The sequence below is a fragment of the Acanthopagrus latus genome, chromosome 8 (assembly GCF_904848185.1).
Source record: "Acanthopagrus latus isolate v.2019 chromosome 8, fAcaLat1.1, whole genome shotgun sequence".
NCBI lineage: Eukaryota > Metazoa > Chordata > Actinopteri > Spariformes > Sparidae > Acanthopagrus > Acanthopagrus latus.
Window position 1 is genome coordinate 20,978,277 of NC_051046.1, and position 274,308 is coordinate 21,252,584.

At 41.4% G+C, this 274,308-nt stretch overlaps 16 protein-coding genes, 2 long non-coding RNA genes and 2 other non-coding genes across 37 annotated transcripts in view; 13 read left to right on the forward strand and 7 right to left on the reverse strand.

The window, feature by feature from the left end:
• Positions 1-7,953, forward strand: part of LOC119024219 — a 10,590-nt gene extending 2,637 nt beyond the window's left edge. The window contains exon 2 of the long non-coding RNA XR_005076422.1: positions 1,583-7,953. This is a non-coding gene — a long non-coding RNA (uncharacterized LOC119024219). The remainder of the gene's footprint in view (positions 1-1,582) is intronic.
• A 28,662-nt stretch (positions 7,954-36,615) lies between these two features.
• Positions 36,616-48,104, reverse strand: LOC119024310 (bromodomain-containing protein 1-like). 3 transcript variants are annotated; one of them, XM_037106968.1, is made up of 12 exons: positions 47,609-48,104; positions 44,069-45,459; positions 43,738-43,894; positions 43,523-43,642; positions 42,738-42,866; positions 42,045-42,357; positions 41,013-41,768; positions 40,783-40,909; positions 40,174-40,304; positions 39,471-39,565; positions 38,991-39,145; positions 36,616-38,348 (listed from the first exon to the last, which is right to left on the reverse strand). In XM_037106968.1, exons 2-12 carry the CDS (start codon positions 45,439-45,441, stop codon positions 38,159-38,161), a joined length of 3,546 nt encoding a protein of 1,181 aa, XP_036962863.1. In that variant the 5' UTR covers positions 45,442-45,459; positions 47,609-48,104; the 3' UTR covers positions 36,616-38,158. The 3 variants fall into 3 exon arrangements, with proteins under 3 accessions (XP_036962863.1, XP_036962862.1, XP_036962861.1); XM_037106967.1 differs by lacking the exon at positions 39,471-39,565 and having other exon boundaries at positions 40,174-40,283; positions 47,609-48,100; XM_037106966.1 differs by lacking the exon at positions 39,471-39,565 and having other exon boundaries at positions 47,609-48,092.
• Positions 48,105-49,078: 974 nt separating this feature from the next.
• ftsj1 (FtsJ RNA 2'-O-methyltransferase 1) lies at positions 49,079-53,870 on the reverse strand. 2 transcript variants are annotated; one of them, XM_037106969.1, is made up of 11 exons: positions 53,760-53,870; positions 53,161-53,289; positions 52,748-52,817; positions 52,424-52,544; positions 52,246-52,324; positions 51,500-51,552; positions 51,369-51,422; positions 51,155-51,257; positions 50,786-50,869; positions 50,466-50,569; positions 49,079-49,657 (listed from the first exon to the last, which is right to left on the reverse strand). In XM_037106969.1, exons 2-11 carry the CDS (start codon positions 53,279-53,281, stop codon positions 49,484-49,486), a joined length of 963 nt encoding a protein of 320 aa, XP_036962864.1. In that variant the 5' UTR covers positions 53,282-53,289; positions 53,760-53,870; the 3' UTR covers positions 49,079-49,483. The 2 variants fall into 2 exon arrangements, with proteins under 2 accessions (XP_036962864.1, XP_036962866.1); XM_037106971.1 differs by lacking the exon at positions 53,760-53,870 and adding an exon at positions 53,706-53,730.
• Positions 53,871-54,966: 1,096 nt separating this feature from the next.
• LOC119024967 (serine/threonine-protein kinase pim-3-like) lies at positions 54,967-62,176 on the reverse strand. The gene is made up of 6 exons (XM_037108224.1): positions 61,779-62,176; positions 60,792-60,901; positions 59,694-59,744; positions 58,493-58,856; positions 58,039-58,215; positions 54,967-57,656 (listed from the first exon to the last, which is right to left on the reverse strand). The coding sequence occupies exons 1-6, from the start codon at positions 61,849-61,851 to the stop codon at positions 57,466-57,468; spliced, it is 966 nt and encodes a 321-aa protein (XP_036964119.1). The 5' UTR covers positions 61,852-62,176; the 3' UTR covers positions 54,967-57,465.
• Positions 62,177-64,143: 1,967 nt separating this feature from the next.
• On the forward strand, positions 64,144-67,083 carry LOC119024966 (kelch repeat and BTB domain-containing protein 13). Its single transcript, XM_037108223.1, has 2 exons — positions 64,144-64,211; positions 64,345-67,083. Exon 2 carries the CDS (start codon positions 64,518-64,520, stop codon positions 65,955-65,957), a length of 1,440 nt encoding a protein of 479 aa, XP_036964118.1. The 5' UTR covers positions 64,144-64,211; positions 64,345-64,517; the 3' UTR covers positions 65,958-67,083.
• Positions 67,084-75,151: 8,068 nt separating this feature from the next.
• Positions 75,152-85,987, forward strand: LOC119023988 (peroxisomal succinyl-coenzyme A thioesterase-like). 2 transcript variants are annotated; one of them, XM_037106336.1, is made up of 11 exons: positions 75,152-75,561; positions 75,834-76,035; positions 76,160-76,259; positions 76,358-76,548; positions 76,693-76,862; positions 79,547-79,666; positions 80,443-80,525; positions 80,608-80,701; positions 81,653-81,733; positions 83,840-83,981; positions 84,069-85,987. In XM_037106336.1, the coding sequence occupies exons 1-11, from the start codon at positions 75,463-75,465 to the stop codon at positions 84,203-84,205; spliced, it is 1,419 nt and encodes a 472-aa protein (XP_036962231.1). In that variant the 5' UTR covers positions 75,152-75,462; the 3' UTR covers positions 84,206-85,987. The 2 variants fall into 2 exon arrangements, with proteins under 2 accessions (XP_036962231.1, XP_036962232.1); XM_037106337.1 differs by lacking the exon at positions 75,152-75,561 and having other exon boundaries at positions 75,940-76,068.
• Positions 85,988-87,570: 1,583 nt separating this feature from the next.
• On the forward strand, positions 87,571-95,402 carry LOC119023989 (peroxisomal succinyl-coenzyme A thioesterase-like). 2 transcript variants are annotated; one of them, XM_037106340.1, is made up of 11 exons: positions 87,571-87,623; positions 89,544-89,745; positions 89,876-89,975; positions 90,087-90,277; positions 90,532-90,701; positions 91,522-91,641; positions 92,044-92,126; positions 92,217-92,310; positions 92,743-92,823; positions 93,283-93,424; positions 93,500-95,401. In XM_037106340.1, exons 2-11 carry the CDS (start codon positions 89,547-89,549, stop codon positions 93,634-93,636), a joined length of 1,317 nt encoding a protein of 438 aa, XP_036962235.1. In that variant the 5' UTR covers positions 87,571-87,623; positions 89,544-89,546; the 3' UTR covers positions 93,637-95,401. The 2 variants fall into 2 exon arrangements, with proteins under 2 accessions (XP_036962235.1, XP_036962234.1); XM_037106339.1 differs by having other exon boundaries at positions 93,283-95,402.
• A 182-nt stretch (positions 95,403-95,584) lies between these two features.
• Positions 95,585-108,574, forward strand: LOC119023987 (peroxisomal succinyl-coenzyme A thioesterase-like). Of its 2 annotated transcripts, none has more exons than XM_037106334.1 (12): positions 95,585-95,735; positions 98,095-98,296; positions 98,400-98,499; positions 98,587-98,777; positions 99,294-99,463; positions 100,880-100,999; positions 103,290-103,372; positions 103,465-103,558; positions 104,020-104,100; positions 105,400-105,541; positions 105,628-105,738; positions 108,161-108,574. In XM_037106334.1, the coding sequence occupies exons 2-12, from the start codon at positions 98,098-98,100 to the stop codon at positions 108,535-108,537; spliced, it is 1,668 nt and encodes a 555-aa protein (XP_036962229.1). In that variant the 5' UTR covers positions 95,585-95,735; positions 98,095-98,097; the 3' UTR covers positions 108,538-108,574. The 2 variants fall into 2 exon arrangements, with proteins under 2 accessions (XP_036962229.1, XP_036962230.1); XM_037106335.1 differs by having other exon boundaries at positions 95,594-95,735; positions 98,090-98,296.
• Positions 108,575-108,884: 310 nt separating this feature from the next.
• LOC119023990 (peroxisomal succinyl-coenzyme A thioesterase-like) lies at positions 108,885-118,241 on the forward strand. 3 transcript variants are annotated; one of them, XM_037106343.1, is made up of 11 exons: positions 108,885-108,914; positions 112,589-112,790; positions 112,881-112,980; positions 113,065-113,255; positions 113,492-113,661; positions 116,133-116,252; positions 117,081-117,163; positions 117,347-117,440; positions 117,558-117,638; positions 117,841-117,982; positions 118,105-118,241. In XM_037106343.1, the coding sequence occupies exons 2-11, from the start codon at positions 112,595-112,597 to the stop codon at positions 118,224-118,226; spliced, it is 1,299 nt and encodes a 432-aa protein (XP_036962238.1). In that variant the 5' UTR covers positions 108,885-108,914; positions 112,589-112,594; the 3' UTR covers positions 118,227-118,241. The 3 variants fall into 3 exon arrangements, with proteins under 3 accessions (XP_036962238.1, XP_036962236.1, XP_036962237.1); XM_037106341.1 differs by lacking the exon at positions 108,885-108,914 and adding an exon at positions 109,618-109,755; XM_037106342.1 differs by lacking the exon at positions 108,885-108,914 and adding an exon at positions 109,691-109,755 and having other exon boundaries at positions 112,594-112,790.
• Positions 118,242-120,754: 2,513 nt separating this feature from the next.
• Positions 120,755-126,957, forward strand: LOC119024417 (acyl-coenzyme A thioesterase 3-like). 2 transcript variants are annotated; one of them, XM_037107207.1, is made up of 11 exons: positions 120,755-120,889; positions 121,983-122,184; positions 122,315-122,414; positions 122,490-122,680; positions 123,250-123,419; positions 124,153-124,272; positions 124,782-124,864; positions 124,978-125,071; positions 125,999-126,079; positions 126,344-126,485; positions 126,615-126,957. In XM_037107207.1, exons 2-11 carry the CDS (start codon positions 121,989-121,991, stop codon positions 126,737-126,739), a joined length of 1,302 nt encoding a protein of 433 aa, XP_036963102.1. In that variant the 5' UTR covers positions 120,755-120,889; positions 121,983-121,988; the 3' UTR covers positions 126,740-126,957. The 2 variants fall into 2 exon arrangements, with proteins under 2 accessions (XP_036963102.1, XP_036963103.1); XM_037107208.1 differs by lacking the exon at positions 120,755-120,889 and adding an exon at positions 120,969-121,270.
• Positions 126,958-128,152: 1,195 nt separating this feature from the next.
• On the forward strand, positions 128,153-128,224 carry trnap-agg. Its single transcript has one exon. It is a non-coding gene; the product is annotated as a tRNA-Pro (tRNA).
• A 1,821-nt stretch (positions 128,225-130,045) lies between these two features.
• Positions 130,046-130,117, forward strand: trnap-agg. The gene has a single exon. It is a non-coding gene; the product is annotated as a tRNA-Pro (tRNA).
• Positions 130,118-131,388: 1,271 nt separating this feature from the next.
• zgc:112052 (protein C19orf12 homolog) lies at positions 131,389-133,499 on the forward strand. 2 transcript variants are annotated; one of them, XM_037107211.1, is made up of 3 exons: positions 131,389-131,540; positions 132,248-132,408; positions 132,564-133,499. In XM_037107211.1, exons 2-3 carry the CDS (start codon positions 132,249-132,251, stop codon positions 132,827-132,829), a joined length of 426 nt encoding a protein of 141 aa, XP_036963106.1. In that variant the 5' UTR covers positions 131,389-131,540; position 132,248; the 3' UTR covers positions 132,830-133,499. The 2 variants fall into 2 exon arrangements, with proteins under 2 accessions (XP_036963106.1, XP_036963107.1); XM_037107212.1 differs by having other exon boundaries at positions 131,394-131,536.
• A 772-nt stretch (positions 133,500-134,271) lies between these two features.
• On the reverse strand, positions 134,272-136,312 carry LOC119024418 (cytochrome b-c1 complex subunit Rieske, mitochondrial-like). The gene is made up of 2 exons (XM_037107209.1): positions 136,099-136,312; positions 134,272-134,998 (listed from the first exon to the last, which is right to left on the reverse strand). The coding sequence occupies exons 1-2, from the start codon at positions 136,208-136,210 to the stop codon at positions 134,388-134,390; spliced, it is 723 nt and encodes a 240-aa protein (XP_036963104.1). The 5' UTR covers positions 136,211-136,312; the 3' UTR covers positions 134,272-134,387.
• A 227-nt stretch (positions 136,313-136,539) lies between these two features.
• rxylt1 (ribitol xylosyltransferase 1) lies at positions 136,540-141,186 on the forward strand. Its single transcript, XM_037107206.1, has 6 exons — positions 136,540-136,781; positions 136,930-137,115; positions 138,076-138,178; positions 138,292-138,606; positions 138,753-138,923; positions 139,991-141,186. The coding sequence occupies exons 1-6, from the start codon at positions 136,634-136,636 to the stop codon at positions 140,391-140,393; spliced, it is 1,326 nt and encodes a 441-aa protein (XP_036963101.1). The 5' UTR covers positions 136,540-136,633; the 3' UTR covers positions 140,394-141,186.
• Positions 141,187-141,986: 800 nt separating this feature from the next.
• Positions 141,987-223,875, forward strand: srgap1a (SLIT-ROBO Rho GTPase activating protein 1a). 5 transcript variants are annotated; one of them, XM_037105954.1, is made up of 22 exons: positions 141,987-142,668; positions 171,394-171,589; positions 177,935-178,097; positions 184,805-184,867; positions 188,016-188,195; positions 189,398-189,526; positions 191,207-191,428; positions 191,955-192,056; positions 197,421-197,618; positions 198,067-198,151; positions 199,207-199,234; positions 200,830-200,935; positions 203,059-203,119; positions 203,920-203,997; positions 204,196-204,330; positions 206,203-206,308; positions 206,442-206,666; positions 208,422-208,501; positions 213,476-213,656; positions 215,913-216,050; positions 220,014-220,451; positions 221,220-221,363. In XM_037105954.1, exons 1-22 carry the CDS (start codon positions 142,605-142,607, stop codon positions 221,224-221,226), a joined length of 2,985 nt encoding a protein of 994 aa, XP_036961849.1. In that variant the 5' UTR covers positions 141,987-142,604; the 3' UTR covers positions 221,227-221,363. The 5 variants fall into 5 exon arrangements, with proteins under 5 accessions (XP_036961849.1, XP_036961850.1, XP_036961847.1 ...); XM_037105955.1 differs by having other exon boundaries at positions 220,014-220,462; positions 221,220-221,359; XM_037105952.1 differs by having other exon boundaries at positions 141,988-142,668; positions 220,014-220,386; positions 221,220-223,875.
• Positions 160,260-165,220, reverse strand: LOC119023797. The gene is made up of 3 exons (XR_005076336.1): positions 163,722-165,220; positions 163,153-163,327; positions 160,260-160,499 (listed from the first exon to the last, which is right to left on the reverse strand). It is a non-coding gene; the product is annotated as an uncharacterized LOC119023797 (long non-coding RNA).
• Positions 223,876-225,745: 1,870 nt separating the features above from the next.
• ccdc113 (coiled-coil domain containing 113) lies at positions 225,746-231,345 on the reverse strand. 3 transcript variants are annotated; one of them, XM_037105963.1, is made up of 9 exons: positions 231,200-231,345; positions 229,509-229,644; positions 228,246-228,407; positions 228,007-228,156; positions 226,941-227,060; positions 226,682-226,780; positions 226,410-226,517; positions 226,160-226,315; positions 225,746-225,977 (listed from the first exon to the last, which is right to left on the reverse strand). In XM_037105963.1, the coding sequence occupies exons 2-9, from the start codon at positions 229,608-229,610 to the stop codon at positions 225,837-225,839; spliced, it is 1,038 nt and encodes a 345-aa protein (XP_036961858.1). In that variant the 5' UTR covers positions 229,611-229,644; positions 231,200-231,345; the 3' UTR covers positions 225,746-225,836. The 3 variants fall into 3 exon arrangements, with proteins under 3 accessions (XP_036961858.1, XP_036961857.1, XP_036961856.1); XM_037105962.1 differs by lacking the exon at positions 231,200-231,345 and adding an exon at positions 230,170-230,557 and having other exon boundaries at positions 229,509-229,663; XM_037105961.1 differs by lacking the exon at positions 231,200-231,345 and adding an exon at positions 230,170-230,328.
• parp12a (poly (ADP-ribose) polymerase family, member 12a) lies at positions 230,326-235,965 on the forward strand. 2 transcript variants are annotated; one of them, XM_037105957.1, is made up of 12 exons: positions 230,326-230,376; positions 230,506-230,930; positions 231,982-232,117; positions 232,232-232,487; positions 232,564-232,716; positions 232,812-233,007; positions 233,124-233,298; positions 233,381-233,616; positions 233,725-233,812; positions 234,233-234,363; positions 234,797-234,948; positions 235,057-235,310. In XM_037105957.1, the coding sequence occupies exons 2-12, from the start codon at positions 230,614-230,616 to the stop codon at positions 235,308-235,310; spliced, it is 2,094 nt and encodes a 697-aa protein (XP_036961852.1). In that variant the 5' UTR covers positions 230,326-230,376; positions 230,506-230,613. The 2 variants fall into 2 exon arrangements, with proteins under 2 accessions (XP_036961852.1, XP_036961853.1); XM_037105958.1 differs by lacking the exon at positions 230,326-230,376 and having other exon boundaries at positions 230,450-230,930; positions 235,057-235,965.
• Positions 235,966-236,429: 464 nt separating this feature from the next.
• Positions 236,430-243,583, reverse strand: tbxas1 (thromboxane A synthase 1 (platelet)). The gene is made up of 14 exons (XM_037105959.1): positions 243,430-243,583; positions 242,572-242,721; positions 242,107-242,200; positions 241,640-241,692; positions 241,418-241,514; positions 241,193-241,309; positions 240,713-240,801; positions 240,473-240,621; positions 240,253-240,383; positions 239,807-240,166; positions 239,574-239,662; positions 239,263-239,400; positions 238,182-238,344; positions 236,430-237,504 (listed from the first exon to the last, which is right to left on the reverse strand). Exons 2-14 carry the CDS (start codon positions 242,670-242,672, stop codon positions 237,391-237,393), a joined length of 1,695 nt encoding a protein of 564 aa, XP_036961854.1. The 5' UTR covers positions 242,673-242,721; positions 243,430-243,583; the 3' UTR covers positions 236,430-237,390.
• Positions 243,584-274,308: the final 30,725 nt, after the last annotated feature.

Here is a 274,308-nt window from a genome sequence, read left to right on the forward strand (position 1 = left end):
ATAAGAGAAGTGTAATTAAAATAACTGATAATTATAGGCAAATTAAAGTAATATGATATGATAATAAATTGAATGATGAGGATAAAGTGGTGGGTGATAACACAGATACAAGCATAAAAATGAAAATAAAATAATTACTGATGACTATTGCGCCACTAAAACGGGACATGGAAAATCAAGGTGTCGGAACGCATTTTTGGCTTGAACAAACATATTTTGATGATGAGGAAATTGGACATTGGAAACTGAGCAAGAAATCAGTCAAACATTATGGCATTTGACGAAAGTTGGTAATACAGACTCTTCCGGTTTGTAATCAATGTGCTGTAAAGAATATGATCAGGATGTGAGAGGAGGAGGAGAGACTCCCATTTGGAGTGTCAGAAAGTCATATAAGAGGCAATTATCTCTACATGAGGGGTTATCGTTTTAAGAGGGAGTAAGATATGAAGTGCCGTGAAAGTATGTGACCTCCACTCTGTTGTATTTAAGTCAGTAACATTTGGAAGACTGGAGAGAACAGTCTGGACCTTCCCTACATGCAGCATGCATTAAAGAGATCTGATTCATCACACTGAGTCTAACATTCTTAAGATATAAGATAATCCTTATAGGTGAGTAAGAAATTGAAAGGAAGTGACTTATGCAAACCTGATAAAGGGTAATACAATGAAAATAATAGCATATAATAGGAAGAAAATATAATATGATACAATATGAGATACTGTAATAATGATATGATACAGTACAGTATTACATGAGGCCCCACTACAATAAAATGGGTGTATGAGTGAAAATAAATATATGAAATAAGTATAAAGAATAAACTTCGTGGTGACATTCAGTGACTAGTATACAGCCTGTATACTACAGGGGTGCGTTGCTCGGAACGAATGTGTCATACAAACCAAAAAGTTACCCAAAGTTAGTGTGTGGTTGATGAGATCCATCCATACACTGTATGGGAAGAGCAGAATGATTGTGAAATTTGTTTGAATGATAAGTCCATTGAAAGTTTAAGCACATCTGTCCCAGTGAGTCAGCTGAAAACATAAGGAACAAAACCGGAAATTTATAAGCTCTATCTGACCCTCTTACAGGCTCTGCTGAAATAATGGCAGACAAATGGGGAAATAATGTGGTTAAAAATGTTCAACTTTGGCACTGTGTCACCCATGGGGTGCTTCCAGTAAAAGGCACATTAAGCACAGAAAGTTTAAGATAGTGTAAAATATGTTAAAAGAAAAGGTAACAGGAAAGCAGGAAAGAAAAAAAGGTAGACTGACAAGTTTTTAAAATCAGTAGTGGGACTGAAACGGTAATGGGAAAATAGAGTTTGAGTAACATAAAGAAGAAACAATGTAGGGCCAGAATTAGGAATTGACCTCCTCCATGCTGTCTCCACACCTACAACCCTCCTTTAAACAATACCTTCTCCACACAAGGTCAGGCATCCCAGGATGACTCTGTGAAGGAGGGAGGAGGATAACCAGTACACCCTGTCTTTTCAGCCCTCTTTCTCTCTTCTAAAATGAGTCACAAATTAACCTTGCTTCTCCAAAAAAGCCTTTTTCTCCACCAGCCAGCTTCTACTGACTACTGACTGCGGAGTCGAGATCACTGAGGGGATGATGTTCCCCGACCCCGTGCTGAGGCAAACAAGGAAGCAGACTGTCATTGAGATCCAGAAGTGTTTTATACACAGGCCATGTCAGCCAAACAAATTGAAGGAGGCTACAGAGGTATCACCTGACACAAAGACTGGAGTCGGGTGGGCCACAGAGTCCTGGACAAAGATGGCAGGCACTGCACAACAGCCAGAGGAAAAGGAGACTGGGCCCGTATCAAATTATCAAGGAAAGTGCAACAGCACTGACCAGATAAGCTATGCTGCAGAAGTAAGGTTATGGGAACCCCGAGCTTAATCATCAAGAAGGGAGAGATCCAGAGGAATCCTGACCACATGCACCAGCTAAAGGTGTCTGTTCATTTCCCAGGATTCACCTTGACACAGCCAAAGGAGACAGCAGAGGTCAGAGGTCTGAACTTTGAGCAGCACATACACAAGACACACACACACACACACACACACACACACACACACACACACACACACACACACACACACACACACACACACACACACACACACACACAGAGGGAAACACTGATTGAATGTTAAAGTCTAAGCTTTGCTTTCTGGCAGTATTTGATAGCTTTAGGGCTCTAAGCAAGTTTGATTTTTAGAAATATAAAAGATGCACATTCTGTTGTTATCCTGTTGTTGACTGTTAGACTAGGTTAAAGAAAATATCCACTCAGCCCTAGGGCTGTCAAGGTCATTGCTCATTCATCAGGGTGCCATTGTTGACTCTCTCATTTCACCATGTACCTCCCCCATCTTGCCCGAAAAAGAAACCAAAAAAAAAAAAAAAAAAAGGGGGGGGAGAGATTTTTAAAATACTTTAGGGTCATAAATTAAGATGCTGTAATGACTGTGGGTTTTCAGTTACTGATTTAACAAATGCATATTCTAGCATTCCTGTTTATCCTGACTCACAGTTCAAGGTTGCTTTCACTATCAATGGTAAACTTTGTTCATGGATTTGGATGCCATAGTTTTCTTCTCCAGTCCAACTTTGTTCCAAAACCGCAAATGAAAACAAATGATTGCCTTATTGGATTTAGCAGGCTATTGTTGTCCATAGATTGAGCTTTTTCTCATTCATTTTTTTTTATTCTTTTAGGCCTCCCAGACCATAGACGTCCCTTAAAGAAAAAAAAATCATGAAAATAAGACATTTCTGAAATGGTGTTTATTTAAAAAAAAAAAAAAAAGAGTAGTCCCACGGTGACGAAAAGTGATTAATAGATCATTATTTTTAACTTTACGTAACTTTAACGTTATGACCATATCTGATATAATTATGTGTCCTCTAACTGTTTGTGTTCTGCATGCTGTTTCATTTAACCTCAGAAAACCAAAAAGAACAGATAATTAAATATGTTGCAGATAGGGCGCAGTTTGCCTGTCGAATTTTGATGCAAGACGCTCCAACTGGTAAGCAACCTTTAGCATACTATAGCACCAAGTTAGATAACTCTGAGGCTGGTCTGCATCCCAGTTGTCAGGGACTTGCAGCAGCAGCTTTTGCTTTGAGAGAGCCTCAACAGGAACCATAGGACACCCAACAATACTGTATACATCTCACCAGATACATGCCCACCTCACCAGTCCAAGGTTTGTGCTTACACAAGCTAGGTTATGAAGTTGTGCTCTCAGCAACAACTGAACATCCAACGCTGCAATACAGTTAATCCTGCAACATGGATGATGATACCCATAGATAGAATGCAACATGACTGCCTTCAAGCCACAAATGTGTTTCTGAGACCACGTGAAGATATGCATAATCAGCCAATAACAACATATCTCTCTCTCTTTGTAGATGGATCCTGCTTCAGAGACGTGACAAGCAACAACACAGGTTAAGAAATTGTACAGTTGCTGCCAGATGATATATTTACCACAGTCTAAACAATCTATCTTGCCCAACCATGCTCAGCACAGCTTGCAGAAATTAAAGCTTTTAACTGCCGCAAAGCAAATTATCAGAAGGCAAGCGGTTAAATGTATACTCACAGTGGGCTATGCATACGCAGTGTGTCATATATATGGAAATATCTGGAAACAGAGAGGTTTTCTCAGAGCGGAATGGCACACCAGTAATGCATGGAGCAGCCATCTTAACACTAATTCAAGCATTCATCTATCAAGTGTATCAGCTATTATCAAGTGTGCTGCTCACCAAAAAAGCAGTTCCCTAATAGCCAAACGCAATAGCCTGGCTGACGAGGCCACTAAACAAGCTGAAACCGGTACATGTGTTGGACGGTTGAAGGCAGCCGAAAACTGTGAACCACTCACCACTTTACCATCCTTAATAGCAGCCCAGAAGGAGGCTGACATACGTACAGTTAGTGTGGTTAAAACGTGGTGATATTAAAACCACTCAAGAAGACCACCAGAAAGGTTTATGGTGTAAGCACAGTAGATAAAACTTTAGCAGAATGTTTGTGCAAACAATACTCTGAGGAAAGCCTTTCCTGCTGCAAAATTATACAAATTATACAAATGTGTTTGCCAGAGTGCATGAATTCTGATAACGAGTCATCTTTTGATAGAGATAAAGATTAAACTAGGAGTTTGAGACCATGGACTTCTGAAAATAAAGACAGTTCAGGCTAAAAAGGGCAGAGACTATCCAGGGTGGAAAAAAAAAAAAAAAAGAGCACTCTTCAATTTGGGCTAAGAGAAAAGAAAAGGGTATTTGTAGGACAGAGAAATGCAGGTTAAAATACAGCCTTAAGTCCATGGACGGCAAACATCGGATAAATAATCAAAAAGCAAGGTAAATTAAAGTCTAAATTAAAGGAAATGTGAGAATAATGCATGCGAGAACCAAAACTGAAAAAAACACACACAAAAAAAAAACAATCTGAACTGAAAATAAACAACGATAATAGTTGTTAACAAAAATCGAAGACCAACAAAAAAGTTTCAGTTAAACCAACAATAAATGTTCGAACATTCTTATGGGGGTTTAATAAAGTAAAAAAGTAGTGTATGAGGTTGTTGACTGTGTGTTGTCAACTACCTGTGTCTTGAGTGTGTGTTGAAGAATCTACTGGAAAAATTAGTGTTTCCTAAAATAAATTGTGCTATTTTGCAGTGTTGTGTGATTTGGTGCTGATGTAACTGTCAGACATTGGAGACATTTTTGCTGTTCTAAAGAGCTTTGTATTACTGTTAATAAGTGGTTAAGTGTGTTGCAGTACTCAAACGATGTGAAGGTTATTAGACAAACTTGATAGTTCTGGTCTAAAATGTGTGTGCTAATAGATATATTAGTATTGAATGTGATTTATGAGATGGTTGTTCTTGTGTGTTGTTTTTGACTTATGAATACTATTCGTGCAGGCTAAGAGTTTATAAATGCATGTGTAAAGTGTCGTTGAGATAAGGAATCCAAGTGACGGTCGGTTGAGGTTACAGCCGAGGAGACACATCCCCGGGCAGGTTTTATATTGTTTTAAGAGCGGGTTCCTATCTCGCTGATGGCTGAGGGAGTTGTGTGCTGAAAAGTTGTGTTTCAAACTGCAGCTCCATTGCTCCTCCCCTGGTGTGTGTGAGAGGGGGGATGCTAGCGCCCCCCGCTCTACTGCACGTCCGGTGTGACGTAATCACCCTCCCTTTCTCTCCTCGCTGTCGACTGGGTCCAAGCTCAGTGAACTTTTCCTTTTTTAGTACATCAAGGTTTTGTTGTGTATTTTTTTGTTGTTGTTGTTTTTCAAGCTCCTTTCAGCATGCTGTCTCATTAGTGGTTGTTGTCTGAAGTGAATACCTATATGCAAGTGATATATACAATTTACGACGATTACATATAAGCTGCTATTTCAAATATTATAACCAATTGTGTTGCAAATACAGTTTAAGCCAGTTTATATTCAAGTAAACGCTATGATCTGTTCTTTGGAGTTACAGGGTGTGAGCTGAAGAAGGCTGTTGTTAATCAAGTAGCATTTGACCAACCTACTCTATTGCCCAAATGGTGTGTTCATAACAAAGAAATTCAAAGCTAATATTAGAACTGAAATATTAGAAATGATATATAATGATGTTGAAAATACTGAGATCCTTTACAAAAAAGCATATATATAAAGTGTCTGTGTTGATTGCATCATGATTTTCACATCAAAGTTCACATACCTGTTACAGAAGAAGTAAAATCATCATTTTAACTACAGAAACATCAAGCATCTAATAAAAACATACATATAACATGTCCACAGTCACAAGGTTCAGTAGAACATGCCAGTGGTATATCAAAAACTAAAATAGCCAAAATCATGGCTGATGGTAATGGTAAACTCACCTGAGAAGATGCTTTGCCATTAGCACTAATGTCTATGCACTCACAAACTAACAGACTAACCCATCTAACCCTGCATGAAATGCTCACTGGATGCCCAATGCCACTGCCACAGTGCAGGGGCCCTATAGAGGGACCGCTTCAGCAGCACTATTTATGGGGTTTAACTCAAATCTACAGATGTGTCCTCCAACAGGTGAAAGACTGATAGTAGTGTCGGAGAGGCTGCCGAGGATGATGCCACCAGCACAACCACGGGCAGTGACACCCTGGAAAGCGCACGTGCAGGACCGTCCGGCCTGCAAGATATACACCACCCGTCCACGCCTGAATTCTGGCCAGAGTCAGAGCGTTCTCTGACTCAGATTAATTTGTTTGTTTTCTTTCTTTTTGTGCTAACCCTTTCAGGTTTCGCAAGGGGGGAGGTAGAAAGAGAAGTCCTAATGACATGTGCCACTATTAACACACCACATGTTAACTGTGCACTTACCATGGTCACCTTAGCCACAATTACAAGGGCATAGTGAAAATGGGAGAACTACTACATCTTCTGTATGTAAAAGCTGACACATATGGTTGTTCACTAACCACCGATGGCACAATAGCTAACGCTCCAGGTTAACATTGGGTGGGACTACCCCGCACCACTGACTGTCAAGAGAATGGATGGTGACATTACAGGTAATACGCACAAACACGTCATGTTAGGACACAGAAACAATCAGAAAATGAAACTTTTAGAAGCCAGTAGATGGATTCGGCTAAAGAGTAACTGAGAAAAAAGAGATTTGGCCAAACTAAGAAGCACAGAAAAAGACCAATAAGAGTGTATTGTACGTTACAAACGTCAAAAGAATACCACTGCCAGGAAGTCACAGAGGTGACTGTTCGGATATAACTGAATGTCTTGCTTGTTGTGCAGTGCACATGGCAGTGAAATTGGATAGATGGAGTTCCAACTCTCAAATATGCCAATGAAAAATTAAAAACAATGACAGCTATGTAAACTTGATAAACTAATCTTCCTTTTCTGTGTAGCACGAGGACGAGTTGGTGTATGTAACCTGGAGAAACACAACCAACCTGACGTGGTGAGACTAATGAAGTGCAGCAATGAGACCTGGTATCCGGCCACCAATGGGGGCAATGCTACCACCATAAAAATGTGTGAATCCAGCCCTTCAACAATTAGCCCAACCACAACTACAGGATGAGCTCTCCGTGGATAATCAGCTAGGAAGACAACATCATGGATAGAGGTCAAAATGTAATTTAGATAAATGTGCCAGCAAGGCTGTGAGCCTGGCTAAGGTTGCTGTCCACTCCTGCAGAGGAACAATCCAAATGGATACAACAGAGCAGAGGTATCTGTCAGTGCCTGCACCCTCCAGGAAGAAGGGTGAGCTATCAACACAGAGACTACTGTACAAGGAGAGAGACAGGCTGACAGGTTTATAAATTATATTCCGACAATTGTACGACGATCCCTTGTATTCAACATAGTTATGTAGAGTCAAATGTTGTAAATGTGTTGATGAAGAAAAGCGGGCACTCATTTGTGAAGGTCACGTCAGAAAGCTGAGTGCCATAAAAAGCACAAGAAATGTATTAAACCAGTGTGGTTTACAGGAAACCAGTAAGTTCATAGGGACTCTGGTGTAATGTTGGCCTTAGGGCCGCCACACTAACCAAGGCAACACCACGGGTAATATGTCACCAAGGCTAACAAATAACCCAAGCGTGTCATTTAAGTCCAGGTGCTAAGATTGGATAGAGCTCTTACCTGTCGTTATGTAATTGGATCATTGGAAAAATACCAGAAGAAATTTTTTTTACAAAAACAAAAGGTGGTATGAGAGTTTTACGTCAATGATCTAATAATTACTGATCTAATGTTTGCTGAACTGACCAAAGAGGGATCATCTTTACAAAGTGTGTCTAGATAATATTCTAATTCTAAAGGGTTTAAGAATTTGTCTATGTAATCTTGTGCTTTTCTGAAAAAAAAAAAAAAAAAAAATCTTAAACCTATGATATATTCACATGAGCACGAGTTACCTAGTTATGCATGCTTAAAAACAAACCTTGAGGTGTTGAATGGTGTAATTCATCAAGAGTTTGATTCACGTGTGTCACAGTCACGAGTGCCTTCAAAGAGTTAACCACAATGTGTGATTTAATGCTGTATGTACACATATTATGTTTGCACCCACAGAACAGGTCAGTTGGTGGGCCACATGGCAGGGCATTTTACCTCTCATAAACAGCTAATTGGAGAGGACGTTTCCCCAGTCATGTTGCCAGGTCAGAATAGAAACCTGTCAATGAATATCACTGGGTCATCTGTTTGAGGGCAGGTCCAGAAGATGGCTCAGGGAGAGCTCTCAACTATCGTCTTGATAGTTGAAGCACTTCCCTGTGGGTTGATACTCATTATCAGTCTCGTAGGATGGGGTGGCATTTACACTGTTTGAAACTATATATATCGTGTGTCATTTACAGTATACTCATGCTGTTGTTTCTGTTTTGATGATAAGACAACTGTACTCCCTGATGTTCAAGTTTGAAGTGTTGGTCCTTTTTAGAAGGACCAAAGGGGGGACTGTAGTGGCAGATACAAACAGGGTCATGATCATGCATATAAATTGATTTGAGAATACAACTTGCAGTTCTGTATTAATAGGGAATTTGAGCCTGATGAAAGACCAAGGTTTGATGCTTCCGGTATAATAAAGGCTGGACTGGGGGAGCAGCAGGTGCAGCTACAGCTCACTCAAGGCCACAGATAGGGGCCTGGGTGAGACACTTTGTAGGCCTTAAGGAAGTCAGACAAAAATGAGAATAGTAAGATGACAGTCTCGCGTGATCATGACAAGGGGGGTGGTCCAGGAGGGCACTGGTGACCTGGACCTCGGGTATAAAAGAGGGTGATCGGGGCAGATTTCTCAGTTGCCCCGGGGTACCTCATGGATTTATAACTCTTCTCTTGGAATAAACACCTTTTTGGACTGAAGACTTGCTGCCTCGCCTCTGTTTTGGACTTAGTCTCTGAGCGGTCTTGTCTGTTTTGGACTTAGTCTCTGAGCGGTCTTGTCTCAAATTTGGACTTAGTCTCTGAGCTGTTTTGCCTCTGGTTTTGGACTTAGTCTCAGAGCCGTTTCTCCTCAGATTTGGACTTTAACTTTTGAGCGGAGTCACAGAGTCAGATAGTGGAATAATTGGACGGATAAGGAAGGTAGTCTCCCACTACACGTCCTCCCACATGTTCAGACGCGTCCATCAAGCGGAGAGCAGCAGCATGGACGCACAGGATGTTAATATTAGCACCACCACAGAATCTCTGATGAACTGTCAACAGGATCTGAGCTTATTTCATGATGTGAACTTTAATTATTCATGAGCCATTTTGACAGAGAGTCAACTCTGTTCCACTTATGTCGACAGAAGAGGTGAAAATGATTTTATTCTGGCTGTTTTCATATCAAGGATTTTTTTTTTTTTTCAACTGAACTGAAATGAAACAGCAGGGGAAAAGAGGAGGAGACTTCAATCTGAGATTATATTTAAGATTAAAACTTGTACATAAGCGGTTGAATGCATTTTCAATTGAATGTTAGCTATATTCCTTAGCAACTATGGCACAGCAGGTCTGTCAGTTCAGGGATTTCTGTGATGCCCACCTGCCAACATTAGGCTGTAAAGAAGAAGAGGAGATTTTCAGACACACTCCCCCTCCCCACACATCCCTACGTCTCAGACAAAGAGAATAAATAAAGTTGCGAAAGTATAATTACTTTAAATGTGTCTTAATTTCTTTGCTCACAGTAAAAGAAAAATAAATAAAACATGTAAAATAGACAAGCATACAGCAGAGACAAAACATTGTCTACACCCGATGAAGTATTAAATCAGGAGTCATTTCACCCTCAGCAGCATCTCAGCCAGGTTCTCAAAGATGGAGGACATTTACTATTGATGATTTATTTTATGTCCTCCATAGAGCAAAAGACAGGAGCAATTAAGTTTTGATGGCTTGAGAAGCAGTCCGTAAATCCTGGTGCTTGAATATAAATTTCCTCCTTTTTTGCTTAATTTTTTTTTTTACATCAAAGGACAACACAGGACAATTTATGTCACCTGAATCAGCGTGTGCAGATAAAGAGGATTCACTTTAAAAACACCAATTGAGGAGAAACACTGAGGTTCATCCAGACTTTGTTCTTCAGTTTACAGTGTGTACAGAGCCGCCTCACCTTTAGATCATCACCAGGACGACCTTCGGCGACATGAAAGTGATATTTTGACGGCTTGTGAATGCAGCCCGGCTCCAGTCGGCCTCAGAGGGAAAACAGTAACAGCTTCATCTGACTTCATACAGCTCTCCACGTTGAAAAGAAGAATCCTCTGCTTTATCTCTCCCTCTTTATTCTGTCTAATTAGCCGTCGGCACGGTATTGCTCTCTGTTTCTTTGTGGCCGAGCAGCAGCACATCCTTTTCTTCTGGCATCTTTTGGGAAATTAATTCATTTTTTGCTAAAGTGTCTTAATAATTACAGTGACATCGGGGTTAATTGCCTAATCTCTATTGCCATGGAGGCATCCCGTTGAAATCCCCACACAATCTGTTACAGAAACAGCAGCCAGAAGATCCTCTGTTACCAGAGGGGACGCTCTGACCTAAATAAAGTTTTTTTTTTTTTTCTTTTAACATCCAGCAGGTAGCGGACAGGGAGCTCAGGTACGCTGTTCACTGTCATTAATTTTCCACTTTGATTTAACACTGGAAACTTGTTCTGGAGCAGAGGGAGGGAGGCTGTCTGTGGTTTCTAAAATATGGAGGTCCGGTGTAACAATGTCAGCCAAGGACTCGGGTTAGTGCCTTTAAAATAAAAGTACCGCGATTTGTTTTAATCTTAAACTTCTGAATTATGACGAGAAGGCGCTCTCTGTTAATAGTGGATCTTTGATTTAATCATCGGACTCGTCCTTCACACTTTTAGCACTTGAACAGGCAGCTGCTTTTCCTGCACAAGCTCTGTTTCTGTGCTTGAACTATTTATTGAATCATTTTGCAGTCAGTCAGTCGCCATAGGCATTGTCTGGTTTTACAAAAAGTACATGTATATATAAATATACAAAAATTATATACATTTTTTTTTTTTTTTTTTTTTTTTTTCTGTGCACTTTTAAGATTAGAGGTGTAAGAAGTCAGAAGTCACAGTTTGTACCTTGGTTTTTGGATTAAAAGTTCAGTAGAACAAAAAAAATGTGTGGGAAAAAAAATCCAAATGCAAACGCTAAAGGCTTCTTTTCATGTATTTATACCAGACAGTGGTGTAAGGTACTGTTTGTTCCACAGCTGCCTTCTTATATACGTCGGTATGTTAACATGTTTCCATTGTTAGATCTGTCAAACAATGCAATGTTAACAATGTTAACCTCTTCAGCCCTAATTAAGATGTACACATATAAAGAGACTTTTTCTTAATGAAGAAGGTACTTGCAAGTAGCTTCTTTTGCGCTGAGCAGAGTCTGCAGGTATTCATTTCAGAATACAGCTCCAAACAACCACCACCAAAATGTAGGGCAGCTGGTGTGTAGCCGGAGAGGCAAAATCCCAGTCAAAAGAGGCGTTAACAGTAAGGCACTGAGCCCCAAAGTGCTAAAACATTACATTTAATACACTATTTATAAAAACTTTTATATTTATTTTAACATGTGTTCTGCAGTTCAGCAAAGGAACTTTGTCAGGGGAAACACAAAAATACATTTACAAAAAGGTAGAAGCTATGCTTTTCAGTCTGTGTTCCGTTACTTGCAGAGTCTCAGGTGTTTCAATAAAGTGTCAAGTCAAGTGTATCCCAAACTAATCACAACCAAAACTGTTGCTTTGCATTGAAACACAGGACTGAGTTGTGAGTGTGTTGTGCTGTTTGTTTGTGATGACCTGTTTTGTATTTGTGCCCTATTTGTACAATACTCCAAACTGGCCCTTGAACCTCGAAGAAGGATTTCTCCACTTTTGCACATCTTAACCCCCTTATAAATAAAAGATACGCTCTCCTACTGTTGCTAAAAGATTCTCACTTTGTCAGAATTGTCCATTCTTTCCCTAACTTTCCTGACATGTTCTGTCCAGTTTAAATATCAAAGTGCAACAGAATCAGTAATGGAAACATGCTCTCAAGGTCCTCATTAGATATTCAGATGACAGGTCAATATGTCTCACACACACACACACACACACACACACACACACACACACACACACACAAACACACCTCCTATTACCCAGGGGGGCGGGACCGGCCTGTCACCACGGCGCAAAAGCTCCACAGCTGATGGATGTCGACCTGCATCCAGAGGTGATGGATGTTCGTGTCACAGCAGGCAGCGCACCGAGTGTAGAGGGGGACGGGGTCATGGTGGACATTGGTTGGTACTCTGTTCAGGTATGCTGACAAAAAACCTGCTCCTCCCTCCCCCCAGAGCAGTCCAGAGACAACGTCCCCAGCCGGAGTGAAAGGTCAGTAATCTGTGATTAATAAGAGCAAGCAAAGGGAGGAAGGTCGGAAACTAATCTGACACACACACAACTGAACATGGGACATGTTGTCGTTCACATTCTGCATTCTTTCGGCTGCTAACCTTCACTCTGCCAAAATGTCCTTACTAATCTAAATGTCCCAACTTGTCCCAAAGTGTCTGGAAAATGTCTTTAATCACAGCAAATGTCCACACTTCCTAAAAAAATGCCACAAAAATGTCCTCTCTGTCCAAATGTGTTATTATTAAAAATGAAAAAGCAAACATTTTCAAAAATGTCCTCAGCTAATTATGAAAGATGTCCCCACAAAAATATTCTCATGTTCCAAAATTGTTCCAATTCCTAAATAATGCCCCAATTTTTCTAAAAAAATTTTTTTTTTCTCCAAAATGTCCCTATCTTATTGAAATGTCCAACTTTTAAAATATGTCTACACTTTCCAAAGACATCCTCACATTTGAAATATGTCTCCAGTCTATAAAAGTGTCCTAATTATTCAAAATGTTCCCAGATTCTGAAAAATGTCCTTGCTTTCTAAAGATGTTCTCATCTCCAAAAATATCCTTGTGATTAAACACACAATGTATAAAGGATATTCTGGGCTCAGGAACACTTCGGGTTTTCAAATGACTGGTCGATTGCATTGTGTTTTCTTCACATTTGACTCATGCAGTTAACTACATTACATATATTTTCTGAAACAGGGTCCACTTGTTGTCCACTAGAAGAGGGGGGACTTCCTCTCCATTTGGACTGTGACTTGAAGATGGATCGAGGGTTTGTTCAGGTTGCTGCTGTGAGTTCACAGTAATGACTGAAGATCAGTTCTTCTCTTCCTCACTTGAATCTTGGCTGCTGATCATCAGAGGATTCTGTTTCAAGAGATTTTAGTGAGGACATCAAACAGCAAAGTGAGAAGAACCTGCCTGAGTAGGGGACGTACAAATGCCCAAACATCCCGCAGACATAAATGTGATGTGTGATACCTACACTCGTCTTTTTGTCCAGTACGGTCTCATGAAGTTGAAGTTAGTTTAAAGGTTGATGTTGACGAGTTGGACAGCCGACTGTTTGCAGGAGTGACTCTGAGCAGAGAGTCGTTTCTGTTGCTTTAATCATAATAAAAGTGTTCATAAATATTCATTTTCAGAGCAGTGATTCACTCAGCTGTCAGTCATGTGGTTGCACAAAGAAACGACTGGCGCTGACAGCTGGAGCGCGATGTCATCACCGGCAAACACTCAGTTACAGCCAAGTGAACTTTCATTTTTCACAGCCAATCAGCCGGCTGTTCACATGCCGACACTGCGGTGTTCCTGGTTGTCCAAGTCACACTGTCTACATCCGTGCTGACGGGCCATTTATCTCCGTTCGAAGCGCCGTCGGCCCTTCGGCGCCTGACAGCAGGAAGAGATGGTGAACAAACAGCTTTTCGAATGGAAACGGCGAGCATTCGGCAAAATGTCCGCCATCCTCGGGGGCAAACAGCGCATTTAATTTAGTGTTTAATAGGTTGTCATAACACAGCAGACGGTCTGTGAGAGTGATTGAATAAACCATTACCTCCCCTCCCCTGTGTGTGTGTGTGTGTGTGTGTGTGTGTGCGTGCGTGTGTGTGTGTGTGAGGGGTCTCCTGTACGGCGGCAGGCTCATGAATGCTAAGTGTGTCTTTGAATATAAGAGCAGCGTGTCGCACCTGCAGGAAAATCAACTGTCACCAGTCTGAATGCATTAAACTTAATTTCTGTTTCACAGTATTTCAAATTAAAATATACCGTCCATTTAAATTCAGCTCAATCCTTCAGCCAGTCAAACTTTACCTGTCATAAAAGATTCAGCCTGACACACATGGCAGACTGCCTTTCGTTATTTTAAGAGTCTGTTACTCTCTTATTAGGAGCAACATAAGCCCTCCGCAGGTCAGTTTACAATTTTTGCAGACTTTCTAAGTTCACAATCACTAAAAAATATTATTATAGAACAGTTTAACGTTGAAAAAAAGAAAGAAAGTAAAATATAAAGAAAAATGTCATTTCTTACATGTCAAGCGTCTTTTAACTGAAAGTCTACGTAAGCCTTCAAATCACTGTATTCATTAATAATACAGTTTCAAAAATGAGTTTCACTGTGTGTTCATCAGCCCTTTAAACTGACAGTGAGGGAATCAACTTTTAATTGTAGAGTTTAAGGGAATTCATTTCTAGCTTGTGCAGGTCCAGTCTGTTGTAATGTAAGGCTAGTACGCTCAGACTCACGTAATCATAACCTATCAATATACAAACTGATAACACTGAAACTTGCTCACAAACTGATGGTTTGCTGGTCGTGAGTCGTGTTCAGCAATAACTCAGTTTAGGTTATTTAACTTTTCTGATGCAGCTGAAAGTTTAATCTTCTCTCAGTGTAAACTGCTAACAACGACCGTGTGAGCTGAGCACGGTGATGATGATGTTTGTCAAACTGAAACTAATTCTGCTTTTCAGAGAGCTGTTATGATATTAGCTACAGAGCCACATTAGAGAGAAACATTGAAGGTCCTTGGTGTAGAGTTTAATTGTATTTAATTATTTTTTTCATTAGTGTCTAAGAGTTGTTGTGTTTTTGTTACCGTAGAATGAGACGGCCTTGTTTCTACAGCAGCCTGGATGGGACAAACCAAACACTGACTTGAGAGAGGACCTTTTTTTATTTATTTTGGCTGTTTTAGTGGCCATAGGAGCGAGTGAGTCTAGCTGCATTCACTTTGTTGCAATCTGCAGTTATCTGCTGCTGAGGGAAAGTCAGATGAAGTCCTCAAAACTATTTCTGAGGCTTCACAGTAAAAGGCATTGCGGTGTTCACCAAAACACCTGGAGTAGCTGGAGACTTTTTTTCTCTCTTATAACTTGATTTGAAAATATGTTGCATATGGACTTTATCAAGCCAAAATCACCTCCAAGTGGCACCCTGTACAGTTTCCACCATTCCTCTAACTGCCAGTCCTCTTGCTACGACACATATACAGATATTCATTCAGTCACATTTCATTCATTCATTGTTTACACTCGTGAAAATGATACAAAAAAGTATATTAAAAACTGCAAAAGAAGAAAAGAAACCTGTAAAATAAATCAGCATCACAGCACCTGTGGTTTCTTATTGTGAGTCTATAATCCATTCAGCTTTCCCTAACCTTTGACCTCTGACCTCTGTGATTGGTTTCCTCTGGTCGGTCGTCCGTGTTCTGCGTGGGAGCAGGAAATCATTTTATCGACGGCTGCAGTCGAACGCCGCTCGCTTACCCGCTCGTTCCCACCAATTAGCAGCGACCTCGGGGGCAACGCACAAGGTCGCCAGTTATGGATCGCTCCCATATTTACTTACATAACCCGATCATGAGCTCAGAAGATGAATTACTCCACAAACTGTTTCAGACATGCCTGCTGGATATTCATTTATAAGATTCATATATTTATAACTGCAGTGAGTTATTAGGCAGCGGCGGAGAACACGAGGAGGAAACATGGAGGAGAATTTCAAACTGGAGCAGCGAGGAGAGCAGAGACCCATGTCACAGACTTAGTCTGCTTCTCTTTCGGTCGGCTGGCTTCACTGAGCCGAACATCAGTGTTCCTGATAACTAGCACCATTGATTGATATCACACTCTGTATTAAGTTACTACCATGTGCCTCAAACTTTTCCTACTGCTTCACTTCACTTTGGTGGTTATGGTGTCAACAGCAGAACTGAGTGGCTGAAACAAATGAAGAATCTTTTTTTTTTTTTCTTTTTTTTTTGGCGTGAGGAGAACAGCACGACCCGCGGTGTAGATCCACCATCAAACAGCAGAGTGTAATGAAAGCTTCAGTTTGTGTGGAGGAGAGTTAATGGAGTGTGATATTGGCCCGTTAAAAGTTTAGCTCGCTGCAGGACAGGACGAGTGTCAGACTCTCCAGTGAGCACCGACAGGTTGTGAAGGTGATGCGTGGTGTCTCCAACATCTAGAACCGGGATGACGGACAGCTGGCTCCTGTCACGGTGATGTCATCACTCAGCAGGAAGTCACGTCAGCACAAACTCACTGAGGTAACAGGCGCAATGTAACTCTTTTATCTGAAATCTAATTACCTTGTAGGCTGAGGGGAAGAAAAAGCTGTTTAAATAGAATGATGCAGGGGTGGCTTATTTTTGTAGCCTGACCGAGAAGTTAGCATCACCCTTTGAGACACGTTTTTTTTTTTTATTAAAACGTGGGGCTTTAAGTGGTGTATTTTATGTCGCAGAACAAAACCTGAAAGTGCCTTGTGTGAACCACGGACCAACTTCAGGCATTTAACTGAAAAACCCACTCATAAAAACCAAAAACACTGACTTCCTGTGGCATCTGTTTACCTCTATAGACTCTTTTCAAGGCAAACATTTTTACTTCACAAAGCAGGAAGAGCACGGGTGGAATTTCTAACATTAACAACAGCTGCATTCCATCCAGGTGAGCCTGTTCCAGGGCTCTGGTTTTGTGCATGCTAGCTCACTGACATGGCTGTACTGGGTCACTTAGATAGAATACAGCTATCATTAACATCATTGGTCCCACCAGTGCTTTTCCTGCTTAGACAAGTGAAAATGTCTGCTGTGAGAATGGTCTGTTACCAACGAATAAACAAGAAGAAAACGCTATATTAAAAATCTGTGTGGTACATGTGAGCAGACAAACCACCACAGTTGCACAAAGCATCCCCCTGAAGTACTTTCACCAAATGCCCTTCCAACAAACAGTTGCTTGGACAGATGTTTTCAACCTGGAGTTAGCGCTGGTGCTAGTGCTAGCGACTCCCATGCTTTGCTTTCATAGTTTGCATCTATTGCCTCATTAACAAGGCCAGTGATCCCCTCTGCTGCTTTTGTTATGTCTTTTAAGTATTTTCATTGTTGTTTGTTGTTTGTTAGCACCTACAGACCACAACATATTCCTCCTATGTGTAAACGTTCTGTGCAAGAAGTGATTCTGATTCTGATTCTGATTCTTTGTATTCAATAAAACTCCTTTTTCACTCAGTGAGAGCAAACCGTCAGAGTTCAGTGATGGAGGACAGACGTATCACCTCCTCCTCTCTCCATCTCTCCCTCTAATAGATTTGTCTCCGTTGGGACTCTGAAGTCCAGCTTCATCCTCTCTGCTCAGACTGTTGGAGCTGATGGACTGTGTCCCTCTGTAACCTGACCTCTGACCTCTGCAGACACCTCGCTCAATCACCACCGGCCCTGGACAGAGGTGTGTGTGGGGGGGAGGAGGAGGAGGTGGAGGTTATAAAAGCATTTATCTGTCAGTCAGCGTTCGGGGCTTTAATAAACTGCCTGTCCTGCTGCTTTAACATCTGAGATCAAATCAGAGAGAAATCATCAGTGACACCAGCCTTCAGACGGCATGAGTGTATATTAAAGGGGAGCGACACCCACTTCATCACTGGAACAGATCACTAGCACAAACCGAGGCTTGATTTCTGTCTTGAAATAACATATGAAATTAGTTATCAAGGTTTCCTTTCCCTCAGACTGTGGAACACTATTAGATCTTCTCTCTCCACGTTTATCTTTAAAACCACTCGATAGCTTTTAACTCACCTGATTGCTCACACTCGCATTATACAACTGAATTTTACTGACGATCTTTGAAAATGAAATATTAAGGGGTTCGAGGCTCGTGTCACACAAGTGCGCCTACATTTACATCTTTGTGTGCAGCACAGGCAGTGACGCATGTGCAGAGTGTAGATATCAACTACATGAACCTCTACAGCGACATCAAGGCTGTTTTTTCCCGTCACAAAAGTGCCTTGCACTGAGCGCACCGGACAGACTACCAGCTCAATGTGAAGCAGCTGAGGAGCGCTTAACTCCCTCCGTTCAGCATGGTTGATAGCCCATGAGCCAACTTTAGTGTTCAACCACTTCCTCTTTGATATCATCCGGTTTGTTTCACTTCCACGCTTCAATGAATGTGTCCAAGATGTGAGTTTATATTTCTTAGAATTATCAAAGTTAGCAGAGGAAGTGGTAGAATGCAGTAGTTGTAGCTCAAGGGTCATCAGATATGATGTCACCTTGAAATATGTCCCTCTGACCTTTCCCCACATTGTCGCTGATCAATCAGTAAGCGTTGAAATTGAAACAACTTCAGATCCATTGAGTTTCTCCCCCCTGAGCACAATGTCAGAGGAACATGGTCACAGTGTGAATATTGTCTATTGCAGCCCTGTTGACAGTTCAGTGTCGCGACAGGGGAGCATGTTAGAAGCAATGTGAACTCTACAAGACAACAAATCTGATCACTGAGCAGTTTGCTCGCCGGCGCCAGTCTGAACAGTCTTCAGCAGGATTTTTATTATATTTGACCCGACACCTACAGTCCTCTAAACTGTAGAAGTTGCAAATATAGTTTAAAACAGTTCACATCTGGGTTTATGGGATCGCCATCATCTGTAACTTTTGCCACTGAAAACAAACTTCATGTGCTCGTCGTAATAAAACTTTTAACGATGCAGGCACGCACTTCATGCAAATATAAAAACCCCAAATGAATCTGATTAATTAAATTCATCGCCCTGTCCTTCTTCATTCAGCAGCATTTGTTGTTTTCGAACGTGCTCTATGAATAAATAAACTGTCTTGACTTTTCTTCGTTTCATTAAACTTAGACAAAAACTTCTGGTCGGTAAACAAAGTCGCGTTTGGCTGCTCCGACTTTTAATCACAGTTTATGAGTAGCTGATTTAAGCCGCTGCAGCTGCGATGACTGACTGAGACCTGAGAACGTCAACTTATATTACAATAAGATATCTAAAGTAATGAGCAGTTTTATGGGGCGCCGGTTATTTACTCTTCAGTTTAAAGGGGCCAGATGAAGGTTTGACAGGCGGCTGAAAGGAGATGATGAACAGAGGCTTGGAGGAGGAGGGATGAGGTGAGCGACGGAGAATTGGCGGAGAAAGTGTTGCACAAATAATAATCAGTGAAGGTCAGTCTGAGGCCGAGCCGCTGACAGCGCCTTTTTAAATAATGAAAGAAATGAAAAATTGAAAATGAGCAATTTGATTATCCTCTCGTCAGCGGCCTCAGTGATGCATGGAGGACCGCCGGCCGGTTTGTGCTTCATTTCATTACAGAGGGGGAAAAAAATGAAAGCAGATAAAGTGAGCAGGTCACCGATTGAATATCGAAAAGATGACAGCAGCTGCCACTCGACTCATTGACGGGCGGCGTCCTTTCTGGAAGATTGCGGTTTGACCTCAAGGTCGAGCTGAGGTTGTCTTTTTGTTTTTCGTCCAAATTCTTCAGAGGGGGAATGAAAAGTGAAGTCAGACGGGATATTTTTATTGAGAATTGGGACAAACCGTTTATAGAAATATGAAGGAGTGACAGTCTGGTTGAACAAATTCAGAACCATTTCTCCCTCTCTTATCGACTTTATTGTGAGTTTGATGTTTTTTTACCGGCATGCAGAGAATACAAATTTCAATGAAAAGGACTTTGTTTTAGCCGTAAAACTCGGATAGTTGCTCCAGGATTCCACAAAATGGCAGATGAAGAGTAGGCGTGTTTAACTCCCGTACCCACATGTTAAAATTTTACTGCTCAAAGCTTCTTCGCGTTCAACGAGAGGTTCTCATTTCACTCTTGTTGTAGTCTTTTTTGGTCGCAAACATTTCTCGTTTATTTCTCCTAAAATTCCTTGGGAGCAATAGGTGAGACTTGACAGCTAGCAACAGGAGCCTTACTCGAGACATGACGGAGCTTTATTTGAGACCTCCTTTGGAGACAAAAATGAGCAATACTGGAGGTATTTAAACAGCAATAACAAACCCACCCAGAGGAATATTTTACTGCTCAAAGCTTGCTTTTTTCCAGCACAGAGGAGATAAAACTGAGATTTCTCATTTATTTCCCCCTAAAATTCAGTAGGTGCAATAGGTGAGACATGACAGCTAGCAACAAGAGCCTTACTTGAGCTATGACGGAGCTTTATTTGAGACCTCCTTTGGAGACAAAAATGAGCAATACTGGACCTATTATGGAGCATATATATTGACACTTTTAAAAATGTTGAAAAAAACGCCTTCATTTAAATCACCATCTTAAGTCTCCAACATAGCAGCACTTTATAAAGCACAGCTTGAACAGAATCATGCTAACATTTAACATTTCTGACAATAGTGATCTTGTCACTAAAAAAAATACAGATTGCCTTAACCAACCTGTAACAACTGACTATTTCAGCTAGTAATGTAAAGGCAGTTTATTAATGTGTCTCTTCTCAGTGAAACTTTTTAAAGAAGTGTCTAACAGTGTTCCACACAGCTGCACAATGATGCAGAGCATATAAGTGATTCCGTGTGCTATAGTGCCTGATGTCATCAGAGAACGTTACAGACGTTGTTTTAGGTTCCTGAATATATTCGTATGTGTGTGAATCTGTAAATGAGAGACATTAACGTGTAGCACTTTGTAGAAGGTCACTTTATAAAGTTCACTCCACTGACTTGTGTTAGTTCACGGGGCTGAGCAGCCACCTCCAATATGGCGACGATGTCGACGTGTCGCAGCAGCCAACCAACCCGTCAAAAAGTCATCGAGAGATCAAAATATACAAGGGTTTTATTATACTGCACTGAGATAGTATCTTTATTGTGCTCCAGCCACCAATAGTTTGATTCGACAGGATAAAATAGAGCTAATACATGACATTTAAATGATTTGTTTTGTGGTCTATGAAACAAAGTTGCAACCAAGTTCAACCTGAGATGCATGAATTGAGGAGACTAGGATGAAAGTAGATTGATTTCATAAAGAGAGCTCTCTGATGTCTCTGCCTGAGATCAAACAGAGACACAAGAGCTGAGACATTCTGAGACTTCACTGAGAACTTGATGAGATCTCCTTTGAAACTTACAGGGAGCCCAAGTTGAGATTTTGTGCATCTGTTTCTCAGGAGAAACAACTGAGAAACTCACTTTGGTCTCCCATATATCTCATCGTTGTCTAGGAGAAATGAATGAGACACAACTGAGATCTCTTCTCCAGCTTCTGTTTCCTCTGGGTTGCTACAGAGCCACAAGGCTGTTGTCAGGATTCAAAACTAACATTTCCAACCTCGGGTCCAAAATTGGTCTGGTGTAAGCATCTGCGTGCAAACCACGGGCAGTTGCATTACATCTTTGGAGTCTAATGTGATTCAGTGAACGCTTGTTGTTTTTGGAGGCCACATGTGCAAAGCAGGACTGATTGAAGCCTGCACCTCGTTAAGCTCCCATCATGCTCCAACAGAGCAGAAACCATTTCTGCATGTTCAGCCAGTGCTGCTCTGTTGCCATGTGAGTCCATTTAAGTGATAATTGTCCACTTTTATAAATTCATAGGATTAGATCCATTAAGTGGGGACAGCAATTGCTTTAAAAAAGGGCTATAGTGGAGCTATTTTACCTGGGGAAATATAGTTCCTGTCACTCTTTTGTTTTCCTCTTGAACACACTCGTGCAGATATATACGTAAATTTAAGTTCATTCAGTGAGGTTGCGCAGGCTTTACTTACCTTTTTGAATCTAAATCTTACCGACTTGTGGTTTCACTATCACACCTCTCCATCCCTGCACCTCCTCACCCTAATTATGTCATCTGCCACCAATAAACAGCCTCACAATCAGCCTCCCTGCTGTGACACCTTCCTCCCTCACCTCACAGCTTGATGGCAGCGGCGGAGATGCTATCACGCTCTCAGCGGTCTGCCTCGCGGTCTTATGTCACCCATGGGTGTCAAGTCAGATAATCGGACGGTGGGGAAGGGGGTGGAGGGGGTGGAGGGGGTATCGGGCTGTCTCAGGACTGTCGACAGCTACATGTGTGGCTGCTGAGATGGATTTCTGTGCTCCGGTTCTTAAATCACAACTCAGTCGTCCGTCACGCAGGGAATGGATGGACGCTGCTGGGTGTTGTTGTGGTTGACACGGTGGTAAACTCTTGTTTGTGAGTAATGCGGCATGGTTTGGAAAGAATTCCTGAAATATTGGCATCTGGGAGAGAGGAAAACGTTTTCATTTCAACAAGATTATTTATGATACCAAACTATCAAGATGAGAAAAGGATCAGATGGCTGAAGGTTTAAAAAGCAAAATAACATTTATCTATTTATTCATGTATAAAGAGATTTGTCCTCTTGTTGTGATACGTTTATCAACAACAGTTGCTGGGTAACACCTCAGAATCCAGCCTACTTGTTTCCTGAATACCAGGAAGTGGTATTGGATGGCTGAAAACAAGACAACCATGAGCAGGGAGAAGAGAAAGCTTCTCGGAGAGGAGGGCGGGTTTTATAGTGAGGGAGCACCGGGCCCAGGTACTTCCAACAATATGATCAGCTGGCACTCCGCCCTCCAGGTAGCTGCAGCGTCACTGGAACAAAAGAGTAAGCCAGGGGGCCGTCTCAATTCACCAATCAGTTAGTTCATTTGTTGTTGCGCTAACTTTCTGTGGCACGCAGTGTGTATGATCTGTCCGAGACTGAAGCAAAAGTTTTTTCAAAATACTGAGCCGTATTCCAGACTGGAAAAAGAAAAAAAAACTAGGAGTAGGGTAGGAGTTGTTTCTCAAGCTAATCTGCACTCACGGAGGGTGCCATTTGCACAAGCAGACTTAGGGTCAACTCCCATACTGTACAAACACATAGCGACGTAGAGACATGGTTAAAGGGCCGTCATATTACCGCCATCTCTACATTCAGTTTGTAATTTTCTCCACGAATCAGCTGCTTTACATGTTACCTGCTTAGACTGCAGTTTGTACACAGACACACACACACACACACACACACACATAGAGCCAATAACCTTGTACAAAGATTTATTTTTTGCAAGCTCAGTGGCCAATTGTGTCAGAGCTAATTGAAGGTGTGAAATATGCTAATGAGCCGGTGTGGACGCTGACAGATACTCGATGGTCATTCCATCATGCAAATGTGGCCGGCTGCATATTTTGGTGCTGTGTTTATGAATCAGCTGATCAATAAGTCATTTGACTTGATGCTGTGTGTGCATGTGTGTGTGTGTGTGATTGACAGCTCTGTTAAAAGGTGACTCTGTCGTTATCCCAAACTCACCTCAATGTACCTGCAGTTCAGGAAGGAGAGGCTAGCCCCGCCCACCATTCAAGGATTGCGTTCTGATTGAATCCTGTTGTCTTGACAGATTGACTGACAGGTCTTTAAACCCATCCAACAACCTGTAATGGGCCACACCTCTGTCGACAAACGCTTTCCATAGTTTGGCACATCCAAGCTGTCTTCTTCTGTGCTTTTGTAAGGAATAGCCCAACATGAACTTCTTTGACCTAGATGGAAAAGTCATGAACTTAGGACTAAAGAAAAACAACAGTGATGGTAAGAGAATCAGACTGCACTTACATGGATGCTGCAAGGAATTGTGGGATATTCTTATCTTCATGCACAGCATCTACATGCTTAAGGGGATGCAAAAGGAAGCGCTGAAGCACTTTAGACAACCTTACTCAACCTTTAGAGAAATTAAACAGCTCGCTTCTCGACTAAATGCCATTAGGTCTTGCCCTGTTAGAAGAAACATGTTAGCTTTTTTTAATGACTGCCCCTTTTAATGAGTTAGCTGCCACAATAAAGGCTTTTTAACATTACCTTCCTTTTTAGGGGTGCCTGGATTGCATACGGAGTCACCCTTCTGTCCCATTGTTTTGCCTGCATCGTGTTAAATAGAGCAACCAGTCGTCATGTCTTCTTCCATGTTTCACATATTATCAGTGATTAACCAATAATAGATTTTTGAGGCAGCTGACTATCAAATAAAATAATTGCTTCAGTATTTCATCAGAATATGTCTGAGAAAACAAATACATATATTTTTATATTTATATTTTTTTTGATTGGTGCTCTGGAAATACTACTGAATTTGTTATATTTTCTATTATATATTACATTTTTATAATGCCGCATGATCTGTCCTCTCATATAACTTAATTTGTGTTTTAAATCTGTGACCTGACATGTGCTCTTGAATTAACTACTTCAGTTGCATTAATTATCATGTGCATGCAGCAAAAAAGAAGTACAACTATAGTAATCACAATGCTCTGACAAGTGGTCTGACACCTTCAAAGCTCAAGGATTCATTATCTTCACGCATTACAACTGTTTTGTATTATTTCCATAAATCTCTCCAGCCTGTAACCTTCCAGCTCTCACTCCCTGCTGTCAGCACTGAGCGACTCCATCCACTGTCTAAAGCCTGAGGTTGGTTCTTCTTCCGAGAACATGTAAGAAAAACTTTCCGTGTGATTCAGAGCCTCACTGACGGGAGAAAATAATTCCATCCAATCAAAATTTAATAAAAGACTAATTCAATTATGCCGTCGTATTTTTCCATCATAAATGAGCCGAGAGATGATTGTTATGGGGATACTACGGCTGGTGTTTCTCCAGGAAATAGGTCCCTGCGCGCCCACTGATGATGCAAATCTCGTCTCATAAATCACCAATGTGAGGGGCTTCGAGCTAATTCAGTTTAGAGATAAAAGCACCCTCGCTGACTCTTAGCTCCTCTGGAAACCCATCAGAAAAGTTTGGGAGACAAACAACCAGCAGCTCGGGATTCAGAGGATGCTCTGTTCAGACATTACATCACAAGGTGACATCATGGACCGTCACGATCTGTGTCTCAAATGTAGAGATGTAAATGCTGATTGAAATATCTTCCTTCAGCTCAAAGGTTCATAGTCATGGATTTACAACTCGAGCTGACTCACTTTTCTTTCTGCTGGTTTGTTGGCCCTAGCTAGCTCGTTACCTTGGAGCTGGCAGGTGTGTTTCAATAATCAGGCTTCCTTCAGCTCCTCCCACACTCCGCCTCTGTGCCCATTTTTGATTAGCGGGGAGTTGGGTGGAAGTCAGGTGCTGCCAAGATAGTGATGGCCACACATTTATAGAGCACTTGAACTTTCAAAAACCTTGGGTCTTTGGTACAAGGTTGTTTTTGTGTTTTCGCTGCATTTGTATCTTTTATAAATCAAACCACTGCTTTATTTTCAGTAAAGACAGCTAAACTACTTTCTTTCAGTGTTGTCAAGTTGACTTTGAGCAGACGAGAGGAGAACCTGTTGGGAGGCAGAGAGGACGTGAACGTGAGAGTGAGGATGGAGGATGGAGGGAGCAGCTTTTCTCCCCCGCAGTGAAACGTATCGCCTCATCGCTGGTAATGTCTTGTCACAGTTAATGTTCGCTGCAGTCTGCTGTCATTTAGCGGCGGGGTGGAGGTTATTGTCGCAGCCTTCCGACAATCCACTGGTCCAGAAATAGCCACCAAACAATTGAATCAAAATGGAGTTTTCTTCTTTTTTCCCCCCACAGCTGCTGCTCTCGCTGCCATCGTCCTCCATCCCTTCCTGTTTTGAATTGGTTAACCTTTCTGTTCGGGGCGGCGCGGCGGGGTCCTGCTCCGCAGATTAGCCGCTGACGCATTTATCAAGGGATGACAAATGAGCTGTCCTTCCAGATGCCTGATTACTTGACCTTTATTCCACAGGAGCTGGGCGGTTAGCGGAGAGGGGCGGGGCGGTCCTGATGGAGCTAAGTGGTGCCAGTCTTGTATTCGCCGGCGCGTTGTGAGGGGAAACGCCTGGATGCAATGTCTGGACGCCGACGTGAACACGAATTAAGAAAGAAGTTATTAAGATTGGCCACTGCTGAGGCGAGGTAATTGAAATTCTCACATTCCCCAGAAACAGGCACGGACCCGACACATCAGTTTCTATTTGAAGCAGAGAGGCTGATGAGTATCACACATTAAAGCCTGGGGAGGAAAATTGTCCTTTTAGTGGCCTCTGATACAAGATCATTACATGAGTGGGACTGCATCGGCCCCTGAATGTGGCATTTCTTCTGTCAGCTCATTTCAGGTTTTGTCGGGCGGCAGATTGTCATTTAAGGCTCTAATTATGTGTTCCTTCTCCGCTGTTTCTCTGCTTCTGCACACAGCGAGCATTCCAGCCTGCATCCACATATACAGGCTGCTGTTAACAGTGATGTAACCAACACACTGAACCTGCAGAACATGAAGACACCTCGACTCTGCTTCTTTACACAACAAGGTATTTTAATCAAAGCACCCAGAACCTGAAATCTTGAAACGTTTTTCACAGTTTCCAAATAGACCAAATCTGTCACGCTGAACTTTGGGGAGCTTTTCAAAATAAACTTTGTTAGCATCATATAATTGTAAGAGTAGAGACATCAAATCTGATGGCACGAGATGCATACGTAAAAACAAGTGGCCGTATCAGTAGATGGAATTGGGGATTTAACGAGAGATACTACGATCAGTGAGAATCTGCAACAGTGTCTCATTTCAGGGGTTGCATCCTGCGAAGCCCGAACTGAGCGCTGTTAAATGAGACAGTCTGGTGTACTGGGAATTCATTCTTTTCACCAGCGAAATGCCACTCCTGTCACCCAGCAACCTTGACAGTAAGGGGGTCCCTTGCATCAATTGTATCATTAGCCATTTGAGTGGCTTGAAACCCCATAATTACATTTAAAAGAGTATTCCGCTACCGTTTCACTCCGTGTGTCTAGCATAGTTTACTTTTGGAGAAAAAGTTCAGACCATCACCGGCGTGCAACGTTTTGGGATACAGCATGCTGCGAAGAATGTTATGTTTGTATTACATCGGCACAGGAAAGGAAGGCTGCCAGCTTTAATTTGAAAAAAAATCATGTGTAGGACTTATGGTTCAAGAGATAAAGTTAGCGAATATGATCAGAATTTATCAGGGAGCTGTCTTAAATGTGGGAATATATGTGATTTGATATGGAACAATGGCTATGACAGATATTTGGCAAGACATGTTATTATTTTAGCATGGAAAACACAAGCGCTATCTTAAAGAGCAATGAAAGAACAAATGCACTTTGAAAGAATTTTGGGAGTTGTATTAGTGCCACTGAGTATACTTAAACTTGGCTCAAGAACTTTAGCTTTGGTTTGTTTTACATGGTTTTATCCTGTATTGGATAAAAAAAATAACAACAAGCAGTAACGTAACGCCTCATGGATTAAAAATAAGTGAGTGGTTGGTAACAGCTAGTGGTTGTAAGTAGGAATTTGAGGTATTTGTATATTTCTTTTATATTGCTTTTCTGCAGCTTTATCGTTGCACTCCACTACAGTTCCGATGGACACGGTGTACTTTCTCTCTAGACTCACCTCTGGTTTGGTCCACATAAATCCTCAATTCACTGAGAGAGATGTGAAAACATTTTGTTCATTTATCATAAATCAAGCAAAAAAAGCTGACAAAGTTTGACACTTGACAGAAGAATTGGGCAGAAAATGTTGCATGAGTGCTTTTTATTTTCTGTTGTTGCCGTTTCTGAGACATGAAACATGTCCGACTTCAATGTGTTTCCACTGTAAGTTTCTACTCCTCTACTCCACTGACTTCAGAGTCACTTTTTTATTAAGTCACATTTCTCATCTCACAACAAAACTTTCCAATTTGTCTGTCGACTAACTTGAGCAGCCGTCTTCACTTTGAGCAGGAGGAGTATTTTTTTAATCCCGTGGGTTCTGGAGAGTGAGGTCAGGACTTCATCAGGGGCCTCGGGGGCCCTCGGTGCCTCTTTCTCGTCTCTGCAGCAGAAGAGGGGATCAGCAGGGTGTGAAATGGCCGTGGTGATTGCTCCGAGGCCACAGGGCCTCCAGCCCATTCACAGCCCTGTCAGCTCTCTAATAGAGCCGGTGGAGATTGGAGACGAACTGCCCCCCCTCCTACCCATCTCACTGTTAAAGGTACAGTCAACCAGAAAGACCGAAAAACTAGAGAAAAGTGAGCGATGAGCTTCTTCATTGTGTTGCTGCGCTGTGAATAATGTTCTGCCTAAAGGATCTGAACTCCTAAGGGGGACATTTGATATTTTTGATTTCATAACAGCTCCACATATCTTTGTAATAACCAGGAAGAGTGTTGTTAGCTTTCCATTAGTGTAGACAGAGGACTTATTTCCATCTACAGTTAAAAAACAAATTACAAATAAGCCATTATCTAATTAAGGAACAAACATGTATACAAGTCTTGTCCTGCACTCAACTTGTAGACAACATGTAAATGTACCTGCAGATGTCACTTGGGTACGTTAAGATGCTCGTATACGTGGTTGTTACTCTTCAGTACCAGTGCTAACAACGCGCTGGCTGTCTATGACTTGTTCATTTAGTTGCTGGCTCGTTCCCTTGCCGGCACTCAGCCTGCCGGCTGCTGCCTTTTGCTTGAGAGGCCACGGTGTAGGAATACAGGTTCTTCTGTTTTATTGTGCTTTTTGTACAACATATTTTATATGTTGGATTTTACTATGTTGTGATTTTGTACAGCTGCCACGTTGGCCAGGAATTCCCCAAATTTTGAACTAGTCCTTTAAAGAGGTCAGAGTGTGCGGACTGAACACATTAACACTACAGAAGACATCTTGTATCCGCTGTGAACAGACAGCTTCATCTGAAAATATAAATAACCCTCCCTTTGTTTGATTAAACATGAAGCACTTTGTAAAAATAGTTTATAAATTAGCTTTGTTCCCGTTATTCTTTTTTTTTTTCATAATAATGATTATTATTAAGATTTAAAAGCAGATTTAAAGTGTCCTTCACAGACAGGAAGTGAGCGGGTCTTGGTGGACAGTAAAGTGGGCCAGGCAGCTTTTTGATGTGTGGAGTGTAAATATAGCCCTCCACCCTCCGTCTAATTGTAGCTGTGTTGTTTTCATATTGTTGAATCCCAGAGATGTATAATTCATCACGTAAATAATCTGGAACAAAACAAACTCTCCTCCGAGCTCCCAAGAGGCCGAGCGTCTAATGAGTTCACTCCATAAAATATTCATACCTCTGCAAAATATACTGTCACTTTCACAGCAACTCTCACACACACACATACACACACACACACACACACACACACACACACACACACAGAGTCCAATACCCCATTAGATATAATAGCAGGTTATGTGACTCCAACTGCCCGTTGATCACTGTCACCCAATAACACTGCACACTCTCTCAATCTTTTTCGTGTGTGTGTGCATGCGCGCGTATGTGTGTGTCTTGCTGTAATAAGGAGACTGGTTTCCCATGATGCTCCAGGTGTTTTCCCGTCTCATTTTCTCGAAAGGAGTTTCAGGTGGAAAGTAAAAACGCAGTGACGATCACCTCGGTTTGATTCAGACTCTTTCGCTGAACTCTCCCTGTTTGAGATGCGTTCACGCTGTAAATATTCATTTTTTTATCCTAAGAAAGAGGAAGAAACTACCTTCTAAGATCGTTCTTGGACAAATGTCGTCGAGAGAATCTCATCAAAAGGTCTGCAGTCCTCGAACATTTGGTCGCATCGTTAGTTGTCATGGAATTGTAGATGGTAAAATTGTCTGAACGCTCAGACTTGGCGAACACTCTCCCCAGCTACTTCTCACATGTCTCACTCTAAAAAGCCTAAAGAGAGATCCCAAATTGGTTTGAAAACATTTCATTTACAACCTTTTTTAAGCCTGTATCTTTACTACTGCTGCTTATTGGCTTTTGTCAGCACACACACGTGGGTGGACAAGCTTGCACCAGACGAGCTGTATGTTTTTTTTTCCATTTTAAACGGAAAAACTTCTGCATTGCGCTAGAAGCTGGTCGTTGTCTTAGTTTACGTTAGCTCAGTCCATTTCTAAACTAATGTTCGGCCTCGGTTTTCACGCCACGTAACAAAAAGCTCATGCATGGCCAATACAAAGTGTTTAATACATGGAAATTGCTGCAAACTGTTACATCGTCCGCGATGCTGCAACGTTTTTTTAGCCATGAAGCTCCGGAAAATGTTTTGTGGACTACAAACTCCCATCCAAAATTTGAGTCTTTAGCCAAACCTTTTAGAGTTTCAGAGCTTCTTTTTATCCTCCAGAAAAAAGTGACATCACATTCAGGATTTACATCCCTAGACAACTAAAACTGCCCAAATCTTCGCAGACTTATCTTTTTTTCAGTGCGGATTTCCCTGGTGTGAAGCCGTCTCCTGGAAGCCGAACAGACAGGTGGACCCCGCTGCTTCATCCAATCACGTCTAATAATGACCCGTGGATCAAGAGATGAGAGGGAAAGGGAGGGGGGGAATCAGGGAGCAGGTTTCTCATTTCGTGCTGAGAGGCCGCCGACTCATTTCTCTTTCAGGGGAGAGAATTAAGTCCAACGGCTTCTTCAGGAAATCATCTTTCCCCCTTTTTTTTTTTTTTTTTTAACATTCTCCAACGCTGCGTGGCTTCTCAGCGAGCCGAGGTGACGAAAGGTCGAGCACCGACTCCATGATCAACGGCCACATCAAGACAGCGTTGAGAGGGGAGCGAGCAGGGAGGGGTCGGCTGATTTTCATTAAGACGGACTCCGGAGCGCTTGTCCTATTAGCGGGTCATTAGGCTCTCCGTGGCCAACAGATTGGCTGAACAGGAAGCAGGGGAGCAGGCAGAAGGTAATTGCACTCGGTGTGACCACACAGGTGCCTGCTCGCCCCGCGCTCCTTGATTGGTTAATTAGCGTGTTGTCAATCAGCCCCCTTTCCAGCAGCTCGCGCTCATAGCAGCTAGGAGGTGAGAGATTCTAATGAAGCCTGAAACTTCTTCTCTTCCAACTCATTACGACTCCAATTAAAACAATGGCCGCGTTAAATAGACCGGGGAGCAGCACAGACACGCACACATACAGGTCGAAGGTTTCAGTTTCAAGTTACAGGATGGTCATCATGATGCCGTGAGAGTCAGGAGGAGACACCGGAGCGCTGCCAGGTACTCTGGTGAGATTTTCTTTTTTCTTCTTTTATTTGTTTTGTTTTAAAGAAAGCAAACAAGCAAAAAAAAAAGAAGGATTTTAGTTTGTTGAGAAAAAGTGGGCAAAAAATTTCTCCGGTCTCTGAGGCAGGACAAGCTATTTTGGGGTTCTAGAAGTAAAAATCCAGTTTAGTTTCCCCAAAGTGAAGTTAAAGAACAAAGCGCATTAGGAAATATCTGGTTCTAAAATTAAAAGTCAAAGGCACAAGCCTGCGAATATAAAAACGCAGAAGTTGGTGATGACTCCCAAAGTGCGCTTTAGCTGGAAACACCCAATCACAGAGCTGTAAAATTCTGTAGTTTATAGTCAGATCAAAGGGTTGAGCAAAAACTCATTTAACAATCTGCATCTTAAAACTATTTACTTCAGTGTCAATTTTAAGAAAGTCAGTAACAACGATATAGTGCTATCTTCACAGATTCAATGAAACATCATTTTGAATTTGCTAGCATTGTGATTTACAAGCCTCAGGTGTGACTGTCATCATCACCTGAGGCTCACGGGTTTTAGTATTTAAAGCCATGTGTCCCTTAAATCCATCCTGCAGTGGATCTTAATATTCCACCAATAACAAGAGTCCTCAATCTGAAGAGGCTGATCCAATCTATCCCGGTCTGAATGAATTTTCAATCAGATCAACAGTTTGGTGTAAACTTTTGATAATCCGTTCAATAGGCAAATATGAGCGTCTAACACAACACTTAATCTGATTGATTTTTTCTGGTTGGAATAAACACACCCCCCCGCGACCCTGCAGAGGATTAAGCGGCGTACATATAATGTGTACAGATGATGGATGGATGGATGGATGGATGGAATAAACACATTTTCCTGTGCATGCTCACCTCTGGTGTGGCTATCATGATGTAACTTCACTTCCACAAGGGACAGAAACAAAGTGGTAGACAAGCAGCACTGGTCTGTCACTGGTACAACTTTTTTGTTGGACATCTTAAAGATATAAGGACTGTTGAAGGTTTCATGGTTTCAAGTCATGACCTGCTCTACACTGGTTGGGTTGGTTAGTACTAGGGTAAGAATATCAGGGTAAGCCAATCAGAGGCAGAGGAGGGCGTGGTCCTGCCTTCACCATCTTGGAAAAATAGGCTCAAAGCTAAATGTATGTTGTGGATGGCCTTGTTGTTGTACAGGTTGTTGACCTGCAAGGGAAGTTGATACAGAATATAGTGCTTATTTATGTGATTACATTCATTCTCATAAAGAACTTATTTTTCTGTACATTTCATTTTGTTAATATCAGGTGCTGCCTTTACGTTTACGGCCACTACTTACCGAGTTGGTGCTGTATCTTCCAAATTGTCTGCAGCAGGACAGTCACAGAAGGCACCGTGAGCAGACCGAGCAGGGGGAGTATTTACGCCTTCTTGTTGTGGTTTAAAAGAGTACAATTAAAGGGATGAGTTCCAGACTAACAGAAAAGATGGTAATTAATGTCTTGAAAGGCCAAAATTGTTCATTTAAGTCAAAAACCTCCAGCTCAAAGACTGGGATTTATTGTCCGTTCATTATTTACAGTCTCTCGCTGCGTTTCATTCACTTCCTGTCTTCAGCTCTGTGTAAATCCAGGATTAAAAAACAGGACCGTCCTATACAATGCAAACACTAAACATTTTACCTCGGCCGCTGCAGCTTCCCGAGGCAGCCCCACATTCCCTCTCGCAGATTGGAACCTTTTTATTACCTCCAAAGGACTGACGCCGGCTGAGGGCGGCCTGAGAACACGGCTTTTCTTTTCATTATAAAGCTGTAATTGCCGTGTAATTACTCCTCCATTGTCCCGTTTATCTGCAGAGGGGGCTCTGCAGCAAAGAGCATCAAAACATCAAAGGTGACAAGCTGCCGCCGTCACGCCTTAATATTCACGAGGTCGGCGACAAATATTAGAGCACATGTTCCTGTCACACGACCAAGTCTTTATTCTGAAGTTTCATGTTTATGTACCCACTCATGTAAATGCTGCTGCATTGTTTCCTAGCAGATGATTCCCTGCAGTGGGTAGAAGTTAAATACAGGATTTACAGTCCCTCACTGACAGATCGTAGCCTGAGTGAACAGAAGCCTTATTAATATTAGTCAGGCCGGGGGTCTGTTTGAGTCTTTAATCCTGTATTCTCATGTCTGAACAAATAAGTAAAAGTCTATCAAATTGGCGCGACTGTTCTGAGTTTAACTTATTGTTTATATTGGATGCCTGAATTTAAATTTGTAAACCCTCAAAGTATTTCCAGATGGTGTCATTCAATGGTCAAATTATCAATAATGAATAAGCAACATCTGGTTACACTTTCAAAATAAAGGCACCAAAACTACTTGGTTAAGTTTAGGGAAAGATCATGGTTTGGCCAACAACAACCACTTCCGCTAACATTTTATAATAACCATCCTTCATGGCGGTGAGTAACAACTAATGTTTATTTATTGATTGATTGATTGATTGATTGATTGATTGATTGATTGATTGATTGATTGATTGATTGATTGATTGATTGATTTGCCTTTAAAAAGCCTGCAGATTTTATTCATGTGAGTGATCCAAACTGATCTGAACCAAGTCAGCCGCTGAATTCTGCAGAAGACAGACAGTTCCAGCAGCATCTGCCACAGTAATGGTGTGTGTGCACTGGAAAAGTGTTTATTTATGAAGCTGGACGCTGTTAATTACCAGCATACATGGATAATTATCTCCAACTTCAAACACATTTTAACCCCGGGGGACCCAGAGTGTGTGTGTGTGTGTGTGTGTGTGTGTGTGTGTGTGTGTGTGTGTGTGTGTGTGTGTGTGTGTGTGTGTGTGTGTGTGTGTGCGTGTGGATGAGCTGGACGACGAGCTCGGGACGACGGAAATATCTGCGGCTAATTAGAAGGAAATGATGGGTCGTCAGCAAAATATTCACAAGGAACTGGACCCACAGGGACAGTGGAACACCTGCAGCAGCTACAGATTTTAACTGAATGAAAGTCATTCAACTTATTTAAGAAAAAGCTCCACCTCAACGTGCGTAACAACAGATGTGACTGTTACACCACACAACCAGTGATCATCCATCCTTCATCCTGTGATTCTCATGCACGTGTGCTCATCTCACGGTTATGTAATTGTATCTTGTGGGTGGATTCGGCGCATTACTCAGATTCTGAAACATAAGCCCGATTTGGCTATTTAAATTTAGCATGAATTTGGACCTAAAGTCCAGAAAATCAGTCGAACAAAATGCAAATGAATGTCTTGTTCCATCCACTACTGTTGTGCATCAAAGTAAACAGTGAGTGGCACTAATTCTCCAGCTGGGTGCCATTTAAAGGCGAAGAGGACGAAACAAGATGGATAATAATGTGGAAAATCACGATGCCAAGTCTGTATACGCTGCACTTTTTGTTTTAAATGATACATCAACCTTTCCCAAAACATTTGCAATATTTCAAGCTTTTTTCCAACAATGTCATGTTTTTGGTTGGTTTGTCAGCAGGATCACACAAAAACTACGGAACAGATTTTCACTGAACTTGGATGGATGATGCGTCCCAGCACAGAATAGACCCCATTATCTTTTGGTGTGGATCTGGGATTTTTTTTCTCACTTTCACTAACATTGTGCGATAGGCTGCTGTTTTGTTTTTGTTTTTGTTTTTTTACATGTATTCATTTCTCAGAGAAAAATGGAAAGACATTGATGAAAAAAATCAGGTGTATCAAGGCAGCTAGCTAGTTGATAATAATCATGATCTAGCAGTTTTAATGTTTTTTACTTATCGGATTAGGCTTGACTGAATTAAAGGGGACTGATGGGCCTTGATAGAGGTATGATCTTTACTGAGATCCATTCTAGTTCTAGTTCCATTTTCAAAAACCTGTATTAAAAAAACTGTTCTACCTCCGACCAAATCACTTCCCCTTCAACTTACATAAAAACACATGAACATCAAAGTAACCAATGCAGTTATAAACACAAGGAATACAAAGAAATAGTTGTTTATCTCTTAATGGAGCCTTAATGGAGACGTCTAGGACTTGGAGCCCTGATCATACTGAACCATTTCCAACTTGAACATGAAGGAACCATGTTGAGCGTCACCCTTTGAAAACCTCAGATTTAGATCATTTTGCAGAGATCAGGTTTTACTTTTAAAGAAACTTTGTCTCTTCTTCACTATCAAAATAAGCCACACAAATTATTAAAGTCTTTTCAATTCTGTGAAACAATCAAAATGCCAATGGGGGCAAATACTTTGTAATGATAGTGTAGTTTGAATCATGAAACACAAAGACGATGTAACTCATGCTGACATCTCACAATTGGTTTTGATTTGAATCTGACCGTGTGATTACATAAAATATGTGAAATAAAAGTTAAATGTCTATAACCTATGTAAAAAGGACTCTGTTAAAGCAGTCTGGATGGAACAAAAATCTGAGTTTCTATGAGCTGTAGCTGTGGTGAGACTGCAGCGGTGCCTCTTCCTGTTGCAGACAGAACAACAGCTCCACCCTGTGGTCTGGTAATGACATGCATGGAAGGTGCTGAATTTCTACATCAGTTATTACGTGATGTAATATTTAATGTAGGTATATGTTTTATGACATTATATTGATTTTGTTATTAGCATTAACATCTTAGGGACATCAGTTTATTATCACTTGGAAAAAGCTTTAAAGATCGTCTCCTTGGTGGGCGCAGACACCAGAGCATCTGAATGTTATGTGTTTTACAATCCATGGCATGACTTCATATTAATAAAAACTAATTTTCTCAATTTGACGATAAGTTATCTGATTAAAAATTAAATCTGTGACCTGGAAAGCGGTTATATTCAGTGTTTATTGTTAGTGGGTACTCCTCATGTTGGTTTGGAGGTGTCCTTCAGATGCAGATTTTTTTTTTCCTTTATAGCTTATTTGATGTATATCTGTCATCTATTATAAATAAACCTGCCTATCATCAAAAAGAAAACAAATATTTTTAAAAAATCAAAATAAAATATTTTAAGTAGTTTAATAAAATGTATCAAAACAAAAAAAAGGAGCAAATTAAACCTGTATAACCTGTAAGGTTGTATTTTAAAAAAAAGGACACAACAGTAACAAAAACAAAAACAATAAAAACAAAATAACTATTTAAAAAAGACAGTATAATAGAAATTATGTAAAAGTATGTATATTCTTTAAATGTCTTAAAATTCACAATAATAAATACCACGACACGTTTAATCAGTGATTCAATAACATATTTAATTTTTCAGTGTTTTAGTATAAAAATCCCACCGGCCTGCCGTCGGCTGGTTTCCACTCCCATTGGCTATAACTGTGGTTTTTCCCAGAGAATCAGCTAAAGTACCAAATCTATTTACACACAACATCCACATCCAGAGGGGCCAAACAAAACAGGAAGTCTACCCATCGCTACCCTGCCAAAAATAAAACATCAAACACTATCACCTCACCGCTCAGATTTAATGCTATTAATTCAAAAAAATAAAAAAAAAGATTCTCACAAAACAACAGAAGAGGAAGGGCCTCTACATATGGCTCCTCGTGTGCCCGTAGTATTTTCTTACAATACTCTCTCTATAAAGTAATGCATATACATTTTCTGCTTTACAATAAATTAGTACAGGCACATTCTCTTCTCTCCTACAGCTTACTGTAGTTCAGTTGAGGTGGAAAAGATGATTCTGTGACGTTTTACAGAAGACTTGAACTCATCACAGCACACAAACAAAAAGGCCGAAAACCTGGAAAAACACAATGAAACTGTAAAATAAAATTTTAAAAAAAGAAAGTAACACATTAGTGGGAATCCTGTGGGCAGCAGATTTTTGGTTTTGGTGTGAATGATGCACTTTAGGCATTTTAAACTTTTGAGAGCATCTATATAGATTTTATATAAATATGTACAAACGAAAAAGTAGTCCAGTAAAAACATTCAGTAAAAAAAAAAAAAAAAAGATGCACACAGACACAAAAAAAATTAATGCCAAAGACGAACGAACTTGAAGCTTGAGAACTCAATAACTTACAAAAACTGTAAAAAAAAAAAAAAAAAAATGAGCTGAAACAAAAGTGTTCATTACAGTATGCATGTTTGTTTTTTTCTCTCTGTAGAGATAGCACCAGCAGAAAGGCCGACAGCATCAGTGCCGGCGACGACGTGGATCATCATCACCTCCAACTGTATAAATATCTGAACACCATGTACCAAAACAAACTGAGGGAGTGAATAAATTAGTGTCAGGCCTTGTACAGGGTATTTACACGAGCTGCTGCAGTCACACGCACACTGATGGACATCGTCGTGGCAGTGAGACGGTCGCAGCAGTCTTGCAGCACATTTAAGGAGGTCAGAGGTCAAACTCTGACACATTCAACAGGTTTAATCCCGTGATTTTTCGGTCCTCACAGCCCATGTTTGAGTTTGTTTTTTTTTCTTTCACCTATTTGCACCCGATAACCGAGTCGTTTTCGTTGCATAGCTCTTTGACATAACAAGATGGCCGTCACAAGCTACAGTATTTTGGACACTGGGGACAGATGTGCAAGGTGACATGAAAACGATCCGGTTCCAGTTTGCAGGAAATGGTAAACATGACAAATGTGTGTTCGTTGTGCGTATGAGGCAGAAACTGAACGCTCTGATGTGATCGTGCTCTAAACAAAAAGCTGGAAGGACAAAGAGGAGAGATGGATGATGGGATGATTTCAGAGGTGGTGGGTGGAGGGAAAAGGGGATGGGGGGAAGGGGGGGAGGGGGGTTCAGTCCGTGATGGCGAGGCCAGCTCTCGGCTCCAGCTCACCGCTAACACGGTGCAGGTGGTTCATGGCTCGGTCAAAGGCGAGCCGCACAGCTTTTCGGATGCGGGAGGAAGGAGCCTCCTTTAGCTTAATTTTGTCCAGCGTCTGGTTGATCCCGAAGGGAGCTATCTTGGATCTAGGAAGCCATTGCCTGAAGAGAGAGAAGAAAGAGAAGACAGAGTTCAGTGTGTCTTGTTTCAGACTACATCAGTGACCTCACAGTTTATGTTCTGCCTACTCTCTCACATGTCCTGTTGATGGTGATGATTCACTTAGCTCAGAACATTGTCAGCTGAACAGTGAAATGGACACAATGTCAGGGTTTCCACTGTTTCCAACAGTGTCCTGGTTTTCAACACTGTGGTTAAACAAACAGCTTCTTATAAACTGTTACCTTAATAATCAGACAAAGGTCAAAGCTATAGAGACCCTCCAACAACAGACAGTTGACACCAGAAATGAGTAAATCAGAAGTGTTTTATTATCAGCTGCATTACTTTGTTATCTGCATTAAAATGGACCAGTTGGATCGTATGTGTGTGGGTGCAGGGGCTCTAATATTACAGGATGTGATGGTTATTTCGATATTGATTAACCAGTTTCTATCCAATCTATACCAGCTTAGTTATAATAAATATCTATCACAACAATTCCTCTATCCACAAGATACTTCAATAAAAATCTAGGGGAAGGACTGCAAATCCATTACACCCCTGCTGCATTTTAAGCATCCTGAGATTCTTCTTCTTTTACTTTTTTACTCTTCTTCAGAGTGAGTCGGTGAGTTCCTCACCAGCTGCGCCTGCTGTCGAAGAAGTGGACGAGGAAGAGTTTCTCTGCGGACCTGAACTGCATCCGCTCTCCGGCTCTGAGAACGTCCAGCGGTGGCTGGGGAAGCTCCACCCCGTTGTGCCGACACGCCATCCTCTGTACTCTGGGCTCCATGATCTGTGAGGGTCAAACAGAGATGGGTGGAGCCTGAGTGAAACTGCCTCCTCACAATAACACTGTGGAGTAGATCCTGGTGGCAGCGGCTGCAAAGAAGAAGCCTGCACTCAGAGACACAAGCATGCAAGGCCGAGTCGAGCCGAAAACGCTCTGAGCGAAGCAGCCGACTCCACACATACACACACGCACATACACACAAAGCAGTCCATGATCGGCCAGCTGGAAGCTCCTGCATGGCTGTGAGCACAAATCACGAGCTACAGCACGCACAATGGCAGAGGGGCAGATGGGTAATGAGACACAGAGGGGACCAGCACTCACTCACCAGGGCGGGGTAGGAGGGATATCCACTACACTTAGCCCAAACTAGTTTAAGAGGCTCCAGAACAAATGGAGAAGCAGCGGTGGGCTTCCACACCTCTACAGGAACAACAACAAGCAAGTTATGAAGTATTCAGTGCAACAGACAGAGAGCACAGCCAGTCTGACCAAACAGCCATGCACACAGAGAGGAGGTGTACACACACACGCGCGTGCGCGCACACGTTTTTTTAAAGATTAGCTTTCAAAAAACAGGGATTGGACATGTTTATATGAAACTATAAATCACTGAACCCAGAGAAAATAACAGACTTCACTTCACTTCCTTCTTGTCCATCAAAGGTTTCCCGTTTCTGGACTGTTTATTCATTCAAAAAAAACCTGCATCTGTTCATCTTTCCCTCAGAGGACCATGGACCTTAATTTGGTGAGCTGTGATGAGCTGCTGCTTCAGTAAAACTGGATACCGGATGCTCAAATTTATAATCCACTGCACAGCTGCTTGGCCACACAGGTGGAAAAGTAGAAAAAGTGAAGTAAGGAAGAAAAAATAAAAACGATGCATGGTAGTAAATTAACACTATTGGAAGGAGAAGGACTTTTTAAGAAGGTTAGTAAATGTCCTCAGCAGTCAGAAGAGTTGACCAATCAAAGCATGCCATGCTGTTTAAAACACACTCATCAGATGACCCTCGCTACTGGCTCACCTGAAGAGATCTTGGCAGCTTTGGTGAACTCTCCATTCTCGATGCAGGTCATCAAAGTGCTTTTGTCATCCACAGTGCTCCGTCGAGCTGCCGCTGGTCGTCCTTTACCACTTTTAGGAACAATGACAGTGCTGAATGAGACGAGAGGAAAGCTAGGTAAGGAAAATGTTCAGAAACACCTAAGTAGTCTGTAGGAATAAGCATTACATTGTAATGTAGCTATGCAACACTTTGTATCCCTTTTCAGAGTTAGACTAACCCTCTTTGGCTTTTCCTGATGGCATCAGTGTCACCCATTTATTCCATGTACCACTGCATAATGTACAAGGGAGGTATAAATGAAAATAAACAGAAAAAACTGGCTCAATTGTTTTTGTATTCTTGTATTTAACTTTATAAATAAGTAACAACATGAGGTTACTCGATTAGAAACTGTGGTCCAACCCCAAAGGTCACCTTCCAGTTCAGAGACGTGTGTTCAAGAGAAATTCAGTTTTCACACAATTTTCATCTCAGCCTGGACAGTATCATGTTGGAAATACTGGACAAAACTATTCAAATAATAAATAAGCTGGAACTTTGGCTCTGGATGTTTCCTCCCGAACTCACCTCGTGCCACATAGGACACTTCCACTGGAGGAGATGCTCGACTCAGAGGCACAGCGCCGGCGAGGCTCAGGCAGGCGAGGAGACGGTAAGATGTCCTCCTCCTCCACCACAAAACCGTTTGCTATTCCTGAAGGGAAAAAAAACAGGAAACTTTATACAGTATAGTGATGGGTCAGGGTGCATCAGAACTCTTAAAATTAAAGCATGACAACCAGTCTCCAAGCGGGTACCTGTGCCGAGGCGTTTTATCGGCGACTCCTCGTCATCGTCCTCAACATCGGCGCTGCTGCTCCGTGTTCTTTTCTTAGGAAGGAGGAGCGTCTCAAGCCGGGGGATCACCACTGACAGGAAGGTTTTGGTGCCCAGGGGCGGCGGCGACACAGCGGATGCCTCTTGGGTCTTCGGTGGTTTCTGTGGGCTGGCACTCTTGGACTTGCGGAAGAGGTTGTTAGTCCGTCGGTTGCAGGCTCCAGAGGCTTCGGCGTGGAGGTCGCCATTGAGGAGCAGCGGGTCTGGGATGTGCCCGTTGGGGGTATCTGGGGGCACTGAGGTAGTTGTGTCTGTGTCGCCATCGAGCTCCATGGGGGTATGGTCCATGCTGGTTTTAACCGCCTTCAGAGGGGGCGGTTCCAAGTCACCGGGTGAGATGTCGATTTGCGACAGTGAGGTTAACAGCTCTAATGTTGGCGGAGGTAAAGGCTTCTCCTCCTGTGGTGTGCAGGGCTCTACCGGGGGTTCAGGTTGTGGTTTCTCCTCCAGCTCAGTTGCAACAGGCTCAGGGGCAGTGGGCAGTGTCGTTGGGAGGGACTTCTTCAGGCTCATTTCGCTGCGGACCTCCATGATGGTCTTCTTCAGAAGTTTGAGCCTCTTGCTGCGGGACGGGCTGTGTTTCATGGCTCTGCTCAGGTCCAGCTTCTCCAGCAGCTCCTTCAGCTGATCCTCCAGAGGAGTCCGCTGACGATAGGTGGGGGTCAGCAGACGGTCCACTGAGAGAGAGACAGAGAGAGAGAGAGACAGAGAGATTTTGATGACATCGCAGTGTTATCTCCATTACATCACTCAAGCACTTCTATTTCATCTGCAACTGATATGCCCAACAAAAGTTGAAAGAACTCTTCAAATTGTCAAAAAACACAAAGACATTCTTTAACCAACAAGTCTTTGCAGTGGAGGAACCAGACCCAGATGATGTTTGAAGACTACTTGAAAAATGACCAGACATCGATTTTCAACACTGCCACTGACAAATGTTTTCGACTTACCATCCTCCCAGGAGAAGGGGGGCAGCACCTCCAGTTTTGGGGCCTCAGGCAGATGTAACCCACTGGCGAAGTCAAAGCCGATTCTGTCAGCCTCTCTGCGGGCCCTGCGGAGGATGACTCCTCCGTGGTCCTGCATCCGCTGAGCTGCCTTGTGGAAAAACGACTCCTTGGAGTTGTACGACATGCAGTTGGAGATGATGAGGTTGAAGTCGTCCTCGAAGTCCTCCAGGCTCCTGTAGCTATGAAGGTCGATTCGTTTCCTCATGGTGGAAAAGTCCATGGGGTTCTTGATGTGGTCCAGGTAGTCAGGAACCTGTAGGAGACAAGAGACACGTTGGAGACCGCCTGAGAGGATCGTCTACAAGGATCCACTGTGAGGACATTCTGAAGAATTGGAACTATACCAAGTGGCGGAGCATGGGTTCATCAGCTGACCTCATTAGCAATATCTACACTTCCTTTGCATGTTTCACAATAAAAGAATTAAAAACACACATAAGTGATGTGTTTGTATCAACAGTAGCTTTATCTAACGAACAGAGCAAAAATAAAAATTCTACTGGGTCTCAGCTGTGGGAAGACACCAGTTCTGTCAAATTAAATGTTAACAACTCTTCCTGGGTATTTTAGTCTATTTAGTCATTATCCATGACTTGAATGTAGAGCTGCATTTCATCATTTCCCCCTATTTACCTCTTTGATGTTGACGGGCTGAGCGAAGATACTGTACTGATCCTTCTCCTGCAGCTGACTGAGCACGGCTCGCAGCAAGATGTTGAAGGGGGTCAACTGGTATTCCAGCACCGACTGCTGCTGCTTCATCTGACGGGAAAAGACACAGTCAAACAATTCCATACGGTGAGCCAAAGTTTCAATACATGTGAAAAGGATCAAGTGCGATCACAGTTCAGTGTTATGTTCATATTGAGCGTAATATGGATTTATGTCACTTCCTTGGTGTGAATGTGTGAAGGCATCTAACAATCAATACATCTTGCGTTTGTAGCATTTTATTCAAGTGTTGTGAGCATAACACAAATCCAGCTCATCCATGAAATCTGGGAGGTTTTGGTGACACTGAAAGCAACTATACTATACTTTAACTATAAATAACTATTACCTATTGAAAATTGATCATGATCAACAAATCTATAGTGAAAAGTCAGTCATTTTTTAAGCGAAATTGTCAAATATTTCCTGGGTTCAGCTTTATCAATTCAATGATTTTCATCACCTCTTTCAGTAAATGAAGTTTCCTTAGGTTTTAAACTGTTGGTTGGATAAAAGAAGCAATGTGAGTCGCTTCAGGCTCTGCTTCTGATGAGCATCTTAAAGACTGAATGACTGATTCATCCCTGTTGGTGATTTTTTTAAAATCCAGACAGGAAATCTGTTGACATTATTTGTAGATCCCTTGAGATTAAATATAGCTTTGAACTTTGTGATGCAGAAGCAGTAAATGTTGAAATGACTCTCACCTCCTCCCTCTTGAGCTTCTCTCTCTTCCTGATGAGCTCCAGCAGCAGGCGAGCTCGCTCGAGGTCATGGCGAAGGCGGTGCCACTCCTTCAGCTGCTCCTTCAGTGCCTGGTTGTTCTCCTGCGAAAAGGGCACAGACAAACATTTTTCAGCGACAACTTCAATGAAAGGTAATGCTCCACTGTGGGAAGCCGCTGGGCGTCAGCAGCACTGACCATCTGCTTGGCTTTGGACGGCTGAGGGTTGGCCTGTAGCCTGCGGATCAGCGGCACATTGTTCCTCGACTGCCTCTTCTGCACCCAGTAGCTCAGCACCCGCTCAACAAACAGACGCTTCCTCTGAACTGCCACCTGGTTCAGGATGGTGTCAAAGCTGAAACAAAAGGAGACATTTAATCAATAAATACTTCTGTCAGTATTCAGAGATAACCTAAACAGAAACAAAAGCTTTTATTTTTCATTTTTTTCATGGCTATATTAGGTTGAGATCAGTTATATCTGGATGACTGACTACTAGATGCTTTCTGGTATCCTGTTGCCTGCCTACCTTGATGCAGTGATACTGGGCCCAGAGTTGGTGGGGTTCTCAGGCTCTGGCTCTGGTTCTGGCTCCGGTCTTTTAGTCTTCTTCTTCTGCCAGCCCTTGCCCCGGGCCTTCCCCCTCTTGTCTGCCCGCTTGTGGCAGGCTCCATTTTTCGGGTGTGACTCCTCGTAGATGTTGAGGGGTCGGCGATCGCAGCCTTCAGGCGTGTGGCTGCAGCAGTAGGCGGTCTTTTTCACAGAAAAGGTGGTGGTACCGGACGTCGTCACCTCTTTCACAGGTTCCATCTTCATGTAAAGGCCGGCCTTTTGGGCACAGCTGACATGGAAGGCAGTGTAACAGTTGATCTTATCGCACTGGATGCATGCTCCTGCACCTTTCTCTTTACACAGGTAACAGGTGAGCTTCCAGCGTGCTGGTGGGATGTTACGGACGCCATCAATGGGCTCAATAAAAACTGTGTCAGAGAAACCGACCTCAGGCACCCATAGAGCACACGCTACGTGACCCCAGCGGTCGTCATCAGTCCTCTTCAGGGCTCCGCCTCTGTTGGGACAAAAGACGCACTCAGCAGGCCGCGATGGGCACTGTAGACAGTGTCTGCACAGCCACTGGCCCTCAGGGATGTACGGCACGCCATAACACTCCTGGTGCACGGGGATATTGCAGGAGTCACAGAAGAGAATGACATTACTGTCAGCACCATCTCCGTCCATGCAGATGCAGCAGACAGCGTCCTCGTCCACCAGCGACTGCAGGTCGCTCTGACCCTGCGTGGCTGAGAACGACTCCTTTTCAAAACGGTCCATTAGGAACTCAAACAGGTTGTGCGACACTTGACTGATGCCCTCGCTCTTCCTCTTCTCGTTGATTAGCTCAAGCCAGGCAAAATCCTCCTCGTCCATGTCGTACTCCACCTCCTCATCCAGCTCCTCTGCTGTCCTCTCTGTGTATTTGTAATATGCTGCCGGCCTCCTTGGCACCACTGGCAAGTTGTATTCAACCGTTCTAACCTTTGGCTCCAACAGACCTCCTGCACTGCCGTGCTGGCCAATGCCACCAAGCGATGCCGTAAGTGCTGCGTTCTTCTTCTGCCGGTTGTTTTTGAGACGCACAGAGCGCACCAGGACCTGCTGGGGCTTCTCGTTGTTCTCCTTGTTGCTGTTGCACTCCATAATCTCCTGAGCTGTGGGGTCGTCGTCAGTGATGACGTCCAGCTTGTCATAGATGCTGAATCGGTGCACACGACCGTCCACTTCAAGCTCCACTATTCGCTGAGCCTGTGCATATGTCAGCGTCTCCCGGTTGGGTGACGGCTTGATGGGAGAGGAGTCCCTCTTCAGCACCGTCGGGCGGTGCTGTCGACTTTTTTTCTTCATTTTGAAGCCGTAAAGACCCTGAAAACCAAACAGATGAAACGCCAGTGTCAATAACTCAGAGATATGGTATTGTGGCTGCAAAATCTCCTTGCATGAAGTCATCCTCTGAAGCAACAACCAGAACACAGAGCAGTGTAAGTTACACTCCGGTGTGGAAGGGTAATTTACAACCTTACGCTCACCGTTGTCTTAACAGTGTTTCTACTAGGATGTCAGCACCTCTTACAGCCTTCAATCGTAGAGGAACATTTAAGAGTGAAATACATAACTTTTAGTCAGAGCCATTTATTCTGCTCTGTGGGTCTCCTTTCAAGACGCTTTGAGGATTTCTATGAGCTGCCTACAATATCAACTGAGCCTGCATTAAGATTTAAATGCAACACTAGGCAAACTTTCAATATGTTCAACATGCAACAATACTGGCACTCATCTGGTTTCACAAGTGTCGCGTGTGAGTCTTTGGCAACATCTACCAGGAGATGCTGGTGATGCAAATGTCCTGACTACATTAAGGCTGTTTATCTGTGCCACTCTGATACCTGACTCTCTGTGCCGATTCTAAAACTATCCATTACTTCAGTTTAGGAAATATTTGTGTTTAATAACTTTCCTAACGTGCTTTGCTAAACACATCACTTCTAAATATAGAACTTTGCCTTCAGAAAACTGAGTGTGCTGTACAACATTTTAAGTACCACAGGCTTCAGATCAAATCTTCATCCAACAACATGCTGCTGCTGCTGCTGCTAAAATGAAATCGAGGACCCCTCCCCTACAAAATCCCAGATGAGCATGAGATCCTTCCTGTCAAGTGATTAGCACAAAAAAACAACCGTAACAAGTCATGACTGTGTCCTGCAATTCACAGTAGGGAAAGGTATCAATATACTGAGATTTGAGAGGCTCAGCTCTTGTCATAGTAAAAGATAAATGTTTATGCTCAAGTGGTAAATCTGTGTTTGTATCCTCCGGCACATATCTTGTCTGCACTGTGTGTTAGTCGACTGGCAGTCACTGAGCTGAATTCCATGTTTGTTTCAATCTTTCTCTTCTCAACGGATATTTTTCTTGAATAAATGATGATTCGAGAATGTGAAAAATGTCCACCAGTTTCCCAGATTCCATGTTTGATAATGTTTAAATGCCTATCTTTATCTGACGGACACTCAAAAACCCAAAGACATTCAGTTAGCTTTCCAACAGGACTGAGCAGACCAGCTAATACCTGGCCTTTAACCTCGAGAATGTCTGGAATTTCGCTGAGATAACGGCTGTTTCATCATTAAAACTGCCATTTATTTTTTCCAAATAATCTGTGTCGCTGTGTGTGTCCTCCTGTAACCTTACATGTGCTCTCTGCACTGTGTGGGAATAGTGAAAACAAATTCCTTTAAACTGTCGACATACTTGGCCTCTTCTGTTGTGCTGCTAAAATCGGCACGCAGCTACAATTGTGGCCTTATGGGGACAAAAGGGACACGAAGCTGGGCTGGGAGCTTTAAACATGAAGCCCTAGTGTCAGGCTCATTTTTGCTCTCAGCACGCTTTCAGTCTGCTAGCTCAATGTAGTAACAGCACAGGGGGCGGAAACGGACTGCATGTGATAACGTGCACTGGATGAATGAAAGAAATGTTCCCGGAGCAGCACAGAGAGCCGACGAACGGCTCAGCTAGCCGGGCCGAAGCCGCTGACAGCGGGTTGTTGTTCGGGATCAGCGGCCACCAGCACAGCGGCTTCAACTCGCCCAGCTTCTCCCTGACTGTGTATTAAACGGTTCCTGCTAGCCACGGCTAGCATTAGCATCGCTCAATCGAACGTCAACTGCGATCTATGCGATCCATCAATGTTGCTTCAACGTTATGAGCCAAACACGGGTTTGTTACAGGAAAAGACTACCCGGTGATGTCCTCCCATCTGACGGCGGCCTATCCGGTCGCCAGTTAAACGCATTAGGACACTCCGTCCACAATCCTGGCTAACGGTAGCCAGCTAGCATTACACCTCACTGAGGGGGGAGGAAATATGGCGACCAACACAACAAGAAAATGCCTCGATAGAAAAGGGTGGCTTTTCCTCAGAGCAGCGAGGATTGGTTTTGAGTTTAAACCGATGTAGACTGTAGAGGGGTGACATTCCTGGGTGAGGACAGAGTGAGGCTGGACTTACCTCGGTATTTCACGAAATCTGCTTGTTAAAACAGCAGCAATGGCGGCGCGGCCTGTGAAGCAAAGCGACAGTTAAATCCACATTCAGTCCGCTCATCCAACAGCGGCCGCGGCTCGCGCTGAACCGAGTCAAACTTGAAGGTAACCGACAGGTATCCAGGGCGACGGAGCCGGTCTCGGGTGTTATACTGTAATCAGGTTGAACACTGATCAATAGGACTGATCAGAAGCAGTTGGAAGTGGTGGAGCTCAGCAGCTGCCCGAGCTTCTCTTCCCCCAACAACAATGCGGTTGTGTGAATCTTTACGCCGTGACGTCACGGCGTGCAAAGGAAAACCCGGAAGTCGCTGCTATGGCTTTTGAGGGAGATTTACTGTACAAGTTCTTTAATTTAGAACAGTACAAATATAATCCAGAAAAGGCGTCATTTAAAGAACCGAAACACTCCAATGTGCTTGCTTTGATGGACTAGGTAAATGAACAGGGGATTTTAAAGGAAACATTAAATGTTATTCTGTTTTTGTTACTGTCAACTGTGTGGTGGCCCTGAAGTGCAGATCACAAACACAAACTGCCACGATTATACTCAATGTGGGACTGAGTCAGTATAACCTACAGTGTGTCACTGTCTGTTCATTGTAATAAAGGAACATGTCTGCCAGGGCAGCTGTGTGGCTCACTGATGTGTTATTAATAGGTTTTGGACAACAATGGAGCTCTATGGCACAGAGGGGCAAGAGGCTTCAGGCTTTGGATGCACACATAATACAAATAAGTAATAGCAAATAATTGTTAGTTTGGGTTTGCAAAAGGGTTTTGGTGACAGGAAGAAAAATACAGAATCACTAGAGTTGGTTATCACTGTCTGCACAGAGACTTGGTGCTAAAGGCTTTCCCTGTTTCGGGATTTTACCTCCAAAACCACTGATCAGAGGTCGTTTTATTTCAGATTGGAAAAATAAGATATTATTACACTGTCAATCTTCACTAAACCAGCTATGGAATTGTTCAGAACCTGTATATAAAACGATATATATAGTTGTTAGGATAAACTCTTGATATGTTTTACTTCAAATTGACCCATCCAGTTTATGATCTTTGAACAAGTGACGTTAATGCTTAGTAGAGATGTTGATGAAGGTTCTCAGTCATCCAGGTCATTGCACCTTGGCTCACTTAGCCTTAGCAACCCCCATGAAGACCAGTTGGGTCAATGACCCACAAGTGGCCTTGACAACTCTGAAACTCAGACCTTAATGACTCTGTAAGGACATGCCCACACAGAATTTAAATCACTGCAAACTCCCCTCCAGTAAGTTAGAACTGAAGCAGCCTCTTGGATGAGAGGTGAACGTTTCCAAGAAACTGAAACAAGTCCAGCTGACTACGATACAACACTTAGAAGCTTCATAGAAGCAACTAACTGCAGAACTGGATGGCCATTGAAATTGAATTAATGTATATCACAATGCAGATTTGTCTCCAAGAATTTACTTTTATTTTTAAATCCTAAAATATTTACAATTCCTTATGCACAGGATGGTCAGAAAATACTCCACATAAATCAAGCAGAACAGTAAAAAAGGAACTCCTCCAATTGTAAAAACCTCCAGTTCAGCAAAAGGTCTACTCTAGACTAAAGCATGTTTTGCCTAGCTCAGCACAAAGGCTGGAGGCAGATGGAACTGGGCTGGGCTTGACAAGTCTTGGTCCTATTGCAGAAATGAAACAGATATCCATCTTCTTATCTGACAGAAAACACTTTCCCAAAACTGCTGGACTGTTCCTCTTCGACAACTCTGCCCTGTCTTATGAGCAGGTGTATCTGGTGTATTTTTTTTCTCCCCCCCAAGTAATCAAGCAGCAGTCAGATGAATCAGGTGGACTCAGTCGGTGGCTCCGCCTCGCCTTGACACTGTTTGGGACAGCTGGACGGAGTGTCCTCTTTGGACAGCAGGTTGTTTTTGCGGAGGTGGCAGGCCTGCTGGTAAGGGGGGCGTATGGGTGGCTGGGTGGGAGGGGTGTACTGATACTCTTTGCCAGCATCCAGCTTAAGACAAGAAACAGTAAGAGAAATAGACAACAGCATGTATGAGATTGTGCTTGGGTGAAGAAAATAAAGAATAACTACATGCATCACTTAACAACAACGTAACAAGAATCCCTTTAAACAGCCCCAATTTATCCATAATTTACCCCTGAAAACACATCAAATACCCTAATCTATTGAGGTGTTAGGTCAATAGAGACACCTTAATCTGTCCATTAATTTGAAAAACTCAACCCTGAAACACACCTTGAATAGAAAACCCCTTAAATATTGAGTAAATGTTAAGGGGTTCATGACTTTCCCCTTAATTTTGGGTCAATCAGAAGGATTGTTTATTTAGAGGTTAACCTCATTTATAGTTTCTAAACAGATAAATTAATAGATTATAATAATGATTTAACTGACTTAACTGGAATATATAAACAGTTTGATTGGTTTTAAAAGGTGAAAATTTGTTTTGAGTACCATTCCTGAATTTCCTCATTAACTGAACAATTGCATATCTTATATGCCATTTAATGGTGGCTTTTGTGTAAACTGTTACATTTTGAGGGGTGTACACCACTAAGAAACTATTGTCATGCAGATTATCCATTAAATCCCATTTAATATTTAATTCACTTAATTTATCTATTAATTATCCCCTTAATATAAATTTTCATTTCAAGGGGACATTAAATAAAGCAATATAACCTTACCAGATACAATCAAACAGAGAATGGAATGACAGATATTTCAATGATAAAAAAGGAACCATGTTTCTGATTGACTCAGTAAAGACCATGAGGATAAACCTGTGTCGCCTCACCTGCAGAGGGTAGGTTCTGTCTGAGTCGTAGGCGCTGAGATCACCACACGCAAGGAAGGGAACGATGACCCTGTTCGGACCCTCTAACTGGTTAAAGTCTACATCTGAGGCACAGAGAACAGAAAACCCAGACTGAGAACAGACAGAGGAGAACCAGAGGACCAGGACATGCAGGGAGACTTAAAAACTGATCCATATGTTATTTATGCTACTGAGACAAAGGATGTTATTCAAAACTAAACAGAAACCACATCTGTTCTAAGATCTGTACAGATCAGATATCCTGGACAGACCACGTATGTAAAAGGGTTCCAAGTTACCGTAGGAATGATCCAGCAGAGGGTTGGACATGTTGGGGATGTAACCTTCAGGAGGACAGTAATTCTGACACACCACAAAGGCCTCTGTACACAAACAGACACAAAGACAGTGAGTATCAACAGAGTTCAACACCAAAGGTTTGGATGTGAATTAGTGTGGTAAAACCAACACACAGAATATCCAAACTTAAAGTAAAATCTGATTAAACTGTGTTTCTCAGATTTCACTTCTTCCAATTCTTGACTAAAACAGCTGCTCATTTCTGTTACTAAACTGCAACTCATAGCACAAAAGAAAAAAATGTATAAAAATTCTCTAGATGAGTTAGGGGCGAGCCGTGTGACCGGTCAGTTCGTACGGGGTCTCACCAATGCTGGAGTTTCTGCTGCTGCGAGGCTTTGCACAGGTAACACCGCTGAAGAAGATCTTCAGCTGAGAGTACAGCAGAGTCACATCTTTACCTCTGAAGATCTGAGACACACAGGGCAGGACAGGGTTAGTGCAGTCTGATCTGACAGTGGCTCTGACCCACAATGCACCACTGCACACAAACGATACACACCGTGGCAAAATTGGACTCACCTTGGCCACAAATGTCCCTCCAGGTTTCAGGACATGAGTTGTGATGTTCAGAGCCTGAGAGAAAAAAAAAAAAAAAAGAAGTCAGCATGACATCACAGACTGACAGGTGAATTAAACACCTCTCTACTTACAGCCAATAGGAGTTGAGCCTGGATGTACTCATCCACATCATGGAGTCCGGTTACTATGGAAACAAAATATGAAAATTACTTCAGATAACAAACAGGCGTCACCATACTTCAACATACCACAGAGTTATCTTTGTTTTGCATAAAAACACCAACATAACAACTTATTCAAGAAATACGTATTACATTCTTTGAAACAGAAATATTCATGCACTCTGTATAAAAAAGCTTAACATTGTCCCAGGTCGACCAAATCTGCTCCTCAGATTCAATATGTTTTTGACAAAACGTACGTTCATTACAAATTAGAATTCACTGCATGGACAAATATTGTTAACTGTTTTAAAATGAAATTCTTTTCAAAGCAATGTCATGGAAACCTTTACTTTAGCCTTGGAAATTATTGCTGTTTCCTTCTTTTGCAATGTTGTCAAGACAAAATAAGCAGAGTTCAAACATTTCAAAAGAAAAAATACTGTGAAAACAACTGCACACTGAGGTGAAGTGTTTTCAGACCTTCATCATGAATTTCCCAGGGGTAGTGAGAGTGTCAGTCTCAGGACTGTGTTACAGATAATTCCTCATGTTTGGAGCATAAAAAGTAAAGGCAGATTTCTGAATAAACCCGCAGGATTTAAAGCTTAAGGAATTTAAATGGAAATAATTCCTTGCAACTGAATTAAGCCATTCAAAGGGAGACGGAAGAGACTTGAAATCAGGTGAGGACAGACAGACAGTGAGCGTCTTACCATCTGGAGCTCCATCACACACCACTAGGTCGGCCGGCTGACCCTCAAAATGACGGATTATCTCCTGAGCTGTCGACACCTGAGAGGAGGAAGGCGACAGATCATGTGAAGTCAGCAGCCCTCCACAAATACCACTGGAGTTCTATGAGAATTACATGTTAATTCCTGATGTCTTTACCTTTGTGATGTCTCCCTGGATCTGAGTGACTCCTGGCAGTGGAGCCATGGCCTGCAGATCAACCGCAACGATCTTCACCTCCTCACCTCCGTCCCCACTCTCACCCTTCTCCTCCCGCCCTCTGAGTGCAAAAACAAATCAAGTCATTATTAGAAGGTGGAATTTAAATGCAGCAGAGTGGCACATCAAAAGAAAACATTTTCTTAACTCAGGATTTAAAATATTGTACTTTATTGTAATGAATTGCAATTCAAGTGTAGTCGCACTTTTAGATGTTTTCCATCCAGGTGAGTATGTTTATTTAAAAGACAAAAGAAGCAAAACCTGAGTTTCCGGCTGAGGACCTGACTCCAGCTGCCAGGAGCTGCACAAAGATCTACTGCTCTGTTCACACCTATGAGAGAAAAATAAACCTTTATCAGTTAGTTTTTGACAAAGTAGGCAATTGTTTACAGAGAGCATAAGAGTAAAAACAGTGACAGAGGCATGGATGGATGACAGAGGAGCCTGGGAGAGCCCTAAAAGGACAGTTAAAAGGCCCATTTATACCTTTTTCACCCATGACATACACACACACAAACATCAAATGTTTGGTTGCTGTCACGTGTAAAAAGAATTTTTAACATTCTTTGAATCAGCTCCAGGAAGGGAGGGGACTGTAAGCCCATGGGGTAATACTCATCACATGGACACAAGGTAAGAGGAGAGGCATGTCTCAGGTGTCCTGGGCCTCTTACCGGTGAACAGGTTGAACTCTTGGTCGAGCTGCAGCAGCTTGAAGGCGCTCCTCGCTCTCCAGCCCTCTTCTTTGGCTAGACGGTAGTAAATGTCCCGCTTGTCTTTGGAGGAGCGACCCATCGTGACCTCTGATGGAAAACACACACAACCGCATGTATGGTGGTTTCTCTTCTTTTAGTGAAATTTCTATGACATGATTGTTTTAAACATTTGCTGATACATCATCCGTTTTTCTTTTTTATTATTTGTATAATGTATACGATGAAATAACCTAATTTTTTTTTTTTTTGTAGTTGTTCAGCCGAATTGAAGAGCACGTCAAAGTGAACCTAAAACTATATTTAACGATAATTTCGTCGACAAAGGTATTGTGCTGGAGATGGTTATCATGGTCTAATTAACTTTTTAAACGGACTACGGTGTCAAGCGTACAAGAAACGACACATTTCACGGCTGTCAGAGCTTATTATCTCATATTAGGTCGTGTGTGTCTCTGAATTGAATACATAAATATTTATACTAAACACTACACGCAAAACAATACCATGACTTCAATTTAAACAGCGTTTTTGGGCCATTTACTATCCGTTGTACATACTTGTTCACGTGCTGTTCCGGTGTCGACGATGAAAAGACCCCTGCCGATAGCTGTCCCAGAAGCGCCTGTTCAAAATTTCGTTGCCAAAACTCACCTTCTCCGCTAAAAGATTAAAAAATAAAAAATAAACTTAGACATTATTGTTGAGCTTTATCAATGTTTCCAAATGTATATTTCAACCAGCAATTTCTGTCTGTACACAGGTGTACATTTAATCTTATTTTTAAAGTGTATTTATGCGCATAAAGGCAATGGGATGATTTAAACAGAGGAAACAAATAAATAATACACGTTTACCAATAAGCAAGTTTTTTTTTATGTTTCCTATTTTTTTTTCTTTTCTTTTCTTCTTCTTCTTGCTTTACAGTATTTCCAAGCTTCTGTCTTCTCAGTAGCGGCCACATGGTGTCGCTGTACATACATGAAATTACTCGACACAGGCGCTGAAAGGAATAATGTGAATAACTGGTCCAAGTAAAACACATTTTTATTTTCTGTACAAATAGGAGGAAAAATTGTTTTATTGTAAATTAAATATAAGAATGCAAATGGAGAAAAAAATACAGTATTGAAAATGGCCTAAAAGATATTAAGATACAAAAAAAGTTCTGTCTTGAGCAAAATTGACAAAGACAATTCCTTAAGTGTCAATGTCTATATTAAATCTAAATCAATTTTGCATGCAAATTGCATGATTCTTGAGCATTATTGGCTTTTAAAGGATGACTTGGTCTGTTCTTAGAGGTGTTAATTAAGGGATTTTTTTTTTCATTTTGTGCACTGTTCATGGGGTTTATAAAGGATTAAAAACTGTGGAAAGACCTGATATATTTATTCAAAGACTATAACATGAAAACAGATCAATTGAATTTAAAGAGTGCTTAAATTAAAGTTATTCAGTTGATTTTGATGTATGTCTCTTTAATGGCAAACTATGTGACGCTAATAAATTCTTGAAAAGACAATGTCTTGATAAGTGATCAATGGCAAGTCAGTTTTATCAGTATTATCATCTAAGTAAAAAAAACCTGTATAAAGTAAAATATATGTGCTTTTTCTTTCTATGTTTGCTCCTCCCTGAATGGACTGAATTGAGTTGTGGAATTAATTACGGCGAAGATGACGATGAAAATGAATATTATTTTCAAGGTGGCTGGTGTAGAGATAAGTGAAGAGTCTGAAAGAAGTCAACACATCACGTCGGAAATCTGTGTATATACAAAAAGTTTAATTTGAAAACAGAAATCATAAAAATATTTTTTCTGGTCAGTCTTACATTTCAAAACCACCAAAATCTGTAACAAACTGAATGAGAAAAATAGCTTTAAACTTCACGTGAGTAAACTTATTATATTCTTGTTCACAGCAACGATGAACAAACAAAAAAAAAGACATGTTTTAGAAGAGTCAGACAGGAGACAACTTAAATAACAGGAATAGGAACGTCTCATTACCAAATAAATAAAATAGAAAAATGTACAAAAAATTATAAAAACATATACACTTATAAAAACACAAAACAAGAATATTTGCATTGACTGTGCATTTTACACCTTAAACTGAGAGAGAAGATAGATGGAGGACTGGCTGTGGAACCTCTGACGCTTTTAGAGAACTGATTGAATAAAAACAAACAGGTTTATGCCATCGTATATCTGTGCTGTCTTGTTGTATTGATATCCTCTTCCAATTATTTCAAAGAATGACCAGCCAGGCTTTAAGAGTAAAAAAACAACAAAAGGAAAAAACTGTCTTGAAGACGCTCGACTGCAAAAAGATTTTGCAGGTTCAGATGCACCAACACCAGCAGAGAGAGAATGGTCGGACGTACTTTAAATTACGTTTCCTGATCACAATTTGTTCAGTTTCAGCCGGTATTATCAGCAGGAAAAGTCAGCGCCTGTTTATGTTCAGACAAAATGAAACACTGTTGTGAGATGTTTGGGACATGAAGAAAACGTTACCGCTCTGCTGAGGTCATAATCAAAAAGTCATGTTTAGTTATCAGAACTAGAAGGCCTGTAGAGGTGTGTGTGTGTGTGTGTGTGTGCGTGTGTGTGTGTGTCAAGTGAAGCGTCTCCCCATATCAGCAGGTGAAGAACATTCGCTGACATCGCAGGGTCACGTTCAGATCCTCAGAGAAACAAAAAACGTTCTTTAAACTGAATTAAGCTGATCATTTTTTTCAAGCGGTTACACTAAACTGAGTATCTTTGGATTTTGGACATTTGGAAAAACAAAACAAGAAGTGAATATGTAATCTTGGACATCCCTTTTCAGACTATAGTGCGGACTGCATTCACCAAAAGAAAAAATGAAGGCCCCATCTCACGATTATGACTTGGTCTTATAGTCACGATATAATGTATTCTTTGACATCAGATCCTGTTATCCTGGTCAGGAATTTCAGCCATATTAGCCTTTTATTAACCATACTTTATTGCATATTTCATTATGACAGCTGTTACCAAAAAAACATGATGCTGCCTGAGTATTCAGGCTATTGTCATTATAGTCGACTTTCTAACTTGAACACAATCCCCTGAATATAGACTTTTGATACAACTGGGAACAACTGACAAAACACTATGGGCAATAAATTAGCATTTTCCATTTAAAGATAAATATAAGAAGGCTTGTGTTCTGTGAGTTTAACACAATAGCACGGTAGTTAATTCACTTCTGATCAAAGAAGCGAGTCGAAGATATGTATGGACATTTTTGATAACCCAAAGGCCTGTGACCCAACAGATTCTGGGACATGAGAAAATCAACTTAATTAAAAAGTGTCAATCAAATTTTATCAGATGACCTGACAGATCTGCACAATAACGTGCCTAACAGTATGTCAGAACAGAATATTTGGTTAAAAGCAATTAAAATGACTGTCAAAGTACATTTTTGCCAGCCTGTGAAGATACAGTCTGTCATATAAAGCTGAAAATTCTATTCAGGCAAGAGAATCTGGTCACAGACTTAAGTGGAAGCCAGTTTTGATACATTAGGATGACTTTGTATCCATGAAGCATCCCAGCAACACAATTTATTTTATTTTTCCTCATTATTATGAGGTGAGCAAGTCATAATTATGAGACAGGGCCCAGATCGGCCAGTTTTTTTCTTTGGTGAATGCAGCTCTCTTCCTTACAATTTAGTGAACAACTGGACAAAGTCATAAACAGATTGATCAACAGTGAAAATAATAGTTTGTTGCAGCCCCACAGATGATTACAGCATGTTGTATTATGTAAAACATTTCATTGATAGCAAAAGTTGTAAAAAAAAAAAAAAAAAAAAAAGGTAAATCAGTTTCTTGTGATTTAACCACATGGATTCTTTGTGTTAGAACTTTTCTTTGCAAAACTAAAGAAACCTCGGAAAATCGGAAGAATCGTCCAGACCAACTGATCAATCTGTAGTTGGTTACGTGGCAATGCTCCAACCATAGCAGCTTTCAAACTAAAGGCACTCTGAATCAGGAACACCAGACAGAATGGCGCAGGTGCTGAGGATCGATACAAACTGCTTCACCGTCTGTGAACAGGAAAAGGCGCTGCAGAGTTGACTACTTCCTGAACGCTGACCACCACTAGTTCAGAAACCTGAGTGACAACGTCACATTCGCGCCATAACCAAAGTCAAACACCACAAGAGGATGGCCATCAATCAAGACTTTGCCACACACTGGTAGCTTCTCATCAACCAATCAGAGACTCTGCTGGCTGGAAGAGGAAGACGAGGAGGACGAGTCAGCTGTGATGGCATGTAGTGTTATGCTGCCGTTGTCTGTCTGCTGTCCGTCGCTGCCCGTCACCCAGGGGTGAAGGAGGATCTGCTCTATGGTTGGCCGGTCAGACGGTTGCTGGCTCAGGCACCAACCAATCAGCTGCTCGCATTCTGTGACAGAAACACAAGGAGATGAAGAAGAGCCTCCACAGGAAATGACACACTACAGCAACAAGAAACAAACACGTGAACAGCAAAGTTGTTTTTGCCAAGCAGCGTTTTGGTTTGATAATGGGTTTGAGTCACTTTTTAATCAATATAAGTAAAATTCATTTTCTGGGTACTTTCATACTCTCTGAAAATGTTTGGGTTGTGGACAAAAGAAGACATTCTGGTTAGCACATTGAGCTTTGGGAATTACTGACAATTTGTCACAATTTTCAAAAAAAAAAAAAATTATACCGGACAATTAATCAACAGTGAAAATAATCATTAGGTGCAGCCCTAGTTGATAAGAGTTTTGTCTATCTTGTGAGGTTACTCATCAACCTACCTGAGGAGATTTTCCGTCTGAAGTAGACCCGTCCTCTCAGGATCTCCTCGTCTTGTTCGAATGGGATGTCCCCACACACCATATCATACAGCAGTACGCCAAGCGACCACACAGTTGCCGAGCGACCGTGGTACCGGCGGAACCGTATCCACTCTGGAGGACTATATACCCGCGTACCTGCAGTGAGGAGGGAGGTATTTTTTATGTTCGGCACTATACAATGGTCTGATTTAGGATCCTGAATGCTAACAGCAATTCCTGGGCTGCTGCAGTTGTCATGACAAAAGAAACGTGCAAGGTGTCAGCATAGAGCTGAGCAATAAATCGATACTATATCATTGTCATGATATGAGACGATATATCATCTTTGATAGGACATTAGTGTTGTCTCTTCCTGATTTTAAGAAGCTAATTTGATGTAGCTCTCAGACTGCAGTTGGATCATCAGACTCACCATCAAACTCTGTGTAGGCAGCGTCTTTGAGGAGGGCCCCTGAGCCGAAGTCAATGAGTTTAATCTGTCCAGTCCTCAGGTCCACCAGCAGGTTCTCATCCTTGATATCTCGGTGAACGACTCCGCAGGTGTAGCAGTGACGCACAGCCTCAAGCACCTGCAGGAAGAAGCCGCGCGCCGCCACTTCGTCCAGGGCGCCGTGCTCTGTGATGTAATCGAACAAATCCTGCCCCGACTCGGGACGCTCCATCACTATCAGCCAGCCATCTGACCGCTCCCACCAGTCCATGAGCCGCACCACGCCGCCAAACGCCCCGTCCACCTTCTTCAACAGCACAATCTCCAGAGGAACCATCGCGCCGCACTGAGAGAGAACATTTCAAAATGTGTCTTTACCTCAATGAGTACAGAATTATAGAAGAAAACCAAGAAACTGAATTATTTTGCCAATTTTGCCTAAAACTGTCTGATTCGATCTTCTCAAGTGAGTAGATTTGATGCTTCTTTGTCTTACATGATAAGTAAACTAGACATATTTGAGTTTTGGACAGTTGATAAGAAAATACTATACATTTGAAGACATAATTTTCGGCATATTGTCGACAAAGTATATAAATCTACAATAAAAATAATCTGAAGTTGCAATTTAAAAAGATACAATTATCGCAAAGGTGACAGACCAAAACAATACCATGACAACATTTGAATTACTGCATATTAACATAACCATAGACAGTATACTTTCATTTCCAACTGTTCAAAATAAAGGCCCTTCAAAATTAGTAAATGTGTCCCACAGGGATCTATTCTTTTTCCTCTTCAGACACCTCTCATGTAAATTATCTTCTGATTCTGCTTTCGTATGATTAAAAACAAGACACTTGGTTTAATTGTTGACAAAACAAAATATATTTTAATGGGGAGAGAGCCTCTGCTCTCTGAGTCAGTCAGGATTCCTGAAGCTATAACACATGTTCAAACATGAAAATCTCTTAATCTATTTAAAGATTTTACAATATAATCAGTTCAGTGTGTTATTGTGTTTTGTCACATCTGTTGTAAAGGATTCTTGATTTCAATGACTTATGACTTAAATGCCTTATCTAATAAAATGATTGGCTAAAAAAATGATGGCTAAAGTGGTAATCAATCTAACAGAAAGCTGTTATAAAAGAGTTAATCTGGAGGTAAAAATTCTTACCAGAGAGCCCCACTCAGTCACTCTGTCCCGGCACACATGCTTCACTGCCACCTGCATGTGAATGTAAACATCATTATCATACAGCCTCCATGCAGTTATACAACATATGTTGTAACATGTTGTACAACATGAAGTTGAATAGACACAGAAAAAACAGCCGCCATGATAATACTCTGAGTGTTAACAGGAACATCAAGCTTTGTTTGCTGCCTCAGTCTATCAATGCTTTTCTTTGTTTGTGATCAAAAAGTGTTTTCCTAATTGTTTGGGTAATTCCATAAACTTGTTATTAGTGTAAAAAAAAAAAGGGGGGGGGGGTTGGCACTTCCTGCTTGAAATAAAATATCAAGCACAGCAGCAAGATTATTTTAAAATCTCAGAGAATAGTAAAGCTTCATAGATCACATGTCTTTGTGAAAACAAAGAGCACATGCCAGACAGGGTTGAGCTAGGTCAAGCTACAGGGCTGACAGAAGCAAAACAGGAAGTACATGGAATAGGCACTGCCTTCCAAATAAAAGCACAAAATCAAACTCTGATGCTTAGTTCTTGTTTGCTACAGCAAACTTGTTTAATTTTTTTAACCCAATGGAGACTGACAGACTGGAATATAACAACAGAAATCAAAGGCACCGTTGACTGAAAAATGTTATGCTTACTTCATAGATAAAAATCAAGTTTGGATTGAAATTCTGGTATTCTGAGAGGAAGGGAGACAACTTCAACAATATTTGAAATAATGTTGAGATTGTCAGCTCCTGTTTCTAAGAATTTTTTTTTTAACTTGGACATTTAAGCCAACATGGACAAGAAATCACTTAAGATTTCATAAACAACTGAAATCTCAACCCCCAAAATTGGAGGTCATCTAAACAACCTAACTGTTAGGGAAATATATACCCAAAACTAAATGAGACGTGATACTGTCCATCCACCTTTTGTCTCCAAGGTCAAGGGTGACCTCTAATAATTTGTAAGACTTTAGCGCGGCTTTTATTGTAAACGCAAGCCGGAAACGCAGCTACTTCCTGTGTTAGCTTGACGAAGCCAGCCGCGGCCATGTGGTGAGACCAAAACAAAGCGGCTCCCCGCTCTTACCGGCAGCCCGTCGGCAAGGCGGACAGCCGAGTACACTGTGCCAAATCCTCCGCTCCCGAGAACCGAACCCAACCGATACAGCTTCTCAAAGGGCTGCTTCTCCGCCTTGGCTGAAAAAGACAAGTAAAATTTTAAAAAATGGGACAATTTGTTGAGAATGTCTGCGACCCTACAGTGTTGCGCCAAAATCTGTAACCCCCCCCCCCCCACACACACAATACGTTTCTCTGATTCATTTGTCGTCAGTTTGTTTTTGTTTTGCTTTACGCTTTTTACACTTTGCTCTTACCATAGCTGTTTTAAAGAGAAATACAGTATTCATTCAGTAAAGTTCACTTAACACAAGACTGCGTGGTTAGTACATTTTTAACCGCATGTCCTCAGATGACCCGGTCTCGTGTGAGCCGTTTAAAAATGGTGGACTGCCGAAAACCACAATCATCATCATCATCATCATCTCAAATATCAACCCATTAACGATGTTAAGAGAAGCAAGAAGACATAAATGTAGTTTAAACAGATGAGATAATGGTTTTATTACGATGTAACTACACATTTTGTCACAACACCTGGCTCTCAAAATGGCACCAGACAGTGTTATTTAAAGGTCACGCAGTTGCACCCACCCACTTGCTTATCAATACTGGATTGAGAATATAAGAATTTAAAGAACGATTTAATTTCCTCAGTAAAAATATCCAACTTTAGCCGGTTCTAGACCCACCAATGTGAGTATATCGTGTTTCTGGTGCCATCGGCTGAGCTAACTTGTGTGCATCATTTCTGAAATTAAATAACATTTGTGTCGTTGCTGTGTTATGTGACCCGTTACTGCTTTCAGTTTTGGTCAATCCACTTAAGGAGAAGGTTTTGGTGCAGCGTCACCGAGATGATCGTTTGGGGGTTAGATAAGGAGAAGGAATCAGGTCACAGAAACAGGATGGAGACTACAGTGTAACCCCGGCATGTCGTCGTTTTCACCGTTACCTTGCTGCAGCTTCGCCGGCAGATCCATGCTGGACGGGATGTGAGAGAGGGATCCCAGTTTGGAGAGCAGCATGCTGCCCGTCACCTCTCCCAAAAGATGAAAACACACCCAGAAATTGTCCGTGTAATAAATCCCTGATAAACGTGGAGTGCTGGGCACTTTCTACGGGCAAACAAGGAAGCAAAGACGACGAAAATCCATCGATAGTCCGCTGGTTTACGTAGAAGGGTCAATCAGTCCCATCATCCAGGGAATCGCGCCACTCTGCTTCTCAACCGACCACTGCCAATATTTAGAAAGATCCAATGGATCATTCCGCCTGGAACGTTAAATAACACTACAGATAAGCAGCTTCACACCAAAACAGACTCACATGTAAATACAGCAGTGGGTCGAGTTGTATCAGTTAGATGTTAAATGTAAGTTCTCGACAAGAAAAGGCAGCCCTGAACTAATGAGAAAACACGCGGACTAGTTTTACGTAGTAAGGCAGGCGCAGGGATTCAGAGATTCGCTGCGGCAGTGGTGCGGCTCATGAGAGAGAGAAGAGGGTTTTCAAAATAATCACCTCCAATGTTTTAATTAAGTACAAAACAATAAAAACACAATTATGTAAAAAAAAAAAGGAATAGAATACTAATACAACTGATAATATTATTACTACTATTATTACTACTATTAATGATAATATAAAGTAGGCAATATACTAATAAATATTTACATGTATTCTGTATGTATTACATATTAATCTCCCAACATGATCATGATTAAATGACAAATCTAAGACGTAAAACTTGATTAATATGGAAGATTATAAAATAGGATAAAGGGTTATTTTAGCAGTGTGTACGTAATTTGCTGATTAGTTTAAGTAAATTTATGTCGTTTGCTTTAAGTTATTGCTTGTTCCTTTATGTGATCTTTTTATGCTGCTGTCTTGGTTATGACTCCCTTGAAAAAGAGGTTATGAATCTCAATGTTGATATTCCTGGTAATTTAAAGGCTGAATAAAAAATAAAAATAAATAAAGGTGACCTACAAAATCTGCGTAGGAATATTCCCAGTGAAATAAAACATCTTTTTAAAGGCTTGCAGTTCACAATCCAATTTTCATAGCAGTCCAGTTCTTTGCAGTACTTATTTTGTAGGAAAGTGTTATTTCTTGCTTTCCAGCCGTGGTGAAAAGATTATTTTTATTCCTTAATTTTGTAAAAGTAGCAATATCATAATGTAAAGGGAGCTGGTAAAGAAGAAGTCACTCAAAATTGTACTTATATCCAGTAACTATAGTGAGTAACTTCACCCATTAACTGCATGTGTAGTAAACTAACTGTAGCAAACTAAAACAGACTTTCTGTCACATAAGTACATATCATCAACTATTTAGCCACCTGAAGAAGATAATTAGCTTCTAAGCTATTATTTTGTGATGAAAGCTCCTTGTTTACATTCAGGTGAACCCATTTTCCTTTCAAGTGACTCATTTACTTCACCAAATGGTTTCCTACATTTCCTATAATACCTTTCAAAACACTCAGAGAACTGTGTGTGGGAGAATGGGAGGCAAAAAATGAATGTGATGATTTCACGGTTCACTTGTCTGTGTTACCACTCAGGTTCTCCTGCATTCTCCCTCATATTACATATGTGTGTTTTTCACTCAAAAATGTACACTATAAATGCTGTTCATGTATAGACTGAGTGGAGCGGAGCAGCACCTGCAGCCAGTCGGACAGGTCAAAGCAGCAGCAGCAGCACAGCGTTCACACAACCCTCTCTGTCTGCTCACACACTGCTGGAGCCGGTGGGATTGTTTTGATTGAGGTGGCTGCTGCTGGGTCACATGACTGCTTTATTATTGCCATGCTGAGCCCAAATGTAGGTCAGCCCCTCCTCCCTTACTATAAGGGAATGTAAAGAGATAGATTGACACAAAACAGATTTAAAGACACAAACAGAGAGGGGATGTGAAACATCTTCAAACATATCTGAGCTCACAGGACCTCGACTATAATCAACATGACCTATAATCTCCTGATCAGGAGGCTGGATTCCCCAATAATCACATCAATATTTGACTTTTACTGTTTGCATCACAGACTGTTCTAAAATGTATGTGTGGTCGCAGTATGTAAGGTGTTTAAGTCAACATACCTTTGAATCTATTTTTTAAAAGAGATTTGATGGACAATTCTTTTCATGGAGTTCTTTTGCATTATTACAGAATTTAACTTGAGTCCAACAGTGAAGTTCTGTAGCTGTTTCTGTTCTGCTCCCCCTTCCTGCAACTCCTTTAAATCATAAACCTTAAAAGAACACACATGTTTGCCATTTTAGGATTAATGCTTATTTGCTTTCTGTTGGAGAAGAATGATCTTAAAGCTTTCAATCAAAGCAAAGCTATCATCATGGCTAGATACTATGATAGATAAGTGAGAAAATCTGTCATTGTGTGTTGGTTGACCTGATTGACTGTTCTCTGCAGAACAGATCTCCAACCCTCTTGTTACCCTCCTGTCCACAACATGAATGTGACCCAGGTCATTTGTTCACTTCTATATTTAGCTGCGACTATTTTTGAAAGCTGTGAAACAACCGAGCCTCCCTGAAGAGTGTAGCTGCTTTGTACTGAGTCACTTCTCTCTCCCGTTCCTCTGCAAGACTTCTGGAGACGCTTGGACCTCTCATGCCACTTTCATGGAGTGTATTTCCACGAGTGTCACTGTCACAAAATAGCAATGTCAGTGGACAGCAGTGAATCAGAGGACAGCAGCAGCTGTGACGCTGCACGTGAAAGACATCTGCCATGTTGTGCCTCTGGACTCGTTTCTGCTAAATTAACTATCGTGGTGGGAGACACTCACTTCTCAGAGGAGAAGATGCTACTTGTTCAGAGCTGCGACTACTTCCGAGCTCTGTATCGCTCCGGGATGAAGGAGTGCCGGCAGGAAAAAATCCACCTCAAGTCTCTGCGTGCTCGAGGATTCTTAATCGCCTTGGCCGTTTTACGAGGTGAGTTGCCCGTCCTGGATGGAGACGACATTGTGGAAGCCATTGAGTGCGCTGCATTCTTGCAGGTGGCGCCGCTCACAAAGCATCTCATCAATGCCATTGACTCTGACAACTGTTTGCTGATGTATCACACCGCTGCGACCTTCGGCCTCATGGAACTTTACCGCGCTGTTGCGCTGTTTATCCGAAACATGTACACCGACTTGGAGGCAGAGGTCAGGAAAACCTTTCCATCAGAGATGATCTCCTATGTTGAGTCTTTGACCCCGAGTGCTTTCGTGGCTGTTGGGGCCCATGTGACCTGCAGCGTTGATGAAACTGTGCATGCTGCCTCAAGGACAGTCTGCTACCTGGATGAAGCTGGAAACAACTGGAAAGTATTAACAGATCTGCCCCTGGAAGCCAGCACATCCATGGCTGGAGTGACTGTTTTGGACAACAAACTCTACATCGTTGGAGGAGTTCATGGACTTCGTAAACAAGTCGTAGATTGTTGTTTCTGCTACAGCGTTGAAAACAACCGCTGGAGCAGGATCTCCAGTCCGTCACAGCTGCGATACAATCTCAGCCTTGAAGGTGTAGATGGTCGTCTTTACGCCATCGGAGGAGAGTACGATGGAAGAGTGATGTCGTCTGTGGAGACATACGATGTATCTTCCGGGAGGTGGGAGTTTGCCGCTCACTTACCTCGACCAGCAGCAGGAGCGGCTTGCACCAAGGCCATGGGCCGGATATTTGTGTGTTTATGGAAGCCGATGGAGACCACAGAGATCTTCGAGTATGTCCCAAGGAAAGATGAGTGGCAGCTCGTTAGCACCCTGATCAGGAAACAGAGCTACGGCCACTGCATGGTCGGCCACAGAGACAGCCTGTACGTCATGAGAAACGGGCCATCGGACGACTTCCTCAGATGCCTGATGGACTGTTACAATCTGAGCTCGGGACAGTGGTCGTCTCTACCCGGACACTTCGCCAACAGCAAAGGGTCTCTGTTCACGGCAGTGGTGAGAGGTGACTCCGTGTTCACGCTCAACAGGAGCATGACTCTGGAGTACAACATAGAAGGACAGAACTGGAAGCCCCGACGGCAGATGAAGGGTTTCCCCAGAAGTGGATCCGTGTGGACGTTTCTGCTGCAGCTGCCAGAGTCGCTCATGCTGCCATAACTCTCAGAGAATTCATTAGACTGTCAACATTTACAATAACATTTATTTGTCCATCATTTCTATCACTGGCGATGAGAATGTTCTCACCCAGCTAGTGGTCAGTTTCACCTGTAGTGTATCCCATTAGGGCGGAATATTTGTTTTCCCGATTCAAATTAATCTCCATTTGAATAATCTGATATCAATGAAAAAAAAATCCTGAGATCGATCATTTCATATGCCTTTTCCCATAGATGCAGGTTTGAAATGAACACTAAGGGCATGTAGATGTTTGTACCAAAACAGTCATGTGATTTTTGGTGTCATTTACGGGCGGCATCTGTCGTCTGCTCTCTGTCCACAGCCACAGCACAGGGACAGGGACTAAATGGTGCATTCAGTTGCACCTTGTAAACTCTGAAATCTATACTAGAGTGGCCACAAAAGTTGTTAAAGATCTTGCAGCTGTGTTATGTTAAGTTGCATTCACTACTAATAAAATTCTGAGTTTCTTCTCCAAAACTACACGGTGTCCCTTTAACACCACTTCTCTTAACCTGATCTGGCCAGATCAGCCCAGTGTCTTCCTGCTGAGGTGATTAAATCACCTCCTAAAACCCACTTTTAAAGACTTGCTTTTATGAGAGGTCCTCTTTTTCTTAATGATTGTAATCTTTCCGTCTTTCATTCCTTCTCCTGCTCTTAGTCTATTTATGTTTTTAATTCCTCCCTTGTGATGTCTTTATTTCTTACTGTCCTTTATTGATTTTATTTGTTATCTTTAATCTATGTATTCTGTGTGTTCTTGATCCTTTTTGCTGCCCATAATCTTTTTATCAGTGCCTAATTCCTCTGATGTGCTGTGATCTTCTCATCCTGCGTAATTGTTTTTTATTCTTTTATTTATTTCTATTTTTGCATTATTTTTTTCTCTCCCTTTCTTCTTCTGTGATTTTGCCTCTCTTATGGCCTTTATTCCCTTTACTTTTGATGACTTTTTGTGTTTTTTGTGACATTTTCGGTGCTGCCTTCTTGTTTTAACTCATCGAAGGCTTCCCTGTGTTTAACTGTTGAGTGTGTATTCTGTAATATTGTCTTCCTGAGTTTACTGCTTTTGCTTGTTTGTCAAAGCATATTGTAAACTCTGTTTTTAAAGGTGCTATATGAATAAAGTTTTTTCTTTCATGGAGCAATTCTTTCTGATTATTAATGAAATGTCAGGGTCCATGTGCAAGCAAAACATGAGACTTCCAGAATAAATAAAAATGTAATTCAGACAACTATTTGTACAAACATGTGAACATTATCTTGTGTCAGAACTTCAGGGGCTGTTTCTCCATTTAGTGATATTCACGTTTTCTGATGATGTTAAAGGTAAGTGGTTTACTTCCAAATGTTTGGAAAGAAAGCAGAGTGAACTGTGACAAAAAAAATTCATCTAAACCACAAAACCTGTAACTTAATCATCAAATAAAGCTGTGATTTATACAATAGAATCAGTCACTTCAGGGAGCATTTGAGATAAACAGCAGGGTTGAAGAGATTACATGTTTGTCTGTAGGCCCTCTATCATTGTCAGGATGTGTTTTCTAAATGGGAATCTGATTCATCTCATACAGTCAGTGTGTCTCTCAGTGCTGTTGGCTCCATGTGAGCTCCAGTGTTTGTCCTCACACAGAGCTTCTGTTTCCTGCAGCAGCCTCTGTTTCCTCTTGGCACTGAGCGATGATGACGATGGAGGTGAGCGGCAGCCAGAGCCAGGCACCACGGGCAGCCGGGCCGGACGCCAGCAGCAGGCAGCGATGCTAAATCTGACCCAGGATGAGGAGAGAGGCTGGGGTCAGGCCAGGACACAACACTTTGGCCAGCGCTCTCCACAACCTCCGGCTTGAGTCCGGGAGTGAAGCCAGGAGCCGGCGCTCTGACTCAGTGATGGATGAGTGTCTATATGAGGACATTAATCAGGTTATCAGTCTGGCCACACGACGCAAGGATCTGCTGTCTGCTTTTAAACAACAACATTAAATGAATGTTTAATGTTCACATTAACATGAAAATTATCTGCATTTATCAAGCTTCTTCTGCTTCACCATATTTGTTTAACAAAAACCACAAGGGCTGTTGTTTGCCTTTGTATTGGCTCCATCGTTTTCTCATAGTGGAATGTAACTTAGTAACCTACATTTACCCATGTACTCAAGTTTTGAGGGACTTTTACTTTATTTGTTTATCTATTTCCATTGTATACCCATTTATAAATCCCTACTTTGTCAGATTAACATCTATTTAGTTACTGATTACTTTACATGTGCCATCTGTAACATCAGTTTGATAAAACATGAATGCATCAATGGCCATGAAATAATTTATAATATTCTGAAATGGGCAGTTAGTACTTTTACTCTCTGTACTTCAAATTCAGCATATTTCTATATTACTGATAGTAATACTTGCGTTCTTATAAAAAACCAAAAATCCAGTCTCAGACCCCTTAGCCACAACATTAGTGCAGAAGTGATTCTGAACATTGTCTGTTGTAACAATCTGGTGCGAGAGAGATCTTGAATATTTCCAAAGAGATTCTGAATCCTGACTGCAACAACATTCTGATTTCTCTCAGGAGCAGAAAGCTGTAGAAGGACTGGAGGAGGCTGTAAGAGCTAGCAGTGCTGCTGGGTGTAACTGTGTGTTATGTGTTATGTGCCTTATCTTGTTGAATTTCCCCATCTGCAGGATTTCTGATTCTGATTCTGATTCTCTTTTGTCACTATGTGCTTAGATTGTGACATGCCAAATGAAAATGAGCTTCATGATAATTCTGGTACAATACATTTATTGATAACATGTTTGTTTGTTTGATATCGTACACAGTCCTAGTTACTTGCAAATTAAATCTAAAAAAAATACACATTTGAAACGCATTTGTACTGCTAGCTGATGTCAGATCTCTGAAAGCTCAGTTTTGCTGTGCAGTCAGCTTCAGTTGTTAGCAACACTGCTAGTCTTTACTTACCCTTAAGTTTTATGGAAAATCAGCCTCAGCTTTAGATTCTTGTTTTCGTAATAGTTTTATGTTACTGGGTAAAATTTCAACAACAAGTGGTGAGCCCCATTTTTTATTAGTTGAATTATGCAGCAAGCATTTAGTTTTATTTTCTGTATCTATTTTCTGTATTCTTGCATTCAGTTGTAGTTTCCTGTAATTGATTGAATTCTTTCTATATTTGATGGTTGACTCATGTTGCAACTCATTTGAATGTCAGTAATAGTAACATTGCCACCAGTTTGTTTTAAACTTCAGTGGATCTTTTGACAGATTGAGCTGTCAAATTCCTCCATCTCTAATATAATGAAGTGACTCTGAATCACATAAGTTTCCAGCCTCAAAACAGGAAGCGTGAGCATAATGTCTGGCTCCTCCTCCTTTACTATTTCAGACTTCAACTGTCAGATGGGCTGGTAAAAGGCGAGTATACAGTATATTTGTTTTGGCTGCAGGTCGAAGTCAACAAGGTGACGCTCGCTTTATGATCTCTGTGTTTACATGTGATGTGTTTCATCCAACCAGCGCTGCAGAGGAACTAGGTCAGTCTAAATACAGCCTACACACACACACACACACACACACACGGACTGGTTGTCTGAAGTGGTGATGATGTGTTGTTGCTGAGTTTGCATTGACCCCGGGGCGGCCCCTGATTGTCACCGTGACATCTCAGGCATTCAGTCAAACTTGACCTCGCTGCTCTTACTATGAAACAGGAACCATTTAAAATATCATCAGTCCTTCATTTACCTCTAAAAATACCAGAAAAACCCTAATTTTTTGCTGTTGCGTTATTAAGTTATTTCTAAAGACAAACATCACACGCTTTAAAAAAAACATCTTAATTTGAAAATTTCTTCATTTACAAATAGATTGAATACAAAATATGTTGACTTTTTCCTTTTAAATCACCCACTAATTAAAAAAAGTGAATTCAAATCATAACTATTTAATGTCTACATGTGAACATATGGAGTTCCCAAAAAACTAAAACCTAAAAGCCCTTATGACATGACCTTTTCTTAATGCACACAATAAAAGAAGGAATCTCTTCTCTGATTTGTCTCCTAAAATCATGTGAACAAGAACATTTGCTTCACCAATTAATACATGTATTAATAAATACATTCATATATTCAATTTTCTCTTGCAGATTATCCAATTGACCGAAGAGTTTTTAAAGGTTAAAGAAACCTTAGAGGTGACCAAAGAGCATGAAAGCCATTCTGGAATATAATGTAATAACAGAATATATATTTTATTATATAGAAATATACTAATACAAAAAACTTGGTATCTTCAGACAAGCTGCCATCTCTGGCTCTCTCTTTAGAACTTTTAAGCTTTATATAATGATCGGTAATTTTCTCTGTGCATACATTAATTGGACGAAAGGAGGTTCATCCATCAGGAGAAACGACCCAACCCCCACCAACGTCTCCTCTTTACTGCCTTCAACACAAAGACGAGTGCTGTCTCCTGATCACCAGCATGCAGAGTTCAGACCTTCAGTTCGCAAAAGGCCGACTCTCTCAGTGGGGAAAGAGAGGCTTTTTATAGACTGCAGCGTGAGGCAACATGAAGTTGGTCTTCTTTAAACAAATGTGGCATTAAGGAGGTTCAGTAGTGTGTGTGTGTGTGTGTGTGTGTGTGTGTGTGTGTGTGTGTGTGTGTGTGTGTGTGTGTGTGTGTGTGTGTGTGTGTGTGTGTGTGTGTGTTGAGAATGATCATCGCTTACAGCAGTAAAAAGTGTGTTGGTCTGCTTTCCCCTTGGTGCTGGTGTTGGTGTAGGAGAGGATAAGATGATCTGACCGTGCAGCTCTTCTGGACTTTTCAAATGTTATCACGCTGGATGGATCAATCTCTGATTGAGAAGAGTTTGTTATCCATCATTTCACAGCCACTTCTTCTCACAATGGAGGCAAATAGAAAAACTTTTTTGGACGGAGCTAGCGTGCATCACACAGGGTGGCCACTGTGTCAACTTGGCCTACTAATACAGCATTTGGCTTGAGTGGATGCTTGGATACAGCCAGCACATTAATTAATGTGCAGTTACTCAAAAAAGTTTTGCTGGCTCTGCATCCCCATTCCCGTTGTAGAAAGAAATTGATGAAAACTTGGCCTCTGTAAAAAAATCAAACAAAACAATAATTTTCTCATGGTAAGTCATGATTCTGTGTCACAATTATGTAATAAAATGTCAGAAAGTAAAAAGTCAGAAGTATGCATTAAAGTCAAAATAATGAAACATAAAAGTGTTCAAATTGTGAGAAAAAAATCTTAGAAATATCAACTATAAGGTCATAGAAAGTCAATGGATAATCCTAATTCAGAGATAAGACAAAAACTCAAAGAAGAATTAGATAAATGTTGAATTTTTTTTATCTCATACTTATTATCTCATAATCATGATTTACCATTTAGCCCTCACTCTCTCCTATTCTTTATTTCTTTTTTCCATTCTCTATGTGTGTGTGTGTGTGTGTGTGTGTATTTGGACTCTGTCCTTGGTTCACCTTTGTGCTGCTTCAGCAGTGCTCCCATTGGAGAGACACACACACACACTTGACAGACATTATAATACGTCAGTGTACGTTCTATCCCCCCCATCTGTTATTTGTCCTTCTGACAATGTAATGTGTCTATGATGCTAAGATGATTACATGTTTGTGTATTTACAAACCAAATAATCTAAATGTCAGTGCATGGAGTGTCTACATTTCTTAATTCTTAAACCACGCAAAGTGAACAAAAAGAGGGGAAAAGAGAGAGCGAGAAGGAAGTGGAGACAGAAGCTGGAGTCCTCAGAGCCAGACGAACCTGCTGACCTCTCCGCTGAAAGAAGACACGCCTGTCGTTCTGCCCCTGGCTGACAGGACAGGAAGTGCATGTGATGACTTCAGCATCCTAATGATGTTAGACTGATACAAAAGTGAAAGTCTGCGGCATTTTCATCACCAAGACGATTATTTTAGGCCCAACTTTCCTTAACTTTGTGAGTGTTAGGGATTAAGTTGAGTTCAACTAATTTTTCAACAAGACACCACAGATAATTATATCAAGAGGATGACTTAAAGGGATTCATTTGGGTCATCTCACCAGTGGTTTCTGTTGTTGTTGTTGTTGTTGGAATGAGTTTTTTCATGTTCTCCTGTGAAAGAGCCATTTTAAAATGCTGTAAAAAAAAAAAAAAAAATACAGGTTATCATATGACTTTAATGTTAAGGTGCTTTTCCTCTCTGCACGTTGATTTACATAGAATAGAATAGAATAGAATAGAATAGAATAGAATAGAATAGAATAGAATAGAATGAAATCATTGGCTGTCCACCAAAATTTTGTGCAGGAATGACTTGGGATAAAACAGGCAAAAGTTCTAATGAAATGAAATCCTAATAATCCCATAAATATCTAGATTTAAGTGTTTCAAAGTAAAATTTCACTATTTCATGCTCTATTCAAATTTCAGTCAAAACACACAGACGGCCTCTGTCCTGATGGTAACAGGTGTTCCCTCCTTTGTGTCTCTCTCTCGTGAATGAGACGGCCCCCTGCCACCCCTCCCCTAACCTCCACAACACCCCGCCCTCCCACTGTCAGACTAAGCAGACAATGATGTGTGACTCCCATGAATATTAAATGTCTGAATATATTTTGAACCAGCTGAGGATTTCAGTCTGCTTCCCTTAACCAGTCTCAGTAGTCAGTGATTTAATGTGCATGTGTGTGTGTGTGTGTGTGTGTGTGTGTGTGTGTGTGTGTGTGTGTGTGTGTGTGTGTGTGTGTGTGTGTGTGTGGACAGCCAGAGGAGGCGTGGCTCTACACATTTCTCACCGTGTCGGAGACAGCTGATCTTTGACCTCTTAACTCGTCTCAGTATGTTTTTTCACATTGAGTTGTTATTAGCTGGATTAGCATCATAGCTCCAGGATGCTGCTGGGAGCTGAGGTTCATTCATCATCAGAGCGTGTTGTGTTAAAAGACAGACTGTAGAAATGAAGCAGGATGATCCCAATTAGGCACAGCACATTTGTCTCTGCTATCGTGGAGCGTTTGGTTAGAAGGAATGAATAATCTCTGTTACAAACTCACCACTTACCTATATGTTTTGTTTATCGAGATAATTTTCCCAGATGACTGGTGATTTTTGAAGCATGTATTAAATCTCTAGAAGTAAAAAGCTAACGTTAGACTTTAAGACGACATCACGGTTGCATGACTTAAACATCACCACCACTAAGCGTCCTGCTGCACAGTTACTACACGCGTTTTCTATAAACTGATCGATACACAGGTTGTAAAGTTAGGGTTGGAAAAGTTTGTACCTAGACCTTATTCAAGGTCTAAAACACAAAACCAGTTCAAAGAGCTCATAAGCTTTGAGACGAGGGAACCGGATGTGCACAAATGCGATTTCAGGGTTTTAGGACTGCAGACTACACCCCTCTATTGACTGGAACTTAATAATAGATATAAAAGAAACAACATAACTATTAACAACCTGGATTTTCATCATCTTTAGATTGTGTAAATATGTACTTGATTTAAAAAATGCACTCAACACAAGAATTTGTGTTTGTCTTAACAACTGTCCAAATACATGTCATCCTTAGTCTGATGCTTTCACAAAACAAAGCTTGTTTATAGTGTCAATAATGATGTCTGGCATTGCAGTCTGGAAGTGTGGGATATATCTATATATTCTTGGAACCAGATATCTACATGATATGTCTTTTTAAAAGAGCAAATTTTATCAAGTGTTTCTGTTAAGAAACTGAGATGCTGAGGTGCCACAGGACTGAAGAACCAGAAGAACCAGAGGAACATGAATGCACGTGATGTGTGTATGTTTTGGCCCTATGTCAGAGGGCACCCAGGGGACAGATGGATGTTTTGGTGCTGATTGACAACCAGACGACGACACTTTGTTGTTGTGTGCTCCTTTGGGCAAAAACCACCCCTCCTCAATGCCACCATTCTACATAGAGGTCAAAGGTCAGAGGGTGTGTGGGGTCACCTGGAGACATGACACTCACGTTGCTTTGACTCAGGCAATTCAGAATCCCATAATCTGTACAGAATTATTATTCCATTTATTTATTTCCTGCTAACTTATTTTAATATTATTTGATTTAAGCTCTTTGGAATGCCATAAATAATATTCAGTTTCCCAGTTGCTCAGGGACAAACAGCAGCATCTAACAATTAAACACACTACAAGGTTATGAAGCAGTCTCAGTTTAATACAGATGCCTCTGTATGACCTGCAATAAAAATGTCTGCTATATCTACAGTATTTAATTATTCTAAAAGTAAGACGGGTCTTAATGTGTTTTGATTTTTTTGTTTTTTTTTTCAGAGTGGAAAGTACAGTCTTTGTACAGTATTAGTCAGGCTTATCTACTCCATAACTGTCCGGATGCAATCAGGACTTTTTTGCAGAAGCTGCTGGAGCTGCTTGCCTTCTAATCTGCCATCTACACCACTCTCTGAAGCATGTAAATGCAGAAATGTATTTGTGGCCTCTTATACACTGCTATGTTATCATTATTTTATTGTTGCTGTTGTTATTAATATTTCAGTCATTACGGAATTATATAGTCAAACCATGTTACTAATTAATGCCGGTCTTAGTCACAATGAATAAATGAAGCTTATTTTGTACAGTGCCTACTTTATATGAAGTAGACTGACACAACAGACTAAATGCTGTGGTGTAACAGTATGGATGCACTGTGTGTTTGACAGCAGCTGCAGGTCAGACAAAAAGCAGACAGCACCATGACATCCAGCATGCCACCTACTGAGTTTTGCAAGTATAAAGACAACACTGACTATAACTGCTTTAAACCTATGTTTTTCAAGAAAAAAAAATGTTGTTACTAGGATTCAATTCTGAACTGAAATAGTTGAGTGAAACCTGCACTTCTTTTTTTATTTTTGGATTTTTTGCATTGTTTTGTAATGATGAACACAGCACATTTTAATGTAACATGCCTGTAACATGTAAGAGTCTCATGATGGACAGGTAAAAGAGAAAAGTACTAAAGTGCAGTATTAGTGGAGATATTCTCAATTTTTAATTCATGTCTTCTTCTTGTTCGCTTAAACTTTATGCCTACATTACCCATGATGCCACTCGGCGGATGATGGGCGGGTAATGTAGCGTCGTCTCTTAAAGCGTCAGGAGAGATACGAGTAGACAACAGACGAAGCAGTAGCGTGTTTCTTTCTTACTAGACACATATTTTATTTGAAAACGTCTAGCCTGCATTCACAACAGAGCAGCTTAGTGTGGAGACTCAAATGTAAATGCAAAAATAAAAAAATATTAGCTCAGTTGAGGAGACAGGCGCAGTTTTGATTATCGGTGACTCGATGGCGCCATCTTGTGTCCAGTCCCGTTGATGTTGCAGTGGGAGGAGACTGACGCTCTGTCCGGAGAGGCTGAACTTCAGACGGTGAAGTAAAGATCAGATGTTGGCCGGCGTGCCCTGTCAAATTTGGATTCACTCAAGTCGATATACAACTTGCGATCTCTGGGCAGACTACAAACCTAATGACAACACTACTGAGGTCTGTTCTCACCGGTGCATTCAGTAAGTACAGTTGGGAAATGGCGTCAGCTAGATAGTTTAACTACTATTGTGCAACTTGGTGCGAATGGATGAAACGTTTTTGTGCACGTTGAGCTCTATCACAGGTGAGTGGTATGTAGCTAAGTACAGTAAATAAGTGTTAGCTACGTTTTGAACATGTTTGAGGGTTTAAATTGCCTTTTCCTCAGGAAATAGATCAGGGTGGTGTTCACATAGAGATAATAAAATAAATATTGTATGTCTGTTCAGTTCATGATGGACAGGAAGCAGTGTATTGTGAAGTTGTTGGTCCAGCCGTCCAGAGGACTTGTGGATGAGAAGTTTATCATCCTGGTCCAGAAGGCCCCGCCTGGTTACCAGCTGACCATCCACGCTCTCCACAAGTGTGAAGATGGACACAGCTGGGAGGCTTTTGGTCACTACACTGCCGACACCACAGGGACTGTTAATGGTACACGTTGAAAGCCGGCTCTTGGAAAACAGTGTAAAATTAATGTAGAAGTTTTGCAGGTATTGAAACATTGAGGAACATTTAACATCAAATAAGGAATAATTTCATGCCTTTAACTTTGTAGTTTCAGAGGATCCCAGTCTGGGTGGGACATATTCTGGGGTTGAACAGATGGGTCTACTGTGGAGTCTCAGACCTGTTCCAGGCAGCAAACCTGGACTCAGGTAGGTCAACAAGGACAGAGCAATTCAGACAATGACAATGAATACAGAATCAGTTATTGGTATCAGCGATGTGATTTTTTTCCCATAATCCTCATAAGGTTAAGGAAGATGAATGTCCAGATTCCCATGGAGGTCACAATATCAGTGTACCAGGGTCACCAGACTGAGGGCTTCATGGATCAGGTGCCACTGGCCAGTGTGGTGGTGGAGCGCTGGTACATGGCGCCCGGCGTCCGCAGGATCCCGATCACAGAGGACGGCCTCACTGCGACCCTCTTCCTGCCTCCAGGTAGGACCACGGGAGAGTCTTGAGAATATCTGGGCAATATATCAATATTATCTCAATGTCTTTATAGATGTCATTTATTTGTTATATTCTGGATACCTTGATTTATAAGTTGTGTAAACTGTGAACTATGTTTGTTTTCTGAAGGACCAGGACCTTCCCCCGGCCTCTTAGATCTGTGGGGTGGTGGAGGGCAGTTGGTGGAGTACCGTGCGTCTCTGCTGGCCTCTCACGGCATCGCCTCCCTGGCCCTCGACTACCTGACACCTAAAATCACCAAGCAGACTGGGAAGATGGTTGACCTCCAATACTTTGAGGTAAACAAAAAAAATTAATCTTAATTTTGAGTGCCCCACCATACCTCAAGGATTTTGTAAAAAAAACCTTTACATTATGGCCACAAGGAACAGCAGAACTCCACAATGAACTGACATATTATCACTTAAACAGGTAGTTGAGCTGCAACTGTTAGAAAGCTTCCTACATATAGCGTTGTATGTGATCAAACCATATCATAGTGTGCATGTTAGCCTTTGTTCCCCATCTTTCTATAAAAGCAAGAAATCTCTGTCTGTCTGTCTGTCTGTCTGTCTGTCTGTCTGTCTGTGTGCCTCAAATATCTCTGCAGATCAGGATCAGACTGACCTGAAAATTTCAACATGACTGCTGCGTGGCTTAAGTTGTGCGAATTGTTTGGACTACAATGATACCATTAATAACTTATTTCATAAATGATTTATGGATGTCGTCAGCATTGTCAACCATAGCAACCATAGGCACCATAGCCACGTGTGCACCAGAGCCAATCACTGCAGAGCCCTCCCCCACACCCCACCTCCTGAGTCGACGGACTAGCCAGCGTGTAAAAATCACGTGACCAATTTAAAGAGACAGTGTGTTAACGATTTAAGTAATTTGTTAACTCAAATCAATGTCTTCGTTCATAAGTAAGTCCTCATTGGTGTACAGTTACCTCTGCCAACAATCTGACTTATCCTCCTTAGCGAAGAATTACCTATCTGAATATACGTAGCATGGGCAAGCTCTATGGAGGCTGCCGTGTCTTTCCGGTTTTAAAAAAAAACTATGGACTGCCAAGGGGGACACAGAGCACTACGTGGTACTACGTAGTTAGGCTAAATGTGTTTTTGCTCAGAGCCAGCTTGACTGCGGAACTGAGAGGGAGCTCGGCAAAAGCGCTCGTCACTGCCTTAATAACTAACTACATCTTTACCTCATTACTTGAATCAGTAGAAATACTCGACACTGTTGGGAAAGAGTCCATAATTTGAAAATTAGTTTTTTGTCCGTCAGGGCCACTGTAGCTTCCGGAACCTCTCCAACATCTACAGAATGGGAGGGGTGAGCAAAGGAGTGTTGCAATGTAGAACCTCACAGCTAGATGGTGCTTAATACTTGATATATTACACACTGTCCCTTTTAAATGACGTAGCAGCAAGACGCAGCCTCTATGAGTCTCCGTTCCATCTAATGTGTTGATGCAGCCTTCAAACTATATACCAGTTTTGTTGATAGGCCAAGTAAAACCGGACTTAGGATAAAAACGGGCTTCTCTCACGAAAGTGTCCGCAAGCAGGAAGTGTTTGCAAGCAAAAGAACATGTGACTAAGGAAAAAGGAAAGAGGCACCACACCAACCAATCACAAAATTATATGGCAAACCAAGTGAATTTGTTGCTGAGGAACAGGGGAAGTTGTGGGAAAAGAGTGACAGCAACAGTGACGGTGATAGAGACAGCTACAGAGATAGCGAGTTTTGAGAGTTGAGAGATTTGTGACATTTAGCGTGTTTGGAGTGTTTAGTTAGTATGTTATATAGTGTTTAGTGTTGTGTGTTTAGTGTGTAGTGTAGTTGTTTTTTTTGTGTAGTGTAGTTGTTTTTGTGTGTTGCTGAGGAGCCCTGAGCCTGAGGCATTGCCTGCATTTAAATGTAAACAGTTACATATAACTTTGTAAATTTCAAACACTTATGCATAATTTTAGCAAACAACAATTTATATTTGCACTATAAGTAATACAAATGGTTCATTAAATATATTTGTGTTTTTCACAGTGAAAAATCTGTTTTTTTATGATTTTAGGTCCATTGTGTTAGTACAGTATGTCAAAAAAAATAACTGTACAGTCACACATGTGAGGTTGTGCAGAAAATAATGACACCAAACAAGGCAAGGTAAATAGTTTTTAAGGTAAAATATAATGGCAATATCAAAAATGTTCAAAAACGGCCAGTTATATCCCTGACATCCCGCCTTCAAACACAGCCTCATTTGGCCATCCATGAAAAGCTACTTAACCTCCCACTTTTCTGTAGGAATACATACTTCCTACGGGCAATGCAATAGTTTTCTCTTAATGTGGTGTTTGTGTTTTTTCTCTGCTCACTTGGAGGGTAAGTCGCACAGAGGTCACACGCTCAGGGTCACAGCCCTCTCCATGAGCGGCGATACCTTGCCCCTTCTCAGCTGTAACTCATTCATAGAGTGAATAAGGAACAGTTGTTGAGGCAGGTGGGGTGATAAGGTAAGCCACTCCCTTGGCAACCAGAGTTACACTCCTGTTCCTCTTGTCTTTAGACTTTTGTCTCTTCTTTAGACCAAACCATCAGGAGGTTTGAGGCATAGGCTTATATTGTTGTTCCTCATTTGGGTTATATACTCTGGCATGGCATCACAATTGTATACACTGGTATTGTTGAGTCACTTATGATTCTGATTCTGATTTCAGATTTTCACTAAGCTCAGAGAAAATGTGCACTTCAACAGTGAATATGATACTATCATGATACCATGTCAAATGCTGTACATACATCATTCTACACATTCAAGTGAAAATGTTACATTTAAGGACCACAAACAGAAAAACATATTTTTGACTGGAGGGGGCATTTAAAAATGGTATTTTTTCTTACATCAAAACATTTACAACGCCTGGCCTCTGTGTTACAGCTGTTTGTTGTCTGACATATTTTTCTGATGCAGAAGGCCTATAAAGTCCTGGAGCAGCATCCTCAGGTCAATGGCAGCAGGATCGGCATGTTGGGTCTGTCCTTCGGTACTAGCATAACCTTCAACATGGCTGTATACTCCAAAGTTATGAAAGTAAGACAACTGTTGCTTAAAGTTGCTTTCATCAATCGATGTTATATCTGCTTCTCTAGGTCTGTTCGATTGCTAGTTTTTATGTCTATTTTTCAGGTGTTGTTTCAAGTGTGTCTTTCCCCAAAATCCTAACAAGGACTACAAATTAGCCATGGCTAGAAGTCCTACACGCATTGCACTTTGATTAGATGTAATAATACTAATGTGTATGTCAAGTAAACTAATACAATAATAGAATAAATAAACAAATCATCTTGATGCCACTTAACAAATCTCCACTTCTTTAATGAAGGTTAGTTGAAGCTTACAGTCCCTGGTCCAACAAGGAAGTGACTCAACGAAAATTGTTGACAGTAACCACCTGTATGTTTGTGGCAACTACTGGGTGTAGCTGGTTTTCTACAGAGCTTTTATAGCTATTATATTAGCTATTAGCAAGCTAAATGAAAATATTCTAGTTGGTAAGTAAGATTCTGCAGGTTTAGCCCAGTGAAGAAGCGTTGAAAAGGTGAGCTCTTGGGGTTCACTGCTTGACCCGCTTTCCGACACTGACTCTGTTATGATGCTTCCTTCTGACAAAGCGCAGGGTGGACACACATGGTCAGACCAGACATCTCGTCCATTTTCTTGGTTACTTTTTAGTATATTATATTCCTTCCTTGTCATTTTGTTTCAATTATAGGATCTTGTTTGTACATCAGTAATAATTCTGATTAGGTTTCCGTCCCAGCTGATCCTGTGTACGACCTGTGATTTAAGTGTGTGTGGTCTCTCAGCTCAGGTGTGCGGTGTGCATTAGTGGGAGTCATGTGCAGCCAGTCAATGGATCTATGGAGGAAATGCTCATGAACCTATACAGGTAAGCTGACAAGCCATTTGTTACTTGATTTTCTTGTTGCCCAGAGGGAAGTCTGAAATTGACTTTTTTTTTTCCCAATCAGAAACCCTGACAGGTTTCATTTCAATAAGGACAACGAGGTCATCAGTCGAGCTATGCTGCTGCCAATCCCCACTGAACCCTCACTCAAAGTGGATGTGAGTACCATGTAGGCTCCTGGTGACAGCTTATGATACCAAACACGGCGGGGTGAAGAAAAATGCTTCAAGAAAAAAGAGGCAAAGAAAGCTACTTTAATAAAAGAAAGGAGTCGTGTAAATGTGGTGGACGCAGAGATGAGCGAGGGGATTTCTAACTGCTAAACTGACAGGAAGTTAGCTAAAACAACAACGCTTACAACAGCTTTAAATTTCTTCCAAGTTTACAAAAAAATGTGGACTAAAGGCAGGTAAAGCACAAACAAAGAGTTTTTTAACCTCAAAATGTATGTATATAAAAATGGTGTCCAGAGACAATATCTGCTTCTCAGTTATGTAATTTGAAAGATGCAAAACACACTTAGGATTAAAATAATTTATTAGACACTATATAGAACAATAATAGATGTTTGTGTAAAGTAACATTCTGTAACTTTTTTATCTCAGAAAAACAACTTCAGCATCATATTTATGGTACAGTGTCTTGTAAGAGGACAAATGGAGTCCCTGTCACTTGTTTCTGCACTATGAAACAGCTTAAAATATTGACTTTGGTTAAAAAGTGTTCAAAGCAAAACAGTTATGAGGTAATGATTTTTGTTTGTAGTTAGCACCTACATTACATCTGACAAACTTTTACAGACCTAGGATTTGTATTTACGACAGTGGTGTTGATTTGATGATTTAATGTTCTTTGAATCAGAACTGTTTTCTGTCAGTTGTCTTAGTTAACAGGATTGCATTCTGTGGATTTATTCAATGAGAGACTAAACAGCGATGCTGATTAATTCATGTTCTCTCATTTTCTTCTGTATCTACAAAGAACATTCTATTTGTGAACAGATTTTCCTCTGCAGCAATACAAAAAAGATTCCATAAGTGATGTATAGATATATGAATCTACAGCTGGTGATAAAAGCTTAACTGCCTCTGCTGTTTATCTCTGAGCAGATGGGACGACTCAAGTGTCCTCTGTTGCTGGTACTAGGTGAGGACGATCAGAGCTGGCCCGTCACTGAGTCTGCAATGGATGTGAGTTAACTGACGTGACAGTTTCACATGTGAATAACAAGTTTTGTCCAAAGGTGCAAAATACAGGATTAAAGTTGAGGACCTAAACAGATGGAAATAAAAACAAGATAATTATATGAATACAAAGATTACTATACAGTTTGTAAATTTACAAAACTTTTTTGAACTAAACCTATTTTGTTGCATACACTGTTAAGAGATCAACAGGATTGAGCGTCGAAAAGTTTTAAAAGTAGGCTTATTGGATGTCCTTTTAAAATATGCCTGGACTGATACAATTATGATACAAGACTCAGTTTCTGACGCAGGAATAAGTGAGTAGATGATCCTTTTCTCTGCCATTTCAATTAGAGGTTGACCGATACGGCTTTTTCAGGGCCGATACCGATAGAAAGCACCAGAAAGATCCATATTCAAATTGTGTCAAATTTTCAAACAACTGGTGATGAAATTCACCGAAAGTACAATTTACTCAAGTACTGTTCTTAAGTACAATTTTCAGGTTCTATACTTGAGTATTTCCATTATCTGATAAGATATACTTCCTCCCCACTACATCTATTTGATACGTTTCTCGATTTGAGGTATCCAATTATGTTCAGTCGTCATCAACACGTCAAGTCACATGTACAAGATGTAAAGTCTTTTGTTACAAATTGAGAATAAATGTAGAGAACCTGGTGCAGCTAGTGGAGGAATCAGTATTCAGATCAACATGCTGAACATAAACAAGTAAATGTCAGACTTTGAAACCTGTATGCATCTAAGCTGTTATCAGCAAAACGTACTTTAAGTAACAAAAGTAAAAGTACTCCTTGAAAAGAAGGTTGATGGGGAAGAATATTCCCTGTCAGTGTATTACTAATATATCTGCTGCATTAATGTGTGTGTTGCAGTTTACTGGTGTAGATGTTTAAGCTTGAGCTCATTTTAACTACCTTATTCACTGTTGGTTTGATCAATGTCCATGCTTCAAAAGTATAAGTGTAAATAGATTTTTTTCAAGATCTTAGCTTCTAGAGCAACGGTCTTCAATAGATGGCCCCTGGGCCGCATCCGGCCCGCCAGCCACATATTTGTGGCCCCGAACTGTTTTTCCTTCACTATGTGTTTTGGTTGGGTCAGCACGTGTACACTGGGACTTGTCTCCATGTCAATGATACACAGACAGCTGGGTCACTCACTGCTGCGAGCGCAACTTTTAACTTTCACTTTCGTTTGTGGAGCAGTTCGCATATTCATATTTTTGCTGGCTGTAGGAGCCTAGATTGCCCGAAAATGGCATGTTCCAAGTTCACTGCTAAAAGAAAAGTGGACGGTGAAAATCGGCAATTTAAAAAAGAATGGACGGAAAAATGTGCATTCATTGTCCCTCCAACCAGCACAAGACCCATGTGCTTAATATGCCAGGAGACTATAGCTGTGATGAAGATTTCCAATTTGAAACGGCATTATGAGGCGAAGTATAGGAATTTTGAAGAAACATTTCCTCTAAATTCAGAGGTAAGAACAACAAAATTTTATACACTGAAATCGTCATAGCAAGCTGCAAGCAGGATTCTTGTCACATCTATGACACAACAAAAAGAGTACAGAGTGCTCACAGAGACTTAGAAACTTATTCAACTCTTTACTTTAATTTGTCAAAATGGAAAATACATTTTATTTTAGTTTGTATTTTTGTTGTTGTTTAGAATGAAAAGGACATTTTGTTTTGAATATTACAGTATTATTGCATGTGGCGTGACTGACCTTAATAAATGGACCTTTGAGTCACTTAAAAAATCTTTGTGGACCTTTAAGATTTGTGTTTTAGTACCTTGAGTTTCAAGAGGTTAAGAGTCATGTATTTTTCTCAGACTTAATCAATTGTCAGAGGATGTTCTTCAGATTAAAGACAGGTTTGAAAGATGTCTTTGAATATCTCAGAGTAATTTATGTCTTTGGCCTTGAAATGTAGTGGGATTTCTTACACTTGAGAGACGACAACAACAAAAACAGAATCAAAGATATGTAAGCATTTACAGGTCAAATCCAGTGGAAATGAAAAAACTGAAACCTTTTTACAAATATAAGACTATGTTTTTTTACTTGTTTTTTTTCCAGATAAAGGAAATGATGGAGCAGGCGGGGAATAGCCACCTGCTGACCGTCCTGTCATATCCAAACGCCGGTCACCTGATTGAACCTCCATACACGCCGCACGCCAGAGCAACTTTATTCAGAAATTTGGCAACCCAAGAGAAGGGTAGGTTCAACTAGAGACTAGAAATTAAAATCATGATTTCAGACTTGGGTTCTGACTGCTGTTTCTGTTTGCTGTTTTTCTTTGCAGTGATGGTTCTGTGGGGCGGAGAGACAGTGGCACATTCTCACGCTCAGGAAGACGCCTGGAGGAAATTGCTGGTCTTTCTAAAGGAGAATCTGTACAGTGGCACAAACTCTGGTGCAACTTTACTGTCCCACCTATAACCAAGGCAACAACTAATGAAGAGAGTATCAGAGGTTTAGGATGTAAAAGTCAATTGGTAAAAATCAATCCGCATCATCCGCATTGAAGGGTTTCTAGTTTCAAATCACATGAAATATGACATGACATGAAGGCCTTGATAACTGTATGTTTTTTATCTTTAATACAGTTGCTCTCTGTTTGTATTTCATCTTTTAACTCTGAACTCACATAATCACATTACTCACTCACACAGTAGGCTGTTGAATCACATTCCATTCAAAACTGAGTTAGGCAGAGTGTCATTTTCTTACAGTGCCTTAAACCACATGAGAACTTCCTGGTTTTACATGAGTGACACTGTCAGGTGGAGTACTACAACTGAAATTAGTCTGTGGAAACATGTAGTTTCCTTTTAAAAACATCAATCTGAATTTAAAGGGAAATGTTGAAAATATTTCAAATTTCAGAGGGCTTTAATTGAGAAATTCCACATCAGAACTTCCTGTTTTACACAGTGACTCTCTGAGGTGCAGTACAATCAGTCTGAAGTGAAATTAGTCTGTGGAAACAGGTAGTGTTCTTTTAAAGTAAATATGAAATTAAAGGGGAATACTAGCAAAAATCTCAAATTTCAGAGGGCTTTAATTTTGAAAATCCACATCAGATCCTCCTGGAATTATCTGAGTTCAACCCTGTAGTTGAGTACCTTTAGTCTGAAGTGAAAATAGTCCAGGAAATAGGCAGTTTCCCTCCAATATCAATCTGAATTTGAGGAAAATATTGAAAAAAATGTGCCAATTTGGAGGGCGTTAATTTTGAAATTGCACATTAGAACATAATGGAATTATCTGAGTGACTTGCTGAGGTGGAGTACTATCAGTCTGAACTGAAATTAGTCTGTGGAAACAAGGAGTTTCCTCTCAGCATGAATCTGAACTTTAGGGAAATATTGAAAATATTTGACTATTAAGTGGGCTTTTATTTTGAAATTCCTCATCAGAAACTCCTGCTGTTAAGTATTCACACAGATGAGATGTCATGGCTCCATCTGCTAAGGCTTCAGTGTGATCAGAATTAGGATGGCAAATGAATTAAGTAAATAATCAATGAATTCATTCCTTAAATCCTCAATTAATTTACTAATCATTTAATTAAATCATCAATCAGTTAACAGACTGATTGAATTTGTGTGAAATTGCAGATTGCCTACATAAATCTCTGATTTTATTTTGAATTATGTTCTGGCACTGCATTACCATAATATCAACTATATCCAAATCTAACATGGAAATTTGGAAATTTGAACATGGAAATTTGAAAGGAGAATACAGAGTAAAGTTGTCATTTTTTTCCTTTGTGTTACACAACAGGAGGTATTGTGTAAGTCAGTGTTAAAAAATAACCATGTTTGAACTAAAATTGTTAACATTGTCAGGGCAAGACCATTAAATCACAGACAGTTTGTTGCACTTTTGGGGAAATAGAGACTGAACACAGTAATATAGGCCATTACACAGTTGTCGGGTGGCTCAGCCTAGAGAAAGTGGTTAGAGGAGTATGAGATCAGAAGAGATTCAAGAGTTCTGTGTGAGCAAAGGGAATGAAATCCCACAGCTATTTGCAAAAGATTTACAAAGACCCTCTGTGTTTCGAGATATCAGCCATGCATTTTGGGTAACCAATATAAGCCTTTTGACTACAGATGCAAAATTGTATAAATGTAATGATTGTCTACTGCTTAGAGGTGCACTATGTAGTTTTGCCAAAAAAATAAATACATCAGGAGATATCTGACATCTTTAGTTGTTTTCACCTGTCTCATGTCTGGAATCCTCCGCATTGAACATCTACAACATTTACCGTCTCGTGTCGGACTGTTAAAAGAGAAAAGTATTCAAACCAGTGTAGTACGTCATCTATTTAACACAAAAGCATTTCTGTCAAACTAAACACCCACATATATATATGTTTATTTTCAACTTGTGGTATTTAGTCACATCAGCTCAGATATGCCTGGATCCTAAAGAGCTAAACAAAAAAATAACAATAATGACATATCTGAGACTCGGTGGAGCCATCTTGTGTCCAGTCCCGTTGATGTTGCAGTAGGGAGAGACTGACACTGTGTCCGTATAGGGAGGACTAAACATGACTTAAGTATAAATAAATGCATAAATAAATACAGGAATAAATGAATGAATACATAAATGAATGTATAGATAAATAAAAGAATGAATAACAGAGTAAATACATTTATTTCTACATTTCTGTTCACCTACATTTATTTATTTCTGCAAACCAGCTCCAGTTAGCGTAATGGCCTTGACCGGTATGACAGTTTAACTTGCACACACACTTGCGAGCCCTGTGAAGGGGGAGAGGGAGAGTCATCCTCTCCCCTCTGATATTCATCTTCATACCTTGAGAAGACTGAGATACATGTCTGGGCTTTCCTATGAACCATGGTGAACCATGCTGCTCTCAAGCCACTCGGCGTGAACAAATGCTTCAGACTGTCCCACCCATGAGTTGTTTGAGAGTACAGACATTCACGACAAAGATGTAAGACTGACAACATGCAATTTTGGACGATTTATAGACGGTTGCGTTTTTTCAGACAGGCAGGGACTCAGTCACCTACACTGTCACTGTGTGCTCTGTAGCGCTCATCTAACAGTGGTTTGCAGGTCACAGACTCCAGCATCTCCATGTGGAATAGTAGTGTTCAAGCCACGTCAAAATGAATATACATATACATGACTTGGATCAATGAGCAGAATGTTTTTCCTGGCCGAGGACCCCTTGGATTCCCAACTACACCTCCAGTGCATCTGGGTCCCTCGCCAGTTAAAATGAATGCCAGTCAATTTCATTACTAAACCAGAATAAATAGCAAATGTCAACAGCTGCAGCTAACAGTTAGCTGACCGGGCTTGCTGGTAGCCAACAACAATCCTGTCCAAGAATCAGCGCCGCTAGTAAGGCAGAAGTAATAGACCCGAATCAAGCACACTCCTGTAACCAATCATGCTGTTGACAGAGGTTAGAACCTCCTACCTCATTAACATATGGACACAGAAATACAGATATAAATAAATGTAGGTGAAAAGAAATGTAGAAATAAATATAAAGCATTTATTTAAATATTTATTCTGTTATTCATTCTTTTATTTATTTATTTAATTATTTATTTATACATTTATACATTTAGCATTCAGCATTTATGTATGCATTTATTTTTTTATTTTTTATTTATTCCTGTATTTTATTTATTTATTCATTCATTCATTCATTCATTCATTCTTAGGTCATGTTTAGTCCTCCATATGCAGGGAGGCTGAACTTCAGACAGTGAGGTAAAGGTCAGCTGTCACTCAGTGTTCCCTGTCAAAGTTTGATTCACTCAGGTCGATTCACACCTTTACACCTGCGCTTAAAGTAAGTAGAAATGGCATTGGCGAGATACTTTAACAACTGTTGAGCAGTTTGGTGCGAATGGATGAAACGCGTTTATTCACTTTGAGCCAACACAGACCCAGTTAGCCATTATACGTTTTTACCCTCAGTAGAGGTCTTTGTAAATGACAGAACATGTTGTGGCTGTGTTGAAGTTGGTATACTAACGCTGATATCATTGGTGGGGTGTAACTAAGAACATTTACTGAAGTAGGCTATTGTATTATACATTTTTGAGGTACTGTGAGTATTTTCATCATACGCTGGGCTACTTCACTCAGAGACAGTAACGTTACATTGTACTTTCACGTTGCGGTTGTCTTACAGAACATAGATCACCTTCCTATCAATGCATGGCACTCAGTACATCAGTCAAGGTCCAGGAGTCCCCTTAACATAACCGACGGCAAAATGTACTAACCCATAGACAGCAGCCATGTAAACACGCCTTTTTGTTTTTACATCAAGGTCCATGCATTATTATCTGAGATATGCTCAGAAAGGAGAGAGAGTGTGAGAGAAAGTTCCTGTATCCGTCTCTTTATCCAGATCTGCATAAAACTTTAATTGGGTCTTTTCTGGGCCAGAAAACTGATTCTCCACTACCTCTGAAAATCTGTTCAGTAGTTCCTGTGCAGTCCTTCTGACAAACCAACCAACAAATAAAAGGACAGTTAAAAGTTCCTTGTAGGATCTTAAAGTGGCTGTAACAGAATTTATAACATTAGACACACAATCCAATGTTGTTTCCTCGGAGGAATCAATGCAGACTTTTTGAAGGCTTCACTGGAAACAATTAACTATTAGAACAGCACAAGTCATTCATCTGTTCCATGAGCCCATGGATGATTTTCTGTCAAGTAAATTTTTTTTCTTAAATATCAGTCCTGTTGTTTTGTGATCCTGCAGGTAACTTTTTGTTTTTAAATTCCCGTGTTCATTCACCTGTCCTGGTTGAATGTCAAAATGCACAAATAATGTCTAGAGCAAGAAACAAAGTACTACCAGGCAATATGAAGAAACTTATTTTGATAGAGAAGGGGTTTATAATTTAAGTGTAAACTCAAGACGCTACCTGTTAGCACGACTAAGAAAAGAAAGTTCATTTCAATTGGTGGTGTGAATCTGTGGAATGGTAGTACAGCTTTGAGGTACTTTGAGTATTTTTTATTGTACACTGGGCTACTTCACTCACAGACAAATATTGTGCTTTTACTTTGTGGTTATCTTGCAGTATATATCACTTTCCTATCAATGTATTGCACTTAGTAATTATCATACCTTTGGTCAAGATCAAAGAGGGTTTTTAAAAATGTCTATGTGTCTATGTGTGCATGGATTAGTGTTTAGATATTATAGGTTATGTATGGATATTGGTATATATGTGTGAGTGTATGTATGTATGTATCTGTATGTGTGTTCAGCACATATGTATATGCACATATATGAATATATTTACAGTTATTATGTTACATATTAAGTGTACATATAGTACTTTTTGGGCATGTCAGTGCTTGTTACTGCTGTCCCAGTTAATACTTTGTGCTTTGCACTGCATCCTGCATGCAGCAGAGGAAGAATTTCATTGTACATAGAAACATGTTTCCTTACTGTGCATATAACATGTTACACTTTGAATCTTAAATCGTAAACGTGCGCTTCATGTTATTCGGCTTATTTGTGGAACCAATTTAACTTTTTGTTTTGTTTTGTTTTCACATGTCTGAAATAAATTTGCACCCTTTCAGTAAATGACATGTTAAGGAAATTATTGGTACAACTCAGTAATATAACACAGTGGGTCTCATTCATTTTGAGTTGCAATCCCCCAGAAATATCAGGTTGATGTTCACAGACACACACATTTGATGGTATTATTGAATATTTTATCTGTCTGCTCAGTTCATGATGGACAGGAAGCAGTGTGTTGTGAAGTTGTTGGTCCAGCCGTCCAGAGGACTTGTGGATGAGAAGTTTATCATCCTGGTCCAGAAGGCCCCGCCTGGTTACCAGCTGACCGTCCACGCTCTCCACAAGTGTGAGGATGGATACAGCTGGGAGGCTTTTGGTCACTACACTGCCGACACCAGAGGGACTGTGAATGGTACACGGTTGAAAGCCCATTCCTGGAAAATTCAAGATTATTAATGTCAATTTTTTTTGCAGGTACTGGAAAGTTTGTGAATTGCAGAAAAACACTTTTTTAAATAACTTTCATGCCTTTAACTTTGCAGTTTCAGAGCATTCCAGTCTGGGTGGGACGTATTCTGGGGTTGAACAGATGGGTCTACTGTGGAGCCTCAGACCTGTTCCAGGCAGCAAACCTGGACTCAGGTAGACCAACAAGGATGGAGCAATTCAGACAATGACAATCAGTATTGGTATATATCAGTTCAATATCAGTTATTGGTGTCAGAGTTGACTCTTTTCCATAATCCTCATAAGGTTAAGGAAGATGAATGTCCAGACTCCCATGGAGGTCACAATCTCAGTGTACCAGGGTCACCAGACTGAGGGCTTCATGGATCAGGTGCCACTGGCCAGTGTGGTGGTGGAGCGCTGGTTCATGGCGCCCGGCGTCCGCAGGATCCCGATCACAGAGGACGGCCTCACTGCGACCCTCTTCCTGCCTCCAGGTAGGACCACGGGAGAGTCTTGAAAGTCTCTGGGCAATATATCAGTATTATCTCAATGTCTTTATAGATGTTATTTTTTCCTGCTTTTGAGAAGATTTAAAAAATACAGAGATACATGTTGTGTATCTGGTAAAGCCTAAGAATATTGCAATATTGTTTTATGCCTGAATCACCCAGCCCTCGTCTGGAGGAACAAGGAACCACAGAAATATACAATAAAGCTGTAAACTGTGAACTGTGTTTGTTGTCTGAAGGACCAGGACCTTTCCCCGGCCTCTTAGATCTGTGGGGTGGTGGAGGGCAGTTGGTGGAGTACCGTGCGTGTCTGCTAGCCTCTCATGGCATCGCTTCCCTGGCCCTTGACTACCTGACACCTAAAATCACCATGGAAACTGGGAAGATGGTTGAACTCCAGTACTTTGAGGTAAACTTTATCAGCGAATAATCTGCTGGTGGGAGCAACAAATGGAAGCATCACAGAGAGGGTTTGATGGCTACCTGCAGGGCATCAGAGAGGGAGAGGAAAATATAGAGTGTGCAATGCATGTGGCTGCGTGTGGTGTGTGTACGCATCACTCCTAAAACCCGGAAATTAATTAGCAATTTGAAAAAAAGAAGAAGAAAGAAAAACGTGAAATATGTCCATAAATGCCCTACATTTGAATTTGGACGTTTCTTTGTGTCTTAAGAGGTTTTAGCTCTCATGTCACATTTATTAAGACATGCAAATAATCTCATATGTGTATCCAACTTGGGTTTTTGCATAAATCCTTAAAAATAGGCCCTACACCTTGTTCCTCACTTAAAATTCCAAAGATATGAATGTATTTGTCATTTCACAGGTCTAACTGCAGATACACAATGTCTCCTACGTCACTGTAATGCCCATTTTCAGTGTTTGATGTGAAAACTTGAGGCTTCCAGTGTACACACTTGTGTTTGCTAAATATTGCACCAAGATCATCCTCCAAACTATTTGTGATGTCACAAATCATGCCTGTAGGCTCCACTTCGTAAAATCTGATTTTCAATGCACTCAGAGAAAATGTACAATTTTCTTGTGTCATACTCATGCATCATTCTACACAGTGAAGCTCGGACGCTTAATTGGAGAAACATAAGTTAAAACATGTTTTCGAGTGAAGGTGGGATTTGAAATGTATTGTTTTCTTCTATTACAACATGTTCAAAGTCTGGCCTCTGTGTTATAACTGTTTGTTATCTGACATGTTCTTGTGATGCAGAAGGCCTATAAAGTCCTGGAGCAGCATCCTCAGGTCAATGGCAGCAGGATCGGTATGTTGGGTCTGTCCTTGGGCACCACTATAACCCTCAAAATGGCTGTTTACTCCCAAGTTATGAAAGTAAGACAACTATTGCTGAAAATGACTTTCATCATCTTGACATCGCTTAACGTCGCTCAAATTCTTTATAAAGTCTAGTTGAAGCTAACAGTCCCTGGTCAGACCTTAAATGTGACTCAACAAACTTAACTTGTTTATCATAGCATAGCATAGCATAGCATCATATAACATTGCTCTCCTTCTTTATAAAGGATTAAATTAACATTGTAATATTAAATGAACTGATAACATCGCAACAACTTACAGGTCTCAAGGACACATGCACTTGATGGTAAAGTCTAATGTTGTCTCTGGGTGGAAAACATCTGTCTCAGGGTTCTGTCTCAGCTGATCCTGTGTGAAATGTTTAAGTATTTGAAGTGTGCGTGTGTGTCTTTTTTTTTTTTTTTTTTGTGATGTCAGCTCAGGTGTGCAGTGTGCATTAGTGGTTGTCACATGCAGCCAGTTGATGGATCTTTGGAGGAAATCCTGAAGTATTTTAACCAGTAAGTCCACAAGCAGTTTGTTGCTTGTCAGTGATTTTCCTGTTGCTCAAATGGAAGGTGCAGTTTTAAAAAAATCTATTGTCCAATCAGAAACGCTGACAGGACTCGCATCAGTGAGGAGAACGAGTTAATCTGGCGAGATGTGGCGCTGCCAGTCCCCAGCGACCTTGCTTTCAAAGTGGACGTAAGTGTTACCAGCCAGAATGTGTCTTCATTCCAGTTTTGTAAATGCATTTTTGGTCTGAAAAGAAATGGCAGATCTTTATGGCATACTGTACATGTCCATCTGTCATATATGTCAACATATATGTTGACATAATGTTGCTCTAATGTTGTAATGTTGTCAGTTGTCTTAGTTAACAGGTGGTTTGCATTCTGTGAAATTATTCGATAGAGACTCAACAGTGATGTGAATGATTTATTATGTTCTTTCATTTCTACTAAATATACCAATTTTATTTTTTTTTTCTGTGGCTAGATTTTCCTGTGTAACATTGTGTAATATCTCAAAAGTCCACAGATAAATGATTGCACAGCTGAAACCGGTGATGCATAAACAGTTGAAGCTGCAGCTGGTGATATAAACTGAAATGTCTCTGTTTCTGTCTCTGAACAGATGGGACGACTCAAGTGTCCTCTGTTGGTGGTTGTAGGTGAAGACGACCAGAACTGGCCCGCCTCTGAGTCTGCAATGGATGTGAGTTTGCTGATGTTACAGCATCACATGTAGATCACACATCCCTGTCAGTGTTTTACTAATATATCTGATGTTTTAAGATAAAAATGACTTTTGCATTAATGTGTGTTGCATTTTACTGGTGTAAATGTTTAAGCTTGATCTTATTTTAACTACTTTACTCACTGTTGGGTTGTTCGATATCCGTGTTTCAAAAGGTATACTCATGAACTGTATATTTTCTCAAGAACTTTTATTTCCTTAGTGGCCTACATTTTCAATCCATAACATTTTTAAAAAAAAAAAAATTGTTAGCCCATTAGCTTCTAGAGTTTCAAGAGGTTAAGAGTCATTCTGCAAAGACAACCAAAACAGAACCAAAGATACATGAACATTTAACGGTCATATCCAAGCAGTGCAAGTATAAAAACGAAACCTCCTTACAAATATAAGATTACATTTTTTATTTCTTTTTTCCAGATGGAGGAAATGATGGAGCAGGCGGGGAATAGCCACCTGCTGACTGTCCTGTCATATCCGAACGCCGGTCACCTGATTGAACCTCCGTACACTCCGCACGCCAGAGCTAGTTTATTCAGAAGCATAGCGACAAGAGAGAAGAGTAGGTTCAACTTGAGACTAACTAAATCAGGACTTCAGACTTGTGTTTTGATGGCTGTTTCTGTTTTCTTTGCAGTGATTGTTTTGTGGGGCGGAGAGACAGTGGCACATTCTCGCGCTCAGGAAGACGCCTGGAGGAAATTGCTGGTCTTTCTTAAGGAGAATCTCTACAGTGGCTCAAACCCTGGTACAACTTTACTGTCCCACCTATAACCAAGGCAAAATCTAATGGAGAGACTATCAGAGTTTCAGGAAGTAAGATTATCTCAGAGTAATTTAATGCCAAAACAGGTTTGATGAAGATAGAAGATGGCTAGCAACAACCAGCATGAAGGGTGTGTGTAACTTTATTTGTGGGCGGCTGTGGCTCAGGTAGAGCCAGCGTCTTGTTATCGTAAAAGGTCGCGACTGAACGAACAACGAATGAACGATGTGAATGATTCTTCCTGCCAAACTGACCGACGGGAACTGAATCTCGACACTGAACAATGAAATCTACCTCTGATGGATTACTGTAAGTCCCTTTGGACAAAAATGTAAATGTAAATTTGTGTTTCTTTTGTTCTCAGACCAAAGTCAGCACTCAGCAGATAACCTGCTTCTTTCTGTTACTCTGCAGTTTGAAAACAAATGACCAAAGTCAATACAGCAGAACCAGAGATTTCACTTTTGCATACCATGTCATGCCACTGAGTGACATCACTAGAGGCACTACAAAAGACGCTATACTGCGTTTTTCACCAGTAAATACACTTAAATGTGTTAAGTCGGTGGAGTTACCCTTTAAACAGTCCAGCATCAGACCGTATATACAGAATCACAATGTTTATAGAGGGTGTGTGTGGTCGTCTAGAGACATGACATGTTGCTGTAATTCAAACAATTCAGAATCATATTATTTATGCAGATATAGTATTCCACTCATTTGTATCCTGTTATTTATGTCACTAAACAATATTTGTATTTATTCTAATAGATTTATTTCTCACTCTTTTATTTCAAGATTTCAGGAGGTGTTACCCTGATCATAACTAAAACATGATATTATAAACTAACTGTGAACAACTAGTAAGACATAGTAATAAATACTCAAACTCTGAATGATTGAAAGACAGGCTTCTTTCACAGAATATTTTCTTCATATTTTTCACATGAGTGAAATTTTCTTGGATTTAGCAGGATTGTCAACCCGTTATGCTTTTAGAAAAGGCAGATGTAGATAAGGTGGAATAAACAAACAACAAAATGGTCATATTTTATAAAATAACACTTGCAACACCCAGAGTCCTTCATCATGATGCCATCATCAAAAAACCCACTAATCTTAGTAGAGGGGCTCAGATAGTCAAGATGCACACAGATGGACATAAGAGGTTATCATGTAAATTAGTCGAGGTGTCCATGTGAGCATAATTATAGGAAAGGAAGTCTCCTTGGATCGCACACATATTGTGAGTTAAATACATAACTTGTGCTTGATGTTAAGAACGCTATATGCAAAAGCTTTGCATTTTAGGTAACTAAAATAAAGACTGCCCTCTGTCTACAGCTGCAAAATTGTATCAGTGCACTGATTGTCCACTGCTTACAGGTGTACTGTGTAGTTTTGGGGAAGACATTTTTGTAGTAATGTTTTTATTCATAAACAAACCAAATAAACCAACTCTTGTTTGTTTCCATGACTGAATAAACTGAACAAAATTGTTTTTACCTTGAATGACAACCCAGTTTTCATACTGATTGAACGTGTTCTAGAGACCTTATTTTCCACTGACAACAGCTTTAGTCAGCTATGGAAAAAAATATGAATAATTTTAAGGTTGTTCTTTGCCTCACTGATATTGTAATATTGATTTTCTTCCCCAAAACTACTTGGTGCCCCTTTAATGTAATGTATGGCAAGGTGTACTCAAGCAACATGTACAACACTTGAACTTGAAGAGAAAAGAATTAAATCAGTGCAGTATGTCTTCTGTTTTATTCCCATGCCTTCTTCATCACAGTCATAACCTGAACCCACATTTCCCAGGAGGCAACTCGGCTGCTGAACGTTCCATGGGCAGGTAAAGTAGCTTCTTTCTGCAAGGAGAGACACGAGCAGTCAACACACTACACAGAACCATTTCTTTTTTCTGTGACTCGGCGGCGCCATCTTGTGTCCAGTCCCGTTGATGTTGCAGTGGGAGGAGACTGACGCTCTGTCCGGAGAGGCTGAACTTCAGACGGTGAAGTAAAGATCAGCTGTCGCTCAGTGTTCCCTCTCAAAGTTTGATTCGCTTAGGTCGATTCACACCTTTACACCTGCGCTCACAGTAAGTATTGCTGAGAAATGGCGTTGGCGAGATACTTTAACAACTGTTGAGCAGTTTGGTGCGAATGGATGACACGTGTTTGTGCACTTTGAGCCAACACAGACCCAGTTAGCCATTATACGTTTTTACCTGCAGTAAATGACAGAACATTTTGTGGCTGTGTTGAAGTTGGTATACTAACAGTAACTAAGTACATTTACTCAAGTAGGCTATTGTACCTGACTACAGTTTTGCGGTACTTCGAGTATTTTCACAGTAAGCTGGGCTACCAAATATTGTACTTTTACTGCGTGGCTATGTTGCAGATTGTACATAATACAGAGAATAGCATACTTCAGACTCCAGGTGTCCGCTGAACGTAACTGACTGCAAACTGCACTCATCCATAGGTATACCAGCCACCTAAACACGGCTGTTTTTTTTCATCAAGATCCATGCATTGTTATATGAGATATGCACAAATGTCAGAAAACATCCCATTTTGCGATGTTTGAGAGAGTGAGAGAAACCTCATGTATACCTGTCATTATCCGGATCTGCATCAAACGTTTATTGGGTCTGTTCTGGCTGTAGCAGAATTGTTAACGTTAGACGCTTTTGAGTAATGTAATGTTGTTTCCTCGGAGGAAAAACTTTTGAAGTTTTTATTGGACGCAATTAAAGTACAGGTAATTCATACTGTGAATAGTATCCTCCTTTGACTGGGGATAACTGCTGGTGGTAGAATAAAGTTTTATTGGCACTTACATTTCTTTCCAACAGCATAAATGCTGCAACAATCAGCTTCAGGAGCTTAGAAAAAAAAAACAACCAGATAATCCAGCAACAATGCTTGCTTTACTCAGCAGATAGCTAGTTGGGCGGAGTAGGTGGCTTTTGAACTTTACTCTCATGTTCTTTTTTAACACCTATAAATCCTTCTGCTTTGTGATCCTGCAGTAACTTTTTGTTTTTAAATCCTCCTGCTTTAAAGTTCATTGACCTGGTTGAATAACAAACTGCACAGATAAGGTATAAAGCCAGAAACAAAGTAATACCAGGCAATATTCAGAAACTTCTTTTGATAGAGAAGGGGTATATGATTTAAGGGGAGACGTGTAAACTCAAGATGCTAGCCGTTAGCACGACTAAAAAAAAGAAAGTGCATTGCAATCGGTGGTGTGAATCTGTGGAACCACATGAGCCTGGAGCTAAAGCAGTGTCCAACTGTGATCCAGTTTTGTTTTTTAAACTTACAAAGAGATGATTTTTTTTAAAAAGGTACAGGGATGAGGGAGGGCATTAAAAATTGCTAGGTGTATTCACAGATGTGTGCATGGGTTAGTGTGGGGAAAATATCAATATGCTAATATATAAAATACAAAAATGCAGTACTAACTTAGCTTTTACAAGATCTAAGATATAGAGATGTAGTTAATGTATATTATCAAATTATAGGTTGCGTATGTATGCATGTTTGTGCATACGGGTGTGTATGTAAATACCTTTATATATGATATGTTTTAAATTAATTGTACACTACCAGTCAAAAGTTTGGACACACCTTGTCATCCATGTTTTTTCTTGATTTTTATTATTTTCTACATTGTAGATAAATACTGAAGAAATCCAAACTAAGGAAGAACTCATATGGAATTATGCAGTAAGCAAAAGTGTTAAACCAGAATATGCTTATGTTTTATATTCTTCAAAGTAGCCACCTTTTGATTTGACGACAGCTTTGCACACTTGTGGCATTCTCTCAATGAGATTCATGAGGTAGACACCTGGAATGGTTTCCAGTTAACAGGTAAGCCTTGTCAAGAGTTAATATGTGGAATTTCTTGCCTTCATAATGTGTTTGAGACCATCAGTTGTGTTGTGCAGAGCTAGGGTTGGTACACAGTTCAATACAGTGAATAGCACTATTTGACTACTGTTCTAATCCATATCATGGCAAGAACCACTCACTTAAGTAAAGAGAAATGACAGTGACATGACATCATTACTTTAAGATGTGTAGATTAGTCAATCTGGAAAGTTTCAATAAGTTTGAATGTTAATTCAAGTGCAGTTGTGGAAGCCATCAAACACATCATGAAAACTGGCTCTCATGAGTGCCACTCCAGAAAAAAAAAGACCATGAGTTACCTCTGCTGTTAAATTCAGAAGAGTTACCAGCCTCAGAAACCAGAAATTAACAGCAGCTCAGATTAGGGCCCACATACATGTTTCACAGAGTTCAAGTAGCAGACACATCTGAACATGGCAAGAAGTACCAAGAGTTTGCAAAGCTGTCAAAATGGTGGCTAATTTAAAGAATATGAACTATGAAACACACACTTGATGGTATTATTGAATATTGTATCTGTCTGCTCAGTTCATGATGGACAGGAAGCAGTGTATTGTGAAGTTGTTGGTCCAGCCGTCCAGAGGACTTGTGGATGAGAAGTTTATCATCCTGGTCCAGAAGGCCCTGCCTGGTTACCAGCTGACCGTCCACGCTCTCCACAAGTGTGAAGATGGACACAGCTGGGAGGCTTTTGGTCACTACATCAGCAATGCCACTGGGACTGTCAACGGTACACAGTTGAAAGCCCAAACATGGAAAATTCAGTAATATTAATGTAGATTTAGTATTGGAAAGTTTTTGAATTGCAGAAAAAAATGCCTTTAATTTTTCAGTGCCAGAGGATCCCAGTCTGGGTGGGACATATTCTGGGGTTGAACAGATGGGTCTACTTTGGAGCCTCAGACCAGTTTCAGGCAGCAAACCTGGACTCAGGTAGGTCAACAAGGACAGAGACAATGACAGTCAATACAGAATCAGTTATTGGTGTCAGAGTTGACTCTTTCCCATAATCCTCATAAGGTTAAGGAAGATGAATGTCCAGATTCCCATGGAGGTCACAATCTCAGTGTACCAGGGTCACCAGACTGAGGGCTTCATGGATCAGGTGCCACTGGCCAGTGTGGTGGTGGAGCGCTGGTTCATGGCGCCCGGCGTCCGCAGGATCCCGATCACAGAGGACGGCCTCACTGCGACCCTCTTCCTGCCTCCAGGTAGGACCACGGGAGAGTCTTGAGAATATCTGGGCAATATATCAATATTATCTCAATGTCTTTATTTTTCATGTTATATTCTGGATACACTGATATCACGTGTTGTCTTTTCCTGATTTTAAAGGCTGCATTACAGTAAATGGATTCTGAGCTTAGTAGACTATTCTATGTGTTGTAATACTTGCCTTTACCCACTTAATGATTATATCCACATAAATGATGATTATTTATCAAACATCTCATTGTGTTGATATTTTGTGAAGATATTAATAATAGTGCCTGCAATTTTGTTGAAATATTGATGTGGAGGTATTTGTTCAAAAATATTTTGTCAGCATTTATGAAGTGCTTTTGAGAAGATTAAAAAAAATATTGAGATACATGTTGTGTATCTGGTAAAGCCTAAGAATATTGCAGTATTTATGCCTGAATCACCCAGCCCTCGCCTGGAGGAACAAGGAACCATATAAATATACAATAAAGCTGTAAACTGCGAACTGTGTTTGTTGTCTGAAGGACCAGGACCTTTCCCCGGCCTCTTAGATCTGTGGGGTGGTGGAGGGCAGTTGGTGGAGTACCGTGCGTCTCTGCTGGCCTCTCATGGCATCGCCTCGCTGGCCCTCGACTACCTGACACCTAAAATCACCATGGAAACTAGGAAGATGGTTGACCTCCAGTACTTTGAGGTAAACTTTATCAGCGAATAAATTACAAAACAAAATCCAATCTTTATCCCAAATTCCCCAACATAACTACAGGATTGTTTGAAGACATTTATATTATGGCCACAAGGAGTAGCAAGCACTCCACAACAAACTGTTGTTCTTACAAAGTAGTTGAGCTAACCATTTGCTGACAATGATCATTTATTTTGGCTGTGAGATAGACAGAGTCACCTGGTTTTGGGCTATGTAGGTTGTGCTGTGTGTCTGTTATCTTTGTGTATTTATCTTTTAAACCTATAAAACTGGTTCAAGGGTTCATTCATCTTCACTCAGACCAGAATTAAAGAGATTACAGAGATTCTGTTGGTGTGAACTGATGAAGAACCACTTCTTTTACTATTATAGCTCTTACATTTTTACTTTTTAATAATATCAGACGTTTATAGAAATGTCATGTCATATTTGTTAAGTAGGTTTACAAGCCTGGCAGCAGCAGGAGTTTTGATAGAGTGCTGCAGGAATGAATCCTACATAAAAACATCATAAAAACATAAGATATGTCCATAAATACCCCACATTTGAATCATGCTCGTAAGCTCCACCTCTTAAAATCCAGATTTTCAATTAGCTCAGAGAAAATGTACACTCTCGTGTCAAACTCTGCACATACATCAGGCTACCACAGTGGAGCTCACTTAACACTTTATTGAGGAAACAAGAAGATTTGAAAAGTTTTTCTTCTATCACACAATGTTCAAAATCTAGCCTCAGCTACAACCCGGAAATTAATTAGCAATTTGAAAAAATGAAGAAGAAAGAAAAACGTGAAATATGTCCATAAATGCCCTACATTTGAATTTGGACGTTTCTTTGTGTCTTAAGAGGTTTTAGCTCTCATGTCACATTTATTAAGACATGCAAATAATCTCATATGTGTATCCAACTTGGGTTTTTGCATAAATCCTTAAAGATAGGCCCTACACCTTGTCCCTCACTTAAAATTCCAAAGATATGAATGTATTTGTCATTTCACAGGTCTAACTGCAGATACACAATGTCTCCTACGTCACTGTAATGTCCATTTTCAGTGTTTGATGTGAAAACATGAGGCTTCCAGTGTACACACTTGTGTTTGCTAAATATTGCACCAAGATCATCCTCCAAACTATTTGTGATGTCACAAATCATGCCTGTAGGCTCCACTTCGTAAAATCTGATTTTCAATGCACTCAGAGAAAATGTACAATTTTCTTGTGTCATACTCATGCATCATTCTACACAGTGAAGCTCGGACGCTTAATTGGAGAAACATAGGTTAAAACATGTTTTCGAGTGAAGGTGGGATTTGAAATGTATTGTTTTCTTCTATTACAACATGTTCAAAGTCTGGCCTCTGTGTTATAACTGTTTGTTATCTGACATGTTCTTGTGATGCAGAAGGCCTATAAAGTCCTGGAGCAGCATCCTCAGGTCAATGGCAGCAGCATCGGCATGTTGGGTCTGTCCTTGGGCACCACTATAACCCTCAAAATGGCTGTTTACTCCCAAGTTATGAAAGTAAGACAACTATTGCTGAAAGTTATGTATACACATACATACATACATACATACAGATACACATTCAATCTTGGACCACTATTAATCTTCTTACTATTTTTAATGTAGTGTAGCTACTTTGGCATGAGTAAATACACCTTTAAATTGTGTGCAGTGGACTGATTTTATTCAGGCAGGGTTTTCTCATGTTTCTCACTATATACTACAAGCAGTGTCATTTTAAGTTACATGAACTACATGAGGGGCGGCTGTAGCTCAGTGGGTAGAGCAGGTCGACTAGTGATCAGAAGGTCCAGAGCTCAAGTGTCCTTGAGCGAGATACTGAACCCCACATTGCTCATCAGTAAGGGCCCTGCGATGAGCTGGGAGCCCTCGCTCTGAGACAAGGCTGGGATTGGCTCCAGCAGCAACACCCCGTAACCCCATGGAAAGGGATAAGCGGTTCGGACAATGATATGACATGAACTACATGACCCCTTGTCATTTTTTACCATCCAAATTTCTTGAAGGACACATGAACATTGTGAAAAATAGTAGAGCCTGACTAATTTATTGATAGGTCAATTTTATCAGCTGATATAAGCCTATCAAGAATATATCGGTATCGGCAATATATTATCCGATATGCACTGATATGAAGACCTTATATTCAAAAACTATAATGCAGAAAGATATGCTTGGGGTGTTTTAAAATTGGTGTAATGACATAGTTTGTCCAACAGAGTGCACTGCAATGGGGATTAAACATCTGGTGTCAGGAAATGTAACAGCTACCTCAATAATGGTTAAACTATAAACCAACACAAAAATGACAATTACCAACATAACATAAGTCACCATCTTCTGAACAGACACAGTAAAAACACATTTTAGTCATTGCTTAGTTTAGTTTTCATTTTTATACAATCTGGAGTCTGCACCGGGTGTTAAATGGACTGGATGCTCTTGCTGTTACTGTGTCTTTGACTTCTTGCACTGCTCTTTGCAGCTTGTTGCGGCTTTGGTCATAAATAGACCAGGCAGCTGGAACGCAAAGCAGCCATGCATGGCTTGCGCCGGAGCTGATCACAGCAGCTTGTGATTTATAACACACTATTTGCTACTAGAGGATGGAGACTGATGGTGGGTTAACAAGGGGGGTGCTTTTAGAGGGGGGATGAGGGGGGATGCCGTTCCCGTTGTTAGCAAAAATTACCAAAAAGCATCCCCCTTGTTAAGCCGCCATCACTCTCCATCCGCTAGTAGCAGATAGTGTGTTACAAATCACAAGTGATCAGCTCCGGCGCACAGTGAAGTCAAGTCGGGTACGGCTGCTTTGGGTTTAGGTTTCCTGGTCTATATTTTAAGGAAGCTGCAACAAGCTGCACTGAGCAGATCGCGTCAGCAGGAAGTCAGAAACACAGGAACGGCATAGAGCATCCGGTAAATCTTTAAAATAAAGCTCCCTATGCAGACTTCTGATTGTATAAATATGGAAAATTACCAGGTCCACAAAAGTTAGCGATTTATGTTCTAAAACCAAAATGTTACTTTTTGTGAGTGTTTTTAGTGTGTCAGTTCAAAACATGGTGGCTTATGTTATGTTAGCAATTGCCATTTTTGGGCTTGTTTAACCATTAGAGAGGTACATGTGACACCAGCTGTTTAACTCTGGATTGAAGCACACTCTGCTGGACAAACTATGTCATTACACCAATATTTAATTACCCCAAGTATTTTTTTTTTTGCATTGTACTTGTGAAATACAAGGTTTTGATATCGGGCAATGTATATGCTGATACGGATATTTCTGTGAAAGTCTAATATCGGCTGCTAAAATCAGCCTACCAGTAAATCAGTCAAGCTCCACTATGATGCACAATGTTCATTGTGTGTCCTTCAAGGAATTTAGATGGTAATTTTAATGGGGTCATGTAACTTAAAAAGACCCTGCTTGTACTTTATTGCGAGAAACATGAGAAAACCCTGCCTGAATAAACTCAGTCCACGGCATACAGTTTATTGGTGTATTTACTCATTACTTTAATACAGTTATAAAAAGACAATTGTAGTAGGGATAGAAGAAAAACAAGTGGATAAAATGGAATTGTAGAATTAGAAATGTCACATTTATGGTTAAGGCGACCTGCAACAATGTCCTTTGGGAGCTGTACATAGGTTTGTCAGGGCAGGGTGGTGCTCCCACTGGGTCATCCCCCCTGTTGAAAATTAACAAATCACCTACTTTATATATATATATATGTATATATCTTGTTTGTACATTAAAAATAATTGTGTGTGTGTGTATCAGCTCAGGTGTGCAGTGTGCATTAGTGGGAGTCATGTGCAGCCAGTTGATGGATCTTTGGAGGATATCCTGACCTATATGAACCAGTAAGTCCACAAGCTGTTTGTTACTTGTGAGTGATTTTCCTGTTGCCCAAAGGGAAGATGCAGTTTAAAAAATATATATTTTGTCTAATTAGAAACGCCAGCAAAACTCGCGTCAGTGAGGAGAACGAGTTCATCTGGCGAGGTCTGCTGCTGCCAGTCCCCAGCGACCTTGCTTCCAAAGTGGACGTGAGTGTTACCAGCCAGAATGTGTCTTCATTCCAGTTTTGTAAATGCATTTTTGGTCTGAAAAGCATTTCTGGCAGATCTTTATGGCATACTGTACATGTCCATCTGTCATATATGTCAATATATATATTGTGGGGGGAACTGAATTGCACAAAATGCCAATTTCCACATAATGTTGCTCTAATGTTGTAATGTTGTCAATTGTCTTAGTTAACAGGTGGTTTGCATTCTGTGAAATTATTCGGTAGAGACTCAACAGCGATGTGAATGATTTATTATGTTCTTTCATTTCTACTAAATCTACCATTTTTTTCTGTGGCTAGATTTTCCTGTGTAACATTGTGTAATATCTCAAAAGTCCACAGATAAATGATTGCACAGCTGAAACCGGTGATGCATAAACAGTTGAAGCTGCAGCTGGTGATATAAACTGAAATGTCTCTGTTTCTGTCTCTGAGCAGATGGGACGACTCAAGTGTCCTCTGTTGGTGGTTGTAGGTGAAGACGACCAGAACTGGCCCGCCTCTGAGTCTGCAATGGATGTGAGTTTGCTGATGTTACAGCATCACATGTAGATCACAAGCTCAGTCCAAAGGTGCAAATTGCAGAATTACACTTTCTTGAAACTATTAGAAAACTGAAAAGTCACAAAAAAGATAAGATAATCATATGAATGAAGAGAGAATTGTATAGTATGTAAATTAACCAAAACTTTCTTAAATAATCTGTTTGCTCTTTTAAGTCAACCATTTCTTTATTTTCATTTTTCTTGTTACATTCACCTAGAGGGGGGTCGGCACCTGCTGAATATAACTAATAAAGTAACTTGTCATCTAACTTAGTAATCAGTAATCGGATCACTTTTTCAAGGTAACTGTGGGAACACTGATAATACGTATTGATAAACTAGACCTATTGTTTTGATTAGATTGTAGCTCAGCAATGATTAGTCTATTTGTTTAGTTTTCATTTCATTCCATTTACTGATGGAGCAGTAGGGCTATAATGTTGTATACACTGTTAAGAGACCCACAGAGGCGTATTGGATATCATTTATGGCCTCGACAATTTGCTTCAACGTAAATACAATTACGTTCCAGGATGACGTTTCCGATTGAGGGATGAGTAAGTAGATTTACATTTAGAAACAATTACATTTTGCTTTCATATCTTTCCAAAACTGGTCATGGTATGAGCCACAGCTGTAATCCATTTGGGTTCCATTTTGAGTTTTGGTTTTAGCATCTTAAACCACCAAAGTATCTCTCATTTCATCCCTTTGTGTTTTGTTTGTGCCCGAAATGGCTATTTTCTTGTTTTGAGGTATCCAGTCATGTTCAGTCATCATTGACACTTCAAGTCACATGCACCAGATGTAATGTCTTTTTAGAGGAAATCAAGAATTATTGTGATAAACCTGGTGAGACTTGTGGTGGAAGAAGTATTTAGATCAACACACTGAAAGTACTCCACTACAAGTAAAAGTCAGACATTGAAACTCTTTGTAAAGGTATGCAAGTAAGCTATTATCAGAAAAATGTACTTAAAGTATCAAAAGTAAAAGTTGTCATCAGACAGAAAAATGTTCCCTGTCAGTGTTTTACGAATATATCTGATATTTTGATTGCATTGATTACTGCTGCATTAATGTGTGTGTTGCATTTTACTGGTGTAGATGTTTGTAGGGTTGTGTCTGTTCTGCAAAGATTTCTGACACCATGACAACAACAGAATCAGAACCAAAGATACATGAATATTTACAGGTCATATCCAAGGAATGCAAATAAATAAACCGAGACCTTTTTTAAAATTAATTACTTTTTTTACTTCCCTTTTTCCAGATGAAGGAAATGATGGAGAAAGCGGGGAATAGCCACCTGCTGACCATCCTGTCATATCCGAACGCCGGTCACCTGATTGAACCTCCGTACACGCCACACGCCAGAGCCAGTTTATTCAGAAGCATGGCGACACGAGAGAAGAGTGGGTTCATCTTCAGACTAGAAATCAAAATCAGGACTTGGGGCTTGGGTTTTGACAGCTGTTTCTGTTTCCTGTTTTGTTTGCAGTGATGGCTCTCTGGGGCGGAGAGACAGTGGCACATTCTCGTGCTCAGGAAGACGCCTGGAGGAAATTGCTGGTCTTTCTGAAGGAGAATCTGTACAGTGGCAGAAACCCTGGTACAACTTCATAACCAAGGCAACAGTTAATGGAGAGAGTATCAGAGGTTCAGGAAGTGAAAGTCAATAAGTAAAAATCAATCCAAATCAGTTAAAGTGCTTCTAGTTTGGGTAGACATATCATTTACCAGGTTGAATCATCAAGAAAAGAAGACAAGACAATGCAGGTATTGGTATCGGCTGAATGCAAGTCTATGCACCTGTCCGATACCACATAATTTAAAAAGGGGACCTTGATGCTTCCAAGTTAACTCTGTTTGCTCTGCTTAATGTTACACAACAGATATCAGTTCTTCTTTGCTGCTCTTAAAGCCAACACAGGAAGTTGTTCTGTGCTGGCCCTGGCAAGTACTGTTTTTAGAGTGACAAAGAAAAAGTTGATTTCAGTCAGACATAGATAACAACATGTCAGCTATTGCGCAATATTTTATTCTGGATAACACCAACAGTAAAATGGGGACATGTTCTGTGTGCAAGGCTGTACTGAAAGACATGCAGGCAATCAATTTACTACTCATGGTTCCATCAGTAAGTTGTCAGGGAATTATTTATTCCTAGATTTTTCTTAATTATTTTTTTGTTATGACTGTCAATATAGATGATAGAAGAATGTTTTAGGGCAATCATTCTCTGCAAGGTTTTACCTGAGCCAGGCCATCTAACAATGATAGCAATCATCCATACATTTTTTAAAAAAAGTTCTTTTTTATCTTTTTAACACAGACTGTGCTCAGTATCGGCCAATACCCAAAGCCCAGGTATCGGTATCCAGAAGGAAAAAATGATATCGGAACATCTCTGGTAATAATTGTAAAGTTTATAGCACTCAAATACATTCATAAATAAACGAACGGGATACACACATACTGTAAATACTAGTTAACATTAATATAGAGGAAAGTTGCCCACAGGTTTGTGCAGAGCCAGAATCAAGCTCAGAATGGATGCTACCAGTCATCACCATCCTGGCAGTAGGTCAATACGCTGAACTCCCAGCACTTCCTTCACAAGATTATCTTAGTGCATACATCTTATTCATCTAAAATGCATGTTTGATCATTTCATAACTCATTAATAACAACACTATCACAAATGTTTGGTTGGATACCAAATGTACCTGCTGGGCACAGAAAATTACAGCTTAAGTTTACTGTAAATATGAGTTGGTCCAAGTTGTCACGCAACACAATGAATGAAATAATCAAAGCAGAAACGTCTTGTAAGTAGGACTGACATGTTTTACTATATCTCTTTACACAACACATGGGGCGGCTTGGGCAAGATTCTGAACCCCAAACTGCTCCTGATGTGCTGGTCGGCACCTTGCATGGCAGTCACCGCCATCCGTGTATAAATATAGCATCTAGTTCGAGTTACTGTAAGTCGCTTTGGACAAAAGCTAAATGCCATAAACGTAAATGTAAATGAAGTTATGGCTGAAGATGACAACAGAAGGTTGCTGTCTCAGGAATTAACTGCCAGTTTTCTACTCAGGGTGTGTTGTCATGACATGTTGTTGTAATACAAACAATTCCGAATTATACAATCTGCACAGATTTATTATTCCATTGATTGGTTTCCTGTTATTTGTATCACTAAAGTTTTTATTCCTGTTGTCTAATGGATTTATTATGCACCCTTTTATTTCAAGATTCTCCAATCAGTCACTTGTGAGAGGAGTTGTTACCCTGATAATAGCTAATAGATAATATTATGAGCTCCAATTAACTGTGAACAGCTTGTAAGATGCAGTAATAAATAATACATCTTTCAATGAAAGGAAGACAAGTTTTCTGTCACAGAAAAATGTTTTCATGTTTTCTAAATGGGTGAACTTTTCTTGGATTTTGCAGGATTGTCGACCCAGTATGCTTTTAGAAAACACAGATGTAACTTTGGTACAATAAACAAACAACAGTGTTTATATTTTAGAAGAATGTTGTGACACCCAGAGTCCTTCATCACATTGCCAAAAAATGGTGATCCACATGAGAAGGTATCATGTAAATTAGTTGAGATGTCTGTATGAAGGTTATTATAGGAAGTATCCTGGGAATAAGCAAATATTGTTGACAATTAAAAGAGAAAAGTATTATAATTGGTGTAGTATTACTAAATTGAATGGATTTTCAGATTTAGTTAGGCATTCTCTGTTTCTCAGCAAATTCACATTTTTTCTATTACCTGTAAGCACAGGAATTGAGGTGGCTACCTGAACGCCAAGGGGCCCTGGCTTTTCTCGGGGGAAAACAGTAGTGATATCAACTGTCTACATGGACAGGATGTGCTGTTTTCAGACTGTAGAGATTCAGAGGAGGTGGAGGGGCACGATGACATTTTGCTGATGGCTGTCCAGATTTGGACAAGCCGTGAGTTTGAGTCCAACATTAATAAGCTTTTTCATCTCGTCCATGAAATCCAGGAGGGGGGAAGAGGAGGCGAGGCTGCCTGGAGAGGGCGGAGAGTTGGTTGGGGTTGGTGGAGAGTGGAAGTTCCCTCTTGTTGCGACTGGGCGGCACTCCTCCTTGGGTGGCGAAGATGGCAGCAAAGACTCTTCCTCCTGGCACAGCTGACTTGTCTGTTCGAATCTTATCTCAGGCAGTATTAGTTCTCCTTCCGAGGGATGTCTTATCAGTTGTTGTGGTTTATCTTGCCTGTTGTCCTTGGAAGGAGGAAATGATGTGCGGTGCGATGTTGGAGGTGAACAACCTTACTCCTGACTGGCAAAATCTGTCTGCCTTAAAGAGGTGTCTGCGTTCCCAGAAAATGGTAAAATTGTCTATAAAGTTCACCGACTGAGCAACACATGTAGCTTTGAGCCAATTATTCAACATCAACAACCTGCTGAATCTCATCACCTCTTCGGACAGTCGTAGAGGGCAACTGACTAACACCAGAGTTTCGAGAGATCTGACTTGGTTCAACAGATCAAGAAGTCTTGTTTCAGTACCTCAGATTGTTGCCTCACAACATTGCGGTGCCATCTTGTGTCCAGTCCCGTTGAAGTTTCTGTGAGAGGAGAGGAGGAGACTGACGCTCTATCCGGAGGCTGACCTTGATCCGGTTAAGTAACGAGCAGCAGGCGGGTTTGTGTGCCCTGTCAAAGTTCACACAAATTCATTAACAACTTGGGCAGACGACGGAACTCTTTTCTTCTTTTCTTATCTGCACATACAGTAAGTGTAGCTCAGACAGTGATTGCCAGATAGTTTAACTTTTTAATAAATCTGTGGTTATCTTGCAGGTTATGTATCAGCATCCCATCAATGACACTGCAGATTGCATAACTCACATAGATACCAACCATCTAAATATGGCTTTTTTGTCATTAAGATCTATGCATTATTCCCAGAGTAATTATCAAAAGTGTAAACAGAAAGAAAATATGCTATCTGGCAATGTAAAAGGCAACAAAAAAAATCCCGGGTCTTTATCCCTTCATCCTGATTGGTCTATTCTGGGTTAATACTGATTCTCCACCCATGTTTTGAAAAGCTGCTAAATAGTAGCAAAAGGACACGGGTGAAAATATAACCTCTCGGTGGAGGGGATCATAATACACTGCTTAAAAAATTAAGCATACATTTAATCATCACACCAAGTCAGTTAAACTTCATGGATATCAATCTGTCCATTTAGGCAGCGCAAGTGATTGTGATTTAATTCCAGCTGCTTTGGTACAAATGAAAGTGACAACAGGTGCAATAGAGAGGCAAAAGCAAGACAACCCCCTTTGTCCTTATCCTTCCTGACTGATTCTTCTCTAGTTTTGTGGTCTGCTATTGTCCTTGTCACTACTGGTAGCATGAGGCGGTACCTGCAGCCTAATCGAGTTGCACAGGAAGTCCAGGTATAATTAAATATTTTATCTGTCTGCTCAGTTTATGATGGACAGGAAGCAGGGTATTGTGAAGCTGTTGGTCCAGAATAGCTTGGAGCACTGGTACATTGTGCCCAGCGTCAGCAGGATCCCGATCACAGAGGACGGACTCAGTACGACCCTCTTCCTTCGCCCAGGTTGGAACACAGGAGAGTCTTGAGAATATCTGGGCAATATATCAATATTATCTCAATATCCTTACAGATGTTATATTTCATGTTATATTCTGGATACACTGATATCATGTGTTGTGTTGTCTTTTCCTGATTTTAAAGGCTGCATTACAGTAAATGGATTGTGAGCTTATTAGACTGTTCTAAGTGTTCTAATACTTGCCTTTATCCACTTAATCATTATATCTACATTAATGATGATTCATTATCAAACATCTCATTGTGTTGATATTTTTAACAATCATACCTAGAATATTGTTGAAATATTGATACGGAGGTGTTTGGTAAAAAAAAATATTTTGCCAGCATTTATGAAGTGCCTTTGAGAAGATTTTAAAAAATATAGAGATAAATGTTGTGTATACTGTGTATACTATACTGTATCTGATAAAAATATTGCAATATTGTTTTAAAGCCAAATCACCCAGCCCTCGTTTGTTATCTAAAGCAGTAATAGCATTCAGTTATGAAATAAGACTGTTGACAACTTGACCTAGCAAATCTAGTTTGGAGGAATTATTTGGGCTGATGATTAACTAATAATGCCAGGACCTTTGGCAGGGCAGGACAGTTTGGAATTTGTATGTTAGTTGATATCAGTTTTATCACCATCTGTATACCATGGGACTGGCAATAAATTGGGCACAGAGCTTTAGGAATTAGGGGTAAAAGTAACCTAAAAAGATGGAGGATTTGTTTTTGTAGAAGAGCCAGAGATTAATTCTGTCATAACTGGCTTTTGTTCATCTCAAGTAGGCTGTGCATTTATTTTTATTTTTTTTTTGGCCAATAGAGAGCAGAAGTTGTGCTTCTTCCAGTTTGTTCCATGGGACCTTCATTCAGAAAAACCCTCATGGGTAGTGAATGGAAAGAGACAGATCTTTTTTTTTGATCCCGTCTGAATTGTGCCATGAATCACACGTGATATCTGAGATAGATTTCAAAATCAACAAAGTCACGGTTTGTTGTAAAACTAATGAGATATAAGACTTTGAAAATACGTATTTAAAAATACTACACAGCCAACAGTCGCATTAGTGACGTTGTCTCGTCACCAACAGCTGTAACTTTAACATTTTAGAGCCCCTGCCATGAACATGATGACTGATGATCATGATGATGATAATTCTATGAACCGGGGGATTGATCCCTCTCTCTTTTTAGAGGTTGCCGTTCTCTTGACAACACTAGAGCTTGAATCTTCCAGTCTAGAGCTGGTAATGCTTCCATAACACCAACATTTAACCTATGGAGAGCAATAAATGATTATCTTATGTTATCTGAATTTATGTTGCTATGGGAGGAGACTGAAACTGAACTTCAGAGGGTCAAAATAAGGATTCAGTCAGTCTTTACTTCCAGCTCTTGTGATCAGCAGGAGGTACTGACTAACGACAAACCTCAAGACAGCAGCTCAGAGATCTGTCCTCACTCTGCTCAGACTGTAGGTTTAATTCATGCACGCAGCTTCGACGAATAGTCTTTTGTGTCGACTGTAAAATTATATGAGGTGAGTACAGAGATTCAGAAGATAAATGTATATTATGCAGCAGTGGAATAAACCTCTTTGACTCTGTAAATAACAAATTCTTCTGTGGCTGTGTTGAAGGAACTGATACGGAGCCTGGCAGGAAACACTGATGTTCGTTTTACAGCACATTTGTTTCACTAAGTTGCGTTTTTAGTAAGTTGGATGTATATGGCATGCCAAATAGGACAAAATTAATAATAAAACCATTCCACATGAATGTTATTGTTATTCGTCCTGCAAATGAATTAAGTTCTTTAAAAAAAACACAGTATTTAAGTTTGAAATGTTTTGGTTTTTGTATTACTCTTAATCAGAAACAGTTGGGACTCCTCTTTAAGGAGCACTCTGTAGTTTTTGTTAATACATTTTAGTCAGAAGAGAAAGATCTATATTTACTGATTATTATATGCCTTAATATTCTAAATAAACAAACTCTTTGTTTTCTTGACTGAATGAACAAACTGACCTCAAAGGAGAGCACAATTTCATACTGTTTTACTTTGTTTTTATGTCTCTGACCCTGCCACACTTCTAGCTTCGAACAGTGTTCTGAGGATCTTATCTTCCTCTGAGAACAGCTTGTTTATTCAGTTATGGAAAAAATGGATATTTCCAAGTTTGTATTTCTTCACCAAAACGACATTGTGTCCCTTTTAAATGTAAGAGAATTTTTTTTTTTAAAAAATCAAATGTTTGCAAATTGGTTTTGACCTCAATCTGATACATCACAAGAGACATAATATTTACAGTTCAAAGTGATAAACTTTATTTATGTTTACAAATGTGTGCAGTCATGATTATCGTTGCATAGTTTCCATCTCTTTTCCTTTTTTATATTGTTGGTCTATAAACTGTGTATTTCAAACCGAAAACAAATTACAATCACAATTTCAAAGCTTACTTAGATATGTAGGAAATGCATGTCATGGCAACCTTCAGCTCCACTTGTGTCTATAGCTCTCATTTTTATGTGATGGAATGAGTAGAACACCTGGAACACAAAAAGACAATTTATGTGTAAGTCGTCTGGCTCAAAAATATATAAACAGTCATTTTAATAATTGGTTAAATGTCTTTTGGTCAGTTCTGTTCAGTAATGTGCTTTTTTTCAGTGAAGTTCAGTGGTAAGGTAAAACATCAAATATGGTGTTTTTATACTGACTTTATAAACAGCTTTAAAAATGTCTCTAAACCAGTCCCTACCAACCCCCTGTAAGAGGGCTGGAATTAATTCATTTTAGCCATTTATACAATTTGTGTGCTCAGTTCAGGATGGACATGAAGCAGTGTGTTGTGAAGCTGTTGGTCCAGCCGTCCAGAGGACTTGCTGATGAGAAGTTTATTGTCCTGGTCCAGAAGGCCCCGCCTGGCTTCCAGCTGACTGTCCACGCCCTTCACAAGTGTGAAATTGGACAGAGCTGGGAGGCTTTTGGTCACTACACGGCCGATGCAACAGGGGCTGTGAACGGTAAAGTTATGCTTTAGTGAAACTATGAAATTGCAAACCAAAGAATGAACATCAAATAAGGAATTATTCTTCATGCCTTAAACTTTCCAGTTTCAGAGGATCCCAGTCTGGGTGGGACGTATTCTGGGGTTGAACAAATGGGTCTAATGTGGAGCCTCAGACCAGTTCCAGGCAGCAAACCTGGACTCAGGTAGGCCCATGAAGATAGAGCTGTATCAGTCAATACAGAATCAATCATCAGTATCAGAGCTGACTCTTTCCCCTCATCCCTAAGGTTAAGGAAGATGAACGTCCAGACTCCCATGGAGGTCACAATCTCAGTGTACCAGGGTCACCAGACTGAGGGCTTCATGGATCAGGTGCCACTGGCCAGTGTGGTGGTGGAGCGCTGGTTCATGGCGCCCGGCGTCCGCAGGATCCCGATCACAGAGGACGGCCTCACTGCGACCCTCTTCCTGCCTCCAGGTAGGACCACGGGAGAGACTGGAGGGAAGTGTGTCAGGTGTGACATTCTGAGCTGCAGTGACCATTAAAGTTAACTTCAGCAGTTAAGTTTGTCACAACTGGCCGATACTGTTGGAATGACCAAGAAAAAAAAAATGAAAAAAGTGAAACCCTCAAAAAGGTTAGGTCCCAGAGTTGCAGTAACCTCAAAAGTATACAATAAAGTTGTTTAAACTATGAACAGTTGTCATCTGAAGGACCTGGACCTTTCCCCGGCCTCTTCGATCTGTGGGGGGGATCAGGGAAGTTGGTGGAGTACCGTTCAGCACTGCTGGCCTCCCATGGCATCGCCTCCCTTGTCCTCGACTACATTACACCTAAAATCACCATGGAAACTGGGAAGATGGTTGACCTCCAGTACTTTGAGGTAAACTGAATGAGCATTTAAACTACATAAAAATGTTATCTTTGTTCAGAATACCCCAACATAACCCAAGGGTTTTGTTCAAACCAGGGGGCAGCAGAACTTGACAGCAAACTGACAGACACACAACTCTGACACATGACTACCTTACAGAGTTCTAAACCTGGAAATGAGTTAGTAGTTTTAGTTCCCTCGTCTCAGAGTCAGTGGGTTTTTGGTTTAAATAAGGTCTGTCTGTTTTGTTCTATGACATAAAATATAATCAGTTGGTACCAAACTTTTTGGTTATAAAGCATTTAAAGGGGGGGTTGGCTGACAAGGGGCTAAATTAAACTGCAGAGGTCATCAGGGACATTTACATGTCATCACACTGAAAGCAGAGACTCATCCACTTATTTGTTCGCCTTTACGTGCGAACTTCAGCTGCAAACTGTTATTGATAATATTCAGCTGCACAAACAGTGCGACAAACTCGGCCGTGTTGACATTTTTCTCCAGAAGCTGGTAACCAGACTTGATGAAGTGTAGTGATACCAACACCATTGTGATACTTTTCAAATTATAAATTCTCAATCATATTAATGCTTTTAAGGAAAAGAGATTGCCTCAGAGCTTATTTTCTGTAATAAATCGAAATCCAATTCAAAAAACCCCTCAGAGGATTGGAGAAACAATCTCGACCAGAAACAAGCAGCCAATCACAGTTCTTGTTGTCCTCAAGCCTCAGTCCAACATATATGACATCAACCTTTAGAACATCTACTATGGATAACTTTGAAGAATGAAATATACATTTTCACTCACATAAAATAAAGAAGACAGGGGACGCCCTGAGATACGGTCATGAACTGCAACCTGCATACTGGTCATTGTCGTTTATTTTAAGTGTAAGGTAGAGATAGCCTGTCTGTTATCTGTGTGTATGTTTACATGTTAATAAAACCATAAAGACTCGTTCAGGGGTTCATTCAACCTCAATCAGATCAAAGACTGCTCAAAGTTGAAAGATAGTGTGTGACCTGATGTAAAACCAGTTTTATACAAATATTATTACAACATTATTACTTTTATAATATACCAATCAAAATGAGTTAAGGATATTGGGAAATGGGTACATGGATGCGCAATAAAAGTCAAATGAAAAAATGCATTATTTTTAGGGATCAAAAAATAAACAGAAAATAAAGTTTCAAGCTATGTCACAGAATAAACAATCGAGTGAAACACTAGAATATCCTGAACTACTTTTGAGAAGCGTATGAATATGCTGTGCAGAGTCTGAGGGAAAGACAGGAAACAGTGCAAGCTTCAAGAGCTCAGAGCGGGTTCATCTCAGCTGACTGTCCCGGAGCAGTAGTCTGGTCTGTAATGGTGTATAATTGCGTTAAAACACCAAAGTTAAAAAAAGCTAACCAAAAGCTAATAACTTTATTGTCCAGTCGGAACAGGAAAAAACAAACACAAACTGTCTACAGGATTAAAAACAATAAAAAAGTCACATCACATCATTAAAACAAAGATCTCTCAACTCTCTGTCAGTGCATTCACACACAGTGTTCGGCTCACACTCTCATATTCACGTTTACTGTAATTGTTTGTCTACATACATTAAATGACGAGCCCTAGATCGTCTCTTTTGCCAGAGGTATTCTGTATCATTTAATGTACGTTAACACAGGGTGATGACAGCTGTAAACAACAGGTCCACTATTCTCATGAGATGAAACGTGACGTCTCTTTCACACAGCTTGATTGGTCGATGCCCTTATTTGCAGTGCGAAAGCTTAGAAATATTGACCTTGTTATGGAAAAGATTATGTCACTGTAAAATTAGTTTTGTCAGCAAATACTCATCACACAAATATCAGAAAAAAAAAACAGAAACCAGAATAAATGTTATGATCTGTGACAGAAAGCAGAAGATTTCTTTTTCATAACCACAGAGAGCCACTTTCATCCGGCGTATTAAATAAAGTTACTTTCATTCATGCAGCCAAAAAACTGTTACTTAAGTTACTAAGTTACTTATTTCAGAAACCTCAGTAAAAGCAAAACCAGTGTGATTTTCCTACCAGGACAGATATGTGAATAATTTTTCAAGATTTATACAGGACAGAGATAACTTAACTGACATTCTTAAAGCATGACTGCACAACTAAGGTCACCTGGCACTGAGATGAGAGTCAAAGGTCACACCCAGATTACTATAGTCTGCTTTAGAAACAACAGACCAGCTGCCAAGTGTTATCAGAGCTGGTTTATGGTAGTGTGTTCCGACTGATATGACATTTTATGAAATCTAAATTTAAACCAGTTATCACTGTCCCAGAATGACTGCAAGAAATGCTTTATCCTCTACAATAATGAGGACAACAGTTAACATAAGGATGAAAATCCACACAAGCTTCAACACAATGTTCTAACTCTGGCCTCTGTGTTACAGCTGGTTGTTTTCTCACGTTTCCCTGTTGCAGACGGCCTACAAAGTCCTGGAGCAGCACCCACAGGTCCTAAGCAGCAGGATCGGCATGTTGGGTCTTTCAATGGGCGCCAGCATGACCCTCAAAATGGCGGTTTACTCCCAAGTTATTAAAGTAAGGATTCTGCAAGTTAATGAAAGTTAATTTAATTGTCTTGACATAGCTTAACAGAGCACCGCTTGTTCAATACAGGCCAGGTGAAGCTAACGGTAAGTGGTCAGACCAGACAAGTGACCCAACAAAGTTCACTTGCACATAAGTCGATGATTGACAACTGTGACTACCTGGAGGTTTGTGCTGTGGCCACTGTTGGATGTGGCTTTCCCTCATAACCAGTGTTAAAATTCCCCCTCAAATGTGCTCAGATTAAAGTAGTGAGCCTGTTTTGAAAATGCAAGCAGTAGAAAGTACAGATATTTGCGTTCAAATCTAGAGAGGAAAAGTCAAAAGTACAGATACCTAAATAATCTACTTGAGTCCAGTGACACAGTATTTGTACTTCGTTACTTCCCACTTCCGTACGCAAGCACAAACTCATCAAAAGCCGCCTCAGAGCTGCAGACAAACAGCTGTGTGTCACCCAGGTGACGCCTGAGAGGACGTCTCATTTCATCAAATGTGTTTTTTTCTTTTGAGTCTGAGCGTTATTTCATCGCATGTTGCTCTTCCATTGGAGGAGCTCAAGAGAGAGAAGACAAGGAGACGTTTAAGACAAACGTGAAGCACTTTCTAGCTGACAACAACAGAAATCTGGCGACAATTTACTTAGGCCCCGCAAGTGAATCCACTGGATCTCAATGATTCCATTAAAAAAAAATTTAAAAAAAATTCCCCCAGTTTTCCACAGTAATTAATATTATTTAACCATTAATTATTTAACATTCTTCACCATGTTTTGATTTGTCTCTCTGGTCTTGTTTTGTTGATGTGGTCGTCTCTCAGCTCAGGTGTGCAGTGTCCATTGGTGGGAGTCATGTGCAGCCGGTTGAGGGATCTGTGGAAAAAATGCTGGGTTTCTATCATAAGTAAGTTAATCTGCTGATTATAATTTAAAGATTTTTGTTAAAATAAAAATATGTATAGGTATATGTGTGCATTTAAAGTCAAGTAAAAGAAGGAGGAGGAGGCAGCACACTTGAATCTGGTCATTTGGTTTTGGTCGGCAGTTCAAGAAGATGAAGAATTTAAAAACTTTTTTGTCCGGCCAGGAACACTGACAGGATTCGTGTCACTGAGGAGAACGAAGTGATCTACCGAGATCTGTCTCTGCCGATCCCCTCTGACCCCTCGCTCAAAGTGGATGTGAGTCCCACCATCCTTACACAGTTTCAGCACTTGTCTTTCATATTGCTCTGTCATTTTCGCTTTTGACATATCAAAAAGAAAAGCTGAAATCCCTCTGCATTTGTCTCTGAGCAGGTGGGACGACTCAAGTGCCCTCTGTTGTTGGTTCTGGGTGACGATGATCAGAACACCCCCGCCTATGAGTCCGCAATGGATGTGAGTTTTCTGATTTGATAAACATCCTGTGTGAATTTGATTTCAAATTGTTTCTATAATGAAAAACCTACAATAGCTTTGCTCAGTGAAAACCATATCAAAGTTAAAATAAATTTCTAAGTCATACTCAAAGTGTGCAATTTAAACATTTAGGAAAAGCTGACAGATATGAAATTAGTGTTTTTGCTCTTGTTTTTCCCAGATGAAGGAAATGATGGAGCGGGCAGGGAATAAGCACCTGCTCACTATCCTGTTGTATCCGAACGCAGGTCACATGATTGAACCACCGTACATGCCATATGCTCGAGGTGGAACCTACAGAACACTTGACACGCATGAGAGAGGTCAGTTCAGCTACGAACTGGGAAACTGTAGATGGTAACTGAATCTGAAACTGATTGATTTGTGGTTTGGATGCCAAAATCAGGACTTTAGACTTGCTTTCTGTTTCCTGTTGTCTTTGCAGTGAAGGTCCTGTGGGGCGGAGAGACAGTGGCACATTCTCGGGCTCAGGAGGACGCCTGGAAGAAGACGCTGGTCTTTCTGAGGGAGAATCTGTTTGGTGGCACAAACCCTGGTGCACCGTGATTGTTCCATCTGCCAAACTAATGGAGAAAACGTGATTGCTCGGGAAAAAAAGTTGAATTAAGTAAAAAATACTTGGAATGATATAAACCTCTTGGTTGGTTACATCATGTGGGAGACTCCTGTGTTTTTGTGCAAGTAACATCGAGGATTTCTTTGAAAGAAAAAGAAGAAAAATGTGTCCATGGGAATGTAGTGTAAATAATAATAAAATACTGAATGAATAAGAATGTCTCTGAGAATCAAATTTTTTATGCATACATTTAATCCTTCACTATTAAGATACAGGTACAGACATCACCTTTCCTGTTTTGTCACGTTTGGTTCAGGAGGTATGATGCAACATATATAATCTAGTTATAGCAGAAAGTAAAATAACCCCCACGGCTGCCACATGACATTTTTGCAGTACCTCCATATCTGAAAATGTTCCAGGCCCCAAACTTTCCAAGTGTTCCAAGTTTCATGCTCTTATAAAAAAGATTTTTTCCGTTGCTTCTGGACTAACAGTACAAAAGTGCGCCTATGCCATGAAACTACTGACTGCAACGTCTTTGAATGTTTTTCAGACTGTATATGCTACTAATATTTACACTTACACATCATCAGAAGGTTTCAAGGAAAATAAATAATCCCTCTTGAAACCTATAGTTGAAAGATGTTAAAAGCCTTTTTTACCCAGACATACTCTGAAAGGCTCTTGCCACACATTCAGTAGATGATATAGATTGATATACCTGCCTCTGCAGAATTGGATCTTGGGGATGATACCAATACGGGACTTTGTTTTGATTTTGTATGTATGCTTATTTCTGTATAACTGAAAACACCTAAAATAAAGCTGTAAAAAAAAAAAAGAGCCTTTTTTACTTTTAACTCTGAAGCTGTATTTAGAAAGATCTGCGGTGCTCAGTTATTAATCGCATGATTGTCCATAGTTAACTCTGGATTGATTTACCCATTTTTTTAAATATATGTTCTAAATGTACCTTAAAGGAATATTTTTTCAAGTTCATTTGAGTTAAACAATTACATCAGTCTAGAGGTCATTCTATGTGAATTATTCCAGTCTGATGGTGCAATAAACTTATTTATACCTTTAATTATGTTTAAACACTGACAGTATATGCTGACTGAGTCTCAACACATCATGTCCCAGGGTGTAATAAGGCAGAAAGGAATTACCTAACCTTATCAGATAATTCCTTTCTCTGTGTCACTATGTCCCAGCATGTTGCAGTGTGTGTAGATAGATAGATACACACTCGTTTAAAGTGGAATTTCTCAACTTGTCAGTCATATCAGGAAATTAGAGACCTGCGTATGCACCGTGAAGATATGGATGTCAGAAGACTTCCTGCTCCTAAATTCAGATAAAACTGAGATGCTGGTCATCGCACCTACTAAACAGATACACCATGCTGATCAAGTGACTTTGTTTCGTCTAGGCTGGATTATTGCAGTGCCTTATTTTCGGGTCTTCCCCGTGAGAGCACTAAAAGTCTTCAGATGGTTCAGAATGCTGCAGCTAGAATATCAACACATACAAGAAAATTTGATCATATTACACCAATCCTAGCCTCTCTGCACTGGCTCCCAGTACATATAAGATCAGACTGTAAGGTGCTGATCTCATTACACCATATATTCCAACTTGGGCATTACGCTCTCACAATTCAGGGTTCCTGATGGTTCCCAGGGTTAAGAAGAAGTCAGCTGGCTGCAGAGGTTTTTCCCATCGGGCTCCCTTCCAACCTCCTAGCTGCCATCAGGCAATCTGGCTCTGTCGACGCCTTTAAATCTCAACTCAAAACTCACTTCTTCGTTTTAGCCTTCGATTAGCCCTTGATATGAATTGTAAGCTTCTTCAGTGGTTAGGTGTCAGTCTCACTGAGCTCCTATAGTACTAGATTTTACACTGTGCTGCAGACGAGAAACAATCTGTTATCTTATCTTGTGTGGCCTGCCCTCCTCCAGGTCATCATGGTGGACAGGAGGTCGTGTGGCTCAGGCGCCACTTGGTGATGCCTCGTCCTGCTCAGTCGTCTCCTGATCCACTCACTTTACAGGTAATTTGTATCAGACTCTCTGTTGTAATGAAATGTAACTTGTAAACTGTGATTTGTTGCTCTTTTCTGTACACGTGACATCTATTGCATGTCTGTCCGTCCTGGAAGAGGGATCCCTCCTCTGTGGCTCTTCCTGAGGTTTCTTCCATTGTTTTTTTGTTTTTACCCTGTTTTTTTACCCTTTTTTTCCATCAACTTGGCAAGTTTATCCCTGTAGTGAACGTGATTACTAGGGATGTAAAGATACCATGAACTCATGGTGCGATTATATCAAAATTCAGTCTAACTCTTTGAGGGTTAGATTAACAGTGAATCAGTATGAAGGATTTTAAGATGAGGAGGGGATTTGTTCTCATATAAGAAGCAGATTCACAACCAGGAATCGTCCATACAGGATCCAGCGTGGAGCTGCTCTTTAAACACATCAGGATAAATCTGGATTCTCGGTCACTCTGCGACAGAGTGATGATGTTGCTTTGGGAGGAGACTGAAGCTCCACCCAGTGAATGTGAGAATAATAAACGATGAAAGTGCCAGTTCACCGAACCTGAAGGAGACAGCTGTGAGGTCTGAATCTGTTCCCATTCGGCTTGTACAGTAAGTGTTTAAACATAATTAAAGATATGGATAAGTGCTCCTCAGTTTATAGCACCATTAGAATGGAATAATTCACATAGAATAACTTCAAGACCTCATTGCTCATTTAACTCTATTTACTTTGATATGATATTACTTTTTCCAGCAGTGAAACAACATAACTAAAAATGTTTAGTTTAGTTTATTTCTTGTCAATTTTGTGCAGATGACAATTTAGAGATGCAATCAGATAACAGATACAGATACAACACTAACATAGTGTCTCTTAATACCCGTACACAAACTCTTCACTCTCACTTTGGTGTCATTTGGAAGCCAGCTGGATGTGTTTAACCAGTGAACCATGGGAAGTTCATTCAAGGACATTCAACTGCCAGCACGGTAACGTTCCCTGTTGTTGGAGAATGTTTAGTCAGTGTACCACGAGCATAACACTTACCCCTCTCTGGTTATGTTGTTCAGAATCTGCTCAGTTAAAGCAAACAATGTTGATTTCTTGTAAGGACACAGCAGAGGGAGGAACGTTTTAAACAAAGCTTAGTTATCCTGAGCAACTTGACATATTTTAATCTGTATTCGCCTTGGGCCATGACATGTTGAGCCTCTATCCAAACCTTTCATCACCTGCGCAAGATTATCAAGACTCGGTGTAAATCATCTGTGTTGCTATTTAACTGTCAGCAAGGCAAATGATTTATCTATCTGTCAACACATGAGTACTGCAATATAACGGGAGTTAATTAGACAATTCCTTTGTTACATTTGCCTTGTTTACTAGAGGGGATAGATACAGTAATTAGAGTATGTCATAGATCTCATTTCAGTCTATCAACTTTCCCCAAACTCACCAACTCACAGAATTCTGTGATTTTGTTACGATGGACTGCTTGGCAGTCAGTGTTTTCTCGTCTCACAGCCTCTTCCTTTTTCTTTGATCCTCCACATTGTTGTAGCAGCTGGTCTTTGGCCAGACTCTGGTTTGGTATCAGCCGTCTTTCTACAACTCTTTCAACAGTTCAGGCTGCTGTAGCCAAACTCAAACTGACTTCAGGAGCCGTTCAAAGTTGAGTGGGTGCCTTTTGTGTCTGCTCAGTTCACGATGGACAGGAAGCAGTGTATTGTGAGTCTGTTGGTCCAGCCGTCCAGAGGGCTCGTGGATGAGAAGTTTATCGTCCTGGTCCAGGGAGCACCACCTGGTTTTCAGCTGACTGTCCACGCTCTCCACAAGTGTGAAGATGGTCACAGCTGGGAGGCTTTTGGTCACTACACCAGTGACGCCACTGGAACTGTCAATGGTAACTGGATTAATTCCTTAATCTAGAAAATCCAGGAAATTTAATTAAGAAATGTTTGCATGTAGAGAAGCTTTTGTGAATCGTTATGACCATGAAATAAGGAATCATTTTCAGGCCATTGACTTTCCAGTTTCAGAGGATCTCAGTCTGGGTGGGACGTATTCTGGGGTTGAACAGATGGGTCTACTGTGGAGCCTCAGACCAGTTCCAGGCAGCAAACCTGGACTCAGGTAGGTCAACAAGGATGGAGCTATGTTAATCAATACTGAATCGAATTGAATGGACTCATTCCCCTCATCCCTAAGGTTAAGGAAGATGAATGTCCAGACTCCCATGGAGGTCACAATCTCAGTGTACCAGGGTCACCAGACTGAGGGCTTCATGGATCAGGTGCCACTGGCCAGTGTGGTGGTGGAGCGCTGGTACATGGCGCCCGGCGTCCGCAGGATCCCGATCACAGAGGACGGCCTCACTGCGACCCTCTTCCTGCCTCCAGGTAGGATCACAGGAGAGACTGGAGGGAGGTGTGTTGTGGTTGTTGTGACATTCAGAACAACGATAACCAGTGAACCACAATTTACCATGAATGCTAACCAAGTTAGTTCTGAGACTCTTGTAAAAGTACTCAAGTACTGATTCAACTTCTTTACTCAAGTAGAAGTAAAAAATACAGGCTCTGAAATCTACTTGAAATATCAAAGTAAAACAACATTTCTACTGGCCATTTTAATATAACTAAAAGACTATTACACTAAAGGGTTGAATCAGTAGGATTTTTCCCAACTCTCCCTAAATGCACCACAAAGACAGTCGATTGTTGAGTCTCATTCCCAGGATGTCAAACAGTCACATTTTGGGTAAAACATCCCGAGCAGCAACAGAGTGAGAAAATAAGAAAATACAGGCAGAAGGATGCAGGGTCTCTGCAGATATGAGACAGTAATGCACGTTTCAATAATGTAATGCAGTCAAAGAGCAAAATCAGAAGAGTTGCGTTCATGTTTTGTTGAGTGTAGCTGTGGGACTAAACTGTGAACTGTTTTTGCTGTTTTGACTTGTGTGAAGGAGCGGGACCTTTCCCCGGCCTCTTGGATCTGTGGGGTGGTGAAGGGAAGCTGTTGGAGTACCGTGCAGCTCTGCTGGCCTCCTACGGCATCGCTTCCTTAGGCCTCGACTACCTGACACCTAAAATCACCATGGAAACTGGGAAGTTAATGGACAAGCAGTACTTTGAGGTAAACTTAAAAAAAATATTTTTCAAATGTGACTGATACCAAAGAAAGACAAAGGTCTCACAGATTAGTAGTATCAAGATTAACTGTGTAGAGACTATGCTGATGATATTGTCTTGTACCTGTTCAGTCAGTACCAGCCTTTTAAGACCTTATCAATACATTTTACTTTCAACGCTAATATACAGTGTTGATTATGACCAGGGGGATAACATGTGAATCAGAACATCTTTACTTATTTACATTTCATTGTCTGGTGATAGAATAAATTAACAGATTTATAATCTTAAGCACTTTATATCTTGCCTCTATGCCAGAACCTGGCCCGATAATATCAAAAAAAGTCATTTTTACAATAACTCAATGAAGATTTGCTTCTGTATTGACAGATAAAATACTAAAGGTAAGACCGTCACTCAGGAACAAAAGCTGCGTCACCTCTGCCTCAACAAAACACTTTGGTTCATGAGGAACATTTCATCCACCTAGGTCAGGCAACGTTGACAAATGATAAAAAAAAAAAAGATATTTTGAACCTTTGACTCACTACGCAATTTTTCTAACTGCATACCGAGAGTTAATAATTCTCTTCAGGTGTTTTGCCTGAATAATTAACAGCTTCAGGCCCACTTCAAAGCTACCTGTTACAGGAAAGATCATTGATATAAAGAAGATTGATATCAAGCATGAAAATCCACATAACATAAATGTTTTTTGACATGTTTTCCTGCTGCAGACGGCCTACAGAGTCCTGGAGCAGCATCCTCAGGTCCTCAGCAGCAGAATCGGCATGTTGGGTCTTTCTCTGGGTGCCAGTATGACTCTCAAAATGGCGGTTTACTCCCAGGTTATTAAGGTGAGACCGCCAGAGCTGAAAGTCACTTTAGTCATGTTGGCTTAGCTTAATTTGGCTCCACTGCTTTAATGAATGAGCTTCTTGCAGTGTAGCTTGGATTGGTACAATAATGAGGGGCCCTACTTATAAGTCTTAGAGGTATTCATAAAAAATGATAACGTCTAAATGGGAACATTATTCAGATAGTAAATCACATTATCTGTGCAGGCTCAATCTTATCCAAAGGAGCCCCAGGGCTGTTTATATCTGCAAACTGACTGATGATTCATTTGTGGTGTAATTAAGTCTCATATCATTAAAACTTTTTCTTGGGTCTTGGGTTTTATTGGATCTTCCACATGTTTGTGTTAAGGTTTACAAAAATAATGAGGACCCCGATGCAGACACAGAGGCAGACAGGAAGACATAGCAAAAGTCAAGCTTTGATAATGAGCTGATATCAGGTCCAAAATCTACACAACTAAAAGCCAACAAGGAGAAGAAGTAATTGCGTGTGCGTGTGGTTGCAGCTCAGGTGTGCAGTGTGTATTAGTGGGAGTCATGTGCAGCCAACTGACGGATCTCTGCAGGAGTTTCTGAATTTCTGTTGGAAGTACGTTTTTCTTTTATTATTCACTTGATGATTCTTATTCAGTACCTCAGCCACCGATCGTCCTCCTGCTCCTGACATATATGACATATACTGTATGTGTGTACAATATACAGAAACGTGGGGAAGAGACGCATCGGTGAGAACAATGCGATGATAAACCGAGATCTGCTGCTGCCCATCCCAACTGACCCCACACTCAAAGTGGATGTGAGTACCAACAGCCACCACGTCTTTTCATTGTGCACTTTCAGTGCACTTTCATTGTGTTTCAGTCCAGTATCCCTGTTTTAACTGTAGAATACCTCCCAAAGAATGAAACTGGGAATATTGTGGCTGCATGCATCGAAATCCACATGAAACCCATATCATTTATTTTTAGTTTGAAGTCATTCTTGAGGTCTACAGATAAATGCAGCTGGTTCTACAGGTGATGGCCGCTGACACCTAAAGCAGCTACAAAAAACTAAAAATGTTGTTAATTTTATTGACCCCTCTGGACAAAAGCAGTATGAGTATCACCACCTTCTGTGAAAAGGATCTTGATCTGGCTAGTCTAGACCAGCCCGCAGGGAGAGAGCCAGGCTCTGAAGTCAACTTCCATGGTGGCCAATCTGTGTAATTGCACCTTCTTGTGACGCACTGGGGCCCAAAAACACTGGAAAAGAAGCAACTGTGAAACAGTGGATAACTTCTTCTGAGCATCGCATCATCACAGCCCGTCATAATTTCAGCCATCTGGTCAGATAACGTTTGTAAAAGTCTAGAAGAGTCTCAAGACTAAATCATTTTGCTCGCATTCAAGTTAGTCGGCGTTGAAACTGAAGTTAGACTTCTCGTGGCGCACCTGAGAACAAGTGGATCTGGTGAGCTGAAATGATCAGTGGATGGATGGTTTAAACTTTAGAGTGATACAGGACTAGTTAGACGTTGGACTAGGCTTGATTGAATTAAAGGGGACTGTGGGGAAGTTTGTGCTCGACTGTGAGTGATTCTAGTTGAGATATGAAAAACGGCTGTTTGCAGGATACACGGTGATGAGGTAATGAATCTATTTGTGACTCTTTGATTAATAACTGTAATATGATGACCATGATCAAAGTATACTTTGTCTTACTGCCGTTTGTCTCGGAGCAGGTGGGACGACTCAAGTGCCCTCTGTTGCTGGTTCTTGGTGACGACGATCAGAACTGGCCCGCCCACGAGTCCGCGCTGGACGTGAGTTTAATGACACAACAACATCCTGTGTGACTAACACGTTCTGTCCAAAGGTTTGAAGTCGCAGGATTAAACTAAACTGAAACTGAGAGGAGACTAAATGTTTATATATGGTATTCAAATACGTATTCATACAAATAAAAAGAGTTCATGTAAATTGACCAACAACTTGTAAAGTTGTTTTTTTTAAATTTTTCATTATTTACTTATTTTTTAGGGAGTCCTGACAAATATGACATTATAATTTTTACTTCCTGTTCCTAGATGAAGCAAATAATGGAACGGGCGGGGAATAGCCACCTGCTCACCATCCTGTTGTACCCAAACGCTGGTCACCTGATTGAACCTCCATACACGCCGCACTTCCGAGCCAGCTCCTTTAACTCAGTCCAATCGACTGAGACCGGTAGGTTCCTCTTCAGACCGGGAACCTGTAGACGGTGACTGAAAATGAATGGTTGGAAGTCTACATACAAAAATCAGGATTTTAGTCTGTAGCTATGACGGTTGTTTCTGTATCCTGTTGTCTTTGCAGTGATGACTCTGTGGGGCGGAGAGATGGTGGCACATTCTCGTGCTCAGGAAGACTCCTGGAGGAAGATGTTGGATTTTCTGAGGGAAAATCTGCTCAGTGGCACAAACCCTGGAGCAACTACATAGAGTCATGTAGCGATGACGTATTATTGTAGGCTAACTCTGAAGTTAGCACCGCCCTGGTTCCCTCGTCAAAAAAGCCTCCGAGATTTTTGAATTGGATTTTTGAATATCTACCAAAATAATAAGTTTATGATACTGAACACATTTTTTCAGCAAGATTTCAAAGTTGAACCTCTCTGGCATCTGTGCATTAGCTTCTCTGAATAAAAGCTTGGATCGTGCTGTGAAGATATAAAGTTCATATCAGCAGACGACAAACAACTACAGACAGGTTGAGAAAGTCTCACTAAAGTGGAGGAACACGTTGCTAGAAAAGAAGCTTAAACGCAGTGAGAAGTGTGCAGTTAGATGCATTTGTTCATCTCTCTCTGTGGTTCCTGTTCATGACTGAGGGAAGAACTGAAGTAGAGCAAGTCAGGAACTAAAGATGGCACCCACATTTACCCACAGCCATCCTGCAGTGAACCAACAAACAACTTGCCTTAGTATTGAACAATCTGTGGTCTGAATCACAGGTGAGTGCGCAGCCATGTACATTTACAACTACAAACCTGGGCCAAGATTAAACCACAGTGACAGAACTAGTTTCAGCTCAAGCTAATTTGCCCACTTTGAACCCTGGGTCGCTGCAGCTAAGCCTCTCTACACGGGACGCCTGCTCTACCTATGGTGCTGATGCTGGTGCTACTAGGCGCCCAAATTTTATAACCTGCTGTGGGACCACAGTGGAAAAGGTGCAAGTCACAGTCATATCACATATCAGTTTACTACTTGGGGCCGGCCCACTGGTACTGTGAGACATGCAGCAGATGTTGCCCCATATTATTTTTCCCAAGGCTGCAAACGGTCACATTGTATGACTGAATCATCCTACAGGGTGGACAGTCTTTGTGTATTGTTGTCATACTGCAATGAAAATCATCTTTCATAGAGACCCTGTGGTCAAACACTAACTGGCAGAGACCTTGGGATTGTGGGAGCTCCTGATTTTGAATCCTCATTTTAAGGTCAGAGTGATGACTGAATGTCGCCCCCTGTAATAAGATTTAATACAGATACCCTGGAAGAAATACCAACACTGAGCAATGTATTACGCTTGATTATGTAAACTCTGTCAAAGAGGTCGTCATTCACCACTGAACAAATCTGCCCATTGGATTTTATGTTAATAACAGTGTATGTGAATGTCGAGAAGGTCTAATGTCTAAAGATGAGGCACAGCTGTGCTGGAGTGTGCTGTGAAGACTGAAGAGGAGAGGTGCTGAATGGGTTATAGAAATGTTGTACAGCAGAGGGCGCTCTTTGGCCAGATAAGATGCGGGTCCACAAGCTGCCACATCACTAGTTTGGAGCTTGGCTGCAGATTGGGAAAGTACTGAGAGGAGAGTTAAAGCCTCTATTTTCCTTCTGAAGCAAGGCTCGTTGGTCTAGGGGTATGATTCTCGCTTAGGGTGCGAGAGGTCCCGGGTTCAAATCCCGGACGAGCCCTGCTTATTGCACATTGGAGACCTTCAGAACTCTAACATTTCAAAGTACAGGTAACATAAAATACAACTTGATGAACTTCAAAAACAAAGTTGCTACTCTTGAACTTTGGGTAAGTCTGTCTACCCAGATCCCATGAAGAAGTTGTTCTGGTTTGACACAGTAATGGTGTGATTCATGCGTCTATGAAGTGTGTGTTTAGAGTCAAGTCAGGAGATAATAAGACACTTCTGTTTTGTATCTAGTCTGGAGCTTTCTTACAATAATTGACATATTTAAAAAATAAAATAAAAAAATCATATATACTTTTAAGGCCACCAATATTAAAACGGTTTTGACTGTACAGTTCAGTTTGGGGGGTTTGGGGTTTGGGGTGGTACAAAAACCATCAGTCTTCCCTGTAGGCAATGTTGCATGATTCAAAGATTCACACCCTGACACCTCACACGAGCACTTCCATCTGGCATCTCAATTCTTAAAAATAAGGAGAAAAAGTTCACCCACACTCGGTCGCTGGCTGTTTGTTTCTTCTGAGTTTGATTGTAATTATTGTGATACAAAAAGAGGTGAGCATCAAATCTTCACGCTGGGAGAGATAACACCAGAGAGCAGGTGGAGTTTTGGATTGATAAAGGTTGTGATACATACATTTACTGCAGTACAGTCATAAACAACATAGTACTAACAAAACTATGTTATGTTGTAGAAACTGGTCGTGATTAGAGAGCTGCATAGAAATGTCTGAATACAAGAAGCCCTGTTATTTTTTATTGAAAAATTAAATGCTTTGTCACAACAAAACACGGTGGAGATGGAGAGTTCCCATTTAAGAACATCTTGTTTTGTTTGTACAAAGCACACTGGAGATGCCGAGACTTCCTGGTCAAATATATAAGGGTTTGTCTAAGTAATGTCTAAAGGTTACAGTGAATTTAATGTACCTTAAAATTAACTTACAAGGCACCCAAATCTACAACCACCAACTGGTTTTTGGTTATTAACGAATTTCAAAGTTGAACCTCTCTGGCATCTGTGCATCAGATTCTCTGAATAAAAGCTTGGATCGTGCTGTAAAGATCTAAAGTTCATATCAGCAGACGACAAACAACTACAGACAGGTTGAGAAAGTCTCACTAAAGTGGAAGAACACTTCGCTAGAAAAGAAGCTTACACACAGTGAGAAGTGTGCAGTTAGAAGCATTTGTTCATCTCTCTCTGTGGTTCCTGTTCATGACTGAGGGAAGGCTGCAAACGGTCACATTGTATGACTGAATCATCCTACAGGGTGGACAGTCTTTGTGTATTGTTGTCATACTGCAATGAAAATCATCTTTCATAGAGACCCTGTGGTCAAACACTAACTGGCAGAGACCTTGGGATTGTGGGAGCTCCTGATTTTGAATCCTCATTTTAAGGTCAGAGTGATGACTGAATGTCGCCCCCTGTAATAAGATTTAATACAGATACCCTGGAAGAAATACCAACACTGAGCAATGTATTACGCTTGATTATGTAAACTCTGTCAAAGAGGTCGTCATTCACCACTGAACAAATCTGCCCATTGGATTTTATGTTAATAACAGTGTATGTGAATGTCGAGAAGGTCTAATGTCTAAAGATGAGGCACAGCTGTGCTGGAGTGTGCTGTGAAGACTGAAGAGGAGAGGTGCTGAATGGGTTATAGAAATGTTGTACAGCAGAGGGCGCTCTTTGGCCAGATAAGATGCGGGTCCACAAGCTGCCACATCACTAGTTTGGAGCTTGGCTGCAGATTGGGAAAGTACTGAGAGGAGAGTTAAAGCCTCTATTTTCCTTCTGAAGCAAGGCTCGTTGGTCTAGGGGTATGATTCTCGCTTAGGGTGCGAGAGGTCCCGGGTTCAAATCCCGGACGAGCCCTGCTTATTGCACATTGGAGACCTTCAGAACTCTAACATTTCAAAGTACAGGTAACATAAAATACAACTTGATGAACTTCAAAGACAAAGTTGCTACTCTTGAACTTTGGGTAAGTCTGTCTACCCAGATCGCATGAAGAAGTTGTTCTGGTCTGACACAGTAGTACTGTGATTCATGCATCTATGAAGTGTGTGTTTAGAGTCAAGTCAGGAGATAATAAGACACTTCTGTTTTGTATCTAGTCTGGAGCTTTCTTACAATAACTGGCATATTTGAAAAATAAAATAAAAAATCATATATAGTTTTAAGGCCACCAAGTCTGTATAGTTCAGTTTGGGGTGTTTACAGGAAACATCATGTGGTCATTAAATAGATCATCCTCAGGGGAGCAGGAATGTGATCAGCCACCCTACAATGTCTTTAAGTAAACTGAGCCAGCATAATCAACCCAACAACATGTTTACAGAAACAACACAGCACTATTTTGATTGAACTGAAATAAGCTATTTCAAAAAATGACTATAAAGCTATTATTATTGTTTAATTAACAGTTATCCTTAAATTGATCATTTCAACATGTCATTATAGGATCTATCAATTTCTTTAGATTTACTCACAGAAAACAAACACTTGCAGGTTGTTAAGCTTATCAGCAAAAAGAAATCCCCAGAGATATCACACTTTAAATGAAAATCAAGTAATTAACAGATAAAGTAGATTTGATTTGTTGCTGTTCTACTAGAAGAACAATGTTATCCTTATCATGTACTATAAAGGTTCGAGATTTGATTATTGAACTTTTGGCTCATTTTGTGATTAATTGTGTGGCTCCATTCCAGAGATGATCTTAAAGCTAATAGGAAACTGGAAATAACAGAGAAATTAAAACAATATTAATAAAAATACTATATATATATATATATATATATATATATATATATATATATATATATATATATATATATATATATATATATATATATATATATATATATATATATATATATATATATATATATATATATATACATGGCATAGTCTACACTGCAAATATGTAGCCCACAAAAGCACAAACCATACATAAATATTATTATACTCGTCTTAAAAACGGTTAAAAAAAATAAATAAATCATGTGCCGAACATTCTATATATCTGCCTCTCATGACCTATACATGACAGTACTATCCTAAAACAGTCGGATAACTATTGGTTGTTTTACAGAACAGGAAAAAGGAAAGCGGGGATTGGCCGACTATCCCTGAACGCAGCATTTTGTTTCGCCACCATCAGGCATTGCGGCCGGAGTCACACAAGCTCAGAAATCAGGAGCAGCCGGCTGAAGCGGGGAACAGTCGGCATCATAATAACGATATAGCAACAATCCCACGGAGATTATTGATGCGGATTTCATGACGCAGGCAGGTCTGTTACTAAAGTTACTTATTATTTGGTAGAATCATATTTCGTAGAAATGGGCGGCAGCTACATAACAACACAGATAACGCTGCGTAACGTTAGCTTACGTCTTATGATGCTTTCTGATGCAATCATATCTATTGCACTATTAATATCTGTAGACAAATGTAGAGGATGACTGTGTGCCGCAGTATTAAAGACATAAAGGACCACATGGAGCATCTAAACGATGTTTTTTGATCTTGTGCGCAGAAACAATTTCTTATTCCTTGTTACTACACACATATGATTATAACTTGTTCGTTTGAAGACCGTAAAGTAACTATAAACGACCTGGGATTGATTCTTTAATATAATTTCTCTCCACTGTAGACTAGTAAACAATAGTAGCAGATACTTTAGTATATTTCCACTGAGTTAAAGGGAGGGAATTTGAGCAATAAGCCCTCCTAATGATAGCATGTTGTTATCTTTATAGCACAAGATAAAAATGTCCCCTTCAGGGACTTTAGGGGCTCAGTACTATGTCCTGTCCTCCATCTCATGTGTTTTTTGTAACGTGTTGATTTGTGAACAGCTAACAGCATGTACTCAGACCACTTTATCAGACAGTGTTTCCCTGATGTTTTCACCTATGGTAACCTTTAGATTGTTATGTAGCTTTTAGTTTAAATTCCTGCCAAGTGTCCTGAAACCATAAATGTGATCCACAGGATGTGTCATCGAATTGATGATGTCATGAAGCTGTGTTGCGAGTTGTCTGCCAATCAGCAAATCCAGACCACAGTGAAAGGCTCAGGGAAGGGAGCGGCAGCAGCGGGGGGCCTGGCCTTCGCTGGAGGGCTGGTCGGGGGTCCTCTTGGGATTGCAGTCGGTAAGTTCAAAATGATATACCTCAACTTTTTTTTTTTTCACAACTTCACCTCAATCTATAATGTACAGTGTGTATGGAATCACATGCTTTGTTGCAAATATGTATAACTCTGTAAGACCAATCAATACTGTTGCTTTAACCCTCCTCCCCTGTAGGCGGTGCTGTAGGAGGCCTTCTGGGCTGCTGGCTGACCAGTGGACAGTTCAAACCGCTGCCTCAGATCATAATGGAGCTCACTCCCCAGCAGCAGCAGAAGCTTTACAGTGATCTCGTCGCCATCCTGGGAGACATCCAGTGGACTGATTTGGCTCAGCTCACCGCTTTAGTTATGGGCAACGCCACCCTGAAGCAGCAGCTCACAGGCGCCCTGCTCGGGTACATCACCAAGGAGCTCCAGGGAGAGGTGCACTATGTGGACTAGTGCTGGTGGACAAAACTGACTGTATAAAGCTAACACAGGGGCCCCGTGTGCTCTGGAGGATGGGGTCCTTGAGAAGAATGTGAACTGTTTCAGTGGAGCTGAAGGGATTCCTCATACATTGTGAAATGACTCAGACGGCAACACTGTCCTGGTAACAGGTTACACTGGTCAGTATGAGGTCAAACCATTGCTATGAATGAAAACAGCTCTATAACTGGTTTAATTTATTACTGGAAGTGCACTTGAAGGAGTCATTTATTCATTAAGCCTGTAATGGCACTGATAATCATGTCTGACTTTCACAGTTATTCTGAATTGAAGCTTGAACAAACAGTTCAGGTACTATGTTCACACAGTGAATTATGAAGAGTAGGAATTCACCAGCATCTGTGTGTAGTATATTGCATTGCCATCGCTGACTCAAATCAAACTTTATTGCTAAAATTATTTCATCGATAAAAAGAAGTTTGCTTTTCACTAGTTCATGAAGTTTTACAAACATGGAACACTTTATTCCTCTGGATTAAAAATGTGAAATAAAGAACACAAATGCTTAATCTTACTTAAGACACTCTGAGACACTCACTCTGAGACACTCATGGCCACTGCCATTACTGGTTTAAAATTGTCATATTTTCTGACAAAAACCTATTAAATGGAAAAAAGACAACATGGTTTCTTGTAATTCATTTGCCAATGAGCTTTTCAACAACTGAACTTTGTGTAAACATGAAAAAGGCTCAGAAAGCTTAAAAAAACGAAAAGCCCTCCTATCTAGCCAAATGCGACTATGAGATGTTTTACTAATATTTTGGCTTGTTTTGTGTATGACTTGTGTTGGAGTTTTAAGGCGTTGACCCCAACTGCATTTTTAATAACCCCATATGAATGTAGCCTAACAACCCCGAGTACTGTACCTCAAGATATGATAACATGGCTGACACTGTAAAAACACTTTATGTGTTGTTGAACCATGAATGATTAACTACTATATTTTGTGTGGTAAGTAAAAATCCCTGTGGAAGTTTTTCTGTTGGCGGTGGAAGAACAAAATCTGCTGTGGGAGCTGCCAAAACACGAGTCTCTACATGATAATATTTTTTTGTTTGTTTTAAATATTTAGGTCTTTATTGACAAACCAATGATGTGAAAAAAAGCAGAGCTCAGGCTGGCTGAGGAAGAAAACATTTTGGTTTAATTCACCAGCTGTGGTTGTGGATTGGTTCTGCATTTTCTCCTCTTTTTCTCTTTATAGAGTCTTCTGGCCTCAACGTTTGAGTGACACAAATTCTATTTTCTTCATTTTCGTGTGAGGCACTTTTACATGGAAACTGTTATTTGCTAAATACTAAATGCTTTAATAGTGTGGATAAAATCTGTTGAGATAAATACATTAATTCGAAAAAAAATACATATGAATCAACAACAAAATAACTCAGCCATGAAGTTGGAAATATCTTTATTAGGAAATTATAACATTTCAAACCATCCCCAACTCTCAAATAAAGCCATCTAAATCTACATTATACAGAGAGGAACTGAGACAGAGCTGCAGTATTTATCCCACCACCACTGTGTCATCATCAGGAAATTCATAGTAGGGAACCTCCAGGTTAAGAGGAGCAGGGCCCTTTCTTATTCTTCCTGAAGCATCGTAGTGGGAGCCGTGGCAAGGACAGTAGTAGCCTCCGTAGTCTCCGGCGTTGGCGATGGGCACACAACCCAGATGGGTGCACACACCAAGGACAATGACCCAGCGTGGGTTAACCACTCTATCCTTGTCATGCTGGGGGTCACGCAGCTCCCCGATATCCACAGCCTCCTCTGCTGCCACTTCTTTGTCTGTGCGGTGACGGACAAACAGGGGCTTTCCTCTCCATTTGAAGGTCATGTTTTTGCCTTCGGGGATGTCACCGAGCTTGATCTCGATCTTGGATAAGGCCAGGACGTCTGCTGACGCACTCATCGAGGAGACAAACTGGTAGACCACTGTCTTGGCAGCATAGACACCAACAACAGTGGTGGCTCCTGTCATGAGATAAGAGAAAATTCTTCTTCCCTCACTGCTCTCCTGGGAGGACTTGTTGGGGTCGGTGACCTCAGGGCGACGGTAGTCTGTGAAGTCAGGAATCTTGATGTCCGTGTGGGCGAGACGGGCTGTGGCAGGAGCTTGAAATGAGACAAAGGAAGAAGTGTTTAAAGACAAAAGCAGCAGATGAAATTAATAATAGATAACTACACAAACATTTAATTGTCATTGTTTTGTTGTCAGCACTTACATTTAATTACCACATTTCTCCTTAGAATTGTTGGATTTAATTTGTAAATTTTCAACATGATTACATTTGCGACATTTGTCCTATTCAATGCTTAATTAATCGCAGAACTAATAATGTTTAAAAAAAATACAAAGGAAAGGATTTGTGGTGCATTTAAGTGCCCCTGGAAACTAGAAGATTTCACTTAATGCATGGTAAAGAAATGTGGGAAATAAATATTCTGGATTGAAATCAATACTCATTTGTGTACTGTACAACTAAGTATTGATCATTATTGACTACTTAAACCAAAGAAGTCATTTTTAAAAACATCATAGCAGTCAAAATCAAAATTTGAAAGTATGTTTACACACACATAATAGAAAACACATCAGCTTTATTTTTAGAAACTTTGATATTGTCAGCTGTTATGCTACCAAAAAATAATAGCATTACAGCTAAATCTGCTTTTACACAATGATCAAATTACACAGTTATTAGGTTATCAAAATTTCTGATGATTAAATAATAGTTTTTGGCTTCAAATCTGCTGTCACTTGTACTGGCACGCCAACGCAAACCTGACTGACCATGATTACGTAGCTTGGTTTGATAAGCCACATGTTAAAATGTTAGATACAAACATATTTATAAAAGGTCGTACATCAAGATCGATGTCAATGCAAACTGGTGTGATATAGTCTTAAGATCCGAGTTGTTTTACTTGTATCCATTGCTGACCCTCGCTCGGGTTAGATGTCAGTTACAACACCTCGGCTACTTCCTGCTAGCTTCAGCAAGGTGATAACAATAATGTCAGTTTGTGGATAAGAACAGTAAAAATGAAGAAAACAACAATGTACAAGTTGTCTAACATGGAAATGTTACATTATCAGTGAACTGCCGCTATACTTACTATACTATATATATATACTGTCTTATCGTTACATTACGCGGTGCAACACCAACTCTGGCTAATGTTATTAGCGACACGTCCGTCCTCGCCCTTACCAGCAGCAGGCACCAGCTCTTTCGCTCCAGGGCACAGCAAGCTTTTAACTGTGTGTTTCGTTGCCCGCAGGTACGGGGACAGAGCCCCGGGCCGGGCAGCCATGGACATCATTTTTGCCCAAAATAAAAAAACGGCTACACCCGGAGAAACAGGCACGACCTTGCGTTTACGAAATCTACCGTGCTCTTCTCTGGTCTGTCTTACCAGAAACACACACCACCAGCACAACGTTCCGCGTTGGTCTGACCGAGGTGTTCCTGTCGTTTTTTTCCTAGTGAATCACGTTATTATTCAGCTTTATTTTGTCAATACACATCAAAATTACAGTTGATATATGTTGTGTCGGTATGGTATTTATTAATCAAAAGTGGTGGAAACCAGACGTATTTTTTTAAATAAAAGTGACTTTCGTGCAGGCGTTTCTCAAGGTGGGCAGTATTCAGGGGTCCTCGTGATGTAAACAAGGGTCCTCTCACAAAATCTGGAGACGAGCTGCACAATGGTAACCTGAGAGAAAAAAAAAGGAAAGAAAAAATGAAAATACCCAAAAGAAAGCTATTTCTTTTAATTATTTTTGCGTATGTGGCATTTTCACTCTACGCTGCATACAATGTTTTCTTCAGCACCAAAGTAATATCCCGTGTTCACAGGGTAGTGAAGAAAGAGACCGGAGCACCCTCGGGTAATTTTACGCTTCCCACCGCCGTTATAAAACCTCTGATGGAGATGAGCGGCATAAAATTTTCACAGTTTTATAGTTAGTTACAGTTTTTTATGTTAAGGAAACCCTTGCCCGTAAACTGAATGGGAATGATGTGATGTGTTTGCAGGTGGTGTGAGAGATGGCGGTGCTGCTCCATTTTTAGCCGAGGATTGGAATCCGTGGGAGGATGAGCAAGTGGAGTACAACTCTGCCCTGAACAAAAAGAGAGAGGCTTTCAAACAGCACCTGTCTCGAATTGACAAGAATAAACCCAAAAGATACAAGGTCCAAATCTGGGGTAAAGCTGCCATAGGTACGTCATGATGTAATGAGCTATATAATATACTGAGTAAGATCGAATTAGAAAGTGCTGTGTTAGGTCTTCCAATTGATGACATGATTGATACTTTGTATCAGTATAGTGCAGTAATGCCATTTTTCTAAGTTCAGATGATTAAAATAGAATAGAATAGAATTTCTGATAAATTTGTATAATTGAAGAGAGTGCTCCTCACTGAAGGTGCAATAAATACAGAAACACTACAACATTAGAAACAGTCTGAGTGTGAAAATTATGACTTCAATTGAACTCCAGACCTCATGTGGGGATGCGTCATGATTTGATGTATGTGCCTGGTAAAAAATTAACATACATTATAAATCATATATACTAATAATTGCATTAAATTCACAAATGAATTCAGGAAATGTATTGAATGAATTACATTACACTGTCAACACAAATTAAAGTTTCTGATTTGTGAATTAGTGGGTGTTAATTTCCAGAATCAAGTTTTATTGTCTATAAATGAAGTAGATGTAGTTCTATATTATTTATCCTGGTGTATCACAGAGTTTAAATTAACTAAAATCAACCAAGTTTTAAAGAGCTAATATTAGAAACAACACCAAACACCAAATATGAAACTGTATCTCAAATTTGTTTTGATTGGTTTACTTATAGGACATTCTTATTCAATATCAATGTTTCTTAGAAATTTCTATTTATCATAATGAATAATAACGAAGGCTTCAAATGTAAACATTTCTTCCATATACATACTTCAATATTTCCAAAGTCAACAATTCCATTGGGGCTAAACAACCACATATACCGTATATACATATAGCCTATATTACACCGAGTGTCTATGTTATGGATGGAGACAAAAACAATATTTGAGTGCCTGGCAGTAGTACAACATAATGGCACTGCACCTGTTGACATTTTACCTCGCATCGCAATTGCATTGAACTACTCTCTTCTCCTCAGGGCTTTACCTTTGGGAACATATTTTAGAGGGACCCCTTAATCCGACTGACAAGGTTGCACAATGGAGGGAGGGAGAGCTGCAGTCAGGAAAGATTGATTTCAGGTAACGATAATGCTCTTAAGAAATGCAAAATCTGAACTTACAGTTGTGGTTTTGGAGTCTGTGAAGGACAGCACACCATTAAATAGCCCCTCTTCTTGCCTCTCTGTCTTTAGCTTCTATACAGGTCCTGCTGTGGTCCAGGGTCACGTCCCTCAGGACATGAACAGTCTGATTCTGGTTCTGAATGGCCGGGAGCAGCAGAAGGTGTCTTACTCCACACGGTGGCTTGAACATGTTCAAGCTATGGTGCAGTCCCACACAGTGTCACATGTGGCAGTGGTTCTGCTGGGCAATGAGCATTGCAACAACAACTGGATAAGCCCGTACTTGAAGAGAAACGGTGGCTTTGTGGATCTGATGTTTCTGGTGTACGACAGCCCGTGGGTCAACGACAAGGATGTCTTCCAGTGGCCTCTTGGTGTTGCCACGTATGTCTTTTCTTAGTGGTCCCACTTGTGTGTGCGTGCATGCACGTGCGTCACTGGTGCTCAGAAGCAGTACATTGAACTGTTAGCAGGTTGTTTTTGACCAACGCTGTCTAATAAGTTGTTCTTCTTTGCCTGTCTCTGTGCAGATACAGGCAGTTTCCTATGATCAGGCCCAATGCCCAGCTTATCACCTCCAACAGACCATACCTCTGCAATTTCCTAGGAACTGTTTACAAAAATTCCTCCAGAGAAACGCTCATGCAGGTGCTGAAACAATCTGGCCTGGATAAGGAATGCATCACTGCCGCCAGGGATAAGTAAGTTAACGTTTGACTGCCAAGCAATTATGTATAAGAGTGAAACATTAGTATTTTGTTGTAGTGAATGCCTTGATTTGTTATATAATATGAGATATTGAGATTGAGAATATTAATATCAGGACACTCTGACTCTGAACTTCCTGTTGTAGCTTTTATCTTAACATCAGGGATAATGTATTTATTTAGGTATATTAACTTTTTTTTCAGCAGTCATTGGGGTTCTCACACTTACTGAGACATCAAGGCTTTCAAATGATTCTCTGATTTCATCTTCTGGTGAAATTTAAATACCTGGATTACATTTCAGAGACTGACATGACTGACAGACATCACAGAGGCTGAGCAGTAGCCCTATTCTTATTAAGTAAAGAAGTCCTGGTGTAATAAATAAATAGCTGTTCAATCAGTACACACAGTCATTAATCGGTTTATGTGTGATGTGATCTCGTTGGCCTGTAGTCAGCTAAGGCATGGTAATTTTAACATGGTTAGAAGTTATCGAGTTAGATAGATAGTTAGATATCCAAGCCCCCTGAGAACCAGGTGTATCCTTAAACACAACTCCCAAAGAGTTATTGTAGAGTTACTGTATCATCCTGTTCATAGTGGTTGTAAACAGATCTCCTATCAAAGCAATTTCAAGGTTACTGGAATCCAACATCCAGAGTCCTTGTTCTATGTTCTTTTTTAGGGCTGCTACTAACACAGAAGGCTTTTGCTTTTGTTGTTTTTTTTCCTTCTACCATGTTAAACTCCTGTATGTTGTAAATACTGTAATGCAGTTCAGGGATGTCTCTTGTTTAGGTATTTGTATCATGATGTACAGTATAGACAGTTGGCAGTACAGCAATCACAGTTAAATCACGAATTATAATGTTATTATGCTACCATATTCAGTTTAGTGTGTTTGGCTATTTTAAATGAAGAATTTCTGTTATTTGTTTTTTACTTATTGAATTAGTTGAGTTGAGGTGAGGTATCTACAACATGAACTGTCTCATTGAAACAGTACTGGAACATATCTATCTTAAGTTTATCACGCCTTTTCTCCCTCCTTGCCTCAGGTGGCTCCCTCAGGAGACATCAGATAGTCTGAGACGCTATCAGACAGCTTTAGCCCAGAGCGAGCTCACTCTCTGCCCTGTCGGGATCAACACGGAGTGTTATCGCATCTACGAGGCCTGCTCTTACGGTTCAGTGCCCGTGGTGGAGGACGTACTGACACCTGGGACCTGTGCGGCCGGGCCCAGCTCCCCACTGCGTCTGCTCAAAGCTGCAGGTGCGCCCTTCATCTTCATCAGCGACTGGAAAGAACTGCCGGCCATTTTGGAGAGGGAGAGAGGAATGAGCCAGGAGCAGAGGGTGGACAGGAGGAGGAGGCTGCTGGAGTGGTACGCCAGCTTCCGTCAGCAGATGAAGGAGAGGTTCACAGAGGTCATCGAGGAGACTTTCTTCAAAAGCGGCTGACCGCGGTGCTTCAGTAACAAAACTTTAAAAGATTAACAGGGGTAGATGTTCAATATTGATTTTATTTATTTTGTGGTTTGTGGAGAAATGTGACACACTACTGGTGAAGTGAACATGATTATGTTCAGTGTAATATTCTTTGTGCAGGTTATTATAAAACAGATTGTATGTTTAGTAAAGCATTAAAGCTGCCATTAATAATTAATTGATATTTATCATCTTAATGTTTACAATGGTGGAAAGTCCAGGTTTTGTAGAAATAATAAATTGCCTTTGCATTTTAAACTGTTCACATTATTTCCACTGTGTTTTATATCTTTGTTTGTATGCTATTAGTATTGTGATTTTTTAACCCTAAACACTAGGTGTAGAATGCGACAATAATGTGATATAGGCCTTGTTTGAAAGTGGAACATAGAGCTGTTTTGTATTGTGAGCAGCTTCAAAATGGATGTTGTTGCTTTGGCATGAGTTGCTTTTCTGTTCAAAACATAACAACTGGTGCCCCGGTGGCTCACTTGGCGGAGCAGTGCCCCGTATGCAGCGGCTGTTTCATCGGGTTCGAGTCTGACCTGTCGCCCTTTGCTGCATGTCACCCCCCCCCCCATCCCATTTCTTGTCATCTTTCTCCTTAGCTGTACTCTCTAATGAAGGCATGAAAAGACCCCAAAACATAAATTAAAAATACAACAACTTAACTAGAAAAACATCTATTCTTTGTTATATTTATTTATGTGCAGTGCTGCATGGATTTTGTAAGAAAGTGCAATAAAATAAACTGAAGAGAAGTTAAGTGGATGTGCCTGTTCTGTGCCCCTATTGGCTCTGCAGATGGCGCTGTGCACCAGTTACTTTTCAGTGTGTGCAGTGATCACTCCTCTGTGAGGGAAAGCTTGTTGTAGTTTGGCAAAACTGCAGGGAAAAAGTTTAAACTTTCGACCTCATCACATGAGCATAGATCGAATAATGGGGCGAAAGCATGGTAGTAGCTTAGGTTATTTTACGGGTTGTAGACTTCTCAGACAATTAATTCAGTTTTTTTTGTAATATTCAACCAATAGCTTCTTTAAAATATACGTAATATATCACTTTTAGGGACAGACACCTTTAATTGCTGTGGTCTATAAGGGTGCATGGGTGAAGCTATGTAATGTGGGCCCCGGCATGTATTTTAGATGCACCTTTTGTGAGACCAAACAGCTGTGTGCCTCTATATATACCTGATATTCCACCTTGCACAGCACTGGATTCCTGTATATTTGAAAAAGATCCATGGGATTTTTCTTTCGAATAACTGCAAAACCCAACGTCTTAGTGTTTTTATGTGAATTAAGTTGAAATGCTTCTGTAGTGAACAGTTGAAATCACTTATAACGGTTACGTGTAAATTGTAGATGCATTCACAGACGTGAGATGTTACATTTTCTTCCATAAGCTGACGACTATGGACAAATAAAAGAAAGCCGTGAGATCTGGGAGTGTCGGTCCGCTGGTGTCCGCTTGCCGTGTGTGTGTGTGTGTGTGTGTGTGTGTGTGTGTGTGTGTGTGGAGATCCCTCCCTCTCCTCTCCCTGCCTGGCTCCAGCTGCTGTGTGCTACAGTCGGCCTGCCCTGTCTGCCTCTGAGCCTGCTGGGAGTTGGAGGGAGAAACCGTCGAGGGAGAGCGAGCAGGGGGGGAAGAGTGTATGTATGTGTGTGTGAGTGTGTGTGTGTGTGTGAGTGTATGCGCGGGTCCCAAACTGGAAATCACTACGACAAAAAAAGAGAAGAAAAAGGCGCACACATTCGCAATTCGAGCGGACTTTGAAGCCCTCCGGACGGGCTGTTGCTGTTCAGGAGACCCTGAAACTTGCGTGATTGTGTTTTTTTTTCTTCCTTCTTCTTCTTCGGTGGTGGCAGCAGCGCTGTTGCGCCGCGCGGACTACTCCGCTACTTGACTGGATTCATTGGTGGGAGCAGGATTGCGCATTGGCTCTGCTGTGTATCCACCGCTTATCCAGAGAGGAAGGGGAACCATGAAGAGCTGAACCTTTTCCTCTTTTTTTTGAGTGAAATCTCTTCCAAGTGTCATTTTGTCTTCAGCCTCTTCTTCTTCTCTCGCGTTCATTTTCTCGTCCTGTGTGGGATGCGTCGGCTGCTTTAGGACCCCGCTTCTTGATAAACAGTTTTTACAAGAAGTTTACAACAAGCTTCGGACAAGAGAAGACGGAAAATGTCTACGCCGAGGTTTAAGAAGGATAAAGAAATCATCGCGGAGTACGAGAGCCAAGTGAAAGGTAAGGGAGAGGGAAATGTTTCGCCGGGAAATGTGCCTGTTGGAGCCGCTGGAGGATTAATTGGGAGCAGGCTAACGTTAGTTCATCACAATCTGAATCACAGCCAGTGATGTGGTGTGGTGAGCGAGACAAAGTTGGTGATATATGACCTCCTGTTGGTGTTAAATCCTCATTTGTCTTGAATTTTCTGCAACGTGACCCACAGGCCTAGCACAATGTAATGGTATTTATGTAAGCAGTACAAGAGGGTCAGTTTAATTAGCAAAATAAAAGATTGGTAGCTGAGGTCCGGAGGGGCTTTTATTTTGTAGTTTTGCATGTGAAAGCCAATGAAAGTGCTCAGCAGATTCACTGCTGGCCCAAACTAGAGATCCCTATCTATCACAGCAAGTAGTCTTGCAACTTGTATCTGCTCAAACACGTTATTGTTCTTCTTGGTCTAGTGCATTTTACCATGTTGATGTGATAGCCTACCTGTTACTATCCAGGCAAGTGACTGAGCTTTTCTCGCCATGCAGAGCAGCTGTGAGACTTTGTAGTCACCACATTGTTCCCACAGTATTAGGGCACGATAATGCACCTGAAGAGGAGCACAAGTTCAGGCAGCACACCTGTCTTACAGCTCAGTGTGTTGCCTCTCAGAAGAGCCGGTTGCCCCTGCTTGGGTCCTTTTCAACTATTCCGTTTTTGTCACAAGCCCACACACTCAGCCTAAAGCATAAAACTGCATCTCACGCTGATCTAGGTGGGTGATTTAAAGGGGTGCAAGGCACCATAATGATACCACCCTAACTTATCTGGTCTCCTCTTGTCTCCTTCAAGCCCCTCTGTGCATGCAGAGCAGAGGTAGTGTATTCCCAGACAGACCAGCACAGGAAAGAGGCAGTTGCTGCTCTAGGGTAACCATGGGGATTTGGCCCCCAGCCAGCCTGCTCTGTTCCCCAGCGCCTTTAGCATGCTCAAATACCACCTATTCACTTCCCCTGTATCCAACCTTAGATCCAGAAAAATAAAGGAGGTTGGGGGGGGTGGCTTCCGAGGGGGGCAGATCGGAGAGGGGACCACTACTGCTTGACGAATTAAAAGATTGCGTGAGGTTGGGTACAAGCCCTCATTTGCGAGGAATGCTCGGCACCCTTTCTTCTCCTTGCAAGAATGACTAAGGGCTTTGAGCCCCTATAACAGAGGATGATGCACAGTCATAGGGGATGCTGAACAAGAGATGACGAAGCCTCTCATTTGTCATGCAGAACCCAGCGGGGTAATAACAACAACCTGATGCTACTGTGAATAGCTGTTGCCACATAGGACCACCAGAGATGAAATAGATCGGTGTTAAGGCGTATTGTTTTGTTGAAGATGTGGAATTCATTTGTGAGGGTAATGCACTGAGGTCTGTCTTGCATTGTAAATATATTCCACATCACAGGTACTGCCAAGCTATTTGCATAAAGTACCGGTTCATTTTGCATTGCAAATGCCCTGCAAGTATTTAATTTGAGAGTTTATTTCTTATCATTCATCACTTTATTTTTGGGCAACGAGGATACTGACAATATGTCACACTCTTTCTTTTTTCTAAATCCCACTCTCTAATAAACCATGGAGGGATTTCATGGTACATATTTTCACGGCCAGCCTATTCAGACACACTGTTCCATCTCTTCTAATATGTTTATGCTAGTTGTAAGGCATGACAATGAGAGTCTTTAATAGGTCAGATGACTCCTGCAAATGCAGCCCACTGTTTGTTTAGGAATAAGAGCTGCCAGACTCATTAGGATATGAGTAGTCAGGAGTGGAAGAAAATGCATTTGGTCAACATGAAGTATTCCGTTTTAGAGCAGCACCTGATTTTACAGCTGTAAAGCGTTTTATGAGTTAAGAGTTTGCTGTGATAATGAGTGGGATCACATCTGCAGTGGAGCTGTGATGGCCTGAGGCAGATTCTCGTGAACAGACATTGATTACTCACGAAGCGGATCAACAAGCAGCTCAGAAAACAGCCGGAGCCAATGTTTGATCTTGTTGGTCTGCATCCTCTCTGTATCACTCTCGAAAAAAAATGTTTTAATTCTCACAATAGCTCGACAGATATCTGGTGACTACTTTTGCCCCATCTTACGTAACCACATTGATCTGTAGCCTGAAGCTCTCTGTCCCAATTTTAACAAATGACTTGTGCACGTGATGGTCTGCTGTTATCCAGTTAGCCAGCAATCATGCAGATTTACACCGACAATTCCCCCCTTTTCTTTCTTAAAATCATTTTTATATGCAAAGTTTTAGGCTACGGTATTTTTCAACGGTGTGCTGAGTGGCATTGTTATTAAAGTCAGTATGTATTCAGTGTAGTTCTTTACGGTGACTGTCCATCTGAAAGCCTCCCTACGAAGGGTGACACTACTGTTCTCAGGCCTGACTTGTCATTCAGTTGACATTCACTTCTTAAGTACCCTCCACCAGCCTTTCTTTTTAACCCTCCCACAGATGAAATGAAAATGGATGTCATTTAGGCAATTCAAGGAAATTAGTCTTTTATAGAAAAGCTCTGCAGCATGGGGATTAAATTTCTGCTAATTGCCAACATCGGCATCTGCATCAAGACTCGGCTTGTTTTGGAAAAACAGAAACATTAAGACGATTGGGTTAAGACAGTGGAATTTGTCTGTGCTTTTACAGCGCACATCAGTTGCAGTCGATTTAAACCGGCTAAGAAAAGATTGTGGGTACTTTGGTATTCTCTGTGGGCCTCTGTTTCTGTAAACTATAGCAACACTGCCATGTCGTCTCTTGGGCAAAGTGTTGGTCTGATGTCAGAGCGTGGCTTGCTGTTTGTTGCTCAAGGGTCGTGACCCTGATGGCAGGACCCCTTGAGCCCCTGTCAGGGGTCCTCTCCCACATCATCATAAAGGCCACCCCCTTTGACCTGCCTCCTCTGCTGTTTGAAATCAGAGCCCTGGTCCTCTGCATACTCAAAGAGAAAGGTCTGCCTATGTTTGTATGTAGGGGGATTAGAGGCAGGAAACTGCTCAGAGGTGGTATAATCTTTCAAATTAATAGGATTTGTCTTGTGGTTAAAATCCATTTGCATATTTACATAAGTAAAAATGGGAGTTGTTGTTGTCATCCTAGTGTGTGTTAGAGGATGAACTTGTACTGTATGTGATGATCACTGTCCATTCCTCAGTCCAGACGTCACACATGTTACCTCTGGTTCATGCGATTAAAAACTGTAAGTCTGCATTATTTTTTAGGGAAGTATCTAGTTTGTCACCAGATTTCAGCATGTGATGATGTGGAGAGCATAGTGGCGTGCCTTTTTCTTTTATATAGAAACATTTTATGCTAGAGTATAAAATAACGGAAATGCTCAAGCAAATATTCTCTTAAGGTTAATGAACACAAACAGTCACTTTCACAGTGCTTTACACAGAAAGTAGAACCCCAGATGTGTCCTTGATTCCTTAATTAACTGCAGCTTAACAATCAGTATTTTGTACAAACAACAGCCAATAGCCATTTCACATCAAGAGTTTAGAGAAGCAATATCTCAACATTTACCACAGATCCCTGCCTTCATTATTATTTAAGGTTTTGGTTGAGTAACCCCTTTAATCATATCATATTAATGATCAGTAATAAGACTATTAGTCCAAATTTGTCTCCTAAGGGTTAGTGTAGCTTCAACCAGTGCTTTTACTTGTTATCATTGTATTCATTTCCCATGACTGATAGAGTGATGAACCATTGGTTGATTCCTATACTTTACAGTATTCTTTGCTTAGGTTCCATTTTTATGAGTGGATACACTTTGAAATTCTGAGATTATGAAAATTAGAATAGCCGTCAGAACCCTGTGTCCTTATGCCCCTTTAGCCCTTTCTTGAGGGGTAAATATCATCAATTGTGAGTTTGGGAGCGTGAGTGGATCTGCCAGCTGTCACTAAAACCTGACCTCTTGTTCTGGTCAAATTTTGACCCATTAACACCATGCTGGAGGCACGAGATGAAGTGCTTCTCCTCTGCATATGAAATCATCCAGAGAACCATTTCCCTTATAAGCTCCTAAAGACTATTTAAATGTTGCATTTGATGCTGGACTATACACATACACAAGGCTCTCATGGATGCAGGGTGTGAATATTTTGGTCACAAATGCTGCCAAAAATGTGTCCAGTGTAACTAAACATTTTCATTGGTTGCACCAGTGCAACTGAAATTAAGTAGTTTATTTTTTAATAGATTGAGGTTAAATGAAGAAAAGCATCATCATCATTTGCAGCCTTTTACTCCTGTTAATGATTGTATACATAATGCGAAAAGAAATTGATATTTTATGGATTAAAAGTTGGGCACACCAATGCATCCAGTGTCAAAAAAGAATCAGCACATTTTCTGCCCTTCAATGAATCTAAATAGTCTGAATTTGCTGCTTCAGTGAGCAGTTTTTGCTATTTTACACACTTGAGTCAAGTTGTAGCTAATATCACCATCCTAACAGCTTCTCAGAGGTGTTGATGGAGTTTAGAGGTTGAAAGACTAATGGAATCGCCCCTGGAACACTTCTCCACAACATCACACATCTATCCACACACTTACCATCTGTGTACCCTCCATAACTGTGTGTGTCTGTTTCCACCCAGTGGTATGGCATTGGGTGTGGCAATGGTGTGTCTTTTGTGCATGAGCTTGTGTTTGCATGGGTGGGTGAACGGTTATTGACAGCACCATCTGTGGCCACTCACCCTTTTTGCAGTTTTAATAAACTCTGCTGAGCTCAAGCAAGGCTACACTTTCCCTGCTGTGCTTTTCATTGTAGTCACAAAGGCCACCGGGACATTAGTGCAGTCCCCCCATGACCCCCAACTCTGCCCCCAACATGCAAAACAACTCACGTCCATGCCCCTGCATCCTTAAAACAGACAAAAATGTTTCAATTGAAGTGGCACTGTTGCAAATAAAGACAGAACACACAGTCTGGTGTATTGTCTTCAGTTGTAGCCAACACTAGTAAATTCAATTTATTCCAAGAAAGGATCAAGTCAAACCATGCTGCTAGTCCCCCCCGCCCTTCTCTGTCTGTTGTATCAGGGCATAGCAACGAATCCCTGTGTGGGACTGGAGTGCTGGTAATGAGCTGGATGAGATTCGGTGTGTAGCGATACTGCATTAGCTGATGGGAGGTACAAGGTGTTAATGGAATTGGACCGTGCTTGAAACAGAGGAATTCAACTGACGAAAGAAAACTGAAAAGTGCAATAAAAGGGAGAGTTGAAGGGGGATTTGTCGAGATTTTTGGCAACTTTCTAGACAACTTTAATTCCTTTGAACCACTGCTGGGGTCCAGCAGATGGGCAGACAGGAAGGCAGACAGACACAGTTTGACCATCAGGCCATGCTGCTGTCTGCCACCCAGTGGGGCTGGATTAGGGCGAAGGAGGTTGGGGGATGGGAAGGAACAGTACGAGGTCAGGCAGGAATAAGTGAAGGCGGAGGTCATAAGTTCTGCCTTGCTTGACTTGTTTTAATCTGCGTCTGTGTGTGTGTTCAGCCGATTCATCTTCCAAAATGTAAGCCGTTAATGTGTTTAGCGGTGGCGAAAGCTTTTCAAGATGAGTGCGAACAAGCTACAAGTGAAGTCTCCCATTGGTCTTTATTTTCTGTGTTCACTTAAACAATGTGACATCTGCTACTTTGGCTTCTTCTTTTCCATGTCAAAGCTTTTACTGACCATGACAATCTGTTGACGAGCTGTGGCTTGGTACTTGGCTCAGGTACCCCAGCCTATCAAGCCTCTGCAAACTGAAGCTGAGCATTATAGGATCCCATCTAGATGTGGGAATGTCTGGAGAGTGGGCGTCTCCCGGTTTTGTTTGCTACTGATTTAAAAGGCCTTTTATAAAACAATGTCTTTACATGATTTGATTTTCCCTTATTGTTTGACAGCTTGCTACTTTTAAAATCATAGAGTACTTCTAAGGATATATAATTTAGATAAACAGATGAATTTACTTATATTATTTTTGCTCATGCTCAGTCTCCTTACCAAAACTCAACAAATAACCTGCTTAGAATGTAAACATCTTGCACACCTTTACTTCCGTTGCATTTCACCATCCATTTGGATCCAATTCAGCTGTAAGAAATGTGTACTTAAAGAGTGAGAAACATGTTTTACACCTGTTGTTATATTTTACCATGCAGCGTATACAGCTGAAATTTAAGTAAAGCCAGATCTAAGGAATTGTTACAGGCAATTGTAACGTCAAGAATTTGGTTGGAATTGTTCATTTAGTGACTTTTTTTGAATTGAGACATAATTTTCAAGAGAGAATGGCAGTGAATCTGAGATTTTTTTTCCCTTCTACCACTAGACTCTCCCTGGCAAAGCCACACTATGATCAAGATGTTACTATAACTCCATGCGACTGTTCCTGGCTACATTTGCTTAGGAATCATGAAAGCATGATTATAGATTCTAATGCTTTTTTCTGGCTAAAACTTGCCCTACTCTCCGTGTGACTGTTTGCCATTGTTGTCTATGTTTGGGTTATGGTAAGAATATCAGGTTATGCTAATCAGAAACAATGTAGGGTGGTTCATAGCAAGGAAAGCAATGATCCATCATGGCTTACAGAAAGAGGAACACTTTCTTCCTGTAACTCTGTCACACAAGCTGTCATGCTTTGTGAAGTGCTTCATTTCCAGGTGATGTAAACTCATCATTAGTCAGTAGTCATCAGATCCACTGCTGATGTGTTCAGAGAGATGTACTGTAAGAGGAGTCATCGTCTTCTCTGCCTTAGCTGCTGCGTTTCTGCACATGTTGCATTACTGCCACCTGTAGATCAGTTAAATATTGTGATTTTACTGGTTCCATCCTACTGTCTAAAATAAGACATGGTTCTTCCTCTTTGCAATATTTTAACTTCGTTAGAGTACTGAGACGTAACCAGTCCAAACCCAAAGTGATAAGAAATGCTTAATTGATAACTTAAAGATATATCTTCTCTTGGCAACAGCTAAAGCACGTTATCTGATCCTGGGCCATCATTTGTGAATTGGAGACAAAAAAGTTACACACACAACCTTTCTCCAAACCCCCCCCACCCCCCACCCCCCGTGTACACTGTCTTTCCCTACTAACCTTAACAGTGATGAACAGAATTTTAATCTACTGATCACGCAACTCCTCCTGATCCCCTCCCCCCCTTTTCCTTTCTTCTACCTTGACCTCATGACCTGAGGGAAGCTAGCTGCCCTCCCAATCAATAGCCAAAGACCACCCCTTGAGCCACGGCTGCCATGTTGGGCTGCCACATTGAGGAGAAGTTTGAGGGGAAATGGTGTTTATAAAAAGAAGCGGTCTATGCAATTCCAACTAAAGGCTTCATTCCCTTTGTCTTTGTAAGCTTGATTGATTATAGCTTAAAGCAGAGAAGCCAGCCATGTCTTTTATTTGAAAATATGATACAGTATAACTGCTGCGACACCCCAGAATGTCTACGCTGTTTTATGTGGTCACTTCTCCCTCTGTCTCTGGTTCCCTCACTGCTTTTAATGGTTGGAGACGGAGAGAGTTTCCCATGGTCTCAGTTCTTGGGCTTATCAGTCTCACTATAAAGGCTCATTGTGGTTTGCAGCAGAAGGAGGCCAGAGCTGAGTGTGCAGCCGTGGCTGGTGTCGGAGCAGCCCCAGGCAGGTCTTGTGTGTTCTAGCCTGAGCCGTCCTCCACCCTCCCCCAAGATGGAAACTGGAGCCATAGTTGTGGTTCAAGCCACGGATATGTGGGGTGCTCAGAAACAAAAAAAAAAATAAAAAGAGCTATTTACGAATAAAGATCTGTCAGCCATGTTCCACCACTGCTCATTGTATCCCATGACCAGTGGTCACACATGGAGAAAGTCACAGCCCTTCTTTGGCTGTGTCGTATCTTATCCGACTCGCTCAATTTTAGTGAAGCTTCAAAGACTTTGACTGACAGCTAATGTTCAATACTAAAATAAGCTAAAGGGGGAGTTTATGTATTTATAGTTCTTTTATTCCTTGAAACTAGCCGCTACGCTATGTTGGTCAGCATTTTCCTTAAATAACACAATGATGTTATTGTCATAAGACGTCATGTCATGTGGTTATTATGCAATGGATGAAGTAGCTGAGTTCTCCTCCTCTTCTTGCCTATGGTTTACAGTCAGATTAAAGGAAATAATCTAATTGAGTCATCAGCTATTTCCAGACAATTTACACTATTATACACAGCAGACTAATTAATGGTAAAGTTAACTTCTGACATACAACATACTTGCTATTTGGTGTGAGTCTGTCAAATCCTATGTCTCTGTCCTCTCCCTGAACCCCCTGCTGGCAGCCCTCAGTCCAGGACAACTTGACCCTCAGATCACCAAACCAGTGACCTCTGCTCCTTGACCTGAATCCTTTCAATACGGTGCCAACTCTGTACAAGTAGATGAGTGTGTCTGTTGTACTGATTGCAGGGATCATGGAAGCTTCTTAGTCATTCAAATTAATTATTTAACAGTTTTTCATTCTCTTAAATGAAACTTAACTGCAAAGCAACTAGCAATGATTGGGTTGGTCATTCATTGTATTTACAACTTTGATTATTAGGTGAATGAACTGAGTAGAAACAATTAGAAAATGAAAATGTGTGTCCTTTGTCCTCTCAGTAGCTCTTCAGATCACTGCTCCCTCTCTTCAGTTTGCGCATGTTCTTATCCTGTTAGCAAGTATCTCTATTTCTTTAGACTAGTAGTCGGACGGTGATGAATTAGCTTTGCTGCTCCGTCAACAGCCAGCATTCATCAGAAACTAAATGTACGGTAGTTTGGGTCCTGAGTTTCTAGTGATTTCTGTGTGACTGGAAAAAATAATTTGTTGGCTGTTTTGACAGTGGAGTAAGAGATTGGTCTTTAGTATTACACTGTAATTCAAAGCTTCTTCTACCACATTTCCATCTATCAATTGTTTTTACTGTTCATATGAGTAAAACCTATGAAAGAACTGGCCTGGCAGAGCTTAGTAGCATTGCAAATAGCTTCAGCTCAGTTCACCGAAATCTCTGTCTTGTCATCACTTTCTGGTAGATTTTTCTTTTTTCTTTAGGTTAGGCTGAATTTGAGCACATTTCTCTCTGCAAGAAGTCCCTGCAGACTACTGACAGCCCATTTTATTATAGTTTAATTGGAGTGGCATGAGCCGCAAAGTTAGTTTTTTAGATCATACTGGTCTGGAAATAGATCGAGCATTAGGATGCTCTCTTGGTCTGCCCCTTTTCTCGTAACTGTAAGTAGAGCAAAGCCTGTGTGACACAAATGGTCATGAAAAAAGTAATAGTGAGGATTTTTTTTAACTTTAATTATAGATTGCGATCTGCTCCATGATGACAGAAGTTGCTGAAGCACCATGGGCGAGTAAGATTGTTTAGAACAATTCAAAAATATCACCACATTTTGTGTGTGTGTGTGCATACACTTGCAGAGTCAGCTGCCTCACATGGACACAGACATAGTGGCCTCATATATCTTACTTTTTAATCAGGCAGTGTGGAGGAAGCTACCGTCTCCCCTGGGGTTCTGTGATTTGTCCTGTTTAATGGCGTGTCACAGGGGTGTGATACATGGCAACCTGGCTGGGTGTGTGGCACATGCATGACTGGACTGTGGTCTCACACACATGCAGAAAGGATGGCCTCTATCTCCGGACTCTGTGGGAGACAGAAAAGAGAAAGCTCCAGTCTTGCTCGCTATAGTATAGAGAAACAAAGAGCAGTGAAAGCTGATCTGTCTGTTCTTTTCTTCTTCCTCCCTCTTTGTCCCTCGCTCCCGCACTCTGAGCAGCTGCCCTAAGGTCGATCACATTCTGTGGCTGCGCTCAGCTCAGATCTAGTGTGGTAATCCGAAAGCATTGGGTGGATCTGTGTGGTGTTACTCGCCGCAGGCAAAACTGGCATCCAGTTTCACCTGTCCAGTCTTGTCAAGTTTGTGTTCACGAAGGGATCATGACAAAGGCTTTAATTTGAGGTATTCTGACAGACATTTTTTCATGGGAAGACAAGTCATCTCAGCACTTGAGAGCCTGACCGAGAGCCTGCTCTCAGATTCGGCCACTGGTACTTTGAAAAATGGGAGAGGATTGTCAGTTAAAGCCTCCTGGAGGGTAGGTCGGAGGAGATAACAGCATGCAACTCTCTGTCACTTCCTCTATATTGTACACTATAATTATCTGGAAATTAGGTCCTTGTGAAGCCTCCTCATTCTCCTGTGTGTGTGTGTGTGTGTGTGTGTGTGTGTGTGTGTGTGTGTGTGTGTGTGTGTGTGTGTGTGTGTGTGTGTGTGTGTGAGAAAGCTGAACATGTTATTCTGTCTTGGCCTCTGGTTGGGGGCTGTGGGTGTCAGTGTGGACTTCCTCATTCTCCATGGCTTGGTTTCACTGCAGATGCTTTGTGAGAAATCAATCCCTGCTGGCTGTGACTGGGCCTGTGACAAGGGGGCTGATTGGGCCTCAGGGTAAGGGCGCTGTGTCTGAAACCCGAGTAATGGGGAAGCTTTTTCAGCAAAGTTGTGCACAGAAAAAGGAAAGGGGAAAAAAACCCCACATATGATTATAATGATCAGAAAATAACTGAAATAAGATTAAAAAGAACGTCAAAATAATTTGTGTGATCTTGTGTATGTGCATGTGTAAATCTCCCTGTAATATTATAACAGGTTTTCAGTAACATCTGACTTTGTCATAGACTCAGCCCTGGAAAATAGCCAAGTGGTTTTAGAAATATTGACAATGGCTTAACATAGAAACAAAAGAAAAGCAACACTCAACATATTGCAGACAAAAACATGGCTAAACATCAGCTTTGTTCATTCATTCATTTTGATTTTTGCTACATCGTTAGATTTTTCAAGATTTTCCTGTGTCCCAGAAAAAACAGCAAGGCCTATACATTTATAGCTCTAAGTTAGATAAGTGTTTACAGCAATGTTAGCAGCTGTCAGTAAACATAGTGATACTTTCAGCTGAATGCTAACGTCAGCATGCTAACATGCGCACAGTGGCAAATATCATGCTGATTATCATTAAACACTGATAGGAATGTATTTCATTTGTTAGGTACTAAAATCAGAAGATGTGCGATCAGTCATACGGTGAAAATGTAGTTGGAACTGGTTTCAGCCACTTCTACTGCACAAGGAGCTTGTTAGTGCAAATGAAGGTTTCGGGGTAAAAAGTAAACCTCTGTTTTTATTTTATGTTGGTACAACTAAGAGTTTCTCATGAGAAATTTACTCTGTTGCTTGTGGGTTTCAGTATGTTGTCTTTAACCTGACATAAGCTCATAATTATCCTGCCTGTTTAAGCTCCCCATCTACTTTAGAGTCCTTTGTCAGGTGAGGATCTCTATGGTTGAGGTTTATGGTTGAGAACAGGAACGTAGAGCAGGTGTTTATCTGTGCCTCAGTTCAAACCCCCAGATTCAACTGCACTGCAGTGAACTGTCTCGATCATGGCATCCTCATTATTATGCCCTTTCAGTGCAGCTTTGGCCTTAGAGATGTTGTTGCATCAGATGGAGAGCAAAAAATTAGAATCCTCTGGTATAGCATTAATTTTCCCTTCTCTTTTAAAGTTTGCTTTGAGCTATCAGTTTGGTTACTCTCAGCTCCAGAAACATGGGGCTCTGCTAAGTATTTTTGTTCGATTCTTGGGACGTGTGAAACGTGAATGATAATGATTGTAGGCATATCAGATGGCCCCTCTTTCTTGGGGTTTTGATGATTCATTCACAGCCCTTAAACATCCATTAAAAATGCATGTGTGCATATTTGGTTGGAGCCCTGAAGTGTATCATATCAGCATAATTAGATCTCTTTGATTTTAGATTATGCTTTTGCTTTGAAGTCTGGCTCTAGGCAAAATTTCGGTGGCATTTTCCTGTGGCTGTAGGAAAAAACCCTTCACTGATGTCTGTAAGCAAAAAATATATTTAGTTTTCATTTAATGTCAACATGCTGGGCTAATTATAGTGCCTTTTTAAAATAAACAAAATATCTGTAAATTATCTTTTGAATGAGTGTTATGGATCAATTTGTCTGTGATATCATTATCTGTTAATCAGATTAGGCTCTATGCACAAGTGGATTCAGTGTCGGGGGAGGCCTTTCCTCTTGCATATGTGAAAAGATTCTTTGCCAATCTTAAACCCCCAGCTCTAAGGCAAAGTCCCCCCACTATCCTCCACCTGCCCTTAATTCCCCACCCTCAATCCTCAATCCCAGCTTTAGCTCACCCATCCATGCACCTCATTACTCTAACCCCCAACCGGCCCCTCTTATAGCCTCAACCCCTGTGCCCTCAATCCCCAACCTGTGACCAGCCACACTGGAGGCCAAAGTCACATGGATGCTCCTCTTTTGACATTCTGAGGGCTGAGTTGTCAATACACCATGTCATAATGTATAGAGGTCATAATATGAGTGTTGTTAGTTTCTGATCAGGCCTTGTTTGGTTTGGATGGCGCAGCTGCTCGGGTGTTGTCACTAGGGGTAGGTAAAAATATCGATTCATCAGTGCATTGCAATATATTTTTTCCCAATTCAATGTCGATTCATAAAATCCTCTGAATCGATTCCGGCAAGCAGTGGCCCCCGACCACCCACTGGTCCCCGCCCGACACCTCTCAGTTCCTGCCTCCAGCAGCTGGAAGCGCCTCACCCGAGGGTTGCTCGAGAGTTGGAGGGTGATGCGTTGCGGAAACACCGTCGGAGCTGCAGAGGCGGGTAGCTGATGTTTGACGCACCGCTCTTTCAGAGACAGTAAACTCCCAGCACAGCCGGTCTCACCCTGGCTGCTGCAATGTGCGCCTGCGGGTAGCACTCTGTCGAGCAACATGGTGGCTGAGGAGCCAAAAAATAACTATCTGCATTGCAATACTGTGATTTAATCGTGCAAATTAAGAAATTCATAGACTATTCCAAGTCTGGTAATTCACAGGTCAATTCAAAATTTAGAAAAAAGAACACAATATAAGATTGTCAATCATAACTGCAATTACAAGATTGTGATTTCTGATTTATTTATTTATTTATTTATTTTTTTGCCAGATTGCCCACCCCCAAAAACTACTGGCAAATTCAACTGGAGCAAACAGATTTGCATGACAGTTATAATGATCAGAGTGTGTAGTGAGAGTCAAAGTGAGGTATAATGTCAGAGTTATGCAAACTGGTAAGTGTGGCAGACAGCCAATCAGAGAACGTAGAAGGCAGACTTTATTTGACTCAGTTCGCTCCAGCTCCATCATCCTTATGGGACACCAGCTGACCAGATGCGTCAGGTGTGTAATCTACTGTGATCCTGATGTCATCCACTTCCCACAGAGATGACCATATAACTGGGAACCAGTGAAGAAATAATTTAGTAGCTACATGCCTCACTTAGTTGAGCTTGATTCTTATGGTTCTCGGGATGTGTTCATCAGGTGTTAATAGCCAGGATATTTAGCAACAAATAGTAAATAAAGGGTTGACTATTCAGATGCTGACTCAAGTATTTCATTCAGCACTGTGGACATTTTCAGGCAGACAGATTCTAACTTTGAGACACTGTTAACATTTATTTAGTACATTTCACAATGCTGATCTGTGAGACTTTGCTTCAGTATAATCTCAATAACAAAATTAATTCTCACTCCGATATCCCAAACACACAGAGCAGTTTAATGAAGACTGGATGTTGTTTTTTAGCAGAGTTGAAAGACAGCTCTACCCATCCTGCCAGAGATCAGACTCCACATTCCCCAAAGTGAATATGTTTACATGAGGCTGAAGCCGTCTCCATGAGTGGATTATTTCAGCTGTCACAACTCTGAGCACCAGGTGGGAGAAAAATGAAGTGTTTTTCCTCAGAGAGGTTTGGGTGACGTTTCTGCTTATTGTACAAAGTTGTCAGCCCATCACCACTACAGAAAAGTTTAAAATAGGACGATAAATGCCTTTTAGTTTTAAATGCTGGTCCCCCCCCATCCATGCTGCCACTAATAGCTAGAACCAGAGCCAGTTACAGTTTAAGTGTTATCTTTATGTGATTTCTTTGAAATGCTCTTTATGGTCATCTGCCTATAAAATACAGTTACCCAGCCAATAGTTTACTTAATTTTGGCTGCTTTCCATGTCATAATTTCAACTGTGTTTTTCCCAGAGTCAGTTGAGGCCATTATACTGTTTTTTCCTGCAGTATTTCGATGCATTATACATTTTTTCATAGTTGACTGTTGACTGACATCTCTATGTGATTAATGAAAACATGCATTTGCTGTTCATCTAACTCATGACCTGCAAATTCTTCTTTTCAAATATCCCATAAATAATTCACTTTGAATGGCAGAGAAGGATACTGACAAATGGCATATAGACACAATGCATCACTAAACAAACACTGATGTATCCTGTTAACACTCACAAGGCTACTACACAAGGATGCTGTGTGCTACTTAGAGTTTAATTTAAAGGCATTACCCTCGTAATCAATACTGCCTGTGTGTAGACACAGTGATGTTTGTAAAAGTGTTGCTAGAAAGGCTGAATGAGCATGTGTATCTGTGCATGATGTGTGTATAGAGCGTGTGTTTTGGCTCAGCCAGCTGCTCCTTTGCAGATAAGACGTCTTATCCATCTTCTCTGACCTTAAATGTAGTATTGTCTCTTTAAACTTGTCCCAAGAAGATCTGAACAGAAGCCTGGAGCTAATTATAAGTTTTGAAAGTCGTCACGGGGTCCATCTTTGTGTTTCATTTACAAAATGTATAGCTCAAATTGAATTTGGCATTGACTTTTTTTGTTTGTTTGTTTTTTTTCAAAAATGTGTTTGTAAGTGTGACATAAGTAGGATGAGGAAGACAGTCTTCTGAAGCAATCCTCAGATTTAAAGATTAATGGAAGGGGAGAAACAGATGGAAGTGTTTATGCACAGATGAGAAAAGACTCCATTGTTTGTTGTGGACTTTACATCGACATGTGCATACTGATTTTGTACTGATGTCTTTCCCATCACTGAAACTTTCTGTCCATTGACAACTTTTCAGTATTATATTTTAGTCTATTTGCACTGTTCTTACACTTATATGGGTTATACAAAAGTGTCTTCAGATGTATTTCTGTCCTAGACCACTTTTAGTTTATTGTTAATCAGCTTAATTAGGATACATGTGGGAGAGGTCACCTTCAGCAAAACCTTCTGCAACATTTCTCTTGTCGTAAAAATATATTCACCCCTCAGAAAACTGTAGCCTGAGAGTTTACTAGAGCTTTCTGACCTCTGGCCTCTCCCTTCACTTTTTCACCAAATAACTAGCATCTTACCATTTCTGCATCCCCTCTCTGTTTCTCTTGCTCCTTGTATCTCCCCACTGGGCCTGCAGCACATATCTTTGCCTCTGGAATTACAGGCCTAGTCCTGAATAGTAGGGTTGTTCCTCCTTGGTCCGTTCAGCAGCCCTGCTGGCTTAACCCTATCAAAGGCCCAGAAGCCACACTTCCTGCGGGGTGTTGGTTTTTTGTGGCCTGGTGAAGGGAGGGGTGGTCAGTAACGAGAGGGAAAACACACGGGCAGAGGATGGTGTTTTTCTTTGCTGTTTAGTGAATACAGGACAAATAGTGAAGGAATGGCTGATGTTTCCCATTTACGTTTTTGCTCTGAATCCTGGGTATTTGTGTGCCCTTCTGATGTTGGCCTTAATATACTCTGCTGTGAACGTTTGCGGTGGGACACTGCTCTTTCCTTCTCTGGCACACGTGATGGCTGGCCGCCTGCTCTCTTGAAGGTGTCATCAATCACTGACCCAACCGCAGAAAGAAATAAGGAGGAATCAAACAACATATCAGTGCAGATAAATCTTTTCCCTCCCTACTGTGGGAAAATGACCGCATAACACTTTCTGTCCAACAGTGATTTACTCTTTATTCACTATACATTTGTCATTGTGGACTTTTTTTGAAGAAGTATGCCCCATGTGGTAACATTTTGTTGTGTGGAACTGTTCTTGATTTACAGCAGTACACGCAAAGATACACTATGGACTAATTCAGAGTAATCATTTTTTGTTGGCTAAACTTGCAGCATGTAAGTGTTGGTTGGTCTCTCAGCCTGTTTGTCCACTACTTTTTTGCAGACATGACATACATTGAATGGCTCGCCATGAAATTTAACCTTTAGTCTAGTGCCACAAGCAGATCAAGGATTTTATTTATTCAGTGGAATATCTCAACCTCTGTGGATTGGATTAGCAAAACATTTTGTCCAATATGTTAATGTTGTTAAGTTTGATGCAAACACTCAGGTTTCCTTAGCATGGTAGTTTACTTTGGCAATCCTCACACTTTTCAACCAGCCCAATGGTCCAATATTTTGTTTAAAAAAAAATAAATTTTAAAAAAAGGCAAAAATGCCGGTCCAAACTTACCAAACTTTGCCATGCTAATACACTAATCTAAGATTGTGAATGTTGTAGGGCGGCACCTGATAATTATTGTCATTATCGATTAAATTGCAGATTACTTTTCAGTTATTTGATCAGCCATTTGGCTCGATGTAAGAACAGGGAGAACAGCAAATTATCACAAGACCATGAATGAAACTTTGACTGGGGACCTAAGGAAATAGCTCAAAGCACCTCTCTGACTGGAGGCTTTTAGGCTTGTTATGAGATTTTATGTATTCTGATTTTAAGGGCAATACTTAAGAACTAGCCTGGAACATTTGAAGTTTTCATCCAGATTAATCCAGCCTTACATAGTAATATTGCAGGCTGATGCTGCAGGACAAACCTTGATTAAAGCTCAAACCACTGGGAGCTTCTTCCTTACTTTATTGCTGTCTTGTGTTGTTTGTGTTTTGTTTGTGTTTTACAGCCCAGGTTTGAACTTGCGCCAGCATTAACATTTTTTTGAAGTCCATAGCCCCTCTTCATCTACTGATCTTTTCTTAGAGTCATTAAAAGGTGGATTGAGCTAATCACAGGCCAGTTTCTTTGCTGGTATTTGTATTCATTAAGTTAAAGGAATGAAACATTTGAACATGAGACAAGAGAATGAAAAATAGCCTCCAGGTGTGTTTCCCCTTCCTCTGCTGCAGTAACATGTAGAATTAATTTAAGAGAGCTGTCCACTAAGATTACATTAAGGACCTTTAATGTGTCTGAAGAGTCTGAAGGGACACATAGAAGCAGTTGTTTATGGAGATGGAATGTGTAATAATTGGGACTTGGAGGCTTTAACAGAGATCACCAGAGTGAGCAGGCTCTTGTACGCTGGATGTTAGAAATCAGTCAGCAATGATACTGAGGCTTCATAGTATCTTGCATGACATCCTTCATAATTTACCGCTTTTCTGCTTTGCTGTCAGGAGTGGTAGACGGATCTCCTGCATTAGTCTCGGTCAAAACATGTGCTGAAGAAGAACTGAAGTGAGTTCTATGACTTAAAATGTTGGGATGCAGTACACAGGGTCAAAGTTCGTAGATAGTTGAAGGCACATTTTCACAACAAATTCAGAACTTACACATTATCTGAGTATATGACTGTTACCAAGTTCATTCATCTTCTTGGTTGTATGTTGGCTGGGCAGTCCTGCTTTGTCAGTGACACCTCAGCTGTAGCTGTGTACAGTCATCTCCTCTTCCTCCCCCATACTTTCCTTTGGCCCATTGGTGCCACAGTGTCCCGGCTGTGGGAACACGTTGTCAACCCAGGCTGGCTCCAGCTGGCTATGGGCCATGGATCCTGGTGTCCCTGCCCAGCTCTGGTGTCTCCATGTGGCTATGTGGGAAGACAGACAAAAGTAAAGGCCTTTAAAATAAAGGTGTACATACTGTGAAAGGAGGCAGATGTACAAACACCTCAGTGAATAGACAGCTGGACATGGAGTGACAGACAATTTGCAGAGGAGGGCAACTGTGTAGATGGTCTGGGTAGAGACAAACAGATGGATGGACAGCAGATGCAGGTAGATGGCTTTAAAAGACATTTTCTCTGTATTAACTGACATTTTTTGATTTATAACCTCATTAAAAGCTAAAATAAATAAATAAAACAATTATTAAACTCATCAATTGATTTTTTTAGTGCCTGCTTCACATCTATAAATGGAGTTAAATGCACTATATTAAACATAATAAACAGAGTAAATTATTCACAGACATGCTTCGGACAGAGATGAGCATGAAATGAGTGCCTTCAGAGGTCTTTGACAAACCTGACCTGTGACCGAACTGTCCAGTGTGCAGTGTAGAGAGACAAATTGAGTGAAACGGGGTCATGAGATGCACAGGAGAGTTGGGAACTGAAGCCATGGAGCTTGTTGGTAACAAAGCTGTCACTTTGATTCACTTCCTCTACTAGAAATGTCTGGCATGCATACCTGCAATGTGATGTACTCATTCCCTACGCAGGTGCACACGCTCCCCCCTCTACCTGTTGTGTACGTGTGTGAGTGAGGGGCCACATTGTGTTATTCATTTATTTGCTCCCTCTCTCTCTCTCCCACCTCCTTGGGGCCCATGAGGAGGTAAAATATCCACAGTCTCTTAGAAACAACCCCTCATTCGAACACTTTTCACCGCAGGCCACATAACTGCTCAGCCATTTTTAAGTTAATCTTTTAGAGTTTGTATTATTCGAGTCCCTGCAAGCATTCTTCACTATCTGTTTGTTTACTGCAAGGGGAAGTAAATAGGCCTGTAGATGAAAGTGTATGCACCACAGATCCAGATGTTTCTCGTGCGACACCCCTTTTAAAGGCATTTATCTCTTCAGCTGTCCGACCGCAGAATTTTCATAGTATTGTTACCCCAAACAAACATCCCAACTGTAAGAGCTGTGGGCCTGCCCAGCCAAGTCTTTTGCCTGAGGTTAGCTTTGTTGGGAATGAGAGGCTGACTGGCTGCCTTGACATATGAGCTTTAGCCTCTTTATCTCTCCCATCACTAATATCCCCAAACAAAAGGACAAAGGCAGGCCACATACAAGGTGAGGTGTCGTGTTACATTTGGTAAAAAACAGACAAAATCAGTACATCTGAGGTCCAGGCGTTGTATGTCCAGTGTGATTTTCTTAACTGTAGTTTGTTGGCTGGCCTTTGAATTAAAATGAGCTGAGGCCCTATTCCTAGATGGGCTTTCAGTATACAAAGTATCTGCGTATCTTTGACTTTCTTTCACACACAAGCATCCACATTGGCCCCTCTAGGGCAGAGCAGGTGGGTACTGTCTACAGATGAATGAGAGAAGTGGGTAAAGTCTGGCCAAGAGACTGAAAGAGATCAATGTATTTGTCTCTCTCTTTTCTCTAATGTTGAGCCACACAGATGTAACCGCTTCCTTGTGCACATTCTTACCATCCTTAGCATAAAGCGCTAAAGTGAAACAGCATCAATTACTTGATTACTTGATCCCTTGTTTTTGTTTGGGATACATTGCTGAAAATCCATGTTTTGAGCTTTAAATTCTCATGCCCAGCAAGCATGAGTTTCTGAAAGGTTTGCAGCTTGCTTCTTTGCAGAGGCATGCAGCTGTGGACTGCTCTGATTCTCAGCAATTACAAAAGGATTCCACTGGTGACCCAGAGTTACAGCAACACAAAGAAGAAGCAAATTGTCCATAGAAACTTTCCAAACAGCTTCTGGTGTATAAAGGCCATGGCACACCATTTTATTTGTGCAGGTAAAGTACATTTGTGCACATCTTTCATGTTAAATTCAACATTGGCAAACTTTTGATAAACACATATTTGGCAACAAAAGCTAGCAGTTTTACAGTGCTGACCTATGAGGGAATTGATTGAAAAGGGCTAGTGTAGAGTCCTGAGAACAAATTGCCAGGCAGGAGAAGTTAGTGGTTAGTGTACCAGCTAACTATGTTAGCTTAGCAACTTCCTCCTGGGTATGACCAGGCCCTTATCTTATCTCTTTGATCCATATGGTTATAATGTTCCCTAAAATCTTACAAGCATAAGCATTGCTTAAAAATTTCAAAATAGATTACTTCTGACTGAGCTTCAGACTGAGTTTTGCAAAGATACTTAATGTACCGACCAAAAGTGAAATTGATTATTTAGTAGAAGTGGCATGAGAAGTTACTTTGACACTTCTTTCTTGGCATGACTCTAGGTCGGCATTGCAGTCCCTTATTACTCATGTCAATTCAAATGGCAGAGGAACTTACGCACTTTGTAGAGCTATCTTAAAAGTCTACAGATAAAGTATACTTTGTAGTGTAAACACATAAACATGCATGCACATATCAATGTACTAACACTCAGAAACAAACCTACACACAGGCTCACTTACAGCCAGGACTTACAGCCAGTCCATCTGACAAACCAAACACACATCAGACTATTGTCCAGATCAAACAGAATGTCTAGATGTTAACCAGCAGCTGAACAAACAGCTCTGCCTCTAAAGTGTGCTTACTTCTCCCAGCATTCACTCTCTTATTTTGTTTGGATCAAAACGATGGTCCTCACAGGCCACTGTAATGTCAGCGGTGATTGATCTCCCTCCTGCTCGCTGCAGGCCTCTCGTCTGTGGGGGCGTCACCTTAGCAACTGTGGCTTTTTGGCTCATATGTCATTTGGCAGAGCTGATTCTAATTGGCAGAGATTATTTCATTTCACTTACTGAAATTACACATTTAAATATTACCTCGATCAATGGAACTGACACAGATTCTAGTGTTTACTTTGCTCACTTAGAATCGTCTAGTCGAACATCTGTTTTTTGACTGCCAAAGTGTATTGTGTTTGAACAGTGAGTGCAGTTAGCTGCCATGGCTGAGCTGTTTCTGAAGCAGACTATAAAACCCAGAGCGCAGGAAGGAACCTGAGCTCTTTGGGTCTGCCGCCCACAATGCTCCCGGGCCCAAGAGAAAACACAAGAACTCCAATCACAGCCACTACTGCATTTCCTGTGTGTGTGTCGGAATTGTTGAGAGAAGTAGCGCTTACGTGTGTCTATCCATGTCAGAGGAAATCCTAATTTACCTTTCATGAATAGCAGCATATTGTCCTCTTCTTCTCAGCAGTATGGATGTGGCAGCAATGAAGAGCAAACAAAGCTGCCAAGCATAGGTCTTGTAAGTCTCTTCACATGAGTGGCACTATATTTCTATTGGATCATAAAACATCCCAAAGGACATTGCTTCAGCTCGTTGTGTTTCAAAGAAACAGAGGATTATGGTCCAGGCTCTTTTCCACTGATTTAACAGTCATTCTCTGGATCATGGTAGCCTACAGTACTTCCACTGGAACTCTCTCTGTGGTTTTGGAAGCTGCTAACATGTCAGTCAGATGTTGTAATGGGGCCCCCATTGCCAGTTCTGTAATATTTTGAGATAAAATGCTTAAGTAAATCTGGCAGTTAGTTCTGTGTAGTTTGGCTGCGCTTTATGTGATTGGAGAGATTCTGTTCAGCCTGGTTGGCAAGTCTGTATTACTGTGGACACATCCGTCTATTCCTCAGGTTGTTACTATCTCGCTGAGCTAAAATGTGATTTGATCAATGGGTATGACGCATGTTGGTAAATAGAAGGAGCCTTTGATATCAGTAATTTAATCTCAGCAGGGATGTAATCTCAGATTTAAAAAAAAAAAACAAAACATACAACAATCAATGATGCATTGCAGCAGTCATGCCAAGATGTAAAGCAGAGGGTCTCTTTGGGTCAAACAATGTCTGACATACCAAACACATGATGCATTTCTTACTGGTCCCCATAATAAAGTAATTTCTTAAGGCCTTCTTAAGAGCACAATGTAATGTTGGTGGCCTGAGTCACTGTACATGAGTGTTTCGTGTGTTGGTCATGACTTAACTGGCCAAAATGAGTCAAAATGTCAAATGTAGAAACTGCTACCATCTGGTAGACTCTAAAGCAACTATGATGGGGTAAAGTGGGTGTAGCCGAGCCAACTCCAGTACTGGTGAGGTGCCAGTTTACAAGGCCACTACTGGCTGAGGGTTTCGACTCAGTGTTCTTTTTCAGTTTACAAAATTACTGAGTTAAGCAAATACTAAAGAATTGCATGGTTGTCTTTTAGTGCCTTATCTGAACCTCAATTGTTATTGTTGCTGAGCAACAAAAATGTAACAGCAGAATTTGACAAAACAAATATTGAAAGCTAAACTGATAAAAGAACTTCTTGTGGATTTTTGGAAACTTGTCAGTGCTCGTTGTACCAGTCCCTTATGTGTCTTCCCATCTGGTTCAGGGCCTGGAATGCCACGTGGTTGTGATGAAACACCCCATGGCAGCCTAGAGGAACAGTGTTGGTAAAAAGTCACCCCCCTGTGGGCCTTTCAATTCTCATTCATCTTCTTCTTGTTAATGGTGTGGAGAGAGAAGGCACAGAGGCTTCAGGTGGAGAGAGATGATCAGAGGTGGATGGCCAAGAGGTTCAGAGTGCTCACAGTAGTGTATTTTACATCCAACCAAAAGAGAATGAGCCACATCAGTTTTCATCAGATGGAATCTCTTGAACAAAGCGACTGCAAGGGTTCTGCTGGTAGCTTTATTGGCACAAATATGTGCCACATGTCCAACTTTCCCACTTTTGTATCTATGATTCTTCACTCGTGATTCCCTTTTTAATATCTCATCTAAACATGGCTTTGTTACATGTTTTGAATTGATTATTCAAAGCCAAGATATTCTGTTCAGCTGGTGCCTTTATGATTAAGAAAAGAGGGCATTCTACTCAGGCAGGAATGCAAATGAGAGAATATAGTCCATTGTTTGAACTAAGAAAATGAGCATAGACATAAGGAAGTAAACCAGATCACACAACAGATCCCTGGTTACCGCAAGACTCAGCATAAAAAACCCAACTCACTGCATAGCTAGTCACACTAATTAACAACATGGTAGGCATGCACGTCTTTTTTATATAATTGCTTGAAAGAAACTTCTTTCTGTATAATTTTTGCCATATGGTATACATTTATCAAAGAAGCAAGAACATGAATGATAGCTCCGCTGTAATTAAATATGGCAGAAGATCCTTGTTGGAACATCAAAATAGTCAAGAAAATGTCAGAAGAAGATGAACTGTAGATGCTCTGCTTTTTGTGGCATGTGATCCCACTCCAGCTGTAATTGAAAGCTTGTGCTCTCGTTTAAAATAAACTGATCGACCATTTCGTAATTACCTTTGATGGTATTTATCCCATCTTGTTTCCAGCCTCCAGAAGAAGCATGGACAACTCCCCTAGTCCCAAACCCTAGATCTGAAGCAGATGGTGGGGCTGGGCACCCTCCTGTACCGTCCCTCCCCAGGCCCTTAGCTGCTATTTCAGGTGCTGCTGATGAACCACTCTGTATGAGGAAATGCAGCACTGGGACTGATGTGGTACGCCATGCCCCAGATAGCTGTTGGTGGAGACTGTAATCAACTAGGAGCAACTGCAGAGTCTCTGAGAGTTTGTAGTCTGAGGAATATGCTGCTGCATTCACCAAAGTAACATTTTACAGATTGATTGATTCATAGCAAGGTTAATTGAGACCATCAGGAGAGAGCATGTTGTTTGGTTCAAGGGAGAAAGAATGAACGTATCTCTGTGGCCCTCTGACAGTGGGTGAGTTGTTTTTACCGAAGTCCCGTTTCTCTCCGGGGGTCAACAGTGTGGGTCAGTACCCATCCTGCTTACAAGGCAGTTTCTTTCACAATAGAACAGGCCTATCTGGCAAATCAGAAGCCATTCTGAACTGCAACTTTGGACATATTTGTCGCCATGAATGGGGTTATGGGAAGTATGTGATGTGGCCGCCAAAGGAACACTTGGATAACATCCAGTACAGAAACAAAAGGGCTTTGGTCCAAACTGATTGCCACAAAGACCAAACAGCGCTCTCTCATTGTCCATATCATCATGTGCATTCTGGGCCACATTGACTGGATGTCCTTCAGTCAGCTGGAATTGTTGCTGACAACTTTATAGGCCCTGTTTTAATTCTGCAAGCCACTCTCCATTCATGTAAACATGTACCTGGATATGCATATAATAGCCTGTGCTTGCTCGATAGATTTGGAGAGAGAAACAGCGTGACAGTCAGTTATTACCTTTCTGCAACATTACACCCTTGTTTCTTTCCTGTATGCTGTTGTGTTATTTCTCAACACTGTGCACAGGTGCTCTCATCTCCCCTCAGCTCCCCAGTATGAAAGGGATCACAGAGGGCTTTGATGCCCCCCCACACACACTTCACCCACACCCAAATCCCTCTGCACCGAGGCCTCCACACGTGTTTACCATACAGATGACCTCAGAACGAGAGGAATGCGCAATGTAATAGAGGAAGACTTGCCTCGACAGTAAGATGGATCTAACTTGGAAAAAAAAAAACAGTGGTTGTATGTGCCAGTCTGCTGGTCATGTTTTGTAAGAAACCAGTCAGAGAGCTAATGATGTCTGCAGGAGTGGATCCATATCAAGCATTGTTATGATCAAAAGAAGCTGTTTGGCGGTCCTTAAACGACCAAGTGAAAAAGGTTATCCTTTTCAAATATTGCCAATAGGATGAGATAATCTCTCTTATGTAATAATCTAAGGTAATGTCAGCATAAAGTCAGATAGACAACATTTTTAAAAAATTGTTTTATGATTAATTTTATGTTAGTTCCAATTTGTTTCAATCGTTCTTTGGCAATTTTGTGTATAACATCCATCACCTGGTGAGAGCAGCGACTGATTTGCCTCAGTTACAGCCTAAACATTCTCCTCCTGGCGACAGTGTGGAGTCGCCGTTCAGAGATATTTGCATAGCTTCTCTTTTACTTTAATGTACAGTAACACTTCTGTTTATTTTCTTCTCCTAATCAACCTCACCTCCCACAAGGAGGTGGATCAACCATTCAGTTGGCTTTATATGGATTTCCTCTGTAACATCCTATTAACATTTGGGAGTCATCTGCATGAGGTCCTCTGCAAACCTCTGTGACATACAAATACAATTCCAGTGTTACTCTGTTTTTGCATTTAGATAATAAATGCTATCTGGTAATCAAGATGGTCATTGGTTCCCTAGTAGCTGTAATGTGACCATTGATTAAAGAATATTTTATGTTGGTACATGTATCTGAGCCATGTTGAGAGCTGCATATAAAGTCACTATCCTACATCAGACAGATGCAGCCAACAGATTGTTGTCTTCGCAACATGCAGGTAATAAAAAACACTTATTTCGGGTTAAAAACCACCAGCTTGGTGTGGAAGGTAGACCCAAAAAAGAAAAATGGACCCATTCTCAAACACATCTGCCTTTCGGTGGTCATGAACCTGTTTTGTCTTGTCGTCTTCTTCTTCTCGTAACAGCTGAATTTTCCGAAATGAGAAAGTGAGTTTTTGCAGCGCGTCCTAGTTTCACGAAGTGCCAAACCTGTAATTTTCTCTGACAGGCACTTGCCTTTAAACATGAATTCCTCTATGCTTCAGCGTGGTACTAGAACTTCAGTGGCCAATGTTTGACTCGGAAAATGAATGATTTAATGAGTTTCCCTGTGCAGTCATGAATGTAATTGTGTTAAATGATCCAGTACGCTCCTTTGTGTCAGTGCCATGGTAGCTTTGTTTTAATCCCCACATCCTCTGGAGATGGAAGCAATTGCAAGGTTTACTCATTCATCAAAAAGGCCTGGTGGACTTTAATGCAGTCACATTTAAAACCAACTTCTTCCTTAGTGCTCATTGGTGGTCTTCCAGTTTTGTTGATGGCCTGATGCGCTTTACATTGAAGTTTTGAGTTCTTTATTGCAGTCAAACCTCCAAACCTCTCCTCTGCTGTTGAAAACGCCCATCATCATCATCCATGTTAATGATGTTTGTGGTTAATTTTTCTAGAGCAACTGCTGTGATAAGCATTCATTCAGATTTAGTATAGCTGAAACACCTCCCTTGTGCCGCGTCTGTCTCTGTAGAAGTGGTTTATTTCCTTGTGAGTGCCCGAAGGAAGATAAGCTACTTGGAAATGCAAAAAGAATAATCAACAGTTACTAATCAACTTGATGTAAATCGCTCATTTATCAAGTTTGTGAAAAGATTCAATGCTGATGAATGGAGCGGAGCCTTTTAGTAATTTGATTATCGCATTCAGGACACATGCACATACACACACACACATACAGAACGGATCTGCTTTCACTCTCTGACTGGAAGCTTTCTAATTGAGTCAGCAGTTGATTGGCCATTAAGTAGCTTGACGTACTGAGCTATTGATTGTGTACCTTAAAGGCTCTTAGGGATCTTTTGGCTTCTTTGCAACAATATTTGTTGCTGTCTGATCGTCTCATCAAATACTTGTCTTTGTTTTAGTCCATTTTACTTCCATATTAATGAGTGTATTCATTGAGCCACAGGTTGGCCAGATTTAGTATCTTGGCTAAGCATGTTGAGGTTCCCCTCGCTCTGGTTTACTTTGGTCTCTAGATCAAGTGAGTACAACAGCTGAGCTTGTTCTGGAAATAAAGAGAACATTTTTCCTTTTTATCTTCACAACTCATTAGGTGGCCAGAGTGATATTTCCACAAATGGGGATGTAGACAATTAAATGAGCAACTCCACATTAACATTTTTTCAAAAGTTGCATCAACCACTGCTTCACAATACAGTAAGATGGAAAGTGGGTATTTGTCAGCAGTGACAGAGGTCTTATGAAATCATCAGAGGAGTTAGAAAAAAAGTAAGTGCACCAAATTACAGCCTGTTTGCCACATAAATTAATTTGGTGTTTGTTTCTGTGGCCGAGTAATCAGTCGAACCTCCTGCCAGGGACTGAGTGGACGCTTTACAGGAAGTGTTTACTCACAAAAGGCGAAACTGATGCATTCAGAAAGCTGGTCCTTGTGGCAGATCTGCTAATCAGGACTGTGAAACGGGGCTGAAATGCAACACTTGCCATAAGGAGCAGTGGAAAAAAACTGTAAGACCATACAATACACAATGATTTTATGGGTGGAATGTATTCATATTGGCTAACTTTTATATTACCACTCAACTTGAGCAGCAAATTAATTGGTATGTTCCAAAATACGCCTCTGGTGTCACTTTGTATTCATGCTTTTATCAGGAAAACAGCAAAGCAAATTTGATAATTGCTGACATTAACTTGGGAATAAAGAAAATACAGCATAACTCACGGTGGGAAGATCATGGTTTCTGATCAACAAGTGATCCAGACAGCACGGATCAGAATGACACAGATTTATAATTCATTAGAGCTGCAGTATAAAGTATCTCTGTGTCTCAGGGTGCACAGTCTACTTTTTCTGTTATATAAATGTGTTTACTTCATCCCAGACTTGAGTCATATATTAATAAACACTACTGATTTTTATTTGTGTGTATTCATGTAGTATCCGAATCATCTTGCTTCTTCAAGTTTTGTGATATGATTTAGTGAAGGTTTATGATTTATTTGATACCCTCTGTTGAGTACTTGACCTTTCATATATTCATGTTTGCATTATCGTTACTGCATTAACTGTAAGCAGGGACAACATGATGCACATTGAACTTTGCCCTAAAACAATGATCTGCACCCTGTTCAGCTGATCTTATGACTATTATTTCCCATATTTTGTTGTTCTGCCAAGAAACGGCCAATAAGACCTTGCATGCTGTTACCTTTTATAATGATGCCCAGTCCAGTGAGCTGTACAAATAATTTGTGAAGGCATGTCGCAGCCTTTGTTAGGCTTTTATTATGAGGGATCACCCTCTCCATTCTTGTCCACACAGCTCTAAATCACCTCATTAATCTGTTTCCTCTGCTGAAGATGTCTGGCCCAGGCTGCCTTCCATTAGGAGAAATCCATTATACATGGCCCTGGCCAGAGAGGACACACAGAGGAAACAATTTGTGTTTGTGTTTGTGTTTGTGTGCGTGTGTGTGTGCGTGTGTGTGTGTATGTGTGTGTTTGTGCGTGTGTTAGATCCCAGTTGTCCTGTTGAGGATGTAAAATTTAAATGAGGGCTGCACTGACAGGCATGAATCCTCAGAAGGCACCTCAGAGGGTAATTTACCTTTGCATACAACTTGTTTAAGTGAGGCATGCTGTTGTCCCTCTGCTTTCTTAAGTGCCCCGGGTTTTCATTCACAGTGTGCGTGTGTGTGTGTCTGTGTGGCCTGTTCTGTGCTGTAACTCGTGCTCTGTTGGGGATCAGGTTCCATTCATCCTGGAGTTATTTTCAGCCTTAATGAAACACCTGAGACCAGTTTTGCCAACCTCACATCTCTACAAGATGTCCCTTAACTAAAGGATAATAAGCTGCATTGGGCTGTTCTGTAGTTGTGGATGTGTACATGCGCTGCACTGTAACACTCACCCCTTCTTATTCCTGTTAAAACGGATAGATTTTTAGATGTATAATGTTGGCATGCTGATTTGTATCTCTGTGTTGTGCACCTTCATAAAAAACATGAAACCCTCATCTTTTGTCCGGTTGCCTGGCTGTGTGTCATGTTGTCTATACTTAAGTAATAATGCTCAGTCAAAGATGGGGTCCTTGTGAAACAAGTGCCATAAATTTGGACACAGTATCTACTATGTAAACCAAGAGTTTGTGTAGCTCCAATATTCCACATTTCTAGAATTTATAAAGCTCAGTCTTCAGGTTCCTGCTTCAAACTAATCTGTTTGCTCTCCTCTCGGGTCTTCTCAGAGATTCGGGCGCAGCTGGTGGAGCAGCAGAAATGCCTGGACCAGCAGACAGAGATGAGGGTCCAGCTGCTGCAGGACCTCCAGGACTTCTTCAGGAAAAAGGCTGAGATTGAGATGGAGTATTCCAGAAACCTGGAGAAACTGGCCGAACGCTTCATGGCAAAGACACGCAGCACCAAGGACCACCAGCAGTACAAGTAAAAAGACCAAGTCCTATTGTTTCTTTGGGTTCAATTTGTTTATGTCTTCTGGGTTTTATAATATATTAGTATTGTTTAATTTATTTAAAATTTATGTTTTATTGTGACAGCCTGTCATACTGGATTTCAATACAATGCTGGATGGATCCATAATATTCTAATGGGATTACTGTGAAGATGAGCTTTATCCACCTTTATTTAAAGGAAACAGAAAAAGCATCATGTGGTGATGATTCTCCAACTTTGTGGCCTATACTCTATGCAACCCACTGCCAAGGCATGAACAATAAGGTGTTAAAAATGTGAAATTTAATGCTATAAGATATAGTTCTCTAAAACCTCTTGTTTTTCAACAAATTTGCCACACCTCTGAGGGTCTAAGTCTAAGTTTGTGAAAGATTTAACAAACAAGACTATGAATTTAAACAATCACTTGATGCCAACATTCAATCATTTTTACTACTCAAATATTTAATATATTTCAGGTCAATACTTAAAGGGTAATAGTCTCAGTACCTGGCCCTACAGTGCGACTGTAATTCTTACGAAAAAGCTAAGAGGAGTAAAACAGAAGAAACTAAATCTTGACTTTCATCTAGTCTTTATAGAGCGAATAGAGAGTTAACCTGGCTGTGGAGGGTACATAAGGAGAAACTATCTGATGAAATGAGAGTCTTTATAAAACAGTTTAGATGAAGTTTATGTCTGTCACCTTTTCATTTCTCGGTCTCCATCCTCACAGTTTGACTTTTTGAGACAGTTAAGCATGCTGTAGACTTTGGCCTTATTACACTGTAGGAGTCTCCTCATGGAAAAAGCAGACATTAGCATATTGTTTGAACTTGTGGTGGGAACGAAAATAAAACGTATATTTGTCCTCGCTGTCCGCAAATAGCCCCCGCTCTCTGTCTGCAGCTCCGATGGCTCTAGCAGCTGTGTGTGCCCATGTGTGTGACTGGTGGAGGGAGTCTGGTATGGCGCTCTGTGGTTTTCATCGCGTGATGTACAGTCTGGTCACTTCATTCACAGGTTAAACATTTGACAAGTGCCATGAGCATATTTCTTAAGTAAATACAAGATGTATGAATAACATTAAAAACTTTCCTGTGGGTTTTAAATCACGTGGCCTATATTTTTGTATCCACATAAACAACACACGTACAGTAAGCCTTCTGTGTTTCCATATTCTTTAGGTTGTTTTCATTGGACTGGCTTGTCTGTGGTGTTTTTATTCTGTGTGTAGCCTTAAGCCACCATTCATATGACTGGTTAGCTTGGCAGAGCTGCAAAATACTTAAGTTGCTTTAAAATGAGCAGCGAAATCTGATTGTAATTAATCCAGACAAGCAGCATTCAACAGGTGGTCACTGACTGTCAGGTGTACATAGCTGATGTTGAGACAAGTTGACAATTTGTGATTCTAACAGTCAACAGTGTGTTAATGTACACTATATCTGACATGTTTGGGTTATTTAGAAGACAGATTCCCGGCTCCATTGTATGCAGTCACATGCATCCTCTCGATACACGTGGAGGTAATGTTTCTGCTGCCGCTAATAATCTTACCAACAGGGGAAAACACAGGTGAAGGTTGATGCTATTAGACAGCACCTTATTTATCCTATATTTTACAGTCTACTGCTTGGTTTGGGCAAATTATATGAAAAACATTTTTAAAATTCACCGAATCACAGCTTCTCAAATGTGATTATTTTTTAGTTTCTTCACCTTTGACAGAAATCTAAGTACGTCTGGGTTGTGGACAAAACAAGACATTTGAGGATGTCTTCTTTGGCTTTGGGAAGCACTGATCAACATCATGACAATGAACATGATTATAGATTGACCAACTGGTGGGCTCTAAAAGTAGAATTTAGTTGCAGCATTAGATGCTTTATCTCCAGGGTTCAACCCACTCTGTACAGGCCGTGTTACCATTGAAGCAACGCAGACATGATCCCCCACTGGCTTCCCAACAAGCGGCAAACATAGCCATTTATTGTGTTTGTTGGTATTCATGACCAGGCTGCTGCTATTCCTACTAGACATCAGAGCTAGGTGTCTGTCTTGCAGCACAAATGTGTTATTTCCTATCAAGGTCTAAATCTGCTTGTCTCTGAGTGAGGAAAAGTTTGGGCACAAAAGGGATTCAGTCCTGAATTCTCTACTGGAGTGAAATAAAGTTAGTGTTGAACAGGAGGCACAGACTTTGTGTCACCTGTGAAAGTATTGCACCAGCTCCTTGCTGGAGAGGAATCCATCTTGCTCCAGGGAATGTGCCCTGCATTGAGCTGTACATGTGTTTCTCAGTCTGACAAAACTGGTGGCAAGACGGCAGTGGAAGACTGATTAAGTCAACTCTAAAGTAAAGATGGATGTTTTTAAAGACATATGACTTTAAGATTTGGGTGACTGGCACTATGGCACATTTTAGAAACATTCATCATGACACACATCCAAAACACTTTTAAGGAGGAAAAAGTTAAAATTAGATTAACAAGAGATTCTATTTAGAGCGATGGTCTACCATCCAGATTGTGTAACGGTACATTGACTACAATTATACTTTAATAGAACATTAATTTCTTGGTCCAGAATTACATATGAAGAGAACTTCTGCAAGTTTAGTTTTTCCTCTTCATTTCCATCAGAAAAGTCTAATTGCAACTCACAGTAATGGAAAAAAAACAGCAGAGAGTTCTAGTTAAACTTGATAATCGATGTAATAAAATGAAGTTGGCTAACTTCAGAATGCACGCTGTTCGACACAACGTTGGTCAAAAGAGCAACACGTCTCTGTGAGCTATTTCATAATGGCTTCTTGAAAACATTTGGTGCTTTTAGCTTCCAGGATGTCTGCAGCAGAAAAGACGGCAGCCGCCAGTGATTGTATGAGATGCATCTGTGGGTTTAGACATTAAATGGCCATTAATGACTATGAGGAAAAAGTTCCACTAAAAGTCTTCCTTTTTCCTTTTTTTCCTTTCCTGTGAGAACATATAACAAGAGACCCACATCCCGGTGTCCTGCCCACAGCAACAGTCTGTGGAAGAGCCACCGAGTCCTGCCTGCCCAGTCCATTTGTGCTTCTATGGCTGCAGAACACACGCACGCACAGATGCACACGCACATACAAATGAACAAATAAGAGTTAACATTCTCCTCTATCGCCCCCGCTCTCTCTGACACACACACTCGCACAAACACACACGCACAAACCAGATACAGTATTATGCAAAGTTTGTTCAGGGAGGGACACACAGATGGTTACCAGAGAAATTATACAATATTTATAAAACCAATGCCACAGCTGGGATCATTTTAAATAGGGTGCTTTATCCAGAATTATGTTTCTGGTGAAGGGACTTCCTCACTTTGTCTGTGAGGATAAAAAGAAGGTGTGTACAGCATGCTGCCACTGCATACTGTGCGTGCTGCAGGGCATTGCTTTCTGTAGATCATTCAGCTGTTGCAAAGAGGAGAAACCCGTTGACAACACGCTCATTTGACACAAGTAGACTGACACTATTAGTTTTTGCACTCAATCACCGGACAAGATGAAACTGGAATTATTCATCAATTTTTGCACCGTGTTGCTTTTAAATTTAAAACTTTAACTTTACATAATAGGCCTGCTCCAGATTGGACTTCCAGTGATCACTTTGGTAGCAGCTACACGCTTACATAACAGGTCAATGCCAGTCACCATGCTGCAGCTACGACGGCGGCAGTTCTTTAATAAAAGATTTTATCAGTACGGCGCTGGAGGACCTATTGCCTCTGATGCTGATAAGGGCTCTTGTTTCAATGCCCTGCATACTCAAGTGGTAATTATCCATCATTGTCAGCATCCTGCTACTGTATGAGAGTGCAAACATGTTGACGTTGCCTCGGTGACTCCGGGATTTTAACTGCAGGAATGGTGTGCAGCACACAGATATTGATACGAAAGTAAGTTGATAGGCTGTAAGTTGCTAATTCACTTATGTCCCTTCCTGCCTCTCTTGGACATTAGTTTCCCCTTTCATACCTGTGTGTCAGACCCTCAGGGGGCCGTCTATCTGTCTCTGAGTCTGTCTGACCCAGTTCCTGCCCCGGCTGAGGGGGAAATGATGACATTTAGAGTTTTCCTGCCATTATGTAGGGTAAGCAGCTCTCAGAAGTTATTTTGTCGTCACAGCCGATGTCAGCAGCCCCCTTGTTTTCTCATCCAGGCCTTCTTGTTGGATGTAGTTTGTCAGCTCATTAACAAACATACGAGGTACTTTGAAAAGCGAACATGTGTTTGTGGGAAATCTCAGTGACTGAGCGGCATGCTCAGGACCTGTGCATGCACTGATGCTGAATAAGGTTATTTTTTCACATTGAGGGCTCCTGCTGTGCTTTGAGCAATAAGGTGGGATGAAGCAAAGAGCAGAGCAGGTCTGGCAATTCAAGTCCTGACCGAAAATTCTGCCTAATCCTGCCAATTGGCTTAAGTTGTTTTGCATCTCCAATCAAATTAGCTTAATTTTGGCACTGCCTGGACAGAATAGTCAGAGATAGGCAGAAGGGCATCGGGCAAAAGCAATTAGTTGCTTTGGAAATCCAAAGTTGAAGATTATTTTATGCAGTTCAGCAGAGACTCATGAAGTCCCATGTTCGGCTCCATGTCAGGGGACACCTGGTCATTACGCATCAGCACATGCAACAGTCAGCATGAATTAATAAACACATACACACGTACCGCCTTCACAATTCTAGATTCTGTGCTGTAGAATGGAAATACTGCACTCTGATACATAATGCAGAAAGGATTTATGGTCATTACTCCATGACAGCATGTCCCTGTGTGATGCTGTCCAGCAGTCCTGCTGCTAAAGCTCTGGGGCTGCCTCAATTATTTTCTCTTTTTCTAGCTTTCCACACCTTTTGCACGTGTCCCGTAGCCTGGGAATGTGGCACCAGCACATCACTCAGTTTTTAGCTCAAATATATCTTTTTCATTCACCGATTTCTCTGCGTCTTTGAAAAACACTCTCAGATGTTATTCATGTCGGCATGTTTGCCTCTGCTTTTATCAAATGTAGTTTGCTTCCTGTTTTTGCAGATTTTCAGGGAACATATCAGCTGGTTGGAATGTGTGTATCAGTTATTCATTTGGGGAAAGGCTTCATTTTTTTGCTCCTACAGCAGATGTTGCGCAGGGCTCAAGGCTAGTTCAGGGCAGGGTCACCTGCCAAGTGCAGAGTTTCACCTGTTGTGTTGACAAGTGCTGCCTGTCTATGCAAACTAGAGTTGTATGAGGAGAGCAGAGGCGAGTCTCCATATGGTTCCTGCAAGACCTGACCCCAGACCCAACCATAAAACCTCTCCCAAACACACACGCTCATGTTCTGTGCTGTTCTTAGCCGTCAGGAGGAATGTTATAGATTAACCCAGAGGAAGTCAGCATGTAGGCCTGTGCTTACACTGGGCCTCAGCTTGCTCTGGCCTGGACAATGTCCTACAGTTAGCTTGGAAGCAGCCAGCACACAGCACAGGAAACAGCTCTCAGCCTCCACTACGTTACTCCTGAGCTCTTTTGGCCTCAAATCTCAATCATCCCTCATTGCTGCGATCACTCTTCCCTTGCTTGTCTGTCTTTTGCTGTCACAATTCATACATATTTCTACTTTTCAAACTTACTTAAAATACATCTATAGCTTCTCCAGTTCCAATTCATTCCACTCAGCGTATTTAAAGCCTGTGATGCACTCTTCCCTGGTTGTAGGAAGTCATTTTGGCTTATAGCATTGCAAGAGCTCTGCCCCAGAAATGTCAATAATACAAAGTATTTCTAACCCAACTGCGGTGGCCATGTAATATATGGAGAGCTTTTTAGGTCCAGAACCAGCAGTATATGGGACATTTAACACCAAGGGAGGCCTGTGACGCATCTCTCCTCTGCTTCTATAATTGGCTCTAGTGCACTTGATATGTTTGTAGTCATCCTGCCAGTGGAGGAACTGCCACAATCTCCTTGTGAAACTGACAGATATTGTCTAGAAAAATTAGGGCTGTGACACAAACACGCAGGGAATGTTTGAATGCGCTGATGCAAACCATAAACACATGGGGTTAACACTTCATAGCTGTGGACTGGGTTTAAAGTCTGTGATCATGTTTATTCTTCTGTATAAATGTGGACAGTGTATCAAAGGAAGACGCGGGTCATTATAAAAACCTTTACCTTCCCTTCTCTGTCATACACACTGAGTCGTCGTCTTTCTAATTTTCATAAGTAACATGAAAATATATTAATTTTCCACATGGATCTTTGACAACTGATCTGACACCTTCCTCTATCCCTGGTTCATTTAGGAAAGACCAGAACCTGCTGTCCCCAGTCAACTGTTGGTACCTGCTGCTGAACCAGGTGAGGAGGGAGAGCAAGGACCACGCCACACTGAGCGACATCTACCTCAACAACGTCATCATGAGGTTCATGCAGATCAGTGAAGACTCTACGAGACTACTTAAGAAGGTGAGACTGGAACATACACGCAGGCTGGGATCACACAGAAAAGCCAAATGTGATTGTCAGGGTGCCTCTGAGGACGGCGCTAATACACACTTTACCCACATTTCATTCATTAAATAGAACAACCGTATCCTACAATGGAAGTGTTTCAAAGGCGATTCTTTCTTATGGCCACCAAAACCACAGTGTAGGTTATGTAGTGTAGTAGTTGGTGTGATGCAGTCAGTCTTTGAGGTTGCGAAGTCATTTCCCATTATGGACGAAAATAAAGGCGATTAGTGGTCAGAGGTGATGCAGTGCTTTTGTTGGGCAATATATTGTCCCAATAACTGCAATACACATTATGATTGTCATTACAAGAATAATTCAGTCCCCCCCCCTTTTAAGAGAGCAACTGAACTTTTGCAACTAAACTGAATAAAACGTTAAGCTAAGTAATGGTTGGGAAGACCCTGTTAGTTGTTCTGACATCATGTCGGCTGTGTTAATGACATTCTTTGTTACTGATGTAAACACTACATGTAATATTGGGATCAGAAATTATTATCCAGGTCATGTGTACCCACAGAAAAGTCTAAAATATATAAACTCTGTATACATCTTAAAACACTCTTGTATTTTCTTTCTTTTAATGTGTAGGATTATAACAAAAATTCATTTTCATTAGTTAAGGCAGTTTTATACTTGGTCAATGAAGCCTACTGTTGTTAACATTTCCCAGAGTCTGTGTGTTCCTGAAGTCACGTTTTGACTCCTTCAGTCTTTTTTTCTCTCTACTGTTCTGATGTTTGACCTCTGCTAGGAGGGGTCAGATGTAACTCTTCTTTGATCATCAAAAACAGGAGTTTGAACTCACCACTAACGGGATCCAGATTTTTTTCAGCGGTCAGATCGGGCAGAGTCTTCAGTCACTCATGTTATTCAAACAGTCTTTCACTTTCAATTAACCCATTCATTTGACAACAAAGTATATTTAGTTGCATGATATGCACACAGGGTATGTACAGTATATATTCAGCTTTGCGTTTGATGGGATGAAACTCTGTTGGGCTCCTGTGGTTTCGTTTTGAGAATTAGAGCACAGGAACCTTGGTCACCACAGTTTCAGATCAGTATGCCTTCAGTCTCCCGTCAGAAGACTGCGGCTTTATGGCTGAAACCGGGCCTCTACTGCCTTTTCCACCACAAAGACGACAACTCCCTAGAAGATTATGAGCTCCTATGCTGCAGCAGACACATGAACTCACCACAGGCCTAAATTACAAAGTGGCTTTTCTTCAGCGGTGCGCCTTTGTGTCAGTTCAGCTCGTGCAACTTTTTGTGTCCCCGATTTTCCTCTTTTTCGTTCTCTTTTTGCACCGCTTCACTTTAAACCCTGGCTTTTACTAAAAGTAAAAGCGGGAGTCTTTTACTCCTTCTCAGACTAATTTACATCTCTTAATGGTTGTGGTTCCATCTGATTGTATGGGGGCGTGGTCTTCTAATGCTCACCCAAACCCCTAGGACACAAACAGGAAGCTGCAGCAGTCATTTCCTTTTGATAGTGTTTAAAGGCTTATGGTTCTGCTAATGAGGCCAGATGTGAAACAGTCACTTTTCAGATGTTACTCTCGTTGCCTCCACTGACTCAACACTTTAATGATCATATTGATAGACTACCTTCAATGCTGATTTACATTTCATAGTGCAATGCTGAATACACGCCAAATCCTCAAAGTCTGCAGGGTTCTTCCCTTAAAGTTTGCAATGCATTTTGTCAGTGTATCAGGTGACATTGTGCAGACAAACGGCAGACTGGTGGGAGGTCCTGGTTCATAGGAGACCTGAGACACCACTCGCCCTCTAATTAAAGCTTCCCTGAGCCTTTGATCTCAGCAGAGCTTCAGTAACGAGGCACAAACAACAGAGAAGTCTCCCATGTTGCGTGGGCTCCCTCACAGCTTTGACGAGACAGCTGTACTGCTGTCATCCTTCCAGCACATCAAAGACCCGTGTTTTTATTTCCTTGTATGTTTAAGTCTCCTGCTGCGAAGTGTAACAGCAGAGGAGGACCCCAGAGTAGCCCTGTTGTCTTCGCCGACATCCTCCGGTTGACCTGTTTGCAGTTTGGCATGTGCGTTTGTTTCTTCAGCGCTGCATTGTGGTCACTCCTTTAAACAGCTGCAAACTACTTTTAGAAAACACCGTCTTTTTTTGGCTTTTTTTGTTTGAATACTAAAGTCCAGTAAGTGGACCTCACTTTCCTACTGTCCTTATGCTTGAATAGATCTTATCACATGTATTCAGTTTTCATAATTCATACAACTGGCTCTTTGTTTTACTCTGCCCTCTTTTATTTATGGAAGTCACGTTCTGTGGCTGCAGCTACGAGGTCAATTTCCAGGGGCAGTTTTGAACCTTTCCACAGGCAAAGCTTGTGCTCGATAGTGTTTATTCAACATGCATTCTTACAGAAAACAGTTTGACATTTCATGGTATGAAAAGCACAGACGTAATAAAACGTATTACAGCAGAGCTCCATTTAGCTGCTCCAGTTTCAGGGTTCTGGTATCGCTCATGCGGTCTCACACTGTCACAAGTTACTGGGGCACTTGAACAGGATAGAGCTATCGTTAATGTTATCAATAACACCCATGTTTTGAGTGGTGCTGTGGCCTGTCATGCATGTATGACTTACACGATGCCTACACCAGGTGTTAAGATGTATGAATGATGAATCAGGTTAGCCTGATCAGCCTCCTCTTGTGTCTTTTTGTCATCATGAGGTTGCCAGGTTTGGTACAATTTTTGCCTTTTTTGTTTCAACCAAAACCTGTGTTCATCGACTGTATGTGGAAAACTGAGCTACAGCCAAAGAAACTGCATAGATGTGCTGACAGACAGATGAACTGTAAGCTTAAACATGTAACGCACCCTAAAACCACAAATTGTTGTTTTCTACATTCTGTTCATGTGCAGGCTACACAAACAAGATAGTCTGTGTAAATAAGATTTTTAAGGTTTTTTGATAAGGTTTTTTTTGTTGTACAAAGCCAGGCTAGCCGTTTTCCCCGTTTCTAGTCTGCTCAGTCTTCCTGACTCCGGCTCCGTACTCAATGAGCAAACATTGATCTGCTCATCTCAAAATAAATTATTTTAATTCCCCAAAATGATCCACTATTCTTTTGACATTTACATAACAGGATCACTTATTTATGTAACTTGGTCAAAGCTTATCTTGAAAAAAAAAAAAAGATTAAAAAAAAAAATCAGCTAAGAACTTGTCAGACTTTCTCCCGCGTACCTTAATTGCGCGTCTGTGTCATAGTGACAAGGCACTCACACAGGGCCCAACAGGGTATACAACTGCCACCTCTATACCATGATTAATGTCAGTGGCAATAAGAAACCCACCACTACCCAAAGGCTGACACGGTTCCTCCTCTCCTGGGTTGTTTCATCTTTCTAATGTGGTTAGAATTCAGGTGGTATGTGCTTTAAAGGGGGAAACCCATGTGAAGGATCTTTTTAATGAATTTAAACCAAATTGGAAACCCCCCAGCTGAGATTCCTTCACCGTGATGGGGGATAAGCTGTGCAAATGAAATCAGCAACATCAGTTAGACAGCACAGCTTTTAGTAAACAAGCCTTTATTGCTTGTAATTCGAGGTGTGCATAGTCTTTGTTACATTTAGCAATGAAAAGGAGATATTATTTCGCAATTCTTTAAACCGTTATGTTACGTGCAGCTTTTCTGGTGAAAGCGCTCTAATCATGTCTTGAATGCAGCGCCCCTTTACTTTCACCTCTGTCTTTACTTTTCTCACACACACTCTCTCACAGCTCATTTGATCCATGAGAAGGCTTTTCATTGAGCTCTGGATCCCTTCCCAGCCTTCTCAATGGAGAAGCGCTAACTGGTGTTGAATCTGACAGATAGTCAAAGGTTCTGTCCTCTGAACTGAAGGTTGCTAATGGATTTTCCCACAGGAGAAGGCATATGTCTTTATGATCCCTGTAATATGTAAGAATCCACAATTGATAGTCAGTTTACTCGAAATATGCTACTGTCATCTTTTGCAAGATGCAATTACTGATCTACTATACACTCAAGCACTAAATCATCCTGTAATTTACCTCGATTATAAGTGTAATTTAACTCGAGACCTCTCCGTCGCTCCCTTATCTAACCACCGTTCTCGTGCCTGTGTTTGACTCTTGCCAAGTTTGGCTCTTCTAAAGCTCTGGTTATCCAGACTCGCAAGCTGTGTGCCCTCTGATTAGGTAAGAGTTACAAAATGGGGAACTGACAGACAAGGTGCTGGTTGGGAAGATGCCAATCAGCCAGGTCACCCAGCATGACTCTCTAATTTCACCAGCCTGGCAGCCGGCGACAGAGAGCATAATCCTCTTTGCTATCTATTCACATCCTTGGACATCGTGCAGCTTGACCTGTCAGTGACTGGTGAGGAACAAGAGGGAGGGTTTAGATGTTGGTTCACGCTAGTGTTCACAACGTTGCTTCTGTCTTCACATGTGAGGGTGTTGATAGGTCATCAATGTCCTTGAAGAGCCAAATGTAATTTATTACAAAATTGTGTAATTTTTTGTCAGAATGAACATGTTTGTAAACTCACCTGAATCAGTTAGGTGTCTGACCTCAATAGAGCCCCTTACCTGTTGCCAACAATTATACGAGGCCACATGTGTGCGAGGTAACAGAGGATGTGTGACTCATCACTAATCTCAATCAGGAAATCCCATCATTGTTCGCTGTTGTCATTATTGCCAAGGACATTGCTTCAGGATTTAATAACTACTGGTGGTAGTAGTTCTTTGTAAACAACTCCAAGACAGACCAGTGCAAACAATTTAACGAAGCAATCTGTTGCGTTTGTGATTATAATGTCCTTCTGTTAGCTGGTTGGTTTCAACTTACCTGACTGTGTGCTCTGGACCCTGAAGCTACTACCAGTAGACACTTCTAGACTACTCACAAATTCTGGTTGTTATGAATTGCAGCAAACATAAAAACATGTCTCAGAAATGTCTCAGCTTTTTGCACCGTGAAAAACAACATATTCCCTGTAGAGTTTGCTTGTGAACAAACAAAAAAATATGTTTACATTCGGTATATCTCACCAAGATGTGTTTCTCCAAGGTATAAAAATGCACTGAATTAATTTCTGTTCTCATTAAACATTTGCAAAACAATGTTTTCACATTTTTAAGTCACACATTGTGACTCACAATATTCTCATTTGCCATGACTGATTACAAGATAACTGATTTTTTCACTCAAATTCAAGGGTTAATCTGCAGTTCTTGTCGTTTAACAGAGCTGATGTTGCTGTTTCCAAAAATCTGAATTTTAGTGATGTCTGTAATTTGTCAGACATGAGTATGACTGAAAATTCCTGAATTGTTTTCATATTGCAATATATATCACAGAAAGTAAAAATATTGTTGTCAGTTTTTTCCAGTGCTGTTCAACACTTATGATAGCTTGACACCAGTGCCTGTGTGCGCATGTTATTGCCAAATGTGAAAAAGGAACACTCTTGATCAGAAGTAAATCACCATTCTATCCCACCACACGAGCTGGTTCAATACCATCTTAGACCACTCTTCCAGCCTTTTGCTGGGAGCGACTCCCAGAATGAGATTTGTCTGAGGATAATTGGGTTAAAGAAAGACCTGCAGTGCAGGCCAAGGCTGTAACATCATCCAGGTAGCAGCACGTGGTGTCACCATAGTAGAGAGAGATCAAACATTCATTGTCATGGCTCAGAATCTCATTAACATGTGATACAGTATATGAGTTGTGTGAAGGAAATATGCGAGGTTCATAGTTGAATTAATAGTGAAAGCCCCTCTAAATCCATCACGGCATCACAGTTAGACTGTATCCCACGGCCGTGAGATGCATTAATGCGTGTGTGTGTGATAGTATTACTGACTCAGCCTTGTGGCACGACTGATTGAGTTAACATATTTGGGAAAAAATCTTTCACATTAAGGCGTAGAAGGCAGATAATGTGTTGAGCATGTGGACGGTGAAACTCAAGCTGTGTTCGGTGATTTGAGTGGAAAAGCCGCCGTGACACTGATACCACTTTCACACAGAAACACGAACCTGTATGAGAAACAGGCTGATAAATCACGGCTCTGTTTTGTGTTGGTACCCTTCAAACCACAGGTCAATGTCTGGTGGTTGTCCACTATTCAGGTTAACGGTGCATTAAGCAGTTTTGGAAAGACATTTTAATCAGAGAGGAATGATCTTTATTGAAGGTGTTTTTTTTTAATGCCTAAACAAACTGCAAAGTTTGTTTATATTTGGCGGACCCTGCCACCTTTCTAACTTCAAACTGTATTCTGGGGACCTTATTTTCCTTCGAGAACAACTTGATTATATATGAAAAGAGTTTGTATTATTACCTCATTAATTTAATTGTTAATGTTAAAATTCTGTGTTTAAATTTCTTCTCCAAAACTATGTGGTGCTCCTTTAATCGTATTATCCAGTAAATGGTGTGCAATTGCTGAACAGACTTTTCCAGTTTCATTTCAATAAATAGTTGCTGGCAGACAGGTCTGACAAAATGGTGCTACTGTGTTGCTTAGTATGAACTACAAATATAGTTTAGGAAAAGTTGTTTTGTGCTTTTACTTGTATCTAAGTTTCTGTAACGATCCAATCATGTTTTTTCTTCTGTTTCTTTTTCAGAGTAAGGAAATAGCCTTTCAGCTCCAGGAAGATTTAATGAAGGTCCTAAATGAGCTATACACAGTAAGTAGTAATGACTGCCCTGTTTTTCTCTAACTAATGCACTTAAGTACATTGGTCTTTGCTGTGGCTGAGACTGGTTTACAGCATTGAGCTAACTAGCTTCTAACTGCTTGTAACAGCTTGAAGTCTTAAACCCTGTGGCTTAAACATGGCTAAGGGATCAAATATTAAACATTTAAGCAAATAGTCAAATACCATATATTGCTCAAGCTGTAGGGAAAGTTTCTCTGATTTCATTTATAGCAAAACTGAAACACAATCTCATGAACTGGTGATTCATACTGTGAATATTGACTTGATGCCTGCTCGACTCATCAGAGTTCATCTTCTCTGTTTTGTAATGGCTCTTATCAGCTGCTCTTCTAAACAGATTCATGCAAAGCCACACCAGGGGGCACGAGCCAAATAGAAACTCTCTGAATACATTTTCTGCCTCTTCTTTTAAGGTGATTTATTTTGTGCATTGTTGACTTTACGCAATAGGTGACAGCAGAGACAGATGGGAAGCCTGGGGAGAGAGCGAAAGAGAGATTACATGCAGTCTGAATCGAATCAGGGATGTTGCGATTACTTGGTATGCGCCTCAGACCACTAATGTACAGGGACACCCATCATCTATATTTTGAGTAAATGTTAACATAGACTTTTGAACCCAGAGGTTCAGTTTTCTCTTAGTAACATTTCACCAGACCATCAAACGTCTGCATCAAACAAGCTGCACAGAGTCTGGTTTCTATAAAGGCCACTTCATCCCCTCTGTTCCGGACTTTGCTGTAAGTAGTTTGTCCGCGTGCATCTACGACCTTGGAGGAGAAAGGTACTTAAATCATGAATCAATAGCTTATTCCACTGCCTTAATTGCCCCAGTCAGCTCTGCTAGACTACTGGCTTACTTTAATGCCACATGTTGTTCGATGATTAGAAGCTGCTGTATTCTTAGACAGGATGACTGGAGGCTTGATTTTATTGTGTTATTTATAGGTTATGTTGTCTATATGATTGCTGTGGATTTATAGTGTTGTATAAGCTACTTTAGATCACTCACAGGCATCAACAATGATAAACACTGGTTATATTTGATGCTTACTGCCTGATCAAATTAAAACAAATACATTCAGTCATATTTAACATATACATCTTTGTTTTTGTGTTCAATCAACTATGTCATTCCTCACTTAGAGTCACTTTAGCATCCTTATTGATCATCACGGCAATCTGGAAGGTCAACAGACAGAGATACAAGTTGAGGCAGTTGATGTTGCATCGTAAGAGATTGACTGACACCACAGAAAGACAGCGGTGGTTACATTTCCAGTCGATGGCAGTACTGCTCCAAACACAACAGCGTGTAGCTCCAAACTCGGTGTGTGTCACTCTCACCACAGTCCACACTCCAGATTTGACCTCGTTTAGCCCCTGTGGGAGGACACACACGTATTCACTAACACACTGTTAAGCTGTTGCATCAGACAGCCTCAGTCCCCGATGTCAGCCTCCGCCAATGAAATAACAGGTCTGCTCCATCTCTAAATATGTCCTTCTAAAAGAAACACCAAAGTAAACACAGCAGCGGCCGACTCCAGACCAGTAAGTGAGGAGTACAGGACCCAAGGTCACTCACCCATCTTTAAAATGGTTCCAGTTAGGCCACCAAATGCAGAGGGCTCCAGACGATTCAGGCATTGCGCTTTTGTTCCACTAGGACAGAAATAACTCAGATGTTTAGATTTAGAGATGGGTGAGTCTGTGTGTGTATTGCAGTTGAGGTTTTGTGCAGACAAGTGTACTGCATACACAGGTTGTGGAGCTGTAATTTGCTGGAGGTGGTTCATTCCAGGTTAAACCGCCGGTGCTCTATATCGCTGCCTTCTCATGGGAGTTTGAATATATTTTCTGCTGAACTGTTCTCAGTATATTTGGCCTGCTGTGACAAACATCAGACAGATTTAATCTAAACTGTGGTTAAATGGATCACCTGATGAGATTTACAAAATGTAATTTATTTGCTTTTTGTAATGTCAACAGTTTGCCTGTTTTTAATGTATGTTGATTGATTAGACCGAAAATTTTCAACATTTTCGGTGATTTGTCAGGGTATAATACGGTCAGTCTTTCTTTCCTTCCTTCTCATTCTTAATTAACACGCATCTGTGAAGGTCTGTACGTTTATTTTGCTGATGACTTCATGTTTGTGTCACATACTTCGGCCACGTTATTCTCCCACGGCCTGTGATTCATTTTGTCCTCAGAGCAGATGTGCGTTTGTTCTCCATTACCCATTCTCCTGATGGCCTGAGCCAGACCTTAATCACTCGGCCCTCTTCAAGAACTCATTGTTTGTGTTTCGTGGTTTACCTGCCACTTAACAACTGAGTCACTGCTAAATGGATCCATGGAGTATGTGAGCAACACTTACACTCCAACCTCCTCTCTTGATGATGGCTCATACGTTAGGAAGTAGCGCTAATCAGTCATTCATCATCAAGGTAATGCATTTCCCTTGTATTGGATAGCTACAGTGTGATGACACAGTGGGAGGAAGAGTTAAATTGATTTGAATTTCACAAAGATAAATATTTATTTTATACATATTTAAGAAACATATACTACATGTAAGCCGAACAAAAAGTGTTAGCCCTCAGTCCTCAGAAGTCCTTCTTGTGGTCAAAATGCATCAGATCTTATTGCATACAACTGATTAACCCAGTAAACCAACCCCCTCTTAATAAGCTCATGTCAAAATCAAAGGACAAACCCAAATCTCCTTTCTGACTTTATTTTTGAAAACACAGATCAGTGATTTGTGGTCGTAGTGGTCATATGAGAGTCTCATATAAAAAGGCTGGGGAGAATCTGTCTTTGGTTTGTGGTTCAGGGAGAGACGAAGCGCTGCGAGATGAGTTGAATCGATTTGTAATGAATGAGCGGGTCAAAGCATGGAATCCTCAGTTGTGGACTATAGAAGGTCTGTCTCAACTATGAGGATGGATTATTCTGACCTTTGACGTCAGGGACTGAGCTGAAACTCAACTAACACCACCAAGTGTCAAGATGTTGCCCTTTGCCAACAAAAAAACAAAAAAGAAATGATGACAAATGTTAAAAAATGTATTTTCTTTTAAGCTTGTTTCCTTTTGTTTGTCTCCAGGTGATGAAGACTTACCACATGTACCACTCGGAGAGCATCAGTGCTGAGAGCAAGCTGAAGGAGGCTGAGAAGCAGGAGGAGAAGCAGATCGGCAGGGGAGATCCAGTCTTCAGCATCCGAATGGAGGACAAATACCAAAGGCGGAGCTCTGTGAAGAAGATCGAGAAGATGAAAGAGAAGGTAGAACGCCAACAGTTTACAGTCCTGAACATTAGGGGCTTTCTAACAAAACTTTAGATTAGGGTTTCATCACAAGGAAGCCTCTGTTGAGCTTTTTAAAATTAAGACTTGAAGTCTGTTGTCATATTTTATGCCGCCATCACCCCCCTCTCAACAAAAACAAACTCAAATTTAAAAATCCTCAATTTGAATGAAGTGATTAATCAGATTAAATGAGTAGTGAATGCAGGTATTTTTGTTGTTGCTCTTGTAACAAGTAACTCACTTTAATGGTGTTGCAGTCTAACAGATTTTATGTGATTTGTAATTTATAATAATGGTTTTGTTTTCAAAGTTTTTGAAAGGCGAAATACCAACAAATGTGGATTGAACCAGGTTATTTTGTTGGATAAAGCATGTTGTGAATTTAGCAAATGATAACTTCTGTCTTTATTCACCAAATTGTGGCTTTTGGATTGCACAGCCCTTTGCAGTTATTGAAAACATTTGGATCAAACGAATCAGAATCAAACCTGCTGAAATCTTCTAAAAATAGTGCAATAGTGTACCCTAATCTTTGTCTGCAACTGTGTGGAAATACCTGCTTTAAGCAGACATGTCAACGTTATGAATGAAGTTTCGAACAATACGTTACAACCGTATGCCACAGTTAAGCTTAAGTAAAACCACACTGTCAGCACTGTTGGACGAACAGGCATTTTGTTCTCAGAACAGGCCTGTTTTCTGTTACATCCCTGTGACAAACCATTAAATGGTCTTTTTAGCATGACTCTTCCTGGAAAGCATTTGGGAAGTGTTAAAATATGGATGATTTACAAGTGTGTGAGTCAGAGCCCATCGGTCAGTGGACGGTGACTAACTAGCGGCCTTATATTTGTCTGGTAGAGAGGAAGTGCAGGACAAAGACAGATGGCTCTGACTGAGACACCCCAGTTGAAGTGAAGGACACAGGCTGTTTTGGGTTGTTTTTCCTCTTTTCTTCTTGTTCCTTTTTTTTCTTTTTTTAACAGAATGTAACTTATTTCTCCGCTAATGTTTATTGCCAATAATCTAGCCTTAGCTCGGAGACGTGCAGTGCGTGCAGGGACATTAAAGCACAATCACTTGTCAAAAAGGCAATTCTCGACTCATTAAATTCATCCTCCCCTCACTGGCTCTGTTGTTTTCTGTTTACTCATTCTTGCCTCAAATTCTCTCATCAGCGTCAAGCCAAGTACTCCGAGAACAAGCTGAAGTCGATCAAAGCGCGGAACGAGTACCTGCTGACACTGGAAGCGTCGAACTCCTCCGTTTTCAAATACTACATCCACGACTTGTCGGACTTAATTGATGTAAGTATATAAAACCACATGCTTCTGTCATCACTGCTCTGAAACGTCTTCATCTTCAGCACAGGCTTGTGTGATGCTGCTGGAAAAAGTTTTTTGCCGAGGACACTCTTACATAGACAAAACACGCTTTGGAATCGTCTCTGTGTGTGCTGTGTGCTATGGTAGATTTTATTACTATTCTTTGTGCTTCTCATGCAGGATGTTCAAGGGTGTTTCAGAGACCTTCAGAGGAGATTTAAGTTCATCATCAAAGGAGAGACTGATGACTTTAACAGCCAGGGCGAATATAAAAGAGATTGTAGGGCACCAGACTGTGGGAAGGAAATTACAGTGCAGGACAGAATTAAAGCATCTTATTAACTACACTACACTACACTACACTTTCCACTTTTCCTTCTCTTCATGTTATTATTAAAACAAACACACATATTGTATTCATTTCTACTGTGTTTTCCTGACATTTTGCCTGCTGTTCTGAAACATCTTTGTATAGAGAGTGGGAGTAGTGCTGAACCTGATACCTTTTTTCCCATATAAAGCTGTGGTTTATTAATCCATTCACTACAGCACTCATCTCCCTCAGCACTACCTTACACTACCTTAGGTTGTTTGACCTTATTTGCTACCAAACTGATAAACACATGGGTTATTGGTATTTTGTCAGAGAAATAAACATACGGCACCGTTTTCTGTGGTGTTTCTACATTCTAGACATGACTGAAAGAGAAGAGAAATGCAACCTTCATTCAGCAGCATGCTGTGCGCTGAGATTACCCCTCTCTCCGCTTTGCTCTCAAGCCTTCACATCTCACCAGGGTGTGTGTGTGTGTGTGTGTGTGTGTGTGTGTGTGTGTGTGTGTGTGTGTGTGTGTGTGTGTGTGTGTGTGTGTGTGTGTGTGTGTGTGTGTGTGTGTGTGTGTGTGTGTGTGTGTGTGTGTGTGTGTGTGTGTGTGTCAGGGGATGCGCTCTGCATGACTTGTACGTGCAGGCTGACACACATTTGTTTATTGATGAGAGAGACTTTTTATAGTTGAAAACAATGTGTGCATGCTGGCTGGTGGTGGTATCTTGTTCGCCTATCACTCATGACACCATGTCGTGTTTGTGTGTAACTGTGTGTGTCTGTTTTTGTGGGTGCCTGGGACCTGCATGCCTTCCCAGGAGAGACCTCGGTCAAGATTCTGTTATTAAAAATCAGCGCTAGTTCCTGAAGGCAGCATTACGTAACACAGAGGCAACACACAACACAGAGGCTCAGACAAGGCGAGGCTGTGGACTGGTGAAAATTTGTCTTATTAAAAGGCCAATGTGTGTTCTTAATTTTTTCCTTTTTATCATATATCAGTAAATTACAGGTGTATTTGCATATACTGTGTATTTAAAGACTTTAACCAAATTCTAAAAAAATTTAACAAGCCTTAAAAAGCAACATGAAATATTAGAAACTGATTGACTGATCCAGGTGAAAACGGATCATCTGCTGTTTAGTTGACATCATTTTTCAAACAAAAGACCAGAAGTATCTAATCCCAAGATTTGCTGTGTGTCATGTGATGGTCAATCCATTATTTTGGTTGATCAGCTGATCAGAGAAAACAAGGTTTTTAAAGGCAGCAACATCGGCTTTAAAGATAGGAAATTGTATCATAACCATTGACCCTCTTCTTACCTCTCTCCCAGTGCTGTGATTTAGGGTACCACGCCAGTTTGAACCGGGCCCTGCGAACCTACCTGTCAGCCGAATACAACCTCGAGACATCACGCCATGAGGGTCTTGACATCATAGAGAATGCTGTGGACAGCCTGGACCCCCGGAGTGACCGACAGAGGTTCATGGAGATGTACCCGACGGCATTTTGCCCACCGACTAAATTTGAGTTCCAGCCTCACATGGGAGACGAGGTACATACAGTCAGTTCAGTGGCAGCTATAATGCAATGTCTGGTAGCTGTGCATTTGGTTTATATATCACAGGGTTTATGATGTTTTGTTTCCAAGACACTGAACAACATGGAAGTGACTTTGGAGTTGATTAAAACAAGTCTCAGACTTAATGAGGTCTGATTTTCAGTGGCTTAAATGCAGCGTTTTAGTACGTCTGGGATGCTGGATCAGGTTTTATAGGGCACTGAATTTGACAAATCATGTGTTAATTCCCACCCTGCAGTCATGTTGCTCAACATGTGTTATGAGTTTTACTGTTTGGCTGGCACTGCCTAGACTGATATCATGTCTTTTTACTAGCTGTTGTTGTGCGGCTGTCTGCATTCATCTGGCGAAAGTCACTGCGGTTTGCTCTGCAGCTGAAGAAGAATTTGGATGCCTGCATCCTGTTTTAAATTACGTGGCCTTGTTGTTCCCTCAGTAGGATGTAATTTCATTTTCCCTTATCATTGACTTTGTATTTCCTCTTTCTCCCCCTCCCAAGGTGTCTCAGATCTCAGTGCAGCCACCAGTGAATGGGGAGCTCATCCTGAGGTTCCAGCAGCTTCAGTCTCGCCTGGCTACTCTGAAGATCGAGAACGAAGAGGTAAAACGACGCAATAAATTCTACTCAATATACAGATGTGTGTGGCGTGTGGGGGGTTTAGAGATGTCAGACATGTCAAAACTATTCTCTGCTGCTCCAATTTTGTCGAAAAATTTTGTTATGCTCGTATTTGTTGGGTGCAAGATGCTGACAGTTAAAGCTACTGAAGAAAGTTAACTTCAGCCAAAAGTCATCCAAGGTGAGACGCGGAATAGTTTCTGATGATCTCTGAAGAATCAAAGTTTTTGTTGTTGCATACACACACCACATGCAGCCACACGCATTGCACACTCTATATTTTCCTCTCCCTCTCTCATGCCCTGCAGGTAGCCATCAAACCCTCTCTGTGATGCTTCCATTTGTTGCTCCCACCGGTAGAATTCACTGTTTCGCTTTTATTTGCACAAACCTGTCCTGCGTTTCTCTGTTTTGACATTGGGGGTGCATCGCTGCCTCTCAGGCTGTATTCTTTTAATCTGTCTACAGCATGCTTGAGTAACTTGACATTTTCTACAAAACTAACGGAGGCGAAAAACCATGACTAACACAGTGCAATCACGTCCATCAGGCTGGCTTTTGTATTGCGTCTGACCTGCTTCCTCTCAATAAGCTCTCACTATCTTCTGTCTGGATCCTCTCTCTCTCTCTCTCTCTCTCCCACCCTCCACATTGGTGCACCTTCTTTCTTTCATCCTGCTACAAAGACTCAGAAACACAGGAGCATGTCACTCAACTTCCTTTGCATTCACTGTGACTTCAGAGTCTTTTTCTTCTTATTGTCGACAGTTTTGTGAAAGTGACTGAAAGTACATCTATTGGAATGACATGATGGACAGCAAAGCTGCGTTAAGGGGGATACTTGATATTGTTAATTACTAGATCTAAAATACCTGGTCAATTAATCAAAAGGTGGATTTACATTTGAATTGATTCTGTGGATTTTGATCATTCTTTTAGTCTTTTAATTGCGTGAAAGTGCCAAAAATGAGCTGGTCCCACCCAGCCAGATGTGTATGCCTTTTAAGATATCACTCTAAACTGACTGACTGATCCAGCTGTTGTTTAGTTCAGAGACATGATTAGCTGATCAGCAGAAAAAGGATCATCTGCTGTTTAGTTGACAACATTATTTCTTAAACACAACACCAGAAGTATCTAATCCCAAGATTTGCTGTGTGTCTCTAGACTTTCTTAACAATTCTTGGAGTGTAGGGGTTGATGAGTATGGGCAAACTTTATAAACTTTGTGAAAGGATGTCTGCGACAAATTCAGATTGATTTGTCTCATCTTTTAAATTCAGCATATATAATTAAGTTTGGTCAGATTGTCCTAGTTTGTTGCAGAACCGGTTCGTTGTTGCTCTGTGAGTAGATGAAATAAATGGTTTGTTAATAACAGATTCACTGCGCTGATGAATCACACACAGTTATTTCTTACTGTATATCATTCATTTGCCACCTCTATCGCCTTTAACTAATGCAATTTTTGGCACATTCGTGGCACAGAATAGATGTTTAATCACTAACTAGCCATTTTCAGCTTTCTTGCTTGCTCACGCTCTAAATTAGAACAAGAACCTACATTTTACATTTACACCATGCATTAACATTTTTCCTTATCCGGATGACGTGTCCAGATATGGAGCGTTTTTGGCGTGTCAGCGATTTATAAATAGAAAAAAAATCAAAAGATTGTTCAAAAATAGAAATAAGCCATAGCTGTGGCCCGACAGTACATTCAGGCCCAGTTTCTTGTTAAATGTGCATCATGACTGCTCAGAATCCTGCTGGTGTTATCACAGTTCACATTGCCTGCAGTGTGTACAGTATTTCAGCAACTGGGCACATAAACACGCACCCCTGTGTGTGCATATGTGTGTATGTGTGAGGGTATGATGACAAGCCGTGGCTGCACCGTGTCCTTTTCCGTCTGCCTCGCTGAAGCGGATGTCCTGGTGGGTCAGAATTGGAGGGCGCTGCTGCCTTGTGTTAGTATCACCAGATGGCCTCTCTTCCCGGCAACATCGTGCCAGATACATCCTTGAAAAAACGAACTTTCAAAGCTCAGTGAATGACCTACAAGCACGACTGTCAAATGTACAAGAGAGAAAAGAAAGGGAGTCTGTCTTTATCCGGTCAGGAAAAGCTGCAGGGCAGTGCTTAATAGAGGTGCAGCTGTTTCCTCAAACCTCTTTGACTCCCGTGAAATGGTGAAAGAAAACATTGCTGAATAATTTACCCTGCATCAGTGATGGGTTGGGTGTGATGTGAGGAGAAAACTCTGGCTGAGGGGTTGGGGTTAACATTGCCCTGCTGGGTGCTTCGCTGCAGAAAGTACAATTGAATTTTCTTCATTAAAAAAGTCTGCTCTGCGAGGACATCGCTCATTTCAGCTCCTCAGTCAGTCAGCGTGGTTCATCTCTTTTTCAGATGTAATAATCGGGCCATTTAGATCTCATTTGCCTCCGTATGAACAGGAGCTAATGCAGGCTGATTTCCCTCCTCTGCTCTCTTTCGTATTCTCAAGACGTTTCACACTAAACTCTGGCAATCTAATACCATCTCCTTTTGAGGGGTGTGTTTGTTATTCCTCAGATAAATCTAAGGGAGGCACATCAAAGCCTGTGTGGGAGTGTGTGTGTGTGTGTGTGTGTGTGTGTGTGTGTGTGTGTGTGTGTGCACTCATAACGGGATGATCTGCAGATTACACACTTACTACATGGTCTGTTGAAAGCTGTGGACAGCAGTCTGCCTTTTGAGATGTGATGATGGATGTCGAAATAACGGATACTGACACTGTACTGCTGCACTGCAGAATAACACTGATTTTCAAGTGCAAGCGGTAAGTGGAATCATTTTGGATTTTGACACAACAGAAGTTATTTTCAGTCCAGTGAATGCCGACTGTAAGTAAGCCAGACTGAGCTCATCATATTGGCGGGCTGCCTGTATAACACTGTAGGGAAAAAAACAGAGTCATGGTTCTTTATTAAAAATAAACAAACTTAATTCAGTCCCGGGGACTTCTCTGCAGGTCTGTTGTGCAGCTACAGGGACTAATGGGCATACCCAGCGTGTCTCAGTAAAAGCTCCATTGTAATTGAGCCCAGCAGTGAACACTGGTAACTTTTCGTCTGCTGAATAATGGATAAACTCAACAGCTTTTTTTCACCGGGAGAGTGATTCTCTCGCATGCATGAGTCCTGTCTTCACGATGACAGCCGGGCCTCTCGCCTCCATGGGGGCCACCATGGATGAGGCTGCCAGGCAAACACACTCAGAGCTTGTATCGCATGACTGTATGTCACAGTAGGTCACCTATTATAGGGACTTGCCATGGAAAAAAAACTAGAATGCATAACCTCAAAGTGATGGTGTTGTAGATTTCTTGGTATATTCGCTGTCTACTAAAGCTTTTTTTTCTCACTCGTGTGGAAAATAGGGATGCTAACCAGTTAGTTGTTCTACAAAGCATTAGTTGCCAACTATTTGAATAATTGGCTGATCAGAAGCATGTGCTGCTTTTCATTGTCGTTAATGACTGCAAATGCAGAATCTTTGGTTTCTGGACCAGTGGTTAGACAAAAAAGCACTTTGAGCTGTGGGAAATTTCTGGACATTTTATCGACCGAACAATTAATCGTCAGCATAAGCATTAGTTGCAGCCTTCGAGGACAATTACTCCTTTGATCACCAAATGACAACCCCAAATGTTGTCACATGAGAGGATGATGATCAGGATTCATGGTCATGGAACCCTCATGTCCTTTTCCACACTGTCATTAGTCGTGCTCTGACCTGCAGTATGTTTTGACTTCATGATGGGGTTGATGATTCTAAATACATCCACGTTGCGTGGCCTAAGCATGTGTGTCAGCGCTGTAATCCATCAGTGTACCACATGAAAGGGGTGAAGTCCACCTTGCTTCTCAGGTGTTTTTTGAAAGCCAAATGAGTCATAAGTCAAGCTGTTGAAAAAAAAAAATACAAGCTAATCCACTGTTGTCTATGCGTGCACACCAGGAATCGACTTTGTCCTTTCATTAGCACTGAGGTCAGACTCACTTAATAACTAAGAAATAGGGTCACTACCTTTGAGTGGGGGTCCAGGCCATTAAGAATAATTAGGAGGAATTCCAGCTGTGTCTCACTCAAGGCCCCATTGACCTGCGGTGCCCCCACCTTTTTAAAAGCACACAATCAAGCTGCAGTGGCTGCAGCACTTCACTCTGCCCCAAAGTGTGTCTGTTGAATGAAGAGGAGCGTTTTGCTGAATTTTTCCTGAGAGGTGCTTGTTGATGTTTCTACATCAGCGTGGCCTCTTTCCCCATACAGCTTTTCTACATCAGTGAGTCATGCACTTGTCAGCCTCTGGGCTCTTTCCCCCGTCTGCTTGTCTCCTTCATCTTTTTCTGTATCTCTTCCTATTTATCCTTGTTCTGCAAATGGCCTCAGCTTATGTTGCTCCGTATTGTAAATAAGTAAACTGGGTGGGAGGTTAATGAATTTTACAACTAAGCATAAGGTAGAGTGGTGGCTTTGTTGACCCTTGACTATTATTGTGAAATTGTTAGCATGTTGATGTTGTCATTTAGCTCGAAATTTGGTTTGCTTACTATAAGTAAAGCTTCATAGAGCTGTTAGCATGGCTGTTGACTCTGGTGTTAGTTTTTTCGAAATGTTCTCAAATAATGTGATTTGGGGGGTAAAAAGAACAGCTACAGTTTAATTCTCACATGACAATCATGCAAAACACATTTTTTTTCATAATATTGTATTTTTTCTTTTTATTCACGTTAATAATTAGACTTTAAGAATGAAGTCTCAGCTTCACCCAAAGGTGGCTTTAAAACTCCACGATACCTCATCACATCTGTATATCGCAAGTCTCTCTTTTTATGGTCCACATAATCAGTCTGTAACTGCTTTCGTCTCTCACATTGTTACGTTACAAACTCAATTGCCCTCCCAAGTCCTGAAGTTTATAAGCTGCGGCAAGAGCACTCCTGTTGACAGGGACAAGGTGGTTATGGAAATGAATCCTAAAAGCCTGCCTCTGAATGTGCCGTCTCCAGCCGACACTGTTCACCTCTGCCCCTCTGAGTGCATACAAATTGATTGCCTTGGCTTGGAGTCATGTTCAAGGACCGGTGGATTTTGAGGAACGTGGGTCTTGTCAGAAACGCATACATTTTTTAGAGAGCCATGGGAAAGCAAGAGAGGGTTTTAGTGAGTGTCATGAAACATACTGCTGAGAATGCTGTGACAGTAACATGGGAAGACATGACATCTAGCTTTTAAGCAGGCGGGTGTTTGCTTTGACTAATTCCTCAACTCTTCCCCCCATCCCTCGTGTGTCTCCAGATCAAAAAGACATCAGAGGCCACCCTGACCACCATCCAGGACATGGTGACAATCGAAGACTATGACGTGTCCGAGTGTTTTCACCACAGCAGATCCACCGAGTCGGTCAAGTCCACTGTGTCTGAGACGTACCTCAGCAAGCCCAGCATTGCCAAGAGGAGGGCCAACCAGCAGGAGACAGAGCAATTCTACTTCATGGTGAGGGGAGATGTGTGGTTTAACATGAGCGGACGCTTGTGGATATGACTTAAGAGATTTCTGTGTGAAAATAGAAATAAATCTCTCTTACTGACGCTCTTTGACGCCTTTATGTACGTGTGATTTATATAATATGTTTGATAGCTACTGCAAAAATCTGAGACTAAAAATTCAAAGCATTTATCTGGACTTTAAATTGCTTTAATCTGTGCATGCAAATTTAACACTCCCATGCACTAAGCCCCTTTGAAATCTTTGATATTCCCATTTTGTAAGGCTAACTGCTGTCCTGTTCCCGTCTGAAGATGGACATGCTCTGATAACAGCTTTAAAAAGACTCTCAGCGTGTCCTTTGCCCTTGGCTTTCTTATCGTAGATTGCTGTCGTAAGAGCGGCTGCTGTGGCTGGCACTCTGGGCCGCCAAGTAATTACTCTCAATTCTCAACAGAAATTCCGGGAGTTTCTGGAGGGCAGTAATCTCATCTCCAAACTACAGGCCAAACATGACTTGCTGAAGAGGACACTTGGTGAAGGTAGAGTCACGATCCCTTTACTTTTATATTGTGTACTGTTCCTGCTAGAGTCTCCGGTCGCCTTCCTTCAGCCCAAATGAGGATGTATGTCAGCCCTAATCAGTCCTCCAACATCCAACATAACTGTTAATCTCTTTTTTATTCTGCAGGCCTGCTTAGCAAATCTCAGCCTTTTCCATGGCAAACTTCCCATTGTTTGCCTGCTTTTTCTACTAGTTAAAGCTCTTGGATGGCAATCTAGGTTTTAGCCAGGCAAGCCAGAGCTAAGGGGGATTGTGAATTTGTATTATCCGTCTTAGTGATTGATTTGCTCCCAACTTAATGGACCGCCTTGTATTAGCGGGGGTGGTGGTCATTACCGACGCTCCTGCCTTGTTCTACATTGGTGGGATCTCCTCGAGGCCTCAGCTAATCTACTGTCAACCCAGAGAGTGTCTGTCAGTCATTGTTCCACCCAACAGTCCTGGTGGTCTCACTCAACTCAACTGTCCACATAATGGGTAATGGAGCTAACAAAGAAGAGAAAAGCCACCTTCTTTTTTCTCCACGTGCTCTTTAATCATATTGTTGTCAATGAGATGAAGTATGAGTCACTCCGACACACAGACAGGTCAGATCCTGTTCATGGGAACAGATGGCCACAAAGTCAAAACTACTCCTGTTTCTCCAAAACCATTTGCAAGCTATTTTGTGCTCTCTGCCTGTCAAAACTTGTAGCTCTGTTTATTACTATAATGATTAGTGTGACTGGGTGCCTATGTCAGTTGTAATCGTATGACTACATGCCTGGTAGATGTTGTGCTTGTACTGTAAATGTAATGTAGCTAATGTGTTGTCTGTAGAAGTCACCGTGCAAGTTGCGTCTGTGTTTGCATGCGTAGGTGTGTGTACTTGTGCTGCTCAAGAGGCCAGCGGTTGCAGACAGATGGCAGGCTTCAAATGCTTCACTAGGCAGATGCAAACTGTACCGCAGGGACCTCAGAGACGGGTCCTGGCATGTCCTCACATCTAACTTCCGCTCACATCTCTTATCTTTTCCCTCTCTTTGCCCGCAGGCCACAGAGCTGACTACATGACCACAAGGTAAAGTACACGTTCACATTTCAGGACCAGTGCATATTCAAGATGCACATCCAGTCCACTTTCTTTCCAACAGCAGCAGAAATATTTCATGACGTGTAGCAGCACACACTTTGCCTCAGGGAATTCTCATGTGAAGTCCTTTGTGATGTTGAAAGCAGAGGAATAATGGCCCCTGGAGAGCATCAAGCAGATGTACCATCGGTCACTGTGTTTTCTAAGACTAACCTGATCGTGTTTATGCATTACTCTACTTCTCATGCCCAATGCCACCATATGTCACCATATGGCTTTTAAAGGGAGTGAGAGGTGGTAAAGTGGAGAGTGTTTAGCCTAAGAAACAAGAGGAGAGGAGAATTTGCATGAACTTGATGTGTTGTAGTATCACTTTTAAAGAGCAACAAAAGAGGAGCAGACAGGAAGGGGTCGGTCAGTTGACTCTTTAGTCTGACTCCTCATTGTTTACGTTCAAGTATGGAAATAACTTTGAATATACTCCCATTACTTTATTTGACCTTTTTTTTGTCACGTAAGTTGATGTAATGGCATATTTCACTGAAATTTGATTTCACAAAAATTATGTAAAAATACTTTTATTAATTAAATTTACCAGTTATAGAGCCATCAGCTGTGAATGGTCAGTTAGCAAAGAAGAGAAAAATATTATATAGAACTTTTATCTATAATTTTTCATTATACAGTATGTATTGTGTTTATAATCCAAACAATCGAAGCTGAACATTATTTCACCCTGATAGAACTGTAGGGAAAAGGTCATATTTTTTGAAAATAACTAAAATATTTCCCTTTGTGTATACTTTTAAATGGGATACTGTGCAATTTCAGAGTAAAGCGAAAATAAGGATTGAAGAACTGTTTAGATTAAAGAATCAAGCAAGAATACCAGAAATGCCCTACTTCAGTACTACAATCAGTGACAGATTGAGGATGAAAATAAATGGTCACAGGCTGACACCAGTATTTGTAATCAAGTAAAACATCCGTTAAGTATCGTTGCTCTATGTCAGCTGATGCCCGTTGAGGTGATGGTACACCTAAGGACATAGTTTTATTTTTATGTCAGAGAAATATCCTCCTTTGAGTTTGCGTGGGCAGGTATTTAAAACATCTTCAGGCTCTTTCTCACAGGAACAGTAATTCTGTCGCTATGATTGAGCAGCTGAAGAAACCAAAGTCCCGGACTCTTTTAATCTCATTCCGTCTGGTCACAAGAAGCCAAACTGCATTAAGTCACAGACCCACATCCACACAAACTGGGAGAGCCAGATCCCCCACAGGGCCTGTCATGAGGTGGATGCTGACACATACAAAGCTCCCTGCAGGTCTGATATTTCACTGCCCTGTGATAGCCTGTGGTGAAATAAAAGCCAGGATTATAGAGAAAAAGTTCGGTCATGGTTTTCAGCAGTGTCTGAAAATACCCTCAGTCATCATCATCTTGAGTCGGAAGGTTTTGAAGATTAGTCAGCCACAACTTAAAGTTTCTGAAGGACAAGAAGGTTATTGGAGAACAGATGAACCACTCTGAGAGGAAAACTGCACTGTGTACTTACTCTGATGCATTCTTTGTATTCTAGACATCCCAACGGGCCGTACAAAACCCACACTGGCACCCGGCGGGCTAGACCCCGCTCTGTTTTTAATGTTAGGTTATTTAATGGCAATTTGGAGTCATTTATCAAGGTACTGATTACCAGTCTGCCCGCTCGACATTGCTCCTCCTCCTATCTATTTTCTGTCTTGCTCTGGCTTCCTGGCCATTTTGGTGGGTTCCCCCAAAGCATCTTAGCTTTGATTTATCTTTTACCAACAACGACAGCAACATATTTGTGCTGAGATGGGTTCTGGAAACCCTCCTCATAAGTCAGTGAGCTCTGTTAGTCTGCATCTGAGATGTAAAGGTTGGCAATGGTAGATCGGGTGGAGAGGAGCAGCAGTCGGAGGGATAAATGTTTGTCTCCCTCCGTCAGCTCCCCCTGACTCACTGCTGACCTGGCATCGCTGAGCTACTCTGGTAGAGATACTCTCTTCCTCCTCCAGTGTGAGAGCAGAGGCTAGTGAAAAACAGCAGTATAAATGGCAGTCAGGGAGCGGATGCCAGACTGATAAGGTGTTGCTGCTTCCCTCCTCCGGGCCTCTTCACTGCCTCTCGCTGGTGGCTGTGTCCAGTCCTGCCTGGTCCTGTCCACTTCCTGTTGTTTACAGAGTGGAATGATGGTGCGCTCTTGGTGAAAGCTTTGGTGGGCAGCTTCTGTGGTGCTAATCTGGGTCTTGCCTTTTCTCTCTGTTTCTGTCTCTCTGTGTCCATCTCTGGCTCTCGTGACACTTCTCTGTAGCCGCGGACGAAGGAACTCACACGCTCGACATCAGGTAGACACCTTGAAGCATCTTGGGGGGGCCCATGCTGCTTGCCTGCGCTCTATTCTTTTACCTGTCCTGCCATAACAACGTTTTCACTCAATGTCATGTGTGTTTGTTGCCTGACTTCAGTGAGTCGGCTGAGACAGACTGAACTGACGATCTTGCAGCAACCAGCATTTTTAGTTTGAACCCTGATTTTCTCAGCGTGGACCATTTCCAGCTTCAAAATTGGTATTGAATTTATGTGACACAAAAGAGAAATGCCCAGTCTCACATATCAAAAGGGATAGTATTACATAATCGTGCTGCCCCAGACCTGTGCCTCAACCCCTCACAGCTCCACTCCAACGATAGTTGATTTTGGCATGGTGGCTGTGTTTTGACCATGTGTATACCCCCGAGGGCTGTAAACAGATCCACTGTATCATTAAAAGCATGTACTGAGTCCCTGTCCAGCACTGAGCTGCAGGAGCAGCTGGCACCAAGTGCGGAACAAGAGTGCACGTCCATGTCAAAGTGCGTGAGAGGAATGTGTTTTCTCTGAAGGAGACGCTGCTGCTCCTATCATCCCACCACTTCTGCCCTCCTCCTGTGGCTCTGAAGATAAGTTGATTCAAACACAGGGTGCACTTGACTGCCAGCATAACAAGACACAGAGTATATTTAGCAGCACTGGAGGCCCAGGGTTGAAATGCATTGGACAACAGCTTTGTGCATGCTTGTTGTTGAGTTTTGTACACTCTGATGGTGTTTTATAATCAGTGAGTTATTATACTAGACTGGGCATGAAAAGTCAAACAGCCGGAACTCAGTCTGTCTCAGTAACGTCTCATCAAGGTAACTCTCACTTTGTATATAACCCGACAGATCATACTAATACTGGGTGTGCATGTTTGTAGACTTTTAGTATCACATTAGTAAGTTCTGTTAGAGCCCGACTGATACACCCAGGCCGATGTAATTGGTATTTATTGGGACATCACTGCATTGACCTATGTCTTTAGATATATGCAAAGAGTTTGCAGTCAACAGTCAAATGCATTGTGTACATTTGAGGCTGCACATTTTAATCTAAATATGTTAGGTTGGGACATCAAGTAAAGCTTTATTACAGTCATCCAAATAATGTTTATAGATGAGCAACACTGTATTTACTAACCATTCACAGACTATTAAAGCTTTTTTTTTTTTAAAAAAAAAAAAAAAAAAGCTTAATAAATGGTTTGGAAGCATTTCATTATTTCAACATTTCTAACTAATGTTAGCTATTAAAAGATAAATTAACTATTAACTATAAATGTACCATTTATTAATAATGGTTATTATTAAATGTTACCGATATGGATGGTGTATCTGTCAGGCTCTAGCTATTAATTATGTTATCAAACATGTCAAATTACAAGTGATGTGACATTTGTGAGTGTCTGTTTATTTTGCCTCTGAAGGACTCTGGACAAGCTATCCCCCGCGTGGTTGAAAGCTGCATTCGCTACATCAATTTGTATGGTGAGTCAGTTGTTGTGTGTGGAGACATTTTCTCACTTCAGCTCTGCAATCATAAATTGATGACTGTATTTTGCTCCATGATTAGTTCTTCTCACAAAACTGCAGCCTGCTTCATTTCCAAGTCTTTCTGACTTTGGTTAAAAGTGACACTTGAGTGACTTCCAGGCACTAATTGTTTGGCCGTGTGCATCATGTTTCATATCGATGCTTTAGTGTGTTCCACTTAAGCTGCAGTCATGGGAAAATGCAGATTCCATCCTGTTTACACCAGAGCAGCCTTTTTCACCAAGCTTTTCAAACACACCGTGAGACAAATATGCACACAGCTTACCCTGGCACAAGTGTTTAGCTAAAGTTTTTGGTTGAACCAGACTGAAAAAGACACTCTGATGGAATGCGAACTTTCAGCATTAAGATGTGATCTCTTAGTTTGCAGCCTCCACTGATGACGTCAAGAGAATTCTTAAAGAGACAAACCACAGACTAATCACGCTTCCTCCTGACCCTTGACCTCTCCTCTTATTAAGTCCTAATCCCAGCTGGAAGACACTTTAGTCAAGCTTGATTGCGGACTCCCTGCCTCATTAATTATCCTTAATTAGAAAAGTGAAGGGGCTTAACAAAGAGGATGTGCCTCTGAGGTCCAACTAAAATAAGCTTTATTTGCTGAGTGAGGGAGTTTCTTTCTGTGACTATCTCAGGGGATTTATGACCATGTTGAATGTGTCTCTGTCTGTCTGTTGCTTTACCTTGCGTTTCTCCTCCTTCCTTAACATCTTTCTTTGTCTTTCTCTTTTCAGGCCTTCAGCATCAAGGAATATTTCGTGTATCTGGATCCCAGCTGGAAGTCAATGACATCAAGAACTCATTTGAAAGAGGTACATGACGATTTTTAAACAGTATTTACAGCATATTATCACTTTGATCTCTTGCTTCATTGTTATCAGGTCCAAATGTTAGGAATTGATCATGACATATTATATTGACCATGTTTAGCCATTTTGCTTTTTGAGTATAATGTGCTTTTTTTATAAACAAGGTGGTCCAAATGACCTGCTGACTTGTCTGTGTCTTAGGAAATGACCCTCTGACGGATGAAGAGAATAATCATGACATCAACTCGGTGGCTGGTGTTCTCAAGCTTTACTTCCGTGGTCTGGAGAACCCTCTTTTCCCCAAAGAGAGGTTCAATGATCTGCTGGCCTGCATCAGTAAGAACTATGAAAAAACATGTATGAAATAAGAAAAAAAACTTTTAGTTATCAACCATAGACATAAAATATCACAAGCTGTAGATCTAGCACTTCAGTATGTTATGGTCAATAATACAGTGTTAGACTGAGCAGATTCTCTGTTTCCTTATATTGAAAAGTCTGTAGTCTGATTATCATGGTGGCAAATGCCTGCTGGATATTGTAAGGTTTGTGGTTTTGTGGTTCTATATAGTAGATAGCAGATACAGTCCTCAGATGAAACAGTATAATAAACTGTCTGTAGTGTTTAATCACCAGAATGGCTCTTACTTCTCCTTCTCTCTTACACTTTGTGTTGATACTACTCTTTGGTATGTAGTTGAGTTCTGAGAAGGATGATTATCTGTCGTTAGTGGCACAAAGCTGACCATGCTTACAGCAACGTGGTGGAATGTTAAATACCCGCGGCTCTGAATCTTTAGTGAAGTCCTCATAAGAATAGTCACGTTGTCAGTTCACACATCAGTCAGCTCTTTGTGTGGCTTGTTCTGATCTGTAGACATTACAGGGGGGGACTTTGAGGCTCTGTTACTGAACAATTGAACATGCACAGAGTCACATGGGCACAGCGTGTGCTGTAATGCCCGGTGCAGACTGTGTGTGCCATGTGTATTTTACACACAGGCTTTTGTCTACTCTGTGTTGTGAAGTGTGTCTGTGTGTGTTTCCTGGGTGTGTACTGTTACACATTTGTGCAGGATGAGTGATGGGGATTCCCTGTTTACATTCCCCAGCTCAACATGCCAGTGATTGCAGTGTGGGCTGAACGCCCAGCAGGCTCCATATTAAAACCCTCTGCTTATTCCATATGGAGCAGCTCAGACCAGCTACAAGATCACTTTTCCATTTAACTGCTCTCGGTTGAGTGTTTTTTTTTTCTCACTGCAGCTACTGTTATCTTTCATTTTGGCAGCAGGGATGCTTTGCGTGGGAGTGCTCACACATGTGTTTGTAGGTGATGTATAAGCTTACGCTAGCGTACATCTTTAAATAGTAGCTTCTGAAGTGCTCAGGAACCTCCCAGAATCCTCATTAGGTATTCATGAAAAATGAAATGCATCACAAAGATCCCAGAGGCCCAAATCCCAGATGGCACAGAGTGGCTGGAGGGTGACAGGGCTATTTTTAGCAGCAGCAGAGCCCCTGCTCAGCCAAATAAAATAGGCTGCTCAAGTGTCACAGCACAACAAATGAGATGGTAATGAAAGATACAAAGGTTGGCATTCTCTGCCGTGTTGATAAAGCACAATCTGATACAGATTTTGAAAATTTGAATACTTTACATTTATGATAATCATGATAATATTATAATAATTCCTGCAAAAACTGTGCATTCAGCTCCTCGGTTGGTCCCGTGTCTAAAGTTTCTTACAACCTTGGCGTGTTCATGAGCTTAAAATGTGGAAACAAAATGCACACTACAAATATTTGTATACAGTAGTACATAGTTATCCTATTTTCATTTAGAGCAGGAAAAAATACTGGTGAAGGTCAGGACCACTGTTAAGACATTTCCTGGGGACTACACGCACTCAAACACACACATGCTTTGCACATTACTGCATTAGTAAATCATTGCTCAGGAGATGCAGAGTAATTCTGATAAGTAATTGGCTCAGCTTCAATGTACTCTTGCATTTGTATACTTGGACGAGGTGTGGTGGTAATCAATATGTGGACAACATCAGAATACGAGTATATATAAATGTATGGATCATTGCAAGCAGAGGTTAAAAGATGGAAACAAAGCAGTCCACAGTATTTTTTTCCGTATGTTAGTGCATTTTACTGTATTTACTGTAACTTTATACCCTCTTTTTGCTGCTCTAGGAATAGAGAACCTGTATGAGAGAGCGCTGTACATTCGTAAGATCCTCCTGACCATTCCTAGATCAGTCCTCATCGTCATGCGCTACCTCTTCGCCTTCCTCAACCAGTAAGTTAACAGACACAAACCAGTTCCTAAGAATGAATGAGGTCCAAAATACTGTCCCCAGTGCTATGTCCTCTTCTCACTCTGCCCTTCCTTGGTCTCTTTCTCCACATCTCTCTCTTCCTCGTTCCTCCAGCCTGTCCCAGTACAGCGACGAGAACATGATGGACCCGTACAACCTGGCCATATGCTTTGGCCCCACACTCATGCCCACACCAGACAGCCAGGATCAGGTGTCCTGCCAGGCCCACGTCAATGAGATCATCAAGACCATCATCATCCATCATGAGACCATCTTTCCTGACGCCAAAGAGCTGGATGGGCCCATCTATGAGAAGTGTATGGCTGGAGGAGACTATTGGTGAGGATTGATGCACTAATGTGTCATCGCAACGGATTAGTCATCAAGTCATTAAGTCATTCTGAAAGTCATGGGTCAGGATTTTCAGGTAGATAAACCGCAACATTTGAAAAACTTGCAAACATTTAATAGCATTTGTTAAAATACATGCGCCTTTCCCAGTCTAGCCTTAATAAGGCATGATTTTGGGTTCTTTGAAAAGTAATACGCTGTATTTTTTTCCCAAGCTGGTATCAATCTTTTTGAACATGAACATGTTGGGGGTTTTTTTTTTCCCTCACCTAAATGCAAAAATAAGCCTGGAGATGGCCTGTGACTGCCTCTCCCAGCTGGAAAATACAGTGGGTCCACATTATATATTATTGCATGGTCCAAGTTCCAATTAGACAACAGTGTCACTGAAGGCCAATTTGTGACCTAAGAATAGCCCTCGTTGTCTGTTTGGGGCCACAGGGCAGGCATAGAAGCTCCTAAACTGTCAAAAGAGGTCTCAAATGATAGGCCAGAGTTCAGCAGCCATCTGAAATTGCAAGTTATTTTGCCGATTGTTTGCAAACTTGCAATACACTTTGATGTACACAGTGTTCTTGTCTAGCTCTGAGGCCACCCTGTCACTGTTGTCTGAAGGTGAAGTTGTTGGTTATCCAGGATTAAAAGATGGAAAGCATTCTGATGAGGTCACCACCTGCAGCTGCACAGATTTACACAGCAAGATTTAGGTTTGAGAGCCTGACAGATGCTGGTGCTTTTCTTATTCCATTACCATGAATGGAACAAAGGCGTGTAGCCAAACCTTAGGGACTTGGTAAACATGCAGGTATGCGTGTGCTCTCAGCACTGCAGCTGTGTCAGTAGTATGTCAGTGGAGGTGGTGAGTAATTACACTCACCAATTAGGTGTCTGTGTTTAAGGAACATGACAAGGTAGAAGCATGTTTCAGAGTTGACTTTACACAGTGGACTTTTCTAGGTGAGACAGGCTGAAACAATCACTTTAATTACCACGATCAGCAGGAGGAAAGAGAAAGGTCACCTGGCAGTGAGAGGATCATTAGATGAATTGCAGCACATAGTCAAACAGATCAAATCTGCGGCACTTTGCCAGCTTCACATCTGTAAGCACAACGTATTACTTGTTTCTTCCTCTCTTTCTCTGTCTCTCTTACTCCTGTTCAGTGCCCTCACAACACCACAGGCTGACAGGGATTTATCCCTGGATCGAGCTAATCAGCCGTGTCAGCACGACCATGTCCCCCCCGGAAAAGCACATGAGGCCCCGGGGAGATTTGTTGTCTTGGCTGCCTCCCTTTCTCGTAGAAGAGGAGGCGGCTGGTGACATGTTAGCATGGGAGGAGACTGTTCAGTTCCTGGCAGGGGTAATCTGTGGATGTGTGTGTGGCATTGCTGCCAGCACGGTGCCAGAAGAGGACCATTAGAAAAAGAACCACAGATAGAGGATCTAAGCCTCTCATAAAGTGACCGCGACTTGAACTTCCGCTATGTCTTATTAATTCCCCCCTAAAACTCCCTTCTTCCTTGTCATCCTCACTGAAATTAGATTTGACCGTTGAGATACGAGCAAAAAGCTTACATTGCATTATGAAATAGCAGATAAAGTGTCTTCAATCAACTTTTTTTCCTGAAGAAAATGGAAATGAAAGGACAAACTGGGATTTTAGTCTGTTTTGATACTGTCTGTTGACCTCTGACCCCACTTTGGCTGTGACCCTGACAGTTGCATGTTGTCACCCCACAGTGAGAGCCCCTACAGTGAGCACGGAGCGCTGGAGGAGGTGGACAATGAGGGAGGGACAGAGACACACACCAGCGAGGACGGTGAGTGATGATTAAAAAGTAACAATGCTTGCAGTACATCAAAGGCACACTTGTGATCACACTTTTTTTTTTTTTCACCTTATTCACTTTTCCTTATTCACCAAACTGCAATTTAAACCTCGGCGGGCAGTTCAGACTGGATGCTCGAAGACCAGGGGAGTGTTCATTTTTTACACTGCAGCACAGGAGCTTTGGACCAGGATGGGCAGGGGTTAGCTGGTTAGCATGCCAACTCCAGTCAGTATATCTACATCTTACATATTTTGAACGCTATTAACCCAAATTTCAACATTTTGCCCCCTTAAACAGTATAATCAATTGCCCATCACATTAATTCAACCCATGAGTACCTAAATGAGTACCTAAAAGTCATACTTGTATAAGAAAAGACATCGACTTGAAATCTTACTTTTATAGTAAGTGAAAGTCATCCACACAGAGCATTAGTTAAAGTTTTAAGGGATCTGATATTAAATGTACTTAAGTATAAAAAGTACCATTTATAGTTAGTTTCATATGTTATGGATTTACTGTGTACTAGCTAGCTGATCAGATTTTCACCATTTTTCTCATAGCCAATGAGATAAATTAATTTAAAAACAGCAGCGTAGGCTCTGATGCAGTTTGCAATGTGCAAAATAACTAGTAACTGAAGTTTGAGCAAAAGATGTAGTGGAATGGAAGAATAATTGAGCAGAAAATGTGAATTTGAAGTACCTCATAATTAGACTTGAGTACAGTGTTTTAGTGAATGTACTCGGTTACATTCCATCACTGATTAAACTTAACTTGAGTGTCTCAACACACACATTTACACGTGACGGAAAAATGCTGTACTGTCTTTTCCGTATACTGTATGCAAATTTAAGCTTTCCCTCGTGTCTGCGGTGCTGCGAGGGTTAAACCCAGCTCTCTGCAGCTAATCCTGCCTTTCAGCCACCTAAATGCAGTAACCTTGGAGGGCCAGGGGAACTAGGCTCGTAGTGATGGACAGCCATTCATATTCTAATGGTTCTGTGTCTCCCAAGGGGCCTTGGGACACTTCCGCAACCCCCTTTTACAAATAGCATGGTGGTCTGCACCCACTGGATCTTTTTTCCCATGGGTAATAGCTTTGGGTTGAAATGTTTGAATTCAATTGATATTTTTTATTACCTTGGGTAAACAGCGATTTGTAAAAGAATAGCAAAAATATGGTGATACAGTTAAAATTTTCAGGTTTTAATAGCTTTTCAAAGATTGTAGACTCTGTTTTCTCTACCTTTAACTACATTTCCATGTGTCCAAGACAAATTCGTAGAATGAAACAAACACCAGGCTCACATAGACCACTGGAGGATACAATGGACTCATTTCAGACATGCTGGCATAAGGCAGAGTTGTGTGATCATACATGTGGTCCTTTGTTTGAGTGAAATGGATACCCGTTGGTCCGGTCCAAACTAAATAGTGAGCGAGTGAGCTGAAACCAAAATATCAGCTGGGGTCAGACGCTGCTGTTAACATCCAGCGGAAAAGCAGAAAAGAACAATAAAACTTCCAGCTCATTAAAAAGTGATAGATATCCGTGACTGAGAGCTGGCCAGATGTAGACAATGTGAGCAGAAAAGACATATAGTCAAACAGACTTCCCTAAACCAGTTTCCATGGCGACAGCTAAGACCCCAATCCTGTCTGCTTTTCACACTCAGACATAAATTTTAGGGGCTCCATGACACTGTTCATCATCATTCTCTGGAGTATGGAAGTATGGTTGATTTCCTCTCATTACGTCAGCTATTAATCACACTGCCTCCAAATTAAAGTCATCATCTGGGTGTCCTTTTTAACGAAAACTGACATCTGATTACAGAGGGAAACTTCTGTATGTGAGGATTCCCATTGTAAAACACAGATGGCAGCTATCAAATCTTTCAGTAATTAATGGAGGATTACGTTTTCCAGAAATCCCTTGCTACCATGGTTTTGTTCCAAAAGCTTCTCCGAGCGGACGGGGAGGATGTCCTCACTGACTCGAGTCCCTCCCTGTGGAGTCTTGAACTGTGGTCAAGTTATTGTCATCAGTTATTTTTAAATCCCCATGACCTCATTTGGATTTCAGACACAAAGGCAAACCTCTTTTCCTGTTTCCAGCACTTGATTCTGCAGGCTGAAACTGTTTGTTTATTCTCTTCTCAAAATGTGTTTGCCCTCAAAGTAAGTGAACTGAAGACAGCCAGAGAGAGAGTGGAGTAAAAGTCACTCCACGTGTTGGTCTAAGTAGCTGTCCGGAAATCTGTTCGGCGCAGGCCCCCTGGAGTGTGTTAGAGCTCATTAGCTCAGATAAATAATCTGGACTGGGTGGATTTAGACAGAACACAGTGGAGGACAATTCTGTGGATTGATTATTGAGATAAAGGCAGTGTCATGTTAGGTGTTTCAAGACCTTAGCCCCAGTTTGTGTCTCATATTGTATATCCATTACAATTGAGTGTAATAAATCTTTGAAAACCAGCCAAAAGTTACTTAACAGGGTTTACCAAAGCCTTTTCGAATCACTTGGATCAAAAAATACAAGACACACAGCAGGATAACCTGCATCCTGCAAGCAAATGACATTACTACCACCCTCAGCTGTCCTTTGTACTTGCAAGTCAGGTAAATTTCAAGTCAGATTTGTATATATAACCCAGAATCACAAATCACAATTTGCTTCAGGTTTTCCAAATTCTGGTTCCTTTTATTTGTTTGTTTGTTCTGTTTTGGGTTATTGCTGTTCACAGACCACCAAGGATATAGTTTTATTTTCAGGATAATGTATGTTTAAGTTCTCTGACCCACATGTGTAATACATAAGATGTATGTATGTATGTATTGCTGCATCATCGTGTAACAAGTCATCCTTACAACTGTCCTCCTCGTTATTTCTTCTACTTATACTTAAAGAAAAAAGAAAGGCAAACTGGGGCTGTATGGAGCCATACATTGTCTCTCAGCATATATCTGCTTGTGCCTGACACACATGACAGTGTCATGGCCGGTGGCTGTCGTGCCTGGAGATTAACTGCCTGATTTCAGAGTGGCACTTCTCGCACGCCGTCAATACATTGATGTTATCTGCTGGTAAACTCAACACAAGGTCAAAGGGGAACTAGCTGGCACATTGATTATATATCACTGCAGCGGAACAGTAGGATGTCCTTGTTGTTCAGGTTTGTGCATGTAAAAGCGCAGTTTATTTTACTTAACTAGAAGGGTCATCTTTTCCCCAGTGAAGAGCCATAAGATTAATATCTGTCTTCAGAATAAAGTGTTTTATACCTTCTTCTATTGTATTGATCCCAACCATATCTAGCAAAAGGCTCCTGCTCCTCTATTTGTATGTGTGAACATCCCCTCTGACTCCGCTCCACTGGCTTGTGTAAGACATCTGACAGTTCATATCTCTTACAGCCTCAAACTCTCCAATCCAACATTTCTTTAACTCCACTCGCAGTGTGAGTGAGTCTGTGTGTGTGCGTGCCTGTGTGTGTGTGCGCGCACGTGTGTATGGGTAACCTTGGGTGGCTGGGTTTGAAGAGATTCTTAGTTATAATTGCACAACATGACAGAGGGGATCCTCAACAGCACTGAGATTTGAGTTCACGGCCTGCTGCCTTCAGCAGGTGCGTCATTGCACTGTGGGTATGTCTGTGTGTATCTTAGTGTGTTCACGTGTGCCGTGGATAAAATTCTTTTAGCTGGATGGAGAGGTTGAAGTGAGAGAAGGAGATGGAGAAAATAAAGAGGAAGAGAAATCCCCTGCAACGATAAAGTCTCCGTCAAGTTTATTAACAGCCTTGTCCGCTGCAGTGCAGCCCAATTAATTCAGGCAGTAAATTCCTGCCTGTCACGTTTCATTGGAGCCACGTCACATCCACCCCATCAGTCCTGACAACCAAGTCAAGCAGGGAAGGCAATTTAAAGGTTTGGAAAAAAAATCTAATAGAAATAGATGAGGATGAAGAGGACAGAGAGAAAAGAATCTCAGAATCTCACCCCGTATTTCCTGTCTCACGTGGCCTCCCTGCTCATCTGAGAACTACTTTCAAGCTCCTGTGAAAGACATAACATGATGGCTTTTCACAGCAGATACAAGCTTCAGCCATTTACTCTGTTCCCGGTGTGTATGTGTGTGTATGTATGTATGTATGTGTGTGTATATATATATATATGAGAGAGAGAGACTGTGTTAGGGTGAGGCTCCGTCTGACTTGAAGTGAGATGGGAGGGGAGCAGAGGTAGGAGCGAGGGAGGAATAAAAAAGCTATTTTTAGACCTGTGTTGCTGTAGTGCATGCATATTGGCTTGGAGACGTGTACCTTTTGAATAAGAGAGTCAAATGGAGCTGGAGACTGATCCAGTGATTTTAAAAAAAATACTGGACTTGAAGAGAGCAGTCAATAAAAGTAGATTGAAATGAATCAAACATTATCTAGTCAATCTATCACTGGCACTTGCTGTCTGTTATAACTTTTCCTGATCTTTACAATGTTCATTTCCAATGTCACTGATCCAGGGCTCTACTTGTACAGTTATCGAGTAGATATCAGCCCAGTCTAATGATCCATATTGTGACTGACATGCCACTGAGTCATATAGATCTCCTCTCGCCAGCTTCTATAATTATCCTACTAAAGCTCCTCAGGGCCTGTTTCGGCCCTGGCCTGCTGTTGTTGAGCCGGTTAACTATTGACTACAACTAAAATAACAGACCTGTCTCAGCACACTTGAGCTGGCACACATGAGCATCCATGTGCACAAACATACACCAGCCAGCATACAATATATTTAAGTGTATTTATGTGATGTCTTGTCTTCAGATTTTTATTTCACAAGCTGTCCCACTTGCATCAGTCATTACAAGTGTCTGGACATGCGATAATAGCCGTCTGTACCTGATGCCTTTGCCCTGTCTGACATACCTGACCTGTGTAATCCTCTCTCCGTTGACAGAGGGTGAACCCATTGAAGCCATTGCCAAGTTTGACTACGTTGGGCGCTCTTCCCGTGAGTTGTCCTTCAAGAAGGGCGCCTCCCTGCTGCTGTATCAGCGGGCGTCAGAAGACTGGTGGGAGGGGCGACACAATGGCATCGATGGCCTGGTGCCACACCAATATATTGTGGTCCAAGACATGTGAGTGTTTTTAGTTATGACTGAGTAATGCATAAATGTATTCAATCAGCATCTATCTTGTGTATGATTTAATGCTCAACAAGATGCCTTCATCCTGACATAGATAGAAGACTTGTATAATTTGTAAGTCTGGACTGAAATATCGATCACGTCCATGACAGAGTCTCTCATTCTGAGAGGTTCTTAATTTTTTTATTATTATATAGTTACACTTGAGACAAAAACAATGACTCCAACAATATGACTTACAAAGCAGAGATGTGGGAAACTACTGTAACAGCAAAACTTGTGTATTTTTAGCTTCGCTAGCAGTGGCATGGCTACGTACAAGATGACTGAAACATGTCCTGTCAATTCGTAGCCCCTTGATGATGAGGAATCCAACTAACTTTGGTCATCCCCTGATTTTACCTAGATGGCTCCCCAGCAGGTTGACGTTTGGTGGTTTAAAGTGAAATTAAATTGACGTTCATAGTTTGAACAGGATAAATTGTAATAGCTTGAATGGTTCCTTAACCTTTCATCTCACACAAAAATCAAAAACTGCTAATTAATAGGGGTGTCATGATTTCAACTTTAAATTGGAAATTGATCTAAATTGTCTTTCAGTTTCAATTATCAAAAACAAAAGCAGGGCCTACTTGCATGTGTCTGACGCACACCTGAAGGGGTTATTGCTGCCAAGCTAACTGTCTTAATAGTATTCTTTTTACTAAACCAGAAACATAGTCCAGCAGTGACAGCTTCTTTATTTTTCTCACACGTGTCAAAAGCTGTCCTCTGCCAACATATTCTGCTTTACAGCAGCCATACAGCAACTCTGAGGGGACACATTAACTCAAGTATAGAGACACATCGTAAACATGGGACAGTCTTCTTTTTGGTTTTGACTTGAGTTTTTTTTCCAAATGGGTCAAAATTAAATTGATGCTAAATATACCTGCTGAACATCAGCTGACTAATATTGTTACTGTAAACATGTTAGCATTGCTGAGGTTAACTTTTAGCTCTAAGCACCTCACAGGAGTGCTTACATGGCTGTAGAGTTGTTTTTGCCACATAGTTGCGGTTCAAATGAACACCCCCAGCATTCACTGATAATATCCCTGTGTGTAAACAACACACTTGTTCTTGTTGACATTGCTCCATAAGAGGCTGCTGGCCATCCCTTGACTGTAGGGTGGTGTGTAGAGGACCTTCAGCCTTGTTTGTTCTGCACGCCAGTGTCATCCCCGCTGGGCTTTGGAACATTTTCCATCTCCAGGGTCCTCAACCGGGCCCTTCTTTCACTGTGTCCCGCTCTCAGTGTTAACCAGCATACACTCTGCCATGGCGACTGTTGGTGCTTAATGGACTAGATTCACTGTCTCATTAGGCCGAGAAAAGAATCACTCCAATCACTTAGTAGCTGGCTGACAAAATAGCCATTTGGCTCTCCCTCTTCCCTCTTCTCTCTCCTCTCTCCTACTGCGGTCCCGTCAGTGTGCCTGTATCAATAATTCACCAGGAGGGCCACAGCTGATGGGGTGTCTTCTTAGTTAATGAAAGAGCTGGGGAATTTACAGCTGTACGGGTTGTCCCAGAGTGCAGTAACATCCTGCTCTCTACTTAAACAGAGCAGCCCAAGGGTTGTAAGTGCACACAGGGTTGTGATCTTCACTTGTCCCACAAAAGAGCCCAGAATAAAAAAATGCAGAGAGATGTCTGAGAGGCCACTTCAGAACAGGAAGTCGCTCTCAGACTCGACTTTCAGGGTGTTCCAACTTACTCGTGTCTGTGTGTAAATTCTTTTTACGACTCATCCTGCCTATGTCTCTGTCTGTGGTTACACTGACCGTGTTTTATATCGGATAATACACACCATCAGAGGCAGCAGTGCAGCTCAGTGGCTCTGATTACTGCCACCTGACAGGCACCAACTGTACCCAGTATCCAGTCACACACCTCACTGAAACCCATACAGCTGGCTTGTGCGTGGGTGTTTGTTGTGCGTGTGTGTGCGTGTGTGTGTGCGCATGTCACCACCACGCTGCACCACCAGAATAATGAGAGGCCCAGGAATATGACTCATCCGACCCTCTGGACCTTGGGGGAGAGAGGGAGACGTGCTGACTCGCAGGAAACTGATATCAAATTCTGTCATCGAAGACCAGTGCAAAATATAAAAGATCGACTGATTTGCTGATTTCTCCTTTTTTTCTGTCACTTTGTCTTGCTCTTTTCATGTCTCAATGTCACTCTGTCTCCGTGTCCCAGAGATGACAACTTCTCAGACACTCTGAGTCAGAAAGCTGACAGTGAGGCCAGCAGCGGCCACGCTGGAGAGGATAAATGCTCGGGAAAAGACATCGGCTCGCCCACTGACACCAGGATCTCTGAGGCCTTTATTACCAGGTTGGTTTTGAATTGGTTGTGTCAGTCTGAAACATTAAAGCCTCTACTAAACAATTTCTAGAAAGAATCTGGCATTTAAATCTTCGCAGTCTCTAAACGATTCACAAGAAGTCTGAACATTTGTGGTTTTGTTTTCCCCCAAGAAAAATCCAACGCAATGAAAGTGATCAATTTTGAGATGTACGGAAATGGAATGACACAGTCTTTATAAACTGATAGTCAATTATTTGAAAATCCAAAGGAAAAGATGTCAAAGTACATAATAAAAAACACCCAGGAATTTACCTAGTTTCATAAGGGATCTTATTCGTCTACAATCTTACATATTTTAGAATAGCTGCGTTCATTATAAAGATCAATATTTAGAATTTCTTTAACAATGCTGTTGAGACAAATTTTGGGGGTTAGTTAGTTAATACGTATGTTGCAGGGTTAATTAGTGCCAGTCCTACTGACACAAGTTTGACCACAACACATCACAGACTTCACATTGGCTTTACCTAATGAGAAGTGGCCAATCCAATAAGGACTGACAGTGTAGCGGCAGCATGTCTGCAGCAGCATCACTGTTGCATCATCCAAGGTGCTTAGATAGATTCAGGTGTGAATACCAATACCCACACACACACACACACACACACACAGGTTTGCACAGCTATCCTTATTAGGACCTTACATTGACGTCCATTCATTTATACAGCCTAAGCCAAGCCCTAATTGTAACTAACTCATAACTAAACCTTAATTTATTACATATCCTTAAATTTAACCAGGCCTCTGGTCCCCATGAGGACTATAGGTCATGGTCAGTGTGTATGCCCACACCAGTCCTGAATAGGTATAAAAATGTGTACACCTTCACACACAAACCCAAAATGTTTTATGTAGACAGGGTTCCTATGCCTTATTGAAAATAATGCATTTTGATTTTGCAGGTCTTGGTAAGTATGGAAACAGAGAATAAAGGAAATATTCCTTTCATTCTTTTCTGATTTTTCTTCATTTAATATAAAATGTCTGACTCCTAAAAATTGACCACAGCTGAGAGTTTTTCATGGCATTTGCAGCCAGTGCAGCCAAAGTGCTTTCTACTGAGTGAGAGAGTGCAGCCCAAGGGGAGAGGGTGCGGATGTGATGGAAGGCTCACTCCCATGCAGACCTGCCTCTACACCTGCACTTCTCTGCCCTACGTGCTCTAGGACTGAATCATCATGTCATTGATATCTTTGAATCTCAAAAAAACATCCAGTCTGGAAAATCTAACATTTTGAGATAGAAAATGTGTAGGAACCCAGCATCGAGATGAAGTTGCTTTTGCATCAACCCTTTACTTCAATGCAAACCTGCACCAAGACCAGTTTATCTGATTTGTCTGTTTTGTAAGCGAGTCTGTTTGATATGGGGAACGACCTGTACGATAATGCACCCAATCCTCACTGTTACCTATGTTGCTTTCTCCTGTCATCCTCTATCCTCAGCTCACCTCTCTCAGCCTAATGGCCACTGGAGGAAATAAAAACCTCTCCCACTCTATTTTATTGTCACTGACTAGACAGTTGTAAAGAATGAGTATTAAATACACATCTAACAGTGGTAGTTAGTCATCAGCTGTTCCCACTGGAACATACTGTACATATGCATGCATAGACAGTTACGGCACGCACACACACACAGACACGCACACAAACAAAGAGGACACACACATATATATGCAAACACACCTCAGTCTTTTTGGCAGCTTTTGCTGGTTGCATGCCAATATTGTGTCTCATGCTCCTCTCTTTACCGCTGCTTCTGGTGGTGGAGTGAGCGAGCGACCTTGAAACGTCTGTTACTGGCTCTTGCCAAACACATGAACAAATGCTATTTTATTCAGAGCCACACTCACTGCCTCTACTTCACTGTTGAAATGTTGATGATTCATCCTAGGGGCAATATTTACACCCGCTGCAGGTATTTGTGTGCAGATGGAGGATATATCTGAATGAATCATCTTTTTCCACATCGACCTTAATGAAGCGGCTCTTACTCCCAAAGCCACAAAAATCTCTACCTGTCATCCGCTCCTAGGTGACCCCCCCACCACCTGTCTCTCTTCATCGCCTGTCGCCCGCCCCCACTCACTCTTCTGCTCTTCCATTCAGACAGTCCTCAGAAGTGTTTAATCATTTATATCACAAGCTTTATTTAGATATTTTCCTCTCCTGCCGTTCTCAATCAACCGCACACTCGCCAGACTGGACCTATCTCACACCAAGTGAGACTCTAGACAGCGCATCTTTTAGTGGCGAAGATGTATACACTAGGTATTTCAGTTGGTCTCTATTCTGTTTTGAGGACAAAAACCAGTGGAATGTCTTGTCCTTTACATTATCATCAGCTGAAAAGCCACAACAAACAGAACATGAGCTGTCAGTGTGTCGACAGCCTGCACAGTAAGTTGCAGTGCATGTTGTCATACACTGTCCCAGCAGGGGACTGGTGTTTTGAATGCAGACTGCTCCCCCTGCAGGTTGTCAGTGGTTCCTGCAGTTGTTTACTATTTCAAATTTCTCACTGCAGTCAGGGGGAAAAAAAAAAAAAATCTCCAACCAGACTCGCCAGCCTGCACCACTCCACCAAGAAGTCTTCATATTTTTTAATGTTTTAACTCTCATCAGTGCATATTTTATGCTGTCAAGATGTCTTTTGGTGCACAGTAATTCATGTTTTTACATTTACATTTCAGTGTGTGAGCAGGTATGAGTCTTACGTAAGCACACGCAGCTGTTGAGGCTCTCTCATTCACATTGATGAGGAGTTTTCTGTGATGAAATGAGTCGACTGGGGAGATGCGAAGTTGCAATTACATTCTCTGAGAGCGTCACGGTCTTTCATATCCGCACTCATTATTGCTTTTTGTTTAGCGCGGTGATGAAGCTGCCAGTAAATCTTAACGATAACAGCTGAGACAGCGTTCATTAGGCAGACGTAAACTCTCAAATGAAGCCGTGCGCCTCAGAGAAGTGATTAAAGGATGTGTAATTCAGTGCTTATTCATCACAGGCACCACATCACAATAAACCAATAATGCACACAGCAGGCCAATTAAAATAGTTGAGCAGTAGTATTATAGTACTATCAGCTCTCAGATGTTATTGATTTAATATTTCAAGTTGTAACTAATGTTCCACCGACTGAAAACATGACTGCATGATCATGAAATGACTTTCTTTTTCACCCGAAGACGATATGAATTTCTGAGATGTCACATAATAAATATCAGGTAACTGTATTATTGGATTTGAGTTCATCAGTGCAAATAGTCGTGCTCTTATCTAGTCATAGCTGCCAGGCAGACAGTGATGATAGCTGCTTTGATTAATCATTACAGCTCTTGACTCAGGCTGTGTGTAGCTACTTTAGTGCTGGTAGTCATAAATATGCAGAGCAGAGTGTATCAGAGCCATACGGAGGAGCACGAGCTGCTCTATTGGCCTTTTATGGAGCAGTAGAACCGCTTCGAGGGAGTAGATGTTACCGTGGAGAAACATCACGCGTAACAGAGCAAACATGCGTCTGTGTACAGCTCTGTCTCTGCATGTTTCTAATGTGTGTGAGATTAGGTGTGTATGGTGATGTGATGGTCCAGGTTCAGATAAAGGGCAGCTGCTGAAGCAGCTGGAGCTTCTCCCAGGAAGGGAGCCTGTTTTGGTGCTCTGATGAACCCCAGGCCTCCATCCTCTGGCTGAAGGCCAGGCCACGCTACCTGCTCTCTAAATAAGCTCCTCTTACAACACTGATGATGGATGATGCAGCATGACCCTCCACATATTGTAGTAGAAAACTTTGTGGCTCATATATTCTTATAAATTCTTAACTTGGAGTGTAGCGTTTTTTAGAGGTATGTGTAAAAATATTAAATACGAAAGCTCTGATGCCATGAATACATTTTTACATGTGTGGTTTCCTCTTCTCTCTCAGCAGGCACAAGAAAAGATCAGAACCACCATCTCGGCGGCCCCCAGCCCGGCCTACAGATGTCCACTGCATGGTGCATCCCTCCCAGCATGGTCATGGAGGACATGGAGGCACCCCAGAGATGGGCTCCCCAGTCCTAGGCCACTTCAGCCCCCGGGACATGCTGCGGAGTCGCAACCACATGCCCATGGACAGCCCTGAACGCCGGCGCCGCACCGGCCACGGCAGCCTGACCAACATCAGCCGCCACGAGTCACTAAAAAAGATGGAGAGCCCCCCGATCCGCCGCTCCACCTCTTCAGGCCAGTACACGGGCTTTACTGATGCCCACCACCACCACGGCGGCAAGCCCCTGGACCCGGAGACCATCGCACAGGTCAGCGCGGGACGAGCGGCGACCCGACCGCAGCTCCCTCCACCATCAAAGCCCTGCCCCGCCCTGTAAAAACATAGTCAGTCCCTGTCTTCTGCTTCCTCTGGCTGCAACTGTGTCTGTGTGCTAAATACACGCAAAAAGACTAGCTTCACAGGCAGCAGACAGCAGAGAGCGCAGCTCGACACTGGGACTCGTCACAGGATATTTACCGTAGCATGCCCAAAACTTTGTAATGTGAAAAGCTATCACAAAATATCTCAATACTTAACTGGTAATAATTTGTGTTCAGGCAGACATCCATGTTTGCCTCATCTGGAAGGTGGTGGCTCTAATGTGATTGCTATCACACGCTTAATCCACAAATGATGTTTGTGTAGAGGCTCAGTTAGAAAGCAGAGGTCACAGAGAGCACTCTGAGAGTGACTGTGCTCGGCTGTCTGTCTGCCTACTGGGAGCATGCTCAGATGAACATGTCTTGTCTTCTCTGCGTCTCTTTCGCTATCCAAAGTCATTAGCATGCAGAGGGAGAGGTGCTGGAGCAAAGTAATACTCTCTACTAACTCTCTGCATGTATAATGCACGCTTGGTGTTTTCTTGAAAGACTGTCACTATGGTCGTCTGTTAACATCGCTTTTTATGTTTCCTACCAAACTACTCTATCTTCTCCCTCCTCTCACGTCTCTGCTGTTCATATCATCTCTCTTTTTTCCACTCCACCTTCTCTTTTTTAACTCCAACCTTCCTGTTCCTATCCATTTCTCTCTCACCAGTGTTATCATTCCATCCACATCCCCACTCCTCTCTCACACACACACTCTCTGTGTCTCCTGCAGGACATAGAAGAAACCATGAACACTGCTCTGAATGAGCTGCGCGAGCTGGAGCGGCAGAGCTCCGCCAAGCACGCCCCCGACGTGGTGCTGGACACCCTGGAGCAGCGGCAGAGCTCTGGCGGTGGCGGGGGGCCCACGCCAGCCAGCTCCAGCGAGTCCCTCAGTCCCATCCATGGCGTCATGCTGAGGTCCACCGCCAACACTGAGCCGCCCATCCGCCGCAGCACCAGCTCCTCCAGTGATACCATGAGCACCTTCAAGCCTGTGGTAGCACCCCGCATGGGGGTGCAACTCAAACCCCCCGCCTTGAGGCCCAAACCCATGGTCCTGCCCAAGTCCAGCCAGGCCTTACAGCCTCCAGCTGCTCAGGACCCTCTGGACAAATCCTGCACCATGTAGACATGTACAATGGAAACCCTCAGTCAACATTTTGGGCGGGGCTGCAAATAGAAATTATTGGAGAACGTGTAAAGTACATGGACCAGGACAGGATAAAGGTGAAAATAAAGTGGAGACTGATTCGGGACTTGCAACATAGACAGATCTGTCAGTTGGACATAACATGCACAGTTATGTGTTAATATGCTGAGGTTAATATTATCTAACAAATGTCTTCTTTTTAAAAAAAAAGAAAGAAAATGAAGACGAAATTCAAACAACAAATCACAAAGGCTTCCTTCAAGGTTTTAGAAATGTACATTAGTTAGTTTACAGACATTCATGAACTGTGTATCTCTGAAGAAAACACGCTTCATGCACAGGCGCTCCTGTTTACCACTGAATCAACCTGAACCTGGAGCCTGAAGACAACTAGTGAGCAGATGAGAGTGGCATTCACATACAACTAGATGATGTAACTTTTTTTTGCTGTTACCTAGAATGGGCCCATGAAGGTGTTGTGACCTGGTTCAAAGGCCTTACTGACTTTCAAATGTTAAATATTATAAAGGTGCTGTGACTACCTGGAGAGAAGTGGTTTGAAAGTTGGACTGCGCAAGGGCTTGAAGAGCCCTGAACAACTAATGGTACTTTGTTCATAGATAGAAGAACTGATGCTTTTTTTTTTGTTTGTTTGTTTTTCACTTGCGTGTAAACTTTCTTGGGCAAGGCATCTGGTGTGTATCAGAAATGTACAAAGATCACCTCTGTGCTGGATTTATTTGAACGTATTTCCATACTGTCCTGGAATGACATGACCATTGGATAAAACCACTACTCCATTATGAACATTTTTGAATTCCTGCCTCAATAGTTCACAGTGCAGGGATAACATATGCCTAATAGCTCATGCCTTTGCATGTGTATAATCTATGGGGAGCAGTGTGAAAAATTCAAAAGATAAATCATCTCCTACATACAGTTATAGTCATGCTGTTGATGGCGTGGAACACAAGCTGTAGCTTCTTTTACACCTTGCTTGGCTCTTTCTACCCAAAGACTGTACAAGTTAAGGCGTGGATGTAGATCCGCCATATGTGATGTAGGTATTCTTCATATTGACTGATGTGTATAGACTCATGGCGGCGCCCTGTGGGAGTGCTGCCGGTAGCCATGGACCTGATGACTGTTAGTGTAAAAGCCTCGTGATGTGTTCACCCTGCTTCCTACGCTTCTCTGGAAACTGCAGCTTGCTTTGTGAACCCTCTGGTCTGTTTCATGTTCAGCTGAGAATGTCTGTGTTTTCTTTTTTTTTTTTTTTGTTTTTGTTTTGTTGCTGACTGACACTGAGGCTTTCTCTGTGGGTTGTCTGCTTTTGTGGATGGTGCCATGTGGGAACAGGAGGGGGGAGGCACATGAACGGCCCATGTCAGTCAGCTCATGTGTGTCACAGGTCGAGAAATAATTTCAAACGTAATAGCGCCGTAAAACTGTATGAGTTCCAGCTGTGACTGCACCCCTGTATGTCTCTGCCCCCCCCCAAAAAAAAACAACAACAAAAAAAAAAACCTCTGTACTGTAGAAAAGTGGGTGCATGTCCGGGGAATGTTTGGCTAGCATAACACGGAAAAGTTTGCAATGAACAAGCAATGTTTTCTAACCGCAGGTTTACACTTTCTTTGACTTGACAGATATTGTGTGTATAATAATCAAACAATAATTGATTTTTTTGACTTACTAACTTTCATTATTTTTGTAATCTTCTTTGTTATGTTTTGTTGTGTTTCTGGGTAGAAATTAAACGATGTAGATTAAATATCCAGAAACGCAAGTGTCCCACCTACAGTATGAAGCCAGTTGTAAAATGTGCGCTTTTGTCACTATGCTAACATCATTTACAGTAGGACTCAGTTATTATGCCGTGTGTAGGTTTTAAGCTACTCTGTGGTGTTCTGTACATCTGTAGTATGTACTTGTGAAAGTGCCTTTGAAAATGTTTTAGAGGAACTTCAGACATCCTGTACTGTCGCATTTTCATGTCTGATGCTGTGTTTTTTGAGGAAATGCAGTGCAGGAAGAAGACACATGAATAAGTAATGATGCCATTTTCCAAACAATTATATGACAATTAATAATAAATAAACAGCTTATCCATTGTGACATTGCACTTTTATGTATATAACTGTATATATGGCATGTAACATCATAATGTGTAGAGTTCTTTGAGGGCTTATACCTCCAAGGATTTCTTTCTAATAAAGGAAATAGTTTGTCGAGACTTAGGTGGATTTGCTTTTTTGCCTTCGCTGTTGTACTGAGTAACTCCAGCGTCAGGTTATTTATTGTCAAAGTAAGAAGAAATAATTAGACTCAGTTAAAAGTAGAAATGGCACAATATGAAAAGAGACAGGTTAAAGTCCTGAATTCTCAACTTTAAAAGGTAACAAAGTATTACCAAAAAATTGGCTTAAAAGTACTTAAGAATGGCCCCTTCCACAGTGTTTTGTAATACAGAAATTTATTGTATAACTACTGATGATGCAATGGTAAAATGTGGCATCCATTTAAATGTGGAAGTAGTGTTTTAATAGATCAATATGTATGGAAGTTAGCAAAAAAATATCATCAGGATGTCAAGCAATAACAGTCTGACTATGTACTGTGTTGCAGAGATTTCTACAGAAGTAACCATGCTATCCAGCTAGCCCTGGGCCCCCCCCTCTCCTGTGCTTGCAGTGTAAACAACAACACTCCCCTTGTAGCCTAGCTAGATGCTGGTGTGGCAACTGAAAACCAGTCGCATGGCTTGTGCAGATGAGAGTTGGCCAAAACAAGTCTGACACAATATTTCTTTCACACATCCATAGTGCATAGATGGTGACTGAAGAGAGGCAGTCTCTCCGCATCTCTTGTAATAACTGAAAACAATAAAGCAGTATTCCAATCATCTCAACATACGCCTCATGATACACACAAGATGTCTTATACACTCCAACATTATGTGTCAAGCACCTATGCACAAAAGAGGCTTCACAAACCCCCTTCAGGATGAAGTCCTCACCTAAGTGCTGTTATGTTAATTTTCACTGCACATTATACCATATACAAGATATCCATTCATACTATGCAACCAGATGATTATCATAAGACAGAGCTCATGACTGAAGCCAACAGACAAGATTTCAGTTTGCATAAATAATAATGTATCTATATTGTTAAGTTTCATATGTGAGAACAAAAGTTAAAATATATTGAAATCTAAAGAAGTATACACTATCATAAAGAGGATACTATTTAAGCTTAACAGAAGTACCTCAAAATTGTACTAAGCCACAGTACTGGAGTACATGTGCTGGGTAACAGTACTGTAATAAGGATACAAATCATACACTTAATGCCAGATGTATCAGAAATCCCTGTTGCTCGCCTTTAACAATTGAATGGGTTACTATGACTTTGTGACAGATGTGCAACCAAGTTACATTAAACTACTTGCTCAACCTCTGAAAGCAGAATGGCACCTGTTCTTTTAAACATAATAAGCTGTGTTTTAACCACACCGGTCAGATGCAAACATCTTTTATAATAAACATAAATTCAGTTACATAAGACAACTTTCATCCAGCTTATGTAGATGCATTTCAGTTAATGCATGAAGTAACTGAATTGGCATTTTCTAAACTGATGATTTAGTATGTGCGAACTAATTACATAGTCATAACGATGTGACTATTTGTTAATGATGAGCAACAGGAATTCATGACACAGCCTGCATTACATCCTCATGAGTCATGCATTAGCGAAGCATTACTTGAGCAAAATTGTTTTAACCCTCATTATAAAGTGTTTAAGGCTTGTATTTTCAAAATCTCAACAGAGCCCACCTGAAGTTACAGGGGAACCTTAGTTGGCATCAGTAGAGCGTAATTAATGTAATAACCATTACACCGTAATGGTTGCAGTGCAATCAATATCATACATGGTTTCAGGTTATTTTTATTATTCAACATAGTTCAGAATACAAAGATTTTACACCCATTGACTGGACAAGACTTGATGGGGGGGGGGGGTTACAATTAGAGCACACCTACTGTATATTTCATTCTTCATAATGGTGCATAGTAAAAATCTTCCCAGAACACATTCCGTGTACGAGTCAAAAAAGCTTTATTGCTTTTTCTCCACATTTCCCACCTCTCATAAATGACTTCAGTAGTCTTTTTCTGATTCTCTATCCCTCTATGCGCTGTGTTCTGCTATGTATGGGAGCTTTCCTGAGACTTGGCGTTCCTTAGATCGGGCTCCAGCCTCAGCACTGTTCGCAGGAGTGAGAGTGGTTCTCTGTGTGCTCCGGGCTTTAGCGTGGCTCCTCAAGGCCATCTGGTGAAAACAGAGAAGAGAGGGCACATTGTTTTGCAAACAGTCACACAACAGTTTTTTTCACAAACTTGCACTGAGGATGATAAAAAGGGAGCGAAAATCCTGTTTTTAAGAGGTTTCCTGGAGAGAATACAGGAGAGAGTTGATCATATTTGAGGAGAGGAAATTTAATCTGGATTCACCTGAGCAATCCCAACCTTCCTCTCCCAAGTGTGAACGCTCTGCTGCAGCTTCTTGTGCCTGTCCTTGACACGCATGTACTCAGTGATATCAGGAGCCTGATAATCTGTCATCTGACGGCGCAGGTGTCGGTTGAAAGCTTCTGCCTTCAAACGCTCCTGAGGGGAGGGAAAATCAAGCAGAATGGATGAAGTACACAAAGCTGTCTGTGTCCACTTTAACATCTGACTAACTGTTGGACTGATGGCAAACCTCCTCAGCACGCTGCATCTCCCCCTCAATTTTTGCCAGCATCTGCTTCCTGTTGCTGATATCACTGCTCAGCTCTGCGGACTCCCGTGTCACTTTCTGAAGCTTCTCCTGTTGGCATACGCATACACAGATAGATTTCACAAGCTGGAGCTAAGTTCAAGGTGACTAGCGATGCTGCAAAGGTTGTTTTATATGTCTACAGGAAAATACAATGATACAATGAAAATACAACACTCCCTCTCGCTCTCCCACACACATTGCTGGTGTGTTACCTTGTGTGAACTGAGGACAAGTTGCACTTTCAAATTGTTGACTTGAAGTTCATCCAGGTTTTGGTGGATTCTCTGCTCACTAAAATCCTGGAAAACGTCCTAACACACAGCATCCAGCATTGTTACATTTAGTAGCGGGCAAACAGGGCAGATTACTGACTGTGATTCACTATATTCTTACAGTCTAACTGTCAAACTACACAATCCACTGACCTAAATCCAAAAGACAGCTGTCTCCTTTCACACTTTGATTCTCTACCTTGAACTCTGCTGTGCCTATATCTTTTTGGGTTCTTGTCTGTTGAAGCTGCTGCTGGAGCTTCTTCTCATGGACCTTCAGTGCGCGGTTCTTCAGATTAAACTTCTCCAACTGGGCGTCCTGTTTGAGTGTGTTTGTGTTTGTGAATAGAACAGATGATGATGAGTAAGAATAGGGGTTGTGACAGCACTGAAGAAAGCAGACAACAATCAAATATTAAAAAAATAAATTAGATCCCCGCCGTCTGTCATTCCCATTTAACGGGATATGACTACAATTATATGGTGGATTAAAACCAAAAAAATGTTAGGATTACTGGCATTTCCATAGTGCTGCTAGAAGGCAGCATGCTATACCACATTAGAATAATAATCAGGTTGATGGCATTTTGAGGTGGAAAGGCAAAATGCAGGAACTAGCATGATTTGGCAACAGACTAATATTAAAGATGTTAATTTGTTGTGTGAACATGATATATAAAAATATTAATGTACTTGAATTAATTGTTTAAATAAATCATGAGAAGTGTGCATTCAACTACAATAACAGCTACAAACAAACACCTTTTGTCAGGTAGTAGGTAAAAAAGAGGCCAGTCATGTTCTGAATTTTATGGTGCAACCCTCTATTGTATAATGACAATAAACTGAGCCTTGAATCTATTCCAGTGCTGCTTTGAACAAGTTGATGTCACAAGACCAGAGCTGCCCAAAGTGGGCCTGGCCACAGGGTTTGATTTGGAGCAGCAGATTTTTTCCGAGTGGAAAAAAAAACAAAACAGGAACCTGTTCAATTTTTTTTCATTATAATATGAATCACTGTTTATACCATTTAATTTGGGCAAAAAACAAACAAACAAACAAACAAAAACATTAAGCAAACTTTAAAAAATTATCCTGCCAAAACATTTTTTCAACTGTTCTGAAGTCAGCAACACAGGAGGGAAAACTATTAAGATGAGAATCAGACTGATCAGGCTGGCTTTTGGCCCAATGTCCATTCACCTTTGTTACCCTAAGGGAAAAAAGTCTGGGCACCTCTGCACAAGACTGAACTCAGTATTTACCATTGACTTGTCTCTGATGTACTGGAGCACCCTCTCTGGCTCTTTCACTTCCAACCGGTTTTCCTTCATAGGTTTGAGGAGTCTGCGTTCAAACTCTTTCTTAGCCTTCCGGATATCTGCAAGACGCAATTCAGCCTCTTTCAGGGAGGCCTGAAAAGACAAAAGTAAGGTTGTTAGTAAGGCTTTTTTTTGTTTTTTTCATTTTAGCTTTGTTTTATGTGCATGGATTTTGTTGTAACCTTGTAGTTGTCCTGAATCCTCTCATGTCTCTGTTTGAGTTTCTCCTGGTCTTGCAGTGTCTCTTGTACTTCTCGCTGTGCCACATAGAGTTTTTGTTCCAAGGTCAGCTGATGAAGGCGATCTGATATGCTGGACCGGGACCTCCGCGTTCGTCCGCGACCCTGGCAAGACACACGAAATAATGTGCAGCATTACGATTTTTTTCTAGGATTGTGGCAATATGTTCTGTTTTGAAATCTTAATTTGGTTTTGTGACTTTGAGCAAGAATAATCCTCTACTCCTGAACAAAAGTGATCATAATCTGTCCTCCCTGTGTTTGTTTTTCACCAAGGTGATGACGCTTCAGACATTCACTCCAGAGACACCCAGCAGTGTCTCTTCCTCAGTGTTACCCAGTGTTGTCACTGGTCACTAGGTCACATGACATGGAAGCTATTGAGAAGAAATGTTGAATTTTCACAATAGATATTCATATAAATCCATTATAAGGAGGTGTGTCCTTTGTGACCTGTGTAGTGATATATTTTGGTATTGGTTGGGAGTCACTGGGTCACATGACATGGAAGCGAATGAAAAATAGCAGCCTGGATTTTCATAATAAATATTTATATACAATTTAAAAAACAGGAAAATATCATCAAAAAGAGTTGAGTCTTATTTGTCCCATTAGTGATATATTTTGGTATTGGTTGGGAGTCACTGGGTCACATGACATGGAAGCCAAAAAAGCCATTGTCTTATGAAAATAGTTTTGCAAAATAAATACATTAAATTACAGCAATCAAAATAAGTGTGCTACATGAAATCAGTTTAGTATTATTTTTTCAAATTTTCAAAAATTTTCACTAACATTATCAGGTCAGCATGAAGACACATTTAACAAACAATAGGGTCATGTATTGATGATCCCTAAATCAGCCTCCAGTGTGAGGTTCTGGGGGTGGCTAAATATCAATCAAACAATCAGTCAATCGCAGCTTTATTGTCATTTTGTTGTAATGACAAAATAATTCACAAATGAGATTATGTTTCTCCAGGATCAATAACAGAAGACACTGTCAAGACTAGGATGTGATACTGAGAAAGAGACTCCGCTGGGTGTCTCCAGAGTGAATATCTGTCCAATATCCAATCTAAAACTAACTTCACCATGGTTCATTTTAGTGGGCAACTTACAATCACAATACATTAAAAAAAAAAAAAAAAAAAAAAGAGGTTTTATATCAGTATTAAAGAAGTCATGTCACTGGGTTGCACTTACCCCACCCTCCAGCTGGGAGGCTCCTGCTGCCTCCAGACTGTCTTCACCAGACTGGGACAACAGGTCCTGAGGATCCATGCGGCAGATGAACCGCTCGAACATGTCATTCTCTGCCAGGAGGGCTGCATTGACACGTCTTGGGCGGAAGTAAACAACTTCAGGGTCAGATAAAGACAATGCTTGAAGCAAAAAGCTTGGTTGCATAAGCTGGAAACATAAACTCAAAGAGGGTTCAAGGTGTTTACAACTTAGCCACCTGCAAATTGCTACTTATTTACTCACCTCTAATAATATAGCTAGAAAATAAAAGAGCTCAACTTATAATGTAGCTAGCTGTACATTTGCACAGAGCATAGTAAAACACATAATATCCTCACAAACACCCTCAAGCATTAAACAATTTGTGAGCCATAATGCTATATAACTAACATGTCTATACGTGCCACACTTCATACCCTTGACAATTACTGTTAGCTAATGTTTCGAGGATAGATAGCTAGCTACTACTATTGTTTTAGTCCAGTAACATTAGCTAATTGCTCAACAGAGCTAGCTTAAGTTAGATGCAGCAGCCAACGCTAATTGTTACGCTAAGGTTTTCTTTAGCTTAACAAACTATACAGTTCACTTAACGGCATTCTTGAATATTTATTTCCATTACTTAAGCTCTTCGATTCGGTTGTAGAGGTGCTCTTTTTGTTCTTTGGTGACCTCTTTGCCTTTTTCATCTATCATCGAAAGCTCGTCCTCCATGGTTGCTATGGTACACTGAAGCCCTGCTGTCTGGTTGCTAGGGCTGGTGATGCCTTCACGTACTGCACATACTGTCATCCGTAAACTTTGCAACGAATCTGGACAAAATAAGAAGGTTCGGTTGAAATTAGCTCATTTCCTTTGAAACTTTGTTATTTTGACAAATTATTTTACAATGGCACGTTTCTTAATAATTACCTCAGCGGTAGGCGTACCTTTTCATTTCCTCTCTACTTTTTTCAAGTTTCAGTTTCATTTCTCAGTAACCGGACGTCTCTCTCTGTAGCTGAGGGGAGCTAGCAGCTCAGCTCAGCGCTAACGACAGTGTTGCTCAGGCTGAACTCACGTCAAAATGACCTCAATCATCTCTAAATTCATCATCAAGACCCTGTGCGACAACCAGGGATGTTTGGACTTCAGGCGCCTGGATGAGAAGATCGGACAGAGTTTCACTGTTGCGGATTCCGTCCTGCACAGTGTCCTCTTCGACGACGGTAAAATAGCCATTAAAGAAGGCAAACTGAGGGCTGCTGGTCAGGTCATCAGCCCGGACAGTCTGGTGGTGGCAAAAACCAGCCTGCGACTGTGTCAGAAGAAAGCCGGAGAGTGCGCACAGTGTGGCGGGTTACACCTGTGCAAGTATCATGTTTGCGGAGAGTGTACGTTCGGGTAAGTAGGAAGACTGTTGTTGTCCTTCGTCTTTCCAAGCAGTCACGCTGCTCAAAATGACAACGGTGTGGTAATATGTATTACATTTTTTTTTCTTTTAAAGCTAAAACAGTCGATAATTGTGAGAGACAAAAGATGTAGATGAGAGCAGTAAGAGAGTGCACTGCAGTCGGAGATTTTTTTAAACTTTAAATCCCCACACAGCCTGTTTTCACTTTTGATTGAACTTTCGTGGGCCTGTATGACAGGTCGATCAACATTTGACTCACCTCCTAATGTGTTCGCATGTGTTCTTGGCTGGGCACCTCACACTGTTATCATCTTATGTAATAAGTTTGGTTACACTGACCTAGTTACCAGAGAGGTTCCACCCAACATCAGCCCAGAGCAGAGGCCTAATAATGACTGAAGGAAAACACCTGTCTGACAGCATGCATGGTGTGAACACTGTCCTCAGCCAAGGGTCATGATCTTGTGCTTGGTACTTTAAACCTGTTAAACTGCAGAGAAATCATAAACAATAAAAGTGACTAACCAGTCCAAGAGCCAGTGAACATCCTCAAGTGTATCCTGACCTGGTTGTGTCTGCTTTGTTTAGGACTTCTAGTATTTTTTAAAAGGCTCATTCATACAAGGATGGACTTTCACAATCAGTTATAATTGAGCAATTTGTAACTGCATACTGTAGAGTACCACATTAACTGTGGACATCACCGTGACCTTTGCCCTCTCTAGCTTTTTTTGAAACAGATGCGCACAAATTGGAAGAAGCAACTAATGTGAACAGAAAGTGGTAGTGAATGCAAAAAGCATTTCACAGTTTGACCTCTATGGAAACCAAACAGCTGTTGACCAAGACCTTGTGTCAACCAAGTCATACTGTATGACATCTATCTGACCAGAGGATGGCAGCAGTTTGCATCCTATGATAATCTTGTTCATGGCCTACCCTGAGTAACCCTGACTTTAACTGTGTCCAGTGATAAAGCAGCAATGATTTTTTTTAAAACTTAACTCCTGAACTATTGCATTTATGTTGTTAATTTTGCAGAAACAAGTGTAAAAAACCCCATAATCTGGCTTCTCCACACAACGCTGAGCTGTTGAAGACATATGGTCTTCACGATCTGACTGAGAAGCAGCTGTTCCAGCTGTTACTGCAGAATGATCCTTTTCTGCTTCCTGAGGTAGGTTTTACTGGTAACGACAGCCGACAGGTGGGAGCTCAGAGTTGTATAGAAAATCATGCTGGGTGTCGGAGTGAACATTATACGGTTGCCATCCTTTGTGCACTCCTCTAGATCTGCCTACATTACAACAAGGGCGACGGTGAGCACGGTTCCTGCAGGTTCAAAACTGACTGCAACAAGCTTCACGTCTGCCAACACCATCTCCAGGGGGACTGTAAGTTTGGCCCTTCCTGTAAGAGAACCCACAATATCAACGTGAAGACCTTGCGAGGATTCAGTCAGGAGAATATCAACAACCTTCATGAGATCTACAGAAATAAATTCATCATTATGGAACCACAGGAGAGACGAGCCGCTGCTGTTGTTGGTAAAGAATAGAGACTTTGTGGCAAACCTTTAGAACAGCACAGTAGATTTTACATACATATGTGTGTCTCCTGCAGTGCTGCCTGAAGTGAGATTGCCCATTCGGGTGCCTTCCCACAACAACCCTGCTGGACCCCCCGCTCGTTCTGCTGGTGCATCCAAACCCATGAGCGATGTTGACAAGAATGAAATCTGCCTCTTCTTCATTCGCAGGCACTGCAGCTTCAAAGGTAACACTGAGACGAGTCATACTGCGTAGTTCTGTGTGAAAAGGAGACGATGCCTGTGTGTCTGCCACTGTCTAATGGACGCCTCTGTACCACAGAGAAGTGTGCCAGAGTCCACTGGCACTTGCCTTACAGGTGGCAGGTTTTGGACAGCGATGGTGTGACCTGGAAGGACCTGCCCAACATGGAGGACATTGAGAAGGCCTACTGTGATCCAGAAAGTGACAGAAGCTGCAAGGATCAACTATCACCCACCGCTGCCTTGGGGATATTCAGATTTCTGTCTCTACAAAGGTGCATGAGTGGAGAAGTACACACAGTTCTCCTACAGATAGATTCTTCACCATAGACGGCATTAGTTAAAGTCCCCTTGAGGTAACTGATGACTTTCTTTCACCGCTTGCTTTCAGCCCTGCGTCCACCGTTGAGCCATCAGTTGACTTCACGACGATGACGTATGGAGGGGCTCAAGTTCGTCGCCTGTCCACTGCCTCCTCTGTCTCAAAGCCACCGCACTTCATTCTTACAACAGAGTGGCTTTGGTACTGGAAGGATGAGAGTGGGATATGGCTGGAGTATGGACACGTGGGTTGGACTTCGCTAATGATTCTTCTTCCTTTTTGTCATTGTCAGACTTTGATGGATCTGTTCTGCTCGTTCTCTTCAGGGCTCTGGTGACACACAGGCCTCCATCACCTCTCAGACTCTGGAGAACGTATACCTGGCAGACAGAGACACAGAGATTCCTTTCAGTGCTGGCAAACATCAGTATATCCTCCACTTCAAAGGCGCACTGGGAACCCAGCAGATGTTTCAGGAGAACATAAGATACAAGACCATGAGAGAGGTCAGAAGGAGGCCTTGCTTTGTGTCTGCTCAAGATGTGGAGGTGAAGCTGAAGAGGTATTTATTTCTCCATTTGTTTCCCTACATTTTTCATTTTGTTGCCATCCTAATTGGCACTTTGGATCAGGTTAATTACTCGTCAGAGTTCTTTCTTCTCCTCTGTAGTGGGTCATCACACAGCTCCAGCTCCTCCACAGCTGAAAGTTTCCCCTCCTACTGGGACAAGAATGTCCTTCCTGATTTTGGATACAAGGTATCTTTGTTTTATGTATTATTGTGCTCATCCCATATTATGCTCATTTTAAGGCTGAAATTTTAACACTTTTATTTTTGGTGTCTGTCAGGGAACTTGACATGCTTTAATGTTCAAACAAAAGATTGTTCTCATACTGTGCATTTCTGTTGCAAGTTTATTCACCCTCTATCTAAATGCTCTGTTTTAGTGCCTGTCTCTTTAAAGCCCCCCCCCCCTTGAAAAGCCCAGTCTGCTCTGATTGGTCAGCTGTAACAGGTCTGAGTGGGTACTACCCACTATGTTTCCCCATTAGTTCTGACAGTGTTTTTGTTTAAACTGTGCTGGGGGCATGACTGAGGGAGGTGTATAGTTCTGACATCACAACTAAATGTATATTAAACCCTTCATTAATCTGCACTGTTCTCTGTTGTCTTTCAGCTCATATCTCTCCCTCAATCTGCAAAGGAGTACAGTAGGATTGAGACATTGTTTAAGCACACCATGCCACAGAGTAAGATTAAGACCATCCAGAGGATCCAGAACCCATCTCTGTGGAAAGTCTTTCAGTGGTAAATCAGATGTGGTATTTTTTGTCTTAAAGCAGCTATAAGTGATGTTTTTATAACAACGTGTGTGACAATGTTAAATGGGGTCACTCACCTCGTAGTGATGAACCCACAGAGGTTTATCAGCTGAATCTGCAGCTCTGCTCAGCTGTACGCAGCTTTATAGCAGGTTCCACCTTACTGTTTATTTGTCCAGCCCACAACTTGACTGTTTTGGTAAACATTTCTCGTAGCAACATAGTTGGCGGCAGCCGGCAGCTGCTTTCTGTGAAAAGCACTTACACAGCAGACATGGTGTTTAGGAGGTAATAGGCCAGATGTTTGTCTCAGGAGTTTGTAGAGATTGAAAACAGAACGTATAGAAGCAAGAAATCACGTGTGAGAATTGACTGATTCATCACGTCATCACATTCATGTTTCTACTGTGTGTGTTCAGGCAGAAGGAGCAGATGATGATGAGGAATGGAGGGAAAGCCGTCAATCAGCAATACTTGTTCCACGGGACAGACGAGTCCCTGATTGAAGCCATCTGTGAACAAAACTTTGACTGGAGGATGTGTGGTGTTCACGGGACGGCCTATGGCAAAGGTACACTACTTTGATAGCCATTTCAGTAATGAGATGAATTTACAGCATGCATTGTTGACAAAACACATAAGAAATGTGTTTTCCTTACAATTACTTTGTTGCATTTAGGGAGCTACTTTGCCAAAGATGCGTCCTACTCCGACAGATATACCAGCAAGAAAAGCCTGAACAAGATCATGTTTGCTGCTCTGGTCCTGGTGGGGGAGTACACCAAGGGGAGCAGCGCTTATGTCCGTCCCCCGGCAAAAAGAGATGGCAAAACCCTCTATGACAGTTGTGTTGACCGTGAGAGCGGCCCCAGCATCTATGTCATCTTTGATAAGCAGCAGATTTATCCAGAGTATCTCATCAACTACTTGTAAGTCCCAATACTGTTGTTCCCCTTTCTCAAGACTTTGAACAGGGGACGAAATATCATGTAACACTCATACTCTGATGATAGGCAGCAGGTGGCTTTGTTTAGGGTTTGTGGAGTTTTTACAGTGGTGGCGGGAGTATTCGTATACTTCACATATGCAGTAAATGTAACATCACAATGAAAAAATATAAGTAAAAGTCCTGCATTCTGAATTGTATGTAAAAGCTGAGTTTTAGCAACGAAATATACTTCAAGAATCCAAATGAAGAACCAAAGGAGCGGCAGAATGGCCCCTGTAAAGGTTATATTGTATATTAAATTACTGGATGATTGTTACTCATGCAGAAATGTTTAAGGCAAATTGAGGTAGAGCTCATTTGAGCTTATTTTATTTTGCGTTGCATTCAGTTTATAAATTGACATGTTACAATATTTCCTCCCAAAGCTGAAATTGTTCAGTGTGATTATGACTGTGTGCACTAGTCAATCTGTGAATCAGACAATACCAATATCCTTGACGACATTTTTTTAATGATTGGTGTCTGGTGTTGTAAGAATGTTAGCGGTTGTTAGGTAATGAACATACTAAAAATTGCCATGCCATGTCAATCTAATTATGTAACAATAGAACAGGTCAATAAAGATACATTTCATCATCACATGTAATTATTTATTTGCACAAAAGTGGTGTTAGACCCATTTTAATTGTACAACTAGCACATTCAGCCCTCTGCAAGTAATCACAGCTTCTGATGTATACATGTTGTTTCATAGAAACATCTGAATTAATCAGCTGTAAATCATTCTTATTGTGTACATTAAATATTACAATTAATTTATCAAGAATATAGAATAACTCCGAAACATTGCCTTAAGTTGTAACTAAGATTTACCTTCCAAAATGAAGAAAAGTTGAGTAACCTTTTCATTTCAATGAGGCGTAAATGTTCTGTTGTTACTATAATAAAGTAATTGAGAGGAAAATGATCAAATGCATTTTTTATCCTATGATTTAAAGTTGGAGCTAAAAAGCATTGAGAAACTTGGACAAGACAGGGGGTTCCTCTCCCTGCTCTCTCTGATATAGCATTCAGTTAGAGAAATAAAAAGATGTGCAAACATGACAGGACAGTATCAGTCATTTATATATTTAAATGTATTCAGTAACGCTGATCACAAGCGACAAACCATCCTCCTGCCAAAACACGTTCAGTTCCCTGTCCTGCTTATTTTGGACATCTGTGACTGCTGGTTAATTATTACATACTGTAGTTAACAATCATTCCTGGGTAGAAGCAGCAAAGAGAGCAGCTCAGCTCAACAACAGACGGCTCATTTGGTGAAGGAATGTGCAAACTTTCAGAATCAGCTGCCAGTTTACTATTTTATATCATTATTACATTTAACCACAGCATCCAGGATCAATCTCTGCATTTTCAGCTGTTCATTGAATTAACTGCAGTAACTTGGGAAGACAATAACATAAATTAAAATATTAAATGCACTTAAAAAGTAATAAAAGAATCAAAGTTACACAGTGCAAAGAAGAAAAATGGTAACCTGATTGAAGTCAAAACAAATTCGTAGTTCAGGTGTATGGTTAATGAAAAGATGTAACCTGTTAAAAAATCATAATCATTGCTAAATACTGAGGTAGGAGGCTGAGAGGTCCTCTCTCTTAAGTCAAGCATGTCTCATTTCTTTCTTTTTTCACTCCCTCCTGATTATTCACTTGTCCTCCACCTCCCCCTTTCTCCCTTATTATATAATAGCAAAGCAACATATGGAGCCAACAGTGGGGAGTTCAGAGGGACCTAAACCACTCACGCTTTTTGTGCAAATTATCATCGTAAAGCAATGCTGTTTATCATCTTCCATCCTGTTTCCAGTTCACTCTCAAGAAGAAAGGCACTAAACAAGCACTATGATGGACAAGTAAGTTGATCAGGGTTAGGTTACCTATGGAAATATGTTCATGTATGGAAAAGGTCCAAAGTGCTAACAGACCCAGCACCTGGACTTGTAATAATGCTTTGTAACTCTTTAAGATTGTTGCCACCATTCAATAAGATGAACGCGAGTGTCTAATCCTCAGCTGGAGTAGTCGCCTGACATTCTCCCAGGTCTCTGCGTTGAATTTTCACAAAGATGCCATTCTTCGGTCCTAGAGTGCTCGAAGACTTCAACTCAAGAGGAACCTGCACAAAGAAAAGAATACAACAACATGTAAAGAAACATTTCCCATACTTGGCTGTGTTTGTTATTATGGGATTATGTTCATAATTGATACATTATGTTACACATATTTTATTGACAATGATTTTGTTTACAGTATTAAAATGGAAAGTCCAAGTGGTATGCTTTTGGTCTACCACAGCAATGAGAAGAGAACGGCTACACACTCGCTACACACACACACTGTAAAGACTACTTTATCTGTTTTATTGTTATGTTAGCAAAATCCCAAAGCTCATACAATAAGTGAACATCATACTATTTACACTGTGACTGATGATTGGATCTCCACTCTCTGATCTCTTATGCTGATTGATACAGTTTTCAAACCAATTCTTATTTTTGTTGGATTATTTATAAAGTCAAATGCTTTAACATGTTATCATAATTTAATAACCCATGGGTGTATGATTATGGGATGTTACCAAACATAAATGCAGACATATTTTTCCATTTTCACCTGAGCTGTTACTAGTGTGACCGTCTGTTAGTGCTGAAAAATACAGGGTTTTTTTTTTTTTTTTACCTTTTTTTCTTCCACATGTGTAGTGGGTAAATGTGTCGTCTGTGTATATGAATCAGTTCTTAGACCGGATTGAGAACAGATTGTTGTTTTAAGTGTTTAAACCGTCCAACCCACCTTGGTCTCAGAGCAGGCCACAACGCTGAACCTGCGGAACACACGCACCAGAGCCATCTTGATTTCCAGCTGGGCGAGCCTCATCCCCACGCAGTTACGGGGACCAGCCCCGAACGGCAGGTACACAAATGGATGTCGTCTGGCTTTGGCCTCTGGTGTAAATCTGGAGGTTAACAACACGTCATTTTTTTTTTGCAAATTAAAAGCAGAAGAGAATAAGAGTCATTCAGTATAAAATTAATGTATTATATTGAGCTTCAGTTAAGTTCAATGCAAGTATTGTTACTATTTTAATTATGGTCGCGATTTGAAGCTTTAATAATGCTGATTAGCGTTCTTTGATCATTTTATTAGTGGGCACTTTATTTCACATCTGGCCCTTCTAAAAAAGTCATTGAATAGGCCTGCTCTACATATTAATGATAAAGGGGTTTATGCAACTTCACTGTTAACAGAAAACATTTTAAAGACAACATGCAGCATCACTTTTCTCATAGGTAGATGACAGTAACATTTCTGGCCACCATATCAGTACCAGGTAAAGATACCAGCAGGTATTGTATTAACGTTGTGTTGTTGCAATGTCAAGGCAGTTCACTGCCATGACAGCATGCATGGTGTCCACAAATGCAGGGACTTTTTTTATAGCAGACATGTCACAACAGGAATTTCACACTGACAACAAGAGTTCCATTCCCTGTAAGTCATTATAAAGTGACAATGAGCCAGCAGGCACAATACAATGACCCTTGAACTCAAGCAGCTATTTGGAATTCAGCCAGCATTCATTATTATTTAAACAAGTGTATTTCCTACGGTGACAACAAAAAATGCCTTCTGCAAAGTGTTTTTACCTTTGAGACGTTTGAGTAGTTTCAAACTGATACATCATATTTTTTTTGGGTGTTGTGCACCACTTTTCAGTTAGCTGCAGGTGCATTTCTTCAAGATAATTCATAATGCCCCATTCACAAACTGTGAGCAAGCACAGCCAAGTCATTTCCTAGATTTGGATGATGTCGGCACACAAGGTGCAGGTACTATATGTTTTTTCTTATCGACTGTAACAACAGGCTCCTACCGCTCAGGGATGAACTTCTCAGGCTCTGGCCAGTGCTCGGGGTCGTAGTGGAGAAAGCCTGCTGGGATCTCAAGCGTTGCTCCTTTAGGGAGGAGCTGGCCATTCACCACACAGTCCTGGTCGATGTCTCTTGCAAACCTTTGTTGGGTAAAAAATGTCATGTTTGATACACTTTCACTACATTTTCCGTCTTTATTGTCTTTGTGATTCCTCTACGATTTTGTTGAGTATAAACATGATGGTGTTCACTGTGAAGCTACAAAATCTAATGAAAAATGATCTTTTACCCCCATTTAATGTTCTAGATTTACCTGAATCCAGGCGGATAGAGGCGCAAAGCTTCACTTATGACCATGTCTATGTACTTCAGCTCTTGGACATTTGCATAATCTGGTGACTCCTACAATAATAAGAAAAACAAAGTAAATTCAGCATAATTCAGTAGAAGTTTAAACATAACAATGAAATAAAAAGTCTGCAGGCACTGAATTTGTCTGGTTATGAGATAAATCCACAACTGTTCACAACTAAAAGCAACACTCACATGTCTGGTGAAGAAATCGTCCACCTCTTCCTGTACTTTTCTCTGACACTCAGGGTTGATGGCTAGCAGGTAGCAGGTGAAGGCCAGCGTGTTGCTGCTGGTCTCGTAGCCTGCCAGCAGAAAGACAAAAGCCTGACCCACGATCTCATCCTCCGTCATCATCTTCTTCTGTGCACGCCTGGTGGGGGGCTCCTGTGGGTGAGGACGGTCGTCCTGATTGGAGGTGGACGGTTGTGTCTGCTGGTTCCTGTGATCGAGGTCACTGGCAGATTTTGCTGTCAAAGTGTCAAAGTGTTCCAAAGACATGGCCTCCTTGCTGGTTCTCGCATCCAACATCAGCTGAAGGAAGTCTCGGCGCCGCTGCACGCAAAAAATCATCAACAATTTAATTAAAAAAAAATAAAAATTCTAAAGGAGATTCTAAGTTGTACATCCATAAAATCCACCTGTTCAGGAGGCTGCTCCTCTCTCTGTTTGATGATCTTCTGGATGCTGTTGATGAAGAACTGATTCATCTCGTCGCGTCTTTTGTTGGGGATGAGTCCCACCAGAGGAGCCGCCAAAAAAGGAAAAGCAACTGGACACACAAACCAAATACGTTGGTGTGACAAATGCCAGCTAAAAACGATAAATATACAAACACCAGCATAAATCGATTGGACTGACTGAAAAACAGCATGATGGGCCTGAAGAAAGAGAAGGAGAAGAACATCTGTGCGTGGCGGACGAACGGGTCGTCAGGGTTGTTCTGCGAGTCCACCTGTGTTGCGAATGCCACACTGGCGATGACATCCATGGTGAAGCAGCCAAAACACCTGCAGGAACAAGTACACAAAAGAAATATAACAGAGGACAGAAAAGGACACCGTAATTCTAATAACATATGTTCATTGTGCGTGTGATTACTTGTGGATGTCAAAGGCCTCTCCCGACTCAGCATAAACATTCAAGTTGTTCATCAGGGCATCGGTGGCTGTGTTGATGAGCGGAACCATCTACAGGAAAACATAAGAGACAGTAACAGGGAAGACACACATCAATCTGCCACCACAACAATTAGGAAAAGGTCAAACAAACAAACAAATAAAGCATCCTAACACTTTACAGCTGGCAAAAAGCCTTTGTAGATCAAAATACCAGTAAATACAAACAGTGGATGGACACTAACTGCTCTAAGATGTAAATAAAAGATGAACGTGTGGTGCGCTTTTAAAGCAAACATGCAGTAAACACTGCAGGGATGAATATTTTAAGTTACTCCTGGCTGAGTGTGTGCGAAAGTGTTGACAGTAAGACAGGAAAGGGCCTATTCAAACAATCTTTGGTGCATGGTGCGTGTGGGCCGTGTCCAACTCCCTTTTGATAGCTAAATGGCGCTTAACTCACCTCCTTCATCTTGGCAGCACTGAATGACGGGGTCAGGATGCTCCGTACTCTCTTCCAGTGTTCGTTCCTCAACATGAGCAGACAGTCGCTCATGGGCTTGGTGGCAAAGCGTATAGTCTGCACAGAGAGCGAGAGAGGAGAGTACAGATCAGCTCATTGAAGTTTATTTCAGAATCACATGTGAATACATGGTGTACATGTGCCTGCACTGGCAAATGTGCTCACCATTCTGTTTGGAAAGCTGCTGAAGTCCCTGACCATAATTTGTCTCAGCATGTCAGGGTCTGCTACCACCACCACTGGTCTGCGGGCCAAATAATACCTGAAACACATCAGGGAGAGTCAGATCGAAGACCCTTGTGCTTCTAACAGCTTTTCTTACAAGCAAGAATTCACTGAATTTTCCAGTGTGCTGATACTGATGTAGAAGTTACTTTTTCTACTTACCCACAAACTCTGCCATGTGTCTTTATGAGTTCAGTCATAGGTTTGAAAAAACCCTGCAAAGAAAGGTGATGTCAGTTGTGAATGTTGATCAAAACCCTGCCAGGCCACTAGAGGTCACTGGTTAGGCAAGCCAATGCTGGTAGAAGAGGGAATAATACCCAGAATCTAGTCTGTGAGGGAATTATCAGGCCATCTCAAACAAACTGCAGAACTACAAGCCCAATCCTTACTGAGTGAGACATCAGCTAACACGCCCCAAAGGAAGGTGATGAATTCTGCTGGTTTTCTAGATGCTTCTTGAGACCTACAGGGGCAGGGCCACCGAGACTGATCGGCTGAGTATTAATTAAATCACATGCTATACAGAGACACATCCAAATACCATAAAACCTGCAAAATCATTATTTGATGTTATATGTGCATAAAAAATATATATTTGTCTTAACTAAAGAGTGTTTCTGTCTTACCTGGCGAAACATGAATATGTTTCCGTAGAAAGGTATTGGCTTTGGATGTTTGATGCCACATCGAGAAAGGACTGAAAAGGGGTAAACTGAATACCTAGAAAACAGAAAAAAAAAGCAAAGAGAATGAAAAATATTTTGTTTCCACCCTTTGTTTAATTAATACAGTCTTTTGCCCAATCACCCCATCAAATCTTGCATGTTGACTGGTGTTTGTTTGAGCAAACAAAGCAGCATGATCAACTTGTTAGTTTGTTATCTGTCTGGACTAGAATATTTTTAAGGTCCTCCTTCAAGAGCTTCCCAAAATAATGCAATCAGAAACGTCAGCGCTTCAAAGCCTTAAAACATCAGATAGTGTCGACTGATTGAGTGCACTGACTGTCTGTAAGGGCTTGCTGCATATGCTTTGTGTTTGGCACGAGCTGCAGCATCACAGACAGACTAGGATTCAAACCATTTACTCACCAGTAGAGAAGACCCAGAAAGATGAGGAAGAGGCTGAGCGTCACGGAGAACCCACTGGCGTTGACATGGAACATGTTGAGAAAGTCAACCACAGCCTCCATAATGTCAAACTTCTCTTTGCTCTCCACTGCTACAGCCAGATTAAAGTTCCTTAGGGCAAAGAGGGGAACAGAAAATAATTGGGACAGTGTAACAAAAAGGATTTTAACAAATCACGAGGTTACAAGAAAAAAAAACCATTTGCCTGTCTCCAAATATTGCGTGGTTAACATCTTACATATCATAACACAGTTGATAACACAAAGCTTACTTCTTCACAATGAGGAAAGCAGATGGAAGTGGGATAGTGATGGTATTTATTTGTGGGTTGTGCTCTCAGACTGGTTAGTCTACCACAGATAGGTGTGTCGGTTTTACGAAACTAAATTCTTTGTTGAAGATTTGTTTAAGCAGCTTTGTCAATCCGACCTTTCCTCTGCATTTTAAACAGTGTGCACAGGTCAATCCCTCCTACTGGCACACAAGTGATGCTTTGGGACCTGTTAACAGGGCTGTGTTGAAGGGAAAACAACTACGAGTATCATTGCTACGGCTGAAGCACACACCTTCAAACAGCTACCATACAGCTTGTCTTTATTTGAGCTGAAGAACAGCGTTTAAAACCCCGAGGTGATGCTGTAACGTAGGTCATGTGTGATGCTAGGCTACTAGCTACAACCAAATAAATGAGGTCGTCCCCTCGTGTATCACTCCGCTGCACGTCGGGTCACGTTTTCATGAACTGTGTCAGCGCCATTCTTAAATGTGGAGCACTTTAGTGTTTAATTAATGAGAAAAAACTGATGTGTGTTCACTCACCTTATTTCCCTTCACTTGTCATTATTGTTGTTATGATGCCCTTCTTCGTCCGCGTCCTCTCAACGTTACGCAAGCTAGTAGAAATCTGAGCCGCATACTGCCACCTACCGCACGGGAGCGCATTGCAGCCAACACCACTTTATGGACGCGTGTAGGCCGATATATTTGGGCTGCTGTTGGAGGTAACGGTGATATACTGCCCCCCCCAAAAAAGTAGAGAAGTTCTTGGTGCTGATGTTTGATGGCGAATGTGACAGCTTGAGTTGTTGAAGCCGTCTTACTTCCTCCACTTCTTTGGTTTCCTCAATCCCCAGACAGTGATGGACTCAAGTCTCTGAGGAAAATCACCCAGAGACTTGAGTCCTGCTCACACAGCTTCTCCTCAGAGTCCAGCGTCTGTTCAAGGCCTTAAGCTCTGTGGAGAGCTCAGGGTTGAGAGAGATCTGAACAACAAGCTAGGTTTTCAGCTCCTCCTGTTGTCTCTCTCAATGTTCCTCCTTCTCCAGGGTGTTTTGCTGGAGATTACTGAGGTCACCCTGCTCTGCCCTCAGGTTGGTAACCACCTGCAAGGCTTTGGACATTGTGTCCCTGTGAGTGTTGACTTCTGTCTATTGGTCCTGCTGCAGTTTCAGACTGCTGTCTCACAGTGATGATATCAGTTTCATACCTATGATGAGATAAGATAAGTATAAAGATGAGCATACTACACAGTAACTGTCATTGTATGTACATATTTTTTGCCATTTATAATAAATACCTGAGTCTGATCTCATTGCTGATCTGATCCAGTTGTTTTTGAAGAACATTGTTCTTGTCCTTCTCCACCTGGAGCTCAGCTTGATACTTCTCACTGATTAAATGGACAACTTGGAGCTCTTCATAGTCTTTATGAAGGTCCTTTTTCTTCCTCTGCCTGGTGTTATCTCTTACCTGAGTAAATATCTTTGTGTTGCTGAGAGTTTCATCATCGCTGTACTTTCTCAGTCGCTCCAGCTCTCTGGTGGCTTCTTTCCTCTTGTTGATGTACATTTTTTTCTGGGCTTTCTGCTTTTCAGCTGCTCTTTGGTTTCTTCGAGCTCTTGGAGAAGTCTCTGCCGAGACATGTCTGTGTGGTGCTCGCTAGAGTACTCCATTTCTTTTGGTTGGTATATTGTGTCTCAGAAAAATACTGTGGAAAGTACTGTCTCTGACGAGCTGATCGAGTCCAGTTGTTGTTAGTGCTTCTCTCTCATGTTTTCATGGCTGTGTCAGTGGAAGTTGAAGTGTGGGCCTGAAGAAATGTCCTGTAAACCCGCAGTTTATATAGACCTGCTACAATCGAATGCTGGCATGACGACTGGATGATTTCACACACATTTGTTGTGCTTTGATGTTTTCTCAGTTTCCTTGATTTCTCCCGAGCAGATGAGAAGGATGTCTGACCACAGGATGAGAGGAGAGAGACAGACAATAACCTGTGTTTCACTCAAATAAGGCAGTAAGTCCTGACTAAGACTTCAAAAGTAGCAAAGGTGATATGAAGATGTCATAAGCTGAAAGTAACATAACTACAAACTCTCTGACAATAGACATTAAAGTTGGTTTATTTAGAGATGATGGAGTCAGCAGGAGAAATGTGGTCAACATCCTGATGTCTGTCAATTTAAAGAGGGACTGAGATGTTCACTGAACCACTCTCAGCAGACCTCCTGCTGTCAGACCCCGAAGAGTATCTGAAGGGCCAGTGAGTAGGCCAGTATCAGAACATGAACATGACAACATGACATATATATGAATATATGGATATGAAGCCTGAAATTTGAGAGGGTGACATATCAAATGTGTCTCATATTTTTGACACACTAATCCATTATTAGAACTTGACAGTTTAAATCACTGAACAACTTCAATTTGTTTTAGATACACAAAACACACAAAACACCCCTCCGACACAACTCATGGGTCATTTTATCTATATCTATTAGCAGTTCTCATCATATTTAATTCACATGTGTGTACTTTGAGTAGTTTCAGTAGAAAAGATACAATAGTCAGATAACACTTTTTAAGAATTATTGTATTCATCCTGACTGATATAGGTAGGCTGTGATTGGGCCTGTTTATCTGTCACCCAACTGTGCAGCTCTGCACCATCACTGACACAGCATAGTGCAGGTGTGTCACCTTTAGGTTGAGTCCACTGACATTTTGACATTATGATTAAACAGAATAGACTTAGTAGCAAGTTTGAAGCGCAAAGAGCCGGGTGACAAGAAAAGCGTCTAGCTGAAAGTTTAAAACAAGATTGAAACGTAGTAGGTGTAACCCTTACATTTGCTCAGTCCAAACTTTGATCACTGGGTTTTGAAGCATGTTGGTAGGTTATGAGGAAGGATTCTGCATCTGATAGGATAAAATGTTTATGACAATCAAGAGAACCTGTGGCAGTGGCTAAATCCTCAAGCTATTTTCTTGCAATGCAAAAGACCTAAATGCAACCCCTAGAGAGCAAAATGGTTGTAGACATACAGTATAAAAAAAATAAAAAAAAATCTGCTAAAACCATTGGGTTGCAGTTCCTGAAATGTCCTGTAGAGCGCATTCACACACCATATTATCTTTATCTTGCAGACGATGGCCCTGATGATGGGTAACAACATCTGCTTCAGGATCAGCGGTAAACACAGAGACCTTTATCCCACTGAAGACCACAGCTAAATCAATAACTAATGCCTTAAACACGTCAATACATTTTGCACCAACAAGCAAATTCAGACATACATCTTTAGTTAAAAAACAACAGTTGACACCATTTATTTAATGACATGACAGCACAGTTGTTGTCAGATTTCAACATGTGACAGGGACCACAAGATGATCATATTCTCAGAACTAATAAAATGTCGTAATGTATTCTAATTATTAACTGCATAACACATTAAGAGCGTGCATTAAAACAAAACTGTCCATCTTCTCATTTAAGTTTGGATGAATGGCCATTTGGGTCAGTTTTATTTAGAAATTAAGAAAAAATGAATGTGCATGTCACTGTTGTTCACTGTGGCCTCTACGCCTCCCTGTTAAACTATGAGAAGTCACATACGCTGCACAGACACACTGAGAAAATTGCTCACTGCTCCGTAAGTGTCCACAGCATGAAATAACGCAAATGTCATTCATCTTGAGCTGAGTTCTTTTTTTCACATATTTAAAAAGAAGAAAAAGTGTTTTTAGGGCAAAACAAAGAGGGTGAGCAGTGCTTGCAGTGTTCATACTGCTGATGTTCACAGTGGCTATTTTGGTGAGCTCGACTCCGAGGAAAAATGAACCAGCGGGGCAACTGGGCTTTTTGAATTTAGATGACACGGCGTCCTAATTATGCAGACTCAATGATGGTTACTTATCCGAGTCCTTTGAAACAAAACTGACTCAGCAAGTTTTCTGTGTGTGTGTGTGTGTGAGTGTTTGTGAAACTGTGTGTGTGTGTGTGTGTGTGTGTGTGTGTGTGTGTGTGTGTGTGTGTGTGTGTGTACATAAAGAGGCATGGTGTCAAGATCTCATTCCTGACTTGAGTACCATGAGCGCTTTAACTCACAAATTGATTTGGCACTTTGTATAGTTTCCAAAGTCTTCAGCAGTGATAGACTCTTCACATATAACTGAATCAGGCATCCAGCTGTTTACCTTTGGCCTCAAGGGTCGAGCTTTTTAGGAACCGCCATCGAAGGTGGACAGAGAAAAGGTCTGAGATAACAACAAAGATAAAGACAGTTATGGACTTAAAAAAGGATTACATGGGGATTTAGAGGAGGCTCTCTCTCTCTCAAAGTTCACTCTCCCAAAGTAGAGATGCACAATATTTCTGGTCTGATAAACATCTGACATCCTTTGCACAGCAGGCAGCCATGCAGCAATAACAATGGGAGCTGGAGTGGCATTAAGCTATTAATAGTGAGACTTTCTGAGGAAGAAATGAGGAGTTGGGTATGGCCTGCTCCGAGGACCGCCAGAGGGCACTGGGAGCCTGAAATGAAACATTATGAAGACCCCTCTCCCCCCACCTCTGCTGGACTATTACCACTCAGACAGCCTGAAGCCACTGGGTGTCAATGTTTGACGTATGGCTGAATGCAGTCTAAAAGCAGTGTCGCTGAGATGCTGCACAGTTAGTGGCGCAAATAGGCACATGGTCAAGTATATGCAATGCTGTCATTTCTCTCCAAGCAAGTACTGGCTTGTGTCCCATTCTGATGCTTTTCACAGACTTTTAGACCCATTTAAACCATCTAAAGTTGTTGCAGGCTCCACCAGGCCAGATTCTGTCGGACAACCTTTAAAGGGGCAAAACACCTTCAGGAAGGCTTCCGTCACACAGAGTCGTAGCCTGCTGTTTCATCAATATGTACTTTTCCTACATAATAATCTAAACTTAAAGAGAAACGTAGTTTTCTGTACTTTATTTCCAGGCAGTGCTTGTTAGAGTTGCCTCTAAACACGTAATCTCCTAAGTCAAGATATCAGAGAAAATATTTGTGCACTTAGGACTTGTTGAAGTTTATTAAATCTGTATGTACAATCTTAAAGAAAAACATGAAGAGTGCCCAAATTTATAATTCATGAGAGGGAGATATTTGTGTGGTTTTGGCTAAGCTGCTCACTCGGCTGTTAGTGTTCATAAATACTAACTGATTTGGGACCACAAATAGTACATCTGAGTTCTATTTTAAGGTGGAATTTCCCAGCGGGCGGGCCAAAAAGGAAATACTTTAATAGGTTTGACTGTAAGCTCTTAAAAGATAAACACATTTTCACACGTTGACGTCGCTGCACAGTCCTGCACAGAGCAGGGGAAGACACTTTTCTTCTCGCCTGGGCCGACTAAATGCATCAATTTAAAGACAAATGTGCACCACTAAAAGGAGAGTAAATTTTTAGGGCACCGGAGAAAAGGCACTCTCGGCTTTGGCAGGTTATTCAGCGAGGGCAGACCTTGGCAGAGAAACAGGCTGAACGCTGGCAGAACAGTCTCTCTGATGTGTCATGTCTGATGCTTAATGAGTCCAGGTGAAATGTTTGCTGTGAGACAGGGGCAAGGGAACTAATGAAATCCCTACCACCCCGCCTTCAGAAGCAATTACCTCAAAATAAACACTAACCACCAGAGGACGCGTCAAATAATGTCGAACAGCTCGAACGTTGCGTTAAAATATTCACAGAAATTCCTTGAATAATTTCTGCATTCAAAGGACCCTCCCCAAAACTTCAAGGAACAGAGGAGCATCGCCCGGCCTGCCGCTGTGTGCTTATATTAGCCTCTCCTCTGTGAAATTAGGTTAAGTAATGGAGGCATTAAAAAAAAAAAAAAAGAAGAAAAAAAAAAGAACTTGGGACCCAATGGAATCTCTTATCAGTGGTCTGCCTCGTAAAAAGAGCCGCGGCGTCCTTATATCTTTTTTTATTTCCAATCCATTCATTACCGGGCCCCATTTGATGGAGACAAAAACAACCAATTACTGTGCAAATAATGTCAGCTGTGGTGGCCCTTCCTTTCATGCCTGATTTGTCTTTGTGTTCGGGGCCTCCATGTTCCTTTGTGCCGCCTTCCATTCCAGTCGGCGCCTGCCTGGCTTCCTGGCCCAGGCTGCTCCCGCTGTAGAATCATCCTGGCTTATTTACATTATATTACATCCCATTTGAATGAGACCTGCTGAGAGACGAGTAGAGACGTAGACAGACACGGGACGCACACTGTGCAGGGGAAAGCAGAAAGCAGCCTCTCGCAGGATCACTGATCCCTTTAGATTCCTCACCCTCGCATTCTTGTGTGGTCACCATAGAAACCATCACTTGTGGTTATTGATAAACATGCATATGTGTTGAAACAATGTAGTGCTTGGGAAATTGCTGAAATGCAAGCATATATGGATTGGCGGTTTGCATTATGTTGTTATGGTCACAAACTACAAACACCTGGATGGACAGAATGGAAAAAACAACCTGTTCATAGCAAACATGTGGTCAAATGTGGGATCCTACACAGTGGACTGTGAAAATAACTTGAATACTATAAAGCCAGTTATGGTGCTTGCCTAATATTTCTAAAATATCATTAAATCAAATGACTTGATGTAATGTGAAAGGTTTCACTCTGGGTCTCCTCAGCTACATACAATGAACAATGAGCTAAAACACCAAAATGCTTCAGTTCAAGGGTTTTCAGGCTATTGTCTGTTACCACAGTCCCTCATAGTTTCAACTGGGAGGTCTGTGCAAGTGAAGAGTTTCCTACATCGTACAAGCTCTCTGAGTTGTTTTTGGCTCCTGAATCAACACATAAATGCACAAAATGTAAAGAAGGGAAATATTCTTGCACCTTTTTTACTTATTAAACAGAACAATCCAACCGTATGCGTTATGAATTAAAGTTTCAGATCTATGTTTCATTTTGTTGAGTTTTTTGAGCCAGCCCACCTTTCAACAAAACAATGAGATAAAAACACTAAATACGTAAATCTTGCACGGCACATTGATCTCCTTTCCAGCTGCAGCAAAAAAGCTCAAGAAGTCCCATTTACACTTCCTGCCAAGCAGCAAATGGTGAGCAGACAGAGTTAAGTGACTTGCTGGTGAACACATTTAACAGCGTACAGGAGAAATGTCTAGAAATTGCCCTATTGGCTCCTTACCATCAGGGTAATTTTAGTCCAGGGAAACATGATCAATTCAAGATTTGATGAAAGTTTTAAACTTCTCACATATATACTGCATGTTGTACCTTTAAGATCACCATATTTCCCTTAGGAGTTGGTAGAGACCAAAAACAGAGCTAAAGGGAGAATAAATATTGGACCTGCATTCACCAGATTGCCAGAATCACAACTAGTAAATGAATTAGGATAACGATATGTCACTGATGTTTTCATGGCTTGTCTCCACCAGAAATCTGTTGTTTAATGAAGGGTAAGAGGCAGTGCAGTGTTGAGGCAGAGGATGAATCTAGATTTATCTGATGATCAAATAGTGAAGAAAAAAAGGTAGCCAGTCACAATTAAGGGAGCAAGAATGAGGAAAGAACTAAACACTCAAGTGTACCTCTCTGCTTTACTAGAGGTAATTATTCCAGTGGCCAAATTGTTAATTAGTTTGAGTAATTGCTAAAAGAGTGTGTTTGTGTGTGTGTGTGCGTGCGTGCATGCGTGTGTGCATGTGCGTTGGGAGCTGGGGGGGTTGATTGTATTATTGTCTGGCAAGAGACCAGAGAGAGACAGAGGCACTGAAAAAAGAGCCGGTCACTGTGAGTCGGTTGTTCAGGTTCACTGGCTAGCCACCCTTAAGCCATCAAAGCAATGCAAAGCAATTAAGATAATGATTTGAATGACAAAAACACAAAGCTACCTGCCTGGCATACAGTACAAATAACACCACATTTGCCTATCGGGCCATATGCCAAACAGAGGCAGAGAGGACACGAGGTTTCCTCTGGGAAAATAAATGAATTTAAAACATTAAAAAGGACAGACAAGGTTCCCCGGAGAAACTCATTTATACAAAGCACTTATTCACAGACAGTCACTGCTACACATGTACACCCACTCTTACCCACACATTGTCCTCATAAAGGCAAAATAGTGAAGAGCTGTTGAGGGCGAAACACACCGAATGTAAGGAGAGAATCTATTTGCATATCAGAGCCAAGTATTTAGCGAGGCAGAATGAAAAAAGAAGCGACACAGAGAAAAGAGGAGCGGAGGAAGATGCAGAGCTCCATTCACGCTGACCGAAGGATACACACCCTCACGTAGGCAGACTGAATTCTGAGAGATTCCTCCAATGAGTTTTGATGGGGCCATTTTCTCCCTGTTCATTATCCAATAAGGCCGGGGATTTCTGGCTGAACACAGGTCATCATCCTGTATCAGAAAATTACCATTTCAATTACCGCGTTAGCGGAGGCAGCTGATGGCTGTGGTATACATCCATCAGCCGCCTTTCTTCTCAGCCTCACATTCATATACAGTAAGCTCGGGATCATGGCAAGGGAGGGGGGCAGAAAAGACATGGATTATGAATAACTATTACCTGAAAGCAACAAAAGAAAGTCCTTTCTGTTCTGATTTGTTTAAGACGCAGACAAAAACTGTACTTCAAGGGGCATAAATCAGAAATATATTTTCTCAGTGTGTTTTGAATAAATGCTTTATGGTACTGATGGTATGGTCATTATACAAGCAGAAACATATGTGTCATAGTTGATGTTTTTTTGAAAAAGCCAAATCTATTTACAGCGATCAGAAAGTCCCCGCTGTGAGTGACATGAAAAGAGTGAAGGAGCCCTGAAGCCATGGGGTTTCCCTGCCAGGCCAGCGGGGGGCCGTGTAGTGAGCAGGTAGCTAGCCAGTCATTAAACACCTAAACAAGACTGTGGTTTATAACATACACAGACAGAAATGAACTATAGCCACAGGCCTTTTATACAGATGGAAATTGGAAATATAAACTGTACACAACCCGTCCAGCTCATAAATAGAGGACTGACAAAGTTAGAGACGATGTGGTGAACAAAGTGACGCGCTTTGTAACTGAAGGGCCATATATTTCCCTCAGGAGTTGGTCGAGAAAGAAAAGAGCTAAAAGTAGAGCAAATATAAGACTCGCATTCATTTCCATATGACTGCTAATGAATGTCGATGCTGCTCTCTTTCTGCTTGGCATGTAAATAAGCTACTGTTAGCTCACTTATAGGGTAATATTCCTATGTTTGTCGTACTTGCCAACCTTGAGGCCCCAAAATAGAGATTCAAAATTCAAAAGTTGCAAGGGCTGTTTCTTAATAATAAGTAAAATGCAACAGCACGTTTATGTCAAATTAAGTGTAAACTTGCATAAATCTGTGACATAATGTAACATTGACCACTTTTCATTCACTCATTCATTTGCTGCCCCTGGCCCTAGGAGAGTGTACGCAAGCCACTGCCTTATGTTTGTCAGCCTCTTGACGAGAGTTGAAACTGGAATTCTTGTCTTCAGGATGTCTGAGAAGTCTAGTGTTTGTCTTCTGCTCTACATTTTCATCTCTCACTTACAATAGAGCAGACTGCATACTGTGCTGTGCCAGAAGTGTTGTGATAACTAAAAGGGGGAAATGTGTAATAAATTGCCAAAATCAGGAGAATTTACCCCCCCCCCCCCAAAAAAAAAAAAAAACCAACATGATGACATTCCAACTCAAGCCTACTCAGTTGTCATCATTAAAATATTACTTAGTAGTCGATAATGATGATGATGACAAGGTGTAACCAAAAGTTGTCAACTCTTTAACGGCTGGTAACAATAAAAACCTTGTTTCCTTTGGCACTAAGACTTCAGGCTGTTGTTGATTTCCTGTTATCCAATCCTGTCCATCCTGTAGAGACAGTCTCCATGTTCACAAGATCCATCTAGCCTGCCATACTTTAGAAGAAGTGCGCAGACAACAGCCACAGGCAGTGGCTGCCAAGACACTGACTTTTGCCCCATACTACTTGGACTGTTGTCTGCAAACATGTTTTGAATGTCTGTCTTCCAACTGCTCGCCTCACAGGGAAAAATCTGTTGCTTGCCTTGATGCTTTTCTGTCTTAGGAGATTAATTGGATCCCCTAGGCACGAGATCAGTTGTCTGTATTAAATCCACCAAATGCGATACACTTCAGCGATGGAACCGGAGTAAAATGAGTTTATTTAGAGGTAACATAAGATTAACTGCATCTTCTCATCATGGCCTCACAATATGTCTGGGAACTTGGCCAGGTGGCAATCAAAATCTCAGACATAACGCAAATTATGTTAGCACTGTTTTGTTTTTGGAAATTTCTCTCTTCCATTAGCAGGGTTCTTCTTCTTTTTGTTGCAGTGCAGGTTCCCTACAGTTATTCCTGTGGTTCCACAGATACCTGGGGACAGTGAGTGGGTAAGACAATACCTCCTTCTTTTTTGGACGATGGCGCTTCCTTTGTGCCAGAATTCAACCTCTGTTTTGACGCGAAAACTGAGCGGCTGGCAGACCGAAAAAAGCACAGGAAAAGCAACATTATAGAGAACCAATCTATATGCGGATGCTGTCATATTTCTACAGCCATTACACTATGCAACTGATATTTACTTCAGAATGATAAGTTAAAGCAAAAAAAGTTGTCTGGCGCCAGTTTAACTTAGATCAAACTCACCCTCACCCTCTCTGAGAGGATCACAGAGGAACCGCTATGGATAATCTGTCTTGGAAGGAAGATCAACATTTACATCTAATAGCTGGATCTGACAGAGAGCGAGAGGAGAGAGGGTCTTCACTCTGCTTCTTTCTACATGTCAGGCTCCAGCCGGAATGCAAATTCAGCCGACATCAGACAGTATCAGTACAAATCAAAGCCATCTTTACATGACATGTCATGAATCCAAAAACAAAAATAAAGCCAAAAAAAACCTGCAAAATGTGACTGTATGTCAAAGATGACAGCACACACACTCACACACACACACTTTTATCATGGGCTCATTTTTATTCTATATATTCATGTACTTCATTTCTGAGTGCACTGATATGGCAGGTATCAGCAGCGTAACTGAATTATCCTTAAGGCTTTATGGGAGCAGTTCCTCTATACGAGCTGTTAGATGGCTGTGGCGAGGATAACAGATAGCCTCACAGTGGAGGACGGCGGCTGGATAGCACTGTCATCATGGAAAGGGAGAAGGGATAATACCTCTTCAGCACAATTAACCATGCATGAGGAAAAAACACCTATACAAAATGGGAGATGATGGATCTCTTTATTACTCTAACTGCATAACATATATGAAGACAGAGGGAGTGGTCATTACGTATTCAGTAAGTGTGTGTGGTTCCACTTCCCATGGGTCCACCGCAGAAAAGATGGCTTATCTAACAATGTGTGCCACATGACAGCTGTTGACATTCAAAACATCAGTCAGGAAGCCACCGCTGAATAGCTCGACATTATGTTTATGGCCATGCAAGACAGGCATATCAGAGAGCCCGTGTGTTTTGAGGAAGAGTGACTGTTGTCGTCATCTCTGTTGTGCAGAATCACACGTATGTGCATTGGGCCACAGAAGAAGTGAATTAAACACTCGATGTTGCCGCATAGAGATAATGAAACAAGAGATTCATGTAGGTAAATAATACATTGTCCGGATAAACAAGTCACCATACAGCACAAATCAGCAGCATTAGTCACAAAAGGATGAAGCTGCAGCTATTGTGTCCCTCTCCTGTTTATTCAGCCACTGAGCCAGGGGTGATAGTCGCTTCGCCCTGTCGAGATAAGACCTGTCTAGGTTGATGCTGCTTGCGTGAATAATGCATTAGAGATGATGACCCCTCCCTGACCAAGAGATGGACAGAAATAACACTGACGTCAGCCCGGAGTCTCATGGCACCAGACGGCGCGAAGAGGGGATATAGAGGGGATATTAAGCCTGCAGTGCTTCTCAGGGATCGGCTACACCTCTCAATCTGCCTGTCTCTCCGTTTGGGGTGAGGGTGAATCTGTGTCAGGCTCTCCCTCGCTTTTGTCTCTTCAGGGTGACGTGACAGGCATCTGTGAACGCCAGGGAGCAGAGAGGAGAGGCCACTCTGGGATGAGACGGGACTGTGGAAACATGGTTTTGGCACGTACACATGTGCGTGCATGCACACACGCAAGGCCATTTTCTGTCAGTGCCCCTGCATTCACAAACACGCCATCTTTCTCTTGTCATGTTGTAGGACTCAGTTCTTTATTATCAAACCATATATTTTTTTTTAGATTATTCATTGCATCTCAATCTTAAAAAAAAAAAAAAAAAAAATACAATGCTCACATGATATGTATCTACAAACCACAGACATGAGGACATTTTACATTTCGTTGTGTTCATCTTTTTTATTTATCTTGTGACAATGCTATGTTTATGCTCTGGTTAGGTTTAGGCATTAAAAACACTTGGTTAGGGTTAACAAAATAACGTGTTTTGGCCTAGCAAAACTTACTTACTTACTCTAAACAACTCCAAACATTGCTGCTAGCTGGCGTTAGCTAGTTGTATTAGTTGATTCTATCCAAACTACAAGGGAAGTGTCGGTGCTGTTGAGGTATAAAGTGGGTGGAGGCTAGCTGGTTAGCATGCTAACTTTAATAGACATCTCTGCAGCACAGTTCATAGACGACTTTGACATCACGTCAACTCTGTTATGTCCTCATATTCTGTCAAATTTTAGACATCTTAAGCAGAATCCTTAGACACTGCACCTTTTATACCTGTTTTCGTCACCACAAACACAGCAGGAGATGTCCTGAGGTCCCTTTATAAACACACAGTTTTGTCGGCACGAACATGGCTGGAGATGTTGTGAGTTCTTGGAAATTGTTAAGGTGTTGTTAAAAAATACCAAACAGGAACAACATAAAAAACAGTGATTTCACAAATACAAATGTTGAAACACAGTCTTGAACTTTAGTCACTGGCTTGGCAGACCTCTTGCCTGCAACCTCTCCACCCCTCCATTCTTTCTCCCCTTTCTTCTTCACCTTTGTTGGGGTAAGGTTATTGTGTGCTTGGGTCATGGTGTGTCAGTGCAAGAGGTCTATAAGAAGGGGCTCACCGCTCTGTTCTTATTCAGCCTTCTGTCCAAATTATCCCAAGAGCTCAGATTATCTGCAGGAAACCCCCCCAGGGAATCCTCTGCTCTTCTGCCCCTTATATATACTCTGCACTCCTTCGTATACGCCAGTGTAGACCTGCAGTCACACTTCCAAGTCACTCAGCTCAGCACATATCAACAGACAAAACAAGCATACTAACCAGCTGATCAGCCAACAAATTGGTCATCTTGTGAGCAGCCAGCCTCCCACCAGTGTAACCAGTCAGCCAGCCAGCTGGCTTTCATGTCACTCAAACATGGGGACAACAAATCTGATATTTATTCATGATTCATCCAGCAATGGAGGAAAATTCCCATTGTAGAGGGATTATGAGTAAATCTTTCCAAAGCCTGGCCCTGGTCATAGCGCTTTCCAAAAACACGTTGATTGTCAGATATTGTCCGATCTCATCCAAACGATAAGCTCGCTGAGGATGAATATGGACGCACAACAAAACATGGCGGCAACTTGTTTCCGGGAGACAATGAGAGAAATTAATTCTTAAAGAAGCATCTATTTAAACCCAGAGTGGATTTACAGGTCAGAGGTCGAGGGGTGCTTAACATCGGGTCAGATTCACCGGAGGCTGATTGAATTTCATTAAGGAAAAGAGTTGTGTCATATTTGTGTTTAAGAGATATCAGTGAGAGTCTGCTCTGTTGCTCCTCTGCTCTTGCCTGTCAAGACATGAATACATCATTTTAACGGCGCAGGTAAGATGTATGCAGTTGTCACATAATCAGATATATGCGCTCTCTCTCTGTCTCTCTGTCTCTCTCTCTCTCGCTCTACTATATCATTTATTCTTTCATTTCCCTCGCCAAGTTTCTTTTGCTGAAAGAGGCTTTTCCCATTTCTTTGTTAATGAGAATATTCAAATTTTACACATCTTCTTCTAGGCTGCTAATTCAGCATAATTAAATCCTGCATGTCTGCAGATCAGAAATAGTGGGCTCAGACTACATTTACTCAAGGCAATTTGATATCAAGGACTTCACTTGCCTCGTTAGTCTGATGTAAATCTATATGATGTAAATGAACGGTATACATCATCACACAGTGTGTATTATCACTCACCTGGGAGTTTAGACTTTCTTCTGAAACTAGTTCATTATCCAGTGGTCTATGTGCTCTGCTGATTGTAATCCCTTTTTCCTTTTGCTCTCTCTTCCCTAAACTCGCAGCGATAGCGAGCGGCTTTTCGACAAGACCAGCCAAACACACGAGATCAATCCATCCATCCATCCTCGATGTCAGCCGACATTCAGAACAAACAGGAGGTGAACCTTTTTTTTTTTCTTCTCATGCACAGTTCTGAAAGGCTGTGAAATGGAGAGCAGTGGGCGGCAAACACTACGGGAGCAGGTAAAGAAACCAGATCTCATTCAGTTGACCTTGGAAGTGGTGTTTATCCACAGACGTGTGTAGCCAATCAAACTCCTGTTCATTTCCGTTCTATAGCAACCTGTTTCAGTTGACATGAGGCTCTAACACAGTATGCTGCAGCTGAAGCCCAACGCTGTACGTATTACTTTGAACGAGATAAGGAAACGACTGCTAGCTTCACTTCTTCACATAGTCCTTTTAGAAAAATCTATTCGTTGCTCTGAATTCTCTTGAGAGGAAAAGGGAGAAATAAACACATATTTACTTTTCCCCACTCGAGGGAGAAGGGATGCATATAGAACTGAGATGCGCAACTAAGTCCATCGTGATCTGTATTTCTATCAGGGATGAATCAGTTAAAGCAGAATTGAAAAAGAGAGACAGACACTGAGAGTTCACTCAGAAAGCTCCCTTTGTGGAGACTCCCTCCCCTGCGCGGGGGGAAAATGAAGCATTAGAGTGTGTGCTGGCATGGCAGAGGAGAGATGAAAGAGCGTCTGACTCCAGTCACTGAGATCTCCTCCTCCTGTGTTTGATCCTGTCTTCCGGTCGGCTGGCTGCCTGAGAACAGCGCAGTGAGCCAAGGCCATGGTCAGGGCATTAGCATGGAGGAGAGGACAGAGTGGCTTTCATAAGATACAAACATGTCCCCGAAGGGCGCACACACATGCAGAAACACACAATCACTCGGACTGATGAGGGCAGTGGTGGTGCATGTGCTCGGCCTGGAGCAGTTGGTACAACACGTTCAGTTCAGGATATCCTATGAACCAAATAATTACAGGCCTTTGATATGATGTAGTCTAATTATTGTGAACAACTGGCACATGCAAAAAGAGCTTTTGAAGACCAAATGATCGTCTCTTAAAGTAAATGCCGTCTGCCATTTTGAGTGTGTGCGCACCAAAAATAACACGATAAAAGAACCGATCCATGTGTTGTAGGCTACTTTCTGCTGACTGTGCACCTGTCGGTGACACACAATCCCTCATTATCCAATTTATATGCATTACTGAGAAGACATAAACCATATATCTCTATAATTGTAGCCGTAGCGAGTGAACGAGTGAGGAGGAAGCCATTTCAGATGGTTGTCGCCCGTTCGCTAAACATTACTCGTCTTATGCAGCTAAGTCATCAAAAACCACAACTCAAGGAATGCCTTAGTTTGTAAGTATTAAAAAAAATCAGAACCCTTGACTTACTTTTAGCTATTGTACCGGGGAGCTGGGGAACATAGGAACATAGGACCCTGAGAACATTACAACCAAGGAATGACTTTGTACTGGGAAAAGGCTCAGTTCTGGCATATGCCTGACTGTATACCATTGAGGTTTCAATAAACAAAATTAAACCTCTGTCTATATCAAACAAAGCTTGAGCTGGCTAGAGAATGAACACCCAGAGTTGCATAGGGCTCTGCTCTGATCTGGAGCCATTTACAAGAGGGCACAGAGATTAGTTTTTAATTTAGCAGAGTAAGAAGTGGATTTATCTTCACTCCTGTTTAGCAATCTGACTGCAGCAGCCATGCATGGAGGTGAACTGCACTGTAAGGTGTTTGCGTGCCATGATGTGTGAGGGTTTGGGTCTCTGGTGAGTTCTGAAGTGGTGCGAGCCATCTCTTGCTAACCTCATTTTATGGCTAATGCACAGTTAAGTAACCTGGCCCTTTGGGGTGGAGTTACAACTTGCTTGAGTCACCCGAATAAACATAAATGATTGCTCTGCCTGGGTTTAATACACCATTGCGCAACCACCACTGCTGAAGAAAAGCTATCTTACATGACTCGGGCAGAAACGCTCACAGATGAGGTAATGTTTTAAAGTTCAGTTGATGTTAAGTTTAGTCTCATTCACCGACATCTCTATCCCTGAAGTAGCACGGTCACCTTGAGTGACCTTGTGGATTTCCCTGCACCTGAAGATTGCTGGAAACATTTGGGTACATGACTCATCAAAAATGTAAAACAAAGGTTGAGTGTTTTTCAAAACTTTTTAGTGCAGAACCCCTACATATTAAATCTTTATGGAGAAAATTACTTTTGGGGATTTTGGATGAACTGATCTTGAGTTTAACTCGGGCACACTGACATCATAAAATTACATCAAACCACATGAGGTCTTTTCAGCGGAATACACACTTAGTATAAGCCGTGAACCATCTCAAGATAAATATCCTGGCACTTCAAGTGGCAAATATGACTTTTAATGACTGTCTAGCTAGTCATCCGAACATCAAATTAAAGGACAGCGAGAGACTGATTGAAAATAAGAATCCTGGTCGATGGCACTGCCAAGAAATAGAGTGATGTTCGAAATGTAACTTCCTGCCTGCACAAATTGAATACTAAGACAAGGATGCAGGCGCACAAACACGCACGCACACATGCACACACACACACGCGATAATCTAAAACCCACTTCACCTCCGAGGTCAGCAGGGTGATGAGAGCAGGGGTGCACAGCAGAGAGGAGGTTATTACGGTGCGGCTGCAGTGGCAATGTACTTTATTTATGACAGGCGCTGGAACATTACTAGTTATCTGCACTCAGAAGCTTATCAGCGGAGGCGCCTGGACTAATGACACATGGACAACAACCACCAAACTGTCACAGGCAATTATACAGGAAGGAGTGAGATATAATGAGTTTCCTATTTGAGGTGAAATGGGTGCTTATTCGTGCCTACTGCTTATTTCAGCGCCACAATCCAGTGTTTTAACAATAGACGTTTGAACGGTCAAATGACTGTTGGATGTGCGTTCCTGCCAGATTTTCGCGCAACATTAAGTGCTGCTCATAGTGGAAAAATGTGGTAATCTGGTGCTTTTCCAAAAGCTTCCACTCCACTAAAATCAAAGGTCTCTTATTATTATTTACTGTTTAAAGGTCGCTGGTTCAGCGTGTGCGAATAACAAATCAAATTAATTTCAATTTAAATGCATTTTCTGTTTACATCGACCTCCTTCATACTCCCCAAGAGAAATTTTAAAGACATTCTCTCATGTTCTATTTTCAGCTGTACACAAATGGGGTTGATACTAGTACTTGATCTACTTGTCGTGTCTCAGCACGGTACAGTAGGCCACTGATCTAGGATGCATTCCAGGATTGTGTGTTGGGTTTGTGTTGCTTTTGAGATCTCATGAATGATCTATTTCTACTCAGACATAAAAACGAGCTGGAGGGAAATCACAAGTGAACAACAAGGAATAAATGTACATGTTTTTGTTTTCTTATGGCCTTTAAGACCCACCTCTTGGTTTTCCAAATCACTCTGCGGATGATTGCCTGAATACATATCTGATGAACGCTCCGATCCCGTTACACTGGTCTGTAATAAGACCAACAGAGAAGCGGGTTTAGTGTCTTTTGTCTTCATCTCTGAAGCAGTCAGCCAGAGGACCTGAGGGCATCACAATGTGTGAACAGATTCAAATGAAACCATGAAGTACCATTTCAGCCGACCATTTATATAGTCCATCAAATCCGAATTACTCTATAGTGCCATTCTGCCTGAATGGTGCTGTATAAAAAGGTGGATTTGATGTTTTACGGTGTCGACCATGTTGAAAAAAAAAAGGGGACACGACAGAAAATGTTTTGCGCAGTTAAGGATCAGCTCCTCTGCTCACCTCTGTCTGAGGAGCGCGGGATACACGCACAGCAGCAAACTAAAGCAGCTAAATCAATTAAAATCCCATTAAAGTCAGCACCATTATTGAGGTCATTACCAAGGGGGAGAGACGCCTGATGATGATGGTGGATCAAACAAGATCTAATTAATTCATTTATTCATTAACACACAGCCCTCATGCAAGCGCGGTTAGTGCAATGTAATGAAAATGGAAAGAGAGCGAGGGAGAGCCGGGCGCCGAGCGCAGCGTCTCCGCCGAAACATCAGAACTTGACATGAGACGGAAAATATGAATATGAAACGTGAACAAACATCAAAGGCAACTTATTGCCAATGTACTGGCTGCTTTTCAAAGGACACTAGAACACATGGACATTTACTGGCGCTGCGAAGGACAGCTGCTTCTAGCTGGGTGACGCACACACACACACACACACCCTCCCACACACACTTGCGCGTGCACACACACACACTAGGTGTCAGACCGGTCGCAAAGAAAGATGAAAATTGAAAGTAAGAGCGTGAGGTAAGACAGAGGAAAGGAGGCAAGAAGAGAGGGGAGCTTCACAGTCTGGTTATCTGCCTCATCTCCCACCAGTGGAGCTGTGACTAGGGAGCAGCAGACATTAATGTTTGGTATTGATCCCTCCTCAAATGGCTCGGGGACCAGAGGCCAAGGAAATGACAGGAACATGCTATGTTGCTTCCTCAGCCTGGAGATGCGGGGGCCCGTGGAGGGGTGTGTATGGAGAAAGAGGGGTTTTGGAGAGCGAGGGAGAGGTGAAAACGATAACACGAAAAGAGGAGAAGAGGCGGAAAGAGTTAGCACATGTGCTTGCAGGTGTCTGGTTTGCCTGCTTGCTTGTAGGTTTTGAAATGAAGACAAACAAACTGGAAGACATTTACACATCACAGCCCTGTCTACCCTCACCGTCTCTCCCCCCCCCATCTCCACTTTTGGCGCGCTACACCGCCCAGCAATCAATACTTGCTGGATAAAATGAAAGACGAGATCTTTACATCGGGAGGATGCTGTGTTTAGTCCAGGGAGTCTGAACAGGCCACAGAAATGTCCTCGACAGGATGACTCCGAAACGACACCATTCCTCCACATCAAGTAGGATTTGACTCAAAGATAAGCCGAGGCGTAGGGGTTTGGGTGCAGCTGGGTGGAGGGTGGACGCCAGGTCGCAGGCTGAGGCAGACAGAAAGCGCGGTTAGATGAAGAAGAACAGGCGAGCTGATTGGACGTGACAGGAGCAGTGTCCTCCTCCTCTGCAGCACAGAGCGTCCCAAATGAAAATCTATATGGCATGACGCCGGCAGCAGACCTTCACGGCCCGGAGGAGGCCACTGGTCACTCAAACGCTGGTGGAGCATAGCGCACATGTGGACACACACACACACACGCACACATGTAAAGACGCATGCACATACATCTAGAGAAGGAGCTGCTTTTTCATGAATTCTAATCTCGCTCTGATGAGGTGCTAAGGAAAAATGACGAGATGGAATTCACAACAACAAGAAATGATCCGATGACCGGTCTATTCTCTTCTCTCGCCATCTGATCCGTCTTTGTCAGCCCCTGGGTTTACTCTTCTCGACAGGGCTAGCTGGTAAAACACTAGGACTGACCCAAGGTAACCCAAAGCTCTAACTGCGAAGACTTCATTCAGCCTGCAGCAACCGCTAACAAAGCTTATGCTCAGGTTCAGCCAAGTTGGCAGGTGCTCGCCTTTCTTTTCTTTTCTTTTTTTTTGTCAGGGAACCAATCTCTACGAACCCAGAGTTATACGCAGTGCACCCTCCATTCTCACATGCTGCAGTCATTATGGTCACCGAGGTTACGCGTTGTCAGTAACCTCTCCCTCAGTAAAGCTCATCTGGTGTGAAAATGTGTTTAATCGATGTCTCTTTTATTTGCAGAAGGGCTGTCCTTGTGGCTTTGTCAATTGAGTCTGATGCTCCGCAGATCCTTTTTCATTTTCCTGCAACTGAAATTGGTTGAGCGTTGTTCACAGGAGGCCTCGCTACTACGAGAGTCATGACAGAACCATCATTTTCTGCTAATCTGCAACACAACGGCAACATTTTCCTCCATTCCTCCGTTCGCTTGCTCTGATTTACATTTCGTCTGACGTGTTGGAGCCTTTAGCAGGCTTGTCAGGCATTTAGTATTCCCTCATGGCATCCCTCTTCTGCTCTGGGAACGCTGGTGTCTGTCTCTGCTACCGTTTGCCCCACTTCCATTTCCATCCCAGTCCAACCAGCTGCTTCTCTTTTCCCAGATGGAACTTCTCTCCAGCTCTGTCCCGTCTTTGAGATCTTTCATGGCCTGCTGATCACAGGGTTCTCTCAGAGGCTTGGGTCATCTTGACTTGGATGCGAATGAGCCTGAGAAACCTCAAGAAGTCAATAAAAAGTTATTTGATTTGTTCCTTTTGAGTCTTTTCCTTTTTCTGCTTTCCAAAGGGCAGGCTGAGAGGCGAGAAGCGTGATTCTCCCTGACTCCTTTCCTCACCAGCCGACAACACAGTTCATCAGATCAAAAGTAACGGGTCGGAGCACAAGCTGACACGTCAGACGCTTTGGCAGCTTCTCGCATTCATCCTCACCAGTGGTCTTTGTTCAGCATAACATGGCATTATTAAAATAGTGGTCAGATTTACTGGGTGTTGCAGTCAGTCTTTTTTCTGGGAGGACATTGAAATAATTAGATGAACCAAAATATGTATTAGTATCCAGAGCATATTTTAATGAGACCAATACTACATATACCAAAACTAGACAAAATAAATTGATATACATTGTCAGGTTTCATAACGTGAATAAAACTTTAATGCATTCCAGTATGTGAACATTTTTCTGCCTGACAGATTTTCATCGGCAAAGGCGGCTGTTTTGCGACAGTTACACAGAGAAAGGACTCAAACGCAAGACTCACGGGCAGGCATTAAAGCAAGCTTTAATCAGCTGAAGTCCAAAATCCCCCATTCCAGCAGAATTGCAAACAATGAAATGGCAGGCGACAAAAACTGGCAACAGAAAGTCAGGCAAAGAAAAATACACCACAGGGAACACATGGGGTCCGAAGATCGGGGGAGCAGGCGCAGGAGCACAGGAGAAACAGGATGACAATGAGGCTGACACCAGGACAAGAAGAGACCGACCAAACAAGAGTGAGGTAACAACACAGGCTTAAGTACAAACTAAGCTAACGAGCAGATGAGGTGTAGGTGGAGAGACACAGGGAACAGAGCAGTGCTAATGAGGCTGATGTGAGACAGCTTTATTCCAGGTAAAATGTCAAAACAGGTCTGCGTCATGCTTTTGTGTGTGTATGTGTATGTGTGTGTGTGTGTGTGTGTGTGTGTGCGTCTGTGTGTGTGCTAACCCTTTGCTAGGGATTGGAGGCAGTGTTGCCTGGGAGACTCAGCTCAGGGTAAAATGTATTGCCACCAGTAGGACTGGAATGGATGATCATCGCTTCACACACCATCACCCCACTTTGCGCTCTGTTGAAGGATTCATTCGTCTTTTTTGGTGGTTTTCCATTCAACTTTCAAGCGAGGATTGTCTCTGATGACATTTAAGTCCCCTTGACCTCAGTATTACTGTCTAAAGCATTTATTTTCCATCTCACAAAATGAATAGCGTATGAATAAGCTGTTTTATTAAGTTAAATTAAACATTTTTTTATATTAAAAATGCATTATATTCTTGCTTCTAAAAAGTCATTGACCTCTTTTTGATTAACTACATTTTTCTGCCAATTTGAATCTGCCCGGAGGTGTTCTGATATCATGTTTAATTCTGATCTCTGCACAGCCTCTCTTTCTTTGTCTTTGCCCCGTGGTTGCTGTTAGCATCCAATCTCAGTCTTGCCCCTCCAGGTCCGAGCTTCAAATCTTAAGGTCAGACCTCGCGTTAGCCCTCCTTCTGCTCTTTCCCCAATCTTATCCTCCTCTCATCTTGCAGCTAGATTTTGGCTCTCCAGCCTTTTTGAAACAGGTCCTTGAAGGTCTTAATCTCTCCAACGAGGAATATTCAATTTAAGGATTAATGCAGCAGTTGTGCAAGGAGGTTCTCCCATTTGGTTTCAAGGAGTGAGACACTGGGCCTCTTCTCTTATTCCACCTGTCAGTTTCTACAGCTGTAGCAATCAAGTCCTGCTCCTAACTGCCAATATTTATCCATCACATTGGTTGCACTTCATTTTCCAACTACTGCTTATTAGTGCATTTAGACAAAGGCCCAGCTAACAGCACTAATTATTAGCAAGTACAAGCACTTGTGGCTTTAAAGGGATGAAATCAGCAAATGTATTAGGGTACAGTGCCCTTTCTTTCACAGCTGCCATCACAGTTATTTGATAGCATTTACCAACAACACTTAGATTACAGCAGACCCTCATTTGCCAGTTCTGCAAGGAAGGCTCCAAAGAAGTTCAACCAAAAATTATCATCATCTACTCACCCCCATGCCGAACAAAAGTCAGGTGAAGTGACGTAGTCGACAAAACATTTGTGGGGCTTCCTAGTGTAACATTGTTGCAGCGATCTGCAAAAACTGAAGTAGATGTGGATGTAGAAAAAAATGTTGGACCACCACTGTAGTGTGATGTAATATTAATACAGATAACTGCGTCCCTCTATTTGAATTGAATGGATGTTACGCCCGTGTGATTATACAAACACGCTTGAACTCAGCACAGAGTATTTAGCAACGGCAAAGTGGTCAGTCACTGGAAAGCTCAATGAGCACAGTATCTAGTGTACTCTAGAGCTGCACAAAGTCCAACTACTGGCCACTGCACAACGCAAAACAAACACAGCAGGCAGGCATGAAGCAGCAAACAGAAACTGTGGTGGGCAACGAGATAGCATTTGTGTGGGACAAATATGTTTGTTTGGGAGAGTTTGTAAGGTTCATTTAAGATGCTTTTTATAGCCACACCGGATCATCGCCACTGAGATCAGTCTCGCATGTTAAAACTTGGACCAGTGTTTCATTTGTGTGTGTGTGTGCGTGTGTGCGTGTGTCTGAGAAAGATCGACCGGAGCTCAGAGTCTGATGTCATAACTTGTAATTGTGTTCTCATAATCCGCTGGACAGGAGTGTAAAGTGAATAAAGTAATAATGCTAATTCTGTTTTCATTGCAGCATTACAGAACAATTGCACAGAACACACACACACACACACACAAAACAGTCGACCACAACCACCAGCTGCAGAAAAACATGTTTACGAAGAAGAAATGCAATATCCCTAATGCAGAACAAATTGGTAAATAGTGATTAACTCTTGCTGAACGACCCACAGTCCTGCAGAGCTCCCAGCTTTCCTTGTTTCCTTTACAAGCTATTTTTGCATGGCATGAATCACAGGTACAGTTCTCAACCAAAGTTCTGCTCCCCAAGAGCTCAAACACACACGCACACACACACACGCACACGCACACACACACACACACACACACACACACACACACACACACACACACACACACGCACGCACGCACGCACACACACACACACACACACACACACACACACACACGCACACACACACGCACGCACACACACACACACACACAGCTATGTGCTGAATGTGGAAAATAGAAGAGCCTTTGGTTGATATGCTGTAAACAGAAACCAAGTGAGTACACTCTGTCCATGGACTACTTGTGTATGATTAACGACTGACATGAGAGGAGGAAGCAGCAGAGCAGAAAGCAAAACATCAGGTCAGCGTGGATGAGGGAGTAATGACGGGAGGAGGAGGTGGAGGAGCTACGTGAGTTGTGAGAAGTAAAGTAGGAGTGAGAGGGACGGGGAAGACATGGAGGAGGTGGGGGAGTAAAAGTGGACGGGATATCTGTCAGCTGGATGTTAAAAAATGGACATCTCAGTTGCCTTCACTGTCACGCACACACAAACAGGCTCCATGGTCAGGTCGAGACTAAAGGTGGCTAAGGTTGCCATGGCGACATCCCACCAGAACAGTAATTACAATTAACATCCCATCTAAATGACCACCTCTCTCCTCTCCCCCTTGCGTCTCCTGGGTAATTATAGCCTTCAGCTCGGCTCACCCAAGCTCTGTGCTTGGCCTCTCTTTTATTTTACAGCTAAATAATCCTGTCTGGAAACAATAGAGGCAAAAAAAAAGAATTATTTTCTTCAAGGCTAAAGGGCTGTTTGATGTTTCATTACAGTAATGCACCAGAGTTATCGTCGGCATTCAAATCAATATGCGCCGCACATTTGTGCAGCGAACTGGTCACGAAAACAACTTCCCTATTCATGCGAGCAACGGAAGACAGCGGACAGAATATTGCACAACGTTTATACTCCACATTTTATTAACATGAGCTCCCGCCCCATGAATATTAACTGAAGGATGCGGTGTGTTGTACCTGCAAAGTGGAGCTGAGGCACAAAGGTGTGTGGTGTCACGGCCACTTATCTTTCTATCGCAGGAGGGCAGACAAGGAGCAAAACGAAGTGAAGAGGGAAAGCTGAGTGCTTCAAAAGCACTGAGAGCAGTAGACCCTCACCGGTATGTGCCAGGGTGAAAAAGGAGCCTCGTCGAATGCCTCTCTGTCACGGTGTCACAACCCATGCAGCGGCAAAGGAGACGGAGGGAGCGAGAATGAGGGAGGGAGGGAAAAACCATTCAAGATATGCTGGACAGTGAGGTATTCACAGATCTGGATTATTTCTTTTTTTATCAACGGAATTAAAGTAGAAATTGTTGTGTTCATTTTCGAGGTTTACAATTCCATTCTGGGTTGCTGCTAGGTTTACACGCTTTAGTGCTCAAAAACACACCAGTCTTCGCTCACTGTCCAATGCTCCGTGTTAGCTCCTGTCCCTTCAAGGCCCCTATTCCTGAATACCCGGTACTTCTGATTGGTCAGCACACGCACGCCAGCACACGCACGCCAGCGCCACTCACCATGTTTCTGGCTGACAGCTTCCAGTTAGCTTCAGTCTACCCTGAGTAGAGGCATAACTTATGTGAATGTGCGAAATGGTGATGCAGTGTGATGTCAAGAAGTCACAGGACTTAGTGCAGGACTTCTGATGAGGCGTCTCTGGCACTTCATGAGCAGTGTTTTCTGTGGGAGAGAGGAGCTCCCATTGACGCTGACTTTGGGCTTTTTAAACTTCAAGACCTTTCACATGCACAAGACTCTTTATAACACACAGAAGCCCATTCACGATCTGGGAATCTACAGTGCAGCTCCGTGCCACTAATGCACGAGTCCCACCGGGAATATGTTGGCAAGATTACTCCAACGGATGCAGATCCATACTCAGAGTGTGACAGACATCTGGGTCGAAGACCTTCTGCACAGTGCAAATTTTGAATTCAGAATCAAGATGCAGCACATCAAGCAGAACACGATCAAACCGCGAGTAACAGCTGCTGTAAATGTAAATGGACATGAAAGATGAGCATATGATGAGCATGTGAACGTGGACATGCATATAAGAGTGACATTATTAAAATAAGTACAGGACGGATAGATGAATATTAACGGGTCTCGGAGCCTGAAGCAGATGAAGGAATAGAATGCAGAGGATTTGGGCCGACCGTCGTGAGGTTGGAGGAGATGAGACAAAGAGAAAGCAGCAGAAAGAGCAGAAGTAGAAAAGGAGAAAGGTGGAGAAAAGGTGAAGGTTAGATGGAGAAAAAAAAAAGGAGCGCTGCGGGCTGAGGACGACAGAAGTCATTCTCATCTCTTTGATCCTGGAGGTTGGAGATAAAACTGCTCCAGGACATTCCCCCTCTTCCTAATTGTGTCCATATTACACGAGGGAATCAGATGCCCGAGAAAGAAACCTGTCTACACCTCCATCCACTCGTCACACCTCTGCTTGCCCCCTCCGTCACCCCCATCCTCTGTCGGCAATTCTCCGGGTCATTATTTCATTCCGCTGCAACAGCACCCCAGATGGTCAAATCATCTCAACAATAGATGGAGGAGTCAGAGCGCTGGTCCTGTTGTGTTATTCTTGTCCAGGCCAGTGAGTTTGATCATCGCTAAATCCTCAATCCCTGGGCCTCGGAGACTGAAATACAACAGGAGAGCAGAGCTCTGGAAGAATACAAACTACGCTGCTGCCTGAAAGGTGTTGTCTGGATGGTGCTGGCTTCAATATCGATACATAAAATATCCCACAATGAGTGTGACAACATGCACGCTTCGTCCCGGTCTTGATTCATTTTTTGTGTTATCCCAGTTATGTGTCCAGTGCACAGCTGAGGTGTATGCTTGAACTAATTACTTCATCTTACTTTTAATCAACATAACAACCCTGATCCCTACAGGTTGCTGCAGGGATGACATGTTTTTGTAAGAAAACCTGAAATCTAGCAGCACCCTGGTTATCTCTATGAGTCCCCATGTTTGGCATGATAACATTTTATGTGCCCGATTACCGCGATCTCGTGACTCATTGGCAATGCCTTTCAAAAGATCTGGAAACTCTTTAAATGTCCATCCATCCATTGTCTCTAACTGCTTTATCTCTTTTATGGGGTTGCTGGAGCCAATCCCAGCTGTCTCCAGGCGAGGGCAGGGTACACCCTGGACAAGTCGCCAGCTCATCGCAGGGCCCTCACTGATGGCAGAGGCTGCCATGCACATCAGGAGAAATTTGAGATTCAGTATCTTGCTCAAGGACACTTAGACATGCAGCTCAGCCCGGAGCTGGGATTTGAACCAGTGACCTTCCGATCACTAGCCGACCTGCTCTACCCGCTGAGTGACAGCCGCCCCCTTTAAATGTGCAATATGATAAAAATTAGCCACCTGTTGAATTCATAATGCCAACAGATAGGCTCGGGGTAACATATCCCCAGAGTAACCGCTAATCGCCACCAACTGTATCCTGTTCCATGACTGTACAGTAGGTAGTTAGCAAAGTTAGCTGCACAGCTAGCCAGACTAGCTTCAGACGGAGGTTTTCCGGGCACAGGGCTAGCTGGTTAGCTACTTTAGTAGATTCCTATTTCTGCTAAACAATAAACTTACTGCTTTGACGTTGTTTCAAAACTGCCATGTCTCTGTGTTCAGTTGTTCATTTTTGAGTGTTTTGAAACTAGAATTCTTGCATATGGCACATTTGAAATTCACAAAATGGATATTAACTGAGATGTGTTATGTTACAAAGCAAAACACAAGCAAACATTTCTTAAGCTTGCTTTAACCACAGATCTTATTTAAGTCAGGACTGAAAACCCATTAAAAAACCTTGAAAAGTTGCAAAAATGCTCCTTTCTGGGTTTTAGGACTCATTCCTGACACTCTCTAACATGAATGAGCGATCATATGTCTTGCAACCATCCCTTTGTGTTTTATTTTATCAGTCAAATTCAAGTTTGCATCAGTTTTTTCTTTTCTACCTGCTGACTTGCGTTATTAATTGTTAGTGCTTTCGAAAAGTAATTCATAGATTAGGGGTTGACCATTGACCCTTATGAATTCAGAAAACTTGACTGCTGGATGTTTGACTTCTTAGACTTAGACAACTTTAGTCATCCTTTTTGGTTCCAACTTCATGTTTACCGTCTTGCTAACGGTATGGCACTCATGACCACAGGAGGTTCTGCAATAACTCTTCTTGGAAACACAGATTAAATACACAGGAGTGGCTCAGCACAATATCAAATAAAGATGTTTGTCAGGCCGTGTAACTCAACTTGAATTTGACAGCTGCAGAAGACAAGCCCAGACAAGGCACATTTTCTTTCTACACTACAGTGAATTCACTCACTTGACGTAACAAAATCAATCTTGTTCAGCTCTGAGTTCCTATGTACACATCAGCCAGCTGGGAGTTTAATTTGTTTTAGTAATTCCACAGGCTACTCGTGTGGTCTTATAATGCTGCTCTTAGTGCTGCTGTCTGATTCAGACATCGAAAAGTAAAAAGAAAGCTGCAACGCAACTCACTGACGGGCTGAAAAACATCACATTTTCATTTCACAATACACAATTCAACATGAAGCTTTACCGATAAGTAAATCTGTGCTTGCGCTTGAGCTTTTCGTTTAAAGAGAAGTCTTATAGCAAAATATAAGAAGGTGCCTCCCACAATACCTGCTGAAAGCCCAGTTCAGACTGATTCATTCCAGGTAAAATGTCAAAACAGGTCTGCGTCATGCTTTTGTGTGTATGTGTGTGTATGTGTGTGTGTTTGAATGTGCGCGCTGCAAACAAAGTGCAGGCGCCAAACAGTGTTTCCAAAGTGCATTGATTTTCCCTCCAGCCGGCTTCATCCCCCTTTGACATTCAGACACTGTACAACCCAGAGCCAATATACAGGATGATGAAAGCCAGGGTGGCCTTGTGACCTCTGAACCCTATCTGATGCATGTCTCAGCCTGTCATTAGGTGTGACGGCTGCATCCTAGGATACCACTGCAGTGTGTGCTGATATATCCCGCTTTCTCCTCTGCTCTGCCTGCATCTTGTCTCGCTCTGATTTTCACCTCAGCTGCATTTGATACTCTCCAGCTAAATTGTCATTTACTCCACCGTGGAAGACTCCGGGTCATCATCTACTCTTTTCAGTTTCCCTCAACGCATTCCGTTTCCTATCTGCCTCTCTCTGTGTTCTGTTCAGCTCGACTCAAACTCTCCTTTTCATCCTTTGTGCTCTCCTCCGCCCTGCTCTGCTCCTTCACGCTCCGCTCCCTGCCCTCTCCCCGCCGTACAGCGCTCCCCTGTATTAGGTTCAGCTGTGGGATCTGAGGATGAGGACACCAAAGCCCCAAAGACCGTTCTGAAATCACAGAGCGTGAACTTGTACAGAAAACACACATCATCTTTTTACAATGCAGGGTCACACACACACACACGCACACACACACACGCATACACACATGGCTGGCTTTGATAGAAGAAGTTGGAGATGGTTTCATTTGGGATTTTGAGAGAAAATAGCGCATTGATATTTGTTTTGCTTGAGGGTTTTTTTCAAAATAAAATTCATTTAGAGCGAAATGCACCTTTGCAGCTTTGAGTCTGATGGCTCTGTGCAGTTCAGGACTTGTGAGATGATGTATTTCCTCATGGATCATTTAATGACCATCACAAAACCTTGACCATGAAATTGCAAGAGGGAAGCTAAGTGATTCTGTGGTGATACCATTTCATACAAACACTTCACTTTTAGTTGATATTTTAGCACTTCTTCTATTTGTGCTTTTAGCCTCTTTAGCGTGACACAGAAATTGGTACAGTTATGTTCTAACAACTGTGATGATCCCTGAACATTTCAGCTAGTGCTGTCACCAGGTATACAAAATGTTTAAAATTCCAATACTCCAATACCTTCGTCATTATTAAAAACCAGTGGATTTCCCCGACATTCTCATCTCACCTGGAGATATGCCATTTTTCTTTTATGCTTCTCCTGCTTCTTTTTTCCTAAACCCGGCATCCACATTACCCACAATGCAAGTTAAACAGTGATTGCGCAAATCTTCCTCTGGAGCCACAGCAGGCGATCTACTACTGTTTTCACATGATGCAGTAGCAGTCCCAAAATCCTGCAAACACGCATTTCATTTGTAAAATTGGTGTAGCCACCCTTTAATACTGGCGATTTCTGGACCATATAGCAGCCTACCTGAAACAGTGAAATAAGAGGAGTCTGAGGATAAAATAATAATTTCTGTGGCTCTTGACAATTTTCTGGCAAAGAAATATTGAGCCTCCTTTGTTTCTGGTCAGGGCGACAAGTTTCTGAGAAAGCAATCTGACCTTCAACAGATGTGTAGACAAGAATCTGAAATGATCTTAAGGCAGACCCGTATGTGGCAACTAGTGTAAGTCAGTCTCTGATGTATTGATCTAACCTGCAGGAGCACACACAAACATATGAATGCACATGTGCACCATATACGTGCTCATACACTCAGACATCTGCAGTTTAGTTGGTCAAAGATTTGACCATATTTAACAAACTGTTATACAGTCACATGGGGCTCACACACACACACACACACCCTCAGCTCAAACATGAGGCATCCTGGGATACATGGACCTTGAAACAGTTCTCATTGTAAGAGAAAGGCAACATTTAATAATAAGATTTAGCAATAAATGTTAAATAAAGTCAAATGTCTGTGTTATGGTGCACTTCGTTCTGGCTAAAATGAATATTAGCACATTACAGTATTGAGTATTGAGTGTGTTAACTATAACAATGGAGGTTAAAAGTTAACACAAGACTGTCTTTACTCTCAGGAGCCTTTTAAATGAGAATCAATTTCACATGTAAAATTGAGTTGAGGGTGAGAAGGGAAAAATGTAGATAATTTAAACCATTTATTGTTGAAGTGATAATTGGATATAAAATCTTCCAGGGCAAATCAGGGTAACAATTAATTGAGCGTGATGGCTTTTTAAAAGCTTAATTTTCATTGCCGAGGTGTGAAGAACACCCAGCGACTTACCACAGAGATTTTTAGAAAATGTTTGTGGGGAGATGAAGTTTGATACATCGCAGAATCCTTCGCCGTATTAAGCTGATCCTCAGCTGTCCGTGCACGGTTTGTTTTCACACTTTGAGATGAGCAGCGAGGCTGTCAGCACTGATTTAGACAGCCGTGCTCATCCACGGGCTCCCCTGCAGACGCTGCCCTGTAAACTGCTGGTGGGCCACACACACACACACACACAAATTATGAATCAGAAGTTCTTCCTCTGTGAAGAACTGACAGTTCGTGTTAATGCTACAGTTACAGTTGCTGGTTATTCGTTCTATAGACACATAGATGCCTGCAGTTTATTGTGTAAATGTGAGTCAGCAGCTGTTGAACAATGCGGCTATAATGACTTATTCCAGAAGGAGAGTGGGCCTTTATTAAATGCCACATAAGGTCATTAACATTACATGTCTCTATTTATTATCATAAGGACCATATTTAACCACCCTTTGCTTCTGTTGGCTAATGGTGGTGAAATATACAACTGCAGGAGCAAACCTTCGAGGAGAGTTTGTTTTATCTCAGACTGACTGGATTTTCTTAATCAGAACTTTTCTCGCTTGAGGAACTTCCAGCACCAAATGAAAGTATTTAAATCAATGCAAATTTCACCTCAGCACTTATAGATTATAAAATCCCTCAGAGAGAAACGTAAACTTTTTTTTTTTTTTTGATGCGCCG

What these genes read in the sequence shown, in the direction of transcription:
- LOC119024310 (XM_037106968.1), bottom strand. Translation starts at nt 45,441, where the DNA reads ATGAAGAAAAAAAGTCGACAGCACCGCCCGACGGTGCTGAAGAGGGAC. An exon ending in AGCTGCCAAGATCTCTTCAG is followed by an intron (nt 39,566 to 40,173) that starts GTGAGCCAGTAG and finishes TTGTTCCTGTAG; the next exon opens with AGGTGTGGAAGCCCACCGCT. An exon ending in TTCGACAGCAGGCGCAGCTG is followed by an intron (nt 38,349 to 38,990) that starts GTGAGGAACTCA and finishes CTCTCTCTTCAG; the next exon opens with GCAATGGCTTCCTAGATCCA.
- ftsj1 (XM_037106969.1), bottom strand. Translation starts at nt 53,281, where the DNA reads ATGGGTCGCTCCTCCAAAGACAAGCGGGACATTTACTACCGTCTAGCC. An exon ending in AGAGTTCAACCTGTTCACCG is followed by an intron (nt 52,818 to 53,160) that starts GTAAGAGGCCCA and finishes TTTCTCTCATAG; the next exon opens with GTGTGAACAGAGCAGTAGAT. An exon ending in ACAGAACCTACCCTCTGCAG is followed by an intron (nt 49,658 to 50,465) that starts GTGAGGCGACAC and finishes TCTTGTCTTAAG; the next exon opens with CTGGATGCTGGCAAAGAGTA.
- LOC119024967 (XM_037108224.1), bottom strand. Translation starts at nt 61,851, where the DNA reads ATGCTGCTCTCCAAACTGGGATCCCTCTCTCACATCCCGTCCAGCATG. An exon ending in GCCTTGCCGACGGGCTGCCG is followed by an intron (nt 59,745 to 60,791) that starts GTAAGAGCGGGG and finishes ATTCACATGCAG; the next exon opens with GTGGCAGTGAAGCATGTGTG. An exon ending in TGACTGAGTGGGGCTCTCTG is followed by an intron (nt 58,857 to 59,693) that starts GTAAGAATTTTT and finishes GTTCTCTCTCAG; the next exon opens with TGCGGCGCGATGGTTCCTCT.
- LOC119024966 (XM_037108223.1), top strand. Translation starts at nt 64,518, where the DNA reads ATGTCAGTGGACAGCAGTGAATCAGAGGACAGCAGCAGCTGTGACGCT.
- LOC119023988 (XM_037106336.1), top strand. Translation starts at nt 75,463, where the DNA reads ATGTTGGCCGGCGTGCCCTGTCAAATTTGGATTCACTCAAGTCGATAT. An exon ending in TTGACCTCCAATACTTTGAG is followed by an intron (nt 76,863 to 79,546) that starts GTAAACAAAAAA and finishes TTTCTGATGCAG; the next exon opens with AAGGCCTATAAAGTCCTGGA. An exon ending in TATACTCCAAAGTTATGAAA is followed by an intron (nt 79,667 to 80,442) that starts GTAAGACAACTG and finishes GTGGTCTCTCAG; the next exon opens with CTCAGGTGTGCGGTGTGCAT.
- LOC119023989 (XM_037106339.1), top strand. Translation starts at nt 89,547, where the DNA reads ATGATGGACAGGAAGCAGTGTGTTGTGAAGTTGTTGGTCCAGCCGTCC. An exon ending in GACCCTCTTCCTGCCTCCAG is followed by an intron (nt 90,278 to 90,531) that starts GTAGGACCACGG and finishes TGTTGTCTGAAG; the next exon opens with GACCAGGACCTTTCCCCGGC. An exon ending in CCTCTGAGTCTGCAATGGAT is followed by an intron (nt 92,824 to 93,282) that starts GTGAGTTTGCTG and finishes TCTTTTTTCCAG; the next exon opens with ATGGAGGAAATGATGGAGCA.
- LOC119023987 (XM_037106334.1), top strand. Translation starts at nt 98,098, where the DNA reads ATGATGGACAGGAAGCAGTGTATTGTGAAGTTGTTGGTCCAGCCGTCC. An exon ending in TTTACTCCCAAGTTATGAAA is followed by an intron (nt 101,000 to 103,289) that starts GTAAGACAACTA and finishes TGTGTGTATCAG; the next exon opens with CTCAGGTGTGCAGTGTGCAT. An exon ending in ACCTTGCTTCCAAAGTGGAC is followed by an intron (nt 103,559 to 104,019) that starts GTGAGTGTTACC and finishes GTCTCTGAGCAG; the next exon opens with ATGGGACGACTCAAGTGTCC.
- LOC119023990 (XM_037106343.1), top strand. Translation starts at nt 112,595, where the DNA reads ATGGACATGAAGCAGTGTGTTGTGAAGCTGTTGGTCCAGCCGTCCAGA. An exon ending in GACCCTCTTCCTGCCTCCAG is followed by an intron (nt 113,256 to 113,491) that starts GTAGGACCACGG and finishes TGTCATCTGAAG; the next exon opens with GACCTGGACCTTTCCCCGGC. An exon ending in CCTATGAGTCCGCAATGGAT is followed by an intron (nt 117,639 to 117,840) that starts GTGAGTTTTCTG and finishes TGTTTTTCCCAG; the next exon opens with ATGAAGGAAATGATGGAGCG.
- LOC119024417 (XM_037107207.1), top strand. Translation starts at nt 121,989, where the DNA reads ATGGACAGGAAGCAGTGTATTGTGAGTCTGTTGGTCCAGCCGTCCAGA. An exon ending in GGCAGCAAACCTGGACTCAG is followed by an intron (nt 122,415 to 122,489) that starts GTAGGTCAACAA and finishes CTCATCCCTAAG; the next exon opens with GTTAAGGAAGATGAATGTCC. An exon ending in GACCCTCTTCCTGCCTCCAG is followed by an intron (nt 122,681 to 123,249) that starts GTAGGATCACAG and finishes ACTTGTGTGAAG; the next exon opens with GAGCGGGACCTTTCCCCGGC.
- zgc:112052 (XM_037107211.1), top strand. Translation starts at nt 132,249, where the DNA reads ATGTGTCATCGAATTGATGATGTCATGAAGCTGTGTTGCGAGTTGTCT. An exon ending in TCCTCTTGGGATTGCAGTCG is followed by an intron (nt 132,409 to 132,563) that starts GTAAGTTCAAAA and finishes CCTCCCCTGTAG; the next exon opens with GCGGTGCTGTAGGAGGCCTT.
- LOC119024418 (XM_037107209.1), bottom strand. Translation starts at nt 136,210, where the DNA reads ATGATGTCCATGGCTGCCCGGCCCGGGGCTCTGTCCCCGTACCTGCGG. An exon ending in AGAGCTGGTGCCTGCTGCTG is followed by an intron (nt 134,999 to 136,098) that starts GTAAGGGCGAGG and finishes TCTCATTTCAAG; the next exon opens with CTCCTGCCACAGCCCGTCTC.
- rxylt1 (XM_037107206.1), top strand. Translation starts at nt 136,634, where the DNA reads ATGAAAATACCCAAAAGAAAGCTATTTCTTTTAATTATTTTTGCGTAT. An exon ending in CTGGGGTAAAGCTGCCATAG is followed by an intron (nt 137,116 to 138,075) that starts GTACGTCATGAT and finishes TCTTCTCCTCAG; the next exon opens with GGCTTTACCTTTGGGAACAT. An exon ending in TGGCCTCTTGGTGTTGCCAC is followed by an intron (nt 138,607 to 138,752) that starts GTATGTCTTTTC and finishes GTCTCTGTGCAG; the next exon opens with ATACAGGCAGTTTCCTATGA.
- srgap1a (XM_037105952.1), top strand. Translation starts at nt 142,605, where the DNA reads ATGTCTACGCCGAGGTTTAAGAAGGATAAAGAAATCATCGCGGAGTAC. An exon ending in CTACGAGACTACTTAAGAAG is followed by an intron (nt 178,098 to 184,804) that starts GTGAGACTGGAA and finishes TTTCTTTTTCAG; the next exon opens with AGTAAGGAAATAGCCTTTCA. An exon ending in ATGGCTGGAGGAGACTATTG is followed by an intron (nt 206,667 to 208,421) that starts GTGAGGATTGAT and finishes GTCACCCCACAG; the next exon opens with TGAGAGCCCCTACAGTGAGC.
- ccdc113 (XM_037105961.1), bottom strand. Translation starts at nt 230,261, where the DNA reads ATGGAGGACGAGCTTTCGATGATAGATGAAAAAGGCAAAGAGGTCACC. An exon ending in AACCGAATCGAAGAGCTTAA is followed by an intron (nt 229,645 to 230,169) that starts GTAATGGAAATA and finishes CTTCCGCCCAAG; the next exon opens with ACGTGTCAATGCAGCCCTCC. An exon ending in AGATGCAGCGTGCTGAGGAG is followed by an intron (nt 226,316 to 226,409) that starts GTTTGCCATCAG and finishes CCCTCCCCTCAG; the next exon opens with GAGCGTTTGAAGGCAGAAGC.
- parp12a (XM_037105957.1), top strand. Translation starts at nt 230,614, where the DNA reads ATGACCTCAATCATCTCTAAATTCATCATCAAGACCCTGTGCGACAAC. An exon ending in GTGGAGGTGAAGCTGAAGAG is followed by an intron (nt 233,617 to 233,724) that starts GTATTTATTTCT and finishes TCTCCTCTGTAG; the next exon opens with TGGGTCATCACACAGCTCCA. An exon ending in TTCCTGATTTTGGATACAAG is followed by an intron (nt 233,813 to 234,232) that starts GTATCTTTGTTT and finishes GTTGTCTTTCAG; the next exon opens with CTCATATCTCTCCCTCAATC.
- tbxas1 (XM_037105959.1), bottom strand. Translation starts at nt 242,672, where the DNA reads ATGGAGGCTGTGGTTGACTTTCTCAACATGTTCCATGTCAACGCCAGT. An exon ending in GTGCTGCCAAGATGAAGGAG is followed by an intron (nt 240,802 to 241,192) that starts GTGAGTTAAGCG and finishes GTTTTCCTGTAG; the next exon opens with ATGGTTCCGCTCATCAACAC. An exon ending in CTCTATCCGCCTGGATTCAG is followed by an intron (nt 239,401 to 239,573) that starts GTAAATCTAGAA and finishes TACCCAACAAAG; the next exon opens with GTTTGCAAGAGACATCGACC.